The sequence below is a fragment of the Gorilla gorilla genome, chromosome 13 (assembly GCF_029281585.2).
Source record: "Gorilla gorilla gorilla isolate KB3781 chromosome 13, NHGRI_mGorGor1-v2.1_pri, whole genome shotgun sequence".
Classification (NCBI taxonomy): domain Eukaryota; kingdom Metazoa; phylum Chordata; class Mammalia; order Primates; family Hominidae; genus Gorilla; species Gorilla gorilla.
In genome coordinates this window covers 109,746,672-110,033,977 of record NC_073237.2, presented here as the reverse complement: position 1 = coordinate 110,033,977, position 287,306 = coordinate 109,746,672, and the positions used below count along the sequence as shown (strand labels likewise).

Here is a 287,306-nt window from a genome sequence, read left to right as displayed (position 1 = left end):
AACTCTAGATACAAGAAATATCGCCGCATGACTATTTTTCTAGAATCAAAACAAAAGCTGACTCCAGCCCGTCCCACCTGGAGCCAGGCACCTATGGGATCTGCAGACCCAGACTCCCTCCTTAGTCTTGAGGAATCTCTCTCTGTCCTCACTCTCATCTGTTGCTCAAAATGTCAATCAAATTTTGAGTTCCTAATCTTTTCTCCAAAATCCTGAGTCTTCCTTTTCTCAATAAATGGTTTCTCCAACTGCTCAGTTGCTCAAGCAAGAAATAGAGGACTCACCCTCCACTCCTCCCTCTCTTTTCTCCTTGTCCTCCTGACACCCAAACCATCACCAAATCCTGTGTGTGAACCCCAAAGCCTATCTGCAGGCTGTCCCCTTCTCTCTATTGCAATAGTCATCTCCAATCCAGTCTCTGCCCAGCAAGCAGAGGGATCTGAGATGCAGGAAATCAATGCTGGTCCTCCTGTTCCACCGCTGTGAGATGCTTCTACTGCTGAGGAGGTATCTGAGCCTTCTGTGCCCACGTGGAACAGCCCCAGCCTCCTTTGCAGGTCACAACACTCACCGCCTCTACTAGAGCCTCCCTTCAAACACCAGTGCTGCTGGTCATGGAGCACATGCCTGTAATAGCTTGAGACCAGGAGTTCAGGAACAGCTTTGGCAACATAGCAAGAACCGCCCTCTCTGAAAAATAATTTTTTTAAGAAAAAAAAAATAGCCAGGCACAGTGGCACATGCCTGTAGTCCCGGCTACTCAAGAGGGTGAAGTGGGAGGGTTGCTTGAACCCAGGAGTTTGAGGTAACAGTGAGCCCTGATGGCACCACTGCACTCCAGCCTGGGTGACAGAGTGGGACCCTGTCTCTAGAAAAAATATATAAATAAAAAAAAAAAAAAAAAACTCTGCTGCCTCCTCTGGTCATCACAATACCTCCATGAACACCCTTTCCCTTTCCCCCACCCATTGTTCAGATCTCAGGGGAGCTGGGGAGCTCTCACTTCCTCAGGGAAACCTCCCTGCCCACCACCCCAACCCTAGCAGCTTTGAGACCCTGGACCTTCCATCCTCCTTCCCCCCGGTTTGCCACTTCATTCCTGCCGTGTCTGGCACTCTGCATGTGGTGTCTGAGGGCAGGGACCACACTGGCTGTCGCTCACTGATCTATCCCCAGTGCTTCGCACAGGGCCTGGCATGTAGCAGGCCTTCAGTCTTTGCTAAATAAGTGAATAAATGAATGAATGCATTTCCAGATGACTGCGACTCACAGCTATAGCACGGTCACACCTTGACCAAGTGTCCCTTCATTCCTATTTCCCACCTCCACATTCAATCCATCAGTGAATCCCATGGACATTAACTCCAAAATATGCACCAAATTCACCCTTTCCGCTTCTACCATGCCCACTCCAACTGGTCTCCTGGCTTCTTCTCTTGTCCTCCCCCATACAGATTACTCACACAGATATAAAGGGCAGCCCCGATCCCTTTTGAAATAGACAAAATCAGAGTCTACCATGACCCTGCCTCATCCCTTCCAGTGGGCTTCCCACTGCATTCCATCCAGCTGCTTTCTGGTGCCTTCCAGAGCCCTCCAAGGTCTTTTTCCACCCCTTCCCTGACCTGTCTCCCACCTGCACTAACCATACATTCTGCTTCAGTCACACTGGCCTTTGGAGCTTCTCAAAACATGATAAACCCATTCCTACCCCAGGGCCTTGGCACTTCCCCTTCCTCCTGCCAAAGACTCCACCTTCATGCCCAGCAGGGGCTGTGCTTCCTGGCTCACTGAGGGACACCTGCAGTTCAGCAGGCTGGTGCATAGTAGATGCTCCATCCAGATTTGCCGAATAAGTGAAAGGACCTCTGCATGCCTCTGCATCTTGTACATCTGTTTGGAGCCGAAGTATAGACCCAGATGTGTTATTTTCCCTTGTTAATTACTGCAGAGTAATTATAGTAAGAAGTGTAAGTACAGCAAGCATTAATGGGGAAAAGAACAGATTTCACGCACTAGCTCGCAGAACATTTGAACCAGAGATGGGCCTCCCCGCAGCCTGCTAGAATTCTGGAGGGGGTAATTTGGCCCCCTGAGTCACAGCCTGAGCCCAGCCCACCCCAGTTTTTCACGGCTTCTCGGAAAACCACCTCCAACCTGGTATCTGCCTCAATAGAAGCCGTGGTGGGGCTGGGGGAGCCTGGGCCTTTCTGGGGTTAAAAATCTTGATTCTGGCTGGGCATGGTGGCTCACGCCTGTAATCCCAGCACTTTGGGAGGCCGAGGTGGGCGGAACACGAGGTCAGGAGTTTGAGACCAGCCTGGCCAACATGGTGAAACCCCGTCTCTACTAAAAATACAAAAATTAGCTGGGCATGGTGGTGGGCGCCTGTAATCCCAGCTACTCAGGAGGCTGAGGCAGGAGAATCGCTTGAACCCAGGAGGTGGAGGTTGCAGTGAGCTGAGATCACCCCATTGCACTCCAGCCTGGGCAACAAGAGCAAAACTCAGTCTCAAAAAAAAAAAATCTTGATTCTGTGTGTTTCTGAAAAGCTGGGTGGCATCAGGCAGATGGCTGAACGTCTCTGAGCCCCTGTCTTCCCATTGTAAAATGAGGATAATTGACATCTCCCTCCTAGGTTGCTGTGGGCCCTAAAAGTGACAACATATGCAAAGTGCCCATTGTGGGTTTCAGCCAAGTTGCCCCCCTTCCCTCCCTTCCCAGTGTGGTAGAGAAAAGACATGCTCCCTGCCTGCCCACTGCAGGCCCTCCTGTGACTCTTCCCAGGAGAAATGGGGCAAGGCTGTCTGTTCATTGATGTGCTTCCTCTATTTTGAAAAACCAGGTTGATTTCAACAAGATTGATGAAAAATGTCTTCAAGATGATTGCTTCAGGCCCAGTGTTTCAAAAAAGGAGTTGCTATTGGCAAAGAGGGAGTGCCACATCTTGATGAGGGGGACTGTACAGCTTGTGCGGGGCTGTTTGCCTCTCTGCCCTCCCCAGCCACACCCACATACGGACAAACACTAAATGCCAGTTGCATCCCACTAGGCAGAGAGAACCACAAACGCCCCAGGGCTGGAAACCACCGGGAGAACTGGCCTTGGGAGGGGCAAATGACGTGGGGGAGGAGAGTCTAATGTAAACTGTAAAGTGCTGGAGAGCCGGGGTCATTGCTGATATTCCAGAACCTACTCATTGGTCATTTCCAGCTGCTGGGAAGAGGATCTTGGACTTGAGTTTTGCCTTCTGGATGACCCTGAGACGCCCTCTTGTGGGCGTCAGTGGTAGTGAGTGGCAGGTTTTCCAAGTTGCTCTCTCATTTGCCCGTGGAGCCTTGCTTTTCTTTTGGTCTTTTCTTTTCCTTTCTTTCCTTTATGTTTCTTTCCTCTTCCAGTGTTCTTTTATTCAGTGCCACAATTCTTATGAAGATGATATCTCCAAATACCACTTTTCTGTTCTCCAAAGTGTTAAAAGATGAAGATCCAATCTCATATGGATCCTACCTTTAAAAAAATTAATGTATTTTTTCTTTTTGAAAATCATTGTACAAAATTTTGAAAATGCCAAAAAGCACAAGCAAGCCAGTAAAACTCGAGAGTAAGCTTTCTAACTCAACCTAGCAGGCAGCAGGAGAAAGAAATGAGGGTACAGTCTTCCCGGTTCACCAAGTGTTGATACGAGCATTTCCGCAAAACATGTTGGCGATACGAGCTCAATTCTGGGCTCGTGAAGGAGGGTGGACATCTGGGCTCAGGAACTGAATGAGACGAAGCCATTAGTCACATAACTGAGGATTCCATCTGAGCCTGTCTCCCCACACCCCTCTTTTTCTTCCCACAGAGACCATCCCGTGCAGTTAGTCCAGGGGATGGCATGAGCTCTGGAGTGTTCCATTCATTCATCTGTTCATTCATGGATTCATTCAACAATGCTCAATGATCATCTCTTGTGGGCCAGACCTTGTGCTGGCACCTGGAGATACAAAGCCTAAAACACAGTCCCTGCTACTCAGAACTCACGGTCTAGACTGGACTCAGTTAGATAAACAGGTGATTACCAAGCGTGCTCTGATGAGGGATGCTCTTACAGGGGTACTATGGGGTACTGGAGGCTAATCCTGGATCCACCACTCCTCAGGTATGTGGACAAGCCACATCCCCACTCTGAACTTCAGTTTCCCCATCTGTAAAATGGGGATAACAGGACCGGCCTCATCACATTATGGCGGCGATTGAATGAACATGAAGTACATGCATGAAACATGTAGCACACAGAGCAGGTACTTACTAAATATTCCTCTCCATCCACGCTAAATTCTTTCTTCAGACTCTGAAGACCAAATCTGACCAGGATCACCTATGACAGTCGGGATGCCTGTTGGACTTTTGGGAACATCACAAAATTTTGTATGTAGTCAATGCCAGAAAGGGTGGCCTAGAAATTATCCAGCCAAGTCTCCTTATTTTAGAGAAGAGGAAACAGGGCCCAGAGAGGAGAGGAGTTTGGCCCAAGGTCACACAGAAGATCTGGAGAGCCTCTAGGCTTGGTCATTAAGGTTCCAATCTCTGCAGGGAGAAGGGAGAGTCCTTGAACTTGAATCCAAGGCTCCTCAACTTACTGGGTTGGGCAAGTTAGTTCAACTCTCCATGTCTCGGTACCTCCATCTGTAAAATGGGCATAAGAAAAACTTCCTTCCTAGAGTGTGTGGGAGGATTACATCAACCAACTCCCAATTCAGTGCTCCATCTACCATACCTAGAATTCATGCAGCTCAGAATTTTAGGATAGCAATTCTTCATTCTGAGTCTGTACATTTTGCATCCAGAATCCACAGGTCAGGACTTGGCTCAAGTTCTTCCCTAAATGTAAAGGCCTCTTGGTAGAAACCTTGGGCAAGAGGAAACATGTTTCTATTCCAAGCAGCAGAGAAGTAAATTATGATCAAAGAGAGTTAAGATCAAAGCAGTGCCACCCACCTCTCCCTCAGATTAACCTTGCTTTACATCAATTCAATGAACATGGCTGGGTCACATTTTAAGAAAATAGGCTGCTTCCTGGTCACTAACAGTCAATTGCCTCTCTTGGCATGCCCAAGATGAATTATAATGGTTTAAGGTCAAACACAAAATACGAACAATTGCATCAAAACATCAGATTAAATAAAAATAAAAATAAGCAAACATCAGAATAAGTTAGCATCTGGGTGAACTCTTGGTAATGGTGGCCACCCCTCAGCCTTTCCTCTTTTCCTTCAAAAATAACTATATGCTCAGAAGCCTTTCAGGGGTCACCCAAATAGAAAAGCAATCCCTCGAGATTGGTTGCAAACTCCAGTTTATCCATTTCTCTTTCAATATCACAATGGAAAATCACCAAGGCCACATGGAGGTCTGTAATGATTTTCTGTACACTCGTGTAAACAAAAGAACATACAATTTCCCTTCTTTCCCCAGTGGAGTGTTTTATTTTTTATTTTTCCAGTTTAGGGGAAATGTTAAGATGATTTGAGGGTTGCTGAAATGTCTAAAAATCAAAGATACAATAGTAAAGAAAGAAGCCAGTTGAAGGGGCTGTGTTTGTGGTGAAGTCAGTTGTTTTATTTCATTATAAGGTTTCTATGTTTTCAGGAAGCAAGAGCAAAAGGGAAAGGAGAAGTGGAAAATTCCAGAAAGTGATGGATGTGAGGCTGTCATAGAGATCGAGAGCACCCATTTCAGGCTGATAGGGCAGTCCATATGCCCAAATGATCGACTTATCGACTATTTTCTTTTTCTTTCTTTTTTTTTTTTCTTTGGAGATGGAGTCTCGTTCTGTTGCCCAGGCTGGAGTGCAGTGGCACGATCTTGGCTTACTGCAAGCTCCACCTCCCTGGTTCACGCCATTCTTTCCTGCCTCAGCCTCCCGAGTAGCTGGGACTACAGGCACCACCACCACGCCTGGCTAATTTTTTTTTTTTTTTTTTTTTTTTTTGTATTTTTAGTAGAATCGGGGTTTCACTGGGTTAGCCAGGATGGTCTCAATCTCCTGACCTTGTGATCCACCCACCTCGGCCTCCCAAAGTGCTGGGATTACAGGCGTGAGCCACTGCGCCCGGCCAGACTATTTTCAAGAATAGCAGTTGCTCACAACTTGACTGTCCTGTGCTGTGGGGCAGGCCATGAGTGGCAGTAGAAAGAACGCGGCTCTCAACACAGACCAAGGAGGTCTCAGTCTGACCCTGGCCAGGGTCCTTTGCCAGGTGAGTGGCCCTGGGTAAGTGGCTTCACCTCCCTGAGCCTCGGTTTCCTTATCAGCAAAATGTGATGTTTGAAAAGCACCTAGAATAGAACCTGTGGCTTTACTGCGAACACCATCCCTCGTCATTTGACTCCTGTCAACATTCTGTCACAAACGGTATTTTATTTGATAGCCCTCCAAACCTTCTGAGGTTCTTGGAACTGGAATCTTTGTTCTTACTTGACTGATCAAGAGCTTCTAGTCCCCTAAAGACAATTCACTCCTTAGTGAAGAACATGGGTATTGTGCGGGGGACAGTGAGACCTGGATTTCAAGTCCTAGCTCCACCAAGTGATGTCACCAACTGGTGACATCGTGTAGGTGATTTCACCTCCTTTATCCTCCAGTCTCCTGCTCTGTGCTTTAACACCTCTCCCGCTGGCCTGGCCACTGCATGAGCAACACACCTGGAGATTGCAAGCTCTTTGCAGATTCCAGACACCAAACATAGTCCCCATACTGTGAACTGAGGAATGAACTGAGGGACATGAGAGCACTCAAGGATGTCCACAGAGGAAAAGAACCCCCTTCGTATGTCTAATCAAGAAAGCAGACAACTTCCCCAAGCACCAAGATGTCAGCTGGACTTTTGTAAACTAGCTTTTTCCCTCACAGTCTCACTTTGCTTCCCATGTTCCAGTTTGCCTCCTTTCCCAAGGTATGGGCCCGGCTGTTCATGTCAGCAGGGATGGGCATGGGGAGAGGTCACAGAACATGGTTTATGTGGTCAAAGGTGTGGTGTCTCAGCAGGATGCCAGCCCTGGTGGCCCATGGCCAGCATGGGAGCTTTCAAGTGTTATCTCAGGCATCAAGGTTCATTATAGCCTCCCATATCTTAAAGGCAGGGAAAGAATGAAGAAAGGAAGGGAAGGGGAAGGGGAAGGGAAAGGGAGGAAGGAAGGAAGAGAGGAAGTAAGGAAGGAAGGAGGGAGAGAAAGAAAGAAAGAAAAAAGAAAGGAAGGAAGGGAGGGAAAGGAAGGAGAGACAGAAAGGAAGGAGAGAAAGAGAAAGGAAGGAAGGGAGAGAAAGAAAGAAAGAAAAGAAAAAGAAAGGAAGGAAAAGTAAGAAAAGAGAAAGAAAGAGAAAGAAGAAAGAAAGAAAGAAAGAAAGAAAAGGAGGGAGGAAGAGAGGGAAGGAAGGAAAGAGAAAGAAAGAAGGGAAGGAAGAGAGAGAAGGAAGGAAGAGAGAGAGAGACAGAAAGAAACAGAGAGAAAGAAAAAGAAAGGAAGGAAGGAAGGGAGGGAGGGAAAGAAAGAAGAAGGAGGAGGAGAAGGAAAGAAGAAAAAGAAGGAGGAGGAGGAGAGGAAGGAAGGAAGGAAAAAGAAGGGAGGGAGGGTGGGAATCAAAGGGAAAGGATGTGCAAGAGCCTGGTGCCATGAGTCAGGAGACATTGGCTCCAGCGCCAGTTCTGCCCAACGACCTTGACTATGGTCTTAATTTCCCCATCTGTACAAGAGGTTGGATGATGTTAGCGTTTCTCAAAATCTATTTCATAAAACAACAATTCTATAAGTGCCCCCTCAAAACAAGAGTTTCTGGGGTTCAATAACTCTAGGAAACACAGCCTGCCTTACCCCCTTTTGGTGATGCCCATTTGTATATTAAAGGCTCTGAGAAGTCCTGCAGAAGAGAAAACTCTTCAATCTTCTTACTAGACCGTAAATCCCAAGCAAGGATTTTTGTCTATTTTATTCCCTTGCGTGCTCACAGCCCTTAGAACACTGGTATGTAATAAATAATCAAATATCTGTTGGATGAATGAATAAGTGAACTTTCTTCAACCCAGTGTTCCCCAAACTTCTATCACAGAACCTTTTTCTATTTCTCAGAGCAGCCGTAGGCATCCCTGAAATGCAGCCCTCCGAGGAACTCGCTGACTGGAACTCTCCGCTCTGTCCGACCTTCTGTACCAGGTGCCTGTCTGTGGCGCTTCAAGCCCATGCAGCAGGTCTGGGGTCTGGACACGCTCACAGGGCACACAGCTGTGCTGCAGTGGAAATGGTGTCAGCTCCTCTCTCGGGGCATTCACGGTTTTTGACACCCACGCTTAAGTGCTTTTGTGGTTCTGAAGACGGAAGGGTAGGTGCCTCAAACAAGGGGCACCCGGGCCCTCCAGGAGGGCTCTCCAGCCCTTCCCCAGGATGCAGGATTTCAGCCACAACCCAGCTCACATCAGAGCACATGGGACATTGTGAAACACCAACCAGCTCCCACATGCCAGCTTTCACTCCTCCCTCTCTCCCAAGGCTACTCTTCAAAAGCACCACTCCCAGCTGTCCATCTACGTGGCCCCTGCATGGGCTGAGGGCCGTGGGCTTTGTGTGCCCAGCATTCTCCTCTCTCGCTTGTTCTGGTCCCTTTGGGCAACTCCAGCTGTCTATCCGGCCTTGGCAGAGTGTCTGTCATGATTGCCACCTCCACCTGCCCCCCAGGAGCCAGAGGGGACAGCGGATGGTCCAGGCTGGACATTAGGGCACCCATTGCCCTTGACTCCACAGATGTTTTTAGGGAAAGGACGCCTGACCAGGCAAAAGCCGTCAGAGGTTTCCCTGCAATCAATGGTGGGAAATAGGGAAAAAGAAATCCTCTTTCCTCTGGATTTGTGGCGCCAGGAGAAGGTAGGTCGGGGCTGCCGGTGACTCACTCAGCTGACACTTTACAGCACAGAGCTGAGCAGAGCCAAGTGATGGAGGGAGATGCCCAGATGACCCTGTTTGAGCCCCTGCTGTCAGCTAGTTCCACCCATCTCCCAGGTCGGTGACTGTAGCAGGCTGGCGACCGGCTGCCCCAGCTTCATTTCTGATCCCCTTTCCTCTGGCTTCTCTTATAGAGGCAGAAACTGCTCACAGCTCAGTTTTCCAAGGTTTGATGAAGCTAAGGGTGCCCTTGTGAACCAGCACAGCCAAACTGTGTCACTTGGCCACCACACTCCACTTTCACACCTATCCACACCAGTGCGTGGTGCCTTTGTGGCTCCTCCCAGAGAGAGGTAGAGTCTATTTCTCCACCTTTTTTTTTTTTTTCTTGAGACAGAGTCTCACTCTGTTGCCTGGGCTGGAGTGCAGTGGCACAATCTTGGCTCACTGCAACTTCTTCTTCCCGGGTTCAAGTGATTCTCCTGCCTCAGCCTCCCAAGTAGCTGGGATTACAGATACGTGCCACCACGCGCAGCTAATTTTTGTACTTTTAGTAGAGACGAGGTTTCACCTTGTTGGCCAGGCTGGTCTCAAACTCCTGACCTCAAATGATCTGCCTGCCTCGGCCTCCCAGAGGGCTAGGATTACAGGCATGAGCCACCATGCCCAGCCTATTTCTCCACCTTTAATCTCAGCTGACCTCACGACTTTGGGGCAATAGAAGGTGGGAGGAGTGACACTGTGCCAGGCCTGAGCCTAGGTCTCAAGAGCTTTTGGATATGTCTACTCCCTCTGTTGAACCCCAGCCCAGTCACCATGTGAGCAATCCCAGGCTAGCCTGCTGGTGGAAGGGAGACATCCCAGCAGCTGACAACTCGCCAACGCCAGCCACGTGAGAGGGCCATCCTAGATCAGACGGTCCCAGTGGACGATCAGCCTTTCGCAGACACATGACCAAGCCCAGCTGAGATCAGCCAAGCCAGCCTCAAATCAGCAAAACTTCCGAGCCAACCCATAGACTCATCAGCGACAATGTGTGGTGGTTTTTAGCTGTTAGGTTTGGGGATGATTAATCACGCAGAAACAGATCACTGATATAGAAACGTCATCAGAACTGGCTGTGGACCTCCTTCCATTTTTCTATTTTTGTTTTTTTCCTTCCTATGAGTAAGGGCTAGGAATTTGCAGCTGCCTCACAACCTCAACAGACCAGGCTGGGGACAATGGGGCAGAAAGAGAGGAGGGGTTGCTGAGTGTTCTCTCCTGCCCCGGACTGCCTGCCTCTGAACTTTTTTTTTTTTGAGACAGAGTCTTACTTTGTAGCCCAGGCTGGAGTGTGGTGGCACAATCTAGGCTCACTGCAGCCTCCACTCCTGGGTTCAAACAATTCTCCAGCCTCAGCCTCCTGAGTAGCTGGGATTACAAGAACGGGACACCACACCTGGCTAATGTTTGTATTTTTAGCAGAGATGGGGTTTCACCATGTTCATCAGGCTGGTCTCAAACTCCTGACCTCAAGTGATCCACCCACCCTGGCCGCCCAAAGTGCTGGGATTATAGGTGTGAGCCACCACGCCTGGCTCTACCTCTGAACATTATGTGAGACAAAGAAAACCTTTATTTATGCCAACCGTAGTCAGAGTTTTTGTTTGTAGCCAAACACATTTCTGATACAATCAATAAATTACCTCGCTTGCTTAAGCTAGTTTTGAGTTGGATTTATGATCTTAACCAAAACAGCCCCTTTGTGTGTTCCTGTTCATCAGTTCCTTTTGTTGGGGGGTAGCTCTATAACATGTAGTTTTCACAAAACACAAGGTTTAAGAAAATGTCATTTTTCATGGCTCTTCTGATTTCTCTTTAGCCCACAGACAGAGGGACCACATTGGTTTGGGGTCGCACAGAGAAAACTCAGAAGCAATGCTATGGTGTTTGCAGTATGAGGGCTATACATGTTGGAATATTCCCAGGTGAGAAAAGTAACAGGTATTCTCATAGAGGCCTCCAAGGGGTCAGAAGACTACTCCAGGGATCCTATTTCTCAGGTCTTTGGTGGTGCCTCGTGCTGAAGAAGCAGTGCCTGGCCATGCCCCAGAGAGTGAGTAATTGAGATAATCACCAGAAAAATCTCGCTTTGCGAATAGCCCACTATGTCTTCTGAAAGTCCAGGTGACTGACAGTTCTGTTTTGTTTTGTTTTGTTTTATTTTATTTTATTTTATTTTATTTTATTTTATTTTATTTTATTATCTTATCTTTGAGACAGAGTTTTCACTCTTGTTGCCCAGGCTGGAGTGCAATGGTGCAATCTTGGCTCATTGCAACCTCTGCCTCCCAGGTTCAAGCAATTCTCCAGCCTCAGCCTCCCAAGTAGCTGGGATTACAGGCCCCTACCACTATGCCCAGCTAATTTTTTTTGTATTTTTAGTAGAGATGGGTTTCACCATGTTGGCCAGGCTCATTTCGAACTCCTGGCCTCAGGTGATTGACTCACCTCGGCCCCCCAAAGTGCTGGGATTACAGCTGTGAGCCACCACACCTGGCCTGATAGTTTTATTTTAATTGTCTCCTGCATAGTTCATCTCTGAGAAACTTTCTCTGTCTGGTTCAGAGTAGGAAGGAGCACAGAAAATGTCTGTCCGGTGAGGGAAGGAACAGAGAGTTTAGTTAAAAAGGACGACATTTCTCTCTCTCCGCTGTTTTGTGACACACACACTCTCTCTCCACTCTCATTTTCTCCCTCTCTCTCGGGAGCACTGAGAAGCAGATGAGCTCCTGCCCCTGTCGCTAGGTGATCCCCCCAGTGCTCCTGGGAGCTAAAAAATGACTCATTCACGAAGCAAAGATTGCAAGCTAAACATAGGAGGATACATCAGAACAGGGCGCAGACTCTGCCTTAGGGAAGCCTGCAGCCTGCGGGAGCACAGGTGTGCAGACAGATGATTGCAAGGCAGCGCTGAGTCCCTCAGAGAAGAACACACAAGCATGAGTCCAGAGGAGTAGCCCCAAGCCCAGCCCACGGCAGGGTGGGAGCAAGGATGCTCTCCCAGAATACGCAATGCCTATTGAATCTCTGAGGTTAAGTAAGACTTCATGAGAAAGAAGCGCTGCTAAGAGAAAGAAATACCATATGCAAAGATGCACGTCCAGAAAGCAGCTCAGTGATTCTGGGGGCTCCACATGACCCAGAACAGCGGGGAAGAGGGTTGAGGACAGGAGCAGCCTCTCAGGGACTGACTGCGGGGCTGAGCGCTGCTGGCTGACCTAAGTCCCCTCACAGCCTTTAAAGGGGACCATCTTCTGTCTACAGCAAAATCCCCCAGGGAAGGACTCTGATGGACCCACTTTGGTTCACAGGCCCATCCCTGAGGCAGGGGAAGAAGCAGTGGTTTTCAAAACTTGGCTACATTTTACTTATTTATTTATTTATTTATTTTGAGATGGAGTCTCACTCTGTCACCCAGGCTGGAGTGCAGTGGCATGATCTCAGCTCACTGTAACCTCTGCCTCCCAGGTTCGAGCAAGTCTCGTGCCTCAGCCTCCCAAGTAGCTGAGACTACAGGCACCTGCCACCATCCTCGGCAAATTTTTGTATTTTAGTACAGACCATGCCTGCTCAAAACTCCTGACCTGGCTGGGTGAGGTGGCTCACACCTGTAATGCCAGCACCTTGGGAGGCTGAGATAGGCAGATCACAAGGTCAGGAGATCGAGACCATCCTGGCTAACACGGTGAAACCCCGTCTCTACTAAAAATACAAAAAAATTAGCCGGGGGTGGTGGCGGGCACCTGTAGTCCCAGCTACTCAGGAGGGTGAGGCAGGAGAATCACTTGAACCTGGGAGGTGGAGGTTGCAGTGAGCCGAGATCACGCCACTGCACTCTAGCCTGGGTGAAAGAGCAAGACTCCATCTCAAAAAAAAAAAAAAAAGAAAGAAAGAAAGAAAAGAAAAAAGTTAAGGGCTGCTGTGATCAGGGGAAGGAGGGCTAGGCAAACAGAAACCAGCAACAACAGACCCACTTCACCAGAAGCTCATGCTGGCATGGGCCAGTTGAGGCCACTGCAGGCATGGAGCCAAGGAGACCAATAGGATGGCAAGGGGTCTGGCCTAGGCTTCCGGTTCCTTGCTCCAGATTGAGATCCTACCAGGAGGGTCTTTGCAAAGCTCAGAACTTAGATCACTCAGGAGGGGGCCTGGCCATCTCTTCCTGCCCAAGCGGGTGGCTGGGGTGGCTGGGGTGCTGCGCAGAGCCCTGGTGCAGGAGGTAGCCACTGTGGGCCCAAACCCAGCTCTACCCTCATGCAGCCCTGTGCTACTCGTCTCCTGGGGGCCTCAGTCTTCCTGCCCATAAATAAAGCTCTTCCAGCAGCAATAGCCTCTGACCTTTACTAGGTCTGGCCTGGCCCAGCCCCATCCATCCACCCACGTCAGATCCGTAACAAGTCCTGGAAAGGAGTTTGAGCACATCTCACTCCTGCTTTCCTGGGGAGTGGCCCAGACGAAATCTCAGATGAGAGAAAAGGGACGATTTGGAAAGACAAGAGAGTGAAGTAACCAAATGAATGTTTTGAGCAAAAATTCAAAATTCTGTGTAATTGGAAGGCAATATTTATACCAACCGTGGACACAACAGCAGTGATAGGTCAAGGAACACAGGCTTCCTTAATACGGGTGAAAAAGGACACAATTTATAAACTGGCAGGCCTTAAATTTTGGCCACAAGGGCCTGGCAGAGCAGCTGTCACCAACCTGAGACTGCAGCGTTACCATGAAGGCTGAGTCCTTACTGTGCCAGGCACTGGTGTTCTGGGGTCCCGGGGTCTCTTGGCCTGGGCTTTTACGATCTTGCTGGGCTGAGAGAACAGATCCTCTTGCTGATGGCACCGGTGGTCAGGCTGGGGGCCAGCCATCGGCAGATGGCCAAGCTGACATTATTTATTATTTAAATTAATCATCAAGTGTCTTGTTTTAATTCACCTGAAGGACCTCAACTTGCAAATTGTAATTAGCCAGAGAGACAGAGAGGGCACAAGTACAGTCTTCCATCTATCTAACAAGACCTAACAAGGTCATCGGCGTGTGGGATCAAGAGACGCAAATGGCTGCTTCGAGGGAACTCACGGAGAAAACAATTGCCTGGAGATGAGTTTGCGCATCTGAAAGTGTGCGCGTTGTGGGAGAGGATCTCCACGCCCAGCCTGTCGGCCCTGTGAACGCTCATCACGCCTTCCTGCCTGGGCCTTCAGCTTTATTTTTGTGTGTTATTAAGTCTTGGGTTCAGAGGGAGATCCAGAACTCAGTGGCCCAAACTGGTGACCAGTATGGGATCTCTCTCTGTGGGCGCTGAGCGTGTTGGCTTTGCAGATTCACTCTGGGAAGCCCTGGACCGAACGCTCTCACCCATGGGGACCTAGTGCATCCAAGGATGGCCTTTTTGTTCCTTTGAGAGGCACTATGCCTTCCAAGAAATCCATTTGTCCCCCCAGAATGACAAAGGATACGACCCCTTCCCCAGGAATCAAACCACTCGTTCCCTCGGGATTGGGTCATTTATTGATGCCCCTGTTCAGCAACTACAGTCATGTGCCATAGGACGTTTCAGTTGATGACAGACCACATATAAGACGGTGGTCCCATCGGATGATAATACTGTGTTTTTACCGTCCATTTTCTATGTTTAGACACACAAATACTTACCATTGTGTTACAGTCACCTACAGTCTTCAGTACAGTGCTGCAAGTGCAGGTTAGTAGCCTAGGACCCACAGGCTAGACCATGTAGCCTAGGTGTGTGGCAGCCTCTACCATCTGGGTTTGTGTGAGTACACTTTTATGACATTTGCACAAAATCACCTAATGACGCACTTCTCAGAACACATCCCCATTTGTTAAGTGACACATGACTATACTTAAGAGCACAGACAACAAGCCAGGGTCTGGGCCAGGTGTGGGGATTCAGCAAGAAGCAAGACTGGCTTGGTCCTTCCTTCAGGACACTGACAGTTCAGGGGACAAGTAATTACAACTGCAGTGAATGTTGTGAGTGGTAAGCACATCAGTGGGGCAAGAGCGTGGACCGGAGCTAGTGATCAGGGGGCCCAGACCCCCTAAGGAAAAGTGACTTGTAAGCCACACCCCCAAGATAAGAAGGAGGGGATGGAAGAGCCTCCTGGGCTCAGCTAGTGGTGCGTGCAGCGTTACCCTGAAGGCCTAGTCCTTACCGTGTTGGGCACTGAGACTGGCGTGTTAGAGGAAATGCTTTTTGCAGCTGAACCGTGGACTCAACAGAGGAGAGGAAGTACAAGAAATAGAGCCAGTTTTGGTAGCCCTTGTAGGCATGAGCCCTTTGGCTTCATTCTGAGGATAACAGGAGACCATGAAAGTATTTTGGAGGAATTGCCTTTTCCTTTTGGTTCCAGAGAGATCCTTTTGGTTCCATGATAGTGATGGATTGTAGGGAGCGGATGCAGGGGCAACTCCAGCATTGAGATTGGCTCCTTTTGGATACTCAGTTGCTATTTCAGATTATTCAGCTACTTTTGAGTAGAATAAAAGAACTGGGCCACAAAACATCAATTGTGAAAAGTGGAGAAGCATGACACAAATTAAGGAATTATTGGGTGAAATCTGGCTTGAGGGAAATAGATTAAGCAGGAGGGCACCTGGTGTAACAACCAACCTCAAAATTTTCAAAGGCAAAACACCATAAAAGTTTAGTTTTGCTCATACAACCATCCCCCAAGGGTGTTTCTGGTTATAAAGCTCTCCTGGATGGCTCTCCTCCAGGGGGTGACTCGGGATCCAAGCTCCATCTAGCTTGTGGTGCTGTGGGATTTTCTGCATCTGGCCAGCAGATGATATAAGAATGTGGAGATTCGCATGAGGAGGTTTTCACAGATAAGGCCTGGAAGCAGAGTATGTCACCTCCATCCACATTCTATTGACCAGAACCTGATGACAGGCCTGCACCTCACTGCAAGGAGGCTGGGCAATGCAGGCTACATGTAAGCCCAAGAGGAAAAGGGAAGTGGTATGGGGGAAACTAGCCTATCTCTGCCACAGAGGAGCTGCCACTGGGAAACTCAGACCTGGAGAGGAAAAGTTGCTTGCTGATGGTTACCCTTCAGGTTGGTGACAGCAAGGAGACCAGAATCTTACAATTCTTGATTCTCAAATCCATCATTTTCCCCTTTTCTGTAGTGGGCATGCTTATCAATATGTGGTGGGGTCATGCTGCTCTGAAGTGTCAGGAAATAGAAAATCAGTCCAGCAAGCTTTTATGAGGGCCTGCTATTGCAATTGGTAGAAAGACAACAAATAGGCCCGGAGGCGGTGGCTCATGCCTGTAATCCCGACACTTTGGGAGGCTGAGGCAGGTGGATCACGAGGTCAGGAGATCGAGACCACCCTGGCCAACATGGTGAAACCCCATCTCTAGTAAAAATACAAAAAGTAGCCAGCCGTGATGGTGCGCACCTGTAGTCCCAGCTACTCAGGAGGCTGAGGCAGGAGAATCACTTGAACGCAGGAGGTGGAGGCTGCAGTAAGCTGAGATTGTGCCACTGCAGTCCAGCCTGGGCAACAGAGCAAGACTCTGAGAAAAAAAGAAAGAAAGAAAGAAAGAAAGAAAGAAAGAAAGAAAGAAAGAAAGGAAGGAAGGAAGGAAGGAAGGAAGGAAGGAAGGAAGGAAGGAAGGAAGGGGAGAGAGAGAGAGAAAGAGGGAGAGAGAAAGAAAGAAAGAGACAAATATATGATTTTCTGCCTTCAAGTAGCTCACTGTTTCCCAGGCAAAGGGGACCATGTGCCAGAGGCATTCAGAGTAGAAAAGAAATGGTATGCGGCCCCTTAGGAGACAGCGGTGATCTGAGCCTCAAAGGGCAGGCAGGGCTTTTGTGTTTGTTTCAATTTTGTTGTCTTTCTGGGGTTTTTCGTTAGTGTTGTTGTTTTGGTTTTTGTGCTTTTTCTAGTTTTCATGAAGGTGCCATTCGGGCTATAAGGCCCTGGCAGTTAAGGACATTAAATATTTATCCACAACCCAGCGTGACCTCTCCTGGATGTCTATCTCAGAGACATCTCCTCTCACATCCTGCGTCTCGCATCTTATAGTACAAAAAGAAGCCCTGCCGCCCCTTGGGGCTACTCCAGCAGTGTAGTTTGGAGGATCAGGGACTTTGAGACCACCAGGGTGTCCGTTGCTGAAGAAATGCATGAGAAGAATGTGGTGAATTCTCACCATGAAAAAACATTGTGCATGGTTATAAGCAACGATTACAGACCATTGAATACACTTTGGTGCTAAGAGAGGAAAGAAAAAAAAACCAGACTGAGAGCTACGGCACAGAATTAGTCATGTTAATTAAAAGCAGATATACACAGAATAGCACAACACGTTTTATAAGGATTCATGCATATTTAAGAACATATATCAAATACATTAGGGAAAATGCCCATGGGGGAAACAGAATGGTGGTGGGAATCAGGGATAAATGAGAAAAAGGTTAAAAAACAAAAAAAAAACCCAAACCCACAAAAAAGGTTGTGTGCAGTTCGACAGTGAGAATGTGCCAGGGGCTGGGAGATGAGTACCTTTGCTCTCTGTAGCTGAGTCTGATAAAAACAGAAAGATGGTCGGTGGCAGTGGCTCACGCCGGTAATTCCAGCACTTTGGGAGGCTGAGGCAGGCAGATCACCTGAGGTTAGCAGCTCAAGACCAGCCTGGCCAACATGGTGAAACCCTGTCTCTACTAAAAATACAAAAATTAGACGGATTTTTGTATTTTTACAAAAAGTACAAAAATACAAAAAGTAATCCCAGCTACTTGGGAGGCTGAGGCAGGAGAATGGCTTGAACTCGGGAGGCAGAGGTTGCAGTGAGCTGAGATTGCACCATTGCACTCCAGCCTGGGCAACAGAGTGAGACTTCCGTCTCAGAGAAAAAAAAAAAAAGAAAAGGGCAGTGGTTTCTCTGTGTTGTTTAAGTTTGTATATCTGGGATTGCAGGTACATCTCATCTCTTTCAAGCACTTGGTCACCATTTGATCTTCTCCCTCTGTGAACTCCCTAGTGATATTCTTTGACCATTTGTATTCAATCTCCTGGGGTTTGTATTGAATCTCCTGGGGTCGTATTGAATCTCCTGGAACTCCTATTGATTCGAAGGAGTTCTTTGTCTATTATAGACAATAAGCTTTTTCTGATTTAGACATTAAAAGTCTTCTCCCAGCTTGACATCTGTTTGCCTACTTGTCTTTGTTTTTCTCTGCTGAACAGAAATCCTAAATTTTGAGGTAGTTGACTCTATCCATGTTTTGCCTTATTGTTTGTGCCTTTTCGGTCTTAGGAAGTCTTGTTCTACTCCCCAAGTCAAAAACCCATTCTTCCCAATTTTCTTCCTTTCCCATTAGAGTTTTAACTTTATCTCTTTAATCTGTCTGGATTATGGGATGTAAGGCAGGCTTTAGCTGTATTTTTTCCCCCTACTTCAGGCTGGTTTTTCGGACACTAAGGGATCTCTCCTTTCCTCATTGTCCTGTGGCACCCCCTTTTCCATAGACTGTTAGCAAGTTCCCGAGCATGTGGGAGCCTCACTCCGAGTGCTGTACTCCATACCACTGTCTGTTGGCTTTTTCTTTGCCCTTGACCATATTGTTTTTCTCTGTGGCTCTGCAGTGTGTCTTAATATGACACATCTATGCTTTAAAAAATCTAAACAGGGGGCTGGGCACGGTGGCTCACACCTGTAATCCCAGCACTTTGGGAGGCCAAGGCAGCCAGATCACCTGAGGTCAGGAGTTCAAGACCAGCCTGACCAACACAGAGAAACCCTGTCTCTACTAAAAATACAAAATTAGCCAGGCATGGTGGGGCATGCCTGTAATCTCAGCTACTCAGGAGGCTGAGGCAGGAGAATTTCCTGAACCTGGGAGGCAGAGGTTGTGGTGAACCGAGATCGTGCCATTGCACTGCACTCCAGCATGGGCAAAAAGAGTGAAACTCTGCCAAAAAAACAAAAAAAGTCCTGGTGTGGTGGCTCACGCCTGTAATCCCAGCACTTTGGGAGGCCGAGGTGGGCGGATCACGAGGTCAGGAGATCGAGATCATCCTGGCTAACACGGTGAAACCCCATCTCTACAAAAAATACAAAAAAATTATCCGGGCATGGTGGCGGGCGCCTGTAGTCCCAGCTATTCGGGAGGCTGAGGCAGGAGAATGGCGTGAACCTGGGAGGCGGAGCTTGCAGTGAGCCGAGATCGAGCCACTGCACTCCAGCCTGGGTGACAGAGTGAGACTCTTTCTCAAAAAAAAAAAAAAAAAAAAATCTAAACAGGGAAAGGGGAACCCAAGGTAGCAGAGTACCACACATAAGCCAAGACCTGGAATCTTCTTCCCCCAACTCTTCACTTAACCAGCTCCTTCTTATCTTCAGTCCTTGACCTGAACGTCCCCTCCCGAGAGAAGCTGGACCTGCTTGCCTTATATAAAATGCCCTCATCATTCCCTATCATAGTCCTGTACTCTCTTGCGTATGCAACACACACTTTGTAATTTAAAATGCAGCTGCTTATTTATGGTCTGTTTTCCTCACCAATCAGCAAACTCTCTAAGGGCAGAAAGTCATTTTGTCTTACTGCCCAGCACGCCAGCAGGGCCACACCTAGAATTAGTTTCGGCTCTAGGTCAAGCACATCACATGTATTGGCTTATTAAGCTCCCATCCCAGCTCTATGAGATGGGTCCTATTATTCTCTCCATTTTATAGAATGGAAACTTGGACACAGAGAGGTTTAGCAAATTGCCTAACACCACACAGCTGGAAAGTAGATGAGCTTGGATTTGACCCCAAACAGTCTGGCTCTGGAGTTCATGTTCATATCCGCTTGCTATACCACCTCTCCATACCACATTCACAGGGTGTACAGTGACTGAGTGAAAGAATGAATAAATGCAGGGGAGAACGGGGAGGTGGCCTGGATGATTACAACAGCATTAACAAACACGTTTGGGTGCAGCTTCCATTTCTAAGTTGTTATGCTCTAAAGAGTTATTTTTCCTCTAAGATGATGATTTTAATAAATTATAGAAAATTCTTTAGCTATTGCTTTTTATGTTATGGCCTGGGGTGGAGCACAGGAGAGTGATGAATGACTTTTTAAATTTCTTCACATTGGGTTAAAGAACTCTCCAAGACAAGACCTCATGTAGAATCTATAATTAATTATTATTCACACTTAATACAGTTAGATAATGTGAACACATACTTTCCATTAATTTATGTGGCTGATTCCTCATCATTTTCCCATAGGTATAGTTCACTGATTTCTTGAGTTATTAAAAATTAAAATTCATATTAGGGAGTTAGAGGAGCCTGGTGTCCCTATGCCTATTTTTAGTCTAGAGTCACAAGCTGGGTGGGAGCTTAACGCAACTGCTTCCTTTGGACAATTCTTTTGTTGTTGTTGTTGAGATGGGATCTTACTGTGTTACTCAGGCAGGTCTCAAAGTCCTGGCCTCGAGCAATCCTCCTGCCTTGGCTTCCCAAAGCCCTGGGATTACAGGTGCCAACACCATGCCTGGCCTATTTTATTTATTTATTTATTTATTTATTGACAATTCTGAATTAAAGGGAGTGGGTGCATTTACTCTTTTATTTGTTAATTCCTTAAAGGTTGACCAGTGACAGTTGATTGGTGACAATCCTGGGCCCACATGCTTGGGGGTCTACAGGGAAGACCAGCAGGTGTCTGTTCCCAGTGAGCCCACTGCCTGCTGGGGAAGGCGGACAATGACCAGCTGCTGAGTGCTACCCAGGAGGCTGGGGACGAAGGGTACCTGGCCTAGACTGGGGAGCGGGCAGGAGAAGGCGATGTCCGAGCTGACGCTTGGAGGGAGAGTGGGAGTTAGACAGATGGAGAAGGAAGGGAAAGGCATTCCAGGAGCAGAAACAGCATGTGCAAAGCATAGGAGGTAAGAAAGGCATGGAAGCTTCCAGAAGGCCAAATACTTCATGGGGGGAAGCACAAACATGGGGCAGTGGGAGTGAATGCTGGAGAGGGGCAGGGGGCATCATAACAAAGTGCTGAAGAAAAAGAGAGAGGATGGTACTTTCCAGAAACCTCCATACAGGGCTCTAAACACTTAGGGTGATCACAGATCCTTGAAGCTCATAGAGACCAACTCACTCATTATAAAGGTGAGAAAACTGAGGCCCACCTGCTTTAAAAACAAAAACAAAAAACCTTCATATCAAATGAATTCATCCCTGCCAAGGTCTCTGGGGCTAATACTCTCCATATGGCAGGGGCATTTACATTCCAGTTCCTGGGCACTACTCAGAAGGGACTTTCAAGAGGCGTGACATTGCACACAGGAGCCCAACACTTCCCACTCAGGAAGCTCTGCAGGTGGAATTTTTCAGATCAGAGAATTGCAGGTGCCCTCGTGGTTACAACACAACCAGAGCCACTCCTGATTTGCATATTCTGCATAACTTTGCATAAAGCATTGACAAGCCTCAGAGCCTGTAAAAATAAAACTAATTAGAGTAGTGTCTTGCCCTAGTATCCAGACTTTGCATCTAAGAGGAGGGGAAGGGTCATCTTTGTCCTCTCTACTGCCCACTTGAGTACAGCTATTGGGGCTGGTCAGGGAGAGAAAGAGCCAAGGACAGTACTGACTTGGAGTCAGGCTGGGTTCTAATCTCAGCATTTCTGCTTCCTATGTGTGCAACCTTGAGAAAACCATGTCACTCACTGAAATTCAGTAAGGGGCCACCAACCCTATATATACAAAGGAGTGAGTAGAGTCATATGCTCTAGTATGTCCAGCATGCCTGCCACAATGTCCAACACATATTCAACACTCAGCAAATATTTAGATATGTGAGTCTGATCCAGGTGCAGCAAAATTTCCCACCTAATAATCAATGCTGGAAAATTTTGATCTCATTTCTGAACGAATTTCTTGCCTATACCTCCCAGAAAGGAAATGACCCATATCCCTAAAACAGAAGGGAAATCCCAGGTCCTGAGAAAATCACCGTTGACTGCGGAGTTCGTGAAATCAGAACATAAAATCCAACCTAGTGAGAAAACTGAAGCCCAGAACAGGAAAGTAAAAATCAAGGGCTGGAACCCAGGTTTCTCAACTTCCTGCTGGAGTTCCCACAGCTGCCCCCTGTAGACCTGGATTGAGGCCATTTTTTTTTCCTGTTTTGGCAGTCCTTGGGATTCCAACCCTGCATGGATAAATCTGGCTAGAGATTCCAAACATCAATGCTGCTTTCGATACTCTCTCCCTGCGGCAAGCTCACGACATATTTTTTCGCAAGTAATAATTAGCGACAGAAATATCTGACCTACTTACAACTCCACAAATACACACACTTGGCTGCCTGCACATCAGCTCCAAGGCCGTCAGAAGGAGCCTGTTTGGGAATAGCTTTTTTTAACCCGGTTGGATGACACTTCTGTGGTGGGCAGTTTGGGATGCTAATTTCTGCCCACCTTACCTTTCAAGACTGGCACTGCCCCCTCTGTGCCCTGCCTCCTCCCCATCGAGGCGGCTTTTCAGGCCCTGAAGCTGGTGATTATTTTTACATTCAGTTCCCACAAGCAGAGGGGACACTGAGTCGTTGCTGGAAAGATAGATTATGCATAGATCTTTTCAGATTTCTCAAAGCAACTTAGGCAACATTGTGGTTTTTTGTTTTTTTAATGCTAAACAAAAAAGGATAGTCTGGTGAATGTCCAGTTGTATAGTGTTAGTTCTGCCCTTGCATTTTGTAAACCCAGCCCTTCAAGGTTCAGTTAGAGTTTCCTACTCATCTCCCCTGTGTACTTTTACCTCATGCCGGGAGAACACTCCTCCCTTTCCCTTACCCTCAAATGCTTTCCTAGAATCTAAAATGTTCTTAGCAAAATTAAACTATGCAGGATCTGTGGTCCTGGGACAAGGCAGGGACAGGCCAGCGCTGGAAGACCTCGGTCATATGGCCAGAACATTCTGGAGCTGCCCTGTGGGAGGCCGTGGTCCCTTCCAACTGCCTCTCCCAGAACCCCAGCACCACCAACTGTTGGGATTCAGCCTTCAAGTGACACTCGCTGTACTGCTACCTGCTAGTGAGGCATGGTGCAGGCTGGTGATGGTAGCGAGGGCACCTTTGTTGAGTTCTGTAAGCTTTTATGGGGTACCTGCTATTGAGCCTGGAGACGCGGTGAAGAAGATCTGTCCTTTCCAGTGCAGTTTATGGCTTTGGGCTGGCTTAAGCTGCCAGCAAAATAAACCCAAGCTACCAGGGTTTTAAACATCCCTGAAACTAAATAAGATTCAGGAAATGTGTAGTGAATGACCAGAGGGAGAATGTGGCACAGGATGGGAGACAGGAGGGGACTTCCTCCAGTCAGCAGACATCAGAGAAGGGTTCATGGGAGACACGCACCTGCACCCTATCTTATTAGCGTTTTCCAGGTGGGGATGGGGTCAGAGGGAAAGGCCACTGCAGCCCAAGGGAGCAGCTTGTGCAAAGGCAAAAAGGTCGGTGGAGAACGTGGAGCATTTGGGAAGCTGCATAAAAGTCAAAGGCAGCATGGAAACTGAGGTTGGAGCGGGAGGTATGATGAGATTGGAAGGAACTCTGGAGAACATGGAAGGGATTCAGACTCTAACACGAGGGCAAAAGGGAGTCAGTCAATTGCTTTAAGAAAGGAGTCACATGATTCAGTTTGGACTTTATAGGTTCCTAATGCCAAGCACCATCTGGATAAGAAACAAAATAGGAAGATTCTTCACAACTCTCCCACTCCCCATTCCCCAACCCAGGGCCCGTGCCAGCCAGGCACTAGCATCAGGGCCATGCCAGCCAGGACACTAGTAGCTGTCCTTCTCTAACCTTCAAAAGGTGCACAAAAATTAAAGAATGAGCCCGGGTGCAGTGGCTCATGCCTGTAATCCCAGCACTTTGGGAGGCCGAGGCGGGTGGATCACCTGAGGTCAGGAGTTCGAGACCATCCTGGCCAACATGGCAAAACCCCGTCTTTACTGAAAATACAAAAATTAGCCGGGCGTGGTGGTGCACGCCTGTAGTCCCAGCTACTTAGGAGGCTGAGGCAGAAGAATGGCTTGAACCTGGGAGGCGGAGGTTGCAGTGAGCCAAGATCGTGCCACTGCACTCCAGCCTGGGCAATGGAGCAAGACACTGTCTTAAAAAAAAAAAAAGTTGAAGAATGAGAACATTGGCATTGGCAACAATGCAGCACTTTTGGGAGGTCAAGTCCTGGGGGGGCAGGAGAAGGAGGCAGGAGAAGGTTGCTGTGGCAGTGCCCCCGGGGGACAGTTCTGCCATCCTACATCAATCAACGTACATGGCAACCTGCACACCTCTCTGTGTGGGTGTGGGGTTGCCTGTCTGCTTTGCACTTTTTAAAACACTAAACAGATCATGTTTACTTCGATTTTATGTTCACTAATGTTTTAGAAAAAATATATGCTGGCGTTATGTGACCAATGAAGACCTGTAAGCGTTTCAGTGGCATTCTCTAGTTGTTACGACGTTGTGCACTTTCCCCCATTTGAGATGAGAAGTTAGTTTGTCTCCATTCTTTTCTTCTTGAACTTTGTTGATATCATCTGAGGTTTTGGGATCCAGGTTATAATTGTTACATTATTGGCCTTTTGTCATATAACTGCCCTTATAATTATACATTTGGACTTTTTGTATTCTGTTATGGCCAGATTTATAATAATTTAAAATTCTGTCTGTTTTAACTAAAATTAGTGTTGTTGCTAGTTCTTTTGTTGTTGTTGTTTTGTTTTGTTTTTGTTTTTGTTTTTTTGATATGGAGTTTTGCTCTTGTTGCCCAGGCTGGAGTGCAATGGTGGGATCTCAGCTCACTGAAACTTCCGCCCACGGGTTCAAGCGATTCTCCTGCCTCAGCCTCCCGAGTAGCAGGGATTACAGGCATGTGTCACCAAGCCAGGCTAATTTTTTTGTATTTTTAATAGAGACGGGGTTGCTCCATGTTGGTCAGGCTGGTCTCAAACTCCCAACCTCAGGTGATCTGCCTGCCTCGGCCTCCCAAAGTGCTGGGATTACAGGCATGAGCTACGGCGCCCAGCCGCCTGTTCTTTTTATATCATGATTTCTTCATGCCTGTGCTCTTAATTTTGTTTCATCCCTCAATAGGTTGGAGTACTCCTTCCAGTAATTTTTTAAAAAAGAGGTACAGAGGTAGTATATTTTCTGAGCCATTGCATATCTGAGAATAAATTTCTCTTGCTTTCTTACTTAAATGACAAGTTGGCTAGGTCTAGAATTCTTGCTTTACAACATTTTCAAACTTCTTAGATGCTTTGCCGTGGTCTGATAATGGCTGTGGAGTGAAGTAGTTTGGAAAAGCACAGATGAAAGTCCTAGACTGCCTATGGCCAAATAACAGCTCCGCCATCTGCTGTGTGACATTGGGCAGATTACTTAACTTCTCTGTGTCTCAGCTTGATCTGTTAGCGGAGATGATGATAACTGCACCTATCTCATAGGGTTATGTGGAGGATACAATGAGCGAATGTGTGCACAGCACTTAGTTCATGCCTGGACGTAGTAAGCCCGATGTGCATGTTTGCCCCTATCAGTTGGCCATTTAGGATTGCTCTCCATCCCTTCCTCCCCACATCCTTTGTATATAGCTGCCTTTTCTGCCTGGATAATTTTTAGGACTTTTCCTTTTGCTTTCTAATTTGAAAATTTTGCCACCACATTGCCTGGAACGTAGGGAGTCCTTCTGATCTGCACACACAGTTCCTTTTTCAGCTCAGAAGAGTTTCTTGGTATTGCCTCTTTGACTACAATGTTTGTTTCTCTTGTTCCGAGCTCTCACTAATGAACACCATTTTTCATTCACTGGTCATCTCTTCTTTCTTCCCTATTTCTTCCAAATGATCCTATTATCAATCATCATTTTAATGTATTTTTTTTCCTCTGTACTCTTCCTCCAAATCACCAATTCAATGATCTGAGGCATCAGTTAGGTCTGCTGTGACTACCACCAGGGTGGTCATTGTGCTTTTCTGGTTTCCTTGCAACCTGTCCTTATCTCTCCCACCTACTTCCTTTTCCATCTCATCTTGTTGCTTTTTGCAGGCTTTCTGCCTTCTTGTGCTCTACTGAGGATGGCTGAAATGACCTGTGGTGGGTCGTTTTGGAGGTTTGCTCACCCACCGTTTCCCTTGTGCTACAATTGTTTCATCCATAGCATCGATGTTGGTTTTTTCCTTCCTAACTCATCTGCACATGAGGCCAGATGATGGATCAGCTCTCTCTTCACTGACTGGTGAGCTTCTTAGCCCTTCAGTGGGAGGGGAAGTTGACGTTTGCAAATAGCGGTCAAATTTCCAATTGCTAGCAAATTTCCATGTAGTAAAACTCTGCTCTTCTGTTACTTCCTCCTACCTCCATCGTCTATGTCTCTGTATTTTGAGTGAGGTTGCCATGCACGTTGGACCAAGGTTGGGTAGAAGTTCCTTGTGAAAGCACTTCGGGCTTCTGTCTCAGTTACCCCATGTCAGTTGCCTCCAAGACCCTGGCAAATGCAGGCATGACATCTAAAGAGGCTGCCCCTCCTCCCCACTCAGCCTCCTCCTTATGGTAGGAGACCCCAGAGCTTCCGTGACATCCATTTAAATTGGTAAAAACAAATAGTCACATAACATAAGCAGATAAACACCATCTTTCCTTTAATCCCCTGCAGGGCCAGCGGTTTGCTAATTCTGCTCCTCTTAGGCATAGGGTACAATGTGCCTATCCCTGCTGGCACATGTGTTCAGGGTGTGGCTGCCTCCACCTCCCAATTCTTCCCTTGGCACCAGCCTGGGGAAAGCCATAACACCAAGGGGCTCAGAACTGATGCCCTGGTCACGTGCCCCTTCAAGGTGACTCAGATCAGTGTGATGCCATCTTTCTAAACCCATCCCTACAGAAGAGTTCCTCTATTTATGGTACTGGAGTCACCTGTGACAAGGATTCTTGGCTTGGCCAAACTTTAGTCAGACTCCTGAACCTTCTCTTAGGCCCATCTGTGCACTTCCTTATGAAGTCCAGTTTTAGAAAAAGAACCCTGCTAAGTCAGTGTAACCAGAAACCCCCGTCCTTGACATCTGATCATCCTCCATATCTGATCAGGTTCCTCATCCACCACCATCCCCCAGCAGATGTCTGATCTCCCTGGCCTGCCTTCAACGACAATCCCCAGAATCCTGTTAAGTAGGTTTAGCCAGAATCCCCCTCACCCTGAAGGTTTCCTCTTGGTAATTTTCCATCCACTGACCCCACCCTGCCCCTCAGCTATAAGTCCCACCTGCCCATGCTGTCTTAGAGTTGAGTCCAATCTGTCTCCCTGTTGCAATGGTCCCTATACCTATATCAAGAGTCCTAACTAAAGTCTTTGTTACCATGCTTTTAACAAGTGTCATTGAAGAGTTTTTCCTTTAACCCCTGCATGAGAACCACCTGAATCCTGAAGCCCATCCCGAAATGTGCTGAGTCACAACCTCTGGTGGGTCTGCCCAGAATCCCTCTCTTATTTTAATGCCATATCAAGTTTGAGAACTACCCCCTAATAGGGTCTTGAAGCTCTATTTTTGGCACAGCCCACGTCTCTTGATGGAAAAAGATTTTGCTCCTAGTCTGAAGCATAGTTCTCACATTGGTCCATTCTCCAGGCACGTAGAGCGCTGGCATTAGACTCTCTGTGTTTATTTAAGGGGGATGATTTGGGGGGAGCAGAGAGGGAAGCAGTAACCTTGGGAGCAAAGCATGGGTCATGGCCCAGGCTTTTTTTCTGCCTCTACATCCTCAGGAGCCTTTTCCCTGGTAAGATTGTGCAGATACTGTGGCTTGTGTACGGCTCACAGCTTAGGCACAAACAATGGAGTTCATTAATTCTCATTTCCAGGCGCACCATCACCATCAATCCAGGCAGGCCCCCTCCACACTTTGTTTTATTGAATTCTCTCAGTGCCCAACCCTGCCCCCACCACTTCCTACCAGCACTAGCTGTAGGAGGATGACCAACGGGAGAGATTGCTCAGGCCTGAGGGGTTTCCTGGGACATGGGACTTTCAGAGCTCAAACTGAGGAAGTCCAGTGAGGAAATCCTCTCTCACTCTCTCACCCCCTCCTTCTTTCCCTTCCTCTCTCCTTTCCTCCCTCCCTTCCTCATTCATGGAGCATCCATCTGTACTGGAGATGAGCACAGTCAGGGCTCTGCCCTCAAGGAGCTCGCTGGGCAGTGGGGCACTGGGGAGTGAGGCGCTCCAGGCACAGGAGTCAGCCCTGAGAAGTCCTGGAGGCATTGGGTGCAGCAGAGTGGGACAGAGAGGATTAACGGAGCAGTGGAGAGGTCAGGCCTGCGTCCTACTCCAGGCCCCACTCATTACCCACAGCACCTAGCAAAGCCATCCACTTGTCCTAGGGTGGGGCACAAGGCTCAGGGATGACTACACGTTTCCCAGGAGCCCTGTGGATTGGGCCGGGTAGCTTAGCTGGGACAAGAACCAGGGAAAGGCTTCAGCCACTGACTGGTGCCATTTGGGAAGTGGCCACAAGGTGGTAGCAGAGGATCGGTGGCGTCACCTAGCTACAGCCCCAGAGCTCTGGTGATCTGGCTGTGGCCGTAGATAGCTGAGCCAGTCTCTGTGCCAGATCCTGGGACAACGTGGTCACCACTCTGATGAATGGAGAAGGTGAGAGTCAAGGTGTCAGAAATGCATGTATGTGCATGTATGTGGGCACATGTGTAAGTATACGTATGTCCATGCATGTCGTGGTGTACGCATATGACGCCTGTATATGTATTGTGTGTGTGTGTGTGTGTGCAATGTGTACGTGTGCATGCATACATGTGTGGGCATGGTATACACATGTATATTTGCTCACATGGGTGTGCTCACATGTGCACACCTATATACACATATGCATGCCTTGTGTGCACACGTGTGTTGTGCTCATGCGTGTGAGCATTTGTGTATGTGTTGTGCATATGTATGTGTGCATGGGTTTGTATGTGTATGGGCATATGTGTGTGCATATGGTTCATGCCCATGTGTAGATATGTGTGTGTGTGTGTCTGTGTACACAACATGTGCATGCGTATGTGTCTGCATTGTTGGCTCCCCCATCCCGAGCCTTCCAAGGGTCTGTCTCAGGGATGACAGATGACTGAGCTTCCGAGGAAGCCAAGATGACAGACACTAAAGCTGCAGCTGAAGATTGTTCAGGACTCGGCCAAGCAGCTGCCCACAGCCAAAAACTATGTGTGGAAGGCCTGCCAAGCGCTAAGCCACCTGTGCGCTAAGCCAAGCACAGGGAAATGTACAGTGTGTGGAAGGTGTTGTAACCACCAGCAATACAGTATTGCTGGTGGTCAGGGAAGACCTCTGTGTGAAGTGACCTTTCAGCAGAGACAGGAAGGAAGTGAGGGCTCAAGGCAGGCGGATGTGGAGGGGGAGGGACTAGGCACTCCTGGGGCAGTGCTGTGTTTGGGGCAATCAAGCAGCAGCAAGGGGTGGGTGAGTGAGGGGGGAGCTGGAGAAATTAAAGTTGGGGGTGGGGGCACGTGATTCTGAAGCCCACCTGGGTCCCGGCCACCTTTGGTTTCATCTCCGCCCCCTGGCTGCCCCTCCCCTCTCACCTGGATGCCTGCAACAGCTCCCCTGCCTGGGGAAGAAGCCCGGAAGCTTCGGGTCCTGATGCAGCCTCATTTTTCCTCCTTCCAAGCCTTGGCGCCACCCTCTCCCCAGCCCCTGCCATTCCCTTGGCTTCTTCTGCTCCCACTGAATTGTACATCTGAATCCCACTCAACCTTCCAGGCCCACCTCACCCCTCACCTCCTCCAAGAAGCCTTTCCTGCCTTCTGAGCCTCCCACCTCACGGCCCAGTGTGGGTTGGTTCTGTCCCCACGGCTAGCCCATCAGGATTCCTGAGGATAGGGGCCCTCCGTGCACCCTCTCCTCCCCATCCTTTCCAACTCATGGGACAGGAGGCTATACAGTCATCTTGGATGATCTGAGGGCAGGAGACTGTCCAGGATGGTCTACTTGGCTGGGCTGGGAGGAGAGTAGCACACTGGGTTTGTGGCCACCATCCACGAGGCCCTGGATGTCAAAACTTCTAAATTTTGTCTTACAGTGTTAAAGGGCAGGCTCTGGAACGACATTGCCTGGATTGAGTCCTAGCTCCACCACTGAGCAGCTGAGTGACCTTGGGCAAGCTACCTAGCCTCTCTGTGCTTTATTTCCCCATGTGCAAAACAAGGATAATAGTAGGGCTGTTGTAGTGTATATGTAAAAAGCACTGAGTTCAGCAGCACATGGCAGAGCAAGGGCTTATAGAGTTATTAGCTACAATTGTTACTACCAGGTTCAAATCTAGCTGCATCTCTGTGATCTTGTAGAAGTCAGTTAACATCTGGACCACCAAAGCCCAGCCACTGTCCCCTGGCATTTTGAGTGTGCTTGTGCACACACACACACAATGGATTTTGTTTTGTTTTGTTTTGTTTTGTTTGAGACGGGGTCTTGCGCTGTCGCCCAGGCTGGAGTGCAGTGGTGTGATCTTGGCTCACTGCAACCTCCACTTCCCAGGTTCAAGCAATTCTCCTGCCTCAACCTCCCGAGTAGCTAGGACTACAGGCGTGCGCCACCACACCTGGCTGATTTTTGTATTTTTAGTAGAGATGGGGTTTCGCCACGTTGGCCAGGCTTGTCTCGAACTTCTAACCTCAAGTGATCTGCCCGCCTCAGCCTCCCAAAGTGCTGGGATTACAGGCATGAGCCACCGCGCCTGGCCCACACAAAACGTTTGTTCACTTGTTTACTATCTGCCTTCCCTATTGCAGACCTGAATGTAACTCTCCATGAGGCAGCGCATTGCCGTTCATCAGTGAAGCACCAGCTCCCAACAAAGTGTCTGGCAAATAATAGGTGCTCAGTCATTATTCGACAAACAAATGAACAAATGTGGACTTTCTTCATTTGTCAAACAGGGGATGATCATTCCTCTCTCACAAGGCTACTGTTGGAAATGAACGAGATCACAGCACATGGAAGCCACACTCAATTTTCCTCCACAAGTGGGAGAAGCATCTGGGGACGGCTATCTTGGAAGTGGACGCCAGGAGGCAGCAAAGGGCCAAGTCACTCAGGACACGCTTAATCCTTGCCAAGGATTTCCAACCCGCCAGCAAGCAGGAAGAGGGAGCAGAAAAGAGACGAGGGGGGGCCCTCTTGCAGCTCCTGCCAAGTGCCAGGGAGCTGTAGGCTCTCGTGGAGCAGATTGATGCACTTCACTCATTCCTTCAGCAAGCCTTAATTGAGTCACAGAGAAGTAAACAGACAGATTCTCACTCTCATGGAGCTCTGAGCCTAGCAAGGAGACAGTCTCTGGACACAATTAAAGGAAGGTGTCTGCGCTGAAGGCAGCAGGCCTTCAAGTTTCCTTGAGCACAATGACCCTGTATTTTAGGCTGAGATGTGATAGCTGAGCAAGAGTTAACCAGGTGAAGAGGAAGGGAGGTGGTGAGAGCTTCAGACAGAGGGAACAGCCTGTGCAAAGGCCCCAAGGCAGGAAAAGGCAAGTCCATTTCATCTTTGGCCCAGAGACAAAAAGTGACTCTCCAAGATCACACATTGAGAAGCAGAGCCCAGCTTTCTGGCTCTCCCTCCAGGCTCCGTCCCTCATCCCTAGTTTCCCTTCCAACAAGCTTCTTCTCTGCTGTAGCAGCAGCTGGGCCGGAGGCAGAGGAATTTTGGCCCTGACACAGCCTAACCCAACTTCCCCAGAATATGAGCTCATAAGAGATTTTAATTTTGATGTCTAGACTAAGACAATGACCAAATGTCCTAGGGCGAATGAGGCTGATAAGAGCCTATATTTGGGAAACGAGGCAGCCCTCTCTGTTATCATGTTTCAGAGTGGCCCTTGGCCAGGGCAAGGGGGCTGCGGAGGCCGGCGGAGCTAAGCATGGAGGTTTCTAACAGAGTGAGGGCATTGGCTGGGACTCAGAGATGCTTGGAAAGTTGCAGTTAAGACTGACCCTCATCTAGATGAGCATTCCAAGGAGCCTTAGCTTGGGACAGGGCAACCCTGTTTTATCAGTGGGAATAGATAAGGTTATACTGGAAACAAAACAACTGCTAAATCCAAGAGGCTTCAAACCATAAAGATATATTTCTCATACAGAGTCAACTCCATGCTGGCTGGGCGTGGCCCCTGGGTACCAGGCCAGGAGGAGAGCAAGGGAAAATTTGGAGCATCAGCAATCGAATGCTTCCACCCAGTGGCCACAGCCAGCTGCGTCCATGCCCAAGGTCAAGGTGGTGACTTGGTGCTGTCATCCCGTGTGCTGGAGGAGAAAGAGGCCCAGGGACATAAAGCAAGCATGGGTGTCCATCTCCCCACCGTGGCATGAATAGAGATGCCTGGGAAGCCACAGTGGGAGCTGGATCTCATTTAGCCAGTTGTCCCAAAAAGACAAGGCCTTGGGCTGGGCAAACTACCTTGGACAGTTGTGTCACTCATGAGCAATTACTCTCTGCCCCGTGCTCCGGGGGTGTTAGGACATTTAATCCTCCCAATAACACTGTTAGGTAGGTACTGATGTTCTGCCCCATTTTACAGATGAGAAAACTGAGGCATAGAAAGGTTAGATAATCTGGCTGAGTCCACCCAGCATGTAAATGCCAGAGTGAGACATCACACCAGGCGTCCCGCCTGTGAACCTGTGCCCCTAGCCGCCAAACAGGTGTTGAGAAAGATTGGGATACCCCACAAAGAAAGGCCTGGGGGCCAGGGCAGGGGTGCCAGGGTGGGTGTAGAATGCAGAGGGCTACTGACACAAGTACTTGCAGCTTTGCAGGGAGAGAAAGAGAGGGAAAAGAGGGGTCTTATGAGGAGCAGCTTCTGTGGTAAGCGAAGCTTTGAGTGGAGGTTGGGGAAAGAGGATTGTTAGGACGTTTTTCTGCCACAGGATACAAGTCCTGACTTTGTATTGTAGATTTCAGCAAAGATTTATGGCTTTTCCATGCCTTTTTCTTTCACAATTATTTTCTTTTTTTTTTTCCGAGACAGAGTTTTGCACTGTCGCCCAGGCTGGAGTGCAGTGGCATGATCTCGGCTCATTGCAACCTTCACCTCCCAGGTTCAAGCAGTTCTCCTGCCTCAGCCTCCTGAGTAGCTGGGATTACAGGCACATACCACCCTGCCCAGCTATTTTTTTTTTTTTTTGTATTTTTAGTAGAGATGGGGTTTCACCATGTTGGCCAGACTGGTCTTGAACTCCTGACCTCCTGATCTGCCCGTCTTGGCCTCCCAAAGTGCTGGGATTACAGGCGTGAGCCACCATGCCCAGCCTATTTGCATTTGTGTGTGTGTGTGTGTGTGTGTGTTTCTAATTTGGAAGGTTTTCTAATGCACAGAATAGTTGAAAGAATACCCCTATCTGAGATCCACCATTAGCATCTTACTGTATCCCCTCCATCGAGCTCTGTCTCTCTCTCTATTTCTCTTCTTCCTCCCCCTCTTTTGCCAAACCATCCAAAATTAAGCTGCAGACATCATGATACTTCACCCCCAGATACCTCTCCATCTCTCAGGACGAAGGTCATCCTCCTACACAATCTCACACCAGTGCCACACCAGGGATAATCAGCATTGGGCAACATCACCCAACATAAAGTCCACACTCGCATTCCACCAGTTGCTCCAAAACATGCTGCTATTTATTTTTCCAATCCAGGATCCTGTCAAGTGTCATGCATGGCATTTGGCATTTGGCTGGTGTGTACCCCCTCACTCTGCTCCTCATGACACTAAATCTTTTGAACAATCCAGGCCACATGTCCTGCATAATATCCCACGATTCCCAGGTTAGCTTCAGGCCGAACTTTTCCAGCAAGGGCAGCACATCCTGTCAGCCCACATCACATGGACAAGGGCCAGCCTGACTGCTTTGGGGAGGTGCTGGCTGCCCGGCCCTGCCATGCTCAATGCACACCCCCGTCTGCAGGGAATACAAAATCTCTGGAGTGATACTTCAAAATTGTGAATATCTTGTTCCCCAACCACTGGCATTCCATGATCTCTTCACATGCACTGATGATTCTCACCTGAATCACTCATCACATTGGAGGTTATGAATGTTGATTTTCTAATTTTTTTAAACAGGGTCTTGTTCTGTTGTCCAGGCTGGAGTGCAGTGACACAATCATAGTTCACTGCAGCCTCAAATTCCTAGGCTCAAGTCATCCTGCCTCAGCCACCCGAGCAACTGAGACTATAGGTGTGAGCCACCACACCCAGCTAATTTTTAAATTTTTTTTTAGAGATGGGGTCTTGCTATATTGTCCGGGCTAGTCTCCAACTCCTGGCCTCCAGTGATCCTCCCACCTCGGCCTCCCAATAATTATTTACACAGATAGCAAGAGGAGGCCTGGTTCTTCTGATGCAGAACTATCTGAGACTTGTCTATGGCCCCCCAGTGCTTTCCAGGTCACCCTGATGGCAGGTGGTAGGAGGGTGGGCAGGCTATCATGGTAGAGGAGGCTGGCGCCAGGCCCAGCTCCATCACCAACTGCCTTTGGGGCCCAAGTTGGTCTCAGAACCAGCAGCACTGACTCACCTGGGAGATTGTTGGAAACCCAGGCCTCCGAGTAGGAACCTGCATTCCAATGACTCCAGGTGACCTGTGTGCAAGTGAACAGAGTCCGGTAAGAGGTGGCCTGAGGAACCCCATAAGCCTCTCTGAATTTGAGCCTTTCAAGGTTGAGACCATGAGTCAAACAGGCTCAGGCCCATGTTTTTCAGAAAAGCAGATTCTAATACCCGCCTACGCAAGAAGGTGATGAAGGTTATGATGACAACAGCAACAACAACTGCCATTTCTAAGGAAGGAAAATGAGCTTGGACATTTCACCAAGGTTTTTGAAGAGTATGTTTGTAATCAATAAGAAGGGTAGAATTTGTAGAGGAGAGGGCCTGGGGGTCATTAATCAGAAATGTGATGGGTTGGGTTGACCTGTTCCATCACAGAGCCACACAGACCGTCTTCCTAAAGTTTCTGTACTGCAGAAAGAGAATAGCCCATGCCAGGGGGTGGGTGGGAAGGAGCAGGGACAGAGGGGATGGGAGGGAACAAGATGCAGGGTGCGTGGCAGAGCACAGTGAGGCAAAAGCCTGCAATTGCCTTAAGTCTCCTCAGCCTCATGTGTTCACTTCCAAATTCATGTCAAATTCTCCTGTTTCATCATAAATCCATGTTTGTTTCAATATTTTAAAAATGTTTTAAACTGCCATCAGGACAACATCAATTTCCTACCCTATTCATCCCACGGCTTTGTCCCTCCCCAAAGCAGCCCTGGGCCCCAGGGATTTGTGAAGTTTCCAGCAGAGAGGGACCCAGCAGAGAGGGACCTATCCACCGCTGCAGGAGGCCTTGGCGGGGTGGGTAGGTGTTCACAGCTGCAGAGAGACAGGGAGGCTCTGATTTGTCCAGAATCTCAACTGGGTGAGATGCTTCTGCTCCACACAATCCTCACCTGTGTCCAGTGTTTTCATCTCCAAGGCTTTTACTGCAACCTCCCCTCCCATCAGGTTTTATACAAGCTCCATGGGCCCTGCTGGCCAGGCATCATGACCATCCCATTCTACAGATGAAAGTGGCTGAGGCACAGAGCAGTGCAACAGCAGCTCATCTGAGAGTGCATGTCAAGTGACTCAGGTGTTCCGACTTCTGGACTAGTGAGTCTTCCTGCTGGCCTGGCCCGGAAGTCTCATCCCTTCCCCCATGCAGAGGGAGGCATCTTCCAGTAGGACCAGCAGGATGTGGTGTGCTTGCCCAGCAGTGTTGCCAGGGGTGGAGGAGAAAGGTTCCGCCTGCCTGCTCCAGGGTAATCAGAGCCTCAGGAAAGGAGGCTGTTCCGCATCAGGGGTCAAGTGAGAGGAAGGGGAGACTGGGAGAGCTGTAAGTTCTCAAATCCAGGCAGCCCCAGGCTCGCCCATTTTTAGGGCCTGTGGGCCACCCCAGGCTGGGGAGCAGAATGTGCACAGTTTGGGGGTTGGGGAACAGGAGTGACCTTGAAGAGGAGTCAGATTTCAGCCCAGGCCAAGGATGCTTTCTCACAGTCGCTGGGATGAGACAGGCTGCCTGAGCAAATAGTAAGCTTCCTGTCCAAGAGCTATGCAAGCAGAGGCTGGCTGACCTCACCCTCCAACAGGCATGCTGCAGGCAACTGGCAGGCCATGTGTCGCATCGATCCTCAGGACCCCATTCCAATAGGTGAAGCAAGTCTCAATGCTTTGGCCCTTGCCCTCATTTTCGGTTTCTCCATGAGGGGTGGTGGAGGACCCCATTCCAATAGGTGAAGCAAGTCTCAATGCTTTGGCCCTTGCCCTCATTTTCGGTTTCTCCATGAGGGGTGGTGGAGGACCCCACCGAAGGCCATGTCTGCTGTCTCCATGTGGTCTGGCAGAGGACATCAGGTCTCCCAGAGAGGAGATGACCACAGAACTAGGAATCAGGAAACCCTTCCAACCCCACAGCATTGATCCACGGATGCTGTGTGTCTGAGCAAGTCACTTCACCTCTCTGAGCTGTCCATTCCCTTCCAGGCAGTGAGAATATTGCTCCTCCCACCTCAAAGGGCTGATTTTGGACACTCTCAAGAAATGGATGAGGGACTAGATTTTCAAAGTGTACTCTTGCTATCCCAGAAGACATTAGGATACGATTATCCCCATTTTGCAGATGGAAAAAAAGGAAGCCCAGAGAGGGGAAGCAGCTTGCCGAATGTCACAAAGCATGTCAGAGGCAGATTCCAGACTTGAACTCAGGGCTCCCAATCTCAGTTCAGAGCTGTCTCTCTCAAAAGACCCCACGAGCAGGATCACTGGAGAAAGGCAGGGTCCCCTCCCTCCCTGAAGATGTCAGTTTTGACAGTAACTGGTGAAGGAGCCCTTTGTCTCTGCGGTAGGACTTAGTCTGACAGAACAGGAGGACACTAGCTATCTCTCCCCTCCCTGGAGTGGCAGGGGATTCCCTTCCAGAAAATCTCATGGCTCTGCAACCCACACCCAGGCTAGACAAGAAAGATGCCCATGCGTACCTTGCCCTAGGAAGGCTGGGGACCCCTCCCAGATCTGCCCCAATTGTCACTCTAATTGGTTATAGCATGTCCACGTTCACAAAATGCTAGGTGACCTTGTGCAAGTCCTTCCCCCCTCACTAGGCCTCAGTTTCCCCATGCATAAGCTGTATCAGAGGTTGGGTGTCAATCTCTCACCACCATTGGCTCAGAACCAGCTCTGGCACACACAACAAAAATGGAGGCTTTGTTTCTTTCTTAAACCAAACAGATTAAAATATTCTGGTCCAAGGCAGCCTCATGTGAGTCCAGTCCCCACGCGGCTCTCACAATCGGAGCATCCTCTCCAAGCCTGAGGGCTCCAGATGGAAAGGCTCTTCTGCGCAGCGGGCCAGAGGCAGCCCAGGCACATCTGCTTCCTCTCAGCGCCCTCAGCCGGCCGCTCTGCCAAGGCCTTGGCCCACAGCCTCTCAGGCTCTCAGGGGCCTGGAGAGAGTGCTGGGTCCCATTATGGGGGAGACAAAGGCCCCTGGCAGGACAACACTTGTAGCTTGCACATGGCTCTCCCGGCCCTGCACCAGCAGCCAGGCCTGCTCCCAGCCCAGACACCAGGAGGCCAGCCAGGGCAGATGCTTAGTGACTCAGGTGGCAGAAAGAGAGCCCACGAGTGTTTTACACAGATGCAGGTCCTACAGGGCTGAGGGGCAGGGAGGGAAGGGCAGCCACCCAGAGGTGTGGCTGCTGGAGGGGAGGCTGAGGGGCAACCTGGGCCTAGTGGTGGAGGAAGGTGTTGGCTTTGGCATCAGACCTGAGTTCGAATCCTCGCTCTGCCACCTCCTAGTGGTGCAACCTCAGGCACACCCTTCGCCCTGTCTGGTTTCTCATCTGGAAAACGGGATGATGATGTTACCAAGTCTCACGATCACTGTGAGAATTACATAAGTCCAGGCAAGCAAAATGTCTTACATGTAGTGATGCCAAGCCAATAGTAGTTGCTGTGGTTATTCTTATTATTATTGCTACTATAGACATTCGTGTTGGGGAGAATGAAGGAGGTCCCGGTTTTATATCCTGCTCCCAATACATTGCCCCAAACAGCAAGCAGACAGGCATCTAGAAAGATGCCACTACAGCCACAACACAAAGGGACAGAGAAGTCCTATGGGGACTGGGTAGGTGGAAATAGCTGGGAGGTAGAGGCGGGGCCCTGAGGCCTGTCCTGTCCATATCCCACTGTGTAGCCCCAACCCACCTTGACCTCACAGGGCTTCAGGACCTGCAGGCTCTGACCTGAGTTCTGAGACTCTGGAGGTCTTCACTCAGCAGCATGGTTATAAAATCTATTTTAAGAGTGAAGGACAATGGAGCAAGCCCTGTGGGTCTCCTGGGACAGAATGGCCTGACCCTCTCTACCAGAGCAGTGTGACTTCCCAGCAAGGGCATGGCCACTAGGTCAACAAGCTTTCAGCCAGTCTTGAGAACCTCATTTCTAATGGCAAGGGCAGCCTCAGGGTCTAGGGTTCCTCTGGGGACAGGGGACAGGGGACAGGCTGATGTGGTAGCTGCTTTCTATGAGGCTGCATTTCTGGGATGTGGCACTTAAAGGGAGGGGACTGACCACTCACGGGCACAGTGTCATTCTTTCCCCAAGAATTGTGATGGTTTATTAGTTGATGCAGAAATATTTGCTGAACACTTACTTTGCATTCTGGGACAAAGGTGGTCCAAGCAGAGCAGGGCTGTGGCTGAGAAAAACCCGGGAACAACTGTTGCCCTCAGAGTGGTCAGGGAGGGCTCCTCCAAGGAGGCATCAATGCATGAGAAGGCACTAGGTAGAAAGAAGGAGGCAGAGATAAATATACCCCAATTTTTCTCCTTTCTCTGTGTCCAGATCTTTTGCCCAGTGATCTTATAGCTGGTTCTTATCACTAAAGAGGCAGAGTCTAGCACCAGGCGCAGTGACTCATGCCTGTAATCCCAGTACTTTGGGAGGCTGAGACAGGAGAATCACTTGAGCCCAGGAGTTCGAGACCAGCCTGGACAACATACAGAGACCCCCATCTCTAGAAAAAAAAATTAGTCAGGCATGGTGGCAAACGCCTGTAGTCTCAGCTCAGGAGGCTGAGACAGGAGGATCACTTGAGCCCAGGAGGGCAAGGATGCAGTGAGCCATGACTGCACCACTGCACTCCAGCCTGGGCAACAGAGCAGGACCCTGTCTCAAAAAAAAAAAAAAGAGGCAGAGTCTGTTTCCCCACCCTTTACTCTGGCCCTGGCCATGTGGTTTTCTTTGGCAGTAGGATGTTAGGAAATGACCCACACAGAGGCCGAAAACATGCTTCAGGATTCTGCCTTTTTCCTTGGACTCCTGCCTTCACCCCAGCAGGCCTGCTAGGGAGAAGGAAAGGCACATGGAAGAGAAGCCTGGTTATCTAAGTCACCCCAGCCAAGACCAGCCCAGACCAACCAACTGTCCATCAACCACCAACACGTGAGGGAGCCCAGCCGAGATCAAGATCCACAGAACCACCTGCTCCACCCGCAGCTGCCTGCAAATGCTTGAGTGAACTAGCCAAGACCAACCGAGATCCACCAGTGCCACCAAATCTGCAGAGCTGCCCAGCCCACCCACTGCCTCCCAAGAAAGCACAAATGGTTGTTGTTTCAAGTCACTAGGTTTTGGAGTGTTTTGTTACCCAGCAGTTAACTGAGACTGATAACTGATACAGGGGGAGGGCATTCCAGGCAGTGGGAACAGCAATTGCTCAGAGATAAGAAAGAGCTGGGTGAGTTGTGAGAAACTGAAAAGAAGGCCAGCATAACTGGAATGCAGTGAAGGACCAGGAGGGAGAGAGAAAATGAGATCCCGGAGGTGAACGGGAGTCAGATCACGCAGGGCCTTGAAGGCCATTGAAAGGGCTTAGACATTTTTTAAGTACAGTGAAAGCCAGCGGTAGGTTTTAAGAACATAGTGGAGCCAGGCAGCAGGAGGCAGGGGCCAGGGCAGGGAAACCAGTGCAGGCATTTGATGCAATTGACTTTAAACCTCCGTCTGGCCACCCTGGGGGGATGGATTAGAAGGACCAGGAGCAGAAATGGAAAGACCAGTTATGGGGCTCTCCCCTTTGCAAAACAGGTCTCAGGCACTGTTCACACCAACCCTGCAAAGTGTACATATGGGGAAACCGAGGCTGAGGGAAGGGGAGCAAATTGCCCATGGTCATACAGTGAATCCCATGGCAAGGGTAAGATTGGGACGCTGGGCTCCTGATTTCTAGTCCAGAATTTTCTCTCCTGTTCCCCTTGGGCTTTACCAAGGAGCCAGAGGAAAGAGGTTCACCCCCACCCCGACGCTCACACACTATGCCTCTAACGCCGCCTGCCATCTCTCCATCCAACCACCTCTCTGCCCATTTCTAACACTGGATGAAATTTCTTCTTCCCCACACTATCCTCAGTCCCCTCAGACTTTCATCTCTGGTGCTCAGGGCTGACTTGGGTTTAACTGTGATTCTTTCTGTCTTGTACAGCTTCCTAACTAACCATTCACTGCAAGGCACCCTCCACCCAGCTGCCAGAGGGATCCTTCTGGCTCTGCTCCAGAATTCTCCATGCCTGCGATTGCCTTCAGAATAAAGTCCAATCTCCCTAGCCTGGCAATCGAGTACCTCCGCGATTGGGCCACCTCTCCAGCTTGAAGAGCACGAACTCTACAGTTGGATTGTCTGGGATTCAAACTCCACTCTATTTGTGGGACAGAAAGCAATCTCCTAGACTCTCTGAGCCTCTACTTCCTTGAAGCTAAAATGGGTACAGCAATAGGACTCATCTTGCCCAATCGTGGTAAGAACTGACTCACCTGCCTGCCGGTACCTGGCTTGTAACAAGGGCTCAGTGAATGGCTGCCCTGTCGCCGCTGCCCTCCCTGGCAGGATCAGTTCTCATGAAACTGCACTCTGCGGGGGGTCCCTTCAGTCACCAGCATTCATGTTGTGTTTCTGTTTCCACCATCATGAAGGTGAGAGTCAGGAACTTTGGTCCTATAGAGCAGCAGTCCCCAACTTTTTGGCACCAGGGACGTTTCGTGGAAGACAAATTTTCCACAGACAGGAGATGGGGATGGGGAGGGATGGTTTTGGGACGAAACTGTTCCACCTCAGATCATCAGGCATTAGTTAGATTCCCATAAGGCGTGCAGCCTAGATCCCTCGCATGCGCAGTTCACAACAGGGTTCGCAATCCTACGAGCATCTAAGTGCTCTGCTGATCTAACAGGAGGCGGGGCTCTAGCAGTAATGCTCACTCACCCGCAGCTCACCTCCTGCTGTGCCTCCCGGTTCCTAACAGGCCACTGGTTCCTAACAGGCCACAGACTGGTACCAGGGGTTAGGGACCCCTGCTATAGAGGACAAGAAGTTTCGATTTCCCAGGTTCGTGAGTCTCAGAGTTTGTGAATATTTTATCTGTGCACACGCATGGTAACCTCCTTGAGAACCAGACCCACATCTAGTGGGGGTGTGACCTGTTCACTCACCCAAGCAGTGGGCCTCAAAACCAGGCTTGCCTCCAAGCCCTCCCAGCTCACCTGGCTAGGCCACCCTTCTCCATAAGATCATTCCATGGGTCTCATGGCCCTTTCCTGCCCTGGGGACTCAGATGGAACCACCTTATCCACCCTGCAACTGAAGCAGATCCTGTAGTTAATTGAGAAATCCTTCCAATGACCTCCTTAATCAGGCAGAGTACTGTACTATCTTCTAAAGGCTTTTTACACAAGTAGTCATCCCTGCTCTGTACCTACTCAATTTGCAAGAGATCTAAGGGAGTGGCTATCTACACCGGAACCCCAAAGACCGAAGCCTTCTGGCTCTACCTTCTGATTAATAGCCTGATTAAGAAGGCCATTCAAGGTATTCTCAGTTAACTGAGGGATCTGCTTCAAGATGATTTTATGATCCCACTTCTCTTGATTAAAAAAAAACTAATGAGTCTCTGCCTTCTCAAGTACCCTATTACATCTGAATCATCTGATTTTTCTTGTAATATACACAATCTCGTTTGTGTAAGAACACATTATAAAAATGATTTAAACAATCAGTAAGAATATCAGCAGTGCTATCAACCAACTGAACTTAATTGACATTTAAGGAATGCTCCACCCAACAACAGCAGAATACACATTATCCAAGCACACACGGAGCATTCACTAAGACAGATCGCATGCTGGGCCATAAAAAAGTCTCAACAATTTTTAAGAGATTGCAATTATGCAGAGTATGACCTCTGGCTACAACAGAATTAAACTGGAAATCAGTAACAGAAAGATATTTTGAAAATTTCTAAATATTTGGAAATTAAAGTCATTATAAATAACACATGGATCAAATAAGAAATCACAAGGCAAATAAGAAACATTTCGAACCAAATAAAAATGAAAACACTGTATATGAAAATGAGTGGGATGTAGCTAAGAGAGAGCCTGAAGGGAAATGCATAGCTTTAAATGTTTATATTAGAAAAAAGATAGGGTTAAAATCAATAATGTAAGCTCCCACCTGAAGAAGCTTAAAAAAGAAGAGTAAATAAACCCAAAAGAAGGAGAAGGGAGGAATTATTAGTGAATAGAAATCAATGAACTAGAAGGAGAGAAAACAAATGGAGTAAATCTATAAAACCAAAAGATGGAAAAAAATAATAAATCTCTAACCAGACTGATCAAGGCAAAAAAAAAAAAAGAATAAAGACACAATTACCAATATCAGGAACTCAAAAGGTACATCAACATAGATCCTAGCAGGATAATAAGGGGATTTTACAAATAGCTTTTTCCCAAAAAATTTGACAACTCAGTGAAATGGAAAAGTTTCTTGAAAGACGGAAATTACCAAAACTTAACTTGAAAAGAAATAGAAAATCTGAAATACTTCTATATCTATTAAGGAATTGGATTTGTAATTAAAAGTTGCAAACAAAACAAATTCCAGACTTAGATGGCTTAATGATAAATTCTATCAGACATTTAAGGAAAAATAACACGAATATTATACAAACTCTTTCAAAATGAGTTGGAGAATTTTTCAACTCATTTTGTGAAGTCAGCATTCCCATGACACCAAAACTAGACAAAGACAATGCAAGAAAAAGAAGGAAAGAAGGAAAGAAGGGAGGGAGAGAAGAAGGAACCACAAAACAATGTTCCTCATAACCAGAGAGGCAAAAATGTTTATATTTTAGCAAACTGAATCCAGCAGTGTATAAAATGACTGACTACATTTATCCCAGGAACACAAAATTGGTTTGACATTTGAAAATCAATTAATATTAATCACAATATTGGATAGAATAAATAAGAGCCATATGATTCTTTCAATAAATTCAGGAAAAAAATGACAGAACTCAACTCTCATCCATGATTTGAAACTCTCAGCAAGCCTGAAATAGAAGAAAATTCTTCAATTTGACAAAAAGTATCTATTAAAAACCTCATGTAAAAATCATATTTAATGGTGAAGATTTCTTTCTCACTAAAACTGGTAACAAGTCAAAATATCCATTCTCACCACTTAGATTCTATACCATACAGGAGGCACTAACCAATGCAATAAGGCATGAAACAGAAATAAAATACACAATCCTAACAAAATACATACATATGGGATGAGACAGAGTAAAACAATATTTTAAAATGAAAACACAAGCCCCATAATTGTATACATAGAAAATCCTAAGAAATCTAATAAAAAGCAACTAGAACTAATGAGTGAGTTTAGCACAGTTCCAAGATATAAAGTCAATGTTCGAAACTGAATTGTATTTCTATGTACTGGTAATGAACACTTAAATATTGAATTTACAAAATACCATTTACAGATGTGTCCAAAGAACATGATATACATAATGATATATTTAACAAAATATATGTAATACCTCTAGGAGAAAAACTATAAAACATCACTGAGTGATATTAAGGAACTCCCAAAGAAATGGAGAGATAATATATTCTTTGATTGAAAGCCTCAATATTGTTAAAATTGATCTATATATTCTCCCCCAAATTGATCTACAGAGTCAATGCAATCCCAATCAACACTTAGCAGGCTTTTTTTTTTTTTTTGGTAGAAATTGACCAGATGATTATAAAATGTATATGGAAAACCAAAACACCTAGAATAAAATAAGTTGAAAAAGAAGAACAAATGTAAAGGACTTAAACCACCTGATTTCAAGCCAATTATAAATCTACAGTACTTAACGCAGTGTGCTACCGGCAAAAGGATTGGCATAAAGATTAATGGAACAGATTAGAAAGACCTAAAATAGACCCAAGCATACACAGTCAATTGATTTTGACAAAAATGCCAAGGTAATTCAATGGAGGGAAAGACGGACTTTTCAATCAATGGTGCTAGAACAACTAGATATCAATATGGAAACAAAATGAACCTGACCTTCACCTCCTATTATACACAAAAATTAATGTGAATCGATCATAGAACTAGACATAAAAAAACAAAATTATTAAATTTCTAGAAGAAAACATAGGTGAAAATCTTTTTGACCTTGGATTAGGCAAAGATGTCTTTAAATCTGACACAAAATTCACTAACCATAAAAGGAAAAAATTATATAAGTTGAACATCATCAAAATCCGAAGTGCTGCTCTTTGAAGATGTTAAGAAAATGAAAAGGCAAGCTACCAACAATACAAGATTCTGAGAAAGGACTTGTGTCCAGAATATATAAATAACTCCCTCAACTCAGTAATAATAAGAAAATCCCATTTTTAACATATTTGAACAGACACTTTACCAGAAAAGTGTACAAATAGACAATAAGCACATAAGATGCTTAACGTCATTTGTCATTACAGTCATTAGACAAATACTAAAAAAAATGATGGTGAGATGGCAGTACACACACACACCAGAATGGCTATAACTAAAATGACTGACAATATCAAGTGCAGACAGGATGCAGGGCAACTGGAATTCTCATATGCTGCTGGTAAGTATGTAAAATGATACTTTGAGAACCGGTGAACAGTTGCTTTGAAAGTTAAGCATTCATTTACCACATAATCCAGCAATTCCACTCCTCAGCATTTACCGTAGAGCAACCATGTCCAACTCTTTGAATGCAAGGACATTTTTGCTTATCTGTGGTGGATATAATGAAAATTATGCATAGAATTTTTTTAAGCTCATCAGCTATCATTAATATTACTGTATTTTATGTGTGGCCCAAGACAATTCTTCTTCTTCCAGTGTGGCCCAGGGAAGCCAAAAGGTTGGACACCCCTGCCCTAGAGCAATAAAAACATGCGTCCACATAAAGACTTGTCCACATAAAAACTTGTCCACAAATGCTCATAGTAGCTTTATTCATAATACAGTACTCTCAAACTGGAAATAATCCAATGTCAATGAAACAGTGACTGTATAAGCAAACTGTGATATAGCCATACAATGTACTGCACAGTCAAAGAAATGAGCTACTGATATACACATGAATGAATCTCAAAAACATTGTACTGGCTAAAAGAAGCCAGAAACAAAATATCATCGGCTGTATGATGCCACTCACATGAAACACTATAAAAGGCAAATCTAGTCTATTGTAACAGAAAGCTGATCCATGTGGACCCAGGCCAGGGGCGGGAGGTATTGACAGTGTGGGTTATGAGAGAATTTTTAGAGGAGATGACAATGTTCTATATTTTGATCATGGTGGTGGTTACATAGACCTATAGGTTTGTCAAAACACATTAAAACATGCATTCAAATGGATACATTTTATTGCCTGTAAAACTGTATCTCATTAAGATTGCCTTTTAAAAAGTAAACAAAACGTTTGTGGAAGGCAAGCAAGACTGTAGAATTAAGTTTAATCCTATAGCATTTACTAAGGACCTACAATGTGTCAAGTTCCTGGGAAAAACACGTCATGGGAAAGATAAATATAGTCCTGCTTTCAAGAAACTTGCAGCAGAGTCGCTGCTGTGGAGGTTGGTATCATAGAAGGTTAATAAGTAGAGTCCTGTCCTGTACGGAAGTTGGTTCTAAGGTCAGCACTAGGGCCGGGCATGGTGGCTCACACCTGTAATCCCAGCACTTTGGGAGACCAAGGCGGGCAGATCACTTGAGGGCAGAAGTTCAAGACCAGCCTGGCTAACATAGCAAAAACCCATCTCTGCTAAAAATACAAAAATTAACCATGCATGGTGGTGCACTCCTGTAATCCCAGCTACTCAGGAGGCTGAGACACAAAAATCACTTAAACTTGGGAGGCGGAGGTTGCAGTGAGCTGAGATCAAGCCACTGCACTCCAGCCTGAGCAACAGAGTGAGACTCTGTCTTGAATAAATAAAATCAGCATAAAAGGAGAACACTGGGCACCACTACAATTATTCCCGAAAATTCTTTATGGAATTTCGCCATGTTGAAGCCCAACATTCTATAACATCTCTCACTATGTCCATCACAGCCAGCCTTTCCCCAGCACGGATCTGACTGCAGTTTCTTTGGTTGAATGCAAGATGGTTGGCTTACTGGGGCCTTGATACGCACACATGTGCACACACCCACATTTGTGGGGTTTTTTCTCTCCTTTTTTTTTTTTTTTTTGAGACGGAGTCTTGCTCTGTTGCAAAGCTGGAGTGCAGTGGCACAGTCTCAGCTCACTGCAACCTCTGCCTCCCAGGTTCAAGCGATTATCCTGCCTCAGCCTCCTGAGTAGCTAGAACCACAGGCTCGCGCCATCATGCCCATCTAATTTTTGTATGTTGGCCAGGATGGTCTCAATCTCTTGACCTCGTGATCCGCCCGCCTCTGCCTCCCAAAGTGCTGGGATTACAGGCATGAGCCACCGTGCCTGGCCTTTGTTCTCTTTTTTTCTGAGACAGGGTCTCACTATGTCGCCCAGGCTGGAGTGCAGTGGTACAGTCTCAGCTCACTGCAACCTCGACTACCCAGGCTCAAGCAACCCTCCCGCCTCAGCCCCCCAAGTAGCTGGGACTACAGGCATATGCCACCATGCCCAGCTAATCTTTGGTATTTTGATAGAGACAGGTTTTGTCATTTTGCCCTGGCTGATCTCAAACTCCTGAGCTCAAACAATCCTCCTGCTTCAGCCTCTCAAAGTGCTGGGATTACAGGTGTGAGCCGCGGTGCCCAGCAGCACACGTGTTTTTAAACACTAGATCCACACTCAGTCTGGAAAGATGGCACCTCGGAACTAACACCTCCAGGAAGAATGGAAGAATGATAGACTCTGGTCTCCAATCTCACACTCACTCCAGGCCATACATTCCCTGGGTGGAGTGGAGGGCGGAACCATCCACAGCATTGACCATGTTCAAATTCTCTCCTATTCTCATTCTCTCACTCTTTGAAACCTCTCAGATGATTGTAGAGCGTGTCCTCCACACCACTCAGCAAGGAAGGAAGGCCTTGGGGTGCAGAAATGACGTGATGCCATTGTCCCAGCCCTGGGTGTGCTTGCTGTGGCAAAGCTATGGTAAGTTGTGATGTTGGTGCAAGAATGAACACACCATCCAATGAGACAGAATCCAGAAGCAGACCCACACATACCCCAGCAGGGCTGGGGATGCTGGAGCCAGATGCAATCAGACTTGATTTATGACAACTGTGATGTGGTGGGGAAAGGATAGTGTTTCAACAAATGATGCTGAGTATGGATGGAGGCAGACACATACACATCCATGATCCAGGGCTAAGTGCTGCAAAGGATGAAGGCAGAGAGTTCAGGGATGAAGAGAGGGCTGCGTGTGCATGTGCGTGTGCGTGTGTGCGTGTGTGTGTGTGTGTGTGTGTGTGTGTCGCTAGAACTTGAAAGATACATTCTAAAATGTTTATGGAAACTCAAAGGGCCAAGACACTCTTGAAGAAGAATAACAACGTAGAAGACTTGCCCTACCAGCTGTTTAGACTTAGCATAGCACCGGGTATCGTAAATTAAAGCTACGGTAAGGTGTGATGTTGGTGCAAGAATGAACACACCGTCCAATGAGACAGAATCCAGAAGCAGACCCAGGCATAGATGGACACATGATTTATGACAATTGTGATGTGGTGGGAAAAGGATACTGCTTCAACAAATGGTGCTGAGTCTATCGGATATCCCTATGGCAGGGAAAAAATGAACCTTGACCCCTACTACACGCCAGAAAAAAAAAAACCCACTGCAGATCTAAATATAAAAAGTTACCATAAAGCTTTTAAAAGATATTATGAACTTGAGGTAGGAAAGGATTTCTTTAAAAGCATGAAGCATAAAGGAAAAATTTGATACATTTATTACATTAAATGTTTATATACCTGATCACCAGAAAGTGCAATTAAGAAAGTGAAAAGGCATCCTTGGGTGCAGTGGCTCACACCTCTAATCCCAACACTTTGGGAGGACAAGGCGGGAGGATCGCTTGAGCCCACGAGTTTGAGACCAACCTGGGCAACACAGGGTGACCCCATCTCTACAAATAATAAGAAAAATTAGCTGGGTATGGTGGCATGTGTTGTAGTCCCAGCTACTTGAGAGGACGATAGGGGAGGATCACTTGAACCTGGGAGTCTGAGTCCACCAGCCTGGCCAACATACCAAGATCCCATCTCTAAAAAATTTAATAAAAATAAATAAGTAAATAAAAAGAATTTTTAATGGGTAAAATTAAACTCTGTGGTTTAGGAATGCCTATGTAGATGCAAACCTATAAAATAAAGCAAAAAAAAAATATCAAAAATCAACTAACTCTAGTAGAGACAGAAAGGTGCACTGGGGGTTCTAGTTGCTGATAATGTTCTATATCTTGACCTGGGTGTTAGTTAGGTGGGTGTTTGCTTTAAAATTATTTGTTAAACTATACACATACGTTTATACCCTTTTCTCTCTATATGAAATATTTCAAAATAAAAATATCATAAAATATAACATGAAAGAAAATGCTGGGAGATGCGCACTTGAGAGGAAAACTAAATGTGCCCGAGGAAATCAAGGAAGACTTCATGGAAGAGGGAGTTCCTTCCTGCATACTGAGAGTCCTCCACATGCTAGACCCTGGGATGACAAAGGTAACCAAATACAGTCTCCCTGTCCCCATGGAATTTACATTCCAGGAAGGGAGACAGGCAGGAATCAAATAAACATGCTGTAAATGCTTAAATTGCAGACCGAAATAATGGCCGTATGGATCTGTTCTTACACTGCTATAAAGAAATACCTGAGATTGGGTAATTTATAAAGAAAAGAGGTGTAATTGGCTCACAGTTCCACAGGCTGTGTAGGAAGCATAGCAGCGTCTGCTTCTGGGGAGGCCTCAGGAAACTTACAATCATGGCGGAAGGCGAAGGAGGAGCCAGGACCTCACACGGCCAGGGCAGAAGGAAGAGGGAGTGGGGAGGTGCCTCACACTTTTCAATGACCATATCTCAGGAGAACTCACTCACTATCACGAGAACAGCACCAAGGGGGAATTCTGCCTTCATGAGCCAATCGTCTCCCACCAGGCCCCACCTCCAACATTGGGGATTATAATTCAACATGAGATTTGGGTGGGGACACAGACCGAAATCATATCAGTGGCCTTGCCTGTAAAGTCCATGGGCCCTCACTCTGTATATGCTGGAGATGCCGTCTGAGCTGAGATTTGAGGGGTAGGCATGGGTTGCTCAGAATGGTGAGTGGGAGGGGGCAGAGGGTGCAGCACCCAGTAGAGGTCCTCAGGAGGGCAGGAGCTTGGCTGCGTCCCGTTAACCCACAGCTGCTGAAAGGTCACATGGCCAAGTGCAGAGAACCAGTGAGGGAGTAGCATGAGATGAGCAGCATGGAGAGGTGGGAGAGGATATTTGAACTGGGTTTTGAAGGGTGGATAGGAGTTCACCAGACAAATTATGAAATCCTTAAGGACTTGGAATTCTGTGTCTTGCTCACCTATGTCTCCTACATAGTCGTGCTCAGTAAATACTGTTTCTCCTGGAACGTGAAAAGCCAGAGAATAGAAGAATGTAGAGGTTATAAAACTGAGACCACTGGTCTCGACCTCAGAGGAATGGAGTGCAGCTGGGGCAGAGAGCTTCCTTAGCATCCTGGGCTCTGTCTCCTCTGTCAGCAGCTTTAGTGGTCCAGTGAAGTCACCAACAGAGGGAGGTGGCAGCTGAAAAGGACAACTCCAAGAGACAAGCCATTTGCTTCTGGAAGCAGCGGACAATGTTGCCCTACCCGTCACCACCACCATGAGGCTGGCTTGCACCATCTCTGCCACACCCCTAACCCAAACCCCAGGGTCCCATGAGGGTGACAGCAGCAGGGCTGGGGATGCTGGAGCCAGACGCAATCAGAGTGGGCAGCCGCAGCTGTGGTGGCTTCGGAATCTGGTTGTTAGTGGGCGGCTGAGGGAGCCGTGCTGTCTCCCCTGTGTTTACTTGGCTCCAGTGAGGAACTGGAAATTCGATCTCCGTGGGGACCAGGCCCTGGTTAGCCCCTGCCTAGAGTCCAGTGGAGTCAGCCTCTCAGAGCTGCTCAGAGGCCATCCTGTTATCTGAGGAAACTGAGGCCAGGGAGCAAGTGGAGAAGGGACTCTCCCAATCATAAACTGAGTAATAACAGCCGCCATTTAGGGGGTGCTTCTGATGTGCCAAGCACTGGGCCAAATGCTTTCTATATAATATCGCTGCAAGGAAAGTATTATTATTCTTGTTGAACAGTTGGGGAAACTGGTGCTCAGAGAGGGCAAGTAATTTGCCCAGAGTCACACTAAGCTAGAACCAGATTGTCATCCAGATCTGCCTGATTGCCAGTGTCTCTAATCAGCCTGCAATCCTGCCTGCAAGGGCAGTGTTCAGCATGTGACTGGGGCTCCTCAAAGATCTCTGTCCACGGTGAACCACCCCTCTATAGCTGATCCTGGAGTTGGGGACATCTCTTCTCACCTGGCCTGCCCACCTTCTCACAAGGAGGCTTCACACCTAGTGCCCTCCCTAAGCCCACCTTTCTTGAGCCCCTGCAGCTCTGTCTGGCACTCCCACTGCCTCTATTTACTTATTTATGTTTCTTTCTTCTTTTTTCAGGCATGGGATTCAAACTCGTGTTTCCACAGGAGACTGCATCCACTGCCTTTATGTCCCTGGAACGGGTCTGGGACTTTGAGCTCCCAATGGCAGGAATTCCTTTTCTAAACTGGCCATAGAAAGTGTATAACTATGAGAAATGGGTTCTGTCCTGTTGTTCCTGATCCACAGCCCCCGACAACCACCATGTAGCACAGCTCCTGACACAGAGAAGGAATAAGAAAGGCCCCCAGCCTGGGCACCTGGCACGGGTGTCTGCGGCACAGCAGAGAAAGCTAGATCTGCTGCTAACGGCTGTGTGAACCTGGGCAAGAGATGCAGCCTCTCTGAGCCCACAGTCCCTCTAATGATATTGACTTTTCACCACACACTCCATGATCTCATGCAGGCAAAGGACTTGGCCCTCAGTGCGTGCTCAAGTTTAATGTCCTGGATTTGAACTTTGACTTTTTTTTTCCTTTTGTTTTGGATTTTTACTCTCTAGTTTTCAGATTCTTCCAGCAATGTACTACAAATTTCTGGGGAAAAGGAACCATGTGCCCCTGCCGAGATGCCCAGTGCAGCACCAGCAAGATGGCCAACGCCCAGAGCTCCCTTGTTGATCTGAAACCTCCCCTTTTCCTTACTTCTCCCTCTGTTCAGAATGTGTAGACTTCTCTAAGCTTTGTTAAAACTGTTTACAACTTCAGGCCAAACCCCTCTCAGTGTAAAAGGATCCAAGTGACTACTTTATCTGGTTGAACTAAGTGTCTCACTGTAATCCCTCTTGTAATTTGAGCCCATTTTCTCACATTCGGTCAGAGGTACGGGAGCAGCTGTTCTTTCTCCTCTGGGAATCCTGTGTCCTAAGCAGGAAGAAAGCACCTACACCCCACAACCCAGGAATCTCCCTCATACCTTTCCTACAGGAAATTCCTGCCCCACATTGCTTTCCTCTCTTTGATGTAGCCGTGCTTCTTTGAGCCAGTCCCTCATCCACCAGGCCTTTTAGGGAAATGCTCTGAGCTTTCCCAGCTTGGGGAATTCCAAGGAACTCGAATCAGACCTCCACGACCCTCCCCACCGCACAGGAAGGAACCTAGCCAAGGCCCCTTCTTGGATAGATGGGGAGCGAGAAAGTCACCCAGTGTGTTGGTGGCACAGCAGGTTCCTGACTCACTGTCTGCTGCTCCCAGGCAGCTGGGCCCACCTGTGGAGCCCTCGCTCCCCCTGTCCCCTGAGTCAGGGTCCCCTCCAGCCAGTCTCAGAGAATAGAGGGTCAGGCTTTCTCGCATAAAGAATGTCAGGTATCCAGTGGTCTCCAAGCCTCCAGCCCTACTGTCACTCTCCTCCTGGAATTTCATGTCCATGTCCTGTGTCAACATTTGTGACCTCAAGTGCAGACTGTTCCTCATGGGATGGTGAAGGAAAGAAAGCAGTGTCAACTCAGCACATCTACACACACATACGCATGTGCGCGTGCACACACACACACCGCTCCACGTGTGTTAAGCGCAACAAGGGGCCCTGGTGAATCTGCCAGGTTTCTTAGCAATGCCTGGTGTTCAAACTCCATGACCCAGTCCTGGAAGCTCATCAGTAATCCCCACAATCCTTCCCAAAGCCCAAAACTGCATCAAAGAGCTAAGTCCTAGAGCCAGGGACCATCTGTGCTCTTGCCCAGAGCAGAGTCCTCTTCCAATCAGCCTAGTGACAGACAGCTCATTACCTCTCAAGGCATCTTACTCCACTGTCAGATGACTCAGGAGGCTGCCTGGAGGAGCAGAAGCAGGACTGTGCAGTCAGAGAGACCTGAGTTCAAACCCTGGCTCCAGTGCTTCATAGCTGTGTGACCTCAGGCAAGCCACTTCCCCTCTCTGAGCTTCTGATTCTTTTTTTTTTTTTTTTTTTTTTTTTTTTGAGACAGAATCTCCCTCTGTCACCCAGGCTGGAGTGTAGTGGTGCAATCTCTGCTCACTGCAAGCTCCGCCTCCCGGGTTCACGCCATTCTCCTGCCTCAGTCTCCCGAGTAGCTGGGACCACAGGCGCCCGCCACCACGCCCAGCTAATTTTTTTGTATTTTCAGTAGAGACAGGGTTTTAGTGTGTTAGCCCAGATGGTCTCGATCTCCTGACCTCGTGATCCACCCGCCTCGACCTCCCAAAGTGCTGGGATTACAGGCATGAGCCACCACGCCCGGCCAGCTTCTGATTCTTTATCTGTATGATGAGGAGTCAAATATTTGCCTTGTGGACTTGGTGTGAGCATTAGATGAGAAAGCATACTTGAAACCCAAATGTCAGCTGCCACTTCCCTGCCCCCAGAGACAATGGAGCATAGGGACCATTGTCTATGATCAATATCAACTAATATCAACTGAGAAGCAAGTCAGGGGCTGGGCTCAGTGCCCTTTCAGGATCCTGCTATTTCATCTTCTCAACGAAATCTAAGGAAGCACTAATGTTACCCCCATTTCAGAGATGACGAAGCCGACACACTTAGAGAAGTGTGTGTGACTCGCCAAGGTCACATGGGTAGAAAGGGCAGGGCTGAGATTTGGGCCCAGGTACCCTGAACTGGGAACCTGCTTGTTTAACCACTGTAACTCACTCCAGGCCCATGGAAGTTGAAAGCCCTCCCCGAGATTTTGTCGTGAGGGCTCTTGCCTTCTCGTGGTCTCCCTGCTCCTCGCGACTGCCTCCTCTGAGTCAGACCAGCTGTGGCTCATCTCAGTGGCCCTTTCATCACCATCTCAGCTCCTCAGTATGTCTGCTAAGATAAACCATTCAGCCCCTTCCTCAATTACCAGGAAAAACCCATATTCCCAAGAAACATGTGGGTGGCTGTAGACCTAACTGATGATGGAATGTGGAGGCATGTTTACACTGCAGTACACGCTTCGCACTGAACATTTGACATCCCTGGTTTTCAGTATCTTTTTCTGCCCAACTCCGCACCTCCAAGAACCTTCCTCTGCCCACTTTGCCTCCTAGGGCCCCCACCTTCCAGGGGCCCAGTGTTCCACCCATGCCTTCTCCTCTCTCCTCTCCTCCCACGCCTCCTCCCCCTGCACCCATTCAGTCTTGCTCTCTCCGTCTGTTAAGACTAGGAATTCCAATCCCTCCAACCCTTAATCCCAAACCTTCCCACAGTCACACCTATCAAGGGGCCTTCCAGTTAGCCAGACCCACCCTGTTATGGGACAGTCTTTGAGGGACTTCTTCATTCCTTGGCTCTGTGCCTGTTGACTCAAGTGATGATAGTTATATTAGCATAGAAAAATTCTTCCTCAGATTAAGTAGCAATGAGCTCCTTTCAGATAACAATCTTAAAATATCAAAAACCACAGACCTGGGAAATGATCCTGCCCAGAATTTCTCAATGAGACACAAATGGCCTTCACGATGTGAGACTATCCCGTGCACTGCAGGACACTTAGAATCCCTGGCTTCTCGGCACTAATGCCAACAGCACCCTGCCTTCATCCTTGTGACAACCAAAAATGCCTCCCCATTTCCAAATTTCCCCATCTGTCACACAGGCACACTCATGCATAGCCCATGAACACACACACACACAGTGCATGGAGAACTAATCATGTCTTTGTACACACGGGCTCATGAGACCCAGAGAGGCAAAGGTCTCTGCCTGAGATCACATAGCAAGTGAGGTTGGAACACAGGACTGGCGGACTGGGGGAGAGCCTCTCTCCCAATATGCAGGCTGAGGCTGCCCTGCCACTAGGCTGGGAGCCAGGGGACAAGGGCCCTGTCTTGCACCCCACTCCAGATTTTTGCAAACCCAATTCCCTGGACCCCTTCATAAGGACCAGCAGGATGCCAGACATACACCAGCAGAGAAAACCTCAGCCTCTCATATTCTGAGGACTCGGCAGATTCTGCCTGGTTCCCAGTAAACCAGAAACATGGTCGTGAAGTGAGGTTAAGGCGGAGTGCTGCCCGAGAAGGCTGAGCCAGCCAGCCCTCTCTGGGGAGGCAGAAATCCTTCCCGGAGCCTGAGACCCCTCCAGCCTGGCTGTGGGGAGTCAGCTGCTGTCAGCTGCCCAGAGATGAAGGTCAGGGGACAGGAGAGGGGATTTCCAGAACCCAAAACCCAAGTGTGCCAGCAAGTCTATGCCTTCCAGATGTGAGGACATACCAGGCCAAACACAGCTCCAGTCTCATCCAGAGACACAGTGCCAGGAGACGGGGAGGCAGGCTCAAAGAGGAAGATGTGATCCTTGACTGCACCCCCTACAGTGCGCAGAGCACCCCCATTCACCTCTGTGAATCCTTATAGTGACCCTGCAAGGTAACCATAGCATCCCCATTTCACAGATGAGGAGATAGAGGCTCAGAAAGGCAAACTTGCCACCTACTAGCTGTGTGACCAAGGACATGCAATGTAACCACCCTGGGCTTCAGTTTCTCCTTCTGGATCATCTGGAGGGTATGGCCTGCCTTTAGGATGTTTTTGAGGCTAAACGAGGCAAACCTTTGTTATAGTAGCCCAAGGCCTAGCTAGCAACAGGTGCAGAAATAATGCTATTGGAACCAGCAGGTTGAACAAGCCAGACAGGTAATGTAATCAAAAGCACAACTTTATTTTTGTGTTCTATTATCTCTTTAAAATGTAGTCAGTGGGACAACTCCAGGAAGGGTTGAGGGGGCGACTTTTTTGCTGTCTTAGTAATGACAATTCCTTTAAATTGCAAACACAGTCCAAGGCAATCATGTCTATTTCTAGACCAGTGCAGAATTTTCTGGTCTAGAAATAGACAGAATGTCAGTTTCTTCTCACCTCCAATCCCATTCTCCAGGCTGCAGTTTCAACCTAGCCAAGGTTTGAGTAGTAAGGAAGAAAGAGGGTTAAAGCGAGTGCACAGAAGAGTTCTTTCTCAGGTCATTTTAAAATTGAGACAAACATGACATTTCTTACATGTCTCAGTTTGTGGTTGCATCTGTATCTGCTACGCACACACACACACACACACACACACATATTCTAATACTGTTACTTTTTAGGAATTCTCGTATGTATAGAGTATGGTAGATATTGCAGGTAAGTTATGTAACCTTGTGGTTTCCCTTTAATAAACCATGAACACCGTCTTCTCTCATTGCACATACTTTAATTTATTTTTTGAGATACAATTCACATAACGTAAAACTCACTACTTTAAAGTGTACAATTCAGGCCTGGTACGGTGGCTTACGCCTGTAATCCCAGCACTTTGGGAGGCCGCAGCGGGTGGATCACCTGAGGTCAGGAGTTCGAGACCAGCCTGGCCAACATGGTGAAACCTCGTCTGTATTAAAAATATAAAAATTAGCCATTAGCCAGGCATGATGGTGGGCACCTGTAATCCCAGCTACTCAGGAGACTGAGGCAGAAAGAATCACTTGAATCCAGGAGGCAGAGGTTGCAGTGAACCAAGATGGTGCCACTGCACTCCAGTCTGGGCAACAGAGTGAGATTCTGTCACAATAAATAAATAAATAAATTGTACAATTCAGTGGCTTTTAGTATACTATGTTGTACAACTATCACCACTACCTAATTCTAGAACATTTCTATCATCCCCAAAAGAAATCTTATACCTATTAACAGGTCGGTGCAAAAGTAATTGCAGTTTTTGACGTTTTTATTTTAAGTGGCCAAAACTGCAATTACTTCTGCACTGACCTAATACTAGCCAATCCCCAACTCCCCTTCCCCTCATTTCCTGGCAACGAATCTGCTTTCTATCTGTCTGGATTTGGCACCTGGATAGGTTATATAATTGGAATTCTACAACATTTGACTATTTGTAACTGGCTTCTTTCATTTGGCATAATATTTTCAAGGTTAAACATTTCAAGTTGTAGCATAAATCAGTACTTCATTCTTTTTTATGGCTAAATAATACTCCACTGTTTAGACAGATCACATTTTGTGAATCCCTTTAGCAGTTGATCAACATTTGAGTTTTTTCTACTCTTTGAAAATTATTAATCATCTGCTATGAGCATTCATTTACAGGTTTTTGCGTGAATATATTTCCACTTCTCTTGGATCTATACCTCGGAGTGAAATTTCTGAGTCCTGTGGTCAATATTTTTTATTTTTTTCTCTTTTTGAGATGGAGTCTGGCTCTGTTGCACAGGCTGGAGTGCAGTGGCGCCATCTTGGCTCATTGCAACCTCTGCCTCCCGGGTTCAAGCAATTCTCCTGCCTCAGCCTCCTGAGTAGCTGGGATTATGGGCACGTGCCACCACACCTGGCTAATTTTTGTATTTTTAGTAGAGATGGGGTTTCACCATCTTGGTCAGGCTGGTCTCGAACTCCTGACCTCAGGTGATCCACCTGCCTCATAACTCCCAAAGTGCTGGGATTACAGACATGAGCCACCGTGCCCGGCCCCTATGATAAATCTATGTTTAGTTTTTCGAGGAACTGCCAGACTCCACATCCACTTCCAATTTCTCCACATCCTCACCAAAAACAGTTATTTTCCCTTTTTTAAAAGTTACAGCCATCCTAGTGAGTGTAAAGTGGCAATTCATCATGGTTTTGATTTGCATTTGCCTAATGACTAATGCTGTTGGTCATGGATATGCTTTTAAATTATGATTTTAATTGCCATGCAAATTCCATTGTAGGTTACTATAATATATTTTTAATTGGCTATTATTGAATATTCAAGTTGTTTCTATTTTTTCAAATTCGCTCATACATATAAGCCTTTGTGAATCATAATCATCTCTGATTCAATGACATTCATCCATTCACTCACTTATTCAATAGCTATGTACCGAGCCAGGCCTGTTCTAGGTGTTATTGCACAGTACTGAGCAAGACAAAACAGATCCGATCTCTGCCCGCTTACAGCAGACGGTCCAGTGATTTATTAAATGTTTGTGCAAATAAGTCGATCAGCAGGCTGACAAGCATCAGTAAAGAAACACACAGGGCACATATGTAAGAGGAGCGCATCATTCAGACTGGGTAGCCAGGAAAAGCCAGCCAGGGGTGGGAGATGGGGAAGAGCATTCATTCCAAACAGAGGGAACAGCATATGCAAAGCTGTTGAGAAACTAACAGAGACCTGAGTGCCTGGGGAGGGGGGCAAGAGCAAAGAGGGAGGTGAGGGCTAAGGTGGAGGGAACGGAAGCGGACGTAGGCTGGACTGTGCTGATTGGCAGCCCGCTGTGGGAGGGCTGAATATGTTGACAATTGTTTTATTTCCAATGTGCCATTTAAAAATAGCAAAGAAGGAATGAAGAGAAGGAAGAAGTGGGGAAGAGGGGATTTCTGAAGATGGAACACTTAAACGAATGGGGTCCTGCCCTATCTGTGCCTACACTGGCCAAGGTGAGCATCTGTCAGTTGTCCAGCCCGTCAGTCACCTGCCAGTGTCTATGCCCAATCTCAACAGCTTACACCACACATGATACTGAGTGATCTCTAACCCTGGCCAAGTGGGTATTGTGACCTAACAGCAGTCAATCTTGAAGTTGGCCAGTGGGCTGAGAAGTGGCCTGGTGTGGTATAAAATATAAATATTTGGTCTTGGTCTCTAATTCCTGGCACAGAGCACCTAAAACCCTTGAACATATTGCCTTTTATATGCTAATGAGATGACTTATGGAGGAGCCCTAGAGAGCTTCATGATGAGGGCTGGTTACCCCCACAGCCCCCACAGCCTCCATGGGGGCAAGACGGGCTGGAGATTGAATTCAATCGCCAATGGCCAACGATTTAATCCACCATAATGAAACTGCAAGAAAAACCCCTAAACAACAGAGTTTGGGAGCTTCAGGGCTGGTGAACACAGGGACTCGCTGGGAGGGCGTGGAAGCTTTGTGCAAATCCCCCATGTTTTGTTCCCTGCATCTCTTCCATGAGTCTGTTCTTGAGTAGTATCGTTTATAATCCACCGGTAATAGTAAGTAAAGCACTTTCCTGAGTTTTGTGAAATGTTCTAGTGAATTATCTAACTAGAAGGGGAGGTTATGGGAACCCTGAAATTCAGAGCCAGGCAGTCAGATGTACAGATGGTCCCTGGACTTGTGTGTGACTGGTGGCTAAAGGGGGACAGCCCTGTGGGGCTGAGCCCTAAACCTTGGGGTCTGCACTAACTCCTGGAGTTGGTGTCAGAATTGAACTGAATAAGTGAACACCTAGCTGGAGTTAGGGAATCAGAGACCTCATATAAGAACTCACTTAATCCTTGGCCTGTCCTGGTGGAGGACTTCCAAACCAATCAAGTCCTCCCTCTGGGGGCATTGAGTGTAAGTTAAGAATTTGGGAGTGAGAGTCGAAGCAGGAAAGATTCACAAAGGGAAGCAAAGAGAAACTGGGCTACAGAAGCCATGAGCTCACCAGAACTGGACAGCAAGAGAAACCACAATGAGGCAGAGGCTGCAAGAAGCAGAAGGCATGTGACAGAAAAGGGAGGAGAAGATGCAGGAGGCTACAGGGGCAGGTAGAGGAAGAGGCAAGCTGATCACCAGAGAAGGGCTGGAGATGACAAATTAGCCTGGATCTGAACAACTCTCCACTTCTCCTAAGAGCTTTCTAGGCTCTGAGAGCCCTGGCTAGGCTACGGCAGAGGTTCTGTTTCCCTCGTTTCCTCCTGGAGTCTGCTGCAAGTGACCTGGCAGTGTCTGCTCCTTATGCTGTCTCTGGTTCCAGGCACGTGGGCCTGGGCTTGGCTCAGAACTCCCCAGCCTCATTTTGCAGAAAAGCGATCTAGGAGAAGGAGAAAGCTCTGTGAAAAGGCATAGGAAATCCTCAGGGCGGGGCCGCCATGGAGAACAGGGGTGCTGGGGTGGGCGTAGGGGTCCAGTGGGTGCAGCTCAGAGATCCAGGAGCCAAGAAGCACAGATTTGACTCTGAGTCACTGGAGGCCCCCGAGAAAAGGCTGTGCCCTCTCTGGGTCTCAGTGTCCCCATCTCTGAAAGTAGGTGACTTCTGCATCCCATTCCAGCGTGAATATTTGTTGAATCTGTGACATGAGAGGAAAAATCATTTGCAAAAGAAAGAGCCAGAAACTTAGAAATCCAGTAGGCCAATAAATGTTTGAGAAACACAACATCGAACATTTAAGATAACTAATACAATTTCACTTCAAAAATCTGAAGTTTAAAACTGCATAACCTTGAGATATTTGAAATACTGGGCTCTGAGGGCCGGTGGGAGGAGAGGGCTCAGGTCTGCTGACGAATATCCTCCTCTACACCAAGAGGACAGCATCCACTCTAAGACCAACAGAGCCCCAAAATGAAATCCCTCAAATTCCACAACGTCAGAAGAGTTCAAGCTTCTTAAAGTTCCCCAGGTTTAAAGATGCTCCAGATTCTAAAACGTCCAAGATTTCAAAAGATCCTGAAAGCTCTGAAGTTTCCCAGGTTCTCAAACTTTCATAGGTCTCAACTTCCCAAATTCTAAAAGTCCCAAATACACACTGTGAGCCTAGTCGGGATCTGGCTTGAGAAACTTGAAAGCACAGGGCCACCATCTTTACTATCTGCTTTTTCTCCAGCCAGAGGCTGAGGCCCTCCCTTTGGGCATAGCTGTCCCTGAGGGTGAGGGAAGCAGGCAGTGTTTTCTGTGATCAGGATGGTCCCCAAGTGGAGTAAGTTGGGCCTTCATCCTTCTCCATGCCTCCGGGAGCCCTAACCCTTCTCTCAATAAGGACAGCTGCTGTCTGGGGTCCTGGGCCCCCAGACTCACCTTGTCATTCATTCCCAATGGCTCTGTCCTCAAGAGCTTACAGTCTAGTGGGGGCCACAAACAAGCAAGAGAAAGGGTCCCTGGAAAAGATGTTCACAGGGCAATGGCCTGGCCAGGTGTGACCCCCTCTGGGGGGCCTGAGCTCCTGCCCTGCATGACGTCCTCACCTGCCAGCTGCACGCAGGTTACATCCCAAGGATGCCAGTCATCAGCTCCAGCCTCAGGAGGAAGCATCTTAGAGGCTCCAGTCCATGGCAGGTCAGAGGGCATCTCCAAGACTGCTGCTTGCCTTGGCTTCTGCTGTTTTGGACCTGCTGGTCCAACTGCCCATCCCAGGCCTGAGCCTCCACCTCGGCCCCATCAGGGCATCTCCAGCTCAGCTTCTGCTCTGGTTCTGCTGCTCCCTGAGCCAGGCCCCCACTTTCCAGCTCTGGTCCTTCATAGGATGACTGTACCTCAAGTCTCAGGAGAGATGGAAGATGCCTGAGGTCAGCTCCCACCCCCGAAGTCAGGACCCCTCCCCAAAGGGCTGTTGGGTGGCACCAGGTGGAGGGAGAAGAGACTTTGGAGGGAGCACTGGCCCAGAACCCAGACTTAACTATATATCCCCAGGCTGCAATCTCTGGAAACATCCATTTCCTCCACTATAAAGGGGAATTTTAATTCCTATCCTACTCGGTAGTAGGGGAATTGGGTGACCGGCTGCCTCCCTACTTGTTAAAGGACCCTTCAGATGTACTCCCCTTCCTTTCCCTTCCCAAACCCCCAAACCCTGAGTGAGTGTTGGGAGCTGAAAAGGTCAGTCTCCCCGGAATCAGCAGCACATAAGGGGTGGTGCTAAGCCTCGCCCAGGGGTGGAGAGTCAGAGAATGGGTTTTAACACAAACACTAATTGTGGATCCCAGAATGGCCTCCCTGGCTCCATTCATGAGACTGGTATTTTTAGCCCAGGATCGGCTGCCTGTGGCCCCAGAGGGGGTGGCCAGGCCGTGTGTCATGTCTGAGTGATGATGGACTCACTTTGCCCAGGAAAAAAGCCCACAGGGGCCTGCTGCCAGATCCCAGGGTTGCCACTGCATCCGGGAGGAGACAGATGTTCAGTTAAACCCTCTCATCCCCGAGGGGCACACTACAGGGTGTCAGGAATGATAGCAATAATTAATATGCATTAAGTGGGAGGCCGAGGCGGGCGGATCACAAGGTCAGGAGATCGAGACCATCCTGGCTAACACGGTGAAACCCCATCTCTAATAAAAATACAAAAAAATTAGCCGGGCGTGGTGGCGGGCACCTGTAGTCCCAGCTACTTGGGAGGCTGAGGCAGGAGAATGGCGTGAACCTGGCAGGCCGACCTTGCAGTGAGCCGAGATCACGCCACTGCACTCCAGCCTGGGTGACAGAGCGAGACTCCATCTCAAAAAAAAAAAAAAAATGCATTAAGCATTTCCTAGGTACCCAGCACTGTCGCGGCTTTACAGGCATTAACTTATTTAATCATTACTATGAGGTAGATACTATTATTATCCCCATTTTATAGATGAGAAAACTGCAGCTGGAGCAGTTAATTAACCTACTTGAGTCCACACCGCAGTAGCGAGTGGAGCAGGGGGATTTAAAGCCAGGCAATCAAACTCCAAAGTCCATGCTCTTTCTGCCTGGTCACTTGGAATCTGGACCAGGAGTGGACAGTCTTCAATGGCCAGTAGGTCCTCCTGCCTCAGCCCATTGAGTTTTCTGGGATTACAGAGTACATCCAGTCCTTCCCTCCTGCAGAGGTAAGGAAATTGAGGCCCACCATGATGCCCAAGGTTAAGGAGCCATTTGGCCCTAATTCCCAAACCACAACTTTTCCCACTGAATGACTCCATGGGACAAGTTCATTTTGTCACCCGCTCGCCTCCTCAGCCTATCCCCAGCTCCCAGATCAGATGAGCTTGCTTTAGGGCAAAGAGCCTGGACTCTGGATGCAGATGTGAGCCCCGATTTTGACGTGCTATGTGACCTTGGGCAAGTCAGCTCACCTCTCGGAACTTCAGTTTTCCCCTCTGTAACACAGGCGTGATTGGGCTATCTTCATAAGGCTGTGTGGTGGGTATAAATTGTCTGGAGATTCATCAAATATGGGTTTCCTTACCTTGGGCTCCTTGAACTATTAATCCCCACTGTAAACAAGACACATGGTATACACCTGCCCAGGGTTACTCCTGGAAATGGAAGATCTGGTGATGGAATTGTAGACACTTTGACCACCTGTTGGGGAGATATTTGGAGCAAATCATGCCATGACTGCATCTACCCGCTATTCAGATTCCCAACAGAAAAGAATTTGGCAGAAAAAAAGAGAAGAGAGACAAGGCCTGTCCATGCTCTGAGCCAGCTGCCAGGGTAGGAAAACAGAACATGCATGGCAGAGCTCAGGACCAGCTTAACCAAGTCCCCTCTGGATGATCATGGGTCAGTCTCTCCTCTCCCCGGAGCCTGAATCTCCCAAATGCAGAGAGGGGAACAAGACTCTTTCATGCTCTCCCTGCCCTGATTTCTGTGACTTGATTAGGACAAGCCTCTCCCTCAGGGGCTTGGGACCCTACGTTCTGCCCCATCCTCCAGCATGTGTGCATGCACACAGACAAACACACGCACACACACACGGACTGTCTGCTCAGGGAGCCTCCACAGCCCGGCTTCCACGTTCACTCTGGGCTTGCCCAGGGCCCATGGGGTCGGCTCCCTGGGGCCTCAGCCTCTGAGTCACAGTCCACAAATGCAGCTCCCATCAGAGCAGGTGACTCTTTCCAGCTCTGAATCTCAATTGCAAATTTCCTGACTGGAAAATCTGATTGGCCCAGGTGGCATCAGGGGGCCCAGTGGGCTGGGTCATGTGTCATGTATCATGGGCTAGGGGTGGAGCAGCTTCTCCAAGAACAGGGAGCAGATGAGAAGGAAATGAAAGCACCTCTAAGTCAGAAGCAAAATGAGTTCACCCAGAATGTAAATTAGTTACATGGAAAAATCGATCTACACTCATTTCACATTTATCTAGAAAACTCTCAGAAAGCAGCTGCTATTGGGGTGAAAATTAGAAAGAAAAAAACTACCCCTTATTCTCAGCTGCCAAAACAAATGTCAAAAATCCACATCCCTGACTCATCAGAGAATCCTCTCATTCATTGATTATGAACTCTTACACTACAGACAATCCTGATACACACTGGTTATTGGTTTTTCATTCAAAGGAGTCATGATAACGTGGTGAGAAGTAACTGCTGATATCTCATGAGGAAGAAGTCTTTAAAAATATAGAAGCAAAGCAGAACTTTTAAAAGCAGACACAAGGGCTAAGCAGCTTGGGGGACATTCATAGTTCAGGCACAGTGAGTTTTGGAGTCCCTAAAATTTACATCAATGCATACAGTAGTTAAAACTCACAATGACAACCCTGGAGCATTGAGAATAAGTAAAATTACATTTCCTGACCTTCACTTAAGGTGGTATAAATAGGTAACACATGGCGAAAGACTGCCATTTAAAAAAAAAAAAAGAACAGTTTTAAGTTTTTAACAGAAAAAATAAATCTCATCTGGAAAATGCATTCTTGTGGAATAATGCATTATAAATGATGTATGACTATATGAGGGTTTATAAGCCAATCCAACAAAAATAATAAATGGCACAATTTTGAAACCAAACTCTGTAACTAGCAGCTCGAGTTTCATTACTGGAGGAATAAAGTGCTTTAACAGTGATTTCAGTTGGATCAAGGACCCCAGAGACCCTGCCAAGAGTTTGAAAGCAGATAATTGTTAGGAGCAATGCCCAGTTCCAGCCCACCCCATAATTTTACCCTCTAGCTTCATAACTCTACACTTCGTTATGAGGGGGAAGGAGGCTGAAGAACTGTGATGTGTTCAAACTTGAAACTGGGTGGAAAATTCAAAGTCCTTGGTGTTGTGGGCCCCAAAACGTATGTATATCGAAATCACTTAGAGACGCATAAAAACTTTAGGAGGTCTGGAAGAGGAATCAGAAATATCAGGAATAGCCATAAACACATTCCCTAAATGGTTCTGATACAAGGTGGTCCATGGACCCCTTGTTGAGGAACGTGGCTCCCCTCATTCTGCAGATGGAGAAATCAAGGCCCAGAAAGGAACAGAAAAGTGGCCCAAAGTCACACAGCAAGTCAGAAGCTGAGCTGGCCTCCGGCCCGTGCAGCACTTCTTTCCACCAAATTCCGCCTGCCCATGGACAGCCCCCTGGGGCTCACATTCCAAGGAGCCATGTAACGGGAAAGGAAATGTCAGCCGTGACTGTTCCGATGTTCGAAGGCCCATTGTAACTCCAGGTTCTGCCAGACACAGTCCTCAGAGCTCAGGCGGCCAAGATTCATGAGCCTGCTTTTTCCAGATGGGATCAGGGATGAGATTACAACAGCCAGCATTTATTTTTATTTCCCCAGGAAAATAAATTGGCAGTTCTGCTCCAAGAAAAGTGATCAGAGGAAGCAGTGTTCCTAACCAGGAGGGCCTGGACCATCTCCAGCCCCTCACAGCCCCCTCCAGGCCTGCCTCCCATCCTGAAGGTGCCTGACATTAAGTCAGAGCCTCAGACAAAGCACCCTTTGGGCTTGGACTCAAGAACCCTCTCCTGCCTATGGCAGTGGATAAAGGACTTAGGAGCTGGAGGGTTACTTTCTCCCACCCCAACTTAGGTGAAAGACATTTGGCAGTGTCTGGATTTGAGAACTGGAGAGGGGTGCTACTGGCCTGTAGGAGGTCGAGGCCAGGGATGCTGCCAAACATCCTGCCATGAAAGGGACTGCCCCCACAACAAAACTCCTTGGCCCAAAATGTCAACGGTGTTGAGGGTGAAAAACCCCCAACCACGGGCAAGTGGCCACAGATGTTAGGAGTCGGGATGTGAGTCAAGGTTTTGCCTGTAAATGCTGTGTGAGCTTGGGCCCTCTCTGGGCCTCAGATTCCCAACTCTACAAGGAGGAGGCAGGGGAGGCTTGTCTCTGGGGCCTCTGCCATTTTGGTCATTCCAGGCTCCGGAGTCCAGGAAGCCTGAGACGGTGCCTTGCCTTACAACTGAGATGTGGCTGTCAGAGGGGAGGGGGTCTATGCAGCCCCACTTGCCTGAGGAGTGCACAATCAGCTCTCTTGAGCCCCTCCCCCGAAGCACTGTATCTGGAACTCCTGCTCCACCAGGAACGGAAAAACCATTATCTGCAGATGACATCACTTTGCAAAAATGCAGGCGGGTGGTTGCCAAGCAGAACTCCAGGGAAACAGCGGGAAGGAAGGGCTCAGAGCATGCCAGCCACCAGCACACCAGCATCCGGCACCTTCACAAATCTCAGCACAACCCTGGGCAAGTTATTCCACTTCTCTGGACTTCAGTCCTCCCATCCATACAAGAAGAGAAAGCATCTGGGTTTTGCTAGGTGCCCTTCCACCGGAAAAGTCCAAGATCCCTTGACTCTTTCATGTCAAGCCTCGGAGGGCTTCTGGGCTGCAGGAGCACAAAGGGAGCCCCTCCAGGTACAGGAGTCCAGAGTTAGGGCTGAAAGGAGAGGAAATTGGCTGCCCTGCTTGACTGACCACACAGAGGCTGCTGATGCCACCAAACTGCTTGAGAACAGCTCTCCTCCCAAAGCGCTGGTCCTGTGTCCTGCCCACCGACCCAGTTTCTTTCTTGGTCTAGCATTTGGAGCGCATCATGAACCAGCAGAGCACTGGCTAATCGCGAGCCAGGGAACTTGCTTCAGTGGGGGAACCACGGTGACCTGCAATGCCCATCTTTCTACCTGTGGGCTCCCGGGATATGAAGGGTGGTAAAGACTGGCTCTGATGAGCAGAGCAGGCTCAGGTCACCCTGGATGGAGCCCTGGGTTGCTCCCCAGAGGCCTGGGTTCTAGCCACAGACATAGGACCTCATTTTCTCCTTCTGGACAGTGAGTAGTTTGATCCAGAGAGTCTGTGGGGTCTCTTTACACTGTAGCAGGTGGTGGCTCCAGGAGCAGATAAGAACAAATTACACATAGGGCAGAGCATGGAAGAGCTGTGTGTCTTCAGCAGGATGACAATTCCCTCTGCTGCCTGCACCCTCATCAAGAACAGAATTGCCTTTCAGACCCGTTGCTTTCTAAATGGAAGAGGAAGGAAGGAGAAGGCAGATCACCCTCGACCAAGCTCAAGGGAGGGGTGGCATCTGGCGGGAAGGGCACTGCCCCCGCACCCTCCCCCATTGGGCACTGCCCGCTGCCAGGAGGTGGTGTAGCTTACAGGTTAGAATAATCAGGCTGGCATCACCTAGAGCAAAGTCCAAATCTTGGTCCAAGTCCCTCTAAACTGTGCCAAACATGACTCTCAGTTTCCCCGACTGTAAAATGGAGTCAGCAACATATACCTCTTTTTTGGGTGATTCTATTTGCCCCTTGCCCCCACCACCAGTGGATTCATTCTCACCCCTCCCTGCCCTGCTCTGATCCCCAGGAGGCTGACCTCACCCAGGTAGGATATTGGAAGACAGCAGGAAGACAGAGAGGTCGAGGACTTTTCCCACTCCCTCTGCTGGGCCACAGTTTGGATGTGGCTGCATCCCTCTCCCAGGGTCCCCCATCCTGTCGGGCAGCGCCTTCCACAGCTCCTGATCTGTGATTCTGGTACCCAGTGCTCTCCTCTGGCCCACAGAGCTAGAGGTGGTTACAACGTGCTGCTTTCACTAGTCTCTGGTGCATCGTCATCCCCTACCAGGTCCTTTCATTATTTCTCCAAAGATGATTTACAAACAGCCAACAAGCACATGAAAACATGCTCAGCACCATTCATCATTAGAGAAATGCAAATCAAGTTCATAATGAGCTAGTACTTCACACCCATGAGGATGGCTACTATCCAAGAAACAAAATAGCAAGTGTTGGCGAGGATGTGGGGAAATTGGAACCCTTGTGCGCTGTGGGTGGGATTGTAGAATGGTGTGGCTGATATAGAAAACAGTAGAGTGGTTCCTCAAAAAACTAAAAATAGAATTACCACATGACCCAGCAATCCCAATTCTGGGCGTATATATTCAAAATAATTAAAAGCAAGGTCTCAAAGAGATGCCTGGAACCCCGTGTTCATAGCAGCATTATTCACAATAGCCAAGAGATGGAAGTCACCTCAATGCTCATGGACAGATGAATGGATAAAGAAAATGTGGTACATACATATAACGGAATATTGTTCAGCCTTAAAAAGGGTGGAAATCCTGCCATATGCAACAAGGATGAACCTCGAGGACCTTATGCTAGTGAAATCAGTCAGTCACAAAAAGACATTCGTGTAATTCCACTTCCTTTTTTTGTTTGTTTGTTTTTTGAGGTGGAGTCTTGCTCTATTACCCATGCTGGAGTGCAGTGGCATGATCTCAGCTCACTGCAACCTCCGCCTCCTAGGTCAAGCGATTCTATGCCTCAGCCACCCGAGTAGCTGGGATTATAGACGTGCGCCACTATGTCCGGCTAAATTTTTTTTTGTCTTTTTAGTAGACATGGGGTTTCGCCATGTTGGCCAGGCTGGTCTCGAACTCCTGACCTCAGGTGATCCACCTACCTCGGCCTCCCAAAGTGCTGGGATTATGGGTGTGGTCACCGTGCCCGGCCTGTGTGATTCCTCTTCTACGAGGTACCTGGAGTCATCAAAGTCACAGAGACAGAAAGTAGAATGGTGGTTGCCAGGGGCTGGGGGAGGGGAAACGGGGAGTTGTTTAATGGGTACAGTCTTGGTTTTACAGGATGAAAAAGGTCTGGAGATCCTCAAACAATATGAATATACTTATATATGAATATACTTAAAAATATACTGTGGATTGATACACTTAAAATGGTTAAGATGGTTTTTAAAAACTTATCAAATTGTATGTTTTGAATATGTGCAGTTTATTGTGTGCCAATTATACCTCAATAAAACTTTTTTAAAGTCCCTTCATTAAACTCTCTTCAGGAAAACTGGTGGTTCCCAAACCTGTGTGCATATTAGAATGTTCTGGGATCTCTTAAAAATTCCCAATCCCAGGCCACTCCCCAGAGCCATTAAACCACAACCCCTGGGAGTAGGATACAGGCAGCAGGAGTATCTGATACGCCCCAGGGAATTCCAACACACAATGACACCCACAGAATTGCATCCTTCAACTGGGCCGTGTGTTTTTTGTCAGGAATCTGCATAATTAGCTACTTCTTAGGCTTATTGTGAGGATTAAAGGAGATAGTGAGTGCAAAGCATTTCGCACAGCTGCTGGCACCGGCAGCGCTTATACAATGTACTGAAAACATCGTCGGTGATGTTGTTATTGTTATTAGTATTATTTCTCTGGGACACCAGGTTGCTGTGGGTCTCAGAGATACTACAGAGGAAGGTAGAGAGCGTATCAGGACCAAAAGCAAGGTAAGACGGGAAAGCAAGCAAGGCAGAAAGGAGGGGTGCACTCAGAGGCAGAGAAAGGGGAATTCCGTGCTGGCTGGGGAACGTGGGTTGCAAGACTGCGAGAAGCCCAGGGCAAGAGGATGGCAGATCTGCCATGATGCCAGGAAGTGCCTACCTCCAGGGGCTGCTGCCAGGCAGCGGGCACCACTCAGAGGCTCCAGAAACACTGGGTGACACCCAGGGCCATGGAAGAGTTGGTCCAGGAAGCAGCAGGCCTGCAATGTACATATGCTTACCACTTAAGGACTTTTAGCTGGTCTGACCTTGCGGGGCCCCTTCTAATGGGGCCTTCTAATGCCAACCACCCTTGGCAGCTGTGGCAGGCCCTCTCTCAGCCTCTCCTCTGGGCTCCCTGGTCTGAGGCAACTACAGACTGCCACCTCCGTTTACCTCCAAGTGTCTGCCCTGGGGCCCTTCACCTTGTGGGGCTGGCCGTGGTTGGAGGGCAGGGGGCGCTGGCCATCAGGGAGGGAGGGAGACCACATTCCCTCCCTTGGTTGCCACGTGGGAACTGGAAGACGGTGAAAGGCCATGATACTGAGGTTCACCAATATGGTGAACTCTTCCGGCCAGCAAAGGATTCTGGTCAAGGAGGTGGAGCCACCGGCCCGGCCTGGATTTTCCGCCCCACAATGGTAGGCCAGGCATCCATTCCAAAAAACATTTCCTAAGCTCCCACTACATGCCCGGCCTGGGGCCCTGAGATCTGACAGTGAATAAGATGCCCTGGCAGAGCTCAGATCTGGCTGGAGGGAGCAGGAGTGCGGCAGGAAGGAGAGGCCCCCGTGGCAGAGCAGCCAGGGGCAGACAGACAGGGCTCACATCCCAGCTCTGCTCAGTACCAGCTGCAGGTCTTGGGAGAAGTCAATCCACCTCTCCAGCCTCAGTTTTGTCTTCTACAAAAGAGGGTGACAAACTCAGCCTCACAGAGCTGCTGCTGGAGGGAATGAGACAAGATGACAGGAGGGCCCCGTTTGGCACCACTTGGAGTTCCTTCCAGGAACGAGGAGCGAAGAGCAGGCACCTCCACCGGGGTTCCAGCACAGGACGCTTGCAGGGGCCTGAGCTGCAGATGGGAGAGACAGCTCTCTGGGGACAGAGCTGTAGCCAGAGGCCAGCGCCCAGGGCTCCAAGAACCACAAGTCCACAGCAGGAAATCCTCCTCCAGAGCCTGGAGCCTGGGTGCCCGGGTCGCCACACTGCTGGCTGCTGATAGTGCTGGGTGAATGTGGGCAGTCCCTTCCCCAGTCTGGAGTCCCCCTTCCACCTCTGTCCAGCAGAGCTCAGGCTGGACACCAACGAACCCTCCAGCAATGACATTCCGGAAAAACGGAAAGCCCTCATGATCCCTTCTTGCAGGTGGGAAATTAGAGGCCTGGGAAGGACAGTCTATTCAAGGGCACACAAGTTCACACAGCAGAGTCAGAAGTAGAAGCCAGATCTCCTGACTCCAAATCCATAGCACCTGTCCACACTAGTACCTCTCCAAAGGCTTGTGCCACGGGATGAGCCAGAGTACCAGGAAACTCAGGTGTGGCTTCTTCTCTAAGGGACTCCTTGACAAAGCTCTCAGCTCCAATGAGGTAACCAGCATCCCCCTCCAAATATCCTCCAAGATCTAGAGAAGTCACTCCTTTGTTCAAGAACCTTCCACAGCTCTCCATCACCCAGTGAACATCTCACCCAGCATCCAGGGTCCCAACCTTCCTCTCCAGCGGCTCCCGCTGGTTCCCCCACCTTTGCCTTCCATCCTGGTCACCACACAGTAATGACTGTCCCCATCTCCTGGCCTTTCTGATTCTGGTCCCCCATCCTAGAATTTCCCTGCTCCTTCCTTTAAGACCATCTGAAGGTCACCTCCTCCAGGAAGCCTTCCTGCTCCCCAGGTTAAACATGGCCTCTCCCTCCCCTAGGCTACCAGAGGAGGTAGCCTCAGGCTGTATCTGGGTACCTCATGTGCCCATCTGTCTCCCCCACGAGATGGGGAAATACCTGGGTGCAGAGTTTAAGAAACGCCCACTTCTTGTCATCTTCTCATCTTTTGCGCCAAGAATTGAAAGAGGAAGGGCTAAGTGACTCCTGGGGCCCTGAGCCCACAACAGGACGAATAAACAGGGACTGTTTGGTGCCCATTTGGGACACAATTCCAGGCCAGAGGTGGCTAGAGGCTGGGCCTGGAGCCCAAACACAGGCATTGATCCCGCCTCCAACGGCTGTTTCTGTTTTCCTTTTCCCTGGGCAGAGGCTGCGGGGGCGTTCTGGGCCACAGCTGGTTTCTATTGCATCAAGGCTCAAAAAAGCCCTGAGCATATTTTTAGAGAAAAGGGGAAAAAAAGAATCTTTTCTTCCCTGACCCAAGATGAGGGCTTGCTCCAATTTTCCATCTGCTCTCTCTTCTGGGTGGAGCTGGCCGGGAAGTTTCTCTGCAGGGGGATCCTTCAGGATGGCGGTTTGTGAGCTCATAGTTAGGGCAGAGTGAGAGGCTGCCGGCACGATGCCCGCCTCCCTCCCCGACACACATACAAACACAAATGTGCACACAAACACACACAACCTCAGGCATGTGATGTGGAGAGGCGAGCCACATGCCTGAGTAAGAACAGTGGAGGAGCAAGAGGGACTTGGAGCCACCAGTGGCTCCAGCCCAATCTCCCACTGGAAGCAGGTAGCTGAATGGTGGCCTGAACCAGGGGTTGCAGTACTCGCACTCCAGAGCCCTGGGATGTGCCCCATTCCCACTGGGGTGCCTGGATCCAGAAGACCTGGGCACATCTGGGACTGGAATACAGAATGTGTTTGATGCATCTTTGAATGGCTGGTTTTCAATTGTCTGAAGATTCTGTTGGGAGGAATGAAAGACCAAATCATTTTAAGACCTCTCTGAACTCTTAGAGCTTTTGTTGAAATGCATTTTCTCAATCAAAAGATACTAAATGCAGCAGTGCTCTGCTGGTATGTTTGTGTGTGTGTGTTTGGTGTGTGTGTTTGGTGTGTGTGTGTGTGGTGTGGTATGTGTATAAATCTGTGAGTGAGGTATGTGTATGTCCCCTATTTGTATAACATATATGATGTATGTGTTGTGTTATGTGGTTGTGTGTTGTGTTTCTATGTGTACTGTGTGTATTTGTAGTATAATTTGTGTTGTGTATGTGTGTGGTGCATGTGTTTGACGTATGTTTCATATAAGATGGGGTGTATATGTGTGTCGTATGTGTTTGAAATGTGCTGTGTGTATGTTGTGTCTGTATGATACACGCTGTGTGTTTGATGCATGCTTTATGTGTGATGTGTGCTGTGCCTATGTGTGTTGTGTGTGTCAATGTATGTTGTGTGTTGTGTGTTTGATGTATGCTGTATGTATAAGTATGTGTCGTGTCTGATGTGTGTTGTGTAGCATATGTGCTATGTGTGCTGTGTGTCTGACACAGGCTGCGTGTCTCTAATGTGTGTTGTGTGTCTAATGTGGGCGTGTGTGGATGCTGTAATCAGAGGCCATTCTTGGTACCAGCCAGAGGCACGTCTGGAACTGGGGGAGGGGGTTGTGTAGGGGAGAGTGTCCCTGCTTCCCCCAAGCACACTTTTCAAAGTGGCACCTTTTAGAGATGCTCCAGGCCAATCTGTTGAGCAAAGCACCATGGGGAGAGAAGGTAGATGGAGGAAAAGAGCCCTTTTCCTTTTTTTTTTTTTTTTTTTTGAGACAGGGCTCTGTTGCCCAGACTGGAGTGCAGTGGCGTGATCTGGGCTCACTGCAACCTCCGCCTCCTGGGTTCAGGCGAGTCTCCTGCCTCAGCCTCCCGAATAGCTGGGATTACAGGTGTGCGCCACCACACTTGGCTACTACCAGTTTTATGAACTTGCTCCCCACCAGCCCCTGCCCCTGATGTCAGATCGGACTTTGCCTCTGGTGGCACCCAGTTTTAAAATCCTCCAGCCCAAACAGCTGCAGGCCGCAAAGCCAAAGTGCAGAGAAGCACTTGGCCCAGCATCACCAACAGGACAGGAATCAGAGCCCACACCCTTCCTCCTCATCATGGTCAACCTGGAATTTAAGGCCGTTCAGTACCAATGAGCCAGCCTGCAGAGAAGTGGTAAGTCTGTGACAACGAAAACCACAACACGCCCAGAGACATCATTACAGCCCAGCAACTGCACCTGGAGCTGGCTCTCGGGGGCCTGAGCTCTCTGCAAACGCAGCCTTATTTCCCTCTTGCACTCGCCCATCAAGGGAGTATCATTGCCCTATTGTATCAAAGGAAACAGGCTCAGATGGGAGACAGAGGTAAAGGCACGCCCCTGAGCTAAGAGGGTAACTTCCTGGCTTTGGGGATCAGGTAGGGAAGTTGACGGCAGCTTCCAGGGTCCAGGGGTTTAGCTCCACCGAGGGGCAGTGCCTGTTCTTTCCTGTCTGCAGAGACACAGGCCCTGCCCAGGGTCAGAGCCAGGAGGCGAGTGGGCACGCCAGGGTTGTGGGCCTTTGCCCTGCCCAACTCTCCACCTTTCCCAGGCAGCTCGGCCAGGCCAGGCACCCTCTTCCTCACAAAGCCCCTTCTGTCCCCAGGCAGGAAGGGCTGCTACAGGGTCACCCTCCAATTTCTTGGAAACTGAGGCAGCCCAGATAGGGCCCAGGGGAGTTTCTTGGAAGATGGGCTTTAAAAAAAAAAAAAAAAAAAGCCCAGATTCAATGCTTCCCCAGTCCTTTGGCCTTGGGCAAATCCTTCTCCCTCCCTGAGCCTCAGTTTCCTCCTCTGTAAAATGGGGCTGCCACCCATTCCCTCCTGGGATGGTTGGGAGGAACATGTGCGGGTGCATGAAGTCCTTGGCACAGGCCTGGCACAAGGGAGGCATTCAATCCACGCGTGTCGTGTTCCAGTCTTCGGCTACTCTGGTCAGCCACGAGTTATAAATTGGACTTGACTGGTCCAAAGTTTCCCCTCCTGACCCCAGCAGAAGCTGCAGGGGAGAAACAGTGATTCTTGGGAAGTCACCACCAAGTCCTTCCAGAAACTGGAGGGCCACTGATCAACATGTCACCTGGCATCCACACCAACCACCAGGCCCTGAGTAGCCCTACCTGACCTATCAGCTGACCACATCAACTGCCATAGTCCTGCTCACCACTCCGTGTCTACCCCGCGCTGGGCACTGGGGACTCATCAAATACCATCAGGCCCTCCCTCTCTGAAGTCATCTCGCTCGGCTCTCCCCTGCCTAAAGCTGCCAGGCTCCCCACACATAACACAACATATACACCATATGTATCATATCAGATAAATGGATGATACCCATACATATTTACACACATGCCACACCACACACACACCTGCAGGGCACTGTTGCATTTAGCATGAAGTCCCTAGTCTGCAGCTGGGCATTCCAGGCCCCTCTTGGTCAGGCCAGCTTCCCCTGTAGTCTCGCCTGCACCTCTTCAGCCTGCACCCCACACCCAAGCCACAGCCAGCTCCCAGCTCTCACATGGCTGCCTGCTTTCGTCACCAATGGGAAGAGCTTAGTTTGGGGTCTGGCCCACAGGAATATGCGATCCAGAGTCTGCAGAACCTCCAGGCTTCTGCCTCACAGGGTCTCTTGCTTAGAATGCCACTGCCCTTCTCTAGCAATCTATGACACATGTCCAGATCCACCTTGGTCTTTACCTCTTCCAGGAAGCCTTCCCTGATGCCCACCCCTCCAGGTCAGTATAGGTACCTTATTCCCAGGGGGAGCTGCCTGGTGTCCCCAAATCCTCCTGTCACTCCTGACCTATCAGGATGAAATAGCACTACTCCCCACCCACCATCCCAGTGTGTCCTCTCCAAGTTCCTATAAATGTGGATGTCCACCTGCCAGTCCTCCTTGCTCTCAGCACCTGCAGCTGTCCTCTGTCCCAGCAGCCTGCTGGGCTCCATTCTGGAGACACCCCAACCCCCCACCTTATCCCAAGGGCCTTGCAATGCTGAGTTAACTTGGATAACAGCAATCCCAATTCTGGCCACCAAAAAACTTGACATTCAGGGTCAGACATGATGCTTCTTAGGAATTTGTCAGCCATCTTTCCTCACAGAGAATCTCTCACAAGCTGGGAGTCGGGAAACCTAATCTCTCAGAGTGTTCTGGAAACTCCTTCTCCCTTCTCGGGTCCCCTCACCCTTCTCATTTCTAATGCCAAAGCTATTCAGAACTTCCGCTCCTTGGGGATCCCAGGAGGGGCCTCACCTGACAGGATTTACTATCTGCCAATATGCAAAAGCTACTACTGTCAGTCATTTTAAATCGCCATTGCTATGGAATGAAAGGTGTCTCCCACATTTCCAATGTTGAAGTCCTAACTCGCAGTCCTAGAGAATGTCACTGTATTTACAGAGGTCATTAAGTTAGTGTGAGGTCATTAGACTGGGAATGACTGTCTTCCTAAGCCAATGTGACTGATGTCCTTATAAGAAGAGGAGATGAGGACACAGAAGGGTGCAAGGGAAGACCCATGAAGGCACAGGGAGAAGATGGCCAACGACAAGCCAAAGAGAGCAGCCTCAGAAGAAACCAACCCTGCCACACCTGGATCCTGGACTTCCAGCCTCCAGAACTGTGAGGAAATAGATTACTGCTGCTTAAGGCACCACCAGGCTTGGGACTGTGTTTTGCCCACCCTAGCAGACTCATGTAGATGTTTCTCATGCATCTTGCTCATTGTGCTGTCAATGAGCCTGTCTTCCCTTCCAGACTGTGAATTCCTGAATTCCCCAATTCCACTGGGCAGATCGGATGCCTCCATCCCTCAGGGCCTAGAAGCCACTACGCCCAGAATGTGTTTCCTGGGTGAAGACCTTTTGCGTCCGCAATGAACAGAACTGTGCTTCGTGGGCTTTTTAAATCACCAGACGAGGGAAGGTGGAGGCCAGACAATGCTGGTCCCCTCCCCAGCTGTGAAGCACCGTCCCATACGGCCCTGAATGAAAGGCTCCCCCACATTTTACCAATGAGTAAACCAAGGCCAGGGAAGACAAGTGACTTGCTTGAGGTCATTCATGGAGTCAGAGTTGTTAAAGAGGAGAGACTGAAGCCCACCAGTCCCAGGGGGGCCTGAGAGGTGGCAGGCTGGTTTGGGTGGCTCTGCAGTGTCCACACTCTGGAAGGAGACAGAGAGGGCCTGGATTTGAATCCCGACTCCTCCTCTTATTTGCTGTGTGTGAGCAGATTCCTGGCCTCTTTGAACTGGGCCTCAGTTTCCACATGTGAACAAGGAGGCTGATAAATATGAGAGGACATGCAGTGCTCAGCACCACGTCTGGCCCACGAGACGGGCTCAAGAAATGTTGGAAAGGCTGCCGCCGCTGCTAACAAACACAGCATTCCCAGAATACTTGCCGGCTCCGCACCTGGCCCCACAGGAAGTCTAACAAAGAGCTTGGGTAGAAGCTTTTCCTGCCGGTCCGCATGGGGGAGGTGGCCAGGCAACCTCTGTCCACCTCTGAGCACTGCCCCGACTCGCTCTATCATTTACCCTTCTCCTGGCCTTACAGGGCCCAGGGACTCGATAAGGTTCAATGGCTCATTGTTCTCCATCCAGGCCCAAGCCAGGCCAGGCCTGCCGGGAACCAGCAACTAAAAATAGCCCCACCGGGTGTTTGGCTCCAGCTGCTTCTCTCGGTCTGGGGGTCAAGAGGTGCCTGCGATCTTCCTGGTCACTACTTTGGGTGAAGGCCAGCTTGGCCGACTGCTAGATCACCCTGACTGGAGAGCCCAAACTCACACCCACAAAATATTTAATGGAAAATTCAAGAGCTGCTACGATTCCCCCAGGGACAGAGCCTTGGCGCAGATTTTCAGAGGGAGTTCAGGGTTCAGAGGTGGGGCGGTTCTCAGCCTGCCAAGGATTGGGAGAACAGGCTGGAAGAACAGGCTGGAATTGGCGAGGCAAAGAGAGACAGTGAAGGTATCCCAGGTGGCAGTGACAGCAGAAGCAAGGGATGAGGAGGAGGCTAGGTGTGATAATGAGAGGCTGCAGGAGGGCTATTTGGCAGAGCGGGGGGGTGTCTTCAAGGGGAGGCCCAGGCTCACTCCAGAAGGACCCTGAATGCCTGGCAAGACTTTACAAAAAAAAAAAAGAATAAAATGGGAAGACTCACTCTGCCTGATTTATTTATTTATTTATTTATTTTTAATTTTTTATTTTTTCTGAGACAGAGTCTCGCTGTGTTGCCCAGGCTGCAGCACAGTGGCAGGATCTCAGCTCACCGCAACCTCCACCTCCCGGGTTCAAATGATTCTCCTACCTCAGCCTCCCAAGTAGCTGGGATTACAGGCGCCCGCCACCTTGCCTGGCTAATGTTTGTATTTTTTTTTAGTAGAGACAGGGGTCTCACCATGTCGGCCAGGCTGGCCTTGAACTCCTGACCTCAAGTGATCAGCCCACCTTGACCTCCCAAAGTGCAGGGATTACAGGCATGAGCCACCATGCCCGGCCCACTCTACCTGATTTTAAGACATCATATAGTACAGTAACCAAGACTGTGTGGCACTGGCAGAGAGATAGAAACACAGATCATTGGGACAGAGAACCTAGACATAGACCCACAGGGTATGACCAACTGATTTTTGACAAAGGTGCAAAACTTCACACCCACTGGGATGGCTGTAATAAAAAAGACATCATACGTCCGGGTGCAGTGGCTCACACCTGTAATCCCAGCACTTTGGGAGGCCAAGGTGGGCTGATTGCTTGATCTCAGGAGTTTGAGACCAGCCTGGTCAAGATGGTGAAACCCTGTCTCTACAAAAAGTACAAAAATTAGCTGGGCATGGTGGCGGGCACCTGTAATCCCAGCTACTCAGGAGGCCGAGGCAGGAGAATCGCTTGAGCTGGGGAGGCAGAGGCTGCAGTGAGCCAAAATCACACCTTTTGCACTCCAGCGAGAGGGACAGGACTAAAACTCTTGTCTCAAAAAAAAAAAAAAAATCATAATAAGTGTTGGTGAAGATGTGTAGAAATTAGACTCCTCACACCCTGCTGGTAGACATGTAAATGGCAAAGTTTGGCATTTCCTCAAAAAGTTACACATAGAGCTTGTTTATGACTCAGCAGTTGTACATCTAGGTAAATACCCAAGAAAATTGGAAACGTATGTCCCCCAAAGAACTTGGTACGTGCCTATTCAGAGCAACATTATTCATAATCGACAAAAAGTAGAAATGACCCAAATGTCCATCAACTGATGAATGGATAAATAAAATGTGGTCTATTCTGTGGTATATAAAATGTGGTATACACAACAGAATATTATCAGGCAATAAAAAGAAACTAAGTACCGATACACGCCACAGCACGGTGAACCTTGAAAACATTATGCTAAGTGAAAGAAGCCATTTGCAAAGGACCACATATCGTGTGATTCCACTTACATGAAAGGTCTACAACAGGCAAATCTGTGGAGGCAGAAAGTAGATTAGTGGAAGTCCAGGGCTGGGAGGGTGAGGTATATGGGAGGCAGTGACTGCTAATAGGTATCGTGTTGTTTTAGGGGCTGATGAAAATGTTCTAAAATTGATTGTGATAATGATTGTACAACTCTGAGAATATACTAAAAACCACTGAATTGTAACGTTGAAAGAGGTGAATTGCCCCATATGTGCTTATACTTCAATAAAGCTGTTTTTTAACAAAAGCAATTCAGCAAAAGAATGATAGTCTTTTCAGCAAATGGTGCTGAAGCAATTGGCTATCCTTTTTTATTTTTTATTTTTTTGAGACAGAGTTTCACTCTTGTTGCCCAGGTTGGAGTACAATGGCGTGATCTCGGCTCACTGCAACCTCCGCCTTCCAGGTTCAAGCTGTTCTCCTGCCTCAGCCTCCTGAGTATCTGGGATTACAGGCACCCACCACCATGCCTGGCTAATTTTTGTATTTTTAGTAGAGACAGAGTTTCACCATTTTGGCCAGGCTGGTCTCAAACTCCTGACGTCAAGTGATCCACTTGCCTCGGCCTCCCAAAGTGCTGGGATTACAGACATGTGCCACTGCGCCCGGCCGCCATTGGCTATCCTTAGGCAAAAAAAAAAAAAAAAGAACCTCAACCTAAACCTCACATCATATGAGAATTAGCTCAAACCAGATCAAAGATTTAAATGTGAAACAATACAACGTTCAGAAGAAAACATAGGAGAAAATCTTCAGGATTTTCCTGTACAACCCAGCAATTGCGCTCCTGGGTCATTTATCCCAGAGAAATGAAAACTTATGTCCCCACAAAACTCTCTCTACAATACTTCATAGCAGCTTTATATGTAACAGCCCCACTACCTGTACAGCTCCTAGGGCTTAGTGAAAAGCTCTTGGACAACAAGAAAAGCATGATCCATTTTTTAAAAAGGACGAATTGTACTTCATCAACAGTCAAAACTTTTGCTCTGCAAAAGACACTGTTAGAAGGATGAAAAGACAAGCTACAGACTGAGCACATTATTCGCAAATTGTATATCTGACAAAGCATTCATACATAGACTGTATGCGCTCTCAAAACTCAACAGTAAAAAAAGCAAACAATCTAATTAGAAAATGGGCAGAAGACATGGAAAGACATTTCACCAATGAGGATATACAGATGGCAAATAGCACATGAAAAGATGTTCAGTATCACCAGCCATTAGGAAAATGCAAATTAAGACCTGGATGAAAATCACCACGTTATCTGTTAGAACAGCTAAAATAAAACACTGGGACAACATTAAATACTGGCAAGAATGCAGAAACATTGGATCTCTCATGGTACAGCTACTCTGGAAGATAGTTGGCAGTTTCTTAAAAACTAAACCTATACTTACTGTACAACCCAGCAATTGCACTCCTGGTCATTTATCCCAGAGAAATGAGAAGTTACATCCACACAAAACTCTCTCCACAACAGTTCATAGCAGCTTTATATGTAACAGCCCCAAACTGGAAATGACCAAAATGTCCCTCAAGAGGCAAATGGCTAAACGAACGGTTGTACATCCATACCACAGAATGTTACTCAGCAATAAATAGGATTGAACGCAACACAAATAGGATACCCACAACATCTTGGATGAAGCTCAAGGACATTATACTGAGTGAAAAAAGACAATCTTAAAAGGTCACATACTGTACAATTCCATTTATATCACATTCTTGAAAAGACAAAATTATATAGATGGAGAACAGATTAGTGGTTGCGAGGGGTTAGGGATGGGGAATGGGTGTGTCTATAAAAGGGTATCGAGGGAGATCTTTACGGTGATGGAATAGTTCCATATCTTGATTGCGGTGGTGTTTATACAAATCTGCAGGTGATAAAATGACATAGAACTGTACATACGTATTGTCCCAATGTCAATTTCAATTTTTGATATTGTACTATAATTATGTAAGATGTGTTCATTGGGGCACACTAGGTGAAGGGTACATGAGACTTCTCTATACTATCTTTGCAGTTTCCTGTGAATATATAATTATTTCAAACTTTAAAAGTTTAAAAAACACGCACATGCTTTCACTGCAGTGAGAACTTTCCCCAGGTAGACCCTGACCCTCCTGCCTCCAGGAAAAGAGTTACAGTGAGTAGTTCTGAGCCCAGTCCACAGGGAGGGGTCATGTCCCACCCAGCTCTTCCTAGATCGGTTGACTACAGAAGCATAAGAGAGAATAAGTTATTGTTATTTGAGGCCATTGTATTTTGGGGTGGGTTTTATTTATTTATTTAATTTATTTATTTTTGAGATGAAATCTTGCTTTGTCGCCCAGGCTGGAGTGCAGTGGCGCAATCTTGGCTCACTGCAACCTCCACCTCCTGGGTTCAAGCCTCAGCCTCCCAAGTAGCTGGGATTACAGGCGTGTGCCACCACACCTGGCTAATTTTTATATTTTAGTAGAGACAGGGTTTCACCATGTTGGCCAGGCTGGTGTTTAACTCCTGACCTCTAGTGATCCGCTCCCCCCTCGGCCTCCCAAAGTGTTGGGATTACAGGCGTGAGCCACTGCGCCCGGCCTGGGGTGGTTTGTTTTGCAGCACTGTTGTATCAATAGCTAACTGACACATGCCCACTTGCCCCACTTCCTCTCCATAGCCTTACGAGGATGGGTGTCTGTCATTGATGACAGTGGCGGAGACAGCTAGTCGTCCCCAACATCTGCTCAGCCTTTGTATTACCCCAGAGTAACAGAACCTCTGATTTTTATCTGGTCACATGGCTGTCTAGATTAACACTACATTTCTCAGCTTTCCCTCTTCTCATTTATTTACTTATTTATTTTCAGAGACAGGGTCTCACTATGTCACCCAGGCTTGAGTGCAGTGGCACCATCATAGCTCACTGCAGTCTTGAACTCCTGGGCTCAAGGATTTCTCCCGTCTCAACCTCCTGAGTTCACTACCATGCCTGGCTGAGTTTTTTATTTTTTGTAGAGACAGGATCTCACTATGTTATCCATAGTGAGGCTCCTAGTGAGGCTGGCCTCAAACTCCTGGCCTCAGGTGATCCTCCCACCTCGGCCTCCCAAAGTGTTGGGATTACAGGTGTGAGCCACTGCTCCCAGCCTCCTTCTAAACAAGTGTGGCCATGTGCTCAGTTCTGGCCAATGGGGTGTAAGGGAAAGTGTCATGTGACAGTTTCTGAGCACCTTCTCTAAAACATAACTGAAATTTACCATTTACCCCCTCTTTCTTGGCCTCCAGCCTTGCGTGATGGCTGGAGCTCAAGCAGCCATCTTGGACAGGAAGTGGAAGCTGCATTTTGAGGACGGCAAAGTAACAGACAAAATCAGGGTTCCTGATGATCACGAAAAGGCCATGCCAGCACTAGGCTGCTTCTACCTGAGTTTCCTTTATGGGAGAGAGAGAAACTTCTACCTTGTGTTTTTGTCACTTACAACAGAACTCAATCTTTACTCACGCAGTGGTTTCTTATCCAGACTTTTTGTTCATGGGCTTGTCCTGTGCAACCCACCATGCTAAGCAATATATGGCCTTTTATCCAATAAATAAGTGTTTATTAAGCACCTACCATGCGCCAGGCACTGTGATTGATAAGGCTGGGGATACAGTGAGAAGACGGACAGGGTTCCTGCCCCAAGGGGCTTAAGCTTGAAAGGAAGAGACAGCAATGAATGAACATATGCGTGTGTGTAATTACAACCTGTGACAAGAGCCATGAAAGAGGAGGAGCAGGAGGCTTTGGGAGCAGTCAGCAGGGGCCCTCTTATAGTCAGGGTTATCAGGGAAGGCTTCCCTGAGGCAGTGACATCTAAACCAAGCTCTGGAGAAGGGGGGAAGGAATACAGCCTACTACTCAAGAGCACAGGCTTCAGAGCAAGCCCAGCCTGATACTGAGTACTGGGTAAACTGAGACCCAGAGAGTGAAGTAAGTTGCCCGAGTTTACACAACTAAGTGGAAGAGCTGGGAGTTCCCCTAAGCAATCTGTCCTCGGGCCTGGCCTCAGGGCACTAGGCTGTAGCGATTAATAATAATAGCTCTTAACTCCCAGGATTTTGGGGAGCATAAAAAAAGAAAATGTCAGTCAAATACTTAGCACAGTGCCTGGAAAATATTAAATGTTAGCTATCATCCTCATCCTCATCCTCCTCCTCCTCATTAACTAAGGGAGCAGGGGAAAGAGTGTTCCAGGGAGGGAGGACTGCACGTGAAAGGCCCCGAATGGAAGGAAGCGTGGTGCATTCGAGGACCAGAAGGCAGACCAGCAGGGCTGAATGCAAACAGTTCACCCCTGCTTTTATTTGATCACAACAACTGTACTAGGTAAGAACTATTATTAACTAGTTATAATCTCTTTAACTCTTTATAAATGTGGAAACAGTGGCCCAGAGAGGTTAAGTGACTTGCCGAAGGTCACGCAATAATCATCTGAACCTGGACTCAAGCCCAGGTCTGTCTGTCAGCCTCCAAAGCCCAAGCCCCCAGTTACCACCCTCCCCTTCCTTGGAATGGACAGAACTCGAGAGCAAGCCAGTTCCTGCTGCAATAGCACCTCAGAAGGAAAAGCTATACAGCCTGAGGTGTCAGAGTCGGATGGCTCCTAGAGAGCACTTTGAACACGCCCCACCCATTTTTAAGATGGGGAAAGTGAGGCCCAGCGAGGAAAGGGACTTGCCACAGACAGATCGGCAGCGGAACTGGACTTATATTCCCAGCCTGGAGGCTGTATTCCCCTCCAGTCTGGGGGCGGGCATCAGCTTTGCCTTTGTTCAGGCCCTTCTTTTTTATATCTCCCTGGGGATAGCAAACTGAGCTGACTCCCCTGAGAGGGGCAGCTCCAGCAGGTGCTGTGTTTGTGTGTGCTGGGGGTAAAAATTGGGGATGGACTTTGCCTCAAGGGCAGGAGCTTGTAAAAAACCAGGTCTCCAGCCTGGCTGGAGGACACAGAGGGCAGTGTCCCCAGGGGCATGAACCCTGTAGACTGTGGAGCTCCTTGGTAAACAGACTGCTCCATCCAAGTAGGCCTTCCAGTCCCCAGGGAAGCAGCTAAAAAGAGCCCTAGCAACTCGAACACACAGCTCACATACACATGTGCATACACGCGCACGTGCACACACACCCCGCCGCATACAGAGGCAGCTTGGCCTGGATCCCAGCCCCCCACACCCCCACAGAGCACCATCTGCCCCTTCCGAAGGTCCTCACGCAGGAGGAAAAGCTGGATTCTCCTTGTGTGTCAAGAGAAGAAGCCAAGGACCAGAGCAGAGAGGGGCCTCATCCAGGGTCACACAGAGGTTTGGGACAGATCTGAGCGCAAAGCCCAGAACTCCTGACTGCCAGGCCAGCTACCTGATGAGGCAGATGCTATTTGGTTGCCTTTGAAACAGCAGGCAGGCAGGACCCCGCTGAGCCCATGTGGAACCTAGGGCCCAAACCCCGCCCCCTTGGGGCCCTGCCTGTGTCTTATCGTGTCATTGAGTCACTGGCCTTGGAGCAGATGCGGGGGCAGCTTCCTCCTGCACAGCTGGTTGCGGCTTGGCCCGACAGTGCCTCCTGGACCAGCCTCCCTCCCTCTGCCCCGCAGGGCATGCTCCCTCTGTGCCTGGCCTTGTGCTGAGGGTTCACACGTATTCGTAAACCTGCCAAGTCCACGCAAGTCCCAGGAGGTGGAATTATTATTCCCATTTCATAGGTAGAACAACTGAGGCTCGGAGAGGTAAAGCAACTTGTCACACAGTTCTGAAAACTGAGATTCCTTGCAGGACCGGACATCTGCACATTCATAAACTCACCTATTCCTCGGACTTCCTTAGAAAAATTCTGCCCACAAGCCAAAGAGAACCAGCATCAAAAGCCCCCATCTGCAACTCCAGCTGAACCACTAAGTCTCACAGACTGGCTGGAGGTGTGGATTCTTTTGGAAAGCCCTGGCTGAGGCTGCCTGGAAGTCAGGGATAGAGGTCCCCGTCCCTGTTCAGCCATGACGGGCTGTCCACTTTCTCTGAACCCTAATTTTCTCATTGGTAAACTGAAAATAATACTCAGCCCTTCCTCCCAGGGCTTTGTGAGGATCGATGGCAATGAGGCATGGAATGCGTGGTGTGTGCCTCTGCGTGGTCCTGGCTCCTATATCTACCTGCCGCCTGGCACTGCCCTCCCCACCCCCAGCCATGCCTCCACTCTCTTCTGTACCCGGCAGATGGGATCAGTCCCACAGCTGTTCCTCAATCCCCCACTGCCTCCTCCCACCCAAGGAAGGGGGCACCACTTTCCTCCTCCCTTCCCTGGCTAGGGAGAGGAAAGGCAAAGCCAGATGTTCCACAAATGTTGCCAGTTGTTAGCAAAACAACAACCAACAGGTGGCTTCTTTGAGACCCCTGTCGGGTCCATTGCTTGAGGGCCTGAGAGCTCTGAGGGAGAGGTGGGGCTGTGGGGGAGTCGCCAGGAGCCTGAGGTTTGGGCAGGAAGGGAGGTGAAGCAGAGAGGCCTTCTGGGGTGGGATGTCAGTGGGAAGAGTTTGGGGAGGGGACAGTAGGTTAAGGGACAAGGGGGTGCAGAGGCAGGGAGGTAGGGCGGGGAGCTGAGAGTTTGGTGCAAGCGAGAGGAGCAGGGAGGAGTGAAGCTGGAGAATCTGGTGGGTCCAGAGGTGGCTGCCTGGGCAGGAGGCCTGCAGGGGTAGCACTAACCTATCCCTCCTTCCCCACCCTGCCCCAGGACCCGACTTCAGATGGAGAGAACTTTGGAACCCCCAAGGGGCTCCCAGGCCCTCCTGAGCTCCATCATGGAAAGAATCAAGCAGAAACTCTGGGGTCCTAAGCGCTGGGCAGCAGTTTAGACTCAATGGTCCCTTCCAAGCTGGAGAGTCTAGGAGGCCATAGCTGGCCCAAGACAGGTCAAGAGAGCACGTCACTCACATGGCAGAGGCCGAGAGCATGAGGGACTTGACTCTCCCACCAGGAGCCTGGCTGCAGTTGACCCCTCGGCAGCTATCATCCAACTGAGTGGCACCCCCTCCTGCTGGCATCCAACTGAGTGGCACTGCTGTGCCCTCTTGCCTCTCCACCCACCACAACCTATTTGCCAGCTGACCCCAACTGCTCCCAGCAGGGCCAAGACTGGGCAGCGGTACGGGAACAGGCTGTTTCTCACTTACTCCCTGGAATTGGCTGGCTTTGTCCTCCAGCAAAACTGTTCCTGGAAGGACAAGGATCTGGGGTCTGAGACTAAAGGCCCCCCTTCTCTGGCCTGGGCAAGTGGAGAATGTGACCTGTGACCCTGAATAATGAGATCGCTAACAGCAGCTCACGGTTATGAAGCACCTACCCCACGCCATGCACTGAACTAAACTTGTTGCATGCACGACCTCGCTTAGTCATTGCAACTCTGGGGTAAGTGCCAACAAGCACAATTTATAGATGAGAAAGCGGAGGGAAAGAGAGGGTACATGACTTCTTCAAAGGTTTGCAGCCATTAGTAAATGGTGGAGCCAGAGACTGAGCCCCAGAGCCTGACTCCAAGGCCCTTCAGCTCTACAGTGAAGAGTGCTGCTTCCCTTCCCTCCCCTCAGTCTTCCCATCTGTGGGATGGGGAGGAGCTGGTTGGAATGACATCACAGCTCTGTGATCCCACGTTGACCGCCTGGAATTGCCAGAGACCAGAGAGCACTGCTCCTTCCTCTCCTGTGAAAGAAGATGGGAACCAGCCCAAACGACACTGTACAGATGAGGCAACTGAGGCCTAAGCGGGCAGAGAATGTACCCAAGGTCCTCCAGGGAGCCCAGGCAGGGCCCAGGGCAGGGGGACCCAGATGCCTTTCTAGTCTGCCCTCCAGCTGCTCTGCACAGCCAAAGCCGCTCGGAGGCCAAGGGAAGCAGGGTGTGAGTAATGGAAACCAGGCAGTGGGGCCTTCCGAAATGGGAATTCCATCTGCCTAACTTTGTTCTCCTGGACTTTGGTTTCCATGGCAACTCTGGGAACCAGGAGGTTGGGAAGGTGGAAGAGAGAAGGCCTGGCCCTAAAATGAATCCCTAGAATATAAAGAACTGGAAAGGTGGGTCTCCTTGTGGACCCAGTGGCTCCTCCCAGCAGAAGATGTGAGAGAGGCCAGGTCAGGCAGGGAAGTCCTGGGCTCAGATCCAGTACTGCCTTTACCATTCTGGGGGAGTAGGGAGTAGTATTATAGTCTTCCCTGGGCCCCAGTTTTCCCAGCTGTCAGGTCCCCAAATCTCAGGCCTGGAAAAAACCTGGAAGGTGCCCTTGTTCAGAATTAGGAGCACGACTCTTCCCTGGGCCCTTCCAGCCTCAGTGAGACACTGAATCTCTACAGTGGGAAAGCTCTTCACAGTTTATAAAGCCCAATGACACTCATTGCCAGGTCCTGGAGAAAGACCCAGCGCCACTCCTGGAGGGGCTCACCCTCTGGTGCCAACATGTATCAAGCACCTACGGTATACCTGGCCCCAGGTTAGGACCTTTCTGCAGAACTGGCCCACTGGCTGTTCATCGCAGCACTGAGAAGACAATAGAATCATCCCCATTTTTGCAGGCTCAGGGATGGGCAGTGACTTGCCAAGGTTACAGAGCAAGTCAGTAGCAAAGACAAGACTCAAACCCAGGATTGCCTGATTCCAAAGCCTTTGGAGACAGAAAAACCCATGCCTGACTCAGTACGGGCTAGTCAAGGAGAGGCCACGGCTGCCGGGGAGCAGAGGGAAGGGGGTTCTCTGCTGACCTAGGCTACTGTTGTTGCACAGAAGATTCTTCCAAATGGGTTTCAAGGGTGAGCAAGCATTAGGGGTCCCGTTTGCAAGCGGGGCAGGAAAAGTCAGGTGTGGTCAGAGCGGCAGTCAGACAGCCCACCTCTTCCTCCTGATGAAGCCCTGCTCAGCATCTGCTCCACACCCAGGCCCTGGCCCTAGTCCCCTGTAACCCTGAAGAGGGCTCAGTCCAACTCCCTGAAGGCCTCCAGAGACCAACAATTCTGATCCTCTCACTGTGCAGAGGGGCCAACAGGGCTAGCCTTGCCCAGGGAGATAAGTAAGGGGAGGCAGGGAGGAGGGAGCTGTACAGCCCCATGTCGTCTGCAGCTCCAAGTCTGCAGGACGCCAGGCAGGGAACAAGATCCAAGGAGACGGGGCCCAGCTCCTCCTGCATCAACTCCATCTAGCTTAATCTAAGACAGCCCTGCTGAGCCAGACCCCACCCTGGGCCATGTCCTGGCCCCTGGGAGGTTGTATATGTGGGGTCAGCTTTGGCATCAGCTTGGCCTGGACTCTGGGCCTCTTCTGCCCACTTCTAGGCAAGTGGCCCAGGTCCTCCCTTGAAGGATGCCCTGGGCCTTTCCTAAATTTGCATCTTCTGTTAGGTAGGAGGGGAAACAAAGGCACAGTGGGGAAAGCCTTACCCAGGGCCACAGAAAGACTCTGTGAGTCCTATCTCCTGTCTCCACAGCTGTTCCTTCTGTCCAGAGGCCTCCATAAGCCCACCACCACCCTTCCTGAGATTCTGGCCCCGTCCACCTTCACCAGCCATCCCTGCACCACGTGAAAGTTCTATTCAAACCTCAGGGTGTGGCGAGGCAGAGAAGTGAAGGAACTTGCTGAAAGACATGTGGCCAGCTGGCGACAAGCAAGGACTCCATCCTGTAGCCGGCAGAGCCCAGGCTTTGCAGACAGTCAGACTTGGGCTGAACCCCTGCCACCTGCTGGCTACGTGACCTTCCCTGTCTGTGCTTCCATCTCCTCATCTGTAAAATGGGGATAAGCCCTACCTCCCAGGCTTGGGAAGGAGATGCAGTGACCACTAGGATGAGTGGCACAGTGCCTGGCACAGAGGAAGGCGTGGGAGAGCAGCCCTCACCAGTGTATCAGTGTGTTGGGCTCCAGGATGGGGGCAGGTGATGGCAAGAGAGCAGTGGCTGAATCAACAGCCCAACGACCAACCTTCCCAGCCCCAGCCACCCTGGGAAGGCTCAAGACCAGGAACACACAAAAAGGGTCAAGAACAAGAAATAACACAGGCCTTTTATTTGCTCCAGAACTCGGCTACTGTGTGGTCTGAGGGTGCCATGCTTTCCCAAAGCCCCCGAGGGACACTCCACCCAGGGGGTGCCAGATCTCTGTGTGTAGCCAGACTGCAGTGTCCCCCCAGGCTGCCTTAGTCCAGAAGGCCAGCTGCCTGCCACTGGTGCCTGGGACGAGCATATCCCCTGAAGCTGGAGAATGGTGTCCACCTTTGTATGGCAGCTTCTCCCAAGGCATTGGCTAAAATATTGCACTTGTAAATCAGGAAAACTGATGAGGCAAGGATTTCCTATTACAGGACGACGTGCCAAGCATCCAACTACTATTTAAATAAATAAAACTCAAAGTGGGGGTCTGAGCTGCAAGCTCCAATGGCCCTCCAGGAGGGCCCGAGAGCCCAGGCCTGGACCTCCTGCCCCATCAGCCAGTTCTTTAAGGAACTTGGTCAACGCGAAGCCTCCGCGGTCTCCGCAGCAGGGAGCAGCAGCTCCAGATCTGGCTTGGCCAGGGCCCCTGACCTGCCAGGGTCTTGAGCCCCCTCGTACCGGGGCAGTGGGGACCCCACGGGGCCCATCCTTCTACTCCTCCAGTAGCCTGGGCCTCTCTTGGTCCAGGCCTCGCTTCCGTATGTCTATCCGTCTGTCCAGAGACACAGCCTCTGGGGGCTTGCTTGCCCCCTCCGTCACAGGGGGGAGGGAGGCAGGTGGGCAGGGGACCCAGCCCACCTGGTGTGAACGCTGAGCTCGACTCCAGTGGCCCCTAAAGCGGGGGACTCATCTTCTTCTGGTTAATAAGGTCCAGGTAGAGGTCAGAACGGAGAAAGCGAGGGTACGAGTCCTTTTCCATGAGCCCGAAGATGCGCTTCTGTGCCAGGTCGAAGCAGCCCCGCGTGACGCTCTGCAGGTTGTCCTTGGTGTGCTCCCGCGTGTAGGAGTCCAGGTTGACCTGGGGAGGCAGAGGGGGACATGGTCAGGGCTGCCTGCTGGGGACTGACCCTAGGGCCCATGTGCCTGGAAGGGACCCATCCAGCCTCTCACCTCCAAGCCCCTTTGCCCCACATCTTAAGGTTCATCAGAAGTAGAGACCCTCAGACCAGAGGATTCAAGTCCTGGCTCAGTCATTTCCTGTAGGGCTGGCAGCATTTATAAGGCTGAAAATACCACCCTGAGGGTTAGGCTTCCTGGGTTTAAATCCTAGCAGTGCCACACCTGGGTGTGTGACTTTAAGCAAATTACTTAAGTGCGGTGAGCTTCAGTTGTCTTATCTACCAGCTAGGAATAATAGTACATTCCTCAAAGCGTGAAAACCAAGCAAGATCATCCATATAATGTGCTTTGCACATAGTGCCTGGCACATAGTAGACACTCAATAGATGGGAGCAATTATGATTTGTCTCTCTAAGACTGTCTCCTTTCTTTTTTTTTTTTTTTTTCAAGACAGGGTCTCGCTCTGTCACTCAGGCTGGAGTGCAGTGGTGCGATCTCGGCTCACTGCAACCTCCGCCTCCCAGGTTCAAGCGATTATCCTGCCTCAGCCTCCCGAGTAGCTGGGACCACAGGCGCCCATCACCACACCTGCTAATTTTGTAATTTTAGTAGAGACGGGGTTTTGCCCTGTTGGCCAGGCTGGTCTCGAACTCCTGACCTCAAGTGATCCACCTGCCTCGGCTTCCCAAAGTGCTGGGATTACAGGCATGAGCCACTGTGCCCAGCCTGTCTCTTCGTTTCACAGGTTGTTGTGTGGATTAAACATGAGAACGCATACATAAAGGGCTCAGCACATGCCTGGCATGCGGCAGTGCCTTGGTGGTGGCCATTTTTATTACTAACTGGGATTCTGTTCTTCCCCTGATCCTAGCTTGCATCTTCCCTGCTGGGTACCTGGGCTCATGGAGTCATTCTGGCCTCTCCCCTTCCTGTGCTGCTGGCTGCCACCTTGCAGCTGAAGGGCCACTGGGCCCTGGGGATTGGAGGAGCTGAGGGTCTGCCCTGAGGTCCTACCTCCTTGCATGCCTGGATCGCGATGTATTCAGCAAAGATCTTCTTGGCCTTGGATGCCATCTTGGACTGTGACTTGACCTTCTTGAAGTCCTCACAAGCCAACCAGAACTCCAGATTCTCCTCGCTGAACTCAGTGCGAAGGAAGGCTTGGAACACTGCTAACCCATCTGTGAGGAGAACAGATCCTGGGGTAAGAGGCAAAGTCAGCCTCTCCTGCCCTTAAGATGCCCCAGCTTACCCCTACAGGACTTTGAAGATGGGCGTGCTGGGAGCTGAGTACAATGCCCGTCCCCGACAGCCAGGAGCCCTGGGATGTGGCCCCAGCCCTGCCACTGCCTCTTTCAGGGTCTCAGCGGGTTCTCCCCCTCTCTATGCCTCAGTGTCTTCATCTGTGAAATGGGGACTATCGATTCTGTCTCCCAGAGCCCTGGGAGGAGCCGATGGGACCCTGCCCATGAGATGGCAGGCACATTTGGCGCCGTGAAAGCCCTCAGTACGTAGAAATGTTTCTTCTTATTCTGGGAATATGGATCTGAGCACACAGGTCCCACGGGCCTCTGGCAGACAGTGCCAGCTCACATGGACGGGGAGGGGCTGGCAGAAGCTGGCTCCAAGGCCAGACCAAGGGCCTCAGCTTGGGCTCAGCCCCTCCGCAACAGCAAGGACACCCTGACGGCCGAGGAGAGGGAAGGCGGCCTCTCTAGCACCAGCTACACAGGGTCTGAATGGGGGTGAAGGGGAGAGGGAGAGAGGGCACAGGGAGTGGGCAGGCAGGCCCAACTTACATTTGTGAACCAGCAGCTTCTCCAAGGACTCGCCCCACTTGAGGGCTTCCTCTGAGGTGGGCCTGAGGGGTGAGGGAGGAAACACAGTGAGGGCACTGAGAGGCTTGGGAACCTTGGGGGAGGCTGGGCCAGGCGGCCTTTGTTTACTGCCCTGGGCCCAGGCTGCAGCTGAGCCCAGCTGGGGCGCCCAGGAAGGAGGCCCACCCTCTTTCCCGGGGCCAGGGTCCTTTCCAGCCCCCATCTCCACCCCACCTAGCCTTCCCCCTAGGGCAGCCGCTCCCTGTGAGGGTAGCTGCTTGCCAGGTACCCAGCTCCCTCTGTGAAAGCCTCTGTCTCCCCAGAGCTGGATCAAGCCGGCAAGCCCCTTCCCCTCAACCCTACCACTCAGTCCTACTCCCCGGGGAGCCAGTGAGTTCCTCAAAGGGTCCCAGGGTGCCAGGGAGGACCTACTTGAATGACTTCATCATTTTGTCTGCCTTGCCCGCGGGAGGGGCTCCAGGGGACTCATTCCGCCGTCTGAAGATCCCCAGCTTGTTCTTCATGTCCTTGGCTCTGGGGACAGAAGCAGAAAAGAGCGTTGCTCAGCCTGGCCCACTCGCCCCTGCAAATCCAGAGTCGGGAGAGCTGGGTCGAGGGCACCTACTCCTTCATCGTGTGTCGCCTCTGCAGGTTCCCGTTGCGAGTGAGGTACATGCCTCGGAGCATCTCTGTAGGGCCCCCCACCTTGGGGCCGCAGATTGGTCTGCAGGAGGCACCACTCTGGCTCCTGTCCCCCACCCCGCGTCCTGGGCAGCAGGCAGCAACGGTGCAGGCTGCAGCCACACACGCTCGCTGGAATCCTGGCCTGATGACTGGACTCCCAGGCACAAGCCTGGGCTGGGACTCAGACAGGAGGAGCCAGGAAATGGGAGGGACCAGGAGGGGGAGCGGAAAAAAAAATTCCTTCTGGCCAACCCTGAGAGGGAGCCGTGAAAGGGGCATGTGTCTGCAAGGGACAGCCTCTGGGGCCGCCCCGGCAGGAAGCCAGTCCCAGCTATTTGTGACTGGCCTCCTCGTTACCATGGCAACAGGGAGACAGTGGTGGGGGGTGGGGGACAAGTCAGCAAATTGCTGAGAGGGAAGGAGGGAGCCAGGGGAGGCACTGCCCACCGGGGTGGCAGGACTGGCTATTTTTAGCCAAGAACCATTTTTAGCCTTGCCGGTCCCCAAGGAGGCAGCAGAATTCAGCGCTGGGTGAAACTGCTGGCAAGAAAGGAGTTAAATGCCTCTTGCTCATGTTCGCCCCTCTTTTCCCTAGACCCCCTGTAAAGGGCACCTCCCAGAGAATGGCTCCTGCCAGCCGGCCTCTCAGCCTCAGTCACCTGCATTGGCGACATCCAGTCATGAATATACAGCAGGACCCCAACATCTTAGTAGTTTTAAGCCTGAATAACTTCAGAAGTACAAGTCCTATAAACTTACAAAAACACCATTTTAAAGTTTAATTATTTAATGTTGTGTGCATGGTTTTGTGATTTTCGAATAATAAATGTTTCACTTTAAGTTTTGGTCTCCATCCTCCCAAAGATGGAAAATGCTGACTCAAACCAAAAATGAAAATGAAAAATTGATTATTCAAAAATCACATAACTAAAGACGTGCAAAAGAAATTTAAATAATTAAACTTTCAAGGGGGTTTAGTAAGTTTGAAGCATTTATACTTCTGATGCTATTCAAGCTTAAAATGGCACTAAGACCTAGACACCCTGTCTAATGAAGGAGAGTCCTCCAGGGGAGGCTGAGCCCAGGCTCTGGAGCTAGTCTTGGGTTCAAATCCCAGCTCCAGCAGTTACCAGCTGTGTGCCCTTTGACACGTTTCCTGACCTCTCAAGTTTCCTATCAAGGTTTTTTCTCTGTCAAGCTGTTTCCTGTCAAACAGAAGCCAGCAGGCCAGGTCTCCAGGTCCCAACCCCACCACTTTCTTGCCATGTAACTTAGCCTCTTTGCACAGTAGTTTATTCATTTGTAAAATAAGGGTAAGGTCAATAAGAAAGAACGGAACGGAAAATAAAAGTAGTGGTAAAGATTAAATTAGATTACATATGAAATACGCACAGAACAGTGCCTGGCATAATAAACATTAATGGTTATTCTTATTATTACCGTAGATGTTCTAAGACTCTTCGTCTAAGCTTTTAAGAGTATGACCTTCAGAGGCCAGGCATGGTGGCTCATGTCTGTAATCCCAGCACTTTGGGAGGCCGAGGCGGGAAGATCACTTGAGGCCAGGAGTTTGAAAACAGCCTGGCCAACATGGCAAAACCCCCATCTCTACTAAAAGTACAAAAAAAATTTGCTGGGTGTGATGGCACACACCTGTAATCGCAGCTACTTGGGAGGCTGAGGGACAAGAACTGCTTGAACTTGGGAGGTGGAGGTTGCAGCAAGCCAAGATCGCACTCCAGCCTGGGTGACAGAAGGAGACTCTGTCTCCAAAAAAAAAAATGTGTGGGCTTCAGGCAATTCAAAAGGCAGCACCTACATTGAAAGGAGGCTAGACAGGGCTGCTCCAGCACCCGGGATGCCTGCCCTCTGCGCCACACACTGCTTCCCCACACCTCCCACTTCCAGCACCACATTCAACAGTCCTGGCACCCCCTGGATCCTCTCTCATCCTACAAAAGGTTAAGTGAAGATGGTTGGTGCAAGGGACTGTTTTGGTTTATGCATTTCACCTTGCTAAGAAAGTGCAATTGGCTGTGGAGTAAGAGAAGCCAACAGTTGCTGCAGAAAGCTGGAGAGGTCAAGGCAGCTGGGGTGAGGAAGGCTTTCTAGGGTAGTGGACCCCACCCAAGGTCAAGGCCAGAGAAGAGGGTTGCAGGAGGCTCCTCCCCATAGCCCAATTCCTGCCTAGTGGTGGGTGCTACAGGACCTGGTGGGGAGGGGCTTCCTCTGGAGGTGTCACTGTGCATGCACCCCACTGCCTCCTCCCTATACCTCCCCCGAGTCTCCAGGGTCTTAGGCCTGGGGGTAGAAGGAGACCTGAGAACCCACACACACATCTTTTTCATTGACACCTCTAACAAACACCCTATAGTATAAGAAGGCCTGAGTGTGGCCAGAAAGGCTTGGCGAGTGCGGGATTCGGCAGCTGGGCCAGCAGCGCCCCCTCCCGGCAATGCCTGAGACTATTAGCATTCAGGAGCTCAGGAAGAGAAAGAGGAGCCGATGACTGTCAGTTCCACCCCTTCTCAGGTCACTTTTGGGCCCAGAGGGAGCAAAGGAGTTGTTGAAGTCACTCGGTCCCTGCTTGGCTCAGAAGCTGGGCTAAAGCCAGGGCAACCGGGCTGGTTGCCTCTGGTTCACTGTGGCTTCCGGGTACTGAATCAGCACTTTGCCTCACTTGGAGAGAATGCTCAGGACCCAGGTGACCCCACTTTGGGGTCACTGCAAAGTTCCAAGATCCAGTTTTTCCTTGGTGTCTGTCTGGGGTTGTGGGCGGGACCAGGCACAACCTCTTCTCCCCACCTGGACCCCTAGAGGAGAGACAAGCCCTGGGGCAAGGGAGGAAGAGGAGCGCAGAAGCCAGGGATCTTCCCAACGTACAGGTTTTTGCTCTTTCTCTTCCGGGAGGCTTCATCATCATCCCCAACGGTGTCAGCCCCGCTCATCTGCGGAGAGAAGACAGACACGATGCAGTCTGGGCGCCCAGGAACTCCTGCCTAAGTAAAGAGAGGCTCAGAGACCCAACATTCCCTGCCACCAGCCCCTTCCATCCCCAAAGCCCCCACCCCCGGCACACAGGTGAGGGAGGGAAACCCCACTGCTGGGAACAGCCTGGCCATGAAGTGGAATCGGCCTGGCAGACTCTCCGGCCACAGGGATCTCCTCCTGGGACAGTCAGGTCCCCAGCTCACTGGGGAGAAGCCAGACGGCTGGCACTCAGGACAGAGGCTTCATTGCAGGCAGTGAGCAGGTGAGAGGGCAGGGCTTCTGCTGTGTCACTAGGCCAATCCCTGCCCCTCTCTAAGCCTCTATTCCTTAATTTCTAAAATCAGGATCATAATGATTAAGTCAGGATTCTGAAGTTCAAAGGAGACCTGAGATGGTCAGCAGTGTATAAAATAAATCATTACACAGGCCTGAGTGCACCTCTCTTGCCTTATAGCTTTCCATGGCTCCCTAGGTGCCCTCGGGATAACATTCAAACTCCATAACATGACCGGATCTACCATCTTAGGATCAGGGCAGAAAGTTCCATTCAGTTATTCCTTCAGTTATCTCTCCAGCCTGGCCCCTACTTCAGCAACCTCCTCAACTCTGCCTTCCAACCAACAGAAGGTCTTCATCTCCATGTGCAATTCCTTCCTCGGGGGATGCTTTTGTGAGTCTCCCACCTGCATGGATGGATGGATAGATGGATGGATGGATGGATATGTGGATAGGTGGATGGATAGATGAGTGGATGGATGGATGGATGAATATATGGGTGGGTGGGTGGATAGATGGATGGATGGGTGGATGGATGGATGAGTGGATGGATGGAAGAGTGGATGAGTGGATGGATGGAAGAGTGGATGAGTGGATGGATATATTAATGCATGGGTGAATAGATGGATGGGTGGGTGGGTGGGTGGATGGTAGATGAATGCATGGGTGAATAGATGGATGGGTGGGTGGGTGGGTGGATGGATGAAGGAGTGGATGAGTGGATGGATGGATGAATTACACCTTCATTTAGCTCATACTATAGGCCAGACCCTGGATGGGGCATAATTCAGATACTATCTCATTAAACCTCACAATAAACCTATGAAGTAAATAGAGGCTCAGAGAATTTAAGTCACTTCCCCAAGGAGACCCAGCATGTAAGTGACAGAGCTGGAATCTGCCTCAATTCAAGGCCTGTGTTTCTCCACCAGAGGATGCTGCTACTCAAAAATGCAAGGTCAGAACACATTTTAATGTTTCCCGTGAAAGACTCGGGAAGTGCTGCCTCCTTCCTGAGAATGCTGCCCCACCAGAGTTGTAAACACACATGTGTGTACGTGCACACAGAGGCACACACCATATGGTATGTGATTTCAGAGCAAGGGTTTGGAACCAGACCTGGATATAAATCCTGCTTTCACCAACTTTGGGTAAGTTTCCTAGCCTCTCGGCTTCCATTTTTTAGCTATGGCTTAGGCATAGTGACAGCCACTTCACAGGGCTGATGGAAGGTTCACCAGGATAAACTCTGGACCCCAAGGCCCAGTCCTGGCACCCACGCTAACCTCAGTAACCAGTGGTCATTGCCCAGTGAGTGTTACCACTGTCACCATTCAGGGCACCCTTCAGTGCACATACAGGCTGCACTCATGCTGGCCTGGCAAGGCCATGCCCAAGGCCCCCACCCGTGGGAAAGAGCCCTCGGGCCCTGGGCTTCCTCCCATTCTAACCTCAGCTTCCGTACTTTATCGGCTCCACACAATGGGCCTGGGGACCACTCCCACCCAGCCGCCATCCCCAGCCTCTGCGCTGCTGGGAAATGGGCTCTTCCTTCCACTGCGGGGAGGAGAGTGTCTTCGGCAGGGACTGACCCAAGCCCAGCAGCCTGGCAGAGGGGCTGGGCAGCTCTGGCCCTAGGAGTCAGCCCCCTGGGCTGCTGGGGAAACCCCAGCACCAAGAAGAGCCTGTGAGCCAAGGAGAAATTGAGGTGAAAAAATCGGGTTCTGATTCCCAGCCCTAGGGACTCACCATAGCTGCAGGGAGGCTTTGGCCTCTGACCTTGGAGGTGGCCAGAGTGGCTCCTCAGACTCTTCCCTCCCCTCCCACAGCTGCATCAAGGACTGCCCAGGGCCTAGCCTGCAAAGGCCCTCCAAAGGGATTCTCCTTTCCATCTTCTCCCCACTGTCTCACTATGTGACCTTGTCCAGCTGAAAAGCAGATGGAGGTGAGTCCAGGACCATGCAACCCTTCCTTCACTCCAGGCAGAATCCCTGGGCCCTGCCCAGCCTCATCCAGCCACCTCCAGGGACTAGGAGCTCACCACCTCTTAGAACAATAATTATAATTCTTACTGTAATTATAACTGTAATTATAGTAATGATTAAGAGTGTAGATTTTTAATTGCCTGGATTTGAAGCTTAGCTCAATCCTTTATTAGCTCATTGACCTTAGCTCAGTTACATCCCTCTCTGTGCCTCAGTTTCCTTATTTGTAAAATGCGAGTAATAACCGGACTTCCCTCAAAGGGCTGTGGTGAGGATTATGTAAGTTAACACGGGGACGTGCTCAGCACAGCGCCCAACACACAGCAGTGAGCAAGTACTCCCAGCTAGCATGGGTTTTGCCATTATTTATTGAGCGTTCACTACATGTCAGGTGCTGGGCCAAAGTGTTTTAACATACTTTATCTCATTTAATCTTGGCAACGATTCTAAGAGCTAGTTACTGATATTTCCCCTCAGTGTGCAGCTGAGGAAACAGATGCCCAGGGCAGTTTGATAACTGGCCTGGGCTCTCTGAACTAACAAGTAGCAGAGAACTGTGGTCTGGGTCCAGAGCCCACTAGTGACTGAGCGCTCGTCTGTGAGCAGGGCTCAGCTGGTTTCCCTATTGGTCCTGGTCGGACTTCTGGGGCTCCCTGGCCATCCATGGCTGCCCTCTCTGATCCAGCCCAGCCTGGCAGGCCCCATGGAACCACGTGGAAACAGTGGATTTAAACTCTATACTTACTTGTTTACACATCCGAAATAATTCTTTAGGCTTTTTAAAAATAGGAGGCTTGAAGGTATTATCGTCTTGGAGCTGGAAGGCATTTTTGGGGTCCTCTCGTCTGATCTCTGACCTACGTGGGAGCTTAGTGAAACAGGGCTGGCACCCTCTGTGGACCACCTCTGCCCAGGTCAGTCCCCTGCAGGGGAGGAAGGAAGCACGGCCAGGGAAGGGCTGCAGCCTGTGGTCTCCTCACTGTCAAAGAATAGCCCATGACCCTCTGTGCTGAGCCAGATAGGCTGGACTAGAATTCAATGGCAGCATCCTGGACCCAAACACAATTATTCTCCGGGGCTTCCTTGACTCCCCAGGAAGAAGGCCTGTGATCTGCTCTGCAGGGCCTCCAGGGAGCAGCCAGGAAGGCAGGGGTCTGGCGGCAGGGGGCACCATGAGACCACTCAATTCAGCACAGGGCGCCACACCCAGGGGATGGCCAGCTGGAGAACCATGGCGGGGAGTGGGGGGAGGGGGCTCTCCCTCTCTGGACTCAGTCAGCCCATCTGTGAGATCACCATGGTCGAGCAGACCATCTCTGAGGTCTGCCTGTTCTGACATTCCTACTCACAGTAGAAATTGCTCAGCACATAAGAGGGCAGGATAACAGGGGTGTGGACCGGAGACAACGTCGAGACTGAATGTCACCCTGTGGCAGGCAGCATGTACTCTGGGCAGCCTCAGCTTATCCGCACAGCAGCACAAATGACCAGCCCAAGCTTTCTATGTACTGCGCCCTGGAACCCTTGGGACAACTCCCGGGGGACTCCGTGTTCCATTAATAAGAGAAAACCAAAGCTCAGAGAAAGAAGCAAGTTGGCCAAGGTCTCAGAGCCAGGGAGGAGGAGGCAGAGCTGAGACTTGAACCTGGGTCTGTCTGACTCCACAGCCTGAACACTTCACCCCTCCCCTCTTCACCTCTTGCCTGGCATTGCCTAGGAATAGTGGCCCATCAGCATCAGGGGACCCTCCCAGAAGAGCCAGGCCAAAGCCAGGAAGATAGAAGTCATGGGGGAACCCGCCGCTGTCCCTCTGCCAGTCCCCCACCCCCGGCCCCTCATCAGCATGAGGTCGCAGAGTCTAGGGCAGAGCCACAGAGGACTGACTAGACAATGGTGAGGCCTTGTCCAGTGCCATCATCACTTGCTGCTGTGTGGCTGGGGACAAAATATCTCTCACTAGCCTCAGCCTCCCACTGTAAGACAAGTGCCTGTCCACCTTGCAGCAGTGTCAGGAAGGTGAGAAATGGGGTCTGGTGGTACTTTGAATGGCGGCACAGCCAGTACTACCCTGGTTACAGCTCTTCTCCCCCTCCCCCTCCACATAACATGATTACCATTTATGCAGCACCCACCAGGTGCTGAGCACCAGGTACTGCCCTAAATGTTTTACCTGTGTTAAGCTATTTAATTTTCCCAGCAACCCTAGGAAGGACGCATTATTACCGTACCCATTTCACCAAGGAGGAAACCGTGGCTCACAGAGGAGCAGGGACTTGCCCAAGGCCCAGTACCAGTAAGAGATGGAGCTAGACCACAGTGTTTGTCCCATCCGGGGCTTCATCTCCTCTTGACAAGTTTCCTACTGAAGCTACTGGTGGAAGAGGGCAGGATGTGAATGGCAAAGGGCTCAGGAACTGGTGTGTGGAAGCCACACGGAAGGGTGGCCACCACCAGGCTGGGGGCAGCCTCTGATGTCTCTGCCAGCTCAGCCACTCAAACCCAAGAAAGGAAGTGACCGGCTAAAAGTTGGTGGGACAGGGGAGGGTGCCAGTGGGAACCTTGGGCACCCAAAGGAGGAAGCTGAGGCAAGAGAGAGCTGGTCCAGGCCTGCTAGACTCCCAGGCAGGAGTATGTGTCCCAAAATAGGAGCCAAGGTCAACTGAGCTGGGGAATTAGATAAATGCATACGCATGAATGTGTGTGAATTTATCTGTATATAAATAGTTTTATTGGAGCAAGTGTGGTGAGGGGAATAGAACTGGGAAGGGTGTAGTGGGGGAATCAGGATTGGGAAGCCCAAGGCAGGTGGGCCTCAACCGCCCTCCAAAGAGGAGTGGCCAGGTCTGATCTGAGTGAGCCTGAGGCCTTGCCTTGGAAGGACAGCGTTCCGGACTCTCTCCTGTAGAAACCATCAAGAAATGGCCTAAGATGGTGATATTCAAACTTTGGCAAGATCATGATCCCTCGGGGCATGTTTAAAATACGGGGTCTGGGCACCACCCCTAGAGATTCTGATTCCAGAGTTCTGGGTATGGGGACTAGGAATCACATATTAATTACCTCCCCTTGGTGATTCCGGAGCACACCACAGTGTGAGAACCACACACGCTTACAGATGAGGAAACTGAGATTTAGTTCCAAGGCCAAAGTTCAAGACCCTTTTCTGGAGGGCCCCAGCCTGCCCTGTGAGAATGACTAGCTTTCAGCAGAAGGCATCTCCCCAGAAGGCAAGTCTGCCTTCTTGCTAGTGGCTAAGAAGCTAAGCAGGCTTCTGAGGACATGTCCCAACTTGGTGAGGAAGTATGCTGGAATCCATTAATGATGTCTGCCATGGGTTGGAGGGAGGAATAGCAGCACCTGTGCCAGGCATCTGCCCTTTAGGAATGCTCTGCTCTAGCCAAAGAATGCCTGCCTCTACCTCTCTGTTTATTCTAATCCTGTTCATCCTTCAAGGCCAAGCTGAGAGGTATCTTCCTCCAGAAGCTTTCCCTGATGGCTTTAGGCCCTGGGGTCTGTCCTCCTGAAGTTCTAGATCTCTGAGTCAGTTGTGCTCCATGGGCACTGACCACCCCTACTCACCTAGCCTCACACCAACACCTTGCACTGGCTGTTGCATTTCAAGACAAGGAGTGGGGCCCAGCATTCCCTGAGGGCCGCCTCTCAAGCGGCTAGTGTTATCAGGCACCAGCCTCTTCCATTCATCCTCAACCATTCTGGGATGTGAGTGTTATTAACCCCTACTTTTCAGAGAAGAAAACTATGGCTCAGAGGAGTTGAGTGACTCAACCAAAGCCACATAGTAAGAAACAGAGCCCAGACCCAAACTAGCTGGTAGGCTTCAAGATCATGGCGCAATCTGTTCACTGTTAGGCCACTTTCAAGGCTCACACAGGTAACTTATTTCTCTCAGGTTGAGACCAGCCTCACACACTTCTGTGGCTCCTGCCGTGTTGCAGAGCGCAGGGCCTGGTACACAGCAGGAAATCCATAAATACTTATTCATCTACATATAAATATTCACGAGAGGCAAACTGTGTGGTGGTTGGTTAAGAGCACTGGCCCTGGAACCAGATTCTAATTCTAGTTCAGACACTGATACACTGTGTAACCTGGAGCAAGTTAGATAACCTCTCTTTGCCTCGGTTTCCTCTGCTGTAAAATGGGCACAAAAATACTATCTACTTCAAAGGGCTGTTGTGAGAGTTGATGAGTTAATGTAAACTGTTTAGGATAATGTGGACACGGAATAAATGTGTGTTGTCATTGTGACCGGCTGATGGATTTCTAGTCTGGCTAGGCTGTAACTCTATTTCTCCAGCTACTATCTCAGATCTTTTAAATCCAAATACGCAATGGCCTGGGCTAAGCTACACCTGCTCTGCTTTCTGTGGGGACCAGTGGAGCTATAAGAACACAGCATCTGGAATCCTAAAGTCATGGGTTTAAGTCCATGCTCTGCCTTCTTGGTCCCACTGGGCCTCAGTTTTATCTTCTGTCCAACAGGTGGAAAGTTCACTGGGAGGCTGCCAGGATAGTGGGGGTGGAACATGGTGACTTCTCATTCCCTGCAGCCCCTGGGCCAGCCCTCCCCACATTGCATGTATCCTTCTCCCTCCCCCTTTAGCTTTCTCACCTTCCTGTGTCCTGTGAAGAAGAGGGAAAGGTGGTGCATGGAGCCACCATTGCGGCCCAGCTCTTTCTTGAGGGTGCTGGGCGAAGGCATGCCCCAGGTGGAGGTGGCGCCCTCACCGTCTGAGCAGTGCAAGGTGGTGTCGGAGGCAAAGCAGGGCCCTCGGGGCTCCTGCAGCAGGCTGCCCTCGCTGTGCGTCCGGCGCCGCAGCGAGTTCTGCACACGCAGTGAGAGGCCACCCTCAGCCCCCTGGCCCGTCTCGATCATGCTGCTGCGCTTGGCCTCACTGCGCTCTCCGTAGTTGTCATCGCTGGTGTCCTCATCCTCATCCTCCTCCCCTTCCTCCCCCTCCTCCACCTCCTCGGCCTCTTCTGCATCCTCCTCATCTCCCGAGCAGCCCTGCTCTGCCCCTGCCTTCTGGCTGTAGGTGCTATCCAGCCGGACCTCAGGGATCACGAAGGCTGGCCTGGGGGCCGCAGGTGGGTCCCCAGTAGCTGCTAGTAGGTCCCCGGAGCTCATGGTGTCCTCAGTAAGGGCCTTGGCTGGCAGGGAGACCTGGCTAGGAGGCAGATCTTGACAGGGTGGAAGGTCCTGGGTGGGGGATTCCTGGATGGCAGGGAGGTCTTTGGTGAGTAGAGGGTCCTGGTGAGGCAGGGATTCTTGACCAGCAGGTAGGTCCTGGCAGGGTGAGAGGTCTTGGGCTGGAGGGGGTTCCTGGCATGGTGGCACATCCTTGCTGGGCGGAGCATCTGGGCCTGGAGGGGATCCTTCAGAGGTAGCTGAGTCTTTCCTGGACAGTGGTTCTTGGCTGGGAGCGGGTTCCTGCCCAGAAGGGGAGTCCTTGTTGGGTGGAAGGTCTTGTCCTGGAGGAAGCTCCTGGCCAGGAGAGGGCTCCTTGCTGGGTGGGGAATCCTCGGCACCAGGCCCCTTCCCTTCCTCCAAGGCCATCTCCCTCTTCTCATCTGCCTCCGTCTCAAACATCTGGGAAACAAAAAGAAAACAAAAACAGTTCAGAAGAGGAGGCTCCAAGATGCCAGACACCATGCATGAGCTGACACGAAATCAGGCAGTGGCCTGAACCCCGGGCCCCCAGTCTGAAAGCTGAGGTGCCAGATGGAACCCCCAAAGCCCCTTTGACTTAGCTGTGTAACAGTTCTCACCCTGTCTTCTTGCTTGAACTTTCTGCTCCATCAAAAACACAGCTGGTCATTTATAGGAGAAGAGGGAGAGATAACCACTGTCTATCCAGCTCCTGCTTTGGCAGGTGCCAGGCCAGCTTGACCCCACTCTCTTATGTGTCCTTCCCGACAACCCTATAAAAGAAGCATCACTGTCCCCATTTTACAGAAAAGGAAACAGGGTCAAAGTTGCCTCTGGGGATAAAGGAGAACCAGGCAGTCTCTGCTTATGGACCAGAACCAAGCCAGGGCAGTCACTGAACCCAGCCCAGGGTGTCTTCTACCTGAACTCAAGTTTAAAAAATCCTAATGAGTCATTCAAACAAGAATGTGCTCTGAATGCTTAAGTATCTTTTTGAAACTATTAAACTGGAATGAAACCGGAACTTTAAAATATTGTCCACACCTGGACTCACCAGATGTCGCAGACACACGGAACCTCCCTGAAGAATCACCCACCCAGGGATTTTTAAACTGCTTGGAGGAAGCTCAGGGATTCCTCAAAAAACACAGCATCTCCTGCCTCACACACAACCCTCGGGATCCTAGGGGGTTTTGCTGAGTTTCGACAGTAGATTTCATGTGCAAAGAGAAAAACATTTCTCTTAATGAAAGTCTGAATAGCAGCTATGTCACCAGAAGATTGGGGACCCGAGAAAGTCAGGAGTGTCCATGGTGCCACAACCACACAGGGAGGCAGTTCTCAAGTCTGGGGTGGGCCCCTCCCAGTCAAGGACCAGGAATGCCGGAGCTGGAACTATTTATTTAGAGCCCAGGTTCTGTCTTCAAGAAGCCATAGCTGCTGAGAACTAATGAAAGGGAAAGACCTCACCCATACTCGGGAACTGAACAGATGCTTGGGAATGTGTGCACCTGCGGGCACACGCGCACACTGGCAGAAAACTTCAGGGGTAAGTACCCCCAGAACATGGGTTAAGAGCTCTCATTGTAGAAATCATTAATGTCCATTTGATGGATGAGAAAACTGAGCCCAAAGGCCGATGACTTACCCACTATTGTACAGCTGCCCTGACACCCAAAAGGCCATGCTCGAAGCTGAGAAGTCTTTGAAGCCCTGGGGAGTCTGTAATGGTGAAGCCCCACAGCTGGGAGTCAGTGTTCAGCCATGGCTTGGGGCAGCTGCAGGCTGCTGCACACATGTGTCGGGGGTCACGCTGGCATCTGGGAGCACAGATGTGAGCGGATGTGAAAGCTCGGCACGGGTAAGAGCCACAGCCTGGGAGTGTGAAAGTGAAAGTGGAGCCCTGCAGAGCGGAGAAGGTGGCTGGGCAAGGGAGGGGAGGCCTTGGAGGACTCTAGCGTGATCTGGCCAAGGTCGGGAAGGGCACGCCTTAGGCTATGGCTCACAGGCCAAAGACAGGTGCCTGCTGATGCTGTGGCCTTCTTGCCCTGGAAATCCTGCCTGCAGCTCAGAGGTGACTCCACACAAGGGCCCTCTCAGACCTCATAGCCTCAGACTCTGAAACAACAGCGATCTGAAATCCCCACTGCATAGACAGAAAGGCTGAGGCCCAGAGAGGAGCAAGGGGCAACCTAGAATCACACAGAGGTGTCAGGTAGAGCCAGTCACCAACCTTTAGGCCTCAAGGTGTCCGCCTATGAAATGGGATAACCAGCATGCCTGAGTAACAGATCAGGAGCGTATGCTGCAAAAGCTGGAAAGCTCCTACAGAAGATGGTGGTGTTGGAGTTAGTGCTTTCAAAAGCATTGATCTAGAGGGAAATTCTGAAGTTAAGGACCTCAACCAGCGGCACGTGTTTCCCACATACCCCAAATTTTGCCAAACACCAGACTCAGTGTTGGCAATTGTAATGTCAGGGCCTCCAGTCCAGAATTCTCATCTGGAAACTAAGGGCTGTGCTTCAGTCCTATCAGGCTGTTCCCAGGTGGACAGAAAGACCCTCCATTGGGTAGACAGGAAGGCTGAGGGCCCAGTCTGGACAGTGACTTAGTGACTTGCCCAAAGCCACCCTGCACAAATCAGGGGCTAGGCTGGGGCCAGAGCCCAGGCCTTCTGGCCCTGTTCTTCTCAAGCCCACTTCTGATCTCTGTCCCCATGAACAAACCAGTCCCCAGCCCATCGCCCCACCCACCAGGGAGCATTCTCCATCAGGAGAAACAAACTGCCCTGCAGCCAGCTCCCTGGGGCCCCTCAGTCCTATCACCCTACCACATGGCCAGACCTCCCCCCGACCCACCCCCTGGCCCAGCCACCTGCCTCTGATAGTCCTTGGGGAAAGACGGAAGGAAGCAGCAACCGGGTGCCCTCAGGGCCTGGCACGGAGTGGCACTGAGTGGGGAGCAGGCCGCATTTCCCCTTTCCTGGGTGGTGAGGGTGGGGCCCAGGCCTGTCCCAGTGGTGACTGTCAGTCGGAGCCCGCCCACCCCTTGGGGAAAGTGCAGCAACAAACCCAAAACCAGAAATGCAAGTCAGCCTGCCTCTGCCAACCCTGTTCTAAATCGAGGCCAAACCAAACAAAGCCAGGAGGGGAAGTGCCGCTCAGGCAGGGGTACTGCCCCCAGAGGGCACCTACCCAGAGAGATCAGCCGAGAAACTAACCAAGACGGAAGGGCTCTCAGAGGGCCCAGTGGTTATGTGCTCAGATAACCGAGCCAGGCTGATTTTGATCCCAATGGGGCCACTTTTTAGCTGTGCAACTCTGGCCAAGCCTCTCAACACCTCAGAGCCTCCGTTTCCTCATCTGGAATTGAGCCCAGTGATATCACACTGGACTCACAGGACTATTTGAGTCTCCTCACAGTGCCTGGCCCTAGAAAAGCTTTTGATACAATGGGAGCTATCAGTGGTCTTATTTTAGAGATAAGAAACCTGGGGTCCCAGAGGGTAAAGGAATTACCTAAGAATGAGAGGCTGATGCAGGATTAGAACTCATATCTCCTGCCCAGGGTCTCTCCCTGTTTCCTTGGAGCCTTACACACAAGTGTTTGGGGACCTCAGAGGGCTGTAGAAGGAGGAGGAACAGCCTGGAGTGCTGCCTGAGGCCCCTCACCTGGGTGCATCCCACATCAGCAGATGCTGGCGAACAGGGCCCAGAGCTCATGGTTCTTTCTGTGCTCCCAGGCAGGCCTGTATGAGCAGGGACTGCGTGCAGGTTTGGTAAGGCCCCTGTTCTTGGGAGAGCTGGGGTGGGAAGTGGTTTGACAGGAGCTCCGGAGCAATTATAGGAAACCCGAGAAACCCAGGGGTGGGAGGGTGGCAAGTGTAGGAGAAAATTAGGGCAGGAGGGGAGGCAAAGATGAGGGGGAGGTTGCAGAACACATGGTGGGCATGGGATTTGCCCTGTGAGCAACGAAATGCCACAGGCAGAGCTGTGCTGTGTCAAAGCTGCTCTGGGGAATGTGGGCAGGATGTGTGGATGGCAGGGAGGACTGGGGCACGCATACATTCATGCATTCTCCAAGCACTGAGGTAGGTACTAGGAGGACGGCAGGGAACAAGTCAGACACAATCTCTGCCCTCAGTTAAGCAGAAAAAACAGAGGTTAGACAACTAGTCTGAAGGAGCATGGGGACTGCTCTGATAGAGGAAGTACAGGCAGCTGGGGACCCAGTGAGACAGCTGTTGCAACAGCTGAAGTAACAAGAATCCAGCCAGGGCGCCCCAGGAAGACCAGCTTGCTCACCCAGGGCCTTGGGTCCACAGTGCTGGAAGCCACTGCCCCGCCCTCCCGAGGTGGGGGTCTGTGTCTTTCCCATCCATCACTTCTTTGGCTTGGCTGGACCAGGTTAATTCTGCCCATGTCTCATTTGCTGTAAGCACACAGGAAATGAACCAGGCCCTCTAAATGGAGCCACTGTTTAGGACCTAATCAAATCCTCTCCCAAATCCAATCCAGAGCTCGGAATAGGCTAAGGAGGGATGGCAGCTATGACACCCAGAGTTCACACTCATACCAGCTTTGGCTCCTGGGCCCCAGAAGCCCACCGGATGTTGGGTTGGGGGTAGTGGTGGGCTGCTGGAAGTGACTTGTCCAACATCACACAGCTACTCACTGAGCAGCCAGGTTTGCTGACCCAGGGACAACCTGCAGCTCTCACTCCGATGATTCATCACAGCCACCACGGATGCCGGGCTCTGCATCTGCCCTTGAAAACCACTTCCTGCACTAGGGGGTGTAAAGTGGGGTTTGCCTCTGTCTCAGGGTGGCCCTTAACAGCCAGGATTTTACTGACAGAGCACTGGACATGCAGCCAGAAGACCTGGACTGGAATCTTCACTCCATCATTTGCTAGCTGTGTGATCCCAAGCTACCCCACTCCAAGCTTGGTTTTCTCTGCCATGAAAAGGGGTGAGGATGCCTGCTGCTTCCTGTGCCAGAGACCTAAGGGGACCAAGTCTGAGAAAGGGCAGCAAGGCGCTCTGTGAACTGTAAAGTCCTTTGAGAAAGGGAGAGGCGGTTAGAATTCCTGCCCTGCCTTGGACCCCCAGGCTTTCAAGATGGGCTGTTCCTTCAAGCTTGGCATGCTCTGGCTCCCTAAGCCTCAGGTCCCTGATTCAGTGCTAGCTTCCAGGAACCTTGATGGCTCAGCTAACACTTAGCTCTCCTGGCTCAGCGTCAGCCCAGCCCCTCCAGGGCTGGCCTCTTGACCACCCAGAGGCTGGCACCCCCCCCCCAAGTGCTTCCTCCACCACCAGCTCAGAGACCCTCCAGGCCATACTCCTCTCCCCTCTACCTCCACTGTCTCCAACGCAGCAGGTTTGGCAAAATTCAGGAGGATGGAGGAAGTACTTACATTAGGGGGAGCTCCAGATACTAACTTCACACTTACTTGCTGGGTGACCTTTGGCTTAACCTTTCTGTGCCTCAGTTTCCTTAGCCATAACATAGGATTTCTAGAACCTCCTCACAATGTTGTTAGAGGAATAAATGAGCTAATGAGTATCCAGAGCTCAGCACCATGAGGGCACACATGAGCACTCAATAAACGATAGCCATGGTCACTCCAGCACAGCGTGGCCTTAACATCTCCCTCCCTGAATTTCACCCCTTCTCCACCCTCTTGTGGGCCTGTCTGCATGTCCATCAGGATCTGCTGCAGGGCCCCTCTCATCACAGTCCTGTCCACTCCCTTGGGAACCCATCCACTCCCCGGGCCACAGTCGCTATCTGCACCATCTGGCCACTGATGACTCGCAGTCCACTCTGCCAGCCCCGACCCCTTTCCTGAGTTGAGATGCCACAGGCAAGTATTCACCAAATCCTCATGGAATAGTTCTGCATCCAGACACTGTTCTAGGCTCTGTGCATAAAGGAAAGAATAAGAAAGACATGATCCTTGTCCTTGTGGAGCCTACGAACTAGAGAGGAAGGAGGGATATTGACCAAGTCATCACTGCCATAAACACAGGATAAACAGAAACCAAGATCTGCAGTGTGAAGGAAAACCCTCGGGTGCTGTGAGAGAGTCCAGGGGAGTGTTGGGAAGGCCGCCCTGTGGAATGGCTGGAGACTGAAATCTGCTCAAGGGGCAGGGCGGGGCTCACTAGGGGAGGAAGCAGCATAGGCCAAAGCCCCGGGCCAGGAAGAGCCTTAGCATGCTGCTGAGACAGAGGACAGCTGTGTGGCTGCAGCCCAGGGACATGGATGGAGACCTCCTTCTGCATATCCCATCAGTACCCCCAACTCTACAAGCCCTACACTGAATGTGTGATCTCCCCGCAAGTCCATCATTCCTCCTCTAATGGTCCCTGTATCAATGAAGCCACCATCAGTTGCCCAAACCAGGGAACTGGCCATCATTTTCTCCTTTTCCTTCGTGACCACCCCCATGGTCAATCCTCAAATCCTGATCATCACTTATACAACTTCAAGGATCTTTTTACTAGGGAAGTTGGCAATAAGTAGGACAAAGTATATTGGAACTCTCTGTACTTTGCGCTAATTTCTAAAGCTACTCTAAAAAATAAAAGTTGAGGCCAGGCACGGTGGCTCAAGCCTGTAATCCCAGCACTTTGGGAGGTCAAGGCGGGTGGATCACCTGAGGTCAGGAGTTCGAGACCAGCCTGGCCAATATGGTAAAACCCTGTCTCTACTAAAAATACGAGAATTAGCCAGGCAACATGGCGTGCACCTGTAATCCCAGCTACTTGGGAGTCTGAGGCAGGAGAATTGCTTGAATCCAGGAAGCAGAGGTTGCAGTGAGCCGAGATTGCACCACTGCACTCCAGCCTGGGCAATAGAGTGAGACTCTGTCTCAAAAGTAAAAAATTAAAAAATTAAAAAGTTGATTAATCTTTTTTAAAAAGAATGTTTCTACTCTCTCCATGTCCACTGCTGCCACTTCCCTCTAGACCACCGTCATCCCCCACCAGGATGATGTGGGGCTCACAGTGGTGGTGCAGACCCCACTGGCCATTCTCTGTGCTATGTCAGGGGAGCTGCCTCCATGCAAACCTCAACTTGTCACTCCTCTGCTTAAAACGTTGCTGTGGCTGGCTCCCCAATACCTCTCAGATAAAGTCCAAATTCTGTAGCCCTGGAAGACCCTGGGCTCTGTCTCCCTCTAGCCTCACGTCTGACCACTCCCCACCTGAAGTGTTTGAATGAATAAATGAATGAAAGAACAATCGCTGGGTGCGGTGGCTCACGCCTGTAATCCCAGCACTTTGGGAGGCCAAGAAGGGCAGATCACAAGGTCAGGAGATCGAGACCATACTGGCCAACATGGTGAAACCCCGTCTCTACTAAAAATACAAAAATTAGCTGGACGTGGTGGTGGGCGCCTGTAATCCCAGCTACTTGGGAGGCTGAGGCAGGAGAATGGCTTGAACCCCAGAGGCGGAGGTTGCAGTGAGCCAAGATCACGTCACTGCACTCCAGCCTGGTGACGGAGCAAGACTCTGTCTCAAAAAAAAAAAAAAAAGAAAGAACAATCCAGTGAACTTCACAGGACCATCTAGACTCTTAGCCTCAAAGTGCAGCCCAAGAGCCAGCAGCAGCATCACCCAGGAGCTTATATAAAATACACACTCATTTTTTTGTTTTTGTTTTTGTTTTTGTTTTTTTTGAGATGGAGTCTCGCTCTGTCGCCCAGGCTGGAGTGCAGTAGCGTGATCTCAGCTCATTGCAAGCTCCGCCTCCCAGGTTCACGCCATTCTCCTGCCTCAGCCACCCAAGTAGGTGGGACTACAGGCACCTGCCACCACGCCCGGCTAATTTTTTGTATTTTTAGTAGAGACGGGGTTTCACCGTGTTAGCCAGGATGGTCTCGATCTCCTGACCTCATAAAATACACATTCGTAAACCTCAATTCACACCCACTGGATCGGAACCTGCATTTTAATAGGATCCCAGGAGATTCATTTGCACATTAAAGTTTGAAAAACACCGACCTAGACTATTGGTTCTTAACGGAGAAGTACACTTTAGAATCACCTGAGGAGTATCTTAAAAATGCCTGTCTGGACCCAATCTAAGACCTACTGCATCACAGTCCCTAGGAGTAAGGCCCAGGCCTTTTTACTTCTTTCTGACTGACGAGACAATTCTGGAGAGTGGCGTCAGGTAACAGGCAAGGTGACTGTCTGTTACGTGAGGCCCAGAGAAGGGAAGTGATAAGGCCAAGGTCATACAACAGAATCAGCACTAAAATCCAGCCCAGAACCTCGCCCAGGACCAGTTCCAACACATAGAACCGTCTCTATAGTGGGGAGCCTGTGCAGAAGAGGCATGACCTTGGAGCAGGACGGGGGAGCTGGCAAGTTCCCTGGAGGCAGCTACCCATTCATGTTCCCTAAACAGAGTCCCAACTGCAGGAGGAGAGAGGGGCAAAGGAAGAATTCGACCACAGACTGAAGCTCCTCTGTCAGAGGCTCAGGAGGGCGGCACACCACAGCAGGGAGTGCACCCACTCTACAGAAAGCAATACTGAGGCACAGAAGGTTAGCTCACCCCCGCGCAGGGACTCTCAGGACAAAGCCAACACTCACAGAAAGGGAATCCCTGAGGAAAGAGGAGACACGAGGGCCCCCTCAGAAAACCTTCCTAGTCTTGGCTATCGCCTGACCAAGCCAGAAGGACATGCCGCTTGCAGCCTGCTGGAGACCCACCACCGCCTGCCTGGATGCCCAGCTTCTCCCAGGGCGGGGAGGCGGCTCCCGGGGTCTGGGTTTCAGCACGGTGCTGCCCTGTCACCCCCTCACCAGGTCCCTTCTCCTCTCGCCTCCATTTCTGACACCACTGCTTCAACATGGGTGGACTCGTAGTCTCTGTCCCCACCCACCACCCCAAACACCCCTTCTACTCCTCCAGCTCTCTTCTCTGAAAAGCAGAGAGTTGAGAGTTGAGAGCAGCGGGATTCCTAGCTTCTTCCTGAGCTAGTGGTGACTGATGCCTTGTGAGAAGGGGAACTCCAGGCCCCCTGGGGCTCTGCTGAGGAACCAGTCTGCCTGTGGGCTCCATCCTCACTCCCCTTCCCACCCGGCACCCTGCTTTTCTGCCTGCTCCGTGTGTGTGTGCTGGGACCTCTCATTTCCCTAAGCTCTCTATCCCTCAAGTCTACTTCCTGCCCATCCCTGTGAGCACTGGTTCAATCTGCCTCGGATGCCCTGGCTAGAAGGCTCTCTGCTCCCCTGCCAAGACCCAGCCTGCCCTGCTGTCATGGCCCTGGGAAGGTCCTGTTTGGCTCATCAGGATCATGTCTGGCTCATTCACACCATTTCCCCCAAGACTTACTCAGCAAATACCTACAGAGCTGCAGCCATGTGCCAGGGCCTGTGTTGGCTATTGCTGCCAAACAGCAACAAGCCATGTTCTCTGCCTTGGAGATGCCAGATCCATCTCTCACCCACCTGCTACCATGCTAGGAGGCTGTGGAAGTAGAGGCAGCAGGGACAACTAGGATGGCTCTGGGAGGAGGTAATAGGGGGGAAAAGATGGGACAGGATATTCCAGGCTGAGCCAGAGCCAGCAGGGAACATTCAAGGAAGTGGAGGTGGTTGGATGGGGCAGGAGCATGGATATTTTGAGGAATTCCAACGTTACCCTGAAAGCAATGTTTACTTAGCGCTGCAGAGGTAAGGAAGGTGAAGCTAGAGGTGTTCAAAACAGATAATGATGACAAAGATAGGGGAGAGAGAGAGATCATTAACTGAGCATCTACTGCACGCCACACACTGTGACAGTTGTTTTATACTTTAGGCTCTACTTCCAACAATCCTATGAGATCAGTATCATTTTTAATAAGAAAACTAGGAGTTAGAGACATTAAGTAACTTACACAAGATCAAAAAGCAAGTCAGTGGAAGAGTCAGAATTGAAACCATGGTCTGCCTGACTCCAAAGCCCTGCTCTTTCTACTCCTCTGTGATCTCCTTTCCTGCCCTCTTCACTTCCTCCTTCCCTTCCTTCAAAGGATGCTTCCTGAGGACAAACCTGGGCCTGGCTCTGTGCTAGGCAGTGGAGAGCAATACCAGACGCAGGGGCCCCACTCGGACTCCACATGGTTGGAGATTGAGGGGCAGGAGACTGACACCTGGTGTTGGGAGGGGCACTGCAGAATTCTGTACACCTAGTGACCCTCCCAAATCCTCTCCCTCCCAGGGTCCCCTTCCAGGTGGGGAGAGCTAGAAGCGTGTGGCTTCTCTGTGATGTTTTACGCTAGGTTAATCAAAGAAGCTCTGCCATGCCAGGATGACCTCAGGGAAGGACACAAATAGCACTGCAGTCATGAGGTCAGCCTTTGGAAGCAGGAGGGCCTGGGGGTGAATCCCAATTCCTATCCATGTGCCGCCTCCCTCACAGCCAGCGTGCCGCTTCCTCACAGGGCTGCTATGGGGCATATGGAGGCAGTGCCTGGCACACAGTAGCCCATGGTGGTACCCCTCTGCTCCTTGCCTTCCTCTCCACAGCTTGACTCTCTCATGAGTGGGCACCAGGGACCAACCCAAAAACTAAGGTTTTACTCCAAGCAACAGCTCTAAGAATAGGGAGGACTGATAGCCAGAGGTGGAAGGAGGGAAGCCTATTGCTGATGAACAACTGGGGCTTGGAGATAGGCAAATCAAGCTTCAAACCCTGGCTGTGCCACCTCCTACGTCAAGGTACCTGCACAGGCTGCTTAACCTATTCAGGCTCGATTTCCTCATCTGTAAAATGGCAATGTGAATACTGAGTACCCACATCACAGCTCTGTGAGGAGGGCTTAGCATAGGGCCTGGCACCTAGTAAGTGCTCAATAAGCATCTGCAATTTCTGTAATCATAATTGTTACTCTCATGACGATCATCAACATCATCAGCTCCCTCTCCTGCATCCAATTCCGGGACAGGGCACTTGACATATTCTGACCCTTACAGCAGCCTAGGACAGGAGTCCTATTAGTTGCAGGTTTCAGGGGAGGAAACTTGGAAGCTGAGAAGGCAGATGAGTCTGTGCTCAGCCTGCCCCTAGGCTGGGTCAGTCTGGCTCACTACATGGCCTGGGCCAAATCACTCCCCTCACTGGGTCTTGCTCTTCCCAGCATGTCTGTCCAGTTCTGAATCTCAGCTAGCCTAGAAAGACCAGAGTTCAGGGCCCAATGCATAGCCAGGTCTCCTTGTGGGGGCATCAAGGGCAGGAGGAACAGAAAGGTCCCCCTTTCCAGATACACCCCCTTGCCTTATCTGTCTGCCCCAGTCTGCCCCACTGCCCTCCCCCTTCAGGGCCTGCAGCGCTGGGGGCACTGGGTGGTGGGGGGTGCCCATCCAGTAAAAAAAAGAGGCTTTTTCACTTGAGGACACTGGAGTGGACATGTGGACATGAGACTAAGCCACAACCCTGTGGCCGAAGGTCACCCTCCCAAGCCTCAGGCACACTCAGCCTCACCGCTGCCTCCTGAGGCAGGCACACCCTATCTCTGCTTGGGGGTGATGTCAGGGCTAGGTTTGGCTGAATTTACAGTCTTCTCCAAACCCACCCTCCTGCCTCCCTCTGTCATGAGACTTTCTCTTATCTCCCTTGGCCCTGCACCAACTTGCCTATATTGGTCTCCTGCTCAAAATGCCTTCATCCCTCTAGGATAAAGTCCCATCCTCTAACCCTGTGTGTTCTGCCCCCGCCAACCTCTCCACCACACCGTTTCTCCTCCTTTCCCTCTAGCCAGTCTGCTACACTCTACCCTCAGGCCCCTCTAAACCTATGTTCACACTGTACGTCCTGCCTAGAGCACCTTCCCCTCCCCCGTCCACCTGCTGAAGCTCTACTCATCCTTCAAAATTCAAGCGACCCACCCACGTATTGCCCCTCAATTTCTGACAAAGGTGACATTGCCCTATAGTGAGACAGGATGGATTTTGAATACTTTGAATATTTATCCAGAGAAAATGAGTCTTGACCTCTACTTCATACAGTGGATAAAAATCTATTTCAAGTGGATTTTAGATCTAAATATGAAACATAAAACATCTAAAAGAATACATAAAAGTATATGTCCATAACCTTGTAATAAGCAGAGAAACAGGACTCAACAAACACTCTCCATAAAAGAAAAAAGATTAACAAATTGGACTGCATTAAAATTAAGAACTTGTGTTCTTCAAATATACCCTTAAGAGAGTGAAAAGGCAAATCCCAGAGTGGGAAGAGATATTTGGAATGTGCACATCCAACAATAAACACATATCTACAGTATCGTTTAAGCTCCTACAAGTTAATCAGAAAAAAAAAATCCAATAGGAAAATGGGGGAAAGACTTGAACAGGCACTTTTCAAAAGAGGTCATCCAAATGGCTAATCAACACATGAAAAAGGGACTCGACCTCACCAGACATCAAGGAAATTCAAATTAAAGCCACAATTAGATATCACAATATCTAATACCAATAATGTTGGTACAGACATGGAATAATAGGCTCTTTCATGTACAGCTTGAAGGGAGTATATTCCTGTCACACTTTGGAAAATAATATCATGGTATTTACTAAAGCTAACTCTGTACAACTTTATGACTCAGCAATTGCAAAACTTAGGTATTCACCTAACAGAAGCATACATAGTACATCAAAAGATAAGTACAAGAATATTCATAGCAGCACCATTCATTATAGCCTCAAACTGTAAACAACACAAATGTTCATCAGCAGTAGATTAGATAAACTGTGGTGGTATATTCACACAAGGAAATACCACAGAGCAACAAGAATAAACAAAATAAAACTTGATACAATATTACTGATGAATCTTGCCATCAAAATGCTGATCAAAAGAAGTCAGCATGAAATAATATGTACCCAATGATTCTATTTACACAAAATTCAAGGATAGGCTACGCTCATCAATGAGAGAAGTCAGGACAAGGGCCGGGTGCAGTGACTCATGCCTGTAATCCCAGCACTTTGGGAGGCTGAGGAGGGCGGATCACCTGAGGTCAGGAGTTCGAGACCAGCCTGGCCAACATAGTGAAACCCCGTCTCTACTAAAAATACAAAAATTAGCCGGGCATGGTGGTACGCACCGGTAATCCCAGCTACTCAGGAGGCTGAGGCAGGAGAATCAGTTGAACCTGGGAGATGGAGGTTGCAGTGCACTGCACCCCAGCCTGGGCAACAGAGTGAGACTCTGCCTCAAAAAAAAAAAAAAAAGAAGTCAGGACGGGGTTACCTTTGAGGTCATAGTAACTAAAAGAGGGTTATTTGTGGGGATTCCTAGGGTACCAGAATGTTCTATTTCTTGACCTGGATGGGTGCTACGCTTTGTGGAAAATTCATTGGCTGTATTCTTCTAATTTTTCTGGAAGTATGCTGCACTTCAATTTAAAAGGTTTATTTTAAAAACAAATAAAACCCCTCATCCCAGTGTCTCCTCTTCTGCTCCCTGGGCTGAGGCTCACTGCTTCTCGGTGAGCTCCTTGCTTTGTACACATCTCTGATTGCGCATTCCAACTGTTTCCCTCCAGCAGAATGCTGCCGTGCTGCCTCCTGAATGCCTGCTCAGTGTCAGATCCATGCCAAGCACCTCACCTACATCGCTGCATTTAATAACAGCCACCTATGAGATGGGCGCTAGTGGCACTCCCACTGCTAGCAGGACACAGAATCCATTCACATGAAACATGTCTAAGTGCTTTACAGCTATTATCTCATTTAACTCGAGGAGGCTAGACCACTGCTTGAGGACATGAAGGCAGGAGAAGCTCCATTCTTGTCCAAGAGCACAAGACTGTAAGGTAGGAGAGATCCTTCCCTCAAGTCCAGAGCCCATATTCCTATACAACCTCCCTAGACAAGGAGGAGCATGTGGCTGGACACACAAAAGCAATTTCCATGGACAGGCGGGAATCACGTCTACACCTCTGAGGGGTGGATAGACTGGGATGGAGACCTGCTCTTCAATGGGCAAGCATCTGTACAATCACATGCAGCTTCACCTCTTGTAGGAAGCTTTGCTGAGGCTCCCAGGCTGAACTGAGTGCTTCCCTGGGGAGTCCCACAGCACCCCCCTCCCACCCCATGCCTCTCCATTAAAGCTGTGTTGTTACTGTCCATTACCTGAGCATCCTGGCACTAGATTAAAGATTGGGCCTTTTAGATCTATGCCTCCAGTAATTTGTAAGTACATGGCACACAGTAGGTGCTTAACACACATGGAAGGAAGGAGGGAAGGAAGGAAGGAAGGAAGGAAGGAAGGAAGGAAGGAAGGAAGGAAGGAAAGACACGGAAGGGAGAGAGGCAGAGAGGACAGTACAGAGCTGCTGCTATTTGAATCAACTGGGAACTGCAGGAAGTGAGGTCTGAGAAGTGAAGATTTCATGGCCTGGCTGAACATTGCTTCCAACCCTTGACTTGAGGGGTGGCATAGCCATGCCACCTCCCATTCCACAGTCCTTCTCCTGGCTGCCTTCAGCCTGCTGTCAAGGTTCCTGCCAGCCATGTGGTCCCCAGAGGCACTGCCAAGACCTTTCTCTGCCTCTCTCCTTGTTCCCTTGCCCTCTGCCACCCTTCCCTGAGTCCCCGAGCTCTGCTGTTTGCCCAAAGCTAACCCCAGTAAGAGGTAACTGAGGACACCACAGACAGCCCTGGCTATGTGGCGAAAAGCATGCCCAGTTCCAAATACACACCTCCCTTTCTAAGTTGGGAGCCGCTGACAGTTCTCCAGCAGCAGCCTGAGCCACGGTGCCAGGTGCAAGCGGGCTGGCCCATGGAGGGCAGGGAGAGGGGAGAAGCCCTGGGCCATCTGGAGCATACCTGGCAGCTATCCACACATCTCGAGTGATGACTTAGGCCCATTGCCAGAAGGAAGAGGGTGTCCTGGGACCCTCTTCCCTCTCATCTGTGCCCGGAAGCTCTGATCTCCCAAGAGGCTTATGGCTCTAGCACACCTCCCACCATCCTGCCCCCATCCCCACTCCAATCCTGGAAGCCAGGGTACAGCTGGTTGTGCAGGGGCAGGCAGCACTCCCTGGGGCTGAGCCTGGCTGGTCTGCTGTGAGTGGCTCCAGCTTCTCCAGGCTTAGGGGGCTGAGCCATAAGCAGCCTTGTTTATTCCTGGGAGGAATGATGGTTTTCCCTAAGCAATGACATCTTGGAAACCGCCTGGCTCCACAAACAACAACAAACCTCCCAGCTTCGGCTTGGGCTGCAGCTTGCATGAGAAGGCTCCTGCCCAGAGGTGCCTGGGGAACAGGCTGGGGGCTGCTTCTCTGCTGCACCAAGCCCTGGCCCTGACCATTGACTTTTGGAAGCCAGGAAGAGGAGACGGCCTGCAAAGAATCAGAGAACTGGATATTTGGAAGGCACCTGGCAATACTTGGTCCAGTCCCTAGTTGCTACAAAGGAGAAACTGAGGTGAGAAACAAGGCATATTTGCCTGAAATCATCAGTAAGAAGGGACGAGAAGGTGCCGCAGTCTCCAGCCCACCGACCAAGGGGCTTTGTCTATTGCACATGCTGCTTTTCCCAGAGGATAGCAGGGCTCTAGTCAGTAAGCCCGAAGGTCCAAAAGGGACATGTCACTGGTGAGTCCAGAAAAAAAAAAAAGAGAGCCCCAAGATGAAACCTGGATACTCTGAGACATCCAGTTGGTGCAGTACAGAGAGGCCTGGGCAAGGGAACCTGAGTTCTTGTCCCTGATTTCCTGCTGAGTCGCATGTCACCTCAGGCAAGTGTCCTTCCTCTCCTGCCTCAGTTCTCTATCTAGCTATCTATAGGTTGGTGCAAAAGTAATTGCGGTTTTACATTACTCTTAATGGCAAAAACCGCAGTTGCTTTTACACCAACCTAATAGAAGGCAAAGAGACTGCCATCTCCAGGGCCTTAAGAGGCCAATGGGAAGCAGCTCTCAAGGCCCCCAGGGACCCAGCTGGGGATAGGCACTCTCTCTTCAGCTGTGCCTCTTCTGAGGGAGCCACACAGACCACTGACTTGAGGATCAATAACCCCAGACCTACTCTGGTTGGCACCATCCCAGGAGGGTCCAGGGAGCTGAGCTCCAACCCCCTGTAGTCTGTGCAAAGGTCCTTCAGCATTGCATTTCAACCAGCCGGGGCTATCCCCTCCACCCTCCATGGCCCAGGCTATGCTGTGGATTCCACCTAGCCTAGCATAACCTCTGAGTGGATTCTCCCTATGGTCTCTGCCAGGATGAAGCCAAAATTCTCCCTGCCTCACCTCCTATCAAACCCAGCCCCATCCCTTGGCCCTATGGATGTAACTTTGACATTCAGAGCCTAGGCCTCTCCTAAAGGGGCTCCCCGACAGGCCCTCTATGCCAGGCACAGAGCTAGGAGATGGGCAGACACAGCTGACTTGCATGTCACTGTTTGTCCTCAAAGAAAACCTGCCCTAGCCAGGACAATGCAACGCCCCTCTCCAACCATGCCCCAGGCCCCTGGCCAGGTCCTTGCGACTAAGGAATGAATAAGGCCCAGATTCTGCATACATAGGACACAAAGCAATATCCATGGGTGCCACCACCAATGGACAGACTCATTCTGGCTGGAGTATTTGCTCTAGTTGTGGAAGTTTGGATAAAATAAGACATGGAGGGGGAGGGGAGGGGAGGGGAGGGGTTTCCAGGCAGCTGGAACAGCATGTGCAAAGACATGTGCAAAGGAAGCCTGGAAGTGCAATGATTTCACTGATACCACATACTTATAATCAGAAGCCCCATCAACAATTTCTGGCTCAAAGCCCTGGAGACTTCTCACGAGGAGTGGTCACTTGCCTCAATTGCCTCATCCTCACAATCTGCCTGCTTCTCAGAAGCCAGTCTGGGCTTGCAATGAGCCCTGTTGTGGAACTCGGCTCCCTGAAGGGCCTGCCCTAGGCTAAGCCACACCACGTGCTAGGGCTGGGGAAGAGGGGAGATGCCCCTTGGCTGGGCACAGAGGACTCAAGGGGCCTTGGTGGAAACTTTGACTATGCCTGCAGTGCCCTGGCTGGGATCCCACAGGCACCAGCAGGGCAGCCTCTGCAGCTCCTTCCCTTGAGGAGATGTACCCACTCTAGCACTGGGAGAGGAAGCCAGATAGCCACCCAGCCCGAAGGCCTGAGGGCAGCAGGATGTGGAAAGTTTTCAAGCATCTCTGTGGGGCCTGGTGTACCAAGCTTCTCAGGTCAGGAGGGTCAGATTTGAAGCTGAATTATAATACTTAGTTCAGGTCAGGGAAATGGTTTCCCACATGTCCTGTTCTTGCTGTTCTAGGAGGCAGAAGTCCTCTATCCTGGTCCCTGCTCAGCCACAGACCTGCTGCTCAAACTTGGACAAGGCTCCTCCCCTTTCTGGGTCCAGATTTATCCTCCTGCCCTGAGTCCTAGGGTTCAAGGGTTCTTCCTGGACACCTCGGAACAAGAATAGAGATGTGGACCCTCCAGGCTAGGAAAAGAATTAGCCTCTGTCTGCTCACAGTGGCCAGCTCTGTGGTGCGAGCCTGTCTCTACCACCACCCCCTGCCTGATGGGTCTCAGCTGGAGCCAAGGGAGCAGGTGCAGGCCCTCTCCCATGGGGTTGGAGGTCAGAAGCAAAGCATCTTTACTTGTGTTTCCAGTGGACGTTTCAGCAGAGGCCGTCTCAGGGACCAAAGGCAACCCGCTGAGACTAGTTCCAGAGACCACCTCTTCCCCGGCCAGTGAAACTAGACACGAGCTTCCATCCCTGGTGCCTGGTGTGTGGCCAGCACCCCTGATACAATAGCCAACCCTGCTGACTGAGCGCTCCCCTCCCATGCAGTGTCCCGACTTTTTGGCCACCAAACATTTCTTGTTTCTCTGAGAAAGAAAAGCTGGCTGTCCAGCCTAGAAGTGGGGAGCAGCCAACAGAGGAAGCATCCCCAAAAACCTGCAGGGCTCCCAGCCCCTGAGACAGACAGATGGACAGACAGACAGACAGACAGACAGACACACACACACACACACACATAGAGCTACCTCAGAACAGAGCACAAATGGTTTGGTTGCAACATGCCTATCAATGGCTGCCCTGGGGAAGAAACAATAGAAACAGGGGCACAGGGTGGCTTGGACGCCCGCCCACCACACACACAGTCCTGTCACCAAGGTACCTACCCAGCATACTCCAGCAGGGACCCAGGCGACTCCTGGCTGCCGCTCCTGCCAGCTCGCCCGCCCAGGTCTCCACCCGGCTCCTCCCGCAGGCGGGCGGCCGTGGCTGTGGCAGCTCCTGGCGGCCGTGTCAAGCGGCTGCCTTCCCCAGACAGAGCTCCTTTGTGTCAGCAGAGCTATTTATGGACTTACCCAAGTTCCCCAGGGGAGCGATACCTGCTAGGAAAAGCAGAACCAAATGACCAGGTTCCACCTCCCACATCTAGGTAGCGCTTTCAAAACCCTTGCATCACCCGTCCCTCCTCCTCTTCCTCCTCCTCCTACTTGTCCTCCTCCTCTTCCTCCTCCTCCAGTGCCTTTCCCAAACACACACCCTGTCCAGCCGGCCACCGCCACTCTGGAGAGAGGCTGGATTTCTTTCTTCCATTAAACAGAAAACTCTGTGGTTTCTCAAAGCACTTTCATCCGAGATGGAGTCCGGGATGTCTCAAAGAAGAGGGTCCTGGGCCAGCCCGTCCTTCTGCCCACCCCGCGAGGGGCCCAGCTGGCTCCCGGGTTACATGCTCACACGCATAGGCTGTGGGTCCCTTGTGGCTCATCCCCAGGGCCCAAGCTGGCCCCAAAGTGCTGCCCCGGGGGAAAGGCGTCCATCCCTCACAACGGCACCCCCTGGCACTGGGATCCCTAGCAGGCTCCACCCCACACACATCCTGAGGGCTCCCAGGCTGGGACAGCGCAAAGCCGCCTCCAGCCGGCCTGCCAGCAGCCGCTCCCTGCAAGACCAAGCCAATCACCAAGGCACCGAGGCACTGAGGCTTCCCTGTCACACCCCCACCCCGACGCTGTTCCTGTCCCAGTGGGAGGCTGCAACTGAACCCAGGCTCCTGCAGCCAGCACACGCTGACTTCCAGAATGCGACTGCCCCCAGGGTGGGGGGTGGCAGCTTCAGTCCCTTCCCAGCACACAGCTGAATCTTTGAATGCTAAACTCTGCAGAATCCTATGTGGAAAGAGAACCTGGGGCTTCCTCTCCCAGAGACAGCCGGCTGGGAGGGCAATTTGGACTGTAACATCCTGTTACAGTAATATTGGCTATAATGAGAGTGACAGCCCTGAATGACAGAGACATCCCCAAGGAGGAACTGCGGGGGCAGTGGAACAAGCCCTGGACTGGGAGGAGAGGGTCCCCAGCTCCAGTTCCAGCTCCAGCACTGGTTAATTGGGTGTCACTGAGCAAGTTCCTTCCCCTCTTTGAGCCTTGGTTTCTTCATCTGTAAAAGGAGGCTGCTAACCTTGACCTGCCCACCTGTGGGATGAATAGAGGATTCTCTGAGCTGGCTCTTGGCTACCCTTTCTTGAGCATGAACTCCGTGCCAGGCCCTGTTCCCAGAGCTCTGCCTGCATTAATTCACTGAATCCTCACCAGCAGCTTGTGAGGAGGGGAGGACTATGATTACCCCAGTTACAGATGAAGAGTCCAAAGTACAGAATGGCAAAGGAAGTTGCCCACAGTCACATAGCCAGTTGTCTGTATAGCCAGGACTGAAAACTAGTTGCTCCTACTCACCATGCCCGCTCTTAACCACCATACAGCCAGACAACTGCAAGACGCTGCTGTGCCAGCACAGAGCTGTTCTCTGGTGCTGCAGTTTGTCATGATGTTGACAAATGCACCCTGGGCTGTCCCTGAGGCCCAAGTTGGGAATGCCCAACTTGTGGCTGGCTCCCACGAGAGCAGCAGGCATCCTGGGATGATGGCACAGAAAAAATGGACAGAAGGAGCCTCTATTTTCCCGTGCCCACCCCACCCACCTTGGCCACCTAGGCTGAAGCACGGTGTCTCTGTCTCTTTCTCTCCCTACGGTAGAGACCCCCCAGGGTCTCGGGATGTTTCTGCCTGTATCCCTGCCCCTGTCTATCTCTGACTCTGTATTCCTGACTCTCTCACATACACAAGCATATACATGCACACTGCTACAAGAAAACATTCTTTATCGGGTCAACTCAGAATAGCCCTCCTCTGAGTTGGTCACTTACAAACTCCAACCAGTGTTTCATCTTGTCCCTGGGGGCAGAACCAAGGCAGTCCTTGCAGGGCCTAGGAACCTTCTAGACTGGAAGGCTGTCATCCTGCTGGCTCCTGAAAAGCAGGATTCACCCTTGGCCTGGGAAGCTAAGGAGGTGAGTCTCAAGAGATGGCCAATTCTGATGGAACTAACCAATCACCAATGAGGCTGGCTGGTTTCCAGGATGGAATTTCTGGTGTGTGGGATAAGATTTTTTAGGGTGGGGAGCCTGAATATAGGATTCCTTCACGTCAGAGGTGCCCTCGAGCTTCAGCTGAGTTGTCACCTTCTTTCAATCAACAAACAGTTACAGAGCGTAGACTCTGTGCTAGGCTCTGTGTTAGGCCCTGGGGATTGGTAGAGAACAATAGGCAGGGCCCTGCATTCACAAAGCTGACAGTCCAGTGAGGGAGGCAGACATTAGCCATGGAGTGAGACTAATGACTCCAAAATTACACCCTATGCTGTGATGGGCAAAGCAGCTCTGCCAACCCAGTGGGCTGGGTCCAGAAAGAGTCCAGAATACATTCATCAATGCTCTGGACCACAGCTTGGTGAGGAAACGGTAGAGCAGCTCAGTGCCCCAAGGCCCAGAGCCTGCCAGGCCAGGATAGGGGAGCATCCCATGGCTGGAGGAGCCCTGGGGCAGCCACTGCCCTCTGCCTCCCATAGCTCCAGACACAAATCAACAGGGCTGGGGGGCCTCCCAGTGTATAGCCTAGGGCAGGATAGGGGAGTCACTGGCAGCCAGGCTTTCTAAGCCAGAGGGCCCTTGGAGATCTTTCACTGTTGTTTCCCATTTACAGTCAGTGAAACTGAGGCCCAGAGAGGGAAAGTAACTTTCCCAAAGAAACACAGCAACTGAGTGGCAGGGCTGGGATTGCTAACTCCCAGTCCAGTGCTCCGTTCACCACATCCCAGTGCTTCTCAGAGGTACATAAATGATGGTGCTGTTCAGTACAGGAGAAACTGGGATCTAGAGAGTGGTAAGATCTAGGTGGGCCCACAGGCCCAGGGGTCAGCACCCGGGTACTCAGGACCTGGGCCCCAATCACTGATCCACATATTTCATACATAACAAACATTTATCTGACACATGACAGCAATGCTCTAAGCACTTTCTGATTACTGATTGATGGATTGATTGATTGAATCCTCATAACCCTATCAGATATGATTTCTTTTTTTTTTTTTTTTTTTTTTTTTTTTGAGACAGAGTCTTGCTCTGTCACCCAGGCTGGAGTGCAGTGGCATGATCTTGGCTCACTGCAACCTCCGCCTCCTGGATTCAGGCAATTCTCATGCCACAGCCTCCCGAGTAGCTGGGACTACAGGCGCGCGCCACCACACCCAGCTGATTTTTTGCATTTTTAGTAGAGATGGGGTTTCACCATGTTGGCCAGGCTGATCTCGAACTCCTGGCCTCCAGCAATCTACCCGTCTCAACCTCCCAAAGTGCTGGGATTACGGGCAAGAGCCACGTGCCCAGCCTCAGATATGATTTCTAATATCCCCATTTTATGGATGTGTAAGCAGAGGCATAGAAAGACTAAGGTCACACTCTAGTAAGTTCGGGGCTACAGATGAAGCCCACTTCACTTTCCACTGTGTCCTGCACCATGGCCCAGGGCAGCCCATGGAACAGATGAGCCCATCAGTTACACAGAGAACTGTACAGCCCAACCACACAGGCAAACTCCACACTGTTCAGACAGGTTGGCAGCAGCTCCCAGGGCTAGGACCAGGGAGGTTCAGCAGGGACCCACCTCCTATTTTTGGAATACAGTACCCCCAAGCAGAGCCCAAGTCTTTAGACAGGCCCCAGGCGGGATGCAGCAACAGCCTGGGATGCAGCCAGGTGCCAGAGACAGGCTGCTCCCCTACAGCCCACACCACAGTGAGATTTCCGCTGTCTTCCTTTACTGCTTCCACTGTGTGAAGACCAATGCACCTCATGGGTTTATGCTTCCAAGACCCCATCACGAGCATGTAATTCAGCACTTTGGGAGGCTGAGGTGGGAGGATCATTTGAGCCCAGGAGGTCAAGACCAGCCTGGGCAACATAGGAAGACTCCATCTCTACAAAAAAAAAAAAATTAAAAATTAGCTGGGCATGGTGCTGTGTGCCTGTGATCCCAGCTACTCAAGAGGCTGAAGTGGGAGGATCGCTTGAGCCCAGGAGGTTGAGGCTGCAATGAGCCGTGATAATTGTGCCACTGCACTCCCAGCTGGGTGACAGAGTAAGACCCCGTGAAAGAGAGAGACAGAGAGAGAGAGAGAGACAGAAAGAGGGCGAGAAGAAAGAAAAGAAAAGGAAAGGAAAGAAAGAAAAAGAAAAGAAGAGAAGGGAAGAGAAGAGGCCAGGCACAGTGGCTCACACCTGTAATCCCAGCACTTTGAGAGGTGGAGGCAGGGGGATAACTTGAGGTTAGGAGTTTGAGACCAGCCTGGCCAACATGGTGAAACCTCGTCTCTACTAAAAATACAAAAAAGTAGCTGGGCATGGTGGCATGTACCTCTAATCCCAGATACTTGGGAGGCTGAGGCACAAGAATTGCTTGAATCTGGGAGGTGAAGATTGCAGTGAGCCGAGATCACATCACTGCACTCCAGCCTGGGCAACAGAGCGAGACTCCATTTCAAAAAGAAAAAAAGAGAAAGAGAGAGAGAGAAGTCAGGGAAAGATGTGGTCCCAGGAATTCCAGAGCACTTCAGAGTAAGACTAGCCCCTTGCCCCTGCCAGAAGCTGCTTAGCTTTCATCACCCCCAGACACCCCAAGACTGTGCTGGGTACACACCGGCTTCAGCTTCTGCAGAGCCCTGCCACTGTCCCAACTCACTGCAGAAGAAAGTGACCACCCCAGGCTGCTCTTTGAAACTCTATGGAAGTGTCTGTATATGGCCACCCCAGTCCAAGCTTTGAATCTGCTAACTCACTTAGAAAGTTCTGAGCTTTTACTTCCTGGGGCTCACAGCCCTGGTTTGGGGGTCTAGAGACTCTATGCAAAAAGGTCCTCCCCACTGCAGAGTCAGCCAAGAAATGTTAATTAGTTATTTCAATAACCACTGAATCCCTGCTCTGTGCTGGAGCCGGTACTAGGAACTAAGGATACAGAGCTGCCCGGAGCAGCCCGCCCATGGGATGGAACTTGGAGGGGGTCATGGCAGATGAAGCCACTGATGCTGCAAGCGGGGGCTGCCGTGCTCTGTTTTGGCCTCTAGGACCCTAGCACCTGGGCAGGGGACACATTCTCCTACTGCTTGCTTGGTGTAGGTCTTGCTCTTCCTGGTGGCATGGGCCTTGTTCTGGGGCACCTGCCACAAATGGTGGGGTGGGGTAAGACAGAGCAGGTATCCTCAGGTTCAAGTTCACAGGGAGCTGTGGTTTGTGACCTGCAGAACCCAGGGTAAGCCCATTCCCCTTCCTGACCTCAGTCCTCCATCTCTAAAATGAGACCAGGAAGTGGTTGTCCAGTGGCCCCAGCCCTACTCCTCCCCTCCCATGGACAGTCCCATGCCCCTTCAGGCCCTCTCACTAAAGGAATCAGCTCAGTCAGTGGAATTTAGAGAGGGCACAGTCTTTGGAGTCTAAAAATTCTGAGTGTGAATTATCCTGGGCAAGTCCCTTTACTATCTCTGAGTCTCAGTTTCCTCATCTGTAAAATGGGCCTCAACGGACCCTGAGGAGGACTAGATGATGTGGTGTATGTGGAATGCCTGGTACACAGTAAGTGCTCAATAAATAAGAGCCATCATTGTTATTGCTATGATGTCATTGTTGCTATCATCTGTGAAAAGACAGAATTCACCTTGAGAAGGTTAATGTAAATGGTAGAATTAAATGTGATAACACCTGTTGAGGGGCTAACAGATGAGGGCCTGGTGTGTACTAATAGCTGAGAATCATTACCATTTGTTGATGAACAGGCTATTCTCATCATGCCCAGCTTACAGATCAGGAAACTGAGGTACAGAAAGGTTACAAGGCGGAAGCCCAGCAGGCAGCATGGCTCCCAGGCCCATGCTCTTAACTGTATATTCTGCCCCTAATCTCTTATTCCCCAAATGTCTCCCCCTTGCTATCTGCCTCTTTCTCAGCAACTTGAGACCGCAATGGACGATTCCCAACCTGCTAATGGAAACGGTGGCTCCCAACCCAGCAAGGAGAAGCCCACACGCAGCAAAAGCCAGGAGACCAAATGTCCCCCTACAGAGCTAGCCCAGAGGCCTGCTGCTGGCTGGCTTCTGCCTCCATCCTGGGGCACGCTTTGCAGTCACCTCAGCAGTATCAGTCTGACCTTGGGCGGCTGTAGCAGCTCAGGATGGCTGGGAGCCATGACTGTCTCCCTTCCTGGCTCCGGTCCAACCAGCCACATGCTGGCCGGAGACTTCGGGCTTTTGGGAGCAATCCTCGACCCACTGTGCTCGTGCCAGCTCCAGGGCCAGGCTGTGTCCTGTCAGCCCATGTTCCTGGGAAGTGTTCAGCACAGAGCCACTGACTCAGCTATGGGGAGGCCAGGCCTGTGACCTTGGTTGCTGGAAACAGTTCTCCACACACTCCCCTGCGTCCATCCACTGTTTGGACTGTTGGGCTTGAGCCCAAGCCATCAAAACAAAGGGTCAGTGGGGGAAAGACTGAAATGCTAACTTTGCTGCTGCCTTCTGCGAACCCTGGGGCAAGGCCAATCCCCCACCACCACCTCCAAGCCTCAGTTTCCCTGTCTCTAAAATGCACTGGGGTTGAACTAGATCAGTCCACTCAAAATGTGGTCTGCAAAATCATATGGGTTCACAGGCTGCTTGTTACCAGTCTGCAGTGAGATAGGTAGCAAGATTGATTGTGTTTAAAGAACTTCAACTTGACATTGCCACCTCTAAGCATGAGATGAGTGGACTGGTCTCACTGAATAGGGCATGGGCTAGCTCAGGTGTTCTCAAGCCTGCATAATAAATCACATGCAGTGTGATGCTACAAAATGTCAAAGCCCCTCACCACAGGTAGCTTAAGGAGCCCTGATTTAAATGGCTTTGTTTCACGAGAACTCACTAACTTGGACCCTATCATGATACTTACACATACAGTGGGACTCGATCCTGCCACCCAAACCACTCCTCCTCCACTGCTCCCAGCTCAGAGAATGGCATCATCTGTTTCCCTGAGCTAGACTTTTTTTTTTCTTTAGGATGGAGTTTCACTCTTGTTGCCCAGGCTGGAGTGCAATGGCACAATCTCAGCTCACTGCAACCTCCACCTCCCAGGTTCAAGCAATTCTCCTGCCTCAACCTCCCAAGTAGCTGGGATTACAGGCGCCCACCACCACGTCCGGCTAATTTTTTGTATTTTTAGTAGAGACAAGGCTTCACCATGTTGGCCAGGCTGGTCTCGAACTCCTGACCTCAAGTGATCCACCGCCTAGGCCTCCCAAAGTGCTGGGATTACAGGCGTGAGCCACTGTGCCTGGCCTGAGCTAGACTTTTGAGCACCATTCTTCTCCCAAACACTCCCCGTGCAATTAATCACAGAATTTTGCAGACCCCTCCTGCTATACATCCTGTGGATCTCTCACCTCTCTCAATCCCTGGTGCCTCAGCCCTAGTCCAAGCAACCATCAGCTCTCCCTGGCCGAGGGCAATAGCTCCACACTGCTCCCTGCCTCTCGACTTGCCTTCCTCCTCACCATTCTCTATGAGGCCAGCATCAGCTTTCTACAACACCCATCAACCCCTGCGCTCAGGATAAAGTCACACTTCTTCCCACAGCTTCTCAAGACCAGCACTATCTGATCCTGAACACACCTCCAGCCTCATCTCATGCTCTGTTCCCCTTCCTCGTCTTCCCACCTATGCTGGCCTGTGTTAGGGTCCCCACCTAGAACAATCCTTACATCCCAAGCCTCCCCTGCCTCAGAAACTTTCCCCAGGTCCTCCCAGTAGGCGCTCTCATTAGGCCCTTTGGCACAACTGTCATCGATTTATCACATGCTGTTCATGATTGGTGTCCTTGCCCCACACTGGACCCCACAATAGACTGTCAGCTCTGTGGGGTGAGGACCATGCTGGTTGATGAGCTGAGAAGTAGACGACATCTGAGATCTGCCTGACCAGACCCCATTCACTTGAGGAACTAGCCTTCCCTCTCTCATTCTCAAGCCAGGTGATTCACAAGGAACTGACCCATCTCCCACTCCAGGGAGAGGCATATGGCCCAGGCCTCAGTCCATTAGTTTAACCCATACCACTGTCCTCAGTGGCTGGAATGGGCACGTGATCCTACTTGGGCCAATGAGGATCAGGCCCAGGGACTATTGATGAAATGATTGAGGGAGTCCAACTCCAAGGCCATGGCCATAACCCTGGCCCTTCTGGCAGCAGCACTGCTACCACTAAGGGAGTGAGCCAACACCTAAGTAAATAGAACCAAGAAATGAAGAGGCTGAGGCCAGTTCTCAGTGACATTGCTCAAGGCTCTGAATCCAGCTAGGCCTGAAGGCTACCCTCCCTAACCCAGTAAATTCCATTTACTCCTAGAAGCTGGGTTTTTGTCACTTGCAATTGGTAGATTGCTGACTAATGCATACTGCATCAACAGTGCTTAGCACAGTGTTTGACACACATTAGGCACTGTAAACTTCTTTGCTCACTCATACAGTCATTCAACAAACACTCGGCAGTGTGAAGGTGACTGCGTGTGTTCTATAAGAAGAGTCATCGCAGCTGCTGTTGACAGAGGTGACTACATGGACAGGAGTAGGAAGAGGGAGACCCACAAGAAGCAATGCAGTAGTCCCAGGGACAAAGAGGAGGTCTGAAGCAGGTGGCTGAGACCAAGGGAAGAGGAGGGAGGGAAGAGTCCCAACTCTAAATTCATTGGAGAACCTCTGACAATCCATCCCTGCCCCTCTCTGGCCTCAGTAGCCCAGTCTGTTTCAGATCCATCATCCTAGCATCCCCAAGCTTTCCCCCACTGATTACAGAGTCCCTGCCTGTCGACACTCAACACTGTCACTAGAGAGTGCTGGGGGGAAGGGTAAGGTGGGCTCTGGGGTTGGGACCCGACAGGCAGGGAGTATAGTTTAGCAGCTAAGGACACGGGCTCTGGAGCCAGGTGCTTGGGATTAGAACCTGGCCTGCACCTCCTAACTATGCGACCTTGTATAATCTGCTCAATCTCTCTTTTCCTTTGTTTTCTCATCTATGAAATGAGGATAATAACAATAGTGCTGGGAAGATTCTATATTATCACAGAAAGAAAGCACGCTTTAATGTTAGGCACTATTATTATTATTATTATTATTTGTAGTACGAAGTCCAGAAAGAGGAGATTGAACACACAGAATAGAAACCATTCCTAAATTAACAGAAAATTTCCCTGAACTAAAGGAAGACTTGGGTCTTCAGACTGAAAGGACTTACCTAGTTAGGACCACGAAAAATTACCAAAAGAAAACAAACAACTAGAAATCATCTGGGGAAATTTCTGAATTCCAAAGATTGGAAAGAGGAATCCTGGTTGTTTCCATAAATAAATTTTAGAGAATCAAGGAAAAACTGCTCTTAAAACACTAAATACTGGGGAAACCACAGAACACTGCTCTCAGGCTTCTGGGAGAGAAGGACGATTCACTTAGAATTTTCTACTCAAGCAAACTATGACTCAAACATGAGGGCAAATATTTTCAGGCTTACAAGGATAAGAAAGGATACCGCCCACAGACCCTTTCTGGAAAAATTACTCAAGACAGCTCTACAGACAAAAGTGAATTAAAATCGAGAAGTCAAGAATGAGATGACGTGGTATGTGAGAGACAGAGGCAAGCCATGAAAACGGAAACATTTAGAGCCTTAACTACTGATAACTGAAAGTTAAGTGCAATTTTAAGTAAATAATTCTTAAAACAGAATAGTGCTAATGTTTAAAAATAGTCACAACCGGCCAGGGTGGCTCACGTCTGTAATCCCAGCACTTTGGGAGGCCAAGGCAGGCAGACCACGAGGTCAGGAGTTCGAGACCACCCTGACCAACAGGGTGAAACTCTGTCTCTACTAAAAATACAAAAATTAGCTGGGCGTGGTGGCGGGCGCCTGTAATCCCAGCTAGTCAGAAGGCTGAGGTAGGAGAATCGCTTGAACCCGGGAGGTGGAGGTTGCAGGAGCCGAGATCGCACCACTACACTCCAGCCTGGGCGACAGAGCAAGACTCTGTCTTTAAAAAAAAAAAAAAAAAGTCACAACCGGAAACCGAAATTCCAGACAATTATAACAATACCTAGGAGGTATGGAGGAAAGCAGAGAAGTATGGTCCAGCCGACATGATCATTATGGGTTAGAGGCCACGAGGACAGGCTACTATGGATCTGGTGTCATTCCTGATGTTGAAATATGTTTGTGACAAAGGTAAGGGTAAAGCCACTAGCAGACTAGAATTAGGGTGTATAACTCCAAAGGAAATTTTGCAGAATAATAGGGGTTGGCCTTGGGATGTTTACTACTAAACCATATTCTGAAGCTAAAGTCATTAAGTCTAACCTGATGTAGGAATAGAGAGATCAACGAGGGAGATGAGAGAGCTTAGAAACCAAACCATCCATATGTGGAAATTTGGTCTATGATAAGTGAAGAAAGGAAAGACAATTCAAAAAAATCGGGTTGGAAAAACTGGTCAAACCATTTGGGGGAAAAAATTAATAAGAGTTCCATCTGACACCAGGCATTAAATTGACTGCAGATGAATTTAAAATGTAAATGCAAAAAAAAAAGAATAAAAGTACCTGAATAAAATTTAGATGAATATTTCTCATAATCTAGGGGTAGGAAAGACCTTAGAAAATATAGGTGCTCTCAACCCCCCAAAAAAACTTGATTACAAAAAAAGTTAACTCCTAAATGATAAAAGATACTATAAAGTTAGAAGGCAAATGACAAACTAGAAAAATAGTTATAACCCATATAATAAGCAAATGGTTAATATTCTAACCACATAAAGAGCTCTTACAAATGAGATAGCACCTCAGTAAAAAACTGGGCAAATGACATGAATGAACTGACAAGCCAAAGCAGAAATATAGGTGACTGATCAACATAAAATGAGGCTGGACGCAGTGGCTCACGCCTGTAATCCCAGCACTTTGGGAGGCTGAGGTGAGTGGATCACTTGAGGTCAGAAGTTCAAGACCAGCCTGGCCAACATGGTGAAACCCCATCTCTACTAAAAATACAAAAATGTAGCTGGGTATGATGGCGTGTGCCTGTAGTCCCAGTTACTCAGGAGGCTGAGGCAGGAGAATAGCTTGAACTCAGAAGGTGGAGGTTGCAGTGAGCCAAGATGGCGCCACCGCACTCCAGCCTTGTGACAGAGCAAGACTCCATCTCCAAAAATAAAACAAAATGAATCTCAACCTCACTAATAATGAAATAAATGTCAATTAAGATTAAATATAATTTTTCACTTCTTGTACCAACAAAGAATTAAAAGCAATAACATTCCATTTTATGTAGGGTGCAGGGAAGCAGGCACTCTCATTCACTGTGAGTAGGAATGCAAATTGTACATGTACTTAACCTCTGTTCCTTTGGTTTCTCAACTATAAAATAGGATAAGAACAATAGTGTTGGGGAGATGACATGTGTAAACAGAAGGAAAGCTTTTTTAGAGCACTTCAGTAGTGTGTGCCACACTCTCTCCTAACAGAAAAGTGCGGCAAGATGTTTATTGCAACATTGCTCAGCATATCAAAACATTAGAAACAATCTAATCATGCATCAATAAATTAAATACATTATGGTCCACTGGCTATTCAAAATAGAGGGAGAAGTTTAGGTGCTGATGGAAAATATTTCTTTCTTTTTTTTGGAGACGGAGTTTCTCTCTTGTCGCCCAGGCTGGAGTGCAACGGCACAATCTCGGCTCATTGCAACCTCCGTCTCCAGGGTTCAAGTGATTCTCCTGCCTCAGGCTCCCCAGTAGCTGGGATTACAGGCACCCAGCACCACACCTGGCTAATTTTTGTATTTTTTAGTAGAGATGGGGTTTCGCCATGTTGGCCAGGCTGGTCTCGAACTCCTGACCTCAGGTGATCCGCCCACCTCGGCCTCCCAAAGTGCTGGGATTACAGGTGGGAGCCATAGCGCCCAGCCACGAAAATATTTCTATAATTATATAAATTTCTATAATATATTTATATATAATATTATATATACATATATATGTGTGTGTGTATATATATATATATATATATATATATTTTTTTTTTTTTTTTTTTTTTTTTAAACAGAGTTTCCCTCTGTTGCCCAGGCTGGAGCGCAGTGGTATGATCACAGCTCACTGCAGCCTCGGCCTCTCAGGCTCAAGCGATCCTCCCACCTCAGCTTCCCAAGTAGCTGGGACTCCAGGCACATGCCACCATGCCTGGATAATTTTTTTTACTTTTTGTAGCGATGGGGTCTCACTATACTGCCTAGGCTTGTCTTCAACTCCTGGACTCAAGTGATCATCCCACCTCAGCCTCCTAAAGTGCTGTGATTACAGGTGTGAGCCACCATTCCTGGCCTATATCTTTATAGATGAGTTACAAAAATGTATGTATAATATGATATTATTTAGTAAAACAAAACATAGCATATGTCTACATATGTGCATGGGGGAAAATCTGGAGGAACCACATCAAACATATATTAGTAATTATTGATTGGAAATGGGCTTGGGGAATGGGGGTTTTATTTTATTCAGTTTAGTAATGTTTAGAATTTTTTGGTACAAGTTTTGTGCATGTATATTACCAGTTAAAAAACCAAATATAATGCTAAATAAATATTTTCATTTGTAATATAAATTAAAACTTTAAATTCCCTCAAATAAATTTAACAAAAAATGTGCAAGACCTATATGAAATTCTTTCTAAAACTTTGGGAAATCTTAAAATTTGCATAAATGAGGAGACACATCCTGTTCTCAAATGAGAAGACCGTATTGTATAGATTTTAATACTCCCCTTTTAAATGTATAGTTTGAAATATAATTACAATAAAAGTCTCAACGATATTTTTGGGAGGGGCAGGGAGAAGATAAGGACTGAATTATAAAGCTACAATTAAAAAGTACACTGAATTTCATTTAAAAGAATAAATACTTTGGGAGGCCGAGGCGGACGGATTACGAGGTCAGGAGATGGAGACCATCCTGGCTAACACATTGAAACCCCGTCTCTACTAAAAAAACACAAAAAATTAGCCGGGCGTGGTGGTGGGCACCTGTAGTCCCAGCTACTCTGGAGGCTGAGGCAGGAGAATGGCGTGAACCCGGGAGGCGGAGCTTGCAGTGAGCCGAGATCACTCCACTGCACTCCAGCCTGGGCGACAGAGTGAGACTCCGTCTCAAATAAATAAATAAATAAATAAATGTATGAGAAGAGGGGGGAAATAATTTTTAAAGAAAACTAATAAGAGGATACTTGTCCTAATATAATGCATAAGAATTGGAGCAAACAACTATCTGGGAAAAATGAAAAGTAATCTGCCTCATACTATATGCAAAAGTAAATTCCCAATTGATTAAAATATTAGGAGTTAAAAAATAAACCATAAAATTCAAAGGCAAAAAAGTGAGTATTATATAATCCTAGAGTGAATATCATATGCCAAAGGCAAATAATATTTTTCAAGATTTATAGTCATTAAGAAAATGCAATAAAAACCATAATGAGATACTACTTCACTCCCACTAGAATGGCTATAATTTTTTTAAATGAAAAAATAGTGTTAGTGAGGATTTAAAGAAATTGGAACCCTCATATACTGATGGTAGGAAAGTAGAATGCTACAGCCACTTTGTTTATTTATTTATTTTATTTTTTGAGACAGAGTCTCGCTCTGTTGCCCAGGCTGGAGTGCAGTGGCATGATCTTAGCTCCCTGCAACCTCCACCTCCCAGGTTCAAGCAATTCTCCTGCCTCAGCCTCCTGAGTAACTGGTACTACAAGTGCCTGCCACCACACCCAGCTAATTTTTGTTGTTGTTGTTGTTAGTAGAGACAGGTTTTCACCATGTTGCCCAGGCTGGTCTTGAACTCTGGACTCAAGCAATCGGCCCACCTCAGCCTCCCAAAGTTCTGGGATTACAGACATGAGCCACCACACCCAGCAGTACATCCACTTTGGAAAACAGTCTGGTAGTTTCTCAAAAAGTTAAACATGAGTTACCATTTGGCCCAGCTATTCCACTCCTAGGTGTACACCTAACAGAAATAAAAATATATGTCCATACAAAAAACTTGCACACAGATATGTATAGCAGCATTACACAGAATAGCCAAAAGATGTAAACAACCCAAATGTCCATTAACTGATGAACGGTTAAACAAAATGTGATATTCCATACAACAGAATATTATTCAGCCATGAAAAGGAATTAGGTGCTGATACATGCTACGACATGGATGATCCTGAAAACATTATGCTAAATGAAAGAAGCCAGTCACAAAAGTCCAAATATTATATAATTCCCTTTATATGAAATGTCCAATATAGGCAAATCTACAGAGATGAAAAGTATGAACTAGTGGTCACTTAGGGTTGGAGGAGATGGGGGAAATAATGGATGATAGCTAAGTAGTATGATTTCTTTTTGAGATAATGAAAATGTTCTAAAATTGATTGTGGTGATGGTTACACAAGTGTGTGAATACACTAAAAATTACTGAATTGTGTACTTTAAATGGGTGATTTGTATGATATTTGAATTAAATCTCAATAAAACTACTCTAAAACAAATGATAGATATGACTAATAAGTCAGAAACATCTGTAGTTTAAAGAAATAATAAAATAAAAGGCTAACATACAAATATCCTTATTATATAAAGAGCTCTTTGTGAATTAATAATTAAACTATAAAAATCCCAATAGAAAAATGAGCAAAAGACTTGAACAGGCTATTCCCAAAAGAGGCAACACAAGTGACCAGAAGGCATATAAATAAATATTCAACATCTCTAATAATGAAAAAAAGAACCTATTAAAAAATGTAACAATATACCGTGTTGGTAATGATGAGGAGGAATAAACGTTTTCTTATCCAGACTATCTCGGTTTACTTGATTTGACTGAGGAGTTTCCTGGCAAGCAAGATTTTCAATGCTAAAAAGGGAAAATCCCAGGCAAAGTAGGATGAGCTAGTCAATTCAGGTGAGATTAGAAATCAGTACAACCACTCTGCAGGGTAATTTGGCAATAGGATCAATAATCCATTTTATAAATATATAACCTTTGACCCAGAAACTCTACTAACAGGCATTTATTCTAACAAAACATTCATTCATTCAACAAATATTTGTTTATTTAGTTCCTTTTTGAGATGAAGTTTCACTCTGTTGCCCAGGCTGGAATGCAGTGGCACAATCTCAGCTCACTGCAACCTCCACGTCCCAAGTTCAAGCGATTCTCCCACCTCAGCCTCCCCAGTAGCTGGGACTACAGGCATGCGCCACCATGCCTGGCTAATTTTTGTATTTTTTGGTAGAGACAGGGTTTCACCGTGTTGGCTAGGCTGGTCTCGAACTCCTGACCTCGGCGATCCACCCACCTTGGCCTCCGAACGTGGTGGGATTACAGGCATGAGCCACCGCACCCAACAAATATTTATTTAGAGTAGAATGTGTACTAGGTGTTGAACTGGATGCTGGGCATGCCAAGATACACCTAAGAGGATTTTTTTTTTTTCATTCAGAGACAGGGTCTCACTGCTGGAGTGCAGTGGTGCAATCATAGCTCACTGTAACCTCAAACTCAGGCTCAAGTCATCTCCCATCTCAGCCTCCTGTACAAGGATTTTTATCTGAAGTTTTTGTAACAAAGAAAAATTGCAAGCAACCTGAATGATAAACAACTGAAGATTACTTAAATAAAGCACGTTTCATCTACACAATGAAATACTCCACAGGCACTGAAAATGATGTTGTAGAAGAATATTTATTGAAATGGAAACATGGATACACTACGCTGTTAAATGGGGGAGAAAAAGCAGGTTAGAAAAATCGCACCAGTAACCCCAATTTGCAAATAAGATATATGTGTGTATAAACGAATGCCTGACAGGACACATTCCAAAATGTTAACAGTGGTTTATCTCTGGGTGCTGGGATTAAGGATGAACTTCATTTTCTTCTCCTGGTTCATCTGTATTAAATGTTTTCTTCATAATAAACATCAATCACATGGATTACTTTTGCAACAATACAACAAAAAAAAAGTCAACTGCATTCAAACAAACAAACAAACAAAGAAAAAAAACACCTTCCCATGCCTCATGAGTGGAGGCCCCAAGGAAGGGGGTTATAGAAAGTCAGATATATGTTCACTGCTTGGTTTTGCAACAAGAGCTACTATTAAGTACCTACTGCATGCCAGGCATTACAACAGATCCCCTTTGATCTTCACAAGACCCCAGTGAAATCAGCATTCTTGTCTCATTTTACAGATGCTCTGTGACCCATCAGTAATCCCATGGCTAGTGAGAGGAAGAGCTAGGATTTGAACCCTGGCCTGTCTGTCTCTAAACCTGCAGGAGGCTGCTACTACCTCAGCTGCCTCTGCTTGTTCCTGGGGAGGGGCAGGGAAAGGTCCTGAGCCACTGAGGCCTCTGTCCTGCAGGCCAGATCTAGGCTGGCCCTTGTCCTCCCTCCCTGCAGACAGTCCAAAGAAAGGAGGACAAGTCAGCAAGGGAGGGGACACCAGCAAGAGGAGGTGTGGCACTGGACAGCCGGCTGGCTGAGGTCAGGGCTCAGGGTGGGCCAGCTGGGGACTCCTCGCCTGCCGGGCGACTCTCAGGAAGCCTGACCACATCCGGTCCCAGGAGTTCCCAGGCTCTGTGCGCCCAAAGGCAGTGACAGCAAACCTCAGCACAAGGCCTGCAGCCACTGTGCTGAAACAGCCAGGGAAAAACAGCCTGCCAACTGGGCCCTTCTCCCTGGGCTTGCTTGACACCAGCCAGTGCTTTCCGCTCTCCAGACCTCCAGGGCCTCCTCGCCTGTATGAGGAGGGGGTGTGAGGGCTGATGGCTCCAGGACTCTCCCAGATGGAATTATGTGACTCCATGAGACTTCCTCACATCGGGCCTGGCAGGAAGAGGAAGGGGGTGAGGCCTCCCCACTCAGCTCCCAAAGGAGCCCCCTCCTCTTCCCCTCAGCTCTGTTCCCACTGCTATTTTTAGAACAGACCACAGGGAGTGTCTCCACCACTCCAGCCATGCTCCTAGCTGCAGGTAAAACACAGCAGCCCCATTCATTCTGCTCCAACAAGCACATGCCAGGAATTTACAGACAAGCCAGAGGACTAGACAACCTCTCCCCACGCCATTAGCTGAGCTGCTTTCTCAATATTTCCATTACAGCCCAATACAGTGACTTACATTTCCCAAGGCCAACACAGTGAGTTGCTGAGTGAGACAACCCTAAGACCATCTGTGACCCCTTTCCCGCCCCCACCCCAGCAGAATCTTCAGAAGTCACCTACTACATGCCCTTGGCCAAGTTTTTGCCTCTTTCACTTGGTTTCTACAACCCAGCTTGTTAATCAGTTGATCTCAGTGGGGAAAGCAGGAGGCTTTCCAGCTCCACATTCAAAGTTTCTATGGTTCTACCAATATTCTAGTCACTCGTAAAATAAATACTATATTCCCAAAGTCCACCTGAGTATTGATTACAGACCTCTGAATGCATTTTCCCACGCAAAAGTATGTTATAAATGGTGGTCAGCTTCCTAGGCCAGCCTACTTAACCCTTAATAGTCTTCCATCAAGTAGAAACAGTAGAAAACCATATAGCAATAATAGACTTCAACCAAAACAGAAACACACTAACACTTAGGACAATTTTTTTGAATTTATCTTGGGTAGTGTTATCCCAGCAAAAGTGGGTAGGTACTAAAGGTGATGAAAAAGCCAATGGCAACTTATCGGGAAGAGTCTGAAGGAGACTTCTGACCACACCAGAAATGAAAGGACTGCAAACCAGTGACCACAAATTCCACGCGGAAATTAGCCTGATGGCTTGGACTGGGAGTTGGAAAGGTTAAAGAATGTACTTGCATACATATTAGGTTGGTGCCAAAGTAATTGCAGTTCTCGACATTACTTTTAATGGAAAACACCACAGTTACTTTTGCACCAACCTATATACATGTGAAGTTGAAACAAAAGAGTTCAATGTGTATACTCAGCCACCTGAGCAGAAAGGAAGGAGGGAAGGGGAAGATATTGGGTTGGAGAGCCCGTCTTGTGCTGGCCTCCAATGGGGGAGGCTGGAAGAAGCACCTCTAGGGGAGAGGAGGCAGTAATGTGCTCATAATTTGGGTGTCTGTGATGAGGACCCCTTTCTGTCTAAATATACCTATGTGTGATGAGTACATTGATGAATATTCACCAGGAACAACATTTGCATAGGGCCATACACATACACTCTGTTTCAATGTGAAAACTAAAATGCCTGTTCCCTTTCTTCTTTTTGCCTGGTATTAGAGTACCGAGGCTTTGCAGTCTGCCCATTCTCCCTCTGAAATTCCTCATGGAAATGTTTCCATGGAACACCTATGTGTCTCAAGACAGTGACTGTGATGAAGAACCTAGCCAATTCTCCCCCTAGACCTGGATCTCCACCTTTTCTGAGGGGAGTAGCTACTTTATCCTCATCTTTATTGTTATATCCTGATATTCTGGAATCAGATGACTCCTGGAGACCATCTGAATTCAACTCCCTCATTTTTCTTGGTAAAGGAACAGAAGATCAGAGATGTGAAGCAATTTGCTCAAGGTCACACGGTGAATACCAGCAAAATCAGGACTCGAGGCAAGATTTTCAGAATCACTCGCTGGTTTTCTCTGTGAGCAAGGGGCTCGGTGAGAGGTGAGCCCCGCAACCTACAGCAGCAGCTCCAACTGGGCTTCCTTTCCCTCTGGGAATTCCCCAGTGTCAGCATGGGAACACGTGGTATCCATGACCCTGAAGTGAACCTGGTCAGACCTCATAAACCAAGTGCAGATCCATGCTCTAGTCTCCACAAAGCTGAGGTGCAACAGAAAAAGCTCTGAATCCAAAGAATCAGGAGACCTGAGCTCTAGTCCTGGCTCTGACACTAACTTTTCCCATGACCCTGGCCAGGTCACTTCTCTTTTTGCACCTGTTTCCTCGTCTAAATTCTAGAATATAGGAGAGTTGAACTGGACAGCCTAATTCAATCCTACAACCTCTACTGAGCACCTACTATGGACCGGACAACAATAGAATCAAAGACAAATAAAATATAACATCTACTTGCTCCGAAGAAGCTCACAGTCATCCAGATGCTAAGGATGAATTGTGCTAAGGGGGAAAAAGTACTCTTGGAACCACGAAGGGGGAAGTCAGGACTCCTGATGCATGCCTGAGAAAGGTGTTCTCAGAGGAGCCACTAAGCCTTGAAGGTTGAGGATTGCATCCAGCAGGGACAGCCAAGGAGGGCAGTCAACATCAGGCAGATCAAACACCCTAACTGTGAATGTGCACAGTGAGTTTAGAGAAGGGGAAAATTTACGGTGTGGCTGGGCTCCAGGTGCAAAGCAGGAGTGTAGTGCTACCAAGGAGAGCCTGGAAAGCCAAGCTTTATTCTGAAGACAGTGGCCTCCCACAATGGTCTTTAAGCAGGAGTGTGACAGTCCAGTCTCCCTGGCCCTCCCAGCTTGGATGGTCTGCAGTTACAGGAAAGCCATATAGCAAAATAATCAAAAGCAGGTGCCCTGGAGCTGGGCTGTCCAAGTTTCAATCCTAGCTACCCACTAGCTGTGTGATCTTGGGCACGTTTCTTAACTTCTCTGAGACTCAGCGTCTTCATATCTAAATTGGGCATAATGAGAGTAAATGTATAACAGGGATAACACACCTTGTAAGTCTGCATGAGGATTAGATGAGACAGGGTAGGTAAAAAGCTTGACCCTGTGCCTGGCTCATCTTGTAAGTGCCCACCAGGTTACCTTATGTTATCATTCTACCTTTAAAACCAAGGATCTGGGAACAGTTTGGAGGATGGATGGCCCTATTCAGAGAAAGTCTTCAAGGAAGAGAAGGCAAAGACAGGATAGAGGGTAAGGTTGCACTGTCTTCTTCAGGGGCTAAAAAAAAAACAATAGCAAGACGGCTGAGACCAAGAGCAAGACAGCGAAGAAGGCAGTCTGTCCACTGATAGGACAGCAGCAAGGAACGGGGAGGAGAGCTGGAGGCTGCCTGGAAACAGCTTTTTAGGGAGAAGAGTCTGCATCTCTTGGGGGAGATGGCTGAAATCAGATCAATTTGATTCCCCTTTATTCAGGGCTGAGATACTAAATCAGTCAATTAGCAAAATCTGCGCACAAAACCTGGCAGGTTCAGCATGGGCAGGCCCTCTCTGTGCCCTCAGCTGGTCTCAGGTCAAAGGCCCCCTTCCAGTACTTACGCTGGGCACAAGCCAGCCTGAGCCTGAAGCTATACCTCTCTGCCTTTGGCCAATATTCCATCACTGCCAAGCACTCCATGACTCTGTCTGCTGATACTTTTGATGCCAAATTCAAAGGGAGAAGGGGTGTAACCTAACCATTCCAGAGCTCCCTGAGAACCTGTCTTAAGGAGCTCAAACTGATCTCTCATTTTAGGCTTTTTTCAAATCTTGTGGGAAGCTATTGATCTTTTCAGCCTGTGCCACCCTCAGGAAAATGCATTCTGGAAGTTTATTCTCCACTGGGTGGAAAATAAGGGATCTCATTTTATTTATCCTAAAAGCATTCCCTCTACAGCTTGATGGGCCACAGCTTCTGACATGCCAGATATCCCTCTCTTGCCTCTTCCTGGAGATTATTGATTTCTCTTACTTCTATCCCTAAAAGACAAACCTTTTTATCAGAAATGAGTGGTAGATTAGGTTCAAAGGCCTTGGCTTGAGGGCAAGCTTGGCCCTTACCAGCTGTGTGACCTAGGATAAAACATTTAACTTCTCAGAGCCTTGGTCTCTTTCATTCATAAAACAAGGCTGCTGGGAGGCTGGGGGGAGATCATGCCTGGGGACCCCAGTTGCCATCTCCAAAGTTTAGGCTCTCACTGTGGGACTTTCGCTGTGGGGAGCCCTTCCATGTTGCAAAATTGCCTGCATTTTCACTTTGCAAAAACCCTCTTGGTGCCTTGGTGCCATGTGTGACAAATGAGGACTTTGGTAATAGAATTTATGGGGAAAAATAAAGAATAAAAATATAAGACATATATAAATAAATGTCATTATTTCCAAAAGGTCTGCAATGTCCCAACCCCCAAATAGCCAAAAGACCCAGGCCAGCAGAGATCCAGGCCTGATGGCTTACAGGATAGATGAAGAGTTTTAAAAGAACCAGAGCCTGAGACATTAAAAAAAAAAAAAAAAAAAAAACATGAAAATGGGATCAGAGGGTCGGGGGTGTGTGGGGAACTAAAAGAATCACTTTGTATTCAAGTTGCACAGATGGTCTTTCCAACAATAAATGGTTGTGCTCCCATCTTCCCAGCTCCTGGGCCTGAGACACCAAACCAAGACAATTAGCCCATCAGGAAAGAGGCCATTGTGTGCTTCTTAGCATGATTTATGTAGCAGGGAGGGGCTCGGCAATGCTTCCCGTGATTATAGCTCTCAAGTGCAATTTCCATAGCTTGTTCATCATCCTGGACAGCTAGGATGGACTGGGATGCTGGACAGCAGTGGCCATCAGGTCATGTTTCATCTTCTCGAGCCTGTGGAGCCAAATTAATTGTTCCATCGATTTGAGAGGCAGAGCAGCAGTGGTGCTGTGGCTCACCACAGTCACTGCCCAGGGCCCACCAGGAACTGATGTCCACTTCCCTAACAGCCGGACCTGGGACCCTGATGTGAGCATCTGCTCGACTCAGCAGCTTGTCAGGACAGGCTGGGTGAAAAGTCCTGTCCCCAGGGCTGTGTGCTGCATTCAGACTGTCCATTTCTTTGTGGCCAGAGCTCCTGTCCTCTGCACCTGTCTGGTGGACAGAGGTAGGTCACCAGGTCCAGGAGAGACGAGCTTGCTGCCTTCCCAGACAGGCGAGTCTCCTGTGCCTCACATTCCCCTTAATGTCATTTTGTAAGGGAATCAAATGAAATCAAAGTGCAGCTTGCTGTCTGTGCAGACCCAGCTGCTCAGCCTCTCACAAATCCCCCCCCCCGCAGGCTGAGCCCTGGCAGACAGAGATGCTGTGTATCACTGGTCCCACTTCAGGCAGTGTCTACTCCCCTGCTGGGTGGGGGGCATTGGTCTGGTCACGGGCAGATCCAGCCCATCCCCTGTTAGACTGTTGAGTCAATATGTCTGATCTTTCCTAGGTTGAGAGGAGGATAAGTGGGAAGTAAGGGGTGTATTCTCTTCTAGGCCACCATTTTTGGGGTTCAAGTGGCCATAGCAGCTGAGCAAGCTCACAGGGGCACAAGAACCTTTCTCTAAAGATGCTGAGGTCTTACACAACACAAAGAATGTCCAAGGTCAGGGAACCTCTCTGGCCTCAGCCAGCCCTCAGCCTCTCTGACCCTCTTTTCCTATGCAAGTGACTCTAATCCTCTTGATACCCTTTTGCCCATGAGCTGTGTCCCTCAGACCTGCAGCCTTGGGCTTCCCTCCCTCTAGGTCTGGCAGTTAGATAAGAGTATGAGAGCTGCCCAACCCTGGGCTCCAGCTGGAGGTGCAGCAGGCAGTGAGTGGGCTGGGCTCAAACCGCTGTCCCCTTGGTTGGTCTTCCTTCAGCCCTGCGGCAGCACAGTCTCCACTAGAGCTGCTAGGCCACCCCCAGCCCAGTCCCTGGCCCTCGGAAGCCCCATGGAAAGCAAGCCAAGTCAGTTTCTAGGGCACTGTGTGGCAGCTTCCTATCACAATGCTCAGCATGGGACAGAAAGACAGCACAGCAGCCCCTGCTAAGGCCTGGGCAGCAGTGAACTCTCCCACCTGGGCCAGGCTGAGCACTCACTGCCCCCAACTTCCAGGAACACTCCTAGAACTCAGCACTGCCCCCACCATCCCCCACGAGGCCTGGCCAAAAGGTGGCTTTGTGGGGAAGGTCCTAATCCTCACTCACATCCACTGAGAGAGGGGCCATTGAGGAGGAGGGTAGGCAGGGGGATGGGGCAGGGAGTCATCTCTTCTCCAGAGCCTGGCATTCAGGCATCCACCTCCCCAGCCACCATCCAGGACAAGCCACCAGGACAGTCCTCACCTGGAGAACTGAACGAGCCCCCTAACTGATCTCACACCCACTTGGGCCCCTCCTATGTGTAAACGGATCTTGTAAAAATGTACCTGCAACTCCCTTCCTCAAAAGCCTTCAATGGCTCTCCAGTGTATCTAGAATGAAATCAACAAGACATCAACTACCTCACCCACTGTGTCTTGCCTCTCACTAAGCTCCAGCCACACTGGCCTGCTCGCCGTTCCTCCAGCCCGCTGAGCTCCTTCCCATCTCAGGGACTCTCCATGTGCTATTCCATCCACCGCGAACACTCTTCCCCAAGTCCAGGACTGGCTCTTTCCTCTCCAGCCCACAAGTCTCGGTTTAAAAGTTATGTCCTTCCCCATCCCCACCCCCACACACAGCACTCTAAGTACAATTCCCTCTTAAAGAAATCTGTGTTTTTTCTTTCATAGATGATCACAGCTTGCCATCACGTGTGTGCATGTGTGTGTGTTGGTGTTGACTTATTTAACGCTCACTCCCAGCTAGACTGAAATCTTGATGAGAGCGAGACCATATCCGACTTTTTCTCCACAGTATCCCCAGCTCCTAGCACAGAGCCTGGCATAAAGTAGATGCACCCGAAATATCCATCGAATGAATGCGCCAATGTGTACAGGTGGAAAATGAGTGGATGGGCGGAGATGTCCTCTGGCAGCAGCAGATCATGGCATTGTTCTTCATCAGGGTGACCTCTCCCAACCTCTCCTGCTGCCCCCAAGGCAGGTCCGGGAGCCACCACTGGAAGCCCAGATGTGGAATGTCCTCCTCCTCCTCCTCCTTGGAAGGAAGAAGCCTCTGAGTCCTCTCCTCTTGGGACTTTCTGCTGCCAGTCTCTGCATGCCCACAAGGCCTCTCACACCATTGTGGTCCTTCTGTTGACATCCACATGCACCCTTGGGACCACTCCCTTCAGATGACCCTAGACCCACCATCTTGGTCCTCTGTTTCAGGTCCAGTTGAGGTGAGGTTACTGTGTGGTAGGGGATGCCCAAGAAAGGGTTAAGTTGCCAGAAGCAGAGTCCCGCCCTTGGGTTTGCTCAGCCAATCAGAGTCTGTCCTGGTGAGGTAAAGCTTCTATCCTGGGTGGCATTGGTTGAGTTGACCGGCCCCATCTCCTGCTGGAGAGAGCCGAAAGGGTGGAGTTTCTGTGGAACCAGACAGAACTGGAATTAGCTCGCTGTCTACTCAGGCCGGGCTGCCTGACTGCAGGACCTGCCTCTGTTCCTTTCTAAGGCACTCACACACCCTGGCATCTCCAGGACTGTCTCTAGTGGCCCCAGTGGAGATGACAAGGTGGCACACACCTCACCGTCACATCTGGGAGAAGTCTTAGAGCCAGAGCAGACAAGGAGGCCTCAGTTTCCCTGCCTGGGCCCCTGGAATATGGCAGATGTCTACCAGGAAGTGACATGGAGCAGTTGTCATATGTGCTCCGAGCACCAGCAGCAGCTTCAATGAACAAGGCCCCCGATGAATCTTCCCATATGGACAGCACTTTATAACCATGACAGTGAGAATGATAGCGGCTAGTTCAGAGCTCCTCTTGCATGCCACTTTGCAAAGCACATCCTGAGTTCAATCCTCACAAGAAGCCTCTTAATCCATCCACTTTACTGATGCAAAAACTGAGTCTCAGAGAGGCTAAGTGGCTCACCTGAGGTCACATTGCTTACTGTGTTATTTTGAACTATCTGTCATGTCTGTCTCCGCCACCAGACTGTGATCTCCCGAGGAAAGGGGGTGATGGATTGCTCTGTGCGTCCCTCCCCGTGGAGCACAGGACCTGCCCTGAGAATGGGGCCAGGCCCCACTGCACTGTGTCTGCCCTTCTCATCCTAAGGGCTTGGTTTCCATGCTTCTCAGAAGGCTTCCTGGAGCCCAGCCCAGCACCAGGCACATGAAGGGTACTGAGCAGGAGGCTCACGGCACGGATGATGCTTGGATAGCCAGGACCCCACTGGATCCTTCTTAGGACCCACAAGCATGGCTTTCATGCTTAGATCACCACTCCAGTGCCCTCCTCATCTCTCTCCTATTAGGAGAATTCCATAGCGACAGGGACCAGGTCTCATTCATCTCTGTGATCCCAAAGGATCTAAACCAGTATCTGGCACTGAGAAGGCATTTATTATGTATATTTGCTTGAATAATCAAAAGAATATATAACCGTCTCTCCCTTCTAGCTTAGAACCTGAATGGCCACAGGTGGGCCCTGCTCTGAGTTATTCTAGATTAGAAGCCTCGCAGCAGTCCCCATGCAGGGAGTTTAGTACAAGGATTCCCAGGCAGAAGAAGAAAGGTAGGCGCCCCCCAGCTACAGATAATGAAGGAACAGAGGGGCAGAGCTCTGAAGAGGAAGGAGAGGGTGATGAACAGGAGTAGGAAGTTGAGACAAGAGAGAAAGTAGTTCATTTATTTCTACAAAAAACGGAGACTAGATGGCCCCCGGCCCTCAGCTTTCACAAAAATCACAAAGCTTGGAGAGATAGAAAGAGCCATGGGCCCAGTGCCCAGATGGGACTACTGACGCCACAGCAGCCAGCAGCTGCTGAAGGTCCCACAGCAAGGGAGTGACCTCCCAACTGTTCTTTAAGTCCATCTTCCCCTGACTCCCTCTACCTTCCCAACAAGCACATATTTCATCTTCAAGGTAAATTGCACTTATTATGTTTTGTGAATTTGGGAAGAGCTTTACATTCCTTAAGATATTTAAAGAATCCCCCACATCTGGGTGTCAGCAGACACTCTTGAAAAGAGCATGGGAGTTTGGGGAGCTGCCTTACAAACCCCCTTTTCTCAGAGAGGCATTTGGGTGGTGCAGGGGTGGGGTGGGGGTCTAGGCAGTGTTTTCCTTTGTTCAGCAGAAGGTGGAGCATCCGCAGAAAGAACACAGAAAAGGCATTCAAAGGTGTGCTACTCTTGAGATCAGGAGTTCGAGACCAGCCTGGCCGACATGGTGAAACCCCATCTCCACTAAAAATAAAAAAATTAGCCAGGCATGGCAGCATGTGCCTGTGGTACCAGCTACTCGGGAGGCTGAGCCATGAGAATCGCTTGAACCCAGGAGGCAGAGGCTGCAGTGAGCTGAGATTGCACCACTGCACCCCAGGCTGGGTGACAGAGCGACACTCCGTCTCAGAGCAAATCGGTCCAGCAGGACCCTTATACCTGAAGAGCAAGCAGCCAGCCTCCGGGCTCTGTTCAGCCCTTCCTCTTCTGCCCTAGAGACGGAGACTTTAGTGGCCAGCCCTTGGTAAAGAGGTTCCTGGTCACCCCGAGGCTGCCAGGAACTGACGGAACTGAGCGCAAGTGGACAATGCTGTGGACCAGCTGGAAAGCCAGGCGGGCCCTGTCAGTGAGGTTGCTAAAGCATTGCTAGAACTACCTAGGGCTGGAGAGAATCTATTTACTGGAATTCCTCTCAGGAAGCATTCCATAAGTGTCTAGAAGGAGTAAGTTGCTAAGACTCTTTGCATGTGCATGGTGGTGGTAGGGATCGGGAAGGTTGAGCAGTGAGACCTCTAGGGCCAGCCTGACAAAAGACAGCTACATCATGGCCTTCTTAGGAGGGTGGCCCAAGTGGGGTATGCCAGTGTGGCTCCAGGCCCAGTTCTTAGGCCCGGGAGGTAATTCTGAGGCTGTCCCAGCACTTGGGCCCCCTCCTTCATCCTTCTCCTGTCCAGCACACAGCTTCTCCATGGAACACGCGTTTGAAGAGTTTGGATTTGAAGAGGTGTCCAAACTGCTCTGCTCAGGATTCCCATACATTCTAGTGTGGCCCTGAAGCCAGGCCTCAAACCCTTGGGCCCTTCCAGGGTCACCCAGCCAAGCCCAAAGCCCTACAGGGACCACAACCTGCCTGAGAAACAGTCTGCCTTCAGTCACCCTCTGTCCTCCCAAACCTGAAGATGGAGAGATTCTCCAAGGTATTGAGAAGGCTGCTGCTAACACACTCCAGAGTCAGCAAACTCTGATAGTGAGGCACAAAGAGCTCTTTCCCCCCAAAAAGGAGGCACAAGCCCAAAGGAAAAAAAAACTGGGGCATAGGTTCAGCCATTCGACGTCCCAGAGGCCACCCCAATGAAGAGGAAGCGGCCTGGATTCTGACTGTGACCAACCCAGGATCAGTGGGGCAGGGCAGCCTATAGGCATGGGGACAGGTCTCTGCTCAGTAGAAGAACCTGATAGTGGCAACCAGCCAGTGCTGCAACAAACCACCTGGGGCTGGGCAGGGGGCAATGCATTCCCCACAGCTATGGTTGAGTGAGTGCCTACTGCATACCAGGCATTGTGCTATAGCCCGTATATGCATCCTCTCATTTCATTCTCACAACAACCCTTTGAGGGAAGGACTATTGTCCCAGGTTACTGATGGGGACATCAAAGCACAGAGCAGCAAAGTGACTTGCCCAAGTTCCCACTGCCAGTTGGTGGTAGAGGGTGGCTCAGAAGTCCGTGCTTTTCCTACTGTCTTCCCTCATCCAAGTTATTCTTGCCACTAGCTAGTGTAAAACAAGAGAACGTTCACATCTAAGATGATGTAATTCTCAGATCCTCACTCCTTTCGGGAATAGCTGGGGAGCTGCTGTCCACCACTGGCCCTCAGAAGAGGCTGCCAACTGCCTCTTCCCTACCTCCTGCCTCAGCAGGCCTGCCCCCCACTGCCCCCTGCATAGGCCTGCTGCCCATGGCATAGGGGACTGACTGCACCAGGGAGAAGTGAAAAGGCCAGCAAGTTACAGGCTGCAGCTTTCTTTCATCTCTCCTCTTCACCCAGATCCAACAGAGCAACCACCTCAGCAACTTTTGCAGCCAATCAGACCCAATTCCCAAATGGCCAGCACTTTTAGCAAAAGAAGGGACCTGAATGACTCACAAATGGGGTAATATAACTGTACATTGTGGCTGGCATCGGAGTGTCAAAGGGGAAGGCTGTGTGGTCCAGCTCCTATCCCATCCCCTCTCCCCAGGCACTGGATGGGCTGAGCAGTACCCGGCCCAGAACAGCCTCCCCTGGGAGTCTGTAATCTTCCCTGGTGCTCCTGCCAGCCAGTCCCCAGACCCCAGCAGTCCACACTCGGCTCTACTTGGCTCTGGCCCACATGGAACTATACAGCATACAACAGCTTCTGCCACAAACATCCCCTCTATTGCATCCGCCTGGGGCCAATGTTAAACACCAGTGTGCTGCCCCCAGGCACAGGCTACCCAATGGCAGAGGTGAACGCATGCCAGGCAGCATCAGGGAGGCCAGCCCAAATTAAACCTTGCCATAGGCAAACCGAACAACAGAGTGCAGAACTGATGGGCCATGCTTAATTTGGCTCTGTCGCTCTACACGAGCACTGTCAGACCCACTCAGCAGACCCAATGACATGCCAAGGGGGAGAGACATTCGGGCACAGGTCCCCGCTTGCCAAGAGCTCATTGCCCAGAGCCAAGTTGGAAGCTCAGGCTGGCCCCCAGCTCAATGCAGAGGCTCAAGGGTCTAGGCTGGCTGAGGGGAAACGAGGCAGCCAGGCCACAGCCACTGTCAAGGCCCTTACCTTGCTGTCCGGGGGTGACGCTGCCAGCTGTTGCTGCTTGGCGATGTTCTCCGACAGGCACCAGCACACTCTCTTCTTCTGCTCCTGCGAGTGCGCTTCCAAAGTGAATAAGCACTCTGCCTTCTGACGTCAGGGAAAATAGAGAAACGGACGGTCAGGGCTGCTCCCTGGTTCAGGGGGCTCCCAGGCCCAAGCCCATCCCTGGGCTCCAGAGGGTGAGGCTGCAGCCAGGAGGGGAGTGTCCGCCAAAAGCCGCAAATGCACACTAATCCCCAGTGACATTGAGGCAGCCAGAGGCGCAGGGAAGTGGGTTCAAGGGCCAGCTGGCGAGCTGTGGGCCCACAGGTTGGGGGAGGGGAGGAAGGCAGTGGCTCCCAACACAGCAGAGGCCTGTGGAGAGCAGGACAGAGCCGATGAGGTCACCCCCAGGGGCAGGCAGCGCAAAGCAGCAGCTGGGGGAGCACGTGGGAAGCCCAGAGGGCCAGGGCCTCAGGCTGATTCTCTGTGGAGCCAGGAACCCTCCCCACCTCCCCCGGCTCACAGAACCCATCTTCCTCACAGCACTCTTCTCTGATCCCAAGGCCAAGGCTGAACGGGTGGTTGGACGGGCATACCAACAGAACCCAAACAGCAACTCAGGGTCCTTTGGAAAGTCTTTGACGGGCAGAGTCATGTGGCCCTCTGCAGCCCCACTGCCCAGCACGTGATCTCGGTCTAATCTGTGACTGTTCGGCTCACTCGAGGGCAGCAACATCCCAGGCACTGCTGACATTTAGGTCCCGCTTCGCTATTCAACCTTGTTAAGTACTACAGTCTCGTCTCCCTAACTAAACTATAAACCCCTTCTAGAAAGGCCTTTTTCATCTAGGCCTCATATAGTGCTTAGCAAGCAATGGCCTTGGTAAGCTCTGGTTGCCAGGAGGGACTTCTGGGATAAGGTCAAATCCAGGTCAGCTTTGGCACAAGCACCAGGGAGCTTCAGGGACCCAGAGAGCCACCCCTAAAGCAGAGTGTGCTAGGGGCGGGGTAGGGATGGTGGTACATGCCCAGGGTTGCCACCCACAACCGGGTACTCTCATCAGGGGATTACAAGCTCTGTCTGCCTCCACTAGAATTTGATTATAACCCCAAAGGGCTGCGATTAGATGAACTCAGCCAGGGAGCTAAGAGCATCAGCTGATCCCTTGGAACAGAAAAAAAAAGACAGTGTTTCTATCCAGCCCTTTCTCATTTTGCAGTTGGACAGGCCTGGTTTGAATCCCAGCTGTGCCACTTCCCAGCTGTCAACCTCAGGAAAGTACCAAGCTGCCTGTGAAATGGGGATATAATGGCATCACCTGGCTTTCAGAGCTACTAGGAGGGCAAGCAAGGAGGACAACAATCAGGCCTCAACAAACAGTCACTAGTATTACTATTCAGTAATTCATTTGTTTAATAACTATTTATTGACTGGGCGCAGTGGCTTATGCCTATAATCCCAGCACTTTGGGAGGCCGAGGCGGGTGGATCATGAGGTCAGGTGTTCGAGAACAGCCTGGCCAACATGCTGAAACCCCATCTCTACTAAAAGTACAAAAATTAGCCAGCGTGGTGGCACGTGCCTGTAATCCCAGCTACTCAGGAGGCCGAGGCAGGAGAATCACTTGAACCTGGCAGGCAGAAGTTGCAGTGAGCCAGGATCACACCACTGTACCCCAGCCTGGGTGACAAAGCCAGACTCAGCCTGGGTGACAGAGCAAGACTCAGCCTCCAAAAAAAAATAAAATAAAATAACTATTTATTGAGCACCTGCTCTGTGTCAGAGACAGTCCTAGGCACTGGAAATAAAGAGGTAAATGAGACAGACTAAGCCCATGCTCTCAGGTTAGGGGCAAAGACAATAATATTTGTTATTTATACAAATAAACAATTAAAGAAATAATACACAGCCCTCCCTATCCGTGGTTTCTACAACCATAGAGTCCACCAACAGAGGATGGAAAATATTTGAAAAAATATTTTAGGCTGGTCACAGTGGCTCCCATCTGTAAACCAGCATTTTGGGAGGCCAAGGCAGGAGGATCATTTGCGCCCAGGAGTTCCAGACAAGCCTGGGAAACACAGTGAGACCCAGTCTCTACAAAAAGTTTAAAAAAGAAATTAATTGGGTGTGGTGGTGTGCGCTTGTAGTCCCAGCTACTTGGGAGGATAAGGTGGGAGGATTGCTGAAGCCCAGGAGCTTGAGGCTACAGTGAGCAATGATTGTGCCACTGCACTCCAGCCTGGGCGACAGGGCAGACCTTGTCTCAAAAAAAAAAAAAAAAAAAAAATTCATCTGTACTACATATGTACAGATTTCTTTTCCTGCCATTATTCCCTAAACAATACAGTTTAACAACTATTTATATAGAACTTACATTGTATTAGATATTATAAGTAATCTAAAGATGATTTAAAGTACATGGAAGGATGTGTATAGGTTATATTAAATACTACCCCATTTTGTGTCAAGGACTTGAGCATCTTTGGACTTTGGTATCTGTGGGGTCCTGGAACAAATCCCTGGTGGATACTGAGGGACAACTGTAATTGCAACTTGTGAAAATGTCACCAAGGTCATAAAGGGAGAGGTCATACTTGAGGTGATCAGAAAAGGCCTCTTAGAAAGGGCAACACACAAACTAAGGCATGAACGGTAAGAAGGGGCCAGCAAAAACAATGTTTGGGAGAAGCTGTTCCAGAAGCAGCGAAAGCAGGCCTTGAGCTGAGGTGGACTATCGCATCAGCTGATAATATCTAGGGACTTCTTCTACCCTGCATCCAACCCAACCCTCAGGAATGCCACCCTTCAGAGTGGGGGCACTTCCCATGCTGAGTGCCAGCCATTCCTCTCAGGCCCAAAAGTGCTCAGAAGTTGATCTTCCTAAGAGCATCTGGGGAAAGAGGAAAGAAAGCCCTGCCTGCTGGTTTCAGGGAACTGGGTGGTGCGCTGAGGCACTCCTGGAGCTTCTACTTAACAACAGCTTCCCTCCGCTGCCCAGAGTCCTCTAGCCCATGGCAGGGGAAGGATATGGCCAGCAAAAGACCCCAAGATTTCCCAGGGAGAAGCCGGGTGAGGCAGATGCTGACCAGAAGGCCCTCTGCTCCCTGTCTCCAGTGTTCTCATGTAAAGGTGGGGGGTGAGGCAGGAACTGTGGTCCCTTCCAGCTTGGAAAGGCCATCACTCCATGAAGCTGGCCCTGGCCCTGGCCCGAGCCTCCCAGCCCTGCTTCTACCCAGTTGGGTGGGCTTCAGCAGATTCCTTAATCTCCCTGGGCCTCCATGTCCTCTTTTCTTTCTGTTCTGAAGCAGGAATTCTGCCTTACTAATAATTCCTTTTGTATGATTATCAATTGTAAAAAGAACTTTCCAGCTGGGCACGGTGGCGCATGCCAGCAATCCCAGCACTCTGAAAGGCTGAGGCAGGCGGATCACCTGAGGTCAGAAGTTTGAGACCATCCTGGCCAATACGATGAAACCCCATCTCTACTAAAAACACAAAAATTAGCCAGGCATGGTGGTGTGCACCTGTAATCCCAGCTACTTGGGAGGCTGGGGCAGGAGAATCGCTTGAACCCAGGAGGCAGATGTTGCAGTGAGCTGAGATCGCACCACTGCACTTCAGCCTGCATAACAGAGTGAGACTCTGTCTCAAAAAAAAAAAAAAAAGAATTTTCCCACCCATGATCTCATGCTGATCTTGGCAATGCAGTGAAGAGGCAGGAAGGGCATGGATTGTTGTCCCCATTTTATGGAAGGGAATGGCCAAGGTTCAGAGCAGCTAAGGACCTCCCTGAGTCTCATCGCCAATGAGGAGCAGAGCTCCAGCTCAAAGCCTTGGAGAACCACATGCTGGGATCTCATCTCCAACACCTGGGGAGGTCTCATCACCTGGTCAGGCTGCCACACCTGTGGCTGGCAGGAATGCTCCCTCTTGCAGACTGGACCAAGAGGCGACCAGAATGCAAAGCCTCCAGGAGAACTTCTGTAGGTAGCTGGGTCTCAGAGCAGCTGCAGAGTTCGCTGGCAGCTTTTTGTATAACTGTCCACTGCTCTAAGCTCCAGGATGGTGTCCCCCTCCCTACAAAAGTATAAAAGAGCTCCCCCCATCCTGGGAGGGCCTCTCACAGTGAGAGAGCCACCTACCCTCAATACTGAGGCAGCCCCCTCAAATCCCATGCCCTGCACAGTGCTAAGCCCCTTACCAGTGATACCTCGACATTTCTTCCAACAACACTGCAAGGTAACAGCCATGATTATGCCCATTTTGCTGACACCACAAGAACCACCCTCTGCTGCCCTGCCCCATGGGAATCTCCTTTGGAAAGCCATTATTTCTTCACCTGAGATGGTGACCGTATTGCGTGTCTCAACAGCAGAGTGTAGGGCTGGGTCTCTGGCTCTCAGAGCTTGAAGCTGTAATACTAGAGGACCCAGAAGGCTTCCAAGGCAGGGGGCAGAGCTGGCTGGCTTAGATGGGCAAACATTTTCGGGAGACCTAAGCTTTGGTCTCTCTCTCTTGGCTTGGCCAAGAGAGAGAGCACTAAGCCAGCTCCCTCCAGGGAGGCTGAATTCCCATCTGCCTAAATCTGTCTAAATTGGGGACACTCATTACCTTCCTGGCTTCCCTCACAAGTAAACCATCTCTTTTAATCCAGGGTGTGATCCAACTTGTCGGTCCCAACACTGATGCCCACTGTGCCCTCAATACCAGGCTCCGGGGTCAAGGCCATAAGCCGCCCTGAAGACTTCCTCACATAACTCACTCAGACGGTGCCTCCTGACTATGGGGTGGTCAGCCAAGCACAGACCTTTCAGATGCACTGGCCCTGGCCCAGAAGCACTGGGCACAGACCTGTGCATTTAAACATGGGCATCCTGAAATCCAACCAGACATCCAGCTCCTCTTGGCCTCTTTAAAATCCCGCTCTTGCCTTACCTCCTTGCTCCTGAATTAACTGTATCTTTGTAAAAACCAAAACCTCTTCAGCCATAAATTAAGTTGGTTCATTTGCTATGATAAAAATTCTGTCATTTAATTCAGTTCTCCTAATGACCCTATGACATAGGTAGGAAGGAAAGCAGCTGCTACCATTTTTCCGATGAGAAAACTAAGGCTCAGAGAGGTTATGTCACTGGCCCCAGGAGGTCTCGGGAGAGGAGAGATTCACTGTTTGTCTTCTGCCTCCTCCAGAGTCTGTGATCTTACCATATTTGTATAACTGTATATGCACATTACAAAGAATATGAGCTATTCCTCTTAGCTTTCTTCTTAAAAGACCAATAAATCATTTGTGATTTCTCTAATGGAAAGTAAATGAATATGAAGAGCCCTTCCCCTTGTTTTGAAACTGACAATAACAATAGCTACCATTTATTGAGCGCTCACTGTGTGCCAGGCTCTGTGCTAAGTGCTTTGGATGCAAGTCTTATTGAATCTCATTTAATCATTACCACAACCCTGCAGGGTAGAACCAGCCCCATTTCAGAGATGAGTTTGTAACTGGCCCCAGATCACTCAGAAAATGGCAGAGCCAAGATTCAAATCTAGGTTTTCCTAACTCCAAGACTCTTAAATTAATGGAACCAACATCAGATTCTAGGTTAGAGAATAGTCCCCGACCAATGTGCCCATGGACCCAACTGACTTCAGAGCCTTCTGTGTTCTGAAGCCAATTGTGGGCTGCATCTGTCCAGTGTATTTGCAGGAACTGAGAAACACACCTGTCCGGGCAATAGAGACCCAGAGCCCAGGACTACTTTCGGATAACACCACCCAGGATCTTGCAGCTAGAGAACAATCAGAGCTGCCATCACCCAGGCAATTGGGCCTTTCTCAATGCAGAGTCAAAAAATTTCTCCAAATCCTGACTCTCTTTTTCTTCTCTGGATGCCACCTGCATGTCAGGCAATGAAGAGAAATCACTTGTCAGAAGTTCCAACTAAGATGTGAGTTTCAGGCTCTTGATAGGATCCAAAACCACCCATGTTAAGAGTGGTCCAGGCTACAGAGCAAGAAGGCATCTTGTCTTCCCTGAATTACAGTACTTCTTCTAAATAGCAACCCATTAAGAGAAGAGAGAGGCTTCTAGCTGCCTGTAAGCTCAATCCCACAGCCCCTGGAGATCAGATCACCTGGCACTTTACTGAAACAAAAAGCCCCAAATCAATATCCCTTCACAATCTCTGGAAGCCAGCAGGTCACAGATCCCAGGAAACTAATGGAGCAGAAGTCCTTTTCTCTGGGAAAAACTAACCCAACCTGGCAGGAAGCTCTATTGGCATTAAAGAACCTGGAGCCTCCTTTCAGGAACTGCCCCAGAGAATCAGAACCCAGTGTGGTGAGGCTGGAGGAAGAGCCTAGCCTGGTCATGGCTTCTCCTCTCTGCTTGCTTGGTTCTATGGAACTAAACACCCTCCAGCACTGAAATGATTCCACCAGCCACTTCCTGTGCTCCGGGGGAATGTGCCTGACACAAGGGAGGACATCCAATGCCCTCTTGGCCCTCAGGTCTGCATTTCAGGCAGCCCAGTTCCCCAGCTGAGCCCCAGCAATGTCCACTGCCTCTTTGGAACTCTCTGCCCTCCGCTAAAGCTAACGTCTCATCAACTGTCTTCTCCTCCAGGGGGCTGTTCAAAAACTCTCTCTAGGCCTTGCACTTCTTAGCCAGGAACTGAAAGAATGATTTTCAATCACAAACTGTGTACAATTCCTTCTCAAAGGGGTGTGTTCCTCTTGGCCAGCCAATATAGACCATGTCCCACCTCCCACAAAACAGGTTCCCTGGACTGTTGCATGAGACAAACTTAAGCGAAGGCAGAGGCAGGAATGTGTCTAATGCATCCTTGCTTGGAACAGACACCGCCCTACAGTGAATAGAAAATTCACCGAAAATTGAAAAGTATTTGTATAGCTCAGTGGCTCTCAACTTTTTCATCTTCAAGGATCTCTTGGGTTAAACCCCAGCCTTAATGATATTTTATCTACCAAACCAAATCAAGTAATAAGTTACTTGCCAGATGTTGCTCAGCAAAGGCACAGCACTGCCTATCTAAGCTTCTGATCAGACTGAGATAACCAGGAATCTCAACCACACTGAGTGGGTATCATTCCAGCCTGAAACCCAGACACTGGATGTTTGTTTTAGCCTGTATTATCTGGCCCAGGTAAAGGTACAAATACCTTCAGGCCTTTTGAAACACTGACAAGAGCCTGTACAAGGGGTCGTTGGTGGTACTTCCTGGAAAACGTGGAAGCAAGAGGCAGGTACAGGAATCAGGGCGATCTCTAGAGGAAGGGCTATTAACCAGTAAACAGGATGATGCACAGTTGCCCGGCCACACCCCCACTGAGATTCCTGCAGTTCAGGAGGTCCTGCACAGAAAATCTCAAGGGTCTGTTCTAAGCACTTTCCTGTCCACTGCTCTTTAACACAGAGGTGAGAGAGGAAGGGGCAGGAATGGCTAGTCCCATTCTACCTAGCAAAAAACCGCTACTCTGGCCTTGCCCAGGACTTCGGCATGAGTGGGTATGGAGGCTGGCATCAGAACACTGGTCTGGATCCCAGCCCAGTGTCTCCCCTCAAGCACCAGGTCGAAGATCTCTCTCCTCAAATCCAGAGGAAAGGACTCACCTCTGCTAGATAGAGCACGCAGAATTTCAGGTCTTCTGAAGAACCTTTGAGGGAACAAAAAGTAAGATTTGCATTAGAACTGGATAAAGAGCCTCAGCAGTTTGCTCCAGCACAGTCAGCTGTCTTGCCCAGAAGGCTGTGTGTGGCACCTCCTGGGAAAAGAGAGAGGCAGGCATGGGAGGCAGGGAAGTCTCTGGAGGAAAATTGGCTACGTAACTAACCAGGGTAATGTACAGCTCTAAGGCATTTGCCTGCGGGTCAGCCTGGCCCAAGGAATGCTGAAACCTCATCCCCAGGAGAGGTAGCCAGCAGCACCCTCTGGGCATCAGGTACTGGGGGGAGCCCTCATCCATCCCAGGAGGCCTCCTCCCTTCCATGATTTCTGCAGTGAGAGACCTGGAGGCAGCACACATCTGGATTTTCCTTTAAATGCTCCAACTGCCTTTGCCATTTTGAAATTCAATAGGGAGCCTTGTTTTCCGCCAAGGAATGGTGGGCTGTGCAGGTGGATACCCTGTCATAGACTGGGTGGAACCCAGAGACAGCTTCCAGGCCCAGGCTTCACCTCTCTGTATGTTTTCCTAGAGCCTCCTAACCCCTAGTCCAGGATCCCAGTTGCAACCATTCACTAACTCCCCTCCACCTGGGAGGCATCTGGGAGGGCTGTCAGCAACTGCCTCCTCCAGCAGAGGAGCTAAGGTCCAATGTCAACGCCGAGGGAAGGTGATTGCTCAGAGCGCTTCAGAAGCAGGAGGACCAGGAGATGACACCCAGCTTCTGGGAAAAGCTTCCTGAAGGAGGGCCCTGTTGCGTTTGGACTCAAGGTGGGAAGAAAGGACATTCCAAGAGAAGCACAAATTGTGTTCAAGGAAGAGCAAGTGCAGAGAAGCAGCCTGGTCCCTCCCTCCAGGACACCTGCCCTGCCCACTGCAGCCACTCCTCAGGGCCTGGCAGCACTCCCGCTTAGGGCACTTGTCTGGGCATGGGCCCGGGATGTTTACTCCCTGTGACCATGCAATGGGTCTCGCTAGGCAAACTGTCATTGTTGAGGGAAGCAACCACGCAGCACGTAAAACAGTAAATGCTTAAAGGGCCACAGGACCTTAGCGCACCACAGTGCTCCATGCCAACCACTGTTCCCTATGCTTCCCATGGATATGCTTGACCCTCACAACAACCCCTGGAAGACAGGGCTCTTTTCACCCAAGACTCTTGAGAAAACTGAGGCACAGATGAATTGAGTAACTTGCCCAGGAGTAAGGAAGAGAATCAAGATTTAGACCCAGGTAGCCTGGATCCAGAGCCCACACTCCTACCACTACACACCCCACCACTCAAATGCCCACCACATATGCCCTATCCAGCTCCTCTGTCCTGTCCTCTCAAAGCACCAGGCCAGTGCTGGGCTCAAGGTAGAACCCTTAACACATATTTGAAGTAAAGAAATTGTCAAAGACAGCAAAATTAGTTGCAAAGAGAAGACAGCAAGATAAAAATAGAGACTGTGGGTCAAGTCAATTCCTAAGAAAAGCAGTGAATGAGGGCCCTGGTGTGGGTGAAGGCCAGGCCCCCTCGAAGCAAGGTATATGGGCAGTTCTGAGACAAAGCTATCCCTAGGGCCAAGGGCTGCCAGCCATAGCCAGATTAAAAAATCTCCCATATGTAAATGAGGGTTCACTTCGGACTTAGGGAGAATAAATCTTTCTACTTCTTCCCACCTAGTGATGGACTGGGGAGGGAGGGAGTCCTGCCTAAGAAGTCCATCATGTTTAAGAAAACTGTAATTTCAAAGCTTCTGCTGGTTCCTTGTGTTGCTGAGGGTGGAGACAAGAGGAGGTGGTTTCTTTTGTTTAAGAGAACACACTGGGACATTTCTTTGGCCTTCCAGAAGCAGATCCTAGTGCCAAGTAAGAGTCAAAAGGATCTGTGTAAGAAAATAACAGAAACTTGGGGGTTAGAAACTGGCAGAGAGAAAAGAGAAGGTTCTAGAAGGGAGAGGAAAGTCCAGGAGATGAGAGCTGCAGGGAAACAGGAGGCTGAGGTTGGGGGAACACTCCCTGAGACATATTTCCTATGGCAGGGAATGGTGGATGGATTGCCTTGACAACTTTTCTGTGCTGTGACACCCTTGCCTCCTTCCCCAACCTCCCTGCATTACTGCAAACTTTCTCTGAAATCTGTTCCACGTCACAGCCTAGTGCTGGCAGTACTTTGAGAGGAGGACGGAATGGGGGCAGCACTCAGCATGGTTCAGAGCCTCATAAAAGAACAACAAACTGAGGAAGCCAAGGGTGCCGGAGAGGAGCTGCCGCTGTAGAAAACAGGCTGCAAGGGGCTGACCCAGGAGAGAAATTCTGCCCCTTCTAGAACATTAGAACTGGGGGCTAGGAGGGAGGAGAAGGGCAGCACACACCTGGGTTTTCCTTTAGACATTACAACTGCCTTGGCCATTTTGAAATGCAACAAGGAGCCATTGGGTTCCAGAGTGGACCTCGCTTCTCGCAAGGAATATATGGACCATGCAGGAGGGATCCCCAATCACGGGCTGGGTGGGCCCCAGAGATAGCTTCCTGGCCCAGGTCTGACCCCTCCGTCACTTTCCCAGAGCCCTCTCTCACCTGATCTGAGATCCAAAACTCAACCATTAAGCAAACCCCCTTCGCTGTCTGAGGCAAGCAGAAGGGGTATTGTCCCCATTCTCCAGATATAGAGACTGAGGCCCAGGGAGGGAGAACAACATGAATAGGGCATACATTGAGTAAGTGGCAAAGCCGAGCTTTGAAGTGAGGACTGCCTGCCTCCAGAGCCTACGTCCTGACCACCATGTCACACTTCTACCCCTCCACGGTTACTCGTCTGCATTCCACCAGGCTATGAGCCCCAAAGGTGGCAACGTGTCCCTTCCACTGCTACCACCCCAGCACTGCTATCACTGATGTGGGTTCTGAGGACGTGCTCAGAAAATGAGGACTAACCAAGAGTTAACTCCAAACATTCCAGCAGCTGACACCAAGGCAACTGACTTTCTGCAACTGCCTACCTGGCTCCAAGGTGACTGGAGAGCCTAATAATCAGCAGAACATTTCCAGGCCACTTCTGAGACACCAGAGCAGGCCAGAAAGACACACTATGGGCATGACGCTGGCCGCCTGGGAGGCAGCAACACAAAGAGTAGCAAAGCTAGCAGGCAGCAGAGGCAGGAAGAGACCACAATGGGCCCCGGCTGACCGGAGATGTCCCAATTGTTAGCGCCAGCTCTCCGCCTGTTCCCATTACACTGCCATTCGGCCCTTCTGAAGCCTAGGGGAGGCTGGGCAGGACGGGGCCAGACAAGATTTAAGTGACTACCACCCAGGAGCCCTGGGGGAGAGGTGCATCCCCAGCTCCCGAACTGAGGCAACACTTCTGCTCTCCTTTTAGTCATTCATTCACACAACAAACATTGATTAGGCACCCACAGTGTTCCATGCCCCAGGCTACGCCAATGCTTGGCCAATGGAGCTAAGGACTCTTCAGACAAGTTACACAGGGATACCTTGGTCCCTAGCATGGGGCTGATTCTCCCCTGCCAGGGAGCAGCCCCTGCCAGCCCCAACCAGCCAGAAAGGTTGGGTGCATTCCTTGTTTGCCATCTTCTTTGCCCCAAATTGAATTCTGCATACATGGTGGTTTGAAAGAGACAAATAAGAAACCTAGGAGTCATGAGCAATATTAATCAGAGACCATTCTGCCAACAGAGGCTCCAGCTGAGGTCCCAAATGCATCCCTTAAAAGCCTCAGGCCCTTGCTGCTGCAGCAGGTCTCTTGGGGCACAGGGGAAGCAGGCAGGAAATTGGACGCCAGGACTCAGAACACTGGGTCCTGCGGCTCCAATTTAGACTGCAGGAGAAGGGGTCACTAAACTTCCATGAGCCTCTGGGCCCACAAGCCTGTCTCAGGAGAGTGGGGGCAGCTGGGGGAAGGCAAGGGCTCTATCAGTGCCTGGAAAGAAATCTAAGCATTGGATTGTGCACCTAGAAATGGAGCCATTTCCATCCCTCTCAGCAGCTCTCAGGCTCCCTGGAGTTTGGCCCCAAACCATCTATCCAAAAAAATCCAGGGCAGGCAGACACATGCACACACACACACACACAGGCCCCTCTCCCACACCAACCCAAGGGGCTCTTCCGTCCATGGTGGTCTCTCCTGAGAAGTGCTGCCTTGGCCATCCTCAGCCCTTGTGCAGCTCACCCTCCATCTGCAGGGAGAGGAAGCCACAGTGCCAAGCTTACACAAGGCTGCAGCTCAAAAGCAACTCAGCACCTGGAGAGTCTCTGTGACACCCCAAGGCCCCACACCACCCACCTTGACCATCAAAAACCAGTGGAGGATGGAGCACACCCCACCCCTAGCTTCAAGTCTGGGGCCTGGGGCCTCCAGAAGGGGAGATCCCAACCAATTCCCCATCCAGGCCCCCAGAGGGGTAGAGGCAGGATAATATAGGCATGGTCCAGCAGCTGCTCACAGCAAGCTCTGGGGTTCTGTGTGGGGGCATCAGAGCTGGGAGGGACACAAAGCGCTGGCCCCACCCTTAGTTCCCAGTCAGAGAAACTGAAGCCTGGCAAAGGGAAAGGGCCAGCTGAAGCCACACAGCACAACACAGCACAGCAGTACCACGCCCAGATCCCAGACTCCCAGCCACTGCCCTCAGCTCCTCTACTACCTTCTCCCCCCAACCTCCACCTCCACCCAAATTGTAGCCAGTGTGAGCCTTGCTTCTCTTCCCTCCCTCCTTCTCGCAGGAAGCTGAGCAAACCAGGGTCCTGGGTTATAGCCTCAGCCTTGTAATGTGCACAACAGAGCGAGGGTTCCATTCGTGTACCAACCAGGGCATATTACTGAGCCCTGGCCCATCCAGTGCTCCTCCCTCAAATGTGACGGGGTCCTAGACTGTCTGGGCTGGGGGCAGGGAGGGGGAAGCAGAGAAGAAGGGACTCGGTGTGAGTGCATGTGTGAATATGCACACTGCAGGCTGGAGAATGGGCATATGGGAAGCTGGACGTGAGGGAGCTAGGGAGGGGCTGGGGGTATGGAGAGGACGGCAGGGAAGCCCAGGAACAGAGGCCACTGGAGCTCCAACCTAATGCCCTCCAGCAGGCATGGGGAACTCTGGGAATGCCAGTGCCGGAACTGGAGTTGCTCAGGCGGCTTCTTCCCACCGCCCTGTGGTCAGGCTGAGCCCGCCTGGAGGGAGGAGCTGACCCAGTGAGGTGACTTGCTTTTCCCTTCCATGGACAGGGGAAAGGCCAGAGCCCGGAGATGGAGAAGTTGTCAGTGGCTTCCTGTGGGGAAGTGAGAGTGGCGGTTCTCATACTGAATGGGTTTCCGAGGAGGAGGAACACTCAGGCACTGAGCAGGCAGGACAGTTTGCAAACAGCCAGGAAGCTTTCCCGGAGCAAACCCCGCCAAAACAGAATTCTTTCACTGGGTAATATTTTCCTCTCTGCCCCTGTCACCCATCCTCAAACGGGTCTGTTGTTTTCATGATCTGGGAGAGGAAACCGAGCCCCTCTCAGCAGAGACCTCAGGCGCCAAACCAAACCACTGACAGATACTCCCAGCTGGCTTCCCCTCCCACGAGTGGAGGGCATGGTGGAAAGTTTGGGTTAGAAATTCCCTCCACGCTCCCACATGTGCCTGAGCCCCAGCAGCTTGGGCTCCGCAGGGCCATGCAGCTGAGTAGAGCCGAGTTGCGGTCTCTGTCCACAGATCTGTGGGGTGAGTGGGTGGCAACAAGTATTTATTGGGCACCTGTTATGGGCCAGGCACTTTGCATTTACGACCTAGTTTAATCTTCACAGCAACCTTCTCAGTTACTATTTTTATCCCTATTTACACGGGAGGAAACAGTCTCAGAGAGGCTGAGTACAGTGCCCACAGTCATCCCAGTATGGAGGGACAGGGCCAAGATTTGAACACAGGTCTGTCTGAATCCAAAGCTCTTCCTACCCGACTCCATAGCCTCTCTGGAAAGTCTCTAGAATAGAAACTTCCCTGAAAACCTCAGGTATATCAGAAGGCTTACCAGCCTAGAAAGAATGCCAGTGTCTGAGACCTACTAGCCCATGGACAGAGCCCAGCAGCACACATTCCAGTGCCCTACGGATGACTGGCAGCCAGATCCCAGAGGGCTGCCCAGAGCAGCGGGACTGGGGCAAGTTGAGAGGGGCTCTGGGCACCTACGGCATCTGCTTACCTTCCTGCAGCTTCACACTCTGGAGGTAGAGGGGGTTCCTCAGGACGTCGCAGCGGCCAGGCTCGTCCTCCTTGGTGAAGAGCAGCAGGTCCGAATAGGCAAACAGTGTCACCTGGGTTGACAGAGAGCAAACAGAACTGGCTACTTTGCTGTCCTCTGGAGGCTGAGAGCCACAACCTCCCCGAGAAGGTGGGGAGCCACAGCCTCCCCAGATAACGCATCCTCATCATCTCACACAGAACCAGGAGCAGTGCTCAGTACAGCCTCAGCCAAGGGCAGTCCTGACCTGCAGTCAAGATGGCCCCATCACCCTCCAGCTTCCTATACTTCCACTCCTCAAAGTAGGAAAAAAGCAAACAGAAGGGGAAAAGTGGCCCTCACCCTCCATGGCAGCTGGTCTCTGCAAGCCTCTCCACAGCCTGATCCCCCAAGCCTACATCTCTGACCAAATGCTCCTGGAGCCTCCAGCCCAGCACCTGGGGCTTGGAGCAACCCTTAAGCTGTAAGATTTTCCATATTTGCTTTTATTCTGCTCTAGGTGTCTAGCTGAAAGAGCACTGGACTTGAAAGTCAGAAGTCAGGAGGCTCCTATCCCAGCTCTGCCACCAACTAGCCACAAAAAAATTGGCTTAAACCCCTTAACCCCTTCAGTTTTCTCAACAGCCCAAACAGGGAGAAGAGTCCCTGCCTGGCATTCTTACAGGCTCCTTCCACAAGCTTTTTGCAGACTGAGTAAAGCGCCACACAATGTGAGCTAATATTATCAAATTCCTTGTGGATAAGTTTAATTGCATTAATGAGAAATCAGTTTAAGAAACAGCCAGTTACTCACACTCTAGTACAGACATGGACATCACTTTTATCTCTTTTATGCATTAGCTGCTCCAAAAATAAAGGCAGAGGCTATTCTTAGACATTATAGGTAAACCAACAGGCACGCTCAGCATATTTTTATGCTAAGAAAATCCACTTGATCCTTTAATGCCACTAAAGATTACACTGTTCTTTGTTTTGCAAATCCTGCAGTGGCCTTTAGTCAAAAGCAATAAAATCCAATTTTAGATTCTCCAAAGAAAACAAAGTGTTATTAAGTATGTGAACTTCCCTTTGAGATATCAAACACCTGACACCTTGTCTCTTCTGAAGAAGAACCAGCCAGAAGGGCTTGGCATGCACTGAAGGGTACCGTGAGTGTGTGTTGGACTGTTGGTGACATTTAAAAAGCCAACAGGTTGACATTCAGCTATCAACCTGTTAAAGATGACCCCACAGCCCCACTTCTGAGACTCTATCCTACAGAAATACTTACAAGGAGGTATAAATATGAACATATGAGGATGTTCTCAGCAGCATTTTTGTAATTTAAGAAAATAACAAACATTCATCAAGAGAAGATGAATAAAATGAATTGTGCTAACTTCATATGGCAGAATTTTATGCAACTATTAAAAAATAAAGTAGAGCTATGTGGGCAGAAATAGAAATCTGTCTATCATAAATCAAAATAGTACAACGTGCAAAAATACCTAGCATAGAATCCAATTTTGTAAAACAAAACGACACATTTCTCTATAGTTATACATTTTTAAAATAGTTAAGATGCCACACTCCTCACTCCAGGGAGTGGGATTTTAATTGATACATTTTGATTTAATGTGTATTATATTTGCAATCACTGTTACTTTTGTAATTTAAAAATATAGAATATATATCAAAATACGGCTTGGCTTCTTGAGTGCAGCACAAATACAGAGGCTTGAGGAAATCTGGGCTGCAGAGACAACAGGGAGATGTCCTTGAAGGAGCTCTCAGGGGCTTTGGTTTCTCCAATGGGGCCCAAACATGAGGACTCCAGAACCCTGGGCTATAAGGCATCTTGGTAGTGACCCTAACCCTTCCCACCACAGCCCTGTCTCAGTGCAGCCCAAGAGAAGTCTTCATGTGTTGAACGCTTACTTTCTGCTCAGTGGATCCTCACTTGTAAATAACACCACTGCCCTCATTTACAGACGAGGACCCTAGAGCTCAGAGAGGTTAAGTGACCTGTCCATGGCCACACAGCCAGGGACCATTACCCAGGTATAGCTGACCTAAAGCTCTCACTATACAGAGAGGTAGCAATGTGCTTACAGCTGTGCAGTTCCTGAATGTGAAAGAATCCAGAGACCAAAGAGGAGGAGCAAATGAGGCAAAAATAATAATTAATAATAATAATGATAATAATAATGTTAAGAGAAGAGGTGAAGAAAATGACTCAGGAGCTCAGAAGGAGTCAAGGAATTGGTTGTCTGAGAAGACTTCAAAGTCCGAGCAATGGAAAGAAGGCTCTAAACTAGCCAGAAACACAAAGCAAACCCTCAGGGTCCCACAAAACGTGTCCCTGACTCAAGGGAAATCTGGTAGTCACCTCCAGACCCAGAGGGAGGCTGGCAGGGGAAACGCTGGAGCCGACATTCTGTCAGGAGCCTAGAAAGTTTAAAAAAAAAAAAAAAAAAAAACCAGCCCAGGCCCAGAGAGGGGTGGAAGTAGGGCAAGTAGGAGGAGCCACCAGCAACTGGGGAAGAACCATGAGCAAGGTGAGAAAAGGCCCAGGCCACCACTCTGGCTCAGATTCCCAGGGCTGAGAATATGGTCTAGACAGGAAGTGATTAAGGCATAAATGAAAAATTTCCCAAAGGTCGGGTCAGGGAAAGGCCAGAGCTGGCACACAGCTGGAGGCAGAGCAGAGGGGCAAGCGTGCCGGGGAGGGCATGTGGACTCCCCCATCTCACGAGCACCAGCAGGGGCCACGGCAGCCCGTGGGAGAGTGATGCCCATCTCCATGGCCCAATCACCTGTCGCCTTCCACAGCAGGCCACGGGGGTCACCCAGTGTCTTCCCCACACTTGCTCCAAGGACACATCTGATTTTCCAAAGGGTCAGAGTTGAGGGATCACTTGGTAAGGGGGTCCTTACCACTTGGAGGGTGGCTTCTCCCAAGTGGCCCTAACTAAGCTTCTTCTTGGGAATCTGACCTAAGAGCAGAGTTTACCAAAAAGACTTTGGTGCCTTAGTTAATGGTAAACTCCATGAGTCAGTGTGTAAAGGGAGGGTGTGTCTGTCTTGTGCTTCATGGTATTCCCAGAACCTCGCACAGGGCCATAGACCTCAGGGCACATTAATCAAGTCTATTACTTCTGGAAGGGGCTGTGATGAGGGTAGTTCATGGTGTGGGACTGGATCAGCTCACAGATGTTAGCAAACTTGAGCATGCCCAGAGAAGTGATGGGACAAAGAACCAAGGAGGAACATTCCACAAATAAAGATTTCTGTTGAGTGTAAGGGAGAACACTCTACAATTTAGCCCTCCCCAGTAAAAAACACCCACTGCTCTAATGGGCTGCCCTAGAAGATTCAAGCACCAATCAGAAAACCATTTAACTGGAAAGTTACAAGGAAGCAATTAGCATGGATGACTCCTGAAAGCCTAACCAATGCTGAGATTTCATGAATTTATCCAAATCCCTTTGAATTTTTTTTTTTTTTTTTTTTTTTTTGGTGTGAGTAACATGACAGGATGCCCAGATCTACATGTTTGGTTGCCATCATACTTCAACAAAAAGGAATACATTAATATTTATTTTACTTGTCTTCAAATTGTTTCCTTCAATCTTCAAGGCTAAGGGAGAGGGGTCTCTTGGTTCTAAGGCTCCAGAGATCTATAAGGCAGGGTTTTTTGGATGAATTGCAACTGTCACAAGGCTCTGGCTTCAGCTTGTGTTCCTTAGTTTGTCTTTATGCAGACATGCCAGAAGCAGTGTGGGGTCATGGAAAGCATCACTGAGCCAGAAATGACCCGGCTCCATTCCTTACCAGCCTGGAGACTCTTGGGTCCCAGTGAATCTCACTGGAGTCTCAGTTGCCTTAACTACAGAGTGGGGACAATCGTGCCTTTCATGGGGGTGCTGCAAGAGCTAATTGGGGTCAAGTATATAAAATGCATACACAATGAGGATACACAATAAGTGCTCAATGTTTGCAGATTCAAGGGTAAGTGGACAAACAGAAGAGTGAATTTAGACTTATGTATACGTTTCAGGGTGGCTGCCATCTCTAACTGGCTTCTTATGAGTCTGTGAATTTATGGCCACACCTCAATTTCTGACCCTTGGATGCCAGACTTAGGTCCACCACACTCTCATTCACCAAACATAGCTCTAAGTGACTTCTCATCCCTAAAACTTAAATCCCTCCCAACAGATGAAGTTTTACTCCCACTGAGACAATTCAGAAGATATGCAAAGATTGTTAAGTTCCCAAAGTTTGCAAAGTTCCCAAGAGGAGGTTCGGAAAAGAGGAGGTCCAGAAATACAGTAGGCAACAGCAAGCGGTGGAAGGGAGCATGCAGTCCCCCAGGGCACTCCCTTGAAAAAGATAACGTACATTTGGAATAGATGAGTTCCAGTCCAGTCTGCTTACTTAAAAAACAAACCAACCTCCTGCTTCAGCCACAGTCACACATAGTGTCCCAGAAGGCTGAGGTTTAAAGCGTCCTTACAGACCAACCTCTGACCCTGCCCTTACTGCCTCAAATACACACATACCTACTGCTCAGATGGAAAGACTGAGGAAGAAGGAAGAAATCACACGTGAGCCAGCAGCAGAGCTGGGTCTCGATACAGACTTCCTGTCTCCAAGTTTCCTGATCTTTCCACTACCCCAAGCTGCCACTCGACTCAGCCAAGGCAGCTCTACATTGGGGCCTGATCTGCAAAGAGCCTGCTACCCTCACCCCATGGCCCCAGGTAGCCAGGGCAGAGCCCAGGGCTCCAACTTCTGTACCCAAGTAGTTTTAAGCTCAGAGACTGAACTGACCAGCTCTGGGGTTGTGTAGATGAATGAAGTTCTCCCAATTAGAGAAAACCATCCCAGGCCAGCTCCCAGGAAGGGTGACACAGGTCCCATGTCAGCACCCCACAGGCAGAGCTACAACCCAGGCGAAATCATAGACTCGTCTCTCAGAAGAGGACATGGGATTTGGGTTAAAACAGGCCCAGAAAACTCAGGTAAACTGATGCTGGTCTAAAAATTCCCTTTGGCTAATAGCTTTACTCTTCCTGCCACCAAAGTCACTCCCCACAGCCGGGGTAAATTGCCATCTCTTCTGCTCCTGAAAGGAAGGTGGGATAAACAATGGGGTGTCTTTAGGGGCTGGGGAAACTTTCTAACCATCAAAGAAGGATTCAACAGCTTTTGAAAGGAGATGTACAAGAAAAAGCTGGGTAGCCTTTGCTAGGGAGAGTGGAGGGGTCCTTCTCAGGTCTCGCCTACCCTGAGAGTGTACAATTCTAAGATACTCAGGAAGAGACCAAAGTGAGGGGCCTGGAGAATGCCAATGAAGCCCACCCAGAAAGCCCCCTAAAAAATGCAGGTGAAAGTCTTACCTCGGCAGCCTTGTTCCTCCCTTCATACAGCAGCAGCTCCTCTGACAGCAGGAGGGTCCGGGCAGGGTTACAGAGATCTAGAGGCTGGAAATAAAGCAGGCTGAGTGGGCAGTTCAAAAAGAGGCTGGGTGAGGACCCGGGGGGAGGAAGCAGCAGCTTGTCAAAGCCAGCCACAGAGAACCCTCTGACCCAGAGAAGACTGTCAGCCCGCCACCGACCCGAGAACCCACACACCCCCTCATACATAAGATGGAAACAGAAAGAGAGACGCTGCTGTCCTGTGGAACTGTTGCTGCCACCTTCCCCATCAACCCTCACCGTGAGAGCTACACTCACTGACAGGAAGTCTAACCACAGGCTTAGGCCCTCTGCAGTCCTCAGTCCCAGCTCTCACCCCCCACTGCACTGGGCTCCTGGGCCCTCCCAGCCCCCGCCATCCCCCATCTATCCTGTTCATGCCTCACAGGACCAAGAGGCATCCTGAGAGCCACATGCCAAGAGATTTGGTCACTTGAGTCCCTTCAAAGCCAGGCCAGTCCCTGCTCTGCACTCATAGCACACTTGAACTGTCTCCTTCTCAGGCAATCCCCCAAGGGTCAATTCTCACCCAAACCTCTCACCCTACTCCCTCACCTTGCCCAGCCCAGCCCAGAGGAAGCTCCCTAAGCTCTGGATTACCCAGCAGGACTTGTCCTTATGACTGTATATTTCTAATATGGCTTCTAAGTACATGACATCAAGCAAGGTGCTTAAAGAAAGATCATGAAACAAATAGCAAGCTGGACCTGAAATCCCAGCTACTTGGGAGGCTGAGGTGGAAGGATCATTTGAGGCCAGGAGCTTGAGGTTACAGTGAGCTGTGATCATACCACTGCACTCCAGCCTGGGGGACACAGCGAGAGACTGTCTCTTAAATAAAAGTAGTTTCTTATACAAATATTAAAATGAACATGAAAATTAGACACAGGCTGCGTGTGGTGGCTCATGCCTGTAATCCCTGCACTTTGGAAGGCCGAGGCAGGTGGATCACCTGAGGTCAGGAGTTCGAGACCAGCCTGGCCAACATGGTAAAACCCTGTCTCTACTAAAAATACAAAAAACTAGCCAGGCATGGTGGTGGGCACCTGTAATCCCAGCTACTTGGGAGGCTAAGGCAGGAGAATTGCTTGAACCTGGGAGGTGGAGGTTGCAGTGAGCCGAGATCGCGCCCTTGCACTCCGGCCTGGGCAACAAGAGTGAAACTCCATCTCAAAAAAAAAAAAAAAAAGAAAGAAAATTAGACATTGTAGATGCCAAGAACTTTGTGTCACATGCTAAGAAAGAGAAGAGACCCACAGAAAGGCTAAGGCCAGGCCCTGCTAACAGAGCTGTCTAAGGAGAGGCGTGTGAGCTCCCAGAGATGTGTTGCATCCTAACAAAGTGTGCCTACTGGACAGTGACAGGCTCAGACTGGGATGCCAGGGAGACCAGAGAGGCATAGGCAGAAATGAAGCCCGTGGGGCCAAGTCACGTCTATGCTGCTGCTAAGATGATAAACCATTAGAATCTTCCTGCAAAGCAATTTGTCAATATGTGTAAAGAGCCTTTAAAATGTTTATGACCCATGACCCAGTCATTTCCCTTTCAGCAATCTCTCCCAAGGAAAATAATCAGAGAGGCAATCCATGCGCAAGGATTTTCATCACAGGGTTATTTACAATAGCAAAACAGTAGACAGAAGTATCTGAATACAGAACTGGTTAAATAAATACAGTATACCCATATAAAAGAAGAGTGGGCAACCACCGTAAAACACAGAACATTTAGTGGTGTGGGAAATGTTCATGCTACAATTTTCCTTTTAAAAAGGCAACATGATATAAAATATAGAATAAGATCTGTTTTCTAATGTGCATATGCACACAGAAAAGATGCTGAAATGTTCACACTATCATATCTGGGTGATGGAATAAATAAAGATTTTTAGGTTTTTGTTTTGTTTCTTTTTTTTTGAGACAGAGTCTCACTCTGTCTCCCAGGCTGGAGTGCAGTGGTGTGATCTCGGCTCACTGCAACCTCCACCCCTCAGGTTCAAGCGATTCTCCTGCCTCAGCCTCCCGAATAGCTGGGATTACAGGCGCCTGCCACCGCGCCCAGCTAATTTTTTTGTATTTTTAGTAGAGACGGGGTTTTTATCTTGACCAGGCTGGTCTTGAACTCCTGACCTCAAGTGATCCACCACCTAGGCCTCCCAAAGTGCTGGGATTACAGGCGTGAGCCACCACACCTGGCCCAATAAAGGTTATTTTTAAAGAGAAGGAGAGATAAATGGGGAGGAAAAGGGGGAAGAAGAAGAGGCTGGAGTGCAGGGTTATGATCATAGCTCATTGTAACCTTGAACTCCTGGCCTCAAACGATCCTTCCATCTCAGCCTCCCAAGTAGCTGGGATTTCAGGCCCAGCTTGCTGTTTGTTTCATTATCTTTCTTCAAGCACTTTGTTTGACGTTGGAGAATAAGAGCGATCTAGTGAATCGCAGGCCACCAGTGAATACGGGCCAAACATGTTTGCAGAGACCAGGGAGACCAGATAAGGCACAGACCCCAAGGGTCTCCCTCAGTTATTTTCAAATAAAAAACCACTGGGTGAGCCAGGGAGCAGGAGCGTTGGCAAACAGTCCCTGTGACATGGCAACAAGCAGCTGGGGTGCACCTGCCCTTTCCCCAGAGAAAGGGGAGGCGAGGTGGGGGAAGGAGAGGACCCTTTCCTTACTGGGCTATCCCGGCCTCACTTTTTCTTGTGTATCTCCCTGGAAATCTCTGCTCCCTCAATATAAGCCCCTAGAATCCTGTGCATCTAAAGCTACTTATTTTTCCCAAAACAGGGCCCTCAGTCCTGGGATAAGTCATCATCCCTGAGTCCTGGGGCAAGGGCCCTCCTCTTTCTCCATTCCTCCTGAGGGAACCCTTAAGACCAGCCACGGGCTCACCTGAACAAAGACAGGGAACACCAGGACTTTGGGGGCCAGGGTGACGTAGGTGCCATAGCTTGAGTGCGTGGCATGCGGCCTCACAACCGGGCAGTTTTGGTAGTTCCCGTGGCCCTTCATGGTCTGCACTGTCTTCATCAGCCGGGACTTCTTCCCCAGGCCTGTGTAGGACTTCCCTTTACTGGGACTCCCTGATTCTGTGAAACAGAGATGGGGGACTATGAGACATTTCCGTCACTCCTGCAAAGGTGTCCCCTCTGTAGAAACAGGGGACACGGACTCATTCCGTCAACAACCATTTTCTGAGCAGCTACTTTGTGCCAGGCCCTGCGCACGATGCTGAAACACAGGGAGGCCTCACATGGGCTCGGGCTTCAAGGAATTCCCTCGCACTCTAGTGAGAGACATTGACACGTGAGCAAGCAAGTCCAGGGCTAGCACAGCGCTGGGCACCACCAGCTATGATGGAGGCAGCACACTCCACCTGCTGACCTAGGCCCCGGATCAGAATTTCCATTTTGGCCTCAGTCTTTTAAAAATCAAGAAATCGCTCATATTTGAAAAATCAGAAGATCTGTCCTCACTGAGCCCACAGTCCCACGTGGAACAATCAGTTGGAGCAGAGTGGTGACCAGCCTGTGTGGCAGGGTACGCGCTCTCCTTAACAGACCCCCACACCATTCCCACTACTCCCTGTACAAGCTCAGCCCAGCCCAATCTGTTTCCTCCCTGCCTGCCCCACAGACAAAAATCCACTCTCTGCAGCAGTGGCAGCGGAGACCAAAGGCTTTCCCAGGATGTACTGGAGTCCTCCCTCTGTAGCCAAAGGAGCTAGAGCAGCCTGGCCCACTCCAGTCAGTCTAGAATAAGGAGTGGCACTTGCTGCCCCAGGTCACAGTAAAGCGCACAAGCTTCGAAGCCAGGTGGTTGTGCTCAAATCCTGCTCCCCTGTTTACCAGCTCAGTGAGCTTGGGCAACTTATTTCACCCTCAGAGTCTTGATTTCCTCAACTGTAACAATAGTGCCAAGCTCACTGGGTTACAGTGAGGATTAAATGAAATACTCTAAGTTCACTTAGAGTCTTTAGAACAGTGCCTGGGACCTAGTAAGTGTGTGATAAAAGTTAGCTGCAAACTCAGTGTTGTTTCGTTGTTGTGATTTCTCCACTTGGAAAAGCAAGTTTGGGAGTCAGGTGCCCCATAGGACTCTGGGAATCCCAGGCCTCACTGTACCCAGGAGGTACTCCGGCTTGGCCACCAACTCACAAATCATTCTAATCATAAGGAGAGAGAGAGAGAAACAGAGAAACAAGACCACCCCCAGGAAGGACAGCAGAGGCTGCAATGGCGGTGGGGGGGGAGGGGTCCCTCTTTAAGGGGACACTGATGGACACACACCCCTCACCCTGAACAAGGGGTGGTGCACACGTTTTTGTTGTTGTTTTTTTGTTTGTTTGTTTGAGATGGAGTTTCGCTCTTATTGCTCAGGCTGGACTGCAGTGGCCGATCTCGGCTCACCACAACCTCCACCTCCCAGGTTCAAGTGATTCTCCTGCCTCAGTCCCCCAAGTAGCTGGGATTACAGGCATGCACCACCACGCCCGGCTAATTTTGTATTTTTAGTAGAGACACAGTTTCTCCACGTTGGTCAGGCTGGTCTCGAACTCCCGACCTCAGGTGATCCACCCACCTCAGCCTCCCAAAGTGCTGGGATTACAGGCATGAGCCACCATGCCCAGCCTGTGCACAGGTTTTTGTTACATTCCATCTAGTAGGCAGAGGGACAAAACAGAAAGTCGCTAAAAAGTCAGGGGTTCCTGGACCAAGCAGGTGGGAGGGAAACTCCAAAGCAGTCAGGCTCCACACACTCCTGGGCCCCTTCTAAGGCATTCCTGCTACTGTATGGGCAACTACCAGGTCCTCACCGACCTGGGTGCCCAGCCTCGGTCCTGGGTGCAGGCTGTCTTCTGCTGCCAGCAGCCCTGGCAGCGAGGGGGGAACCGGTGGCCTGACCCCAGCTATACCTCAGGGAAGCTCCCCACCAACGCGCACCCACAGCCTCGGAGGAAAAACTCACCTCAGAAGGTTTCACACTTGCTTCCTCCTCCCACCCCCAGCCCCTTCTCACCAAGCAAGGTAAGAAAAACAAGTTGACTCCCCCCGTGCCCCTGACAAGTGACCACTGATCATAGACAAATGTGGGGGCAGCGCTCAAACCATGATAATTCAAACCACTTCCTGCCTCTTCTGTGAGTCACGGAGAGAGGAGTAGAATGAGCATGAGCCCCGGATGGGCACAGGAGGAACAGATACAAGGAAGATGTCACAGAGCTCCTTGTCTGATCTGGCCCTACACATCAGTCCCAGAGGGATGTGTGCTGCCAGGCCCTGGACCCTTTGTTTAAAGCACCATCCTGAGTCTCAAGATCATCACTGAATTTGAGTTGGATAAGACACCCGAGCTTGATCACTGACTTCCCAAGTCAGAGACAGTCTGTGTAACCCTGAACAGCTTCCTTCCTTCTCTGAATCAAAGTTTTCTCCACTTTGAAGTGGAGATAATACTGATTGCTGCCTCGCTTGCCCCAGGGCCAGTGGGAGGTTCACATAAGAGACCTGATGGAAAAGAGCTTGGTGGATTGTACCACAGTGTGAGTAGTCAGGGGATTATCACAAATCCTAAGCCTCCAAGTAATCCACCTACCAGGGTTAGTAGAAGGATAGGCAGGGCTGCTGGGTCTCAAACCGTGCTGTGAATGAAACCCCATGACCAGCCCGGATCTAGACGTCTAATTTAACATGGTTAAGCCTACAGCAGAGAAGGCAAAACCATGCAGGACTGACAAGCAGGTGACTGGAGCAAAATAGACCAAAAGTAAAGATGGGTACCATCTGTAAATGCCAAAATCTGGGTCCTGGGCCCCCAGTCTCGGACTTCTTAAAAAATTGATTTCTTCCCTTCTCTGGCCCAGGGGCCCAGGGCTGTCACAGAATCCTCACCAAGGGCCTCACCTGAAGTACCCAACACATAATTCTGCCTTCAGAGAGGAAAAGTCAGCTCAGCCCCATTTTGTAGACAAGGAAACTGAGGTCTGGAATGGTAGGGTGACTGGTCATTTGGCCAGTCAATTATACAGGGCAGGATTAACCCAACCTATGCAGCAGTCATGCCCTTGTGCCCAATCTCCACCCACCCCTGGATAATATGTGGCCAGTGGGAGTGGCTCTGTAAAACTGATTTTTTTTTTTTTTTTTAGAACAGTACAGCTTGCAACCCAGTTACTGAGCTCTGTGAAGGCAAACTCATTTACTTCCCACCTGCTACCGATGTCTGGTCCAAACCCCCATATCACCCTTTTTTCCTCCAACACCTGCTTCACCGACCAAATACAGTAATTACAGGGCTTTGCTCCCAGATTCTGAGGTGAGCCCTGGCAGCCACCCTGCCCTGGCAGTGGCGAATCTGAGGCCAGGTCACCTTTACAGGGCAGGGACAATGCCAAGGGCACCAGCAGCCCTGGGAAACATGCCAACCACAGCCGGGCAGGCACTCTGGGCTCCGGAAGGGCAGCAGACCCTATTCAACTCAGGATGGCTTAACTCTCCCTCCTATTCAACTCAGGATGACCCACCACTCCTGAAGGGCTATCTCTTGGCAGCCCAGCCAGAGGAGGGGGACTAAGAAGCCAGCACCCTGGTGACAGCCTTAACCTCTGGACAATCCCAAGTGTGTTTAAGGGAAATTGTGTGCCCTGAATTTCACCCTTTCCTCTGAATCCTAAAATTGTGAGCTACAAAGACTTGATCCCTGGTAAAGAGTGAAGATTTATTATTATGAAGAATACATAAAGTAAGGTCAGGATCTTAATACAATGCATTCAAAGAGCTAGCATGGTTATTAATATCATCATCATTTCCTCACTTGCCCCTTTCCCCATGGCTTAGATAACTGTGTTCTTGCTGACTTACTATGTATTATACTCTCAGAGGGGAATGAAACATGGATACAGTCTGGGAGCACAGCAGGGAGATACAGAAGTACCTCTCAACTGAGAAGGAATCAACCCCAGACACCAGCCTGTGTGCATGGGCCCACTCCAGGCAGCACACTTCTCCAGCCCCCCTCCTCCACGACCAGACTCCAAAGCCTCAGAGGCAACCCAAGTCGTTCTCCTTCAGTCAGTCACACAACCAAAATTCTACTGAGTATCTGCCATCCGCCAGGCCCTGGGTCCTGCACTGGACCTACAGAAATGAGCCAGGCCCAGGCCTTGACCCTAATGAAGTCCCTACTTAGCAGCGGCATCTCCACTCTAACCTAATGTACCAACCAAAAGCTTTTTAAAAACTCATCATTGATGGAATACTACTCAGCCATAAAAGGGAATGAATTAACGGCATTTGCAGCAACCTGGATGAGATTGGAGACTATTTTTCTAAGTGAAGTAACTCAGGAATGGAAAACCAAACACTGTATGTTCTCAACGATACATGGGAGCTAAGCTATGAGGACGCAAAGGCATAAGAATGATACAATGGACTTTGCAGACTTCGGGGGAAGGGTGGGAGGGGGGTGAGAGATAAAAGACTACGAATGGGGTGCAGTATATTCTGCTCGGGTTATGGGTGCACCAAAATCTCACAAATCACCACTAAAAATCTTACGTAACCAAATACCACTTGTACCCCAATAATCTATGGAAAAATAAAAAATAAAAATAAAACTCATCATTGAATTGCTGTCGGACTTCTCCCTAGAAGGAACACAGATTTATTTTCAACTGACCAGGCTCAACTGCCCAAATGCCCCAGACCGGAGAGAAAGAAGATGTCTTCCATCAGCATCCCTGAGCCTGATGGGAGTGGTTTACACCCGCAAAAGGCACAAGCACTTTTCCAACTACCCCCTAGAAGCATCGCCTTCACACCACTGAGAGGGGAACAGCAAGGAAGCAAGTCTGTGAGTGGCTAAGCAAAAGCCACTGTCAAGGAAGGCGGTCCAGACACCAGATGGACTTCTGAGTCAAAGCTTTCTGGCAGGCACGCGAAGGATCTCATGGAATGCCCAGCCAGCGTCAGCCTCAAGACCAATATCTCAGCCTTCCTGGGAGAAGAAAGTGGTTTTGAGCTCAGCTTCCATCCCTGATCAGGATTTTAAAAGCCAAAGAAGAAGAATCCATCCAGCAGCAGAGACATCTGTGCACTTCAAAGACAGCTACCCTCTGTATAGCATCTCTCAGTATACAGGCAACTACTCATAACCATTCTCTCATGGGATACCCCCAACAACCCTCTGAGGTAGGAATTATTGACCCCATTTTATAAATGAAGAAACTGAGGCTCAGCAAGGGGACAGGAATTTTTTTTTTTTTAGACAGAGTCTCGCTCTGTCACCCAGGCTAGAGTGCAGTGGCATGATCTCGGCTCATTGCAACCTCTGCCTCCCAGGTTCAAGTGATTCTCCTGCCTCAGCCTCCTGAGTAGCTGGGACTATTGGCGCACACCACCACGCCCAGTAGTGATTTTGTATTTTTAGTAGAGACGGGGTTTCACTGTGTTAGCCAGGATGGTCTCAATCTCCTGACCTCGTGATCCACCCACCTCAGCCTCCCAAAGTGCTGGGATTACAGGAATGAGCCACCACGCCCGACCAAGGAGACATGATTTGCTCAAAGTCATATAGCTAGAACTCCAACTCAAGACCTCCCACCTCCACGCTCCCTGACTCCCTTCCATGCAAGCCCAACCACATTGCCTCTGGCACCTAATATATATCGGTTGCTCTGTAAAATTGGATGAATCTCAATTGAATGCCTGAGGCCTGGACACACTGTCTCTCAAAATGCCCTGGTAAGATCCCCTCTCCTCCTTCTCAGTTCTGGCTTCAAGGAAGAAAGACATTGGTTCCGTGAGGGAGAAAAGGTACCACGTGGAAAGAGAGTCTGTGTCGATAGGCTAAGTGACCTGACTCCATTGGAAAGGACTCAGAACTCAGGGGCGGAGGCTGGGCCAGGCCTCAGCTGACCCCTGCTGCCTCTCTGAGCTAGGAGGGCACAGCAGCAGCAGGAGACTCACCTTCGGGGATGGTATCCTCCTGGTACACAGGCCGGAGCAGCTGCAAGGGAAAGACAGGAAAACCACCTCAGCCCCAGGAACAGGGCAGGACAGCCCAGGAGGCTGCTGGACACGGGGGCCCCAGGGGAGAGGAAGTGGAGCACCTCAGGGCACAAGAGAAAAACAGCAGTTCTGGTAACCAGCTGAGGGAGGAGGCTGGGAGAGAACACAAAATCCCAGAATATTCAAGTTGAAAGAGGCTTTATGGGTCATGAAGCCTAACCCCTTGGCAAGTCCCCAACTTCCTTTACAGCAGCTGGTTCCAAAGTGCATTCTAGGGAACACTGGAATGGTAAGACGGTACCAACCACGCCCTAAAGTGTGCCCCCATTAGGCAAGTTTGGGAAATGCGGTGTTATTTGGTTGACACCACCTGCTGTAGTACAGGATGCCAGCAGAGCCTCTACTAGGCTCCTTTGCATTGAGAATCTCCTAGATGAGGAAGAGAGTACAGGATATGTCGCAAGCTTATTTGACCTCAGAACACCTTTTTCCCAGAGCATCTCATGGGACTAATGTTTTGGGGAGCGCACTCCATCATCCCACCATGCAATCATGCAGTGTCTGCTTTCATACCTCCTATGATGGGGGCTCACCACCTACCAAGGCAGCCCTTTCCACTGGGGAAAAGCACAGGCTGGTAGAAAGCTCTTCCTTCTGTGAGTTGAAATCTTCCAGCCTGTGCATGCCCTGGTCTTGGATCTGTGCCCTGAGGCCACATAGACCCATCTGTCCTCTCTACCAAGAACAGCCTTGCAGAAGGCAGAGCTAGCACATACCCCATCTCCTTGCCCAACATCGCAGCCCCTCACAGGCTCCTCATCACACAACTTTGGGTCTTCAAGTCTTCCTGGCCTCCCACAGGGACCCAGTGCCCTTCACCTTCCCCACACCAGCTGTCCGTACCTGGCTCCCAGGATTCAGCGGGGCCAGGATGATGTAGTTGGGGTCGGTGGGGGCAGTGGCACGGGACAGTGCAGGCAGGGTGTGCTGGCCCCCGCGCTTGGCCACCTCGGTGTAGCGCTCCCAGCCGCCGAGCAGCAGCCCATCAGAGCTGTCACATACCAGGTGGCAGCTGTGGCGCTGCTCGGGCCGTGCCTGGACCCCATGGGTGCAGTTCTTCTCCCGTTTGTTGGGGGGTGACTGGAGGTCATGTGTCGACTTGCAGGAGGCCCGCCGCAGGACCCCGCCATCTGGTCCTGGCTTGACCTGGGGGACCATGCGCCACACGAGTAGGATGATCTCACTGGGGCAGCTCCTGGAAGGTGGGGGATCACACAGACAGGTTGAGCCTGGGGAAAGCCAGTATCAGCCAGAGTGAGGGCCCACACGGTAGAGAGGATGATGGGGGAAGAGGAGGCAGACACCAGGGGGGGAAGCCCCCAGTGTCAGGGCAGGAAGGGATACAAGAAGCCATTTAAAGAAGAGACAGCAAATGGGTCACCTAGGTCAATTCCTATTGACGGGCAGTGGTTGAGAAGGACCCTGAGGCCAGGCCAGGTTCAACAGGAAAGAGTTCCATACTCAATCCATGATGCTTATCAAAAGCAAGATATAAGCAAGTAAAGCTAGCAGGTCACCTAAGCGCAAGCCCTCATCTGGTTATTCCAGAAGCAGACCTAAAATGGGGCCATCGGGGTTTTACCCTAGAGGATCAAAATTTGGGAGACTCCAATATTTTCAAGAATTTTTTTTAATTGTGCAATTGAAACATTTGCAACATCTTCATGTCCTTAAATAACAAATGGGCTTAGCTCTTAGGTAGCAAAAATAATTAGCTAAAGCAGAAAGCAACCTCCTGGTGCCCTGTCCTGAACCACAGAGTCTGAGAGCATCTTCCCTGCTGTTTGCTCTGGAATCCAAAAGTGCTCTGAGCCTGAGCCTTCCATTCTCAGGCCAAGAAACAGATTCCTTGAAGAGCAAAAGGAATTGCCTGCTCACAGCTAGGCAAAAGAGGGAGCAGCAAGAGCTGGGCCAGGCAAGGCAGTGTGCCCAGGGGTGGGGAGAGAGTGCCATCAGCCCGAGGCCCCAGGCCACCCGCTGTCCCCTGTCACCGGATCTCGTGGGCCAGCTCCACACATTTCCAGTGCTCCACAGGCCTCTCGTTCAGCTGCAGCACCGTGTCCAGCTGCTGCAGCCCTGCCCGTTCCGCCGGACCCCCTGCAGGGACAAAGAAAAGCCATTCAGGGGCCCCTGAAGCCTAGGGCCCCTGAAGCCTAAGACCCCTTCAAAGGATCTGGAGTCCTTTGCTGCCATGGTGACCTCAGACAAGGACCTCCCTCTTTCTCTAAGTTTCTTCATCCGTGAAATGAGGGACTGAACTTGGTGCCTCTCAAGAGCCTTGAAAGAAGGCATCCCTTTGCCTTCCCTTCTCCCTGCTTGCCTCCCCTACTGCTGGCTTACCTCTCTGCAGTCCACCCTTCCACCCGGGCCCTTACCCCTCCCCAGGGCCTCCTACCCCATTGAGAACCTTCCCTGGGGCCAGGCTCCCACACTACATTCATTCCTTCTCTGCCAATCATTGTGCACAAACCTCATGCCCACCCTTGTGTAGGCACTGGAAACACCCTGACCACTGAGCCCTGGCTTCTGTCTTTGAGATGCTCACTCTGTGATTAAGAGAAATCTTCATTTGTGAAAAGTAGGGAAGGATGGCTCTTTTTAAGTGCTGATCAGGCTCTGGATAGGATACGAAACAGCTTCAAATAGAGTTCACAAATGACTCTCATTTTCCCTTGCAGCCATTGCTGAAAATATAGGTTTAGTTCCTGTTCAAACTGATTGGGAAACAAAATATAAAAACCTATTTTCATTTTGATAAAAACAACAAAAAAAAAGCGGGCATATTTTCATAAATGGCAGTTTCATCTACGGTCACTTAAAAATATTATTCTTTTCATTTTGAAAAGCCAGGACACTTTGCTCCAGTTTGGGGCTCCCCTTTTAGTTCCAGCCTATGTTTGCAAAGCCCACATGTGTGGTGGGCAAGTGGGGCTGGCATCCCCCTGTCACTCACTTACCAGAATCCACGGCCTGGACTCGGACTGGAGAGTCGCAGCAGATGGTGAAGCCAAAGCCGTCCTTTCCCCTCGGGATGGTGATCTAGGACACAGCCCTGCCCAGTCACTGCCAGAAGCTGGAGGCTCTTGCCTCTACCCCAAGGTCAGGAAGCCCACAGCCCACCCCTGCCAAGAGCCACCCTCCTCTCCAAGGGAACTGGAGCCACAAAGGAGCTAGCCAGCCCCTCAGTGTCCCTATCTCAGCCCAGACAACTTGAGCACTGGGTTGTGGGCCAAGCAGGAAGGCCCAAAGCGCAGCAGGTAAACCCAGGCTGATGTGGGGAGGGCCTGGGATGGACAAGGTCTTGGAAAAGCAAACTTTGCCATCCTGAGCCCCAGCAGCCCCAGCCCTTGATCCAAGGGCCCGCCAGCACTGCATGACTCAGCCTCACCTTTGATCCACTGTTTTCCTGGCTCCCTTCTTCCTTTCTCACAGAGGTTCACAGAGCGTTAGCCTGGGCCGGGCCCTGTGCTAAGGGCCCAAAGACAAGGCCAGCCTGTCTTTGCCTTGTCCTCCCAGAGCACAGGGGAGGAAACACTGGGACACACTCACTCCATCTCAGGCCAAGGGTCAGAGGAAGAGAGCTGGGGTTCTGGGGGCCAATCTGTGGCCAGGGCCCCAAGGCATCCCATGAGGACTTCCAGGTAAGGTCACAGATAGGCTTCCTGGCTGAACCTGAACTAGCCACTGACTCATGTGCCTGCTGAGGCCCATGTGCTTGACAGGTCCACAACTCCTACTTTCAGAAGTCCATGAGAGGGCCTTGCCATCTGGATGTTCTTTTCAAACTGGCACACAATTATTGAGCTCCTATAGCATGCCAGGCTCTGTGGATATACAGAGGCATGCAGCCTTGGTCTCTGGTTCCCAGAGGAGCACGAGGGTACACAAACCTCTCCAGAGTGAAGCAGGGCACAGCGGGCACTAAAGCAAAGCAGGAGAACTGGGCCATTCTCAGTCCTTGATGCTCCGACTATGGACGCCATGCTTGGCACATGGTAGGAACTCAGCAGAGGCTAATGCAGGGAGGACAGCCTGGCAGTGTCCCACACACAGGAGGATGTAGGGTGGTCTGCCAGCCCATTCCGGCTGCTAAAGGCAGCACAAATCAGAAAAGGGATTCAAGGGGTCCCGAGAGACCCCCTAGAGAAACTGGGACTTGGGGTGGGCCCTGGTGAGGCACAGGGAAGGGTGTCCCAAGCAAGTTGAGAAAAAGGCCAGCTCAGCAAGCTTGGAAAAGGTCAAGGGCACAAGCCTTGTCAGGAGACTTCTGTCTCCTTCCTTTGAGGGTTGTCCCTGCAAGACTAGGCACCTGCACTCATTCACCTACCCACCATCCCAGGGCCAGGCATGAGGAAGGTGAGTGGGAGGGGGCTCAGAGTGACCAAGGGCCTTGGAAGCTGCAGGGACCTCTGAGGCTCTGCTTCCCACCAGCCCCGGGCCTGGATTCAAAGTGAGTTTGTAAAACAGGAAATCTGACAGACAAGGGGAAGGGGGAGGAGGCAGGAAAATACCCCGTTCCCATAAGAATTCTGGGAAAACACGCAGCTAAGACAGGAAGAGAAAAAAATGGAAAGAAAGAAAGAAAAACAAACGCGGGTACGAGTGTGGAAAGGTGGGGGAAAGGAGCAGCCACTAGTTGCCGGGCCTGCCTGAGGCCAGGGAAGACGCCAGGGGCCTGGCCCCCTCCATGGAACCAGCGGGGATTTTTTAGGGGCCTCACAAGCCAACCCTCAACCCAAGCACAAGCTGAGGTCCCAAAGCCTATCCAGCACTTCCCCACCCCTACCCCATCCAGGGCCAAAGCCCCCTGCATAGAAAACCCATCCCAGCACCCTGGGCTCTGGATGGCCAGTTATGGGGCAGTAACTGGAGAGTGGGGTCTGGGGAGGAGTGTGCTCCAAGAAAACAGCCTCCTCCTCCCACACCCAGACCCCACATCCAAGCAGGACTGTGGGCTGGGGCCCCTCACCCTCCTGGGCACCAGCTTAAGAAGTGCCAGCCCAGACCACAGTCCAAGCCAATTGGGAGTGTGGAGGAGGGGAAGAGGAGAGGGTGCCGGGAGGCAAGCTCACCTCCTAGCTCGGAGGAAGCAGAATTACACTCTGTCCACCATGATCACTGACCACATTGAGAGGGTAGTGTCCAAAGAACCTGACCATCCCTGCAGCCCCTAGGGGAATGAGTATGCCCATTTTACAGACAAGGAGATAAGACTCGAAGTGCCACCCCCTCCACCCTCCGGCTGTCAGCCCTGCTCTGACCAGGAGGTGAAAGGAGCAGCCCTGCCCCGAGGCCTTGGCGGCTTCTGACAGAGCCTATCCTTCCTGCGGGTGGTTCTCGCTCTTTCCTGTCCAGGGCAGGAACAGCCACTGCTCCCAGGTCTCACCCATGCCAGCCCCTTACTTCTGCTCTCCTGCCTAGTTTCTGCTCCTGTCCTGCCTAGACTGTAATCCCCAAATTCTGCCATGTATTAAACACCTCCTAGATAAACATGCACAGCAGACACTGAGCCAGGCTCTTCACACACATCATCCTATTCACTCCCATGGCACCATCGCTGGATTTCATTATCCTATTTTACTGACTAGGAGATAAAGGCTCAGAGAGGAACAGTGACTTGCTCAAAAGCCACAGCTAAAGAGGAACAGAGCTAGATTTGAGCTCAGACCTGACAAAAAGCTTGCTGCTCTCAATTCTGCACTGGTTTCTAACACAGAAACCATCTTGAACTCTTTAGTCCCTGAGCCCTAGGTCCAGCCCACAATTGCTCCTGGCCCCACTCTGACAGCCAGCATGCCCAGTCTTCTAGCCCATAGCCCCAGGGTGACCAAGGACTACTAGATGTCCCACCCAGTGCTCTCTCTGTCTCACCACTCTGCCATCCAGATGCTAGTGTCGAAGGGGCTGCTTTTCCCAGCCCCATGAGGGCAGGAAACACAGAGTGGGGCCTGAAGGGCAGAACCTGAGAGCGGGGGAGGGCTAGAGAGAAAACACTGGGTCCCCTAGCAGGCAGGTGGGGGGGCAGGGACCCCTCTGGGCATCTCCCTGGGACCTAAGCACTGCCAGTCAGAGGAGTCAAGACCCACAGTCCAATCTGGTCATTAAAACAAATAGAGGGGCTTCTCTATGTGACTTTTTAAAATCAGAACAATTTCAGAACTCCCTTCCAGATTAGATATCACTTGCCTTCACCATCCCTAACCCCATTCCTATTTTATGAGAAAAAATGGCCCATCACAGTTCTAGAAGAGGCTCAGGGGGGCTAATGGGATCATAATGGCCCTGTCTGCCCCCTTTCTAAGACCGGAGGCTAAGAGGCCAAACCCTCACTGTAAAGTTGGACTCCAAAGCCAAAGGAATCCTGAGCCATAGTGAGGCATCAGCAGTAGGGGAGAGGAAAGTTATACATATGTACATATACACGAAAACACCCGATCTCACGTATGAGCACACGCCAACACACACGCACAGGGGGCAGAATGGGCACTGCTGTCCTGTCAGAAGCAGGAAAAGTTAGCAAAAATACAAACTCCGCTCCCAGCTGCTCAGCAACCATGGCATTTTCAATCTCACACCCACAGACCCTCCCCAGATAAAAAGAACAGAAAGCTAGCTGGATTATCTCACCAAAAACACCACCCAGCCAGTGGTTAGGACTCCATACAGAGCTGGGCCCTAAAGGGGCCTTGGGTCCAGCTCCTGTCTCTATCCTCCTCCCCATATCCAAGTGAGCCTGCAGGGAGCAGGAGGGGTCAAAGAAGACCTTGTGGGGAGCGAGATCCTTCTCAGATGGTCCCTCTACCCCTATCCCTAAACACCCCACAGGCTCCCCACAAGAGGCCAAGCACCCACCTGGCGGTAGCGGCGCTCCGAGCACACCTTGCAGAGCCCATTGAAGCGGTTCATGGCTGCGGGTCCTGCCTTGGCTGCCGCCCCATGAAAACCCAGCTCTCCCCCAGCAGCGGGAGCCCGCACTGGACCCGTCAGCCTGGCATGAGCACCCTGGGAAGCCCGCCCCACAGAAGAATGGCAGGAAATCACCTCTCACCTCCCCAAGCCCTGTCTGTGCTGTGTGCCTCTGCACGATAAGCCCGAAGGCTTCCTGAAACCTCAGAATGACAAGGAAGAGGGAGAGTTTTATATTAAAATTCCTGTCAACTAGTTAGTATTCCCCGGGCCCGGCGGGGAGAGGGCGCCTTTGTTCTGGCTGCATTCTCCGCCATGGGCCACTTTGTGATTCCAATGTTCTCACAAACACCCCTTACTGGAGGAGAACCCAGGCAGAAAACGTGGCTGCTCTATAACAACGCCTCCTCCCCCTGCAAGTCCCAGGGACCCTGCTAGAAATCCAGGAGACTACCCCAGTCTAAAGAATCCAAGGATACCTTGCGGGGGTTGCACTCACAGACATCCCATCTCAAGACAGGTAACATAAAACATTTGGAGTCTGAAGACCTGCCTGCCACTTGGAAACTACTTAAAAGTCAGTTTCGGCCAGGCGCGGTGGCTCATGCCTATAATCTCAACACTTTGGGAGGCCGAGGCAGATGGATCACTTGGGGTCAGGAGTTCAAGATCAGCCTGGTCAACATGGTAAAACCTTGTCTCTACTTAAAAAATACAAAAATTAGCTGGGCATGGTGGCAGGCGCCTGTAGTTCTAGCTACTTGGGAGGCTGAGGCAGGAGGCCTGTGGAGTGTTCAGGGATGGGGTAGAGGGACCATCTCAGAACAGGACCCAGGAGGCAGAGGTTGCTGTGAGCTGAGATCATGCCATGGTACTCCAGCCTGGGTGACAGAGAAACAGTCTGTCTCAAAAAAAAAAAAAGTCAATTTATTTGTCCTTTGTCCATGGAAGTGGGTTGCTGTCAGGATCTGGTGATACATGGACCATAAAGTCAAATGTGGAAGGGATTTCCAGGTCATCAGACAACCCAGCATCCTCATCTTACTGACAAACAAACTGAGGCCTGGAGAGGTTATGGTCAAACAGCAGGGCAGTGTGGGGCTAGGACCAGAACCTGGGTCCTATTTCTTGCCTGGCAGTCCCAGGATAGCATCCTGCAGAGCAGCGCATGGTGAGCCCAGCTGCTTTTGCCCATCTCAGAGCCCCTGGGGAAGCCCAGCCACACACTCAAGTCCTTGATGACAGAGTGTTCCTTGGTTCAACCCAGCTTTGGTTGCTGTGTGACTGTGGGCAGGTCACCCAGGTTTCTGGGCCTCCATCTCCCCACCTGCACAGCACAGGAGCTGAAGAGCTGGCCTCTGGGGGCTCTCCCCCGGTCCCAACCAAGCCTCTGAGAAGCACACCCTCTTTGCTGAGTCCCACAGACATCTCTGAGCACATAAGTTCAGGAAAATCCAGTGCACCTCAGAACAAGGGGCTCAGGGCCTGTGTGCAGAATCCAGCATGCAGCAGGACTTTACAAGCCACCAAGAAACCTGTGATGTTGGAGGAAGCAAACTTATGGTGTTGATGCCCATGTAATTTCCATGAATCACGAGGGAGGCCCCCTGATCACCATCCTCTCTGTGCTTGGCAAGTAGAAGGAGAGGAGGAAAGGTCTTTGCAGTTCCCCACAGAAGCCAGAGGAAAGCTTTTCAACTAATGAAACCACAGAAAACAAACCTGACAAGTTACTCCTGGCAAGTTTCTCTGTCTAACCCAGTCGCAGCTAGACACATGTGCCAGGTAAACTGAAATTACTTAAAACTAAAGTTGACACTCAGTTCCCCGGTCACACTAGCCACTAAGTGCTCAATAGCCACAGGTAGCAGGTGGTCACCACACTGGCCAGCACAGCTCTAGACTGCTCCATGGGGCAGGGCCTTAGACAGGTCCAGAGCTGCATCCCAGCACCCAGCACAGGGCCCAGCCTACATAGGTGGAAATATTTAATGAATGATGAATGAGTGAATGACTTGAGTCAGTGAACGTGAAAATGTTTGGTAGATTGTAATATGCCGATATTGTGTAATATGTAAGATACTATTAGGAACTACAGCAATGTCTTATATTCCCAGCTAGGCCATGCACAGGAGGCAGTGTGCCACAGCACACTGAAAAGGTGGCCAGCCCTCACTCAGAGCCTGCCTTCACCACCTGCCAGCTGTGTGGCCACAGAGGGGGCCTAATGCTCTGAACCATGTATGTCCCTCTCATCTGTGAGATGCGGAAGTAACAGCTGCCTTAGAGCGGGCAGTGAAGATTAGGTAACAGCACCTGGTATACAGGGGCTAATGAATTGCTGGGAGTTTGTTTCTCCTTTTTTTTTTTTTTTTTGAGATGGAATCTCGTTCTGTCGCCTAGGCTGGAATGCAGCGGTACAATCTCGGCTCACTGCAACCTCCACCTCCCAGGTTCAAGCGATTCTTCTGCCTCAGCCTCCCAAGTAGCTGGGACTACAGGTGCACACCACCACGCCTGGCTAATTTTTGTATTTTTAGTAGAGACAGGGTTTTACCATATTAGCCAGGCTGGTCTCGAACTCTTGACCTCAAGTCATCTGCCCACCTCAGCCTCTCAAAGTGCTGGTATTACAGGCATCAGCCACCGTGCCTGGTCCTTTTTTTTTTTTTTTTTTTCAATTGAGACAGAGTCTTGCTCTGTCACCCAGGCTGGAGTGCAGTGGCATGATCTCAGCTCACTGCAACCTCCGCTGCCTGGGTTCAAGTGATTCTCCTGCCTCAGCCTCCCAAGTAGCTGGGACTACAGACGCCCAGCACCATGTCTAGCTAATTTTTTTGTATTTTTAGTAGAGACAAGGTTTCACCATGTTGGCCAGGCTGGTCTTGAACTCCTGACCTCAGGTGATCCGCCCACCTCGGCCTCCCAAAGTGCTGGGATCACAAGCGTGGGCCACCACACCTGGCCAAGTAATTCCCTCTCTCACTTGTTAAGGAAAACCGTAGATCCCCTGCCATGCCCTGCAAAGAGATGGAATGACTTTCGGAGAATTCTCCCAACTCCTTATGTGAAAAAGGCTCCTTTCCAGACTTGAAGCCCTAATAGAGTTAGAACCCCTTGGTCTCAGGTTCAGAATCGCAGCTGCCCCCTGACATCAAGCAGGCCTAACCTGGGAGGGTGATTCGGCCTCAGTCCCAGGTGAAGCAGGGGGCCGAGAAGTCTGTGGGAAGGGGAGGACTCGGTTTCTAAAGGCCCAAAGTTAGTAAGATCCAGATGCTTGCATTTCCAGAGGTGGGGGCCTGGCCATTTCCCCACCCCTGCCACAATCATGGATACCCCGAGAAGAGCATTTATTTCCTGTAATACACCTCAGGAAAACCAAGAAATTATTCCTTCTGAGTACATGACTTGCTGAGTTTCAAGCACCAAATGCTGCCCCTTTAGGGGTTTCCCGGGCCCAAGGGCTGTCAAGGAGCAGATCCAGCTCCTGGAGCAATGCCCTAGCTTGTCCCCACCTACCTTTAGTTTCTTCCCATTCTCAGTGTCCCCACCTCCTGGCATTCTCAGCAGCGGGTCTGGAAGGTGACAGAGCAGAATCAGAAAACTTCTGGTGGCAGAGAAGTCTCCCCTCCTCGGACCACCCAGAGGACAGCGCTGGGAAACAGGCCCATGGGGCTGCCCAGGGCCACTCCTGGCCTCAGGATGTGGGGACACCTGAGGCTCAATCCAGACAGGGACTCAGGAGCCAGGGCTGCATGTGGGAAAGGCAGAACATGGAAAAGGGTCATGAAATCCACATTCTGAGCCTTAGGAATCATGGCAGGACCTAAACGCCCTGTCTGTAGAGGTGGGTATCCCAAGATGAGCAAGGCAGCCTGGGGGATCCCTGAGACATGGAGCTGGGAAGGAGCCACTGGGGAAGCATAAAGTACCCCACAAGCGAGGGAGCTAAACCACATGGGGTCAGACCATAGCCTCTACAATAAAAGTCCAACCAGATAAACAGTGGAGGCATGGGCAAGAGGCTGCCTGCAGCCTGCACTCTAGCAAGTGCTCCTGAGAAGTCCCTGCACCCAGCAGGCTGATAGCATTCTCAGTAGCAGGGGCCACCAAATACCAGTACTGATGCCACTATGCAGGAAAGGAGGGAGGGGGCAGGTCCTGGGAAGGGAAGCTGAAGGGGGTGTGCAGGTACCTCTCAGCGGCCGCAGTCGCCGCCTGGCCACCTTCAAGTGCTTGGTCCGGCCCAGGTGCTCCCCTAGGAGGTAGTACCAACCACTGATCTCCTGTCACGAGAGAAGGAATGGCACGCTCAGACACAGGAGGCAGAAGCACAGGTCAGGCAGCCACCAATCCCCCTCCAAAAGTAGCCACTGGACACCCTCCCACAGGAGAGACAGACTCTCCAGCCTTCCTGGCCCCGAGCTGCCATGCCTGCACCTCCAGGAAGACTTCCGTGATGCTCAGGGCAGATCTGGCTCTCCCCTCTGCCAAATTCCCACAGCCTCTTATCCCTGGAGGACAACCATCTACTTGCCTGTCTCCCCCACTAAGTTGTGCACAGGCTCTTTGATGTGCCTCACACTATGCCTGGTATACAGTAGGAGCCATATTTGTTGACAGAACAGAAGTGAAGGAGTGAAAGAGGGATGGAGAGACCAAAAGGCATCCTGTGGCTCCTGAGCAGTCTCCAGGGGGAACATCTTTTCTAGGAGGATGAAGCCAAGTCTGCAGTCAAGAGAAGCTCTAGACCGGGCGCGGTGGCTCACACCTGTAATCCCAGCACTTTGGGAGGCCGAGACAGGTGGATCACCTGAGGTCAGGAGTTTGAGACCAGCCTGGCCAACATGGTGAAACCCCATCTCTACTAAAAATACAAAAATTAGCCAGGCGTGGTGGCAGATGCCTATAATCCCAGCTACTCAGGAGGCTGAGGCAGGAGAATTGCTTGAACCTGGGAGGCGGAGGTTGCAGCGAGCCAAGATCACAACACTGCACTCCAGCCTGGGCAACAGAGTGAGACTGCATCTCAAAAGAAAAAAAAAAGAGAGAGAGAGAAGCTCTTTAGGACTCACATGCAGGATAAAGGGTCCTCAGCCACCCACCCCAGGACAAAAATCTGCGTGGCAGGCCATGCCACAAGCCACCAGGACATTTCCAGGGATGTGCAAAAGGAGTGCTCCCCACCCTCCACCTTCCAGTTTGGGGAGTCCAGTGCAGCATAGAAATTGATAAGGGACCGGTGACCCAGAGCTAGGAGTCTTGGGTCCCAAAGAGTCCTCCTCCAGCCTGAAGGAAAGCTCCACAGAGGATGGTGCTGCTCACTCCATCCTTGAGCACCTGTTAGGCCCAGAAGTATCAGGCCTGGTAGACACATGAAGAGGACCCCTGGAACGGACCATGGGTGCACCTGGCCCTCATCTTCTGGGGCAGGCCCAGGAGTGCTCTGGGCCCCAAGGGATCTGCCAGTGTCTTCAACAGCAGACACCAGACTCAGAGCCTCCTGGGAAGACTTGGGGCTGCCTAACAAACTGCTCTTTGGCAAGACAAACCAAGAAGGGGACCCAAACTCTCAGCTAGGCAGGTAATAAACACAGTGCTGCTATGCAGGCCACCCCACAGGGCACCTGTCTCAGTGGGGCACCATCTCACAGAGAGAAGCCCTGCCCAAGAGCTGACAGAGAAACTCTGCCTGTACCAGCCCCGGCCTAGTTGGGATGATCCTGACAGAAGCATCCCTAGGACCCACCTTGTCTGGAGTCAGGAGAGACTTCACCCCAAAGCTCATGCAGCCAATGAGTCCACTCTGTCTGGGAGAACAATTGAGACTTGAGTCAGCACTTTTTTCTGGGCTCTATCGGGGGGTCCATTATCAAGTATAGCATGGGTTTGCCTGATGCACTGTGGTTTACAAAGCTCTTTACCCACATCATCTCATTTGATCCTTCTGACTCTGTGAGGCAGGATAGAGAGGAGCTATTATCTCCATTTTACAGAGGGAAAAATGGAGACTCAGAGTTGGTCCCTTTCCCAAGGTCACAGGACAAGTTCAGCACTCCCTCTACCAAACACAGAAGCTCAGCGGTACTTCATGAGTTTTAACCGTTCTGGTGCTGGGTAGATCTGAAGAGCTGGTCCCCACAGGGAACCTCCTTGCCCACATCATTGGTGATGCTCAGTGGAAGAGAACAGTTATGGGACCTCAAGCTCAAGAAGTTCTGTCTCAGGTCCAGGAAGGAGCTGAGCAGTTCTTAGATGGCTACAGATCAAGGTCCAAACCAACCTGACACAAAAGCTGCTGAGACCAATCTGACCTGGCCGCCAGCAGGACAGGTAGGCATGGGCCAGGGTCAGGCCTCATGGGGATGTCAGACTATGGTGAGGGGCTAAATTCAATCTTCTTGGTTAAAAAGAATTCACAGCTGGGCACGGTGGCTCACGCCTGTAATGCCAGCACTTTGGGAGGCATAGGCAGGCAGATCACTTGAGGTCAGGAGTTTGAGAACAGCCTGGCCAACATGGTGAAACCCTGTCTCTACTAAAAATACAAAAATTAGCCCTACGTGGTGGTGCATGCTTATAATCCTAGCTACTCAGGAGGCTGAGGCAAGAGAATCACTTGAAACCAGGAGGTGGAGGTTGCAGTGAGCCAAGGTCACACCACTGCACTGCAGCCTGGGTGACAGAGCCAAGACTCCATCTCAAAAAAAAAAAAAAAAGAAGAAGAAGAAGAATTCAGAGTTCCTGAAGAATGTCCACCATTGAGGCTCAATGTCCAATAATCAGGGACTAAGAGTTGGCAGCTTTTAATAATGATGGCATGGGCCAGGTGCAGTGGCTCACACCTGTAATCCAGCACTTTGGAAGGCATCACTTGAGCCCAGGAGTTTGAGACCAGCCTGGACAACAAAGGGAGACACCATCTCTACAAAAAATTTTTAAAATAGCAGGGCATGGTGGCATGAGCCTGTAGCCCCAGCTACTGAGGAGGCTGAGGTAGGAGGATCACTTGAGCCTGGGAGGTCAAAGCTGCAGTGAACTGTGATTGTGTGTTACTGTTCCTCCCTCTTGGGAAGTGGCCAAGTCAGCACTAACAGGAGGCAGTTGCAGCAACAGAGCAAGACACTGTCTCAAAAAAATAATAATGATAACATCAATTAATATTAATAAAGTCCAAAAATATCTTGATATTGTTAGAGAAAAGGAAGTTTACAAAGCTGTAAATTTAATGAGTAATGTGAGTTTAATGAGAAAGACACCCACAAAAATACTAACAATGGTCATATCTGGTAGGTGGGATTACTAGGGGTTTAATTTTCCTTTATGGGTTTTCACTGCTTGCATAGGGAACAAGTACCCTTTTTATAATCAGGAGGAAAAAAAAGACAGTATCAATATACTTTTAAGGACTTTTATTGTGCCACATCCTGTTCTATCCTGACAGTAAGAGTTTTTTTTTTAATGTTATCTTTCTGTTCTCTCTCTTACCCCATCCTCAACTTGGACTAATTCATAGGTTGGTTTAATAACTATTAATCAAGAAACATCGTGGATATTTAGGCTGGAGCATAACCCTGGAGGCTGGCTTCAATAGCTGAAGGACCCACATAGCTGAGAGATTTGGCATGTCCTATGGAAGGCACAATATCAAAACCAAAGATGGAACAGGCTGCTGGATAGGTAGTAAACTCCCTAGAGATGCGTTTTCCAAAACCTGGTCTAAGGGGGCCTGAGCTAGAGCAGTGGTTCTATCCAGAAGTGTACCACAAAACCACCTGAACAGCCTGTCTGAGGTATATGCTCCAGGACTTCTTCCTGAGAACCCAAAATTAGTTGGTCCAAGGTGGGGTTCGAGCATGGGAGCCTGGAGAAAGCTCTCCAGGGTATCCTGCCAAGCACCCACTTATGCCTGCCCCAGTCAAAGACCAGTGATCTAGAAGGTCTCAATAAAGACATATTGTTCAGATTCTCCAGAAAGCGTGGCAGCTTACCACCTGACAGTCCTAAGCAAAACAAAACTAGCTTCTCACAGGCAGCCAAGTCAAGCGAGGGGTGGGGAGGCACGATGCTGGGGGATTGCTCCTCAAAACTGGTCCACCTGCCTGCAAACCCATGCTCTGCCCCATGGCCCAGAGCTGAGGCCCCTGCTTCTGGCTGTCTCTCAACAGCTGCTCTCAGTTCATCACTCCTGCTCCCAGCTCCTTCAGCCTTGGCTCCATCTGCTGCCTTCTTCCTTGCCTCTCTCATCATCCAAGGCTCTATTAATAATCTATTCAAAAAGGACAATGCGCTCACCCCAATAAAGTGCCCTTCCACATCCACCTCCCCAGCCTACCACCAAAAACAAATACTCCTCCCCCTTGGGAAGTAGCCAAGTCAGCACTAATAGGAGGCAGTTGCAGTGACTATCATAAACAGCCGACACTAATCTGAGCTGCCATTCCAGAAAAGCCTTGGCAAGACTTTGCCAAAGTCCTCATACCAATTTCATTTTATTTGTCACACATTCAAGAGAAATCCAGCTGCTATCCAGGTGCCCATACTACTCTGCTGTACACTTCTTTCCTACTGGGTAGGGCTGAAACTTTCAAAGTCTCCAGGCCAATGCATTAGCTCAGCAGCCTCTCTCTGCTCTTCACTAAGCGAAATTTTCATTCCCTGGTGTTTAGAGAATGTTAAATGGTTAATAGCCTCCCTTGAGTTTTACTTCCTGCTAAGGGGCCTCCCATGATTTCACGGTAACTCAGGCAGCGTAAATTGCCACAATTAATGTCCATAAGCAGGAACCTCTCTCTAAGTGTTCTTCAATTAGCTATTTCTTATGCCTGCTTTTGAAAAATCTTTGGAGGAAGAAAGACTTCTTTTAAAGCAACCTGAGTATATGACAATACAGCAGTCAGTTTATAAACTTGGGAACTAGCGCTTACCCTCGGGAGTGCCTGAACTCTCACTAGATGCAAAGTCTCCGGAACCAAGCCTTGGTTAATTCTGACTACCAGTCCCTGAGCTCCAGGCTTGGTGCACTTAGTGAAGGCTTGACAAATGGATGAATCCATCACGCCCATGGTTGGCAGGCACTGGGCAAGGAGCCACAGCATTAAGGAAACAAGACAAACATCCAGGAATTTAAATAGCAGTTCAAGACAGCAATACAGGGGATGTCACAAGACAGGGTGCGATTGACAGATGAACAGTGCAGGCAACAAATTCTGAAGGCTCGGGGACACAAGAGGTAGTTTCGGGCTGACAGGCTGGAAGAAGACCTATGAATTGAGCCAGAGAGAATGAAGAGCATTTTGGGCAGAGGGAACAGCCATTACAAAGGCTTTGAAGTAACTTCATGCAGCACATATGGGGAACAGTATTCAGTTTACTTTTGAGCATAGGGTTGCAGACTCATTACAAGATGAAAAAATAGATTATTTTTTGAGGAAATGCACTTTAGTTCTCCCTCTCAGGTAAATTATTTCTGTTACAGGGTTATACCATTTAATCCTAATTTATATTTAATTTGATGACTTAAATTGAACTTAGATTTTTCCATTCACTTTTTCCTTAAGCTCAGTACCCATCACTGGTCACAAGCTTTCTGACATTAGGCCACCGTACTTGGCACTGAGATCTCATTTATAAAACAGATTAAAGGAGAGCATACACTTACAGTGCCTGGGACAGTGCAGGGCAAATCACAAGTAGAATCTCCCTAAATGTACCTACTATTAGTATAAAAGATTATGCCCTGGCTGGGTGCGGTGGCTCAAGCCTGTAATCCCAGCACTTTGGGAGGCCAAGGCAGGCAGATCACTTGAGGTCTGGAGTTTGAGATCAGTCTGGCCAACATGGTGAAACACTGTCTCTACTAAAAATACAAAATTAGCCAAGCGTGGTGGCATGCGCCTGTAATCCCAGCTACTTGGAAGGCTGAGGCAGAAGAATCACTTGAATCCAGGAGGTGGAGGTTTCAGTGAGGTGAGATCGCGCCATTCCACTCCAGCCTGGGTAACAGAGAGAGACTTCATCTCAAAAAAAAAAGATTATGTCCTTGCCTGGGCACGGTGGCTCATGGCTGTAATCCCAGCACTTTGGGAGGCCAAGGCGGGTGGATCACCTGAGGTCAGGAGATGGAGACCAGCCTGGCCAACATGGTGAAACCCCATCTCTACTAAAAATACAAAAATCAGCTGGGCATGGTGGCATGCGCCTGTAGTGCCAGCTACTTGGGAGGCTGAGGCCAGAAAATCGCTAGAACCTGGGAGACAGAGTTTGCAGTGAGCTGAGATTATGCACAAGAGTGAAACTCCATCTCAAAAAAAAAGAAAAAAAAATTACTTTAAAAAAAGATTATGTCCTTTAATTACATATATATAATGTTCTTTAATTACATATATAAATCATGTTCTTTATATATAATTAATATATAATAATATATAAAGAATATATATAATATATAAAGAATTATACATTATTATATATAATTTCTATATGCTCATATATAATTACAATTAAGTTATGTATAATTATATATACCAATATATAATTATAATTAAGTTATATATAATTATATATACCAATGTATAATAATTAAGTTACATATAATTATATATACCAATATATAATAATTAAGTTATATATAATTATATATACTGATATATAATTATAATTAGGTTATATATAATTATATATACTGATATATAATTATAATTAGGTTATATATAATTATATATACTGATATATAATTATAATTAGGTTATATATAATTATATATACTGATATATAATTATAATTAGGTTATATATAATTATATATACTGATATATAATTATAATTAAGTTATATATAATTATATATAACGACATATAATTATAATTAAGTTATATATAATTATATATAACGACATATAATTATAATTAAGTTATATATAATTATATATAACGACATATAATTATAATTAAGTTATATATAATTATATATAACGACATATAATTATAATTAAGTAATATATAATTATATATAACGACATATAATTATAAGTAAGTTATATATAATTATATATAACGATATAAAATTATAATATAATAATATATATTTTATATATTATATAATTTATAATAATATATATTTTATATATTATATAATTTATAATATATATTTTATATATTATATAATTTATAATAATATATTATATATTGAACATAATCTTTGGAGGTATAAATATAATACATATATGCATTTTTTACCTTAGTACATAACATTATAATTCTCTCCAAGTCTGTTCCCTGGCCACAAGTTCTGATTAATACTAGAAGCTTCAATTTGTCTTTTGCCATATTATCAAACAGAATTTTAAAAGCTGAGTTCCATATTCAATGGCATATTGAGGAATTACTATTAATTTTTAAGTGTGATAATGTCATCATGATTATTTTTTAAAGCCATCTTTTAGAAATATATACCGATGAGATGAGATGTCTGGGATTTGCTTTAAAATAATTCACTGGAGAAGGGGAAAGTGGATGAGGTATAAATGAAATAAGATTGGCCATATATTGATAATTGATGAAACTCCGCTATGAGTATATGAGGGTTTATTATATGATACTTTCTACCTCTGCACGCATTTGAAAGTGCCTATAAAAAACTCCCAGAACCTTGAAGCTGAAAGAAACATTAGCGATCACTGCATTTTACAGACAAGGAAATTGAGGCTCAGTGCGGGGAAGGGACTGACCCATGGTCATACAGCTAGTCAAAGCTAAGCCAAAATTTACTGTGCTGAGGCCTGGTTCTCCTCAGTTCCCACTGTGATCACCATTTTGAACTGAAATCATCTGGCCCTTCCCCAGAACTTCTTTGCAGATCATCTTGTTTCTCTAACACAAGTTCACAGCCATCCCTGGAAGGATCGTGAGAATTAGTGAAACAGATGTTTTCCTGTTATCTCCTATCAGTTTCAAAATGTGACCACCACACATTTGGCTGAATAATTTATATAAAACTCCATTATAAATTCTGTGGTAGCTCATGTCTGTAATCCTAGCACTTTAGGAGGCTGAGTCAGAAGGAGCACTTGCAGCCAGGAGTTGGAGACCAGCCTGGGCAACATAGCAAGTCATCGTCTCTACAAAAAAAAAAAAAAATTAAATTAAGTAGCTGGGTGTGGTGGCATGTACTGTAGTCCCAGCTACTCAGGAGGCTGAGGCTGGAGGGTCATTTGAGCCCAGGAGTTCAAGGCTGCAGTAAGCTCTAATCACACCACTGCACTCTAGCCTGGGTGACAGAGTGAGATCCTGTCTCAATCAATCAAACAATCAATCAATGAAACTACACTATAAATGCAAAGAGAAGCACCCTGAGTCCTGAAGAGCAAGCATACTGACACAGAAAGAGTATGCTTTGGAGTCATTTATCATCCATGTGAGATGGTCAAGTGTACCGTAATGTAGCTACGAGAACCTGGACTTGGCGTCAGCTTGCCTGCATTTACATCTTGTTTTCACGGCACCCTATCTGTGTTACCTTAGGCAAGTTATGTAACGCCTCTGTGCCTGTTTCCTCACCTATAAAAGAGCAAAAATAATAATACCTACCTCTTATGTTGTTGTGAGGGTTAAATTGGAGAACGAGTGCCATGTACTTAATGTCCACACACAGTAAGTGCTTGATAAATATGAGCTGTTACATAACCTCAAGCAAGTGCCTCGGCTTTCATAAGCCTCAGTTTCCTCTTCTCTGAAGAGAGGGGCAATAATAAGTCCTACCTCTCAGGATCATGATGAGGATAAAATGAGATAATGTATGTAAAGTGCTTGGCACAGAGAAGAATTCCATAAATGTTTGTTTCCTTCCTTCCACAACTGTCTTTCATGTTGATAAGTTGAATGTCCGTCCTTCAGAGAGGCACAATTTGATTTGAGAGCATTCAGCAGAGCCGAAGTTTCCTGCAATCACTCCGTCTGCCTCCTCCAGCTCAGAGGCCTTCTCGCTCCGAAATGGATTGATAAAGGAGAGAGGAAAAGGAGAGCGCAAGGAGGCCAGGCCGGCCTGCGTGCTGCTCACAGCTTCACAGGGCCCTCTGCTCCCAAGGCCCTGATCCTCTTGAGCTTCGGGCTGGGACTGTGACCGTGAGTTTGGCTGTAGTTTGTTTAATAAGGCATCTCACTTTCCCAAAATAGGCAACATGTGGAGACACTGCCCCATGACGCTGACTCACTTTCCCTGGCCTCATTTTCTTTTCCAAAAGCCACGAAGGGCATGACCGGCTCCTTCTCCAGCAGTTTGGTGTCTGCCTCCACCCAAAGGGCTTGCTGGGTGTCCATATGCCTCTCTGACACTCTGCTGTCTCCTTCAGGACCTTCCCTTCATTGGCCTGTCCCTTCAAAGACAGGGAGCGGACCCTTGGTCCTTAGCATTCGATGACCTTCCTTGACAATCTCACTTGCTCAGAATTTCACCCACTGCCTTCCTGCTCATGGCTCCCATATCTCTGTCTTCCAAGTTCCAGGTAGGCAAAGGTGAGCCCTCCTTCACAGCTCTGACCTGGCTCCCCTCCAAGCACCTGCATCTCACCGTATCCCAAGCTGACTCACCTCCACCTCCAGTAACTCTGTCTTAGGTGGAGACACCACCAGCCACCCAGGAGTTACCCTTGACTTCTCACACTGCTCTCACAGCCAAATCACCACTAAGCACTACTGATTTAATCTCCTAAATATGGCCTGAGTCTGTTTTCCCCTCCCTAGCCCCAAAGCCTCTCTCTCACCTCAACCTTCCAAAGACCTACCAAAGTGATAGATCTAGAATGTCATCCATCATTCCCTGGCTTGACACACTTCAGTATCTCCCAATGGCCAGACATTCCCAAACACCAAAGTGGCTGCAGGAGGTCCACCCTGCAAACATGTTTAAATGCAGATTTCTCAGCCCTGCCCATGAAGAGTTGGATGTAATTAATCTGATGCGGCACCTAAGAATCTAGGTTCCTGACAAGCATCCCAAGGAATTCTGATGTATATCCAGGATTGAGAACCACCGGCCCTTAGGAGAAACCCCATACTCCAAAGAGAATCTACAGAATCATCTGACTTGGCTTACACCAACCTCTTCAGCTAATCTTCAGCCAGTCCCTACTTTGTACTTAACCTTCCAGCAACATCAATGAGTTTGCAGATCCCTCCTCACTCCACTCTTGCCCTGCCCTTCCCTCTCTACTTTACTGGCTCTTTCTTCTGTCCTTTCACCTGTCCACCCATGAGTCAGTACAGTGTTGATAGGAAAGACCCTGGGGTCCAACCACCTGGATTCCATGCCAGCTCTATTGTTAACTGGCTGTATGACCTTAGGCATATTCCTAACCTCTCTAAACTTTAGTTTCCTCTTCTGAAAACTTAGGACAAAACCACACTCTTCTTAGAGCTGTTGTAAGAATTAAATGAGATAATGCACTGTTAACCCCTGGCTCCAGGTCAGCACCCAGTCAGCGATTGCTATTGTTATTAACATGACGTCCCCCTCCTCACTCTCAGCTCCAAGTCTCTATCGGTGATCCGATAGGAAAGTCTTTGACCCTATGCATGCATCCCCAGCATGTTGTTGCCACAGTGATACCCAGGAAATGGCAGCTGGATGAATGAATGAATGAGGTTTATTGTACTATACTACCCTATGATGAAAAGTGGATACTTTATTAAAAGAGAAATCCTTCGTTTTGTACGTTAAATACACCCCGATTTTAAAAAACATATTAGCTAATAACATTTAGAGTACTAAAGAGCATTGAACCCAAAAATGTTTTCCAGGTCTCAGCTGGTGACTTGAGCTGATTTTCATTCACGGAAGCCCCTTTTCAGTCACCATTCAGTGATGTGATTGCTCCGCAAATGATACTGACCATGGGGCATCCCAGATTCCTTAGGCTGCACCAGCCAAATGAGCCACTGCCGCTAACAGTGGGCCATGGCAGTCCATTGCTGTCACTCAACAGCCAATTCTCATGCTCACCTGCCCGGCACTCCTCCCCTGCTCCGCTCTAACTGCCGTCACTAATGGCCACTTCAGCCCTCCTGTGTCCTGCACTGCCTGCAAGATCAGCCTGCTTGGATTCTCCTACACAAAACTTCTATACTCCCTTACCTGGCCTCATCATGGCAGCCTGAGCTTACAGTGAGTATTTCTGCCTCCTTGCCTTTGCTCATGCTTTGCCCTGCCTGGAATGCCATTTCCAACCTTCTTCTTTAGTTGTCTTATTCTTCATCTGTGCCCAAGTTCAAAATTCTACTTTTTCCATGAAGCCTTCCTTGATCATCTCAGACCACAGTGAACTCTCTCTCTTCCCATACTGATGGCCTTTATTACTCATGTCATTCTTTTCTTCATGCAGCCAATATCTAATAAACATCTATATGCCAGGCACTAGGTACCGTGATGACTAAAAAAGAAATAGTCCTGTTTTTCAAGGTGCTTAGAGTCCTGTAGAACTAAGCACGTACATGTTGTTATTGTAATTTCTCTCCATGCAGTGCCTGGTGTCCCCACGTGAACAGTGGACACCTTGAGAATAAAAGCCATGTGTAGGCTGCTCGGCATCCCCAGTGACCAGCACAGTGCCTTGTTTGATACCGAGTGCTCAGCAAATGCTCATTGATAACACAGTCCTTAGTAACACCTGGAATGATGGAGACTCAAGGAGGGGCAGCCTCTGCAATTTAGTATTGCCACTACCACTTATTTATCCATAAAGCACTAATCGAACCGCTGGTGTATGCTGGCCACCTGGCTGTCACCCACTAGCCCAGAGCAGAGTCCCCCTCCAGCTCAGCAGCTCTCCTCACCTGGACTGGCTGGCCCTGTTCCACACAGTAACCAAGAGACGCTTCTGATCATCCTCCTCTTGGACAGGACTGCGAAATCAATCAGACCATCGGAGTGTTAGTAAGGGCTGAGCTCTAGGCCATGGCTGACTCATAGAGTCAGTCATAATTCCAGAAATGTAGAAGTAACGTCAACAGCTGGTTAAATAAACTATATTACAAATAAAGTAAGAGATGACTACCTCCATGCATAAAACAGTTTATATTATGTTGTTAAGGACAAAAAGGAGGTTACAACATGCTATTATAAAATAATTCCATTTTCGGGCCGGGCACAGTGGCTCATGCCTGTAATCCCAGCACTTTGGGAGACCGAGGTGGGCGGATCATGAGGTCAGGAGATCGAGACCATCCTGGCTAACACAGTGAAACCCCGTCTCTACTAAAAATACAAAAGAAATTAGCCAGGCATGGCGGCAGGCGCCTGTAGTCCCAGCTACTCCAGAGGCTGAGGCAGGAGAATGGCGTGAACCCGGGAGGCGGAGCTTACAGTGAGCTGAGATTGTGCCACTGCACTCCAGCCTGGGTGACAGAGCAAGACTCCATCTCAAAAAAAAAAAAAAAATTCCATTTTTGTAAACATACACACACAGACATATACACACACACATGCAAACATACACACCCACATGCAAACATACACATTAAAAGGTCTGAAAAGGTCTGAAAACGACCTTAAAAGGTCTGAAAATAAATACAGTAGGGCGTATCTGTGAGTAGGAGGGCTATAGGTGTTTTCTATTTTCTTTTTACTCATCTATATTTTCTATTTTCCTATCATAACCAAAACTACTTTATGTAGTAAGAAAAAAACCAAAATATTAATTTTCACTAATAGGAAAATACAAAATGTCCATTACCTTCCCATTGGCCCCAGAGTTCAGAGATTGGGGAAAGAAATAATAACAATAATAGCTGGTACCCTGTGTTATGTTATACTGTCCCATTTATACCCCACAGCTCTCTGAGGTTGCTACTATTATTAGCCCCATTTTACAAATAAGGAAGCCAAGGCTCAGAGAGGTTAGAAAGTTGAAGTAAAAAGGGGGGCAGGGAGGCAAAACATCCTTCAGCTTGGAAAATTCCTTCGGCTAAAGGAGAAAGCTTGGCCCAAGGCACAGTAGGAAATTGCCTACACTTTTTATGGGCTGCCAGCCCCAGGCTGGGCATTTTAGTTATGAGAGCTAGCCAAGTGATACCTTATCACTGTGGCCCTCGCTGCTGGGCCTGGTGCCAGGGATGCAAGGACACAAGTGAGTGAGAAAACAAAGACATCCTTTAGAAGGCACTGGTTTTTTTTGTTTTGGTTTTTTTTTTTTTTTTTTTTTGCATAGATCTAGTTCTAGATTTGGCAAACAGAGCTGTTTCCAGATAAACACTCCTTCCCTCTCCTTTCTAGGGCCCAGCTGCACCAGACTCTTACAAGAAGAAGTGCTCGTGGAAAGCCGGGTCTCTACAGTCTGGAACGGTCTGCGTCTTCTGGTGGCGTAGTCTATTATCTTCAGGGATCAAAGAAATCTTGAATTGGAAAAAAGGAAGCATGATTAGTGGATCTCATGGCCCACCTAAGCCCAGCAGCTGACTCTGCACTTCTGCAAGTTAAAGGCTTCCCAGGGTCCTTCAAGTCAGGCTCTGCAGAGGACAGAATAGAGTCCCCTGTCAGATGCTGCAAGGGAACAAGGAGCCCAGGGCAAGAGACATTGGAGGCAGATGCCAGGACAGGGCCTCATGGTGGGTGGTACCAAAAAGGCAGCCACGGCCCAGCCAGAGCTGGGGTACAACTTTATCATCTCTGCTCTTCCCCCAAGCAGAGTGGTTTCCCCAGAAGCCAAAGGACTCCTCTCTTCTAAGGTCCCAGCAGCTGCTGAGTGCTCCCTTCACAAAGGCTCCAGGTCAGCCTCCTGCCAAGGCCCCAAATCCATGTTCTCAACCCAGGGCTGTTCTAGCCCTGCTCCTGATAAATTCCTTGCCAGCAGGGGCCTCTGATCAGCCTGAAGGCTTCAGGAAGAATGCTGAGGGCCAGCACCTGGAACCCCAGCTGCCACACTTTAGGAAGCTCCTGGCCTTTGGCTCTCACTGAAAGTAGAGCCCCACCCCTATAAGGACCCTGTCTTTACAGCAAAAGCCCAACCCAGAAGGATCTTCCAGCTCTCAGAGATACTCCCTCCACTCTACCGCCCAAATCTGGCCACCTGCCCCTAGTATGGGGGGAAAGTGGGTGAAAACAGTGCTTTTCACAAGAGGTCTTGGGATTACCTGTGGATTTCAGCCATCCACATACTCACTGCCCATCTATATAGATGACCAAGATCACCCTTAAGATTTTGGCTGTTGCAGGAAGCCCCAGGGACCCAGCCGAGCTAAGGGAATGGGTTTGTCCCAGCACTGGGCCCAATAAATGCCTATTGAGAAGATGAGTGAGATGGCAACTGCCTCCTCAAAGGTCACCAGCCCCACAGGTGTGCTGGGACCTTGGGACTGAGCCCAGTAACATGGCCCCTCAATATCCCACTCTCCACCTCCGGCCCCACCACATACCTTCACATACGGATCACAGGTGCCAGGCTGTTTGCTGATCAGGCCTTTACCTTCTATAACTAAAAGAGAATTCAGACATTGGGGTGGATGAATGGAAACATACACACACACACAGCGAGAAAGAGAGACACACATAGACATATCCACCCACACGAATAAAGAGACCTGAAAAGAAAAGCGTATCTGTGAGTAGCAGGGCTATGGCCCCTACTACTAGGCCCTTAATCTGCATAACCACCATTGGCTATGAACCTGCTCCGGTCTAGGCCATTCCCACTATCTTCCACGCTCTGGCAGCACCCTCACCAATGCATTACGAGGTACATTCAATTCCCTGAATCTTACAGCTGGAAGAGAACTACAGTTTATAGAATCCAACCCTTCATGTAATAGGGAAAATGAGGCTTCGAGGGGAGCCCAAGATAGTAAGAAACTTGCCCACAATCACAGAACAATGGGAATGACCGCTGGATTTGGAACCCATGTCTCTTGACTCCCGGCTCAGTGCTCTACCACACAAGACTGCCTTCTAGGAATGAAGGGGCCACTCACCGTGTGCCATGAGCCATGCTGTGGCACTCACGGTGTGCCGTGAGCCGTGCTGTGGCTGGCGGACAGCACAGCACAGGAGTCACAAGCTGGGGCCTCAGGGGTGGATGGACCCAGGCATGAATCCCAGCTGCACCGCTTACTGACCATATAAGCTAGAGTGAGTTGCTTTGCATGGGACAGAATTTGCCATTTTTAATGGTTTAGTGATAATAACATGCACTTCACATGGTAGTTGTTCCAATTAAATGAGGTAATGTGCCTGAAGTGCTCAGAGGAGTGCCTGGCAAATAAGTAATTGCTCAAAAAATGTTTGCTAAAGAAAAATAATAATAAATAAAGGCAAGGGGAGAGGTGTGGGGTGGGTGCAGATGTGGTCACAAGAGTAGGCAGCACCATTTGCCTGAGGTCTATAGAAAGAAGACGATAGACCTGATAGAACCTGAGCCTCAGTTCTATTTTCTTTTACGTCTGGTTTTTTTTGTTTGTTTGTTTCTTGTTTTTTTTTTTTTTTTTTTTTTGAGATGGAGTTTCGCACTTGTTGCCTAGGCTGGAGTGCAATGGCATGATCTCGGCTCACTGCAACCTCCACCTCCCGGGTTCAAGTGATTCTCCTGCCTCAGCCTGCCAAGTAGCGGGGATTACAGGCTTGCGCCACCACACCCGGCTAATTTTGTATTTTTCGTAGAGAGAGGGTTTCTCCATGTTAGTTAGGCTGGTCTCGAACTCCCGACCTCAGGTGATCGGCCCGCCTCAGCCTCCCAAAGTGCTGGGATTACAGGCGTGAGCCAATGCACCCAGCCTTACGTCTGGTTTTCATTGAGCCCTAGGGTTTGGCTCAGACAGTGCTCCCAGTAGTCTGAGGTGCAAGGCCTGGGAAACCAATGGAAGGAGTGGGGACCGGCAGGAAGGGATGAAGGGCCTGAGACTGGGGTGAAGCCAAAGCAAACTGTGCAGGACAAATGGAGGGGTGGAGGCCAAGATGCATTTTGCAAAAACTGTTTGCACAGCTGGAGTCAGGCCCTGGCAGGCAGAGAACACCCCTCTGCTGCTCCTTGGGAACTTCACGTTGGGCCCCCCATGGCCATGACCAGAGGACCCAGGTGCCTACTAGTCTACTCTGCCCAGTATCCTGGTTACTGTTCCTGTGTGCATCCCTTCCCTCAAGGGCATGGTTCTTGAGGGTAGGACCCAGGTCTGGTGACCTCCTGGGTCTCTCTGGCCAGCAGTGACAATGAACCAGACCCAGTCCCTGCCCTCATTGCATTCTCAGTCTGGCAGAGAGGCCAGACACAGGTGGCACAGTATAGTCAGGGCTGTGACAAAGACACAAAGGGGAAAGCAATAAACCCAGTCCAGACAGGTGGGTCGGGGGGATGATTCCTGGAGAGGGAAATAATAAGGCAAAATGAGCCTTCCTTCCTGAGTCTTAATGATGATGAAGGCAGGCATATTTCTTGCAAAATCAGAGCAGGTGGAGAGTTATTTTTCAAAAGGGGTTCAAAACAAAAGAAAGATTATTCCAGGCACAGTGAACAGCAGGTGCAAAGGCACAGAGGCAGGAGCAAGCAAGATGTATTCAAGGGAGTGCAGGTAACTGGATAGAGCTGGAGGTGGAGGGTACCTTCAGCGGCAAGAGCCAGGGAGGCTGGAGAGATAGACAGGGCTTTCTGGGCTAAACAGAAGAGTCCTGGCAGTGGGGGCCATGACAGCAATTCATGTAACTATTCATGTGCCGGATGGAAGGATGGACACATGGACAGACAAACAGGTGGAGTATGAACTCTTCCTGTGCTGTGCTCCAGCCATGCTAGACAGCTCTTCAAATGCATCCTGCTCTCTCTGACCCCCAGGCCTTTGCACTTGCTAGCCCTGTGCATGAAGTGCTAGCCACACCCTCCCTGCTCCTCTTTGCCTGGCTCAGGCCCATTCCTCCTTCAGGATACCGTGTGGGCATCACCCCCTCCGCCAAGTCTTCCCTGGCATCCCATCAACACCATCTAGACAGGGGTGGGTGCTTCTCCTTGGTGTTCCCAGCCCCTAGCACAGAGCTAATGCTCAATCGCTATTTTTGGAATGTATGGTTTCCTTTTTTTTTTTTTTTTTGAGACGGAGTCTCGTACTGTCGCCTGGGCTGGAGTGCAATGGCATGATCTTGGCTCACTGCAACCTCCACCTCCTGGGTTCTAGCAATTCTCCTACCTCAGCCTCCCAAGTAGCTGGGATTATAGGCATCTGCCACCACACCCAGCTAATTTTTTTGTATTTTTGGTAGAGACGGGGTTTCAGTATGTTGGCCAGGCTGGTCTTGAACTCCTGACCTCGTGATCTACCCGCCTTGGCCTCCCAAAGTGCTGGGTTTACAGGCATGAGTCACCGTGCCCAGCCAGTTTTCTATTTTATCTAACAAAAACTTACACAGGATTGACTACAAGTTCAGCACTGTTCTAAGCACTTTACTAATAGTAACTCACTTAATCTTTGTAGCAACCTGTAAGATACATAGTATTACCACCACTACTTGACAGATGAGAAAACGGAGCTTGTTCAAGGCCACTCAACAGTATCAGAGCCAGGGTTCAAATTATAGTGGTCTGGCTCCAAAGACTATGATCTTAACCATGATACTATGCTGCCTGTCAACCAATGAATAAATGAATGAATGAGAAAAATAGAGAAAAGAAGAAAGGATGGAATAAAGAAGGGAGGGAAGATAGGAAAACTCTTCTGTGGCCCTGCTCTGCTGGGGCCAAGAAGGAAGTTGAGGTACCCAGGGGCAGCTGTAGCCTGTCAATGAGAAAGGTCTACCATGTGGACTCCAGACACATCCAAGGCAGGACCAGGGCTGCTCTATAGAAAGAGCCCCAGGTGAATACTGGCTTTTATCAATGGACACATCCTTTATACAAGGATGAGAAAAGAAGCCTTGGCCCGTGGTGCCACCATCCCCCAACCCCAGCCCCAGGCAGGAAGCTGAGTGGCCCGCCCCTTCCTTGGTGAGCCTGCACAAAGCCGTACTCACTGTGAAGCAGCAGAACCTGGTCCTGGGCATCAATGGACAGCCTCAGCTGACCTAAGGAAACAGCAACAGAAACAACCTTGCCTCAGCTCCCTGGTGGGTGTGGTGGAAAAAACTGGAGGAAAGGTGACAGAAATGCTCTTTTGTTCGTGTGAAGCCATTCAAAGACTCACACAAGTCTCTGGCTGGCAGGGACCTCAGAAGCCACACGGTTCAGCCCCGCCCACCACATCGGGAGTCCCTTTCGAATGCCTCCAGCAGTGGTTCTCTAGCCTTGCTTGTGCCCCTCTGGTGATGGGGAGCTCACTACTCTACAGGCAGCCAGGTGGATGCTGGGAAATCTCACTGCTGGGTCGTTGTCAAATGTTGGTAAAGGTGTAGGAGAACAAGTACTGTCATTCTCTGTTGGAGGGAGTGAAAATGGAGGGTAATTTCTGCCAAGATCTACTGAAATTTAAATGTGCATATTCTTCCACCTAAAAGTCTTCATTCCAGGTCACTGTCGTAGACAAACACACGCACATGCACACAAAGGCTGGCACTACAGCATTGTTTAAGGAAAAACTGGAAATACCTGAAATGTTCATCAATATAGAAATAGTGAAGTAAACCATCTATAGCTGTATATGGAATAGTATAAGCTGTTATAAAGAATGGAGGAGCTCCATACAACCTGGCAGGGGAATATTATTGAGAAAAGTTTTAGGTTTTTGTTTTGTTTTGTTTTGTTTTTGAGACAGGGTCTGGCTCTATCATCCAGGCTGGAGTGCAGTCGTGCAATCATAGCTCACTACAGCTTCAACCTCCTGGGCTCAAGCAATCCTTCTGCCTCAACCTCCCAAGCAGCTGAGACTACAGGCATGAACCACGGTGCCCGGCTATTTTTTAATTAATTTTTTGTACAGAAGGGGTCTTGCTGTGTTATCCAGCTTGGTCTCAAACTCCTGGGCTCAAGTGATCCTCCCACCTCAGCCTCCCAAAGTTCTGGGATTACAGGTGTGAGCCATCACGCCCCACAAAGACGAGTTTTTAAAGGAACAAGCAAATTTCAGAACAATACATAGGGTATGTATCTGGCGGGGGAGGGAGGGTTCTGAAAGGATGCCAAATTAAAAACAGTGATCCCTGCTAGAGAACAGACTAGGAATTGGAGGAGGGTAGTCAAGAAGAATTTCAATCTATCACAATTGTTGTTTTAATAATTCAAATATATCCACGAACTATAGCACTTCTATAATTAAAAAGAAAGGAAAGAGGAAACAAAGGAAGAAGGAAAGAGGCAGGAGAAAGGAGGGGAGGAAGAGAAAGAGCAGGGAGGAAGGGAGGAGAACAGGGAGGGAGGGGACATGTAAAGAGAACAGAAGGACGGGGCTGGAAGGCAGGGCAAGAATGAGTGGCCGGGTGAGGTTTATCCCCTGGCTTTTCCCATTTTTGTTTAAATTTTTTAAAAAAAGAAAAAACAGGACAAAACTTCAGGTCATCCTCACAGACACCCAATGGCCTCCAGCCAAGACAGAGAAGAGAGAGAGGGTCACACTCCTCTTCCTTGGTGACATCAAAAATGTTTCTCTCAGTCCAGTAGACTTTCCCTGGGACCTCAAAAAGCTGCTGAACTCAGTCCACCCCGTGGACAGGCACTGGAGACATCAGAAAGCAGGGCAGGGCCGTCTACCAAAAAGCCCAGGCATGGCTCCATCTGTGACAACCCTGGCTAGCTGTGCCCTCCCTCTGCCCAGTCACCTGTAGCAATGGGGAGCTTGCTTCCTGCGGTGGGAGCCCTTTCCCTTTTGAAAGAGCTCTGATTGTTCAATGCTGCATCTTATATTAAGCCAACAGTGGCCTCTCAGTAACTTTCATTGCCCGGATCTAGTTCTGCATTCTCTGGGCTCTTTCCTCTAGACCTGAACTCGAAAGTCCTTCCACAATCCCTCACAGCACAGTGAGACATCCCCTCATCATCCCATCTGGCCAGCTCTGGACATGCCTCTTGAAACTAGGCTGGCGGCTGGGGCTTTGCTTTGTTTCTGGTTAGAGAACAGGTTTGGAGAACTCTTCATGTCTCCTAACTCTGCATAAGTCCACCAATCACTGTGACCCAGACATCACTTGACCCTCATACTCCTGGTGGTTAAGCTTCAGTCCCAAGCAATTCAGGCTCCTGCAAACCCTGGTCCAGCCCTTCATCCATCAGAAATATCTGCTGTTCTCCTGTCCAGGACCCAGATCTCAGAAGCCCAGGAATCCTGTTTCAGTTCCAGCCCTAACTGCCCTCTTCTTTCAGGACCACAGTGGCCATGGATGTGAGGTAGAGCTAATAACAGGGGTTATGGCACTCTCCAAGCTGTGATCAGATAATGCTGGCAGGTGAGGAGGACTCCTTGGATGAAAGGCGCCGGGAGAATTGACGGTATCATTATCTCAAAGTCTGAGCAATTACTTCATTGTGGCTCCCTAGAGCTGAGAAACCTATGAAAACTGTGCCCAATCTAGTGTGGGGTGGGAGAGAGAGAGGTTTGGAAACAGGCAAATGAAGCCCACAGTCATGGGTTGAATTTCACCAACTCAAAGACACCTATGTTTAACACGAAACATTTTTTCTGAAACTACTACCTGTGCAAAGCCAGCTCTGGCACAAACATGCTTGGATCCGAAAGCCACAGGAACCCCTGTGCTCCACAACACCTATCATCTAACTAACAGTGGCCCTTTGCCCAGAAGTCAGGATCAGGAAATCTCCAGACACAAATGGTCACTAATTCCATTCAGCAAATATTTGCTGGGCATCTGCACGAGGCTGGGCAGGTGCCTGCCCTCACAGGGCTCACAGCCCAGTGGCTAGGACAGGGACTTGGGCAAGGCCAAGTGAGAAGCTGGAGGCTGACAAAGGCCCAGGGGCAAAGGCTGACTCGGGATTGAGATGAGTTTGCACCACACTGCACCGCTCCCGTTCCAGGCCCTGCCAGCCAGGGGCTTCTCAGGAAGGCCAGGGTGCCCTGTACCCTGTTACAGCAGAGAAACCAAACCCAGCAGACCAGACTCCAGGCTCCCCAGGCCAGGACACACCTGCCCCAGTTCACAAGATCCCTCCCTCGGCCATGCCTGTCCCCTCCTTCCCCCCATCATGCTACTCCACCAAATGTCTGACACACAGGCCCCTGAAGTCATCTTGTCCAGTCTCCTCATTTTGTAGCCAGAACGGTCATGCCTGAGATGGAAGGTGATTTGCTCTGGGCCCAGAGAATCCAGAGCTGGAGATTAGAACTCTACCCCCACTCCAGCACTCTTTCCTGTGCACAGTCTTCTGGAACACCCACAGCCCTCTAGCATGCACCTCCTCTACTGTGCCTGCTGCATTTGCCAACACAACCTTCAGATTCAGAGGTAGAGAGAACCATCAGGGACAGCACCAGGTGCCACAGCTTTTCTCGAGAAACCAAGAGGTTAGCTGGGCATAGTGGCACATCCTATAGTCCCAGCTGCTTGGGAGGCTGAGGTGGGAGGACCACTTGAATCCAGGAGGTTGAGCCCACAGTGAACCATGATCGCACCACTGCACTCCAGCCTGGACCTTGGGGAACAGCGTGAGACCTGTATCAAAGGAAAAAAAAGAAAACGAAAAAAAATAGAGGGCAGCCTCCTAGAAATGTCTCCAATCTAGAGAAAGAAACCTCCAGGTGAAGGGGAAGTAGGGCTGAATCCCTGGAGTCTTCAGCTCACCGAGGCACCAGCTAATTTGGCATCCTTTCAGAACACCCCCCCACACCCAACCTCCCTCCACAGATACATACCCTATGTATTCTTCTGAAATTTGCTTGTTCCTTTAAAAACTTGTCTTTGTGGGGTGTGGTGGCTCATGCCTGTAATCCCAGCACTTTGGGAGGCTGAGGTGGGAGGATTGCTTGAGTCCAGGAGTTTGACACCAACATGGACAATACAGCAAGAGCCCTTCTCTACAAAAAATTAATTAAAAAAATAGCCGGGCACCGTAGTGCATGCCTGTAGTCTCAGCTACTTGGGAGGTTGAGGCAGGAGGATTCCTTGAGCCCAAGAGGTTGAAGTTGTAATGAGCTATGATTGCACGACTGTACTCCAGCCTGGATGATAGAGCCAGACCCTGTCTCAAAAAACAAAAACCTAAAACTTTTCCCAATAATATTCTTGCTCCTACACCTCTGTTTTTTCAACACTTCCCATTCCTCCCTAGACTCAGGGAGCAGTCAGGCTAAAGGGCTTGAAGTCATCCTCATCGAGGTTGGGCAGGGCCTTTGGACAGGGCATGTCCCCTGTTCCCATGAGATCACAGTTGGGCACCAACACTATGTGCAAAAGGTGGTGGTGATGGATGCCCAGAGAGGCTGCAAGTGTGTACCAGGGCCCAGAGCCAAAGGGAGAATAGACAGGGCCCCATATGGCAGGAAAAATACTGGATGGGAATGAGCTTCAGAAAGCCTGGAAAAGGCAACAAACCCAAATTCGGCTTGGCACAGGACTTGAAGGGCTCAGACTTACTGGGCACTTTTAAATGGATGTGGACACCAGCTAAAGAAATTCAGTCTGGCAGACAATACTCAGTAGAGAACCACAGAGAACTCTAACCCACAGGCCACAGTCAGAAAGAGACATACTCAGAAAATAAAGGAAGTAGATGGGAACTGCACACCTTTGCTAGACTCAGGGATCAGCCGGAATGTGTCCCAGTGGGAGCCCATGCCACCCTGAGATGTGCAGAGAATACATCTATGATGGACTTGCCTGGCTAGCATGAAGCAGCAGGCATCCTAAAATCCAATTCACCCCAGAAGCCGCTGCCCATTTAAGAACTGTCACATGTTAAAAGCTACAGGAAGGGTGATGATATCCAGACAAACATATGAAGGCAGTTGGGTCTACATGGAGCCTAGCCAGCCGCTAACATCCACAGATTTCCCCTCCATTTATGAGAACACGTCTGTACTCAAGTCTTCCTCGCAGGAGGGAGGGCGCCCAGCCAGATGCCAGGCACGCCCTCTCTCTGTGGTCTTCAGCTGCCTCATCCACACCCCAGCCCTGATCCAGGCTCAGAAAGGGTTAAGCATGTGTTTACCAATTTCACTGCCTGCTTGATCTAAGGGAGAAATGGTAGGCTGCAGTGGCGCTGGGAAACAGGCAGCCACACAGCTCTATGGACATAACCCAGGAGAATTTCCCATGGCTACTGTGTTAAAAGAAGGAGAACCTTGAGTTCCATTCAAAAAAGTGGCCCTGGTTTGCGAAGGTGAGGACATAGGACACACAGCGCTGGCATAAAAATTGTGATGGGTCAGTTCAATCCCCTGGCCTCTCTGCTTCCTGTGAAAGCTGATATTAATGTAGTTTCCCAAGCTCTTTTTCCTTACAGAAAGAGATTGCTCTGGCCAGCATAAGTCTTCTAGTCTACTCAGAAATTCTATTTTTCAGCATAAACTAATAAATTAGCATTCAGGTCTCTTGATAATTTAGATTCCCATGGATCACTCACAAGGGATTCTAGGTCCGTCCTGGGCAAGCTGGTAAAATAAAACTCCTGAATCTACTGCAGTCAGCATCTAATCTTGGCTGGACCATAACACCACCAGCAGTCCTGTGGGGGCTCAGATCCAAACATCCTACAGGATTCACACACATCTCAACCCAGAGTTCAGGGCCATAGTGAACTACCAGGCTAGGCACACACATGGAGAGAACAAAGTCAATGTTTCTTAGATGTTTACTAGGTACTCAGCACTTTACTATAAGCTTTCTATTTCTTTTACTCCTCACGATAACTCTGTGAAATGGTTACTACTTTAATCCCAATTTACAGGCAAGGAAGCTGAAGATTATTAAGAGGTAAACAGGTTGGCTGGGCATGGTGGCTCACACCTGTAATCCCAACACTTTGGGAGGCTGAGGCAGGATGATCACTTGAGGCCAGGAGTTTGAGACCAGTCTAGGCAACATAGCAAGACTCTGTCTCTCCAAAAACATTTTTTTAAAATTAGCCGGACGTGGTGGTGTGCACCTGTAGTCCCAGCTACTCAGGAGGCTGAGGTGGGAGGATCACTGGAGCCCAGGAGGTTGAGGCTGTAGTGAGCCATGATCACACCACTGCACTCCAGCCTGGGCAATGGAGTGAGACCCCAACTCAAAAAAAAGAAAATAGCTAAAACAGGTTGTCCAAATCACACAGCCAGTAAGTGGCAGAGCTGGGGTTTGCATTTAGGCAGTCCAGGGCCCCCACTGTTAGCCTCTCTATACCTATGATGGGTTTAAAATTTGTCCACAAAGTCTTTGATACTCTTCCTTTCAAGAGGTGAAGCCTAGTTCCTCCCTTCAGACATGGGCTGGACTTAGTGACTTGCTTCTAACAAATAGAATGTGGTAGAAATGACAGTGAATGACTTTCAACATTAGGATATTAAAGGTATTATTAGTTCCTTCTTTTTTTAACAGCTGTATTGGGATATAATTAACATATCATACATTTCATCGGTTTTGTTTATTATTGGGATGGAGTATCACTCTGTCGCCCAGGCTGGAGTGCAATGACATGATCTCAGCTCACTGCAACCTCTGCCTCCCAGGTTCAAGTTATTCTCCTGTCTCAGCCTCCTGAGTAGCTGGGATTACAGGCATGCACCACCCACACCTGGCTAATTTTTTGTATTTTTAGTAGAGACAGAGTTTCACCATGTTGGCCAGGCTGCTCTCAAACTCCTGACCTTAGATGATCTACCCGCCTCAGTCTCCCAAAGTGCTGGGATTGAGCCACCGTGCACGGCCACACTTCACCAATTTAAAGCATGTAATTTTCTTTTAGTATATTCACAGGATTCTGTAATCAATCACCTCTATCTAATTTTAGAACATTTTCATCCTCCCCTAAAAGAAATCCCATACTCTTTCGCAGTCACACCCTATTCCATTCTCCCCTCAGCCCTTGTCAACCACTAATCTGCTTTCTGTCTCTAAGGACTTGCCTATTCTGGATACCTGTGTAAATAGAATCACACAACACATGGTCTTTTGTGATTGACTTCTTTCACTTAGCATAATGTTTCCAAGGTTCACCCATATTGTAGCACGTATCAGTATTTAGTCCCTTTGTGGCCAAATAATATTCCATTGTATGGATATACCACATTTTGTTTATCCACTCATCTGGTGATGGATATTTCAGGTTATTTCGACTTTTTGGCTACTAAGAATAATGCCGTTATGAACGTGTGTGTGTGTACATATGTTTGTGTGAGCACATATGTTTGTGTGAGCATGTGTTTTCATTCCTCTTGGATTTATACCTAAGAGTGGAATTGCTGGGTCAAATGGAAACTCTACATTTAATTGTTTGAGGAACTGCCAAACTTTTCCAAAGTGGTTGCACCATTTGACATTCCGGCCGGCAGTGTACAAGGGTTCCAATTTCCCCTCAACTTCTTCAACGCCTGTTATTGGCTCTTTTTTTATTATAGTCATTCTAGTATGATAGTATCTCATTGTGGTTTTGATTTGCATTTCCCTGATAACTAATGACATTGAGTATTTTTTCACATGCTGTTAGCCATTTTTCTTTGGAAAAAAATGTCTATTCAAATCCTTTACCCATTTTTGAGCTGGTTTACTCATCTTTTTATGGGAGTTCTTTCTTGCTTTCATTTTTGTATCACTTGCCTAGAAGGAAGCCAGCTGCCACATAATAAGGAAGCTCAAGCAATCTTACGAAGAGGTCCATGCGATGAGAAACAGAAGCCTCCTAATTACAGGTAGCAAGGAACTGAGGCCTCCTGCTGAGAGCCATGTGAATGAGCCATCTTGGAAAGGGACCCTCCAGCCCCAGTAATGCCTGCTCGGACAACTGCAGGTAGGCAGGCAGGCAGGGAGAAAGAAAGGAGAGATGGAGAGAGGGAGCGGGGGGGAGGAAGGGACGGAAGAGGCAGGGAGGGAGGAGAAAAGGAGGGAGAGAGGCAGAAAGGGAGGAAAAAAAACAAAAACCAACTCAAAAAGCTTAGAAAATATATGTAGGGGACTTCCATTTCTGGGATGACAGATCCACTGAGGAAAACTAGAAATGCTAAACAAAATATGTTAAAGCATCTTCTTAGATAAACAACAAGAGAGAGAGGAGCTACCAGGCAGGATCTAGGGGAATGGAGGACTGTAGAAGGAAACCCAGTGTTTTTCTGGGCTAATTTTCTCCTGGGGTGTTTTCAAATTCCAGAGGGCTGATTGAGAGATCAAGAGGCTGAGTGAGTTTCTGCCTGCTTCTCAGGGCTAGAGGAATAGGAACTAGGGACCAGGGCCCACCGAGAAGCAGGGTTCTTCTGAGCCCCACCTTTTGCATAGGGACCCTGAAGGGTTGCTCCATAGGAATAGGGTGAACTGTAATCAGACACAGCTACTCCAGGGACTACAGCTCGATTTCAAGTACTCTCAGTCCCAACACTGAATTAAGACTAACCCAGTGACCCTAGGCACCTGACAAACGAACAAAGATTTTTTGAAGGAAAATATCATCCTAGGTCTGCATTGAGAAGAAAATAATAATAATAACAACAACTCTCTGCCTATACTGTTTGTTTGTTTGTTGTTTGTTTTGAGTCAGGGTCTCACTCTGACACCCAGGCTAGGGTACAGTATCACAATCACAGCTCACTGTAGTCTTGACCTCCTAGGCTCAAGTGATCCTCCTTCCTCAGCCTCCCAAGTAGCTAGGACCACAGGTGCACACCATCATGCCCAGCTAATTTTTTTATTTTTTGTAGAGATGAGCTCTCACTATGTTACCCACGCTGGTCTAGAACTTCTGGGCTAGAGCTATCCTCCTGCCTTGGCCTCCCAAAGTGCTGGGATTATAAGCATGGGCCACTCACCACTCCCAGCCATGTGCCTGTTTTTTGCAGCAGACACAGCACACCTACAATGTAGATCCAAAAAGGTTGAAAGAAAAAGGATGGAAAAAGATAAGTCAGGCAAATATTAACTGAAAGAAGCATGGGTAGCTATGTTAATATCAGGAAAAGTAGACTTTATCCCTACTAGAAATAAAGAAGACTTCATAACAATAATAGACTTCATAATAAAAATTTCAGCTCACCAGAAAGATAATAATTCTAAATCTGTATGTTGTTAACATAGCTTCAACATATGTAAAGGAAAAACTGACAGAACTGCAATGGGAAATAGACAAATTTACAATCACAGTGGGAATTCTAATACACCTCTCTTAGTAACTGACAGAGAAAACAGGAAAAATCAACAAGGATACGGAATATTTGAACAATATAAAGAGCAAACTTGACCTAAACTCGACATACACAAAGAACACTGCACCCAACTGCTGCAGAATCATTTTCAAGTACACAAAGAACATTTATAAAAATTGACTCTCTTTGGGAGGCCAAGGCAGGTGGATCACCTGAGGTCAGGAGTTCGAGACCAGTGTGGCCAACATGGTAAAACCCCATCTCTACTAAAAATACAAAAATTAGCCAGGCATGGTGGTGGGTGCCTGTAATCCCAGCTACATGGGAGACTGAGCCAGGAGAATTGCTTGAATCCAGGAAGGGGAGGCTGCAGTGAGGTTACATTGCGCCACTGCACTCCAGCCTGGTGACAGAGTGAGACTCAGTCTCAAAACAACAACGACAAAAAAAAAAAAAAAACAACTATATGCTGAGCCATCAAGTAAATTTTGATTAATTTCAAGGAATTAAAAGGATGGAGAGTATATTCTCTGACTAAAATGCAAAGTAAATATAAAAATATTACCAGAAAATCCCCAACATTTAGAAATTTAGAAATATACTTCTAACTAACCCAAGGATTGAAAAAGAAATGACAATGAAAATTAGAAAATATTTTGAAGTAAATGATAAAGAAAAAAACTGCATTATCAACATGAGTCTTCTAAATACTAGAAATGTTCAATTTTTGACTCTGGTGAAAGTTACAAAGGTTTTTTTTTTGTGATAAGTCACTGGATTGCACATTATTGGGGGGACACTTTTATGTCTGTCTGTCTGTATAATATTTCAAACTTTTTTAAATGTTTAAGAAGAACACACAAAGCAGAATGGGAAAAGAGGACAAAGGGCTATCTATGGGCCAGAAACTTTGAGGAATTTCTGAAAGCTCCCGAGCAGTTGGACTCTGAATGACAGAAAAGCCAATAAATGCTGAGGAGTATGACCAGCAAATTATGAGCTCCTGAGAAACAGTTGGATAGGTTTCCCCAACCATGCCAGGCAATCTCCCAGGCTCAGAGCAGCGGGACTGGAAACACGTGCCAGCCAGGGGCAGCTGGCAGGCACACATTGAAGGCCTCCAGTTCACGGCCTGACCGTGCACTGCCCAACACACCACGCAGCTGGCTGACATCTGTTCCCAAGCTTCACTCTCACTACAGAAAATGAATTATTTATCTCCATGGCTTCTAAAGAGAGGCAGAGAAAGGAGTGAAATAGGCCCCAGCTAACATCGTACCAACACAACAAACACGAGGCAAAAAAAAAAAAAAAAAAAAAAAATGCTGAGCAAATCAATGACACTCCTAAGTCTACTCTGCCTCCAGAACCACATCTTCCCAACTTCCCTCTGGCAAATCAGTGACTCCAGGCAGTCCTCTAGAGCCTATATTTAGAGCTGCTCCCGACAGCTTTCATTTTGTAGGTTCATAGGGGGCTGCCATTTCTAAAGAGAGGTGCATTGTGTCACCCAATGTCCACAGCCACCTGCAGACCTCAGAACATGTCCAGCTTGCCCACCATCTCCAGACCCAGATACCCTGCAGAAAAGGCAACCTGTTCTCTCTCCTGACCACTCACCATATCCAGGTGACTAGAGATCCCAAGCAAGTTAAAATTTGGTTCAGAGACCCCAGGTAAATTAATAATTTGCTTCATCAGTCAAACTAATAAGTTGGTATCCCTTCAAGATGATATTTTAAAACTATCTATCCAAAATTTTTGTGAACTTGAGTTTTTTTATTTTCTATATAAAATATTATGCCTAAAATTCATATGGAAATTCAAGGGACCCAGGACAGCCAAAATGATCTTGAAAGAGAAGAACAAAATTGGAGGATTTACACAACCTGATTTCAAAATGTACTACAAAGCAACAGTAATCAAGACAGTATGATACTGGAATGATAATAGGCAGATAGATCAATGGAATAGAATTGAGAGCCTAGAAATAAGCCGTGGGTTTATGGGCAATTGATTTTCAATAAAGGTACCAAGATCATCCAATAGAGAAATAATGGTATTTTCAACAAATGGTACTGGGACAACTGGATAGCCACACAAAACAATGAAGATGAACTCTTACCTCATACCATACACAAAAATTAACTCAAAGTGGATCAAAGACCTAAATATAAGAGCGAAAACTATAAAACTCTTAGAAGAAAACATACAGGTAAATCTCTTGGTAACTGACAGAACCTTAGATTTGGCAGTGAATTCTGAGATATAACACAAAGTACAAGTAACAAAAGATAAAGTAAATTGAACTTCATCAAAATTAAAAATGTTTGGGGTTCTGGCTGGACACAGTGGTTCATGCCTATAATCCTAGCACTTTGGGAGGCCAAGGCAGGAGATCGCTTGAGTCCATGAGTTCAAGACTAGCTTGGGCAACATAGGGAAACCTTATCTCTACAAAAAGCTTTTTTACATAAGAAAAATTAGCCAGGCATGGTGGTGCACGTCTGTAGTACCAGCTACTCAGGAGGCTGAAGTGGGAGGATCGCTTAAGCACAGGAGGTTGAGGCTGCATGGTCAAAGAGGAGCCATGATCATGCCACTGAACTCCAGCCTGGGCAACAAAACAAGACCCCATCCCCAAAAAAAGTTTGGGATTCAATGAACACTATCAAGAAAGTGAAAAAAACCCACAGATAGAGAGAAAATATTTGCAAATCATATATCGGTTAAGGAGCTTGCATCTAGAATATATAAAGAAATCTTACAACTCAATAATAACAAGACAAAAAGCCCAATTTTAAAATGAACAAAAGATCTGAATACATTCTTCTCCAAAGAAGATATATAAATAATGAGCACATGAAAAAATGTTCAACATCACGGGTCATCAGGAAAATGCAAATTGAAACTATAGTGAATATCAATTCACACCCACTAGGATAGCTAGAATTAAAAAGTCAGATAATAACAAGTGTTGGCAAGGAATGTGGAAAAACCAAAACCCACATACACAGCTGATGGGAACATAAAATGATACACCTACTTTGGAAAAGAGTTTGGTAGTTCCCTAAATAGTTAAACACAGAGTTACCATAGGACTCAGCAAATCTACTCCTAGGTATATACTGTGTGTATATGAAGAGAAATGAAAACATTTGTCCACACAAAAACTTGTTCACAAATGTTCATGGCAGTATTATTCATAATAGTCAAAAGGGAGAAACAACCAAAATATTCATCACCAGATGAATAAATTTTTAAAATGTGGTATAGCCATACAATGAATACTACTTAGCCATAAAAATGAATGGAGTATGATATCTGCTACAATATGGATTAAACTTGAAAACATTATGCTAAGTGAAAGAAGTCAGTCATAAAAAAAAAATACGATTCCATTTATATGAAATGTCCAGAACAGGCAAATCTACAGAGGGAGAGAATAGATTAGCAATTGCTTTGGGCTCAGGACAAGGGAGGACGGTACAAGCTAAAGAGCATAATGTCTCTTTTTGAGGGAATGAAAACGTTCTGAAATTGTGACAATAGTTACACATCTCTGTGAATATACTAAAAACCATTGAATTGTATGGTTTAAATGAGTGAATTGTATATATCTGAATTATATCTCAATAAAGCTGTTACAAGAAAAATCAGCAAATATCCTAATCAAAATAAAATATATAATCCTGGAGAAAAATATTATGTATACCTATAATGACTTCAAATTACATCATTTTTCACAATAAAGAAAAAAAATCCCTCTAGAGTAGTTGGGTCCTAGCCTCAGCTTGCCTACTCCCTTCCCCTGAAGTAAGGCCACCTCCTCAGAACGCAGTGTCCTTCAATTAATGTCACTTGAACATACTCCTTTTGGGGTACAAGGGGTTGTGTTCATGTGTACACACAAATACATATATCATGCAGTACTCTCCCCGAAGGGAATTCTCATCAAAACAGTTTTGTCTCTTTATATTTCCATAGATGATTATGCTCCCTTTACATGTCTGTGCTCAGGAAACTACCAGCTAAGCAACATCTTCATCTGGTTCTACCAAGGCAAAGCTCACAGCAGAAGGCCAGGGGCTACCTACTATGCTAAGGAAAGGCCAGTGAACTGAGAAAAACTTAGCCAAAACCTTCACAGTAAAAGTGGTCCCGATTGCTACCAAAACTGACTCTGAATCCATAGCTTCCAAACCTGGATGACAGTCTGAACACTCTATGGCTTCTTAAGTGTTCATATTCTCAGGCTCCACCCCAGACCTATTAAACTAGAGTCTCCAGAAGAAGATTCTAGGAATCTGTGTATTTTTAACAGGCTCCCCACATGCTTCTGATATTTGGCTGGGTTTGGAAACCACTGATAGGAATCTTTGCTCATAAGCAGATCAGCGAAGATCACAGTGGATAAAGAAAATCAGCAGCCTGAAAGAGGTGCACCACGACAAATGGCACCCAGGGAAACAGAGCCAGTGCAGGAAACAGGAGAGAATTTCTCAAATGCTCTCAAAAGCATCCTCAGAGAGATGTGAGAGGAGCCTTCACGAATAAGAGCAGGTGGCTTCCCACCCCACCCAGGCTCCTGTCTGCCTCCTGCACACTCAGGTCACAGTCACTTGTTCAAGCAGCAGCCTTCCCTGATACCCATCAGACTCAGCCCTGAGGCCATGGCTGGGCAGGAAGATCCACTCCCTGCTGGGCCTGAACCCTCCCCAGCTTCCCAGATCTGTCAAGCAGATTAATCTAATAGAAGAATATGGACCAATGCAAGGAAATATTCACATCAGGCCACTAAGGAAACCATATGCATTACAAAATTGTCCATACAAACTTGATCTCAATTGTGTTGAAATTTGCCCCCTAAATACACACATGCACACACACACACACACACAGAAATAGGTGTGGAAATAAGCCTGGGAGGATATAAATCAGAAAGTTAACAGTGGTCTCCCTGGGAAGTCAGATTACAAGTGATTTTCACTTTCTTCTTTTCACTAAGTTTTCAGCAGTAAACACATGTAACCATGATAATAAGGAGGAAAAAAGCAAACATATTTTTACTTTTTAATCAGGTCACAGCTAAGGTAAGAGGGCCTCACAGCTCCCTGACACCCTTTCCTGACCACTCCTACCCCAGCCAATACAGATCATCCTGGAAACCACCCTTGTCTCACAGAGCCCTGCATCCCAGTGGGGTTAGCAGGAATTGCCTCCTAGGCTGGGGCATTAAGTGAGATAATGCAGGCATAACGAATGGCATAAGGAATGGCAATGGTAAGTTCTCAACAAATGATGGCTAGTTAATTGCCCTTTATCGTCCACCAACTAGACCAGTGAATTCCTGCTGCCAGACATCAGGCAATTTCAGAGGCCAAGCCACTGCTCTTCCATCATTCCCTCTACCCCTAAGGAAAAAAAGCAGGTTGTGGAAAACCAAATATGTTGAGCAGGAGTAAGCCTGAAAACAGAAGAGCCAGGAACCCCAGGGAGGCACCAAACTCCTTGGGCACTCTGTCTTTGAAAGCTGGGCAATGTCCAGTAATGTTTCAGTAACAGCCCCAACCTTTAGAAGGAGATTGTACGCAAGTTCAAACAAAAATGCGCTGGACAGGTCATCTCTGGAAAGCTTGAGCTCAGCTACGAACTCTGCCACTGGCTCATGGAAGATCTCTTGGTTTCAGGTCTTCACAGAGGAAAAATAACCCCTCTCCACAGAGAGTTGCAGGACCAGTGAGGAAATGAAGGGTTACCCTCTAGGGTAGGGTTGTTACCTTTACTATGGCTACCAGGAAGGCCAGGTTTGCTCAGGCCTTTGGGCAGCTGCCGCCCAGCTGTTATTTGGGGGAACTCAGTCTGCTACCTAGGGGCTTGGGAGTGAAGCCTACTGTTCACTTCTTTCCACCTCAAACCCTGAGGCAGCCCTGGGACCCTCCTAAGGGATTGTTCTTTCTTGGAGGAGAGAATTCTCCCATCTCCACTGTGGCTCAGATACCCAACAAAGTCAAATTGCAGCCTCCCCACAAGGCAGCAGGGCCAAAGGGCCCAGCACCTGTCCGCTCCCTGAGCCAAAGGAAAGTGGGTGAATGAGATCTCCAGTTGCTATAACAAGACCTTGATTTAACCTGAGCTGCTTGCTAATGAGAAACTCAGTGGTGACAACCCAGGTCTCTGAAAGATTAACCAGAGCGTGATTATTCCAGCCAAGTGAGGCAGAACCAACCGCAGTTGGCACTCACGGCCGGGCAGCAGGTGGTGTCCAGCAGCTTGCTTGGACTGAGCCTGTGCCCTGAGCCCCTCCTGGGCAGTCACAGGAGAAAGAAGCCAGAGAAGGTGCCCCTAGATAGAAAGAGCACCTGCTCCCAGCCTCCCCTGTCACCACGAGGGGCTGCGTTTCTGGGCGCTGGGAGCAGGGTGAAGCAGCCCCTGCCGCCAGCCCCAGCGGGCACTTACCAAAGGTGGTGAGGTAGAAGGACAAGTCCGGGTGGGCACGCCGGCTCCCGAGGGAGACGCGGTGCAGGGAGCGCTCCATGGCGTCCCACTGCGACCCGGACAAGAGCGTCTGCAACCCGAGGCGGCTGTGTTGCTCCCCAGTAACCGAGGCAGCAGGCTCACCGCCCCCTGCACCGGAGTCTCCAGGGCCGGAGGAGCGCGAGCGGGAGGTAGGGCTGCCCCGCGCGTTGGAACGGCCCGGACGCGCCCGGCCCTGATTGGCCCGCGCGGGTTTGAATGGGGAGAGTTCCACCTGCCGGAGCAGAGCTGGGCCGGGGTGGGGGAGGCGGCGCCGCCGACTCGCGCTGAGCAGCGACGGCAGCCACCCAAGGAGCCAGCAGGACGGTGCGGCCACCCCGGGGATCCCGGCCCCAGCACCGCGCTCCGGGTTGGAAATGCCAGTCCCACGAGAAGCCCCAGTCCGGGGTGCCCACTCTGGGCAGGCTTGGCCTCCTCGTCCAGCTCTCCTAGACCAGCAATTAGTCGGGTTTATAACCTGCTTTGAAGCTCAGGCCTATAATCATTAGATCCAAGCAAAGGCAAAGGAGCACCCGATGGCCCAGGGCAGTGAGGTTTGGAAAAGTGTTCTCTGCGCTTGGACAGGTCGCCCCCCACCAAGCTGCATCCTCTTCCCAAACCCTGCGTCCTGGATCACTCTCTTGAGCCTCCTCTTGAACAAGTGCTGCCTGACACAGGTCCGGATGGGAGAAGCTTGCTCCAACCAACCTGATGGCCCCCCGTCCCAGAGCCTGATGCCATCGGACAGCAGGACAGGCCCACAGCCTCTGAGAAAGAGGAACGCACAGGAAACGGAGTGGGGTGGGTGAATCCCCCAGCCTGGTGCGGGGAGGCAGAGCTGGAAGGTCAAACCCTGCTTTGCTGCTTTGTCAGCAAACATTTACAGGACACCTCCTCATAGCAGTTTCACACCAAGACATCTGCTCTGCAAATCTCTGTTGCCACTGTGGGAAGGAAAGCTGTTAGTCTCGTGTAAATCTAAAAATGGGAAGTGTTGGTATTTGTCCCTGTTCCCCAGACTTCATCGCCAAGTGGATATTTGTGGTTCAGTGATCCACTCAAAAACAAGATGGGGAGATGCAAGACAGAAAGTGGAGAGAAGAGTTATGTGTTGAGTACCAGATGCCAGAGGCTGAGCTGAGCTGGGCAATTTACACACATCATCTCAGTTAATCTTCACGGTAAGTCTAATAAGTATTAGCCCCAATTTACCAGGAAGAAATCTGAACCTCAGGCAGAGAAGACAGGTGACATGCCCAAGGTTTGCAGAGCTAGGAATAGGCAGAGCTGAAATTTGAACCCAGGCCTGTCTGCCCCAAACGCCATTGTCCTATTCTTCCTTGGCCTCCACATCTGCCCCATGGCCAATAGCAGGTGGAAGGAGCAAACGCCACAGGGTCAGGTGGCCACCAGCGAGGAGCAGAAACTGCAGAAGGAGCCCTGAATCAGCAAACTGGTGATAAGGCACATAAATGCCGTAGGATTGTTTGAATCCTGGCACTTCGTGAAGTCCTGCCCTGCTCTTTACTGCACCCCCCCCCCACCCCGCTCTCCCCCTCCAACCCCGGTTACACACACACGGTGAACACTGCCTTTAACAAGAGCAGGTCCACTCTCCTAGCCTCAAGCCAGTGACAGATGGACTTACCTGCACCCTGGACTTTGGCATGCGTGATCCTCTTCCTGGCTGGAGAAGTTTGAGTCCACTCATCTCTTCTGGGCAGAGCGATATCAGGGCTTAGCCACTCCATCCAGCCAGGGAATATGGGCAAGCTCAGGCTCAAGCCACAGGATGTAGACAGGACACTGAGCACAGAGACGTGGCCGACCTGCAGGAGCAAGATGGGAGCATGAGTTAGCCATGGCCTGAAGATGCCCCATGCAAGGTGTGTTCACTCCCAGGAGGAACTAGAAAGCATGGTGTTCAGGAAACAGCAAAGGAAGGCCCACAGGAAAAGCGAAGGTGATGTGCCTGAGATGATAGTCACCTCTTCACAACTTTGCCAGGGACCACTGTAGAGCCTCCTCCCAAAGGGGAGACTATCTTGGGCTCCAGAGGCTGTGAGCAACCTGCAGGTACAACACTCAGGACAGTGAGATCCAGAAGGAAAACTGGGCAAAGGTGTGCTGTCTGAATGTGACCTAGGAGAGAAAAGACCGAGGCCCACACTGGGCACTTACACCCGGTAATGGGAACAAAGATTCTACTGCTTTGTAGGTCCCCTCCTGACTCCTGCCCCACTCTGCAGCTAACATATTCAGTTGGAAGATTGCAAGGCCAGCCTGATCCTGAGCTGGCCCCTCTGATGGTATCACCTTCACCACCACCAGTAAGGCTCCTTTACTCAGTAGCGTGCTGGAAGCTTCCTTTTCCTAAAAGGACAGGTCAGTCACCCTTTCCTCAAGAGATGGAGGAGAGAGGTGAGTGGGAGCTTGGGCAGGGCACTTCAGGAAAGACTGGCCCTATTAACCCACACTGCTGTCCACAAGCAACATCCAGAAAGGCTCATGATCATGGCCCTGCTTTCCCCAAGAAGGCAGGAGAGTTTGACCAAGCCTGGCTTTCTCACATGTCCTGAGCATTCTAGCACCCCCTGGGGCTCTTCCACCTCACACATGTCCACACACACTCCACACATACATTATCATACCACACACGATAACAATCATACACTCTGCACACATACATACACATACCTTAACATATCCCATGTACACACACAGTCACATCATATGCACATATACACATACATAAACACACTACATACACACCTCACATACATATACAAACACACCCCACACATTATATATGCATCCTATGCATATATATAAGCACACATCACACAGACACATGCACACAAAACACATACACTACATATATACCATATTCATATATACAGATTGATTTGAAGCACTTAATAAAGTATCAAGCAATGATTTTAGGCATTTTTTTAAAGACTGACTGTATCTGGAAGAATAAGGAATACTTGAGTTTTAAAAGAAGGGACTAAATGGATTTATTTGGGTGCATTTTCACAATAACTCTCAAAGAATCTTAGTGACTTTAAGATATCATCTAGCCCAATAATAACCAAGAAAACTTAGAAAAATAATAATAAAGGGAACTTGTACTACCAGATGTTAAATGGTGTTAAATAATATAAAACTAAAAAGAAAAGACAGATCGATGGAATTAGAGTAGAAAGTTCAAGGGGATAATTTATTTAGAAAATAACAAAGATTTAAAGTGTTTTAACCAAAAATTCATTTCAAAAAGTTAGAAGAGTAATAAGCTAATTCAGAAGAAAAAAAAATTTTTTTCTTTTTGGAGATGGAGTCTCACTCTGTCACTCAGGCTGGAGTGCAGTGGTGCAATCTCAGCTCACTGAAAGCTCCACCTCCTGGGTTCACGCCATTCTCCTGCCTCAGCACCCGCCGAGTAGCTGGGACTACAGGCACCCGCCAACATGCCCGGCTAATTTTTTGTATTTTTAGTAGAGACGGGGTTTTACCTGTTAGCCAGGATGGTCTCGATCTCCTGACCTTGTGATCCGCCCATCTCAGCCTCCCAAAGTGCTGGGATTACAGGCATGAGCCACTGCGCCTGGCCAGAAGAAAATTTTAAAAGGAAATAAGGTTAAAGGTGAAATTTATCCTCAAAAAAAATAGACTTCAACAATAAGACCAAAGCCTTGTCTCTGAAAAGTTCAGTAAAATAGACCTCTGGCAAAATGTATACAGAAAACCAGAAATAAGCAAGTTTAGGGAAGAGAAAGCCAAGATATACAGGTGATTTTTTTTTTTTTTTTTTTGAGAGAGTTTCTCTCTTGTTGCCCAGGCTGGAGTGCAGTGGTGCGATCTCTGCTCACTGCAACCTCCGCCTCCCAAGGTTCAAGCAATTCTCCTGCCTCAGCCTTCCGAGTAGCTGAGATTACAGGTGTACACTACCATGCCCAGCTAATTTTTTGTATTTTTAGTAGAAACGTCGTTTCACCATGTTAGCCAGGCTGGTCTCAAACTCCTGACCTCAGGTAATCTGCCCACCTCAGCCTCCCAAAGTGCTGGGACTACAGGTGTGAGCCACTGAGCCCGGCCTTTTTTTTATTTTTTTTGAAACAGAATCTCGCTCTGTCACCCAGGCTGCAGTGCAATGGCACAATCTCAGCTCACTCCCAGGTTCAAGCGATTCTCATACCTCAGCCTCCCAAGTAGCTGAGACTACAGGCACGCGCCACCACACCTAGCTAATTTTTGTATTTTTAGTAGAGACAGGTTTTCACCATGTTGGCCAGGATGGTTTCGAACTCCTGACCTCAAGTGAACCGTACACCTTGGCCTCCCACAGCGCTGGGATTATAGGCGTGAACCACCGTGCTGGCTAATATTTTAAATTATAAGAGAAAACCACTGCAACCTTATTGTATAAATTTGAAAATCTGAAAGGAACTGGATGATTTTCTAGAAAGTATTAATTAGTAAAATTGATAAAAAGTTTGAAATTTTTAATAGATCACTAACTATAGATAAAATAGAAAAGGAAACCAAAACTCTATTCGACAAAATTATAGAAAATCCAGATAGTTTTAAGAGGCTAATTCTATAAGATCTTCCAGAAACAGATGATGCTAATGTAGTTTTAACTATTTCAGAACATAGGAAAAAACAAAGATGTGTCAGTGCTAGGTAGAAAGCTAGACAAAGACAAAAACCAAGTAAGGTTAGAAACAGAAAACTACAGACCAAAGGTAAAAGATAAAAGTAAGAATAGAAGTTAATTAAATAGAAAATATACAATAGAGGCTGGATGCAGTGGCTCACGCCTGTCATCCCAACACTTTGGGAGACCAAGATGGATGGATCACCTGAGGTCAGGAGTTCAAGACCAGCCTGATCAATATGGTGAAACCCATGTCTGCTAAAAATACAAAAGATAGTCAGGTGTGGTGGCATGCGCCTGTAGTCCTAGCTACTCGGGAGACTGAGGCATGAGAATCACTTGAACCCGGGAGGCAGAGGTTGCAGTGGGCCAAGATCATGCCACTGTGCTCCAGCATGGACAACAGAGCAAGACTCTGTCTCAAAAAAAGAAAAAAGAAAGAAAATATACAATAGAGCAGATCTATTAAAATGTGGCGAAACTAGGCCAACATTCTCCCAGTTTTGTCACTTTTTTTTAAAGAAAAGCCAGCAATCTTAAATAATCCATGTAATATTTCCCAATTTGTTAATATTAATAACTCATTCAAAATGTTTTAAAATGTTATGAAGGCTAAATAGAATACATCTATACCCCACAGCTAGTTTGAAATTTCTACATAGCCCAATCTGACTTATGAATATAAATGTAAAAATACTAATAAAATATAAGCAAATCAAATCCAACAGTATATTCATGATCAAGTTGGTATTTATCCTAGAGATGCAAAAATGGTTCAAATTTAGTGAACATATTAGTGCAGGGGTTGGCAAACTATGGCCTACCAACCAAATCTGGCTGGCTGCCTGTTTTTGTACAACAGGTGAGCTAAGGATGCATTTTACATTTTCAAATGGTTGGGTGAAAATTTTTAAAGTTAAAGACTTTTCTATGGCCAGAAAAATGTAAAATGTTTTTAACTAAAAAAACGAATTTGGCCAGGCACAGTGGCTCACGCCTGTAATCCCAGGACTTTGGGAGGCCAAGGCAGGCGGATCGCTTGAGGTCAGGAGTTTGAGACCAGCCTGAGCAACATGGTTAAACCCCGTCTCTACTGACTTGATCATGCATACACTGTGGGATTTGATTTGCTAATATTTTATTAGTATTTTTACATCTATAGGCATCAGTCAAATTGGTCTACGAAGAGATTTTTACCTTTGACCTTTTGTCTATAGTTTCCTGTTTCTAACCTTATTTGGTTTTTGTCTCTGTCTAGCTTCCTACCTAGCGCTGACAAATCTTCATTTTTTTCCTGGGTTCTGAAATAGCCAAAATTGCATTGGCATCATCTGTTTCTTGAAGGTCTTATAGAAATTGCCTCAAAAACTACCTGGGTTTTCTAGTAACCAAGGAAATGAAAAAGAAAAAAAAACCTGACCACACCATTTGCTTTCAGAAAGTTCAAGCATTTGTATTTATATATGAAGCAACTAAGATGTAGAGTTGTTAACTGAATCAGGTTGCTAAACTAGTAAATAAACAGTGGGGAAACAAAAATCCAGCTCCCAGCAAGAGAACCATTATAGAATACCATCTCTCCCAGCAGTCCTCTTGCTCAAAGTGGCAAGGCTACGGTCTAGCAGGACTGAGACTTCTGTGGCTACTGACACATTAAAGTTCAATTCAACAAGTGTTTGCTAAGCACCTATGGAGCTGAGCCTTATAACTGGGCACTGGGGATACATATAGCAGTGAAAAAGATGGAGTTTATAGTCAAGTGGGAGATTGGGTAAGCATTACAATAGAGGAAACACAGCAACCTCTGGAAGCATAGAATAACATTTCACTTAATCTGGGGAGCTAGGCAAACCAAGATGATAAAGGGGGTCAAGGAAGACTGTCCAAAGAAAATCACCTGCAGCATGATTTAGCCAAGTATAGGAGAGGAAGGAAGGGTTACAGGCAGAAAGAACAAAACATGTAAAGGCCAGAAAGTGAGAGGGGGCGTTGTACATTTGAGGAACTGAACAATGGGAAATGTGGCAGGGAACTTAGAATGTGAGGGAATCAGTAATATGCAAGAAGGTAAACAGGGGCCAAATCATACAGGGCCTCGGCCAGGCGCGGTGACTCACGCCTGTAATCCCAGCACTTTGGGAGGCTGAGATAGATGGATCACCTGAGTTCAGGAGTTTGAGACCAGCCTGGCCAACATGGTGAAACCCCATCTCTACTAAAAATACAAAATTAGCCAGTGTGGTGGCGCATGCCTGTAATCCCAGCTACTCGGGAGGCTGAGGCAGGAGAATGGCTTGAACCCGGAGGCAGAGGTTGCAGTGAGCTGAGATCACTGCATTGTACTCCAGTCTGGAAGACAAAAGCGAAACTCTGTCTCAAAAAAAAAAAAAAATAAATCATACAGGGCTGCATATTTTATTATAAGGAGATTGGGCTTTATTTTAAGAGCATAGAGCAGTTGTCAAATATTTTAAGCAAGATCCCAACAGCCTTTAATTCACATTTTAGAAAGATTGCTCTGGCTAGAATATGAAAAAAAAAAAAAAACGAGTTGGTTAGGGGTGGAGGCGTTTGCATGACATGAGGGTCGGAAGCAAAAATTGCTCTTAGAAGTCTTTTCTGGTCATCCAGGTAAAAGATGACAATGACCAAACTAGGGAAGTGGCAATAGGGATGGAAAGAGATAGAATCAACAGGCCATGGTGATTGAGTAGAAGATGGAATGCAAGGAATTCTGGCTTGAGAAATTGTTTAGAAGTGCCCTTTGCAGAAATGAAGAACATGAGAGGCAGGGCTGAACTGAGGGGAGAATGGATGAGTTCAACTGTGAGCCTGCTAAGGTTGGGTGACCCATGTGCCATCCAAGTGAAGATGTCAAGTGAACAGTTGAACATAACGGTCTGAAGCTCAGCAAAAAATACTTAGGCTAGAAATATAGATTTAGGAATTCCCTGTGAGGCCATGGGCATGCACAAGACAGCCCACAGGGAATGTTTAATGTGAGAAAGCTCAGGACAGAACCAAGAGTAGTACCAACTGAAAAAACAGGCAGAGGAAGAAAGGCCTGAAAGGGGAAGGAAAAGTCAGGGGATGTATTAAGAAGGAAATAATAGTCAACAGTGTCAAATATTGTTAAGAGGTCCAGTAGGTTTAATAACTGAGAAGTGCCCATTAGATTTAGCAACAAGACAGTCCCTGTTGACCTTTCAACCCAGAATAAAATGCTGGGGGGCAACAACTTCACATGAATGAAAAGGTACCAAATTTACTCTAAAAGGAAAAACACCCTGGACTCAAAGCCAGACGCTATTCTTGGGTCAGGTTTTTTTCATGTCCTAAATTTAACCAGCTGGAATGCTTTGTTAAGTGGTATTTTATTCACCCTTGAAATGAAGGATTTGCCTTTTAAAAGTGTCTCTGTAATTCATCTTCAAGGTAGAACAAGGTAGTATCTTTGGGTTAATTGTTCTCTACAGAAACAGATGCTGGTTGCTGTAAATACCACTGAGGAACTTTAATGTGCCCCAGATGTAGAAGCCTCTAGTGACCTAAATACACAAACAGGGACTAAAGAGAACCAAGTAAAAGATTCAAGATTTCAAGTGTAAGCGGAGAGATACTGCTTCAAAGTGGAAGAGACCAAACCTTCACCACCAAAGGAATGTAAACTAGTAAGTTGAGTCCAAAGATAAAAGGTAAAGACTTGATAAGAGCCAGAAAAGCAGAGTGCCCGGTCTCTGCTAGAATGACTCAGCACCCTCGCAGTTAGGCTGCAAGCCCTTTCAGCCTCTTCAAGAGCTGCTTTTCCTGGCCTGATAATGAGCAACTTGGCCTGGCATAATCCTACATTCCAGAGGCCCTCAGTTTTTCAAAATTAAAAAACAATATAGACTTCTGTTTCCAGCCAAGATGGAATAACAGGAACTGGATTTTCCCTTCACCTGAAACAACTAAAAGACTGGACAAAATATATGAAACAATAGTTTTTAAGATATTGTACATCAGGCAACGAAGGACAGTGATCCCTGAGAAACAGAAAACAGACAAGCTGTGCCCTGTGATCAGCCCAGCTTATTCCCAGGAGAGACTTTCCAAAACGGAGAGGGAACTCAGGCCAACTCCAAATCCCTGAACTGAGAAGTTCAGGAGGCCAAGGCAGCTAGAGTTCCAAGGCAGAGTACCAGAGAGGAGACAGTCACACAAAGAGAGTGCCCCAGAGGTCTCCAGAGGGTCCCCACTCACAACTTCAGCTAAGTGCTAATGAGCTCATGGGTTTGAGGAAAGTATCCCAAGGCTGGGGAAAGAACCACCAAAGAATTACAGGGAACAATCTTTAAAGCTCACACAGGGCCATGAATAGTTCTTAAGCTCATCAACCAGAGTGGAAAGACCTTCTAATTCCTTACGAGGTATTAGATAGAATACTCAGAAGGGTCTTCCCTCAGTTGTGGGGAATAATCAACCCTAGATTAAATGCTGTACTTGTCCATCTAAAAAAAAAAAAAAAAGTTTAAAAGCAAGACCCAAAAGGATCAAACTGTTTTTGATTTTGGTTTTTGTTTTGTTTTGTTTTTTTGATACTGTCTCGCTCTGTCGCCCAGGCTGGAGGGCAGTAGCAAGATCTCAGCTCACTGCAACCTCCACCTCCCAGGTCCAAGCGATTCTTATGCCTCAGCCTGCTAAGTAGCTGGGACTACAGGTGTGCACCACCCCACCTGGCTAAGTTTTGTATTTTCAGTAGAGACAGGGTTTCACCATGTTGGCCAGGCTGGTCTCAAACTCCTGACCTCAAGTGATCCACCCACCTCAGCCTCCCAAAGTGCTGGGATTACAGGCATGCACCGCACCCAGCTAGGATCAAACTGTTTCTAAGTAACTTAACTGCATCCCAGAACAAGCTAAAGAATACTTGTAAGAATATAAAAATATCTAGAACCCAAAAAGGTAAAATTTGTTAAATCTGGTATCTAATAAAAAGTGAACACGTATGGCAAAGAAGCAGAAAAAAATATGAACCATAGTAAGGAGAAAATCAATAGAAACCAACCGAGAAATGACATGTTAAGTAGGCCAGGTGTGGTGGCTCACACCTGTAATCCTAGCACATTGAGCGGCTGAGGCAGGAGGATGGCTTGAGGCCAGGAGTCTGAGACTAGCCTGAGCAACTTAGACCCCATCTTTACAAAAACTTTTAAAATTAGCTGGGCATGGTGGCACATGACTGTGGTCCTAGCTACATGAGAGGATGGCTTGAACTCAGGAGTTCGAGGTTGCAGTGAGCTATGATCACAGCCTGGGTGACAGAGCAAGACCCTGTTTAAAAATAAAAATAAAAAAAGAGTATGTGAAGTAAAGACATGGAAGATATATATATTTATTATATTATATAATCATATAATGAGTATATTATATAATCATATAATGAGTATATTATATAATCATATAATGAGTATATTATATAATCATATAATGAGTATATTATATAATCATATAATGAGTATATTATATAATCATATAATGAGTATATTATATAATCATATAATGAGTATATTATATAATCATATAATGAGTATATTATATAATCATATAATGAGTATATTATATAATCATATAATGAGTATATTATATAATCATATGAGTATATTATATAATCATATAATGAGTATATTATATAATCATATAATGAGTATATTATATAATCATATAATGAGTATATTATATAATCATATAATGAGTATATTATATAATCATATAATGAGTATATTATATAATCATATAATGAGTATATTATATAATCATATAATGAGTATATTATATAATCATATGAGTATATTATATAATCATATAATGAGTATATTATATAATCATATGAGTATATTATATACTCATATGAGTATGTAAATTTATATAAAATATATTTCTATATTATATTTTATATATTATATAAATATATATCATGTATACTTATATGTTATATATAAATATATAATATATATTTATATATTTACATATAATTTATATATATTTATATATAAATATATATAGATATATATAATATATAAATATATATTATATATAATATATAATATATTATATATTAATATATAATATTATATATTAATATATTATATATATTTATATATATAAAAAGACCCAGTTGAACAACTAGAGGTGAAAAATATAATGCCTGAGATAAAAAACACAAAAGGTGGGATTAACAATGGGTTAGACATTGCACAAAAAAAGATCGGTGAACTCGAAGACACAGCAGTAGAAACCACCCAAAATTAAACACAAAGAAGACCAAAATAAATGAATAAATGGATCATCAGTGAGCTATGGAACAACTTCAAGCAGCCTAATAGACACATATTATTAACTGGAATAGATATGTATAATAACTGGAATCCCAGAAGAAAGTAGGGGACAGAAAATATATTTAAAGAAATAGTGGTTGGGCTTTTTCCAAGTTTGATGAAAACTGTAAACCCCACAAATCCAAGAAGGTCAATGAACTCTGAGCAGAAGAAACGTGAAGAAACCTAAAAGTACATCATGATCAAATTGCTTAAAACTAGTGAAAAAGATAAAATCTTAAAAGCAGCCAGAAAAAAAAAAAACTACACATTACATACAGAGGAGCAAAAATAAGAATGACATCAGACGTCTCATCAGAAACTATGTGACAGAAGACAGGGAAGCAATATCTTTAATGTATTGAAAGAAAAAAAACAGGCTGAGTGCAGTGGTTCATGCCTGTAATCCCAGCATGTTAGGAGGCCGAGGTGAGGGGATGGTTTGAGGATGGCTTGAGGCCAGCCTGTGTATATAAATAATAGCAAGACCCATCTCTACAAAAAAAATTTAAAAAGTAACCAGATATGGTGGTGCATACCTGTAGTCCTAGCTACTCGGGAGGCTGAGGTGGGAGGATTGCTTGAGCCCAGGAATTTGAGGCTGCAGTGAGCTATGATCACACTATTGGACTCCAGCCTGGGCAACAGAGTGACCCCCTGACTCTTAAGAAAAATAAAACAAAAAGAAGAAAAAGAAAAACAGAATTCTTTACCCAGCAAAAAAATCTTCCAAAAATGAAGGTAAAATAAAGATTTTTCTCAGACTTACAAAAGCTGACTGAATTCATCATCTGCAAACATGCGCTACAAGAAATGTTAGTCTTTCAACTTGTGAGAAAATGGTACCATATGGAAGTCTGGATCTACACAAAGGAATAAAGAGAACACTGGAAATGCTAACTACATGGGTATATATGAAAGAGCTTTTCTTATTATTTAAATCTGTTTAAAAGAACAGTATAACTAGGATAGGAACCATTGACTTTAAAAAAAAAAACACCCAGAGCTCCCTGCATCCTGTAATAAATTGCATATGTTGCCTTCTGATTAGATAATTGCAAGAAGCAAACTCAAGGGAAGCTATTAGCAAGTTAGCAATTGCAATCATGTGGGAATATGGATGCTACTTATGGAAGAAAATAATATAGATATGTGTAGTCTAAAATGCAACAACCACAGTTGAGATCAGCTGGATTGCACTCAGGTTTGAATATAAGGCTTATGTAGAGTAAAGTGTGTTTCTGGATCCATGTACTGTGATGGTGAAGTGCCCTTCCAGTGGACATAGCAGACCATACTGTAAAGAAACAGGGGCAAAGGTCATGGCATCCAGGGATCCCAAACCTTCTCCAGGGAAATCTGATTGGAAACTAGAGGACATATCTAAGTTAGTTGTTCTGGAGCTGGAACTTAGAGAAGTGGCATGTATTGCCTTTGCTTCCAGATTCTTTCCAATCACTCAAGGACTGCCCCCGCCTTTTTTTTTTTTTTTTTCTTTTTTTTGAGACAGAGTCTTGCACTGTTGCCCAGGCTGGAGGTGCAGTGGTGTGATCTCGGCTCACTGCAAGCTCCGCCTCCCAGGTTCAAGCAATTCTTCTGCCTCAGCCTCCTGAGTAGCTGGGATTACCGGCACACACCACCACGCCAGGCTAATTTTTGTATTTTTAGTAGAGACGGGGTTTCACCATATTGGCCAGGCTGGTCTTGAACTCCTGACCTCATGATCCGCCCGCCTCAGCCTCCCAAAGTGCTGGGATTACAGGCATGAGCCACCGTGCCCGGCCTGGGGACCCCTTATTTTGCCCTCACCACACTGCTGAAACTTCATTCACTCAGCAGTCACTTCCTCATTATGCAGACCACTTGCCTATTCACAGTCCTCATCCCCCTTACCTGAGTTTTCCTGCTGCTTCTCTGACAACTCTTCTGTTTTCTGACTCTGCTTACCTTCTTGTGTGTTCCTGGCTGTGGCCTTTAGTCCTCTTCCCTCCTCAATATTCTTTCCCTCTGAGAGATCATGCACGCCTACTGCTGCGCTCACCTGTTCTAACGACTCCTAGATCTCTCTCCATTCCCAGGGCCCAGCACCACCTCTGCCTTGACACACCAGCTACCAGTCTCCTTTCCCTCTGCCTCCACCCTTCTCTCTGACTGCTCACCTAGACCGTAGTGCTCATTGTCTGCTTCCATATCTTTCTACCCAACTAGACTGTGAGCAGCTCCAATGCAGTGACTGACATGTGTTTTCTTAGTATCTGCCTACTGCCAAGCCTGGGGCCTGGCAAATGCTTTAAAAAGCAAAATCTGGCCAGGCACGGTGGCTCACAACTGTAATCCCAGCACTTTGGGAGGCCAAGGCGGGTGGATCACAAGGTCAGGAGATCGAGACCATTCTGGCTAATACGGTGAAACCCCGTCTCTACTAAAAATACAAAAAAAAATTTAGCTGGCATGGTGGCATGTGCCTGTAGTCCCAAATACTCAGGAGGCTGAGGCAGGAAAGTCACTTGAACCCAGGAGGCGGAGGTTGCAGTGAGCCGAGATCACGGCACTGCACTCCAGCCTGGGCAACAGAGTGAGACTCTGTCTCAAAAAAGTAAAAATAAATAAAATAAAAATAAAAAGCAAAATCTGGCCAGGCACGGTGGCTCATGCCTATAATCCCAGCACTTTGGGAGGATGAGGTGGGCAGATCACCTGAGGTCAGGAGTTCAAGACCAGCCTGGCCAACATGGTGAAACCCCATCTCTACTAAAAATACAAAAAAATTAGCCAAGAGTGGGGGCGGGCACCTGTAGTCCCAGCTACTCAGGAGGCTGAGGCAGGAGAATCACTTGAACCTGGGAGGCAGAGGTTGCAGTGAGCCAAGATTGAGCCACTGCACTCCAGCCTGGGCAACAGAGTGAGACTCTGTCTCAAAAAATAAAATTAAAAATAAATAAATAAAAAGCAAAATCTGGCTTGGGAATTTGGTTCTAAAATCAGTGTATAAGACATAAATCATGAATAACCACAGTTATCCTTAAATAATCCCTATGTCAACCATAAAATACACATGGTTGACATAAAATGAGGAACAGCAACTTGACCTTCCCCATCTCACACTCCCTCTGGGACGTATTTTCAGAGTGGAAGAGCTGGAACAGCTCCCATTAGTTGTAGTGCATCTTCTTTGTCACTCCCTCCCACTTGGGCTTTCATTTTAACCCCACACATTGATGGAATTCTCATAAGTAAAATGTATATATAACCACAATTTCATTGTAAAGGTTTGATTAATGATCTCTATCTTTCCTTAAATTGGTTCTTCCTCTTGACTTCACATTTCCGATAATAAAGCACCTCACTCCTCCCTTTCCCTCACTCTTCCTTTCTGGTTTCTGGGTTCTGGTTCATTCTTCCTTTGCATAGTATCCTTTTGTCTCCATTCTTATTGACATCTACATAATTCAGGCCCTGATCACCTCCCATCTTGATTTCTATGATAGCCTCCTAACTGGTCTTGCTGTTCTCTCTCCAATTCATGTTTCACTCTGCCATTAGATTAGCATTTTCTAAGGCATTGATTTAGTGCTATCACTCCCTGATTCAAAAGCCAACAATGTCTCCCCATTGGCTATCAGAGTCGAGGCCCTGCACAATCTAGTCACAAGCTGTCTTCAGTCCCACTCCTACTCTTCTGAGATAGGAACACTATGCTCCTTGCCTGCTCCCCAAACTTTTCCCACCTATGTCACTTCCCTCCACTTCAAACGCCACCTCCACAAACATCTTCACTTGCCAAAACCCAACCCAGCCTTAAATGGTAATATCCAAAGTGACCTCTCCTTCTTCTCATCACTGTAGTTTTTTCTTTGTACCACTTACCTCACACTGCTGGATTATAAGTACACTGAAGAAAGAAGACACATCATATATATTTTTTCATTTATTCACTCATTCAACATATATTATTAAGCACTTACAGTGGGCCAGGCACTCAGTGAGGTGCCGGATATTTATATAGTGAAGACAGAGAGAGCTCTGCCACTCGCAGAAGTCAGTCTGGCAGTAGAGGGTGGCAACAGACAAGCTGTGAACCCCAATAGTGGCTATGAGAGAAAAAGTGAAAGAGGAGAACTTCATCTTGACAGTGGTCAGAAAAAGCTTATTCCCAGATAAGTCATATGTAAGCTGAGACCTAAAGAATGAGTAGAAAATAGCCAGGCAGAAGGGGGAAGAAGAAGTCGAAGAAAAAGTACCACAAAAAAAGTCAGAAGGTAAGAGAGGACATGGTTCATTAGAAGAACCTAAAGAAAAAAGTCTTGGCTAGAGCACATAGAACAAGGTGAGAGTGAGTGGCAATGGGGCTGGGGGGAGAGAAGCCAGGTCACAGCCCTGCCTTGTGAGGCTTGTAAACCAAGTGAAAGAGGTTAGGCTTGAACCTAAGGGGAAAGGAGAGTTTTAAGGAAAGATGTATCATGATATTCACATGGTGGAAAGATGGAAGAATGGATGGTCGGGGTAAAGATCAGGGGTTAGGCTTGGCATGGTGGCTCATCCCTATAATCCCAGTACTTTGGGAGGTTGAGGCAGGAGGATGGCTTGAGCCCAGGAGTTTGAGATCAGCCTGGGCAACATGACAAAACCCCATGTCTACAAAAAATATAAAAAATAGCTGGGCATGGTGGCACACACATGTAATCCCAGCTACTCGTGAGGCTGAGATGGGGGAATAGCTTGAACCCAGGAGGTCGAGGCTGCAGTGATCTGTGATGGCGCCACTGCACTCCAACCTGGCAGCCTGGGCAACAGAGCGGGACCCTGTCTCAAAAAAAAAAAAAAAAAGACTACGGGTAATGCAATAACCCAGATGCAAGAAGACAGAAACCTGGACTAGGGTAATAGCAGAAAAAGCAGAGAGAAGTGGATAGATTTGGATGCTGCACCTAATATGACTTGCTAATTAACCGAATTCAGATGGACCATAAAAAGAAAAGGTCAAAGATGATCACACAAACTTGACCACTGCTTTGTACATAATAGGTGCTCAATAAATATTTGAGGAATGAATGAATTTATAGCAAATAAATGAATGAGCAAATAAAACAATGAATGAGAGGCAGAGAAGAGTTTTTTAAAAATGATTTTTGAAGATTCCTTCTAAGGCAAAGCCATCCCAAGAAGTAATATAGACCCCTAAAAAATTTTATACATATATATTCAATAAGTAAAAGGAACCATTTTAAATATAGGGAATTCTAATTACATTGGCACAGTTAAGGCCAAAAATATAAAGTAGACATTTCTACCTTATTTATCTTCAACCCTTGCCTATATATATATATACACATCAGAATTTATTGGTTTACACCCTCCCTGTATTTTTCTTTTTTTTTTTTTTTTTTTCTTTGAGACAGAGTCTTGCTCTGTTGCCCAGACTGGAGTGCAGTGGTGCAATCTTGGCTCACTGCAACCTCTACCTACCGGGTTCAAACAATTCTTCTGCCTCAGCCTCCCGAGTAGCTGGGACTACAGGCACGTGCCACCACACCCAGCTAATTTTTCTGTATTTTTAGTAGAGATAGGGTTTCACTGTGTTAGCCAGGATGGTCTCGATCTCCTGACCTCGTGATCCACCCACCTCTGCTTTCCAAAGTGCTGGGATTACAGGCGTGAGCCACCGCACCCGGCCCCTCCCTGTATTTTTTAAAGGATGAAATCTGGCCAAGGTAAGCTTAGGGGATACAAAGAATTATAAGTGCCTCGGATCACTTTTGATATTTCTGCCCTTCCAAATACTGCCTTACTGAGTCTCTGCCCAACTGATAATCTGTCAGGATCATCAACAGCTCCTAATTCCCAAAATACTAGGCCTTTTGGACATGTGCCACCTTTTTCGCCACACTCTTGGAATGGTCCTTTCAATGGTCATCAAAATTGTTCAGAGTTGGATTCATTCATCAAGCATTGATCAAGGGCTCCCTACACGCCACCTGGGGTTGTAACCATGAAAACAATAGGCACAGACCCTTCTCTCGAGGAACTACCAGTCCCCTGGAGCATTTAAATTTACATATGTAAATGTATATATGTAAATGATGGAATGTGTTTTTCTTCATTTACTCATTAAGACGTTTCTTTGGTTGTGGAGACACTGGCCTCAGAAATTACCAGAGGCCTGCAGTTATTTGAAAGGTGTCAAGGAAAGCATGTCATTTTCATAATGTAATATCACCACCTAGTGGTTCCAGAAAACTTTACCAATTGATCCAGGAAAATTTTCTTACAAAGCTATATTCCTGGGAATGACTCTCCACCATTTCTCCAGAACTTTTCCTTTCTCTATCAAGATAATCTAAGGGATGATTCTCTAATATGTATTAGATACCCAATATCTGTTAAATAAATGCATATATACAAGGACAAATGAATTTCATACCCTGGTACCTTATGTCAATGGAAAGAGAAAATTTAGAAATTCCTTCCCAGATTCCTCTGGACTTCTAATCATTTCTATCTAAGAAGGACCTTCTAATCATTTCTATCTAAGGCCAGAGGTATTACTGTCCTTAATTTATCAAGCAATTCCTTTAGTGCATTTGAATAAACTGATTTTTTAAGTGTCACTGTATCATGGATGAAACCCTCACTCCCTCCCACCAAACCCAAGGGGTTTTCTATAATTCAAAAACATTCTGGGCATGGTGGGTCACGCCTGTAATCCCGGCATTTTGGGAGCTCAAGGTGGGCGGATTACTTGAGGCCAGGAGTTTGAGTCCAACCTGCCCAACATGGAGAAACCCTGCCTCTACTAAAAATACAAAAATTAGCTGGGCTTGGTGGCACATGACTGTAAACCCAGCTACTCAGGAGGCTGAGGCACAAGAATCGCTTGAACCCAGGCGGCGGAGGTTGCAATGAGCAGAGATTGCGCCACCGCCCTCCAGCCTGGGCAACAGGGGGAGATTCTGTCTCAAAACATACAAAAACAAAATCAATGAAGAACAGCATATGTCACCCCAGAGGTTGGGACCAATACCAAATCAAAGTCCAGCTGGCTCTGAGTATGGGCCTAGAATATCTGAAGATGCTTTCATTGATTATTGCTTCTACACAGGTGTCAAACTGGGCCAGGTGTCACTAGGAAGTGTGCTTAGAAAATTATGGTAACCCAGGCCAGGCACAGTGGCTCACACCTGTAATCCCAGCACTTTGGGAGGCCGAGGTGGGCAGATCACCTGAGGGCAGAGTTCGAGACAAGCCTGACCAACATGGAGAAACCCCGTCTCTACTAAAAATACAAAAATTAGCCAGGCATGGTGGTGGGCACCTGTAATTCCCAGCTACATGGGAGGCTGAGGCAGGAGAATCGCTTGAATCCGGGAGGCGGAGGTTTCGGTGAGCCGAGATCACGCCATTGCACTCCAGCCTAGGCAACAAGAGCAAAACTCTGTCTCAAAAAACAAAAAACAAAAAAAAAAAAAAAGAAAATTATGGTAACCCAAAGCAAGTGGCCTGTCTCTAGCAGGGATCACAAAGTAGCAAAGAACAAAAGAAACTAAGGACTAGTTTCTTGGGAATATAAGCCTCTTAGAACCATATTCCAACAGGCTAAATCTTAAGTCTTTTTGTTGGTTTAAATAAGTAAAGTGAATCTCCAAGCAATCCTGGCTATTAATTAAGCCTTACTTCTGCTTCCTTAGGCCCACATGGTGGGGAAATGGCAGTTAGCAGCAGTTACCTGGCTCCTCCTCTCTCAGAACATTGGGAGGCTGAAGCAAGGCGTTCACGAGTACTCCTCCCCTTCAGTCAATTCTTTTCTACATGGCCGTGTCCTTCCTTTCAGTCTAAGGGTATCCCAGTCTCAGTTGTACATTAAAAAGAAGGAGTAGGAGAGGTGTCAGGATACAGTGGATGAAGACAGGCTGAGCCAAAGTTCTAAGCCCAGGCCCCTTTACTTGCTCACCTTTGACTTTTGGCCTCTCCAGCAGGGCCACTAGGTCTGTTGTGAAGGTCGTGGACCAACTCTAGGGATGCTGCTCATATTATAACCATCTTAGATTTGTATAGTCATTGAGTTAATTTTCAACAGATGATAGTAAAGTGTTTTAAAGGGTGTCTTTTTCTAATTCACTCAAAGGCCCCAAATGGGCTCTCATCAGCCCTGTATTCTGAGCCTAATTTATCAACTGGATACAGTCCACATCTATCTATGTAGTTGGCCAGAGAACCAACTGAAACAGTGAGTGTAAAGCACCTTGAAAACTAACATGGTTTGGAGATTATATTTCCCAGGGTTCTGTTTGTGATTGTCTAAATTTGAGGGATTGCTATGTGAAAGGTAAAACAAGTTTCAGTCTGCAAGTGTTTTATCTCCCTTTGAAAATAGACACAAAAGCTAGCGTTCAGATAGTGCATATCTTCTCACTCAAAATCCACCAGGATTCAAAAAGTAACTGTGTACTCATCAACAGGACTTAAAAGAATGTTCCAATTTCTGAGAGTTGCTTCACCAATAAAGAAGTTGAATTAGTTATAAAATAGTTATACCTTCTCTTCTCTGCCTAAGTCTTCAGATAAAATAAGCAAATGGAAGGCAAACCCTGCCTTGTCCTCATCCCCACCACTAACCATTAGGAATTCGGTTTGCTCCAGTGGACAGGTCTGAGGGTAGGCTAATAAGAAGTGAAGAAAATTGTAGGCCAGGCACGGTGGCTCATGCCTGTAATCCCAGCACTTTGGGAGGCCAAGGCAAGCAAATCACCTGAGGTCAGGAGTTCGAGACCAAACTGGCCAACATGGCGAAACCCTGTCTCTACTAAAAATACAAAAATTAGCCAGGTATGGTGGCAAGCACCCTGTAATCCCAGCTACTCGGGAGGCTGAGACAGGAGAATCACTTGAACCCAGGAGGCGGAGGTTGCGGTGAGCCAAGATGGTGCCACTACACTCAAGCCTAGGCAACAGAGTGAGACTCCGCCTCAAAAAAAAAAGAAAGAAAATTGTAAATTTTTTAAACCCAGCCCACATAAGTCATTCTGCAATGCAACGCACATTCAAGAAATAATTATTTTCAGGGAAACAGCCCACATAACACCTTGTTGATTCCTCTCCCTATGAAGATTCAGCTAAGTATAGCTCAGTCTAGTAACACAAATGATGTCATATACTTTTGATTTGGCTTGGAAAAGAGGAGGCCTGAGTAGGCAGCAAATTTAGCTTTCTAATTTGGCCTGTTTGAAGACAACGTTTTGAAGGAGTCGAACATTTAATCTGTCTTTCCTGTATGAACTGTACTTAGGGGAACCAAATAATTGATGAGTGAGAAGTTTCTCTTTAGAAAAAGATCTCAGGATTCTCTTGGCTATGAGGGCTCTTTTTTGGTTCCACATGGAATTTAAAGTAGTTTTTTCTAATTCTGTGAAAAGAGTTAATGGTAGCTTTATGGGGATAGTGTTGAATCTAAATTACTTTGGGCAGTATGGCCATTTTCACGATATTGATTCTTCCTATCCATGAGCATGGAATGTTTTTCCATTCGTTTGTGTCCTCTTTTATTTCCTTGAGCAGTGGTTTGTAGTTCTCCTTGAAGAGGTCCTTCACATCCCTTGTAAGTTTTATACCTAGGTATTTAATTCTCTTTGTAGCAATTGTGAATGGGAGTTCACTCATGATTTGGGTGTTTGTCTATTATTGCTGAATAGGAATGCTTGTGATTTTTGCACATTGATTTTGTATCCTGAGACTTTGCTGAAGTTGCTTATCAGCTTAAGGAGATTTCGGGTTGAGACGATGGGGTTTTCTACATATCCAATCATGTCTTCTGCAAACAGAGACAATTTGACTTCTCTCTTCCTATTTGAATACCATTTATTTCTTTCTTTTGCCTGATTGCCCTGGCCAGAACTTCCAATACTATGTTGAATAGGAGTGGTGAAAGAAGGCATCTTTGTCTTGTGCTGGTTTTCCAAGAGAATGCTTCTAGTTTTTCCCCATTCAGTATGATATTGGCTGTGGGTTTGTCATAAACAGCTCTTATTATTTTGAGATATGTTCCATTAATACCTAGTTTATTGAGAGTTTTTAGCATGAAGGGGTGTTGAATTTTGTTGAAGGCCTTTTCTGCATCTATTGAGATAATCATGTGGTTTTTGTCATTGGTTCTGTTTATATCCTAAGCAAAAAGAACAAAGCTGGAAGCATCATACTACCTGACTTCAAACTATACTACAAGGCTACAGTAACCAAAACAGCATGGTACTGGTACCAAAACAGATATATAGACCAATGGAACAGAACAGAGGTCTCAGAAATAACACCACACATCTACAACCATCTGATCTTTGACAAACCTGACAAAAACAAGCAATGGCGAAAGGATTCCCTATTTAATAAATAGTGTTGAGAAAACTGGCTAGCCATATGCAGAAAACTGAAACTGGACCCCTTTCTTACACCTTATACAATAATTAACTCAAGATGGATTAAAGACTTAAACATAAGACCTAACACCATAAAAATCCTAGAAGAAAACCTAGGCAATATCATTCAGGACATAGACATGGGCAAAGACTTCATGACTAAAACACCAAAAGCAATGGCAACGGAAGCCAAAATTGACAAATGGGATCTAATTAAACTAAAGAGCTTCTGCACAGCAAAAGAAACTATCATCAGAGTGAACAGACAATCTATAGAATGGGAGAAAATTTTTGCAATCTATCCATCTGACAAAGGGCTAATATCCAGAATCTACAAAGAACTGAAACAAATTTACAAGAAAAAAACAAACAATCCCATCAAAAAGTGGGGCAAAGGATATGAACAGCCACTTCTCAAAAGAAGACATTTATGCAGGCAACAAACATATAAAAAAAAGCTCATCATAACTGGTCACTAGAGAAATGCAAACCAAAACCACAATGAGATACCATCTCAGGCCAGTTAGAATGGTGATCATTAAAAAGTCAGGAAACAACAGATGCTGGAGAGGATGTGGAGAAATAGGAATGCTTTTGCACTGTTGGTGGGAGTGTAAATTAGTTCAACCATTGTGGAAGACAGTATGGTGATTCCTCAAGGATCTAGAACCAGAAATACCATTTGACCCAGCAATTCCATTACTGGGTATATACCCAAAGGATTATAAATCATTCTACTATAAAGACACATGTGCACGTATGTTTATTGCAGCACTGTTCACAATAGCAAAGACTTGGAACCAACCCAAATGCCCATTGATGATAGACTGGATAAAGAAAATATGGCACATATACACCATGGAATACTATGCAGCCATAAAAAAGGACGAGTTCATGTCCTTTGCAGGGACATGGATGAAGCTGGAAACCATCATTCTCAGCAAACTAACACAAGAACAGAAAACCAAACACTGCATGTTCTCACTCATAAGTGGGAGTTGAACAGTGAGAACACATGGACACAGGGACGGGAACATCACACACTGCGGCCTGTCAGGGGTTGGGGGGCTAGGGGAAGGATAGCATTAGGAGAAATACCTAATGTAATTGACGGGTTGATGAGTGCAGCAAACCACCATGGCACATGTATACCTAAAGTAACAAACCTGCACGTTCTGCACATGTACCCCAGAACTTAAAGTATAATTAAATAAATAAATAAATAGAGGCTTGGGCCTGGGTCACTCTCAGGCCCAAGCCAGAGTTCCGCTTTCAGTGTGACACTGAGGACCTCCAAGGTCTGCTCTCCAGTAAAACTAGTGGGAATTGTTTAAAAAACAAAACAAAACAAAAACAAACATTTAAAAACTCTGGAAATGGCCCTAAGGGCATACCACAAATGAAGAAATATTTGTTCAAGAAAAATCTACAAAAACTCAGAATTACAAGAATCTGAGGTATGTGAACCAAGACCCATGCCCTCTCTGTCCTCCCACCTTCAATTCAGTGAGGCAAAAACTACACTTCAGGCTGCTTCAGCCTAGAACACAGGGCTGCCTCTCCCCTCAGCTATCTTCCCAGGAGGGACGAGATGTCAGCATTTCTCATCCTTCCCCACTACTTGTTGCTACAGGCAAAGTTCCAGGTGAGTACAGCTGATATAAATGCAACCTCCACTTGTGGAAACAGGCTCTACCTTGGGCAAGGTACCATTGAAAATACTAGGGCTCTGATTGAGTTTGCCCCAGTTCATGGGCGGAGTTCCATGCTGAGAGGCAAGCCAAGAAGACCTGTGACTGCTACCTCTCCCATCATCTACCAAGCACTCAGAATCTAACATGGGGGTGTCACTCAGGAAGAAGCACATCATTGTTCCCACGCCCACCACCAGGACTTTGGCTCAGAGATTTCCTCAGATGCAGATGTAAGTCGTAGAACAGAGAAATTTGGGAAACTCTTAAGTATATGGAAATTAAACAACACACTCTTAAACAACCAATGGATTTTTTAAAAATCATCAAAAGGGAAAAGAGAAAATACTTTGAGGTAAATGAAAATGAAGATATATCAAAACTTACAGGATACAGCTAAAACAGTACATAGAGGGATATTTATAGCTATAAATGACTATCTTACAAAAGAAGAAAAGACCTCAAATCAGCAACCTTATACCACCATAAGACATTGGAAAAGAAGAGCAAACTACACCTAAAGCAAGCAGAAGGAAGGTAATAAAGATTAGAGTGAAAATTAATAAAATCAAGACTTTTTTAAAAAACAGAAAATCAATGAAAACAAAACTGTTTCTTTGAAAAGATAAATAAAATTAACAAACTACCTAATTGACCAAGAAAAAAAGAAAGATGACTCACATTACTAGAACCAGATATAAAAGAGGGGACATGACTACCAACATTTAAAGGATTAAAAGAAATACTACAAGTCGGCTGGGCGCGGTGGCTCACGCCTGTAATCTCAGCACTTTGGGAGGCCAAGGCGGGTGGATCACCTGAGGTCAGGAGTTCAAGGCCAGCCTGGCCAACATGGTAAAACCCTGTCTCTACTAAAAATACAAAAATCAGCCAAGCGTGGTGGCAGGTGCCTGTAATCCCAGCTACTCGGGAGGCTGGGGCAGGAGAATCACTTAAACCAGGGAGGTGGAGGTTGCAGTGAGCCAAGATCATGCCATTGCACTCCAGCCTGGGCAACAAGAGCAAAACTCCATCTGAAAAAAAAAGAAAAAGAAAAAGAAATACTACAAGTAAATACTAATAAATTCTAATAAAATGCTAATAACTTCAACAAGTGAGACGAAATGGACAAATTCCCAGAAACACACAAACTACAGAAACTGATTCAAGAAGAAATAGGGCCAGGTGTGATGGTTCACGCCTGTAATCCAGTACTTTGGGAGGCTGAAGCAGGTGGCTCATCTGGGCTCAGGAGTTCAAGACCAGCCTGGGCAATATGAAACCCTGTCTCTACCAAAAATACAAAAAATTAGCCAGGCATGGTGGCTCACGCCTGTAGTCCCAGCTACTCAGGAGGCTGAGGTGGGAGGATCACTTTAGCCTTGGAGGTGAAAGTTGCAGTGAGCCAGGATCGTGCCACTACAGTCCAGCCTGGGTGACAGAGTGAGACCCCATCTCCAAAGAAAAAAAAAAGAAGAAGAAGAAGAACAAGAAATAGGCAATCTAAATAGGCTTATATCAATAAAGAGATTGAACGAATAATCAAAAACACTACCCACAAAGAAAAGCCCAGCCCCAGATTGCCTTACTGGTAACTTCTACCAAACATTTAAAGAATTAATATAAGGCCAGGCATGGTGGCTCACTCCTGTAATCCCAAAACTTTCGGAGGCCGAGGCAGGCAGTCACTTGAGAAGTTCAAGGCCGGCCTGGCCAACATGGGGAAACTCCATCTCTACTAAAAACTGTAAAAATAAGCCAGGTGTGCTGGTAGACACCTGTAATCCCAGCTACTCAGGAGGCTGAGGCAGGAGAATCACTTGAACCCAGGAGGCAGAGGTTGCAGTGAGCCGAGACCACACCACTGCACTCCAGCTTGGGCAACCGAGCAAGACTCTGTCTCAAAAAAGAAAAGAAAAGGACTAATAACGCTACCACTCCTCACAAACTCCTCCAAAAAACTAAGAGAAAGAAATACTTCTCAACTCCTTCTATGAGGTCCTCATACCAAAACTAAAGACATCACAAGAAGACTACAGACCAATTTCTCTTATGATATGGATGCAAAAATATCCTAGCAAATTGAATCTAACAACATATAAAAATAACTAGACAACATGATCAAGTAGGATTTATCCCAGGAACACAGATTGGCTTAACATCCAAAATTCAATTAATGTAATATACCATATCAATAGAAGAAAAACCAGCCGGGCACAGTGGCTCACGCCTGTAATCCCAGCACTTTGGGAGGCCAAGGTGGGTGGATCACGAAGTCAAGAGATCAAGACCATCTTGGTCAACCTGGTGAAACCCCATCTCTACTAAAAATACAAACATTAGCTGGGCGTAGTGGCACGTGCCTGTAGTCCCAGCTGCTTGGGAGGCTGAGGCAGGAGAATCACTTGAACCCGGGAGGCGGAGGTTGCAGTGAGCCAAGATCGCACCATTGCACTCCAGCCTGGGTGACAGAGCAATACTCCGTCTCAAAAAAAAAAAAAAAGAAAAGAAAAGAAAAACCAAAAATACATGATCATCACAATATCACAATAGATGCAGAAAAAGCATTTACAAAATCCTATGCCTTTTCATGATTACAAACAAACAAACAAACAAAACACACACACGCACTCAACAAACTAGGCATAAAAGGGAACTCAAGATTGGGTATACCGTGGCTCACACCTATAATCCCACCAGTCTGGGAGGTTGAGACAGGAGGATCACTTCAGCCCAGGACTTTGGCAACATCGCAAGACCTTGTCTCTACTAAAAATAAAAACAAAAAAATTAACCAGGCATGGTGGTGCACTTGTGGTCCCAGCTGAGGTGGGAGAATCACCTCAGCCCAGGAGGTCAAGGTTGCAAGCAATGAGCTATAACCGTGCTACTGCACTGCAGCCTGCGCAACAGAGTGAGACCCTGTCTCAAAAACAAAAAAAAAGAAAAAGGAAAAAGGTAGTGCCAAGCATAGTGGCTCACGCTTGTAATCCCAACACTTTGGGAGGCCAAGGCAATAGGAGCACTTGAGCCCAGGAGTTCAAGACCAGCCTGGGCAACAAAGTGAGACCCCATCTCTACAAAAAATACAACAAAGTAGCCAGGCATGGTGGCACACACCTGTAGTCCCAGCTACTCAGGAGGCTGAGCTGGGAGGATGGCCTGAGCTCTGGGAGGTCAAGATTGTAGTGAGCCATGATGGTGCCACTGCACTCCTGCCTAGGCAACACAGTCTGTCAAAAAAAGAAAAGAAAAGAAGGAAGGAAGGAAAAGAAAAGAAAGAAAGAAAGCGAGAGATTAAAAAAAGAGAGAGAGAGAGGAAGGAAGGAAGGAAGGGAGGAAGGAAGGAAGGAAAGAAAAGAAAAGAAGAAAACAGGGAACTCAGTATAATAAAGTGCTTCTATGAAAAACTCAAAGTGAACATCATACTTAATGGTGAAAGACTGAATGCTTTGCCCTAAGATCAAAAATAAAACAAGGATGTCTACTCTCTTCATTTCTATTCAACATTGTACTAGAGGTTCTAGCCAGGACAACTAAGCAAGAAAAAGAAATTAGAAGCATGAAGATTAAAAGGAAAGAAACAAAAACATCTCTATTTGCAGATGATATAATCTTGTATATAGAAAATCCTAAGAAGAGCTTCCAGATAGCTGAACACATGGAGATTCCTGGAGGGTGGCGTGCCCAGTGAAAGCATGGAAGCCCCTTCCCCGATACCTCGACCTACACATCTCTTCATCTGTATCCTTTGTAGTATAATAAACCAGCAAGTGGGCAGGTGCAATCTTAGTTCCTGCTGGATGAAAGGAATGATAAGCCAAAAACGATTTGGGCTGCATGTCAGAAGCCATCTTTCCCCACTTTGCCTGCAGGAGCATCACATTAGAAAAACACACTTCACTCATGAAGGGGAAGCCTCAGGACCATGTGACCATCCTGAAGTCACCTTGACATGTTAGGGATGAATTTAGAAGAGGACAATGATGGGGTTCAGGACATGCAACCCCAAAATATGGCACCTTGGCATTTGAAAACATGGCAGAACCAGGAAGGTCACTCTCATCATTCCCTCTTCTCCCCAAAACAAGTTTCTCATTTTGAGAGGGACCCTCCCTATACCTAAAGGAAAGGAATATCCTTAGCTCTGAAGACACAAGAGACACAAAGAAGAATCTACACAAACACGCCTTGCTAAGTTCCCCCAGTTTATTACCATTAGAGCATACTCTTTTGTCCTCCAGTCATATTTCTCCACAACTGTCTACTCTCCATCAAACAGCATAAAAATACCCAGGTTTCCCTGTGTTTTTGTCTTCACTTCCATAGGAAGGCTCCCATGTCATGTAAAACTTATATTAAATAAACATGTGTGCTTTTCTCTTGCTAATCTGTCCTTTGCTATAGATATCTCTGTCATTAACCTAGCAATATGTGAGAAAAGAAATCTTTCCTCTGTCCCCAACAACACTATCAATAAAGGCGAAACACTCCAAAAAAGAAAAAGAAAATAATAAGAAATCCACTAAAAAACTACCAAAACTAAGTAACAAGGTAAGTAATGTTGCGGGATACATGATCAATATACAAAAATCAGGCAAAGATCATTATTGGCCACTAAGACCACAGAAGAGACACCCAGACATTAAGGGCCTCCTGATGGAAGAACATAATGCCATCTATGAAATTTTCTTGCAAAAAAAAAAAAATACCATGAAGCAGCTCAAGCCTCTGGATCTAACAGTTTGCAGGAAATAAAGAGAATGAAGAAATGTGTTAAACAACACCATGAGGATACAACTGGCAAAATCAAGAATGTAGGAATCTACAGACCAAACAACCCAGTTTCTTCAGCAAATAAATTGCAAGAAAAGAAAAATGAAAAAGGAGAAAGTGGGACCTATAGATTAAAGAATTTTAGGGGCCAGGTGGCTCCCACCTGTAATCCCAGCACTTTGGGAGGCCAAGATGGGAGGATTACTGGAGCCCAGGAGTTTGAGACTAGCCTGGGCAACATAGCAAGACCCCATCTCTACAAATAATAATGAAAAAAAAATTAGCCAGGCATGGTGGCGCATGGCTGTGGTCCCAACAATTTGAGGCAGGAGGATCACCTTAGCCCAGGAGGTCGAGGCTTCAGTGAGCCGTGATCGTGCCACTGCACCCCAACCTGGGTAACAGAGTGAGACCCTATGTCAAAAAAAAAAAAGAAAGAAAGAAAGAAATTTTTGAGTGTATCAACCAAATACAATTTATGGGCCTTATTTGGATTCTAGTTTGAAGGTATCAACTGTGAAAAGAAATTAATAATGGAAATTTGAATTTGCCTGGATATTTGATATTAAGCAGCTATGATTAATTGTTGTAGTTATTTTTAACACTTTTCTTTTAGAAGTGTATGCTGAAATATTTATGGATAAAATGACCTTTGCTTCAAATAACCTTGTTCAGGATGGGGGTGTATGTATATGAAATAAGATTGGTCATAAATTGATAATTCTTAGGTAATGGACACATGGGATCTCATTAACTTTTCTATGTTTAGAACTTTCCTGATTATAAAAAACATGAAGCCAGCATCCCTGGGACCCACATTAATCAATTACAGAGGAAGACAGACAGCACACCAGGAAGGAGAGGAAGTCAGACTCTGGTTAAATATGATGATGAATAACCTACCATTGTTTCTGGAGAATGAGGTGAGAGAACAGCAGAGTGGAATAATGAAAAGAGCTCTGACCTAGCACTAGGAGACCCAGATTCCAGCTTAGCCCCACTTCCCAGCTCATGAGCTCAGTCAAGACAAATCCCCTCTCTGAGCCTTGCTATCCTTACCTTTAAAATGGGGCTGCAAATTAATGATCTCTACATTGTGGGGTTAAATTCTTCCTCCTTAAAATTTGTCCCAAATAATGGCTCTGGGCAGTCCTAATGTTTTGCAGGACTCAGGATAAGTGTACAAAAACAGGTCTACTAACCATGTCTGAACATTTAAAAACTATAAATTAAGCTAACAAATTGTTAAATAAAACATGTTCTAACTTGCTACCTTGACCAGTATACCTTCATGATCTAGAAAGCCAGGTTCATTCAAAATCCACAGATTCCTTGAGGTTCCACACTAACATGCAGCACTAGAAGAACCAGCCCTCACTTCTCATCCCCATGATCCCATCCTTACTGGGAAAGGCAACAAATGCTGATATCCCAGTCTATCTGTCCAAGCTCTGGGCACATCCCTCTCCAAATACCCTCCTCTTACCCCCTTGAACCCAGCAGCACACACACTGGTGGGATAGTCCACTCTTGGGAGATGGACCCACAAAAGAGGCCTGCAGAAGCCATGGAAGTAGGCAAGAGGCCACTGGGCAGGGAATTCCAGGGTTCCAAATACCAGGAACAAAGTCTAAAAGGGGAGTCACAGACTCCAGCTAGGTGTACATCCACTTGGCTCTGCAGATTTCTCTGCCATGAGGGGCAGCACAGCCAGAACACCAGAGGACTTTCTAAAGCACGGGGCCAAGGGCCTTCCTTGCCCAGATCTAAGATACTGAATACATCAAAGTTTCATTATATTATTCTCTTTCCTTTTACGTAATTTTGAAATTTTTACATTAAATCTTTTTAAGGACTAAAACATGAAAAAAAAACCTCCAAAACCAAGTTAGAGGTTCTCTGAGACTCTGAAATTCTGAGCCTTTATGAGCATCACTGAAACTTTCCTGCGCAGACTCAGTTCCTTAGAAACTAGAGCTTTTCGCCGGGTGCGGTGGCTCACACCTGCAATCACAGCACTTTGGGAGGCTGAAGTGGGTGGCTCACCTGAGGTCAGGAGTTCGAGACCAGCCTGACCAACATGGAGAAACCCCCATCTCTACTAAAAATACAAAATTAGCCAGGCATGGTGGCATATGCCTGTAATCCCAGCTACTCGGGAGGCTGAGGCAGGAGAATCGCTTGAACCCAGGAGGCGGAGGTTGCAGTGAGCCGAGATCATGGCATTGCACTCCAGCCTGGGCAACAAGAACGAAACTCCATCTCAAAAAAAAAAAAAAGAAAAAAAGAAAGAAACTAGAGCTTTTGGCTGGGCACAGTGGCTCATGCCTGTAATCCCAGCACTTTGGGAGGCTGAGGAGGGAGGACTGCTTGAGCCTAGGAGCTTAAGACCAGCGACACAATGAACATTATTTGATAACAATGTAGATCCCATCTCCAAAAGAAACCATTTCTAGGGAATGAGAGGAAAATCTAGGGAGCATCATGGCAGCTCCCATGAGCCAAATTCAGCCTCCTACAACGGGAAACCTTTCAGAGCTTCAGAAATAAGAGTGACCCAGAAAACAGATACCAAGAAACATCTTTCCCTTCCTCCTAGAAACAGAAAATGAGTCTTTTGATTGAAAAGCAGTTGTGTTTAATCACCAAAATTATTCTGACCCTAATGGAAAAGAAATAATCTAAATTTAAAAGGGCTGGGGATTTTTCTCCTACATTTATTTTAGAGGCAAGTAGAGGTGAACAAAGAAAACGGAATCCCTAAGCTCAGAGCTCAGGCCCTGGTAAAGGCTCCACAGAGCAGAAGCCCCTCTCTTCTTGCCCTTATGTGAAACGTTGCTGCCCTCAGGATACCAGCCATCCCGCTTTGGAACACGGCTGCCCCAGGGGATGCCTTCAGTCTATTCCTCCAGAGGCTTCTCACTCTGCCCCAGAGGACTGGTCCTCCTCATCCTCATCATCAGTGTCCTCAAGAATCCTAAGTAGTTTGAGCTCAGAGTTCCAGCCTGTTCTAGCCATAATTTCTGAAAAGTTAAAGGAGATCTTCTTTTGCCTGGCAGCCTGGGCTTCTGGCACAGCGTCCACTGGAGCACTAACGTCCTTGTTAGTGGGTTCTGTTTCACACAATTCAGGACCTAAAAGAAGATGCAGTCATTAATTGCACCTGTAAACTCCTCTCAACTACAACAAATGGAGGACAGAAAAGGAAAAATGGGGTGTTTTTAGGACTTCTCTGAGATAGAGGAACTGTGCCTTCAGGGAGGTAAACTATCCTGGTCAACACAGGTTCAACTCTCCCTATCCTCAGTCACTTACTAAGGTTCCTCTACTCTAGTAACTTACTTTTTACACTGTGGTGGAAATCCGCATGGTCATAGTAGTTCATCTTTGGTCTCTCCGTGGAATCCTGAAATTCACTGGGGTATAAGGAAATTTGAATCAAGACTTTAGGAAACTAAAAGGATTTTTCTAAAAGATTCTTTTCTTGGAGAAATTAACATCTAAGATGAGCCAGAGACCCGCCTCTTGGGACTGAAGAGAAGCTTTTATCACACGTTCTTGCCCTCCATGCTGTCCAAATGAACCTAGAACCACTCCTTCCCATTCCCTGCAGTCAACTAAGGGCAGACGGCCTCCAAAGATGGCTTCCAACAATTCCTCCCATTCTGGTATGCACATGCTGTTCCTCCCATCAGGAAATAGGGCCTATTTCTTCTCTTATTTACTCTCTGGGATGGACTTGTGACTTCTTTGGCCAAGAAAATGTGGCACAAGTAACACTGTTTTAGTTTCAGGCCCATCCCTTAAGAAACTGCTTTCATGAGACTACTATGCTATCAAAAAGCCCAAATAAGCCACACGCAGAGGCCTCAGGAAGGAAAACCAGCAACTTGGCCAACAGCCTCAGCCCAGCTGCATTAAGTGACCTCAAGCAGGAGAAGAACAACTGTCCAGTCAACCCACAGAATCATTAGCAATAACAAATCATTATGGTTAAGCTTTGGGGTTGTTACATAGTAATAGATAACTGAAACTGGGTCCTAGCAGAGGCCTTGGTACACTCTCACCTGTTTCGAAGTGGTTCCTTTTTCCATCTGCTGCTGCTGCTTCATGTCACTGTTCTGACCTGGCAGAGTTCTGTAATCTAGTAAGCAAAGAGTCCATTCAATCTTCCTCTTATTACCATATCATACCCTATTTGGGGGCTTCTAGGTGACCCCTAGTCTACAAGTGACTCCGCATCCAGGAAAAGACAAGACCTTGATGGCAGGTAAAAGGTAGTTAGACCTTCTGAGTTCTACTTGAGATTCTGCTCACCTGGGACTGTAACTTCATCTATTACAGAATTAGAGATTACGCTCAAGTGTGTGTTAAAAGACCCAGGATTCCTCCAAGAAACCCTAATCTACTTTTTCACAGCATATGAATACTCCTCTTACCAGAATGTGACTCATCTTCTTGCACCATCCCCCATGTACCCATAAACAAAGCAAAACCAAAAACCTCTCTAGTTTTATGTTTCTTTTGCATCAGCTGCTTCCCCAACTAGTCCCTAGGTAGATTCATTCATTCTTTTCTCAATCTCCCTTTCCCTAAACAAACATCTTCCAAGCTGCCACCAGAGGTATTATGCTAAATTATAACATTTCCATGGACTCCCTACCAGCACTGGTTCTCACCTTAGCTGTACACTGGGAGAACTGAAGAGCTTTAAAAAACAAACAAACAAAAAACACTGAGGTCTAATTCCTACCATCAGAAATTCTGACTTAATAGCTGGGACACAGTCTGAGTATTAGAGTTTTAAAAGCTTCTTGGCCGGGCGCAGTGGCTCACGCCTGTAATCCCAACATTTTGGGAGGCTGAGGCGGGCAGATCACCTGAGGTCGGGAGTTCGAGACCAGCCTGACCAACATGGAGAAACCCCGTTTCTACTAAAAATACAAAATCTTAGCCAGGCGTGGTGGTGCATGCCTATAATCCCAGCTACCGGGGAGGCTAAGGCAGGAGAATTGCTTGAACCCGGACCCAGAAGGCGGAGGTTGTGGTGAGCCGAGATCACACCATGGCACTCCAGCCTGGGCAACAAGAGCGAAACTCCGTCTCAAATAAATAAATAAATAAAAGCTTCACAATTGGTCTTAGTGTACAGTCAAGGCGGAGCACCACTGGCCTGGATGATAAAGGTCAAAAGACTTAGCAGTCCATACAAGCCCCTGCCTACCTCTTTGGTGTGATAGACCACTCTCCCTTAAATACCCAACCCCACAACCACACTCAACTGCTCAGTGTTTCCTGAGCAGCTATGATCCTCCTAGATGCCTTTGCACAGGCTATTCCCTCTCAAGAGTTCTTTCCCATATCAGGAAAACTCCCACACATACTCAAGATCCAATGCAAAAATCATCTCTTCCATAAAGCCTTTCTCAACTCAGTGAGGACAGGCCACTGCTCTATGAACATGACTCATAGAGGCACCCCAGTCACCCAAGCAAAAGTGCTCCTATTGGAGGCATTGGGAAGGGGTACAAAAGGCACCAGAACGGAATTCAGGGGAGTGGTAGTGGTCACCCTAGATGGAGTGTTAACCTTGGATACATCACCTCCTGCCCAGGGCCAAACCCTGATTCTGTCCACGTCCCATAAGAAGGGCAGGAACCTTCCAACCTTCAGGTTAGAGCAGATCATTGGCATCAGACAACTAAGTGAGATGGGAAGGAAAGCAAGAGGGCAACATCCTTCTCAGGAAACCTCGTCTCAGCCCTCCCAGTGCCCCAGGATTGGAGAGCTCTTTCTGATGATTAAACAGTTGCTTTCATATTAAAGTCAGCAATGTCCAGTCTGAGAAGGGCACAACGATCCTCCAAAGTTTGGGGGGATTCTTTCTCCCTCCTCCCATTCTCCACTCAAGTTGAAAAATTTTGGAGGGATAGGGGTAAGTATATGCCTGAGCTCAGACATAATAACGACTCCAAAAAGGGGAGATGTCCACTCTTGTGTCCAGCATGAGCACTGGGGCAAAAGAACTGCCTGACAAGAGTTGGCTCCCTGACTCCTGGATGGGGCTAGACAATGTGTTGATTTTAACGTGAGGCTCCGGAGACTCTCTACCTTGTGGCAGGAAGGTTAGGGGGCCCCGGAGCTCTGCTTCCTTAGAACTCTTTTGGGGTTCTAGTGAGGGGCCCCAGCTCTCCCTGCCTCATTGGAAAATGGGCCCTCAGGGTTTTCTCTTCAGTAACCTGGGCTTGCTCCTCTCCTGATCCTCAAAGTGCTCTGCCTTTTCTAATGTAGAACCTGAGGAAAAGATGACTGGGATTCATGTTCATGGTCATCTTTCAAGCCCTCATGTGAAGCAGACATCTGGCTCAGCTTGTTTGTTTAGCAAATTTATGAGGGAAGGATGGTGCATGAGAGACCAGACAGACTGAAGCATTCCAAGAAACTCTGAGTGCCTGACAAAGGCAGGTCTCAAAATGACAAGAGCATGTTTAGCTTTTCCTGCCCTCAGATACCTACCCCTCAGGGATCCTATCACCCCCAACCAAGCATATGTTCCCCTTACCATAGAGACGGTCATGAACGGTGGTAACTGGATGTTTATGTGAAGTGCTCTGGCTCCCTGGATCACTCTTGGCTTTCTTTTTAGCCTCCTGAAACCCACATCAGGAGGAACAAATTAGGATTTTTGGAAGTAAAGAAAACTTTTTTCAAAAGGAATATCAAAAAGAAGGAATTTAACATCTACAACCAGACAAGAACTTTATATCTATAACCAGATAGAAAACAAGGAGACTCCCACCTTTCATACATCCCTTCCCATTCCAGGCTGTAGACCTCTCCCAGTCCCAGTAAGCCCCTCACTGCCACTCTACCTGTTTCTTAATAGGTGTTTTCACCTTCCTCTGTTGCTGCTGCTGCTGCTGCTGCTGCCGCTGCTGCTGTTTCCTGTAACCTGGTGACCAGAGAGCCAGCTTGATCCTCTTCTAACAGCCCCCTCTCTCCCACTGGAATGCCTGCTGTGCCTTCCTTCACAATGGTGACTCCCTGGTAAGGACCAAGCCAGAGGGGCTGCTTCCTGAAACTATTGTTTCCTGAGTTCCACATGTGACCCTGTATGACTGCGGCCACAAATATAACTGAATTGGACCATGTTAAAGTACGAGAAATGTGGGCTAACAGAAAATGGTGCTTAGAGATCCAGCAGCAACAGCAAATCTACCTTCTGTCTTCAGGTTATGTAATTTCTTCAAACGTTCAGGATATCGCAGTGCTGGTCTCTGGAGAAAGAAAAAAGAAAAAGAAAAGCTCTACTGCAGGTCTTTCCCTTTCTCCAAATGTATCCCCCAAATGCGTTTATTCATCCAGTCAACAAGCACATTTTAAGAACCCAGTGTTTTGCAGCATTGTACCAGGGGCTACGGAGGAAGGGAAAAGGTGTGGGGAACAAAGTGCAGAAGAAATAGAGAACATGGCCAGGCACGGTGGCTCATGCCTGTAATCCCAGCACTTTGGGAGGCTGAGGTGGGCAGATCACCTGAGCTCAGGAGTTCGAAACCAGCCTAGGCAACATAGTGAGACCCTGTCTCTACAAAAAATTAAAAATTAGCCAGCCATGGTGGCGCACACCTGTAGTCCCAGCTACTCTGGAGGCTGAGGTAGGAGGATGACTTCATCCCAGCAGGTCAAGGCTGCAGTGAGCCATGATCAACCACTGCACTCCACCCTGGGTGACAGAGTGAGACCCAGTCTCTCAAAAAAGAAAAAAAAAAAAAACAGAGAGAAAGAAATAGAGAACATTGCTCTCTCAACACTTCCCCATCGACTGGCTTTTACCTACACAGAGCCCAGCCTTCTCTGGGGCATGGGTTCAGAGTGGAAAGGCAGAAGAGAGATAAGGAATAGAATGTCAACTCTTCCAGATTTGAGGAGAGATGGGTTTGAATTTTCACATAGGCTTCTTCACTGCTGTTTCCTAGCTCTTACTTCCAGGGTGAGGCGGTGTATAGATAGACACATCTTAGAAGAAATTGCACTGTCAGGTCGGTTCTTTTCCAAGGGAAGATTCTTTTTCATCATGGCCAATTTTATCTTCATCTCTGGACAGAGCATGGTTTGCTTTCCACCTGGCAAAAGTCTGAAGGGGACAGAGGACAGCCAGACAGTCAGCAACAGCTCTTCCCGGAAAGCATGGCTGAGGAGAAAGAGATGTAAAGGGCTCCAAGAAATTTCCACTTTGGGTCTGAAAAGGCCTGTACCAACAAGTGCTCATTTGGTAACACTTTTCTGATGCAACTATGATCATCATGGCTGCATATACTCAGTGCTGATTCTATGTCAGGCTCGTGTGCTTTTACAACACCTGAGAACAGATATTATTCCCACTTTGCAAATGAGGAAAATGAAGCTTTAAGAGGCTAAATACATTACCAAAATTCATATAGCCAGTTAAGTTTCAATGTAAAATTCAAAGGTCATCTCACTGCAGACCACATATTCTGCCTACCACTTATTCATAATTCACCTATAAAAAGAAGACAGTGATAGTGCCTACCTCCTAGTGCAAATTTAAATGAAAGTATATGTGATATGCCTAGCACAGGGCCAGGCAAATGGTAAGTGTGACAAATGGTGGTGGTTATGATGGTCATCCCTGCCTGTTGGTAAGTCCAAGAGTTCAGTAAACAAATTGGGGTGATAGTTTTCTCCCAGTCCTACTCAGAAAAAGCACGCTGTTTAGACCCATCCCAGCTTCAGTAAAAAGCAGGTGCTCTGGCTCTCCCACAGACCTACATGATACTTACTCCTTCAGTAGATCCTGAGGTAACACTTCGGATTGAGCCCAGAGAGGTAGGAAATCTGAACTGAATTGTTCAGACAATTGCACTGGGGTTGGGGGAGGCACGATCATCCCTGGTGTTCCTACTCGTGTTTCTGCGGACTGATTTCCAGAGAGACCCAGAAATGACCTGCTTTTCTGGAAGAGAAACAATGGAAAGAATTCTCCAAGGCACTCTTTTTAGCCTAGTCCTTTCCATCAACATTCTAGCCTCTCAACACTACCCTGGCATGTACTCCAGCCATGGTTGCCTCCTCTGAACGATGAGGGCCGCCACATGTTTCCCTCTCAAGCTCCCAACTCTATTGTTGTATTCAGATCATACAGGGATTCGTTGTTTTGTTTCATTTTCCAGAAAGGTCATTCATTTACTCACTCAACAAACTGAACAAAAAATTATTGTCTAATTATGTGTCAGGCACAGGGCTAGGGATGGGGATTCAGCAATGAACAAAATGAACCAAGACACTACTCTCATGGACATAGCAGTCTTACAGTGACTTATCCAAGGTCACATTTACTCATAAATGGTACAATTAGAGTTAGAAGCCCAGGTCTTATAACTCCTAGTCCATTGAAATTCTATATCATCACGTTGCGGATTCGTTTTTAATTGACCAAAACCAAAAACTCCCCCTGAACACACAACAGTTCCTCCTATTATCTCAAGGTGCTCTTCATCTCCCTACAGGAAGGAGACAGAAAAAAGGAGTCTCTGAATAGAGAATGGTTTGGTTAATTATTCCTAAAGAAGGGTTTTCTTTAGCAGATTTGGATCATTTCAGGAAAGAACGGGGGTAAGGTGGAGGAGAACTGAAAGGAAAACAAAATAAACTCTACATAGCAATATTATAAAGGTTTGCACAAAAACATCAAACTCACCACCGCCGAGTTCTTTCTTTTCTTCTTCCCATGCTGGCTGGAGAAAAACAAAACAAAACAACACATGCTTCTCAGCTGGACTTGAAATAAGAGTAAGCACAACTTATTCCCAGATATCTTAAACAGAAGCTCCAAGGATATTTGTGAATGATGACCACAAAGATTCCTATTTTTGATCAGTACTCAAAGATAGCTGGTTGGGAACCCAGCAGTAACTGCTGCCCAAGTACCTTCTGCTAAAAAGACCCCCCATCCTCATACCTAAATTAGGTTTCCTATTATTCTCTCAGGCAATCCGGTTACCTACTTTCATAGCATGAATCCAAATTAGAAATGATATATGTAGGTGTGGTTATGTCTGTAATGGCTGACTCCCCCTGACAAGGCTCCAACAGGACAGGGACCAAATCTATTTGGTTCACTAAATCCTCACTGCTTGACACAGAGATGCTTGGTAAGAAGTATTTTTTGCTCTGACCTCTTCCTCCTTGCCTGGGACGTGGATATGATAGCTGGATCTCTAGTAGCCAACTTATACCTTAAAAGCAGCCATGAAACTCCTTAGAAGTTGGAATCCATGGGCTAAGGATGATGGCCCAAAAAGCTAGAAGGAGCCCTGGTTTCTAATTATCTCATGGAGCTCACATGACCTAGCCTGCCTACTTCTGAGCTTCTTTCACACGAAAGGAAATAAACCCTTAGGGTTGTTTTTCATTTGTTTATACCATATATACACACACACAAATGCATATATAGAAAGAGAAGCACTCACAGGATTATTTTTTAAAAAGAAAAACAAAAGAAATAAAAAGAAATTCTTAAGTTTCATCATCTCTAAATGTCACTTAAGAACCTGAAAGCCTCAAGGATCAGGAAAGAAGAACCAAACACTTTCCCCATGGTTGTCAATATTAGCAAGCCTTTGGGCCTTCACCAAATGATCTTTGTCACACTCTGTTTTGTACACAAGTCCTATATGCTATTGCTTTTGTACACTGTACTAGGCCCTGGGGTTGAGAACAGAGATTCACATGCTTCGCTGAGAACTTTTTCACTTGTTGCAAGTGGCTAATAAGAAAAACTAAGAGAGAGCATTTATTTCTTAGTCAAGCCTTATAAGTAAGTTGAGCCTTATCTTGTATGCTGTTTACTGCCGTGTAAAATTTGATATGGAGAAGTCCCACTGCATGAATCTCAAAATGCATTACATTAAAATTCCAGTGTAGCAAAAGGCAGATGCAAGAGACCACGACCTTCTCTGCTTGGCCTCCTGCTACTTGCAATAAGCTGGCTAAATGGGAGATCACAAAAAGGACGCTGCAGAAGACATCAGGGATTTATAGAGTCAAAGTCCTCTGAGTTCCAAATATGATACTCACCTCACATGTACCTCTGTTTCTTCTGGGATCCACAATACAACCATATTTCTAACATCTTCAGGGCAGGGAAGTTGCGTCTCATTCAAATTCAACACTGGAAGCTAAGAGAAAGATATAAAGCCTATGTATGGCTTGAGGTGCTAACCTCCTATATCAGATTAAGGATATGCTAAGCAAAGAGTCTGGTGGCACAGAAGATGATTTTAAGTTTCCCATCTTCAAGATATCTTCATAATATTCTCCCCCAAAAAACAGACTACTCCATCAAATATCAGTATAGGTATCTGCAAGAGTGAGTATTAATAAGCAAATAATCTCCCCTGCTTCCCTGTGCCATTAGGGTAGCATTTAGCAACTCCCAATCCAATCCCATATGAGGGTGTCCTGGGGCTTACCTACAGGAACATTACTTATCCTGCCCACTCCACTCCAAAGACTTAGATCCCACAGACATTACAATCTGCAGTTTGGGAGCAGGAAGAGAACTGATAGAAACAGAAGCAAGGTGTTTTCTTTTACAATCTGACTACAATTATAGGCATTTATATAAAAGTCAAAGGCTAACTCTTCTCACATTTAGCTATTTAGGATCCTAGAACACTAGTGCTCAAGGAAATCTTGTAAATCACCTAGTCCATATTCCTGGTAAGATACACACACGAAAAAACTATTAAAAATAAGGTTGTCCCTGTGAAGACAAACTGATGGACTTGGAGGTAATAGGACAGATTCCTTTTCATTATAAATCCTTTAATGCTTTTTGAATTTAAAAATCATGTTCATATATTATCTCTTCAAATAATTAACTTAAAATAATTTAATCTAGGCCAGGCATGACAACTCATGCACTTTGGTAGACAGAGGTAGGAGGATTGCTTGAGGCTGGGAGTTTGAGACCAGCCTGGGCAACATAGTGAGACCCTGTTTCTACAAAAAGTTTTTAATTAGCCAAGTGTGGTGGTGTGTGCCTGTAGTCTCAGTTACTCAGGGGTCTGAGATAGGAGGATGGTTTGAACCCAGGAGTTTGAGGCTACAATGAGCCATGATCATACCACTGCACTCCAGCCTGGGTGACAGAGAAAGACCCTGTCTCTTAAAATAATAATTATTATTATTATTGTTGTTATTATTATTTAATCTAATCCTCTTGTTCTAAAGAAGTCAAAGAGGTAAAGTGATTAGTCAATTCATCCATTCAAAACCATCTACCATCTCAGTTCCTTATACTCTCCACTACACATGATATTGAAAAGTGAAGCATCTCAAGAAAAAAATAAAAGGCATCCAGTAGTACTGCAAAGAATAGTAAATCTCTCTTTACCATAGTTAAGTAGGAGGGATTTTTCTTCCTAAAGTTCTAATTTAGCTCTACCCCTAACTAGCTATGTGCTTTAGCTAATCACTTCCCATCTCAGTTTCCTCACCTGCAAGATATATAAGATAGGCTGTGGTCTATCAAACCATTATAGTGTTCTTCAAACTGCAATTGCAACTTATTCATAGGTCATAAAATCAAATTTTTTGAATCACAGACCACATTGTTTAAAAATGAAATAGAATAAAACAGAATAGGGCAGAAAATATTAGAGTATATAACTCATAGTTAGGGTAAGGATTGTTCCATGATATTTTTGTTGTAAAATCTATTTCTTACTGTAGATCATAGCTAAACACTTTGTAAGTTATCAGATGAGATGATCTTAAGGCCTACCTGGGTCTGCCATTCCAGCATTCCAGTTTCCCTGATTATGAGACGACAGTATTTACTGAGTAGCTGAACATGTTCTATGCAGGATAGAGACAGAAAATTCTCACCTACGCCAAACCTATACAAATAGATCCCACTGGCTTCTAGGATTTCTGAAAACAATATGGCATGTAGATAGCACAGAGTCTAGCATACAGTAAGGGCCCAATATTAGATGGTTACTATCAACGTTACTATTCAGATTTTAGTCCTCCTGAGGAATAATTTCAAATAAAGGCAGAATAGTTTATTTCCACTAGTAAAGAAAAAACGTTGAAGAAGTACTTTTAAAATCTATGACTTACTTTGGGAAGTCTGTTAGTACAGTTGATCAAACTTTTGTCAGGTAAACCCTTTGGAGGCCTAAAAAATGAGTTCCACACATAAAACAGAAATACAAAAGACTTATTGGAATGATAACGTTAGTGCTATGAGGAAATCCTTCTACTTATCTACAGAAAACCTTGGGCTTAATGCTTACCAAATGAATGTAGGATCTCACCATATCCTTAAGTTTTGTTTGTTTTTCCCGGAACAGCTCCTAAACAGACATTGCACACTGCAAATACTTCACAACTATTTGTTCCATCAAACAGAATTCATAGCCTACTCTTCTCTCCAGCTAGAGAGTTATATCACCATCAATGAAAGTTTATTAAGTACTTTGATGTAGATGCTCAAAATATGTTACATAAATAAAATGCGGTATATACATACAATAGAATATCATTCAGCTTTTAAAAGTCATGAAATTCTGATACAGTAGTCCTTTATCCATGGTTTCACTTACCCACAGTCAACTATGGTCTGAAAATAGGTGAGCACCTATAATTAAGGTATTTTGAGAGAGAGAGAGAGACCACAAGGACGATATTCACACCGTGAGTTTTCATCACAGTATATTTTAATTGTTCTATCTTATTGTTGTTAATCTCTTACTGTGCCTAACTTATAAATTAAACTTTACCATCGGTATGTATGTATACGTAAAAACATAGTAAATATAGGGTTTGGTACTTTCACAGTTTCAGGCATCCACTGGGGGTCTGAGAATATATTTCCTGCAAATAAGGGGGGACTACAGTATATACTACAACACTGGAAACATTATACTATGTGAAATAAGCCAGACACAAAAGGACAAATGTTGTGTGATTCCACTTATATGAGGTACTTAGAACAGGCAAGTTCATAAAGACAGAAAATAGAATAGAGATTACCAGGGGCTGGGAAGAGGAGGGAATGGGGAGTTGCTGTTAATGGACACAGTTTTTGTTTGACATGATGAAAACATTCTGGAAATGGATAGTGCTGATGGATGTACAACACTGTGAATGTACTTAAAGCCAATGAATTGTATGCTTAAAAATGGCTAAAATGGTCAATTTTTATTATGTATATATTTACCACAGTAAAAAACTCATATCCTTATGTTTTCATATCACTTGCTATTTTTCTTATTTTTTAAAAGACATGTTACATGCATGAATGAATGAATAATGTAAAGGGGTAAATGATAAAGACCTTTAGGAATGATAGTGGAATTTAAAAACAAAAAAAAGATAAAGACCTAACACTCAGCCTGCTTTACGAAGTCCTACATGACACAGACTCCTGCTTCCTGTTTCTACTGCAGCTCCCCAGCCTCATCTTTGACCACTCTTCCATTCCTGCTCTATGTTCTAGGCACAATGAACTATTTTCCTGATACAGACAGAATTTCCTCTTGCCTCCAAGCCTTTGCATATGCTATTCCTATGGTTTAGAACTCGCTTCCTGCCAACCTCCCACCTACAACCCCCATTTCACTAGACTGCTCAGACTTCCAGTCTAGGCACAGATGCCACTTACACCGAAGACAGTGCCCTGACTTGGGAACCCTTTCTGGTGTTTCCACACACCAGGGGGCGGTCCTCTCATGACACTCATCATACGGACTGCTTATTTCTTTGCCTCCCCAACTAGGCTGAAAGTCCCTTGAGGGTAAAGACTGTATGTTGTTTACTATTGTATCCCAGCATTCATCACAGTGGCCCGCACTAAAATACAGTTGTGAATTGAATGACTAAACAAATGTCATGGTCCCTGCTTTCAAAGGGCCTAAAATCCAGTGGACAAACAGGAGATAAACATAAAAATATCAATAAGCATGTCAGGGACTGAAGTACTGGGGGTAGTTTGGAAGAGAGAGTATCAGAGGCTAGTGGGAAATGAGGAAACTCAACCTTGACAGAAGAAAAGGACCATATTCTCTCAATCAACAAATACTTATTATGTTTCCACTACTTGCCATGCATTGTTGAAGACATAGGAGACAGAGCAGCCAACAAAAGAAACATATGGTCCCTGCTCTTGTAGGGACTGACATTCTCATGAGAGGCGGCAAACAAATCAAAAAAATCATTTCAGATCAGAAGAACTGAAGAAAAATGATGCTTGGTTAAATGACGATGAGGGTGTAAGGAAATTTTAAATAGACTGGTTGAGGAAGACTTCTGTGAAAAAGCAACATTTAAGCTTAAACTCGAATGACCAAAAGGAATTAGCTGGAAGGATCTAGGGCAGTATTTCTCAATGAGGGGGCAATTTTGCCCCCAGGGGACATCTGGTAATGTCTGGAGGCATTTCTGGTTGTCATAACTGGAGGTAGGGTACTACTAGTATTCAATGGGTACAGGCCAGGGAAGTAGCTAAAATAAGACAGCCCCAAAGGACAAAGAATTATCTGGTCCAAAATGTCAATAGTGTTTTAAAAACAAAAAACAAAAGAACAAAAAAAAAAACCTAGTTGAGAGAAAAAGTGTTCTACTCAGAAGAAACAGTAGGGCCATTAGCCCTGGGGTGGGAGGTGTGGCATAGATGAGGAATTGAAAGAGCAGTGCAGCCGCAGCCTACTCAACAAGGAAGGCAGAAATGTGAGATGAGGTCCAGTAGGAAGGCCAGATCTCGTAGGGCCTTACAGGTCAGGAAAGGGACTTAATGAAGTGACAGGAAGGAAGAAGGCCTTTAAGGTTTAGGAAACTGCATGACAGAAAAGCACAATCAGAAAACCAGTCTCACACAGAGGAAAAGTTGGTGTTCAAGAAGAGAGGACTCTGATTAGAGGAGCCAGACAGTAAAGACAGAGGCCACCAGTCCAGAGCTGGGAGGTTTGAGTCTGTTCTCTAGTAAACAAAGTTCTGATAAAGGGGCTTTTCAAGCAAGGAAATGAACAAAGCAATATTTTTGGAAGATTAATCTGTTGGCCATACGTAAAATAGCTTCGAGGAGAAAAGGCAGGGAAACCAGTTCAGAAGCCACTGCAAAAACCCACCATGTCATGAGGGACTGGTCTCCGACAGAGAGTGTGAAGCAGAAAGCAAGACACACTGAAGGAAGAAGGCGTGGAAACAGGGAAATGACTAGAGGAGGCAGCTCTCTCACAGCTCTGCGCTATACATGGCGGGCATGGCAGGGGCGGAGTGTGTCCCTGGGTATGAATGTGAAGCATATCATAGGTCCTGACTGAGAAACACCACTGTCTAACCAGAGTTAAAGTCCTAGAGAACATGAAAATAGTCATACCTCTTCCTATACTATTGTTAGCCAAAGAGAAATCATTAGGGGCTACTTAAATGGAACAGGAGAAAAGAAACTACTATGAGAGCCACCACTGGTGCTTTATTCCAGGTAACAAAGTCTTCGAATTTTTTAAGTCTAAGTTTTCCACAGATACCTGTCCCTTTGTTTCATGTACCAGCAAGCACTCATTGGGTACACAGACATTGTAGGAGACTCAAGAAAAGAAAAAAAAAAAAAAGGCACTGCTTTTTCCTTTAGGAGCTTACAAATAGTTTCATACCTAAAAATAAAATATTATTATAGAAAGACAGGGGCTGGGCATGGTGGCTCACGCCTGTAATCCCAACACTCTGGGATTACAGGATAACCCCTTTACATTATTCATTCATCCATGCATGTAACACGTCTTTTTAAAAATAAGAAAAATAGCAAGTCATATGAAAATATAAGGATATGAGATTTTTACTGTGGTAAATATATACATAACAAAAATTGACCATTTTAGCCATTTTTAAGCATACAATTCATTTCAGCTCACGAGTTCGAGACCAGCCTGGGCAAACATGGCGAAAACCTGTCTATACAAAAAATCCAAAAATTAGCTGGGAGTGGTGGCGCGTGCCTGTGGTCCCAGCTATTTGAGAGGCTGAGGCTAGAGAATCACTTGAACCCAGGAGGTGGAGGTTGCAGTGAGCCGAGATCGTGACACTGTACTCCAGGCTAGGCAACAAAGTAAGACCCTATCCCCCACCAAAAAAAAAAGGAAATAGAAAGACAGGGTTGGGCATGGTGGCTCACACCTGTAATTCTAGCACTTTGGGAGGCTGAGGCGGGTGGATCACTTGAGGTCAGGAGTTTGAGACCAGCCTGGCCAACATGGTGAAACTCTGTCTCTACTAAAAATATGAAAACCAGCCACGCATGGTGGTGCACGCCTGTAATTCCAGATACTCGGGAGGCTGAGGCATGAGAATTGCTTGAACCTGGGAGACAGAGGTCGTGCCATTGCACTCCAGCCTGGGTGACAGAGTGAGACTCTGTCTCAAAAAAGAAAAAAGAAAGACGGCATATATGGACGGTTTTCTGTCCGTACATACAGATGCTGATAAGATGGGCTGAATTGTGTCCTCCCAAAATTCATCTGTTAAAGTCCCAACTAGTACTTCAGAATTTGACTGTATTTGGAGATATGGTTTTTTAAAAGTTATTAAGGTAAAAATGAAGTCACATGAGGGGGCCCTAACCCAGTAAGACTGGTGTCCTTGTAAGAAGAAATTAAGACACAGACGCACAGAGGGAAGACCATGTTAACACATAGGGAGAGGGGCTCAGTATGGTGTCTCATGCCTGTAATCCCAACAATTTGGGAGGCCAAGGCAGGAGGATCACTTGAGGCCAGGAGTTCAAGACCAGGCCAGGCAACAAAGCAAGACCTCGTCTCTAATAAAAGTAAAAAAAAAAAAAAAAATTAACCAGGCATGGTGGTGCACACTTGTAGTCCTAGCTACTTGGGAGGCTGAGGTGGGAGGATCACTTGAGCCCGGAAAGTTGAGGCTGCAGTGAGCTATGATCGCACCATTGCACTCTAGTCCAGCCTGGGTGACAGGGTGAGACCCTGTCTCAAAAAAAATAAATAAAAAGGACACAGGGTATAAAAAATTACCATCTACAAACCAAGAGTGGTCTCAAAAGCAAACAGTCTTGGCAACACCTTGATATTGGACTTCTAGCCTCAAGAATTACAAGAAAATAAATTTTGTTGTTTAAGGCACCCAGTCTATGGTATTTTGTTATAACAGCCCTACCAAACCAATATACCTCCCAAATTAACCAATTCCTAGGGCACAAGCAGGAAGGGTTTCTTTCTGTTTCCCACTGCCTATTCACCACTTCTTTAACCCAATTGGTATTTTCATTTTAATCTAGCTTTCTCAAAGTATACTAATGGATAAGGAAAATCATAATCCAGAATTTTGAGACAATAGACTGTAAAGGAAGATTCCATGATAATTTACCTGCCGTGAAATTTGGAGTAAAACTTTGAACTCCGAGACAATAAAGAATGGGCCTTAGTAAAGGTACATTCTGGTAAATGACGAGGTGCAAAGCCAGAATCTGAGATGTCTACCACGGTGAGCACTGGGAGTTTATCTAAGAAGGCAGACCAGAAGAAAACATGTTAACCTGCTGCCTGGAGAAAGGGAGCCACATACATAAATACATTAAGGACCTCATGAGGGAGAGGACAGAAGCTGGCTAATTCACCTTCAGCATCCAGGGGAGTTTTGCAGGATGAGCCGAGGATTCGAGGATGGCCCCTCTCAATGCGGCGGATAGTTGCCCAGCATTGTGGGTGCTGACAAACAGCCAAGCCACAGGTGGTTTCATCCCACTGGCTCTCATCTGGCAAGTCCATAGCTAGAAATGATTTAGGCCAAAGGCCAACCCTGCAGCATTCTAGTGCTCTGGAAAATCAACAGCTACATAATTAGGGAGTATTATACATTAGCCATACAGTCCAGATGTTAATTTGAACTCACAGTATAAAATATTTCTATTGAACCTATATAGATAAATGATGGCCACAAAATAATTAAAGATTGGATAACAAGCAAGTATGAAAATATCTCAGCATAAAGTAGAATGGCAAGAGTTTGAGAGCAGGACTTCAGGTCTCCTAATTGGCTATTTAATAGCTGAGTGACCTGGGACTTAACCAGTCTGAGCCTGTTGCCTCCACTGTAAAATGAGGATAAGCTTATTTCACAGGGTCATTATAAAAATTAGTTAATGGATATTAAAAGCCTGGCATATTGTTCCAAATAAATATTTGCATCCTTTCCTTTTCCCCTTCGTTAGTCATTAGGGAGAAGATGCCACCATCTCCAAAAAGCATTATCAAATTATGACCAAAGTATTCACAGAAGTGTCTTAGAAGGCCCAAACTTCTGGAAGACATGTTTCATTTTTCAATGTGCTTCAGTTCCCATGCAGGCAGATAAAATACCCACCAGCAATGAACGTGTTTGCTCAAATAGCAAATCACTAGACACTCCCAGTTGCATCAGAGGCCATTAGCTTTTCATTCATTGGCCATATGGCCTTTGACAAGTGTCTTCACACCTCTCTCTCAAGTAGGGGGAGGGGTCCTGACTTGGTGTCTCAGGTCTGTAACCACAGCACTTTGGTAGGCCAAGATGAGTTACCCCCTCTCCACAAAAAATAATAAATAACATAAGCAGAAGGAGGGGAATCCCTAAGTAGGACTGCAGAAGCATTAAATGAGATAATGTACTTTTATTCATGGGAGGTGTTCAATAAATATTATCATCTTTTCCCTTCTAGAGGTGTTTTAGGCAATCACTAACTACCACCTTATCCCTAAGAACTTTTTAAGGACAGTGTCCATTTCTTTCTTTTATTCAACACATTTATTGATTACTAAATATGTGAGGGGACCTGCTTTGGACATGAACAGTAATAAACAAACTCCCTGTTCTAAACAGTTTCATAATTTAGATCAAAGATAAACTATCAGCCTGGGATTGCACCTGGCCTATTACTTGTTTTGTTTGGCTGGCACTTTGAATCAATTTTAAAATTGAAATAGCCCACAATGTCCAGATTTCTGGCTCCTTTTAGGGACCAAAATACTTGACAACACTGGGCCCAATTCCAGTTGAAGAGCAACTGACTAGCGCTGAGCAGCCCTGACGGTTTCAGCCAGGTCTGTTCTATCCAAGCGGAGTTCCCCCACCAGACCTTATGGTCTCTAATTGAAACACTTTCAGTTGCCATTTATCATAGCATTTGCTCTTTTGTTTTAAAATATTTCTCTATAATCAGGCTTCTATCGAAAGCAGGAAAACTACAGGGCGACTTGGGACTGCATGCTTGACGGGAAAAAAAAAGCAGCATTAATTCTCAGTGGGAGGCTGGGCGCGGTGGCTCATGCCTGTAATCTCAGCACTTTGCAAGGCCGAGGGAGAATCACTTGAGCCCTGGAGTTCGAGACCAGCCTGGGCAACATGGTGAAACCCTGTCTCTACGAAAAATACAAAAAATTAGCTGGGTGTGATGGAACGCACCTGTAGCCCCAGCTATTTGGCGCTGAGGTGGGAGGACCACCTGAGCCAGGGAGGTCGAGGCTACAGTGAGCCGAGACCGTGCCGCTGCACTCCAGCCTGGGGGACGGAGTGAGACCCTGTCAAGAAATTTTAAAAATTAAAAAATAAATAAAATCAGTGGGAGTGAAAATTTCTACGAACTTAATATAAAAATAACTTAAAAACAACTTAAAACGCCATTGCGCCGGGCGCGGTGACTCGTGCCTGTAATCCCTGCACCTTGGGAGGCCGAGGCGGGCGGATCACGAGGTCAGGAGATCGAGACCATCTTGGCTAACACGGTGAAACCCTGTCTCTACTAAAAATACAAAAAAACTAGCCGGTCGTGGTGGCGGGCGTCTGTAGTCCCAGCTACTCGGGAGGCTGAGGTAGGAGAATGGCGTGAACCCGGGAGGCGGAGCTTGCAGTGAGCCGAAATCGGCGCCACTGCACTCCAACCTGGGCGACAGAGTGAGACTGTCTCAAAACAAAACAAAACAAAACAAAAAAGCCATTGCAAAACCTTGAGAATGGTTTTAAGTGGAAAAGATGTATGATGAACAATTTAACTGAAAAATAAATACAATTTTAACACGGTTTGTTTTTGAAAGCGAATGTGATGTTGCATTCTTCATACAATGAAAAGGCTGCTTCTCGCCCTTTCGTTACCTGCCCAGCCCGAATTGACTCCTGAGACCTAATCAGGCGCATCTCTATGTGGCCAGCATTATCCCTGGGCTGCCTAAATAGTTCGCGTTAAAAACAAACAACAACAATAAAATCTAAATAACACTCAGTCTTAGTACCATTATTACAAAAGTGTGAGGGGCGAAAAGATTAAAAATGAACATCAACTTCGGTAGAGATGGAAAAAGACTGCCCGCTCCATTCCAGGAAAGAAAAAAGAAAGTGGGAGAATCTGATCACGACGGGCTGAGGTCCTGTGAGAGCAAAGCAGATTCCAAACCGCTTAGGGTTGCTAAATCAAGTGGTAAAACGTGGCCTCTTGCGGCGCGGTGAGGAGATTAACGGACCCGGCGGGCCCAGAGCCTGCCTGGGGTCCTAAAGGGACCCGCCCAGCCGAGTCAGCCACGCCTTCGTCTCCCACACGCTGCGCCCGGCCGCGCCGTCACCCAGCAGCGGCGCAGGGCACCATGGGAAATGGACGGAAGCTCCATTGAGCCAAATAAGTTGGTGAGAAGGTTCCCGACGCGGCGATGGCGAGAAGCAGAGAAACGGACCTGGGGAGGGGCGTGCGGGGTGCGGTAGGGTTGGATGGAAGCCTTGGCGGGCCAAAACCACTGCGGCTTCAAAATCCGGATGCGCCGGTATTTGAGGCGGACGCGGGGCTGTGGGGGGAGGAGGGAGGCTATGGCGCTCGGAGCATTGTGGGACACTGTAGGACACGTGGGGCGGGACGGAAGGCTCGGAGGGTCAGACCGTAGCGACGCGGGAAGTCCGGACGCAGTAGCTCCCTGAAGCGGAGGCGAAGGGGAGTTTAAGCCCCAGCGGCGGCAATGGCGGAGAGGCCCGAGGACCTAAACCTGCCCAACGCCGTGATCACCAGGATCATCAAGGAGGCGGTGAGCAGCTCGGGGGGGCGGACGAACGGGCAGGAGGGAAGCAGGTGCTGGAACGGCAGCTTTGCTCACCCCCGGTGTCCTCGCAGCTCCCGGACGGTGTCAACATCTCCAAGGAGGCCCGGAGCGCCATCTCCCGCGCCGCCAGCGTCTTCGTGCTGTACGCCACATCCTGGTGAGCGGGACAGAGGCATAAGGGAGGCGCGGGGATACCTGGCTGGGAGTTGCTGGCCGGGAGCCTACAAACCCCAACGATTGTGTCCTCTCTCTGTGGGAACCTGTTCACAGTCCTCTGCCAGTTTTTACAAGTTCTGAAGCAAAATAACACAACAAAATAACTTTGCTTTAGCTTTTTTGTGCAGAGAAGGGAAGCACTTATCCCTGTCACACCAAAATCCATACATGTAAGAGGCAGGCTTTCCCGTTCCACCTCTGGGTGCTCCTTTACCCACTCACGCCTTACAAACAAGAGGGAGTCTGACAGCCTTTCTCTTCTCTCAGTGCTAACAACTTTGCAATGAAAGGAAAGCGGAAGACGCTGAATGCTAGTGATGTGCTCTCAGCCATGGAAGAGATGGAGTTCCAGCGGTTCGTTACCCCATTGAAAGAAGCTCTGGAAGGTAACGAGCCTCTTGTCTCCTAAACCACATAGAAGATGGTCATCCTGTGTGACCTGTTCACCAGGCCCTGAGCCTTTCTCAGCGCGGGTCCCTTTAAGTCCAGTAAGCCAGCACTTGATGTGACTCGACCCAGTTCCGTGGGCACCACCTCAGATCTGTTTTGTGATGCTGAGCAAGTTATTTTTCCTTCTCTGCCTCCGTTTTTGTTTTTGTCTTGCTTTTCTTGTTTTTTTGTTTTGTTTTGTTTTTGTTTTTGTTTTTTTGAGACGGAGTCTTGCTCTGTCACCCAAGCTGGAGTGCAGTGGTGGGATCTTAGCTCACCGCAGTCTCCTCCTCCTGGGTTCAAGCAATTCTCCTGCCTCAGCCTCCCGAGTAGCTGGGAGTACAGGCGCACGCCACCACGTGCGGCTCATTTTTTCTTTTTGTAGAGACGGGGTTTCACCATATTGGCCAGGCTGGTCTTGAACTCCTGACCTCAGGTGATCCGCCAGTCTCAGCCTCCCAAAGTGCTGGGATTACAGGCGTGAGCCACCGCGCCCATCTGCCTCCGTTTTTCCAATTGTACGATGTAATTAGCTCCTGCAGTCTGTCTGGCTCACTTTCAGCTCTGTCTCCTAACCCCTTGTTTCCTCCTTACAGCATATAGGCGGGAACAGAAAGGCAAGAAGGAGGCCTCAGAGCAAAAGAAGAAGGACAAAGACAAAAAAACAGACTCGGAAGAGCAAGACAAGAGCAGGGATGAGGACAATGATGAAGACGAAGAAAGGCTGGAAGAAGAAGAACAGAATGAAGAGGAAGAAGTAGACAACTGAAAAGGGCGGGAGACTGTGGCACCTTGAAAGGTACCACTTGAAATGAGACGTGCTACGTGTTTCTGTGAAGCTTTTCCATGCTGGGCAGAGTAGTCTCAGGCAAAAGTGCCTGAAAAGATCAGAATAAAAACTGACTAGAAATACCATCAAAACCAGCACTTACCAAACTCAGAGCATCTGAGTAGCAGAATCCTGTTTTGCTTCATCAATCTGAAGGTTATGGCCTTTTGACAAGAGGGATTCTGAACGACTAAATTAGTCAGTTTGCTCACTTTTGTTTACTTAAATGTATGGTTAGATGGTTTTTGATCTGCAGTCTTCCCTAGTCCCCCAAATAAGTAATAATAACTTCCATGCTGCCTGCTGTGTTCCAGATCACAGAGGCAGCCAAGGCTCAGGAAAAACTGGGGCTTTGCTTATGGTCAGCCTATGTTTGATTGCACAGTCTTTGACAATAGTAGCTTACTAAGACTGCTCAGAATGAGTAAGCTTTAGGAAACTACTAAAATGCTGTTGGAGAATAACAAAATCTGTTCTCTCTCTTCACTTGACAGAAGCATTAACTGAATTTTGTTTTTCATAGACCCACTTGGCCCAAAACCTTTCTATATTGCCTGTAGATGATCGGCCTGCTGGTGTGGTAGTAATCTGATCACAGATATTCTTAAATCAGCAGTGTGGAATGGTATTAGTCAAACATGGTGCCAGTGTCTTTTACAAAAACAGATGGCATAGTGTCAGATGTACCTTACTCTCTGCTACTGTACAGCTTTAGGATTTGTCATCACCTCCTGGAAGGTGTAAAACCCCAGGCTTCCTCTTCTTGTAGTCCATCTCCCAGACTTGTGACTATGGCTTTTCATTCTTCAATTCTTGATGAGTGCCAAACTTGATTTTCTCTAGGCACAGCTTTCTCCCTCTGTGCCTCTTGCTTCCTTTCTCTCTCCTGCCTCTCCTCTGCTCCCCATCCCACTTTCTCATCTGCCTCCTTTTCTCACTTCTGTCAGTCTGTAAGCTTTGATAACCTGCTTAATACTCCAAAGTGTGAGTTCCTCTGATCTCTGGATTCCTTAGTTCTAATCTCACGTTTTGTTTTTAAGAGATGGAGTCTCTCACTCTGTGGCCCAGGCTGGAGTGCAGTGGCATGATCATAGCTCATTGCATCCTTGAAATCCTGGGCTCAGGTGATCCTCCCGCCTGAGCCTCCTGAGTATCTGGGACTACAGATGCGTGCCACCAAGCCAGGCTAATTTTGTCTCATGTCTTCTAAAAATTATTTTGTGAAGCCCCTTCACAAAAAACCTTAAGGGAAATCTGATGGTGCTCAGAAATCTAACTCTCCCCAAACCATCCTCTTTAACTGCTTCTAAAATATCTCTGTTGGCCTTTCTTAGCCTTTTTCTGTTTCCATTCAGTGCTCCAAGCGCTTTTTGTTTCTAAGTTGAGTGCTTGGGGTTTGACAGGTAGTGACGTGTAGTTTGACACTGTTAACTTGTTAAATACAGTGAAAAGTTTGTGAGTGAAGAATGCTGAGAAGATTGTAATGCTTTGTACAAATAAAAGTCTTGTTAAAAAATGATGCCTCCTGTTTCATGCTGCTTGTTCACAGTGTGTTTTTGGAGAGAGCCCCTGATGATACTCTCCATGCGGTTTTTGGCGTGTGGACTTGGCCAGACCTTTGTAAACATGAGATACTGCATCGCCTTGGATGACCAGCAGGTGCTGCTCATTCACAGGCAAGGGCTCTGAACTACTGCAAGAGCATTTGTTTGTTTTGTTTTTTTGAGACAGAGTCTCAATCTGTCGCCCAGGCTGGAGTGCAGTGGCATGATCTCGGCTCACTGTAACCTCCGCCTCCCAGGTTCAAGCAATTCTCCTGCCTCAGCCTCCCAGGTAGCTGGGATTACAGGCGCCCACCACCATGCCCAGCTAATTTTTATATTTTTAGTGGAGACAGGGTTTCACCATGTTGGCTAGGCTAGTCTGAAACTCCTGACCTCAGGTGATCCACCCACCTCAGCCTCCCAAAGTGTTGGGACTACAGGCGTGAGCCAACACACCTGCTGAAAGAGCTTTTTTTTTTTTTTTTTTTTTTTTTGTAGACGGAGCCTCACTCTGTCTCCCAGGCTGGAGTGCAGTGGCATGATCACGGCTCACTGCAAGCTCTGCCTCCAGGGTTCACGCCATTCTCCTGCCTCAGCCTCCCTAGTAGCTGGGACTACAGGCACTCGCCACCATGCCTGGCTGATTTTGTTTTTGTATTTTTAGTAGAGATGGGGTTTCACTGTGTTAGCCAGGATGGTTTCGATCTCCTGACCTCATGATTCACCTGACTCGGCCTCTGAAAGTGCTGGGATTACAGGGGTGAGCCACCATGCCTGGCCAGTGCAAGAGCTTTTCATGGATGTGCTGGGCACCCTTATACATACTAGATTCTCAGCAGCTTCATTTATTGAGCCCCCTACTGTGTCTGGCACTAACTGCTTTCAAGTATTAACCCTTTTTTATTTTTATTTATTTTTGAGACAGAGTCTCACTCTGTCACCAGGCTGGAGTGCAGTGGCACAATCTCGGCTCTCTACAACCTCCACCTCCCTGGTTCAAGTGATTCTCCTGCCTCAGCCTCCCAAGTAGCTGGGACTACAGCTGCGCACGCCACCACACCCAGCTAATTTTTGTATTTTTAGTGGAGATGGGGTTTCACTATGTTGACCAGGATGGTCTCAATCTCTTGATCTCGTGATACACCCGCCTCAGGCTCCCAAAGTGCTGGGATTACAGGTGTGAGCCACCACGCCCGGCCTTAATTTTTTTTTTTTTTAATTTGAGACAGGGTCTATCTGTGTTACCCAGGCCAGTCTCCAACTCCTGGGCTCAAGCAATCCTCCTGCCTTGGCCTCCCAAAATACTGGGATTACAGGCATAAGCCACCACACCCAGCCCTAAGTATTAACTCTTAAACCCCATGAAGCAGCACTGCTGTTACCTTTATTATCTCTTTACCACAATGCTATATCACCTATCTAATCTACATAGCTTTTTCTTTTTTATTTTGAGACAGAGCCTCGCTCTGTCACCCAGGCTGGAGTACAGTGGCGTGATCTTGTCTCACTGCAGCCTCTGCCTCCCCGGTTCAAGTAATTCTCCTGCCTCAGCCTCCCTAGTAGCTGGGATTACAGGTACCGGCCACCACATCCAGCTAATTTTTTGTATTTTTAGTAGAGATGGGGTTTCACCACATTGGCCGGGCTGGTCTTGGTCTCGAACTCCTGACCTCAGGTGATCCGCCTGCCTCGGCCTCCCTGAGTGCTAGGATTACAGGCGTTCTTTTTTTTTTTTTTTTTTTTTGAGAAGGACTTTTGCTCTGTCGCCCATGCTAGAGGGCAGTGGTGCCATCTCGGCTCACTACAACCTCCGCCTCCTGGGTTCAAGAGATTCTCCTGCCTCAGCCTCCTGAATAGCTGCGATTATAGGCCTGCGCCACCACACCTGGCTGATTTTTGTATTTTTAGTACAAACAGGATTTCACCATGTTGGCCAGGCTGGTCACGAACTCCTGGCCTCAAGTGATCCGCCCGGCTCGGACTCCCAAAGTGCTGGGATTATAGGTATGAGCCACCGTGCCCGGCCAAATCTACATAATCTACATAGCTTTTTCAAATCATAAATTTATAAATAACATTTCACAAAGATACAACCCCCAATACTCATTAGATCTAATAGCTTTTTCCTTCACAGTAGAAACATCCTTTCTTAATTCCCATGAGCACTACTCAACTTCTGTGGCTTCCTTTAAGCTCAGTCCCCTGCCTCATCTCCACTTCCCCTAGTCTCCTCTGTGGATTACTTGGCACGTGGATCTTCCTGGAGCATTGCTGGGTTACAGACCCTCCTTGTTTCCTATTAAATCAAATCTATACTTAAACCTATTATTCAAAGCCTGCATGAGAAGGGCTCACCCTGCTACCTATTTTAACCTGCCACTCTCTCACAAGGCTATGTGCTCTAGTCAACGGTGAATCCCCAAAAGAACTCTTCCATATGGCTTTAGTTAATTCTGCCCCATTCATCACCAAACTTGGACTACCTAAGAAAAACATGTTTCCTGAAAATAGGGACTATTACTTTAAAACTACAGAATTTGGCCGGGCGCGGTGGCTCACACCTGTAATCCCAGCACTTTGGGAGGCCGAGGCAGGCTCATCACGAGTTCAGGAGTTCGAGACCAGCCTGGCCAATATGGGGAACCCCTTCTGTACTAAAAATACAAAAATTAGCCAGGCATGGTAGCCTGTAGTCCCAGCTACTTGGGAGGCTGAGGCAGGAGAATCGCTTGAACCCAGGAGGCAGAGGTTGCGGTGAGCTGAGACTGCACCACTGCACTCCAGCCTGTGTGACAGAGCAAGACTCTGTCTCAAAAAAAACTACAGAATTTAACAACTGGGAAAAATTTTTGACATCATCCACCAGTATTCCCCCCACCACACTTCTATCGTTACTGTAGTGGTATCTGGACTTTTGAAGTTCCTTACTAGGCTAAGGTAATGTTTCACTTTTCTACCATGGCCCTTCATGCCCAGAGATTGTGATTTGGATTCGGGAGGTGGGAGGGTTCTCGTCCCAACCCATTCAAAGCTACTTTTGCAGCCTAACCTCCTATTTTTACTGATAGGAAATTGAGGTTCTTCAGAGAGAAGTGACTTGCTCAAGGTCTTACCAAGAATTTATGAAAACTGGGATTCTGTTCCAATGACCTTTGGCCTTGCTCCGTTTTTTTTTTTTAATAAGCTTTTTATATTTCAACAGTTTCTCTACTTATGTCCTTTTTCGATTACAGGGGCCAACCCAGAATACCACATTGCATCTAGTGAACTGACTTTTTAAGACTGAGATGAAATTCAAAGAACATAGAATTAACCATTTTTAAATGAGCAGTTCAGTGGCATTTAGAACAGTCACAATGTTGTGCAACCACTGCCTCTATCTAGTTTCAAAACATTTTCCTCAGACCCTGGCAATCAGCAGTCTGCTTTGTTTCTTGTTCTTTTTTTATGCTTTTCACAGCATTTAGCACAATGCCATATACCTACCTAGGAGACACTCAGAATAGTTTAGTTTTAATTTTTTATGGAAACGTAATATACATACTAAAAGACACAAATAAGTGTGGAGCTTAATGAATTTTCACAAATTAAACACAGCCATGTAACTCACACCCAGACCAATAAACATTAACTGCATCCAAAGAAACCTCTTCAGTCTCCCCCTGCCGCCTTTTTTTTTTTTTTTTGGAGACAGGGTCTTGCTCTGTCACCCAGGCTGGAGTGCAGTGGTACGATCACAGCTTACTGCAGCCTTGACCTCCCAGGCTCAAGCAATCCTCCCATCTCAGCCTCCCAAGTAGCTGGGACTACAGGTGTCCACCACCATGCCCAGCTACTTTTTGTAATTTTTGTAGAGACTGTTTTGCCATGTTGCCAAGGTTGGTCTTGAACTCCTGGGCTCAAGCGATCCACCAGCCTTGGCCTCCCAAAGTGCTAGGATTACAGGTGTGAGCCACCACACCCAGCCTAATCTCCCTTTCAATCCTCCCCATCTCCCCAGTGGAAATCACTATTCTGAGTCCTAACAACACAGCTTAATTTTGCTTGATTGTGTAGTTAATATAAATGAAATCATATTATATACTCTTTTGTGTCTCACTTCTTTTACTCAACAATATGTTTAAGATTTATTCATATTATTGCATTCACAATACTGAAAGATTAAAGTAAAATGTTTCAAAAGGTGGAGGCTGGGGGGAGAGTGGGAACAGGTCTTTCAGTCAAGAACAAGAAAAGACATGGGGGAAATAAGCTACACCAAACAGCAACATTTTAAAATTTTCCATTCTATTTGGGTTCTTAGATGGTTCTAATTATTTTTAGTTATCAGTAACCTCAGGGAGGGAATGGGTGTCAGGAAAGAAATGTCGGGCAGGGAATCTAGGAAAAAACAAATAATAATTGCCCCTATGGAGCGTGGTTATTAGCAGGCATTGCAGAGAGAGCCCAGTGTAACATGGGGCAAATTATTTAATCTAGCTGGCAATTGTTTTCCCAATCCGTAAAGTGAGAATAGTAACATCGTTGCTGTCAAGATTAGATAAATGAATGTAAAATGCATGGTACTGTCCCTGACTCTTTAATGCACAGCAAACATTATTTGCTTTCTATCCCCTTCCTTGTTGAATACAGATCAGAACTCTAGTAGCTGGAAACTAAGCAGTGTCATATTTCCCTAGCCTTACGCCGCTAGGCCCCTTAAATTTAAAATATAAAGTATACAACAGGTTTGGGGTACAGATTTTGAGAAATTTAAAAAAAAATTTTTTTTTTGAGACAGAGTCTCCCTCTGTCACCCAGGCTGGAATGCAGTGGCATGATCTCAGCCCATTACAACCTCCGCCTCCCGGGTTCAAGCGATTCTCCTGCCTCAGCCTCCCAAGTAGCTGAGATTACAGGAGCCTGCCACCATGCCCGGCTAATTTTTTGTATTTTTAGTAGAGACAGGGTTTCACCATGTTGGTCAGGCTGGTCTTGAACTCCTGACCTCAAGAGATCCGCCCGCCTTGGCCTCCCAAAGTGCTGGGATTACAGGCGTGAGCCACCGAACCGGGCTGAGAAATAAAATCTGAGAATAAGTGTAATGTAACCCACTAGTGTCCTCTGCATTTGAAAGTCAACTTTTCAATAATCCCTGAAGAACCACCTGAAAGGCATTGCTTCGCTAGGGCGATGATCCCCGATCGCTAGTTTACTCATCCAATCCTACTGGTTTACCCAGGCCCCATAAGCCTCACCAGATCCCTCTTGCCTCTGCACATCTCCAATCTCCATACAGACCTTTGATCGGATCTATCATTGTACCTATCATAGGTCTGATGCCCCTATCAAGACTTGGAGTTTTCCTAAACGCCCATGTCTTTCACATCACATCTCTCAACTCATAGCATTGCCGTACCCTGAGAAATAAATGAAGCTGGTACAAATTTTCTCTGAAAACTTGGAAGCCTGGCTCTGAACTCAACAACTTTAGCTTAGTCCGCAAAAATGGACTTAGCTAATACTGTGTTAGGCATAATGGTGCTGTTTTAACGGCTTTGACATCCAATTATTCTTTTCACCAAGCCATTAACCAGAGCCAAGTTTGCCCTAGGCTGGGCAAAGGAATGCTGTGAAGTGAAACCTGGGCTGTAACCGCCTCCGAGGCCGGCTCACACCCAGGGACCCTCCCACGCGGTTCCTGCGCCCCCTCGTGGCCTCCCTCCTGCAGTTCTCTGCACAAGCGCAGGGCCCGGAGCTGGGACGGGCGGGCCCTCCAGGCCCTCGACACACCCAATTGGCCAGGCCTCGTTGCGTGTGGGCGGGGCCGCGGCTGGAGCGGAGGAGCCCCCCAGAAGAGCGCCTTCAAGGGGCGTGGCCTGGATTGTGGAGGGGGCGGACCGTGGGGAAGCTGCTTCCGGGTGAGCCCCCCCGCTCTTACGCGGTCTCTGGGAGACCGGAGCGGGAGACAGCGGTGACAGGAGCAGCGGCCGGGAGCCCTTAGGGAGGCAGGTGAGCGGGGGCTGGATGCGGGGAGATAGCGGGCTTGGAGGGCGGCTCCAGGGCGAGGCGGGGACTGTGGCACCAAGAGTCCTGCGTCCCCAGATTGTGCTGTGCCCCTGAAGCCCTGGCGGTGCAGCCGTGCACGGAGTCCCGTGGAGCGTTTGTTTGGGCTGGATTATCCCGCTCCAGCCGGGGTTGGGGGCCTGGGTTCGGGGCTCCGCACCTCTTCTCTGGGGTTCACCCTCTCGGATACCGCCGGGGCAGACTCCATCGATGCAGAACCCGAGGTGCGTGTGGTGGTTGGTGGGGGGGTAGGGAGGTGAAAACAATAACAGCCGTTTTGTACTAAGCGTTGCGTGCATTGACCATTCATTTATTTTATTTATTTATTTATTTATTTTTGAGACGGAGTTTCGCTCTTGTTGCCCAGGCTGGAGTGCAATGGCGCGATCTCAGCTCACTGCAACCTCCGCCTCCCGGGTTCAAGCGATTCTCCTGCCTCGGCCTGCCAACTAGCTGGGATTACAGGCGTGTGCCACCACGCCGGCTAATTTTTGTATTTTTAGTAGAGATGGGGTTTCTCCCTGTTGGTCAGGCTAGTCTCGAACTCCCGAGCTCAGGTGATTCGCCCACCTCGGCCTCCCAAAGTGCTGGGATTACAGGCGTGAGCCACCACGCCCGGCCTGACCCATTCATTTCTTACAACAACCCATTGTGGTCGATTCTAGTCCCCATTTACTAAACGAAGAAACTGAGGTCACACAACTAGAAAGCTACAGAACTAGGATTTGTACCCACATCTATCAGACTCCAGAGCCCACAAACTTAACCATCCTGCTACCAACAGCAGCCAGGCCCAGAGTCTGGCTCACCCAAAGCTCTCCACAAGCCCAACCTGCTGGGAAACAGATTTGATATCTATCCTTAAAGTATGGAGGTGTCATGGTGGGCACTGAGGACTGGGCTGCTGGAGACCTTCCCCCAGATCTGCCGCTGACCCACTGCGTGATCCTGGGCCTGTGTCTACCCCTCTCTGAGCCCAGTTTCACCCTTGTTTCAGTGATACAATCAGCAAACTTTAAGAAGCCTCTTAGCCAAGATATTCTAGGATTCTGGGAATGGCAGCTTCTCCTACGTCTAAATGGCTAACCCCAGAGGCGATCAGGCTCTTCAAAGCCCCAGGGCAAGGCTGGGGTCTCATTCTTCTCTTTAATCCCTGTGTCTAGCACTTCAGCAGGCCCATAGTAGATATTCAAGAAATGTGGGTTGGCTGAATAAACACTTCATCTCTTTTCAGAACTGCATGACAGCTGCTCTCCTGGGCCTTTGTGGGGCTTTGGATTTCTCAGTTCTGGCCACCTTCTACCTAGCTGGCTCTCCTGACTGCCTCCTCCCTGGCCAGTGGCAGAGCCTGCCAGGGCTGGCAGCAGGTCCTAACCCTCTGTGCCAAGACCCACAGCCTCTGGAATTCTCAGCATAGTACAACTTGCAGGGGTGGGGGGTGGCACATGAAGCTCATAGCCCCTCCTGGTAGCAGCGCTCAGGGCCCAACTTCAGTTACTCCCAGTTTGGGGATGTTGCCTTCCATGGGAGGAGATACTTTCATATTAAATCTGAAACACTTTTTATCCTTCACTGTCCCCTCTTCCATGAAACCACCCTTGACTCAGAGACACAGTCCCTCTGACAGCACCTGGTCCACCCCTCTACTCTGGCAGCCGGGTGGTGATTATTTTGTTTTTCCTCCACCACATAACCTGCTGGAAGGCAGGGACTCCACTTCAGAAATCTTGGAAAACCCTGTGGCCCACAAGGGTTTGAGCTCATATTCCCATCTGGTGAGGTGCAGAAGGCACAGAGCTGTGCCAGGACATCTCGTTCCAACCCAGCCCCACTCCTAATAGTAATAAAATTAGCTACATATTTACTGTGCAGCTACTTGGTGCCAGACACCTACCTTATCCCTATCAATAATCTCCACAGCCTTGCAAGTTAGAGATATCATGCCTATTTTGTAGATTATGAAATGAACACTGAAAGGTCAATGACTTTGCCCAAAATTACACAGCAGAGCATAGACCAAACCTGGGACTGTCTGACCCTGAAACATGGATCTTTCTTCACCGCCCTATACTCTGCGTCCCAGCAAAGCTAACCTGTCTGATGTGGGTGGGCAGAGGTGCTGGACCTCCTGGCGGCTCGCTCCTGTCTTCAGTGTGGTGATGTCACAGGCATTTAAATTGTGGTTTGCAAGCTCGCTTGATTTGGGAGAAGTGCCCTCCCAGTCTGTGAAATTCTCCCAAACTCTAAGGGCCTTTTTGCAAAGCAAAACCCATCCTGCATTTGGCTCTGCCAATATGTGATTCAGGGGGTGTTTTCCCACTCACAGAATGGAGTGGGAAACTCCACTTATTAAGTACCTCTTACAATGGAATGACTCTATGGTGTAGGTATCAGGGCACTGAAATAGAAGCCAGGAGCTGCAGGGTCAGTTTATAGCTCTGTATGTCACTCACTGTGATCTCCAAAAGTCCCGTTGCCTCTCTATACCCCATTTTCCACATTAAAGTGTAAGGGATTAAACAGGATTGGCAATTTTCAAGCTTTTAATATTTTCAGCACTGACATCCGTTTCTCAAATCAAATCTGTCTCTGAATCTTAAAATTCAAAAACAGATCAAAGTGGACTGCTGTAGTGAGACTGTTCCCTTTACTCTAACCCTGCCCCGGTCTCAGGCTCCTAGGCAGTCCTGCCCCAGGGTTTCTGCTAAGCAGGAGCCAGTTGTTCCCTCAGCCTCCTAAAGGCGATGGGGAGTTGAGGCCAGTGGAATGCAGCTTTGGATTCAGAAGCCAGAAAACAACAGAGATTGTTTGTGGGAAGTGAGTCAGAGAGATTAGACCTCTCTTCAACATCTGACTAGACTCTAGAATGGCATTAAGCAAGTCACTGAACCGCTCAGAGCCTCCGTTTCCTTATCACTAAAAGTTAGGACAATTCTTGCAATGAAATGAGATATTACTACCAAGTACTTTAGTGCTGTGCCCAGCACAGAACGAATACACTCAGTATGTTTTTCTTTTGTTTCTTCTGTCTCTCCAGCACCCAAAGCAGAAACAGTACGGGCAGAGAGACACCTACTGAATCAGGTGTTTATCAGTATTATGGAATACAGTATATAAAACCCAGCATTTGGAGTCCAGAACAAATTCAAATTCTGGCTCAGTCACTAAGTAGCTATGTGGTCTTGGGCAACTGGCTTACATTTTGGTAATTCTCTCAATATTCAAAAATATTCTCTCGGCCAGGTGCGGTGGCTCACGCCTGTAATCCCAGCACTTTGGGAGGCAGAGGCGGGCGGATCACTTGAAGTCAGGAGTTTGAGACCAGCCTGGCCAACATGGCGAAACCCTGTCTCTACTAAAAATACAAAAATTAGCCAAGCATGGTCATGCGTGCCTGTAGTCCCATCTATTTGGGAGGCTGAGGCAGGAGAATTGCTTGAACCCAGGAGGTGGAGGTTGCAGTGAGCCGAGATCGAACCACTGCACTCCAGCTTGGGTGACAGAGCCAGACTCTGTCTCAAAAAAAAAAAAAAAAAAAAAAGGAAAAAAAACTCCTGGCAGACATGAGAGCAAAATCGAGTACGAAATGGGCAGCCGGGACCTCATATCTACTGAATAATTGTCTGTTTGGAGGTTGAGACATGACTGGGGAGGCCTGGCCTGCTCCTGTGTTAGGTGATGGGGCTGGCCCACCCAGGGGTGTGGCAGCAGGGCTGGCCCCTGTGTGACTTGTGATAACCCCACCCTACCAAGGAGGAAGACTGGATAAAATGGGCCCCTGAGATGGCTGAAGGCAGCTAAAGGGGCCTAAGAGACTATGGGGAGAAGGGCAGCCAGTTCCTAGGCAGCCCTGCCCCACTGTTTCTGATAAGCAGGAGGCAGTTGTTTCCTCAGCCTCCTGAAAGCAATGAGGAGTTGAGGCCATGGGAATGCAGCTTTGGATTCCAGAAGCCAAGGACCTGTTACAAAGGTGGTTTTCTGGGAAGCAAATTAGAGGGATTAGACCTGGCTTCAACATCTGACTTGACTCCAACCTACCAAAGGATCTCCCAGTTCACCTGGGAGTTAACACAACAGGGTTCTAGTCCTTTTGCTCACTGTGTGGCTTTGGGTAAGTCCTTGCCCCTCTCTGGACCTTGAGGTCCCATTCATACAAAAAGCAGTTGGACTCAGGCCTGCCAGCCCCCATTTTTGTGGCTCTTCCCCGCCCCTCCCCATCCTTTGGCTATGGGATAGTCTCCCAGGCACCTCCAAAAGGAAGTATCTAAAACAGAGCTCTCCACCTCCTCTCCAAGCCCAGCTCCCCACTGCCCTCTTCCTGCCCTGTCCCTGTCTCCGCTGCCCTTTAGGTCAGGCAGGCAGGCAGGCCTAGAGCATCCGCCCTGAGACACTGCCTGTTGGCTGCCTTAAGACGCCCCTTCCTTCTCTGCCCGCAGCCTCCCCAGCCTCTGCATTCCTCTGCTTCCTGTCTGCTCTGCTCAGCCTGCAGGATTGATCTTCCTAAAGCCAGGTGTCAACCAGGCCACTAACCCTACCCACTGCTCAGAAATCTTCCCACAGCCTCAGCCTGGCCCCCTCTTATCCATCCCCTCCATACACACTTGCCTCAGCTCCTCAAAACAGTCCACAGCCATCCTCCTTCCCCACCTTTGCCCCTTTCTTCCCTTCCTAAGGAAATATTGGCCCCCTTCTCTCCACCAGGCTGAACCCACTCATCCTGCAAAACCAAGTTCAACGCCCTGTCATTTTCTTTTTTTTTTTGTGAGATGGAGTCTCACACTGTCGCCCAGGCTAGAGTGCAATGGTGCACTCTCGGCTCACTGCAACCTCTGCCTCCTAGGTTCAATCGATTCTTCTGCCTCAGCCTCCAGAGGAACTCTGACTACAGGTGCACACCACCACACCCAGCTAATTTTTGTACTTTTATTTTTATTTCTATTTATTTATTTATTGTGAGATGGAGTTTCTCTCTTGTTGCCCATGCTGGAGTGCAATGGCACGATCTCGGCTCATTGCAACCTCCGCCTCCCAAGTTCAAAGGATTCTCCTGTCTCACCTTCTGAAGTAGCTGGGATTACAGGCATGTGCCACCACACCCGGCTAATTTTTTTTTATTTTTAGTAGAGATGGGGTTTCACCATGTTAGTCAGGCTGGTCTCAAACTCCTGACCTCAAGTGATCCACCCACCTCGGCCTCCCAAACTGCTGGGATTACAGGCGTGAGCCACCGTGCCTGGCCTAATTTTTGTATTTTTAGTAGAGACGGAGTTTCACCACATTGGCCAGCCTGGTCTCAAACTCCTGACCTCAAGTGATCCACCCGCCTCAGCCTCCCAAAGTGCTGGGGTTACAGGTGTGAGCCACCATGCCTGGCCCCTGTCTTCTAATATGCCTCTTCTGACCTCCTCACTCCCATTGGAGCCATGGCTCACTTCTGGTCAGGCTCCATGCACTCAATCAGCCCTGCCTGCCAGGACTGTAGTGCCCACTCGATGAGAAATCACCTGTGAAAATGCCAGGCATGGTC

General features: G+C 48.0%; 4 protein-coding genes and 1 long non-coding RNA gene across 26 annotated transcripts in view; 2 read left to right on the top strand and 3 right to left on the bottom strand.

Annotated features, from left to right (window-relative positions):
* Nucleotides 1-57,189: 57,189 nt before the first annotated feature.
* On the bottom strand, nt 57,190-71,687 carry LOC134756901 (uncharacterized). 3 transcript variants are annotated; one of them, XR_010130324.1, is made up of 6 exons: nt 71,282-71,687; nt 69,405-69,504; nt 68,417-68,544; nt 62,956-63,071; nt 60,989-61,283; nt 57,953-60,093 (listed from the first exon to the last, which is right to left on the bottom strand). It is a non-coding gene; the product is annotated as an uncharacterized lncRNA (long non-coding RNA). The 3 variants fall into 3 exon arrangements; XR_010130325.1 differs by having other exon boundaries at nt 68,417-68,492; nt 71,282-71,489; XR_010130323.1 differs by lacking the exon at nt 68,417-68,544 and having other exon boundaries at nt 57,190-60,093; nt 71,282-71,489.
* A 17,047-nt stretch (nt 71,688-88,734) lies between these two features.
* On the bottom strand, nt 88,735-241,663 carry RGS3 (regulator of G protein signaling 3). Of its 17 annotated transcripts, none has more exons than XM_063696667.1 (25): nt 241,461-241,663; nt 226,237-226,328; nt 224,373-224,553; nt 207,012-207,062; nt 203,441-203,499; nt 202,326-202,420; nt 200,864-200,932; nt 190,787-190,847; nt 189,233-189,323; nt 188,557-188,612; nt 181,089-181,170; nt 180,123-180,228; nt 178,975-179,326; nt 178,030-178,069; nt 171,956-172,152; nt 168,989-169,072; nt 163,566-163,677; nt 157,331-157,374; nt 149,679-149,801; nt 102,125-103,102; nt 95,123-95,238; nt 91,988-92,089; nt 91,538-91,599; nt 90,753-90,919; nt 88,735-89,697 (listed from the first exon to the last, which is right to left on the bottom strand). In XM_063696667.1, exons 3-25 carry the CDS (start codon nt 224,473-224,475, stop codon nt 89,512-89,514), a joined length of 3,336 nt encoding a protein of 1,111 aa, XP_063552737.1. In that variant the 5' UTR covers nt 224,476-224,553; nt 226,237-226,328; nt 241,461-241,663; the 3' UTR covers nt 88,735-89,511. The 17 variants fall into 17 exon arrangements, with proteins under 17 accessions (XP_063552737.1, XP_030870419.1, XP_063552738.1 ...); XM_031014559.3 differs by having other exon boundaries at nt 95,123-95,187; nt 241,461-241,661; XM_063696668.1 differs by lacking the exons at nt 224,373-224,553; nt 226,237-226,328; nt 241,461-241,663 and adding an exon at nt 222,668-222,868.
* An 11,559-nt stretch (nt 241,664-253,222) lies between these two features.
* C13H9orf43 (chromosome 13 C9orf43 homolog) lies at nt 253,223-272,266 on the bottom strand. Of its 3 annotated transcripts, none has more exons than XM_019033513.4 (14): nt 271,925-272,266; nt 269,278-269,477; nt 269,028-269,163; nt 263,757-263,814; nt 261,705-261,805; nt 260,326-260,362; nt 259,409-259,581; nt 258,591-258,741; nt 257,827-257,884; nt 257,480-257,559; nt 257,170-257,257; nt 254,675-254,751; nt 253,950-254,013; nt 253,223-253,741 (listed from the first exon to the last, which is right to left on the bottom strand). In XM_019033513.4, exons 2-14 carry the CDS (start codon nt 269,426-269,428, stop codon nt 253,527-253,529), a joined length of 1,389 nt encoding a protein of 462 aa, XP_018889058.1. In that variant the 5' UTR covers nt 269,429-269,477; nt 271,925-272,266; the 3' UTR covers nt 253,223-253,526. The 3 variants fall into 3 exon arrangements, 2 of the variants coding, with proteins under 2 accessions (XP_018889058.1, XP_055206405.1); XM_055350430.2 differs by having other exon boundaries at nt 271,788-272,259; XR_008668364.2 differs by having other exon boundaries at nt 253,658-253,741; nt 253,950-254,023.
* A 182-nt stretch (nt 272,267-272,448) lies between these two features.
* On the top strand, nt 272,449-274,659 carry POLE3 (DNA polymerase epsilon 3, accessory subunit). The gene is made up of 4 exons (XM_004048476.5): nt 272,449-272,701; nt 272,788-272,873; nt 273,200-273,318; nt 273,958-274,659. Exons 1-4 carry the CDS (start codon nt 272,636-272,638, stop codon nt 274,128-274,130), a joined length of 444 nt encoding a protein of 147 aa, XP_004048524.1. The 5' UTR covers nt 272,449-272,635; the 3' UTR covers nt 274,131-274,659.
* Nucleotides 274,660-281,057: 6,398 nt separating this feature from the next.
* Nucleotides 281,058-287,306, top strand: part of ALAD (aminolevulinate dehydratase) — a 15,556-nt gene continuing 9,307 nt past the window's right edge. Inside the window, exon 1 of one of the 2 annotated variants that reach the window (XM_019033512.4) lies at nt 281,058-281,725. The gene's annotated coding sequence lies outside the window, so the exon portion shown is untranslated. The remainder of the gene's footprint in view (nt 281,726-287,306) is intronic. The other variant, XM_063696666.1, reaches the window with a different exon arrangement.

What these genes read in the sequence shown, in the direction of transcription:
- RGS3 (XM_063696667.1), bottom strand. Translation starts at nt 224,475, where the DNA reads ATGGAGTGGCTAAGCCCTGATATCGCTCTGCCCAGAAGAGATGAGTGG. An exon ending in AGAATGGGAAGAAACTAAAG is followed by an intron (nt 181,171 to 188,556) that starts GTAGGTGGGGAC and finishes GCTGTGTCCTAG; the next exon opens with ATCACCATCCCGAGGGGAAA. An exon ending in TGTTCCCTGTCTTTGTTCAG is followed by an intron (nt 169,073 to 171,955) that starts GTGAGCCCGTGG and finishes CTTTATTTCCAG; the next exon opens with CCTCTAGATCTCTGTAACCC.
- C13H9orf43 (XM_019033513.4), bottom strand. Translation starts at nt 269,428, where the DNA reads ATGGACTTGCCAGATGAGAGCCAGTGGGATGAAACCACCTGTGGCTTG. An exon ending in AAACACCTATTAAGAAACAG is followed by an intron (nt 257,258 to 257,479) that starts GTAGAGTGGCAG and finishes TGTGGGTTTCAG; the next exon opens with GAGGCTAAAAAGAAAGCCAA. An exon ending in TTTCCACCACAGTGTAAAAA is followed by an intron (nt 253,742 to 253,949) that starts GTAAGTTACTAG and finishes ATCTTCTTTTAG; the next exon opens with GTCCTGAATTGTGTGAAACA.
- POLE3 (XM_004048476.5), top strand. Translation starts at nt 272,636, where the DNA reads ATGGCGGAGAGGCCCGAGGACCTAAACCTGCCCAACGCCGTGATCACC. An exon ending in GTGCTGTACGCCACATCCTG is followed by an intron (nt 272,874 to 273,199) that starts GTGAGCGGGACA and finishes CTCTTCTCTCAG; the next exon opens with TGCTAACAACTTTGCAATGA. An exon ending in ATTGAAAGAAGCTCTGGAAG is followed by an intron (nt 273,319 to 273,957) that starts GTAACGAGCCTC and finishes TCCTCCTTACAG; the next exon opens with CATATAGGCGGGAACAGAAA.